At 43.5% G+C, this 228,759-nt stretch overlaps 9 protein-coding genes across 11 annotated transcripts; 7 read left to right on the top strand and 2 right to left on the bottom strand.

Moving 5' to 3' along the window:
• The first annotated feature begins 25,558 nt into the window (after nucleotides 1-25,558).
• Nucleotides 25,559-129,733, top strand: LOC118507430 (zinc finger protein 503-like). Of its 2 annotated transcripts, XR_004905632.1 has the most exons (4): nucleotides 25,559-28,576; nucleotides 75,775-75,935; nucleotides 76,350-83,957; nucleotides 123,097-129,733. XR_004905632.1 is itself a non-coding variant. In XM_036045902.1 (3 exons), the coding sequence occupies exons 1-3, from the start codon at nucleotides 27,730-27,732 to the stop codon at nucleotides 76,407-76,409; spliced, it is 1,068 nt and encodes a 355-aa protein (XP_035901795.1). In that variant the 5' UTR covers nucleotides 27,696-27,729; the 3' UTR covers nucleotides 76,410-84,028. The 2 variants fall into 2 exon arrangements, 1 of the variants encoding a protein (XP_035901795.1); XM_036045902.1 differs by lacking the exon at nucleotides 123,097-129,733 and having other exon boundaries at nucleotides 27,696-28,576; nucleotides 76,350-84,028.
• Nucleotides 129,734-149,088: 19,355 nt separating this feature from the next.
• On the top strand, nucleotides 149,089-150,569 carry LOC118507433 (odorant receptor 43a-like). The gene is made up of 5 exons (XM_036045907.1): nucleotides 149,089-149,897; nucleotides 149,964-150,063; nucleotides 150,127-150,219; nucleotides 150,283-150,435; nucleotides 150,510-150,569. The coding sequence occupies exons 1-5, from the start codon at nucleotides 149,089-149,091 to the stop codon at nucleotides 150,567-150,569; spliced, it is 1,215 nt and encodes a 404-aa protein (XP_035901800.1).
• Nucleotides 150,570-151,172: 603 nt separating this feature from the next.
• LOC118507429 (guanine nucleotide-binding protein subunit beta-like protein 1) lies at nucleotides 151,173-152,696 on the top strand. Its single transcript, XM_036045901.1, has 2 exons — nucleotides 151,173-151,526; nucleotides 151,588-152,696. Exons 1-2 carry the CDS (start codon nucleotides 151,389-151,391, stop codon nucleotides 152,419-152,421), a joined length of 972 nt encoding a protein of 323 aa, XP_035901794.1. The 5' UTR covers nucleotides 151,173-151,388; the 3' UTR covers nucleotides 152,422-152,696.
• Nucleotides 152,697-152,839: 143 nt separating this feature from the next.
• On the bottom strand, nucleotides 152,840-184,832 carry LOC118507428 (sine oculis-binding protein homolog A-like). Of its 2 annotated transcripts, none has more exons than XM_036045898.1 (5): nucleotides 184,622-184,832; nucleotides 182,529-183,117; nucleotides 156,668-157,259; nucleotides 154,667-154,984; nucleotides 152,840-154,601 (listed from the first exon to the last, which is right to left on the bottom strand). In XM_036045898.1, exons 2-5 carry the CDS (start codon nucleotides 182,616-182,618, stop codon nucleotides 152,965-152,967), a joined length of 2,637 nt encoding a protein of 878 aa, XP_035901791.1. In that variant the 5' UTR covers nucleotides 182,619-183,117; nucleotides 184,622-184,832; the 3' UTR covers nucleotides 152,840-152,964. The 2 variants fall into 2 exon arrangements, with proteins under 2 accessions (XP_035901791.1, XP_035901792.1); XM_036045899.1 differs by having other exon boundaries at nucleotides 182,529-183,110.
• Nucleotides 184,833-185,916: 1,084 nt separating this feature from the next.
• Nucleotides 185,917-186,547, top strand: LOC118507427 (LYR motif-containing protein 2-like). The gene is made up of 2 exons (XM_036045897.1): nucleotides 185,917-186,116; nucleotides 186,182-186,547. Exons 1-2 carry the CDS (start codon nucleotides 186,078-186,080, stop codon nucleotides 186,434-186,436), a joined length of 294 nt encoding a protein of 97 aa, XP_035901790.1. The 5' UTR covers nucleotides 185,917-186,077; the 3' UTR covers nucleotides 186,437-186,547.
• On the bottom strand, nucleotides 186,463-188,393 carry LOC118507425 (transmembrane protein 39A). The gene is made up of 3 exons (XM_036045895.1): nucleotides 187,756-188,393; nucleotides 186,905-187,690; nucleotides 186,463-186,833 (listed from the first exon to the last, which is right to left on the bottom strand). Exons 1-3 carry the CDS (start codon nucleotides 188,107-188,109, stop codon nucleotides 186,600-186,602), a joined length of 1,374 nt encoding a protein of 457 aa, XP_035901788.1. The 5' UTR covers nucleotides 188,110-188,393; the 3' UTR covers nucleotides 186,463-186,599.
• A 24-nt stretch (nucleotides 188,394-188,417) lies between these two features.
• LOC118507426 (E3 ubiquitin-protein ligase TM129-like) lies at nucleotides 188,418-189,975 on the top strand. The gene is made up of 3 exons (XM_036045896.1): nucleotides 188,418-189,060; nucleotides 189,199-189,328; nucleotides 189,389-189,975. Exons 1-3 carry the CDS (start codon nucleotides 188,594-188,596, stop codon nucleotides 189,950-189,952), a joined length of 1,161 nt encoding a protein of 386 aa, XP_035901789.1. The 5' UTR covers nucleotides 188,418-188,593; the 3' UTR covers nucleotides 189,953-189,975.
• A 2,927-nt stretch (nucleotides 189,976-192,902) lies between these two features.
• On the top strand, nucleotides 192,903-195,039 carry LOC118507424 (membrane-bound transcription factor site-2 protease-like). The gene is made up of 2 exons (XM_036045894.1): nucleotides 192,903-193,135; nucleotides 193,210-195,039. Exons 1-2 carry the CDS (start codon nucleotides 193,061-193,063, stop codon nucleotides 194,665-194,667), a joined length of 1,533 nt encoding a protein of 510 aa, XP_035901787.1. The 5' UTR covers nucleotides 192,903-193,060; the 3' UTR covers nucleotides 194,668-195,039.
• Nucleotides 195,040-195,589: 550 nt separating this feature from the next.
• Nucleotides 195,590-228,385, top strand: LOC118507422 (putative uncharacterized protein DDB_G0283051). Its single transcript, XM_036045891.1, has 4 exons — nucleotides 195,590-196,000; nucleotides 197,026-197,853; nucleotides 225,218-225,256; nucleotides 228,258-228,385. Exons 2-4 carry the CDS (start codon nucleotides 197,463-197,465, stop codon nucleotides 228,299-228,301), a joined length of 474 nt encoding a protein of 157 aa, XP_035901784.1. The 5' UTR covers nucleotides 195,590-196,000; nucleotides 197,026-197,462; the 3' UTR covers nucleotides 228,302-228,385.
• Nucleotides 228,386-228,759: the final 374 nt, after the last annotated feature.

Below are 228,759 nucleotides of genomic sequence, written 5' to 3'. Positions count from 1 at the left end.
GACAAGCAGTTAATGTGTGTGTGTGTGTGTGCTTGTGCGGCTAAAAGCAAGCGGCAATATGTTTTTTGACGAGAGATTGAGAAAGAATGTACAAAACGTATTAAAAAGGAGGAAAAATAAATTATAGATTCTGCATCTGTTTGCTAGCAGAAGCTAAAAGGAGAAATACATTAATGAGGAAAACATATTAAACCGACGAACCGGATCTAATTTTTGCTAGTGGGGATGGAAGTTTTTGTATAATATGTTATTAAGATTAATCAAACTACCTCAAAATGCAAAACTCTACAATTTCTCCACCTTTCAAAATCCCAAAATAAACTTACCCCATCGAAAGGGTCGGGAAAGTAAAAACCGCTGTCCTCCAGCATCGCGAATTTCACTCGCCAAAGCAATAAACATTAATAAGCATCGTCCGGAAAATTGAGGTCAATGTTGATGCAAGCGGAGAAATGGTGGGACTACATTTCAACAAAACTATGGCAAACCCATTACCATTTGCCGAAATGAGATTTCCAGATAATGTGAATAGGGAAAATTGTGTTATTGAATCAGTTTTTTGTATGAAAATCATGTAAGAAGTTAGTATAAATGGGAGCTTTTCAGGACATCGTTATCTGTTAACTGATCGCAGTAAAGTAAAATCAACAATAGATTTTAACTGAACTGATTAACTTCATCGAGCAAATAATTGAGTGTGTTGAGACATGTATTACAGTAATGGTAGTTGGTTTATTACAGTAACTGCTCCTTAGTAAATTAAGGCGTTAAAACATTCCAAATCGATAAATTTAAGCTGAGAATTATAAAATGTTTCAGAAAATCTGAGAAGCTGTTACATATTCGTTATAAGTGTTAACTGGTTGCAATGTGATACACACTGCTCAAAGGCAGGATTTGATGTAAAAAAAACTTCTGAAACAAGCTTTTTTAAATATTTGTTTTAAAGCAACTCTGCGGTATGTCAAATAATATGATAGGAATTCGTTTGAACCACAGTAAACCGCTCCACTGTCTGGTAGAAACACATGCTACGGCGTTGATGCGTCTGCCAGAAGAGCCAGTATGCATGATTGGCAGATGATGGCACTTGACCTTGAACCATTCAGAGAACTTCTGCAGCATCCGGTGATCGCTAAGCGGTTGTAGCGTCGGATAAGTTGTAACCACGGAGTTGGCAGTACGAGTGATGTTTATTTTAGTTTCTGTCTTTCCGACAAGAACAGTAGAATATCTCAATATATCAATTAATTAAATGTGTTACTTTTGGTCGGTCAGTAGAGTTTATACTGATTGATCTCCCTTTTGGAACATGATGGCTTCGGTGGTAGGTTTAAACTAGCGAAGATTTTAATCGAACTTACAGTAACAGTATCTATTGTGGTTAGCATAATTTAAAAAAGTCGTTTTAACGTCTTGGTCCTCACCAAGCGCTTTGCTCTGAATTTGATGTAGTTTTAAAATTCATTTGCTTTAAATGTAGAGACAGCTGAAGGCAAGGCATGAAGAAATTGATTTGAAGAAATACTTTTGAATTATCCTTACCACATTATTTATTTATTAATTGGACAAAAAAAAACTTATTCTTTGTTGACAATACGGCATCAGTCCGTCATCTTTAATTAACAAATAAAATAATAATTTTTTGTTACCATGTAAATTTGCGTTTCAGATAAATAAATAAAAATTAATTTTTATTTCGTGAAAAATGCTTCATTTTCTAATGTATGTATTCATTTGATTATTTTATTGTCAAGATGTTGAAGACTTTGAGATTTTAATTTTTTACGGATTTTTTTAGAGGATCTTTCACGCACCCTTCACCACATTTCGTCAGAAATTTTTCATTTGATCTTTTTGAAGGTAAATATACCACCGATGAATTCTTTACTCTATAAAAGACCCTCCAGAAACGCCTTGAGTGCTAGTTTTCAATACTCCATCTGTTCATCGACTTTAAGTTGTTTAATAATTTTAATAGTTTTATTTTAGCTCAAAGAGCCGTGAGTAGTGAGCAAAACGACCACAAACGTCATTAAATTCACGGCACGTTCAAATAAACGGATCAGAGGAGCCAAAGCGAGTACGGCGCGCCCCTTCGTCGAGCAGATTTCTAATATTGTGTGTCACTTCAAGAAGAGCAAAGGCATAATACAGCGGAACACTCTCAGCGCAAAGCGGGAGAATTTACGCTGGATGGACTAAAGGTGTGCTAAAGAGCGAGCAGCTGATAGCCACCATACCCAAGCGGCATATTCTATTACAGAACGTACAAACGAACAGGCCGGCTCATTGAAGTCGCGCGCGTTTTGCTTCATCAGACCAATAATTTAGTCTAAGTCTTAGTGACAATCTCTAGGGGCGGCCCAGTGGTTGATACGACAGCGGCGCCGGTCTTCACGCGGCAGGACCGGGGTTCAAATCCCATCTGGGCCGGTCCCCCATAAAGAGGCCTGACTATCCAACTATGCGGTATCAATAAGTATAGTAAGCCAAAAGTTTTAGTGATGATCCAATTAAGAGGTTGTTAGGCCAATAAACAAGAAGAAGAAGTGAGAAGAAGTGATATGCTCCTACGACACCACAGATTGAAGATAGCTGTGGAAAATGTATTGTAAAAGTGCGTATTCCTAGAGAATCTACTAGTACAGCACATGAAATGTGTGTGTCCTTATTTTTTTAGGGTATAAGCTTAGCACGAATGGATAATAAGATGGACATGAATGTCATTGAACGTCACCTGGCGATGGACAGTGTGCGAGACTTGCGATCCTGCTGTAATGTGAGTCTCTTAGAATAGGAATGAGGATCAATTAATCGAGGACATGGTACCTGACGCCTGGAGGATCTGCAAGGTGAAGCAGAGAAGATCTGCTAACTTGGTACGATCGAATATTCGGATAACAATCTGAGCAGCAAAATTCGGAAGCGTATTGTTCGAATCTTCACTACTTTGGGCTTGAAAATTTCCTGCGTTCCAGACGACATCATCAACAGACTATGCCAACGTAAGAAACTGTTCCCCTCGTAATTAAACCACTATGTCTCGATAACAAGCTACAGTTTTTAAGATACGGTGGTTCGACTCGCAATGAAGATGCCAGTGTCCCATCGTGTAGATACTTACCAGTGTCCGTTTTATATATTATTGTTATTTTTACTTATTAAATACGAATCGAATTGAAATATTGAATATTGAATTAACTTACCAGTTAACAGCTCCAGTTTGCCAGTAATTACAGTACAACATAAAAGATCAATGAAATACTTTTCGCTGTTATACACGCTAAGAATGCGAAAAGCGATTGTTCGTTCACGGGAGTTTTCAGATGTGTTTTTTTTTGCTGCAGTGATGAATATTTACCGTCGTTTGTGGTTCTTGGAAGTTCGCAGGAATGAGAGTTTATTTTTTCTAGTGCACTTATATTTAATACTTTTATTCGTGTGAGCGCCCCTGCACTCAACACGAATCCTGGCTACGCGAGTGCCCCAACTAAACGAAAGCACGATCGTGCTTTCGTCGACTGTCAACACGTCAGGGTTGTGTAAAAACAGCGATCGATTAAAATAAATTAAGATGAACAAGGTAGCTTATTGATGTTACAACAGTTGATGCCCTAAATCAAAATTTAATAACTCAAAAATTACACCACCAAAAACTCGACTGCCCGCTCGAAGCTTCGAATTTAGTTCGATTTCACGAGGACACACAACTCTTATCTGACGCTTAATTGATGAAAGATGATCAGAGTCGAGAGCACTCCAATAATTTCCCAATTAAAACTCATTAGATTCTTGTTGGTGTATAGCCACCGAACCGCCTTAATGTCTTTTATTCCGCCCTCCTTCATTATCCTTGATGAGCTGGATTTTCCTCCGCGCCACGCACACACAGAACCTCTCCTTGGGGGTAGCCGAAGCTGCAGCAGGCGCTAGATTGTTTATCTGCTACAAGTGGTCACCCCGTTCTTCCCGAAAAAGCTCTTCGGCCACTTTCTCAGCAAAACAATCGCTCGCATCGTTGTTCTTTAGCCTTGCATAAGGTGTGCGTTTTTGTTTGTTGCTGTTCGTGTTTTGCTTTCCGTTACTGAAAAACACTCTCGTAACGCTTCTCTGCAGTGCTTTCAGTGGCCATTACTGTCATGGTTGCTTCACGAATCACGCACACGATGACGCACTAGCCAGAGCCAGCAGCTGAGATTGCTATTTCACTGTCAACTCCACCTTGACGAACCCCACCTACTGGCGAACGGTGAACCTCTCCAAGTGGTCCCCACGCGGCATCCGGGCGAGCGGGTTGAAAAATGAATGGCTCCTCGTTCCAGGAACCAGGTGTGGTAGGCAAAGGCGTAAACAGATTTCACCTAATTGAGGACATGCCCGTATCGGCGAAAAGGCTTCACTAAATCCAGCGAAAAGTATCCTCCTGGCGGTGCGCAGCGTTTTTTTTCTTTGTTGCTGCCACTTCTATCCTAACGTCTGGAGCGATGGTGTGGCGAAATTCTTTTTATAACCGACAGCGACAGCCACTGCAAAGGCGTAGAAAGTTTGGGCGTCGTGCGCGCCTGGGACTTTGTCTATTAGGGAAGTTTTTGTCGAAATTCCTATTACCGTGGGGCAGACGTGGGTGATGGGTGCCGCCCGTGATTAGGATGCATGATACATGAAGGTGTAAGGCTTTGGGATGAGAATAATGACGAAAGTCGACGTGCCGTAAGCATGGAGCACGAGGATCATTACCGACCGGAATGATGATCCCTCCCAAAGGAGCCGAACGATGAGCGATAGATTTAATGAATTTGTTTGCCACTCTTTGCTCGCACCGAAACCCGATGCACTTAAATCAGTGTCTTAACAATCGGTAGCAAAATGATGGCTTTTTTTGTTGTTGCTTTGAGTACTTATCGCAGGACACTCGAAACAACAATTACTTAGCTTGAAACATTCTCAGCGAGCGAGCGAGGTTGGATGAAGTCGTTAGGTCGTTTCGCCTACAGAGTGACATTTAAAATGATTTGTTTTCTTTAGCCAAAAGACAACGTTACATTTGGTGCGTTCCTTTTTTCTTTCTAGATTTGTTAGCACGAGATTGGAAAGAGAGAGCGGAAAAAAAACCTTCCTTTGCATCCAATAAATCATCTGCCCGATCATCCGTTGGTGGTCTGCCGCTTGCGGTAGCCAGACGGCAAACAAATTCACTACACTCTGAGCCTCGGTTCCCTTTTTCGGGTTGGGTTGTAAATTACAAACCCAAACGTCATACTCGTTCTCCATATTCCCCGAACGATAAGGCACGGAGGAAAGCGGACCGAGATGCATAAGCAGCGACCCGGCGAGGCAACCAACCGGCTCCAACCGGCTTTTCTAGCACGCGGACTGCAGCATCCAACGACGAATCATCCTTTGCTCAGTGGTAAAGGTTGAAGGTCGTGATGTAAAAAGTGTGCGTGTGTTTTTTGTTCTGTTCCAGGCTTCTCCATGTAATCCGTTGCTGTAAAGCGCCTCGCTGGGACGGAAAGCGGAGTGGTGTGAATGGGATATAAGAAACGATTTTCAACAGAACGATTTTACAAACTAGTACCTGTGGCGGAGGGAACGTGGCCCGCTGCCGACAGTCTCCATTTCCAGTAATGGTTTGTTTGACAGCCGTTCAATGGCAATGGTGCTTAAACGGTCAGCAATTGACAGTCGTTACAACATTGTGAGAAAGCATAGCTGGAGAAAAAATGCTTTTCAAATGTCCTTTTGTCTTGAATTACACAGCGTCGAATCACATAATGGAACTTTTGATTCACTCGGTGTTTTTTTTTTCAAACGGGTAAAGGAACATTGACAACTCGTTGTGGAAAGTTGCAATCATACCTATCTAGCTTGGGATTTTATTTGGGCTGTACAAACTATTCACATCGTTTGTGAACACAACAAAGTAGAACAAAGAACAAGAGCCGTTTTACACATTAATCTGCTAGTTAGGACAATACGGTTTCAAGCCGTCATTATTTGAAAAAAAAAAATTGTTAGCTTATGATAGGAAATACACTGAGCCGATCTGAGTCATTCGTCTATGCTGAAGGGATTCCAGTCCAAATAGAAGGCACCTAGAACGGCACCTAGAAGGATATGAAGCCTCAAGCGACCATGGTAAACGAGTATTTTTTTCTTTGTGAATAGATTCTAGTCGATCAATCCGTAGCCTACTATCCTACTATCTAGGAAAACACCTACAGTTCGAACCACGTTAGCTTGAGAAACTGATTTCCCAACCAATTTATGATTGAACAAAATTGGCGCACTATTGATTTAGTGGTACCCCTTAAGTATTAAAGAAAGTTGTTGAGAACGAAGCGTTGTTATCTTCTGAAATTGATAAACTCGAATTGATAAAGTAACTTAAAAACCATTGGACTAATGCACCATTGACACCATATTTGGAGAGTTTAGAAAGCAGTAGTGATTGGTCGACAGAATCGAAGGCAGCCTGAAAATCCGTGTACACTACATTTCTCTCTTGTGTATCACTATCAAGCTTCGGATAGCAGAAGTTCAGCACACATAAGAGGTTGGTAAAATAAAAGGACCAATAATTCTAAATATATTAATAAGGACCACAAAATTTAACTGCAAGCACATAGCATAGAGATACCGCGATAGTTCATTGCATTGTTTCTGTCTGGTTTCGTTTGAACAGGAAATTTGAAGGATGATAAACGAGGTAAGCATTTCTGCTGCAGAGACGTTTAGAAAGATGTAGTCAAGATAGGAACTTAAGCGTCTCTGCAACGTATGCTGACTGTGATACGAGTTGCGTCCGGCTCAGCAGCAGATGAAAGCTTCAACACCAAATATATTGAGTATTATATAAAAACGTGGGGCGGTCCGGTAGCCAAGGCGATAACGGCGCCGGTTTTCACACGGCAAGTCCGGGGTTCAAATCTCATCCAGACTGCTTTTCCCAGTACGTAAGGCTGACTACTTTACAACGGGTAACATTAAGTCAAAGAAAGCCAGAAATGGCAGGCCGAGACCTCTCGAGGTTGTAGTGCCAAGGAAGAAGAAGATATAAGAACGTATATTTTAAGACTGAATGAAACAAAATAAATATTTAGATTTTTTTCCTCAAGTTTGTTCACTATTATGTCTTACTATTGGTTCCTTACAACCTTCAGCCTGCCATTTCTGGTATCCTTGAGTTGACTGCTTGAAACATAGCTGAATAATCAGCCCTTTGCACTGGGATAAGGTCCGGACGGGATTCAACAGCCAGTCTTGCCGTGTTCAAATTTTTATCGCTATCCGCTCGGCTATCAGAGCGCCTGTTCGGACTCTCGAGTGAATTATCTTGAGATAGGACCGAAAAATATTAAAAGATTTTATAACTCAATTTTGTTAAAAAGATAAAAAGGTAGAAAGGTTTAGAGTTTATCTGATTCGCAATAGTTTAGATGTAGATGTTTTTCTGTCTACATAACATGAATGACCTGAACATATTCCTTTTTCTATCTAGAAAGTGTTCCAAAATATGCTCAGCAGAGTCCAGAAATGGGATCGAGCAGTACTAATTCGTTCCGATGACCTTGCAAAACCAAAAAGTAACAAAGTCAGTTTGGTGAAGAAACAACAAGTTGAGTAACCTACAATTGAACGGTTCAGCAACGGAAGCGGTCATTCGGACCGTTGCTTTGTGGAAATGAATAGCTATCCCGTTTAGATGTGTTAGGAAGCCGTCACTTAATGAGAGGAGCGTGTTATCCTATATTTCCTGGTTCTAGGTCACTAAAGTAAACTCTGCCTAAAACGATGTGATTTTATAGAATGGAGAAAATATGGTGAATAAGCAAACCCTTTTTGGAGTAAATCTCACTAGGCTTCATGGAAACTTTTTCCAGCTTCTGTGCCTTGCAATATTTGTCCCGTGTCTCTAACATCCATTATTGAATTATTCAACAAACTGTCGTTCTACTCGATTGTGTTTTTAAATGTCCTGGGCAAACATCTTCTTGATCTGCCATTCGCCTTTGCAATGTAACATCATTTCCATTTCGCGAAAAGCTCACAAGCAGTTCGCTGGTGGTAGTGAACCGGAGCTTCACGGATAGTGTCATCGGTTGCAGATTTTTCAAGGTGCAGCATCCCCGGCCAGCGACCATAGGACTGAAGCAAATCTGCATCCAGCGACGCGAAACCAATACATACTGCAGTCGTGAACTTGTGCTCCACTCGCATCCCGGGCGCATCCACTCTGCGCTCTTGCTGCGAGCGAGAGCTACAGCCTCATGACGTCATGAGGCGACTGTAAACGAGCGAACCGGTCCTTGGATGCAACAGCAGGAAAGGATGCAATTTCCCAGCGGTCCTTGCTGTTCGGGCGACCAGGTCGACGGTAGGTTGGTTGGGCGTTCGGAAAACCGGGCACACGGTAACCTTGAAATCGAGCATATTTATGAGCTCGGTGCTGCTGCAACCCCGGCACTCGTTCTTCTCAGCTGTGCCAGACCAGCTGATTTTTCAAGTGCAGTGCCGATGAGCCGAACCTGGAACCGGGGCAGCAAGCAGTAAAAGATGAGAATGAAACGGTCGTGCACACACACACACACACAGACATATACGCACACAGCGAACGATGGTCCGAAAAGTAATAATGCTTGTTCAGCAATGTGGCCAGCGGAGAAACGAACCGAGGCGTACTTAATTGTTGCAAACAAGGCTCCGAGGCATAAGGTACGCTTTTCCGCACCAGGATTTCCCGACCGGCTGACCGGGCGCAATATACAGCGAGTTCGTGCGAGCGCTGTCCCTGCTTCGTCCTACGTTAATTGTGTCCTCCAAGCTAATGGCGCTCGGAGCGCCGCACAGCAAATGGTCATTTCTAATGCATTTTTATGCAAACGACTTCCGCTTCCGCCGATGCGTCCGAAGGCTATTTGGAAGGAACGAGCGGACGGTCGGTCCAAAGCGAGATAGGAATCGTGCCGAAAAATGGAACATGGAGAGAATAAACATACACGCAACCACACACACACACACAACCCAAACAAAAAAAAGTAAAATAAATACAGCTGACCACTTAAAGGGCCAAAGGCAACGAATGAGACGGTCTCGTTTAAAGCTCAGCCTCGTAACGGTTTAGATTTGTTGAGTGATTTTTTTTCTATTTGCTGCTCTCCCAAGCATGCAAAACGCTTCACAAAAGGCAAAGCTGTTATGTATTATATGTATTTAGAGTAGTTTCTACAAAAAAAGGAACAAAAAGATAATGCATACGGTGCCATTTAAAATGCAACACGAAACTACGTTTGCCAAAATGGTTTGCCATTGGATGAAAAACCGCATTTGGCCCCGAAATTTTCGCAAACCCCGTCTCGAACTGTACCGTACCGTAGAACAAAGTTCCCACCAGGCGCAACAAGCCGTAAAATAGTGGCGTTTTGAACTAACTTCATCCGGGCGAACGCATTACTCTTCATTAGCCGTACTGATTACCGAGCTCGTTGAAAGGTGAGATGAACTTTAGCGTGCTGCTCTGCACGTTCCTGTCCTGCATCCTCGACGTTCCGCCTCCGACTGTCCACGCTGAAAGCGGATGGAGCGAGTGGAGATAGTTTTCTTACGTGCATTTATACGGTGTGCAATCGCTGCAACCGTGGGCTGCGGCGATCGTATTGCGAGCCATTTGAAACAAATCAAGCGTACTGGTGTGGCGTGAGAGCGTGCAGGTGAAATGAGCTTTTGATAAGTATAACTTCTGATGAAGAAGAAAGTTATTGTTCAGCGATTAAAAAAGTTTAGGTTGTTGCACTTTACCTTCATTTAAATGTGTGTTTAAAAACCAGAAAGCGAATTCTGATTCGCGATTTTCAATCGGTGCTCTTATAACGGCCTCGTCCTTTGTAGCCACATTATCACTTTTACTCGTTAAAAACCACAAGATACACCTTAAACGAGATTCCTGCCGAGTAAATGAATCTTGTCAAAGATCTGATTCGTGGCTCGATTAAAAGCTTTCTCCATCCCATCACTTAGACGTGACAGTTGCTGAAGCCTGTTAGAGTCTTGGTCTAAGTCGGCGTTTAGCTCCTGATATTTTAGATCCTCTATGTTTTAAAGATCTTTATAATGCTCACGTTAGATCTGTATTAGAAAATGATTCCATAGTCTGACCTCTCTGTACGTCCTACGGTGTACTCGGTGATGCAAGATTTCAAGCGTTTTACTGTTCGTAGATTTGTTGGTTCGTCACATTATACTCTCTCGTCGTACCATGTCCGTTGTCAACCTTTAGGGTTCTTCTTAGGCCTAATGACTTCTTAGGCCATGCCTGCCATTTCTGACTTACTTGACTTAATGATACCGCATAGTTGGATAGTCAGTGTTCACTACGAGGATACGGTCCGGATTGGATTTGAACCCCGGTTTAGCCGTATGAAGATCGACGTCTTTGTCGCCTCTACCGGCCTCAAGCTTACACTCTCTTAGCACGTCGCACGCATGCGCAAGTATATTTTTTATATTCATATTCGTTTATTACTTATCTAACAATAATTGCCTGCATAACATGAACCAGATATGTTACAAAAAATAATCATCAAAACCGTTGCCTTAAAAGAGATTTTAAATTGTTAACTGACATGTTAAAATCTATTAAATCGTCAAAATCAAAATCATCATGTATGTCTCCATCATTTGTATTGTTTCCTGTTCATTTGTATTTGTATTGACGGGGTGTCAATATTTCCGCTAATAGTCTTGTTAAGGAATATGCACTGTGCCGTCATTCTTCTATGTTCTAATGATTCGAGTCCAAATAGTAAGCACCTTGTCCGGTAGTCTGGACAGGCGACATTACGAGACCCAGGTAATCGATAAAATATTATTTTTGTAAATTTGCGCTGAATGGCTTCTAATCTGACTATTCTATCTTGTTGGCGATCGATTTTAAACAGAACGGATCTTTAAACTCTTTACAAACACGAATGACAAAACCTGATACACGTAGGGTTTTGGAAATCGTCAAGTCAAGATGATTCTGAAGCGTTAGTCTGCTATCGAGGAGCACTCCGAGATCACGAACTTCATTACAACGAGGAACGGATAAGTCTGCTATTTTATAATCATAAATCAGGGGCATTCTTTTCCTCGAAAATGTGATGACGTTACATTTAGAAACATTAAAATGCATTTGGTTCCTAGCACACCATACGCTGAATTTTGTTTAACTATTCTGTAATACTTCGCTAACTTAGTAACAGGTACGTAGATTTTTAAGTCATCGGCGTATAGTGATTTGTATGCATCGGGCAGAAAATTCGCAATGTCATTAATAAAAATAACGAACAATAGCGGTCCTAGAACGCTTCCTTGCGGAACTCCTGATGAGTTAGAAAATTCAGTAGAAAATGACGCTCCGATATTTACTCTTATAGTCCTATTTGTTAGAAAGCTTTCAAACTATTGAACAAAATTCCTATGCACACCATATTTTGTTAATTTCGCCAGTAGAATCGTATGGTCGATTTTATCAAACGCCGCATGGAAATCAGTATAAACACAACCGATCTGCTTGTTTTTGTTGAAATACGAGTAACAGTTGTGTATAAAGCTAACTAGGTTTGTTAGAAACCTAGCGGTTCGTCATAACTCCATGTTGATCCGGAGTGAAAATTTGACGTAAACCAAAGTGTAAGTATTTGCTAACCAACAATTCAAACAGTTTGCTGGTGGCGCAGAGCATGGAAATACCTTGGTAGTTTGCATTATTACTCTTGTCCATCTACAGGAAACATCCAAGAGGATTTCCAGACAAGCGGAAAGCTTCCTAACTGTCAAGATTTGTTGAACAGTTTAGTTAAAACTGAAGTAAGAGCCTCTCTGCAGCCAATGATACAGTCCGGCTCTCTGCGCTGGGAATACAGTCCGGTCCAGCAGCATAGGAAAGTATCATTTATTGCTTCTGCAATCTGTACCTCTCACTGTCATATAAGCTCTTATCATCCTTAATTGATTGCCATAGGCTACAGAGATTCAATACTATTAGCAAAGCATTTTTTTAAATCATAATTCCTTCTGTTCGACTTTTCCCCTTCAATCCCATTCCCGTTTCCGATAAATATAGCTTTTTCTGTTTCCCTTTCTCTTTCCTTTGTTATTTCTGTATAAAATATTTCTCAGCCCTTGAGGAAGACTAATATTAATAAATAAACAAATAATAGTCTTAGATAATTAAATGCAAAATTTGCCTGCATTTGCATCAAAGGCGCAAGTATCCAAATCGTTCCTCCAATAATAAGACTTAGCTATCTATTGACGTATCTATTGACCCGTGACACGAACGATGTGCAATTTACCTTTTTTTATGAGCCAAACATAAGATTGTTGCTTCAATTATTGAATTTAAAAAAATACATTTTGAAGTTTACATTAGATAACATATTGATAAAATTACATACTTATTTGAAGCTACGCTACTGAGAGTGTCAACTTTAAAAGAATGGGCTCCTTTCCTGGCTCGGTCCTCCGACGAGGCTCTTTACATTAAATCCCTGTTAAAAGTATCGTAATTGACTATGAAACACGCTTTGTTGGATCCACCATTCTTTCACATTTGCGTTGACCTACGCATTCTAGACGAAGTTGACTATATCATAAGTCAATATAACTCAAGCTAAAAAAATTCGATCAGTTACTTTTTATTGCTACTAGAATCGTCAGAGTCCAAGAAGTAACCCCTGATGATACATCCAGGAACCTGGGTCCTGTTCCAAATATGACGATGCCCAAAACTGGATCTTCTGGCTTAAGGTTATGTTTGAAAACATATGTGTTTTTACGTCCAACTGCTTTAACACACAATCCACGAACTCTTGACGGTATCAATTATCATCAAGTTTCGTCAGGCAAGCCTCTGAGTTAGATGAATTTCCTATGTATGCAGCACACAAGCTTCAAGGAGTTATTGGATTCTTGTGACAAATGAAATGGATAAAGGACAGACGGATTCTTGCAATCATGAAACAGGTGAAGTTTTCGGAGAGATACCTCCAAAGAATGTTTATTTTAATAAACTTTACTTGATAAATATTTATTTATTTTTTATTTATTAATTAATTATTACGGACTGATGCCGTATTATCACTACCGCATGTGGTGACTATGAATTAAATTCACGAAAAACAAACAATGAAAGAAAATTGGCTAGGCATTTCTTCCTAGTCCTTTGCCATATCCCGGGCATGATCGGTTGATCTACTTGATAAATATTGGAACATAAAATTGAAATCTTCACTGTTAAAATACAATTTGGTTTAACATCAAAAGATTCTACAAAATAGCTCAAGTTAACCGATAATTTAAGCCAATCCTGATCGGGAAACCTTTTGATGCACAATAAGTTGGTAGTCTCAAAATTCGTTTTGAACTACGATTGCAAGGAGACCATTCTTCTTTTTCTTCTTCTTCTTCTTCTTGATTTAACGACTTCCGTGGTCATGTCGAACATCTAACGGCTTACCAGATGTGATAATACTTCATAGTTAGATAGTTTGTTCTTAATACAAGGGAAAGGCCCGGATGGAATACGATCTCTGATCTTCCCGTGTGAAGTCCGGCATTCTCCGTTCTCAGTATTCTGATGTCTGGAAGACCATAGATTTTAAACCACCACTAAAAAAAAAAAAGTGACTAAAAATCTAGAATCCAAAATATTTACTTGAAAAAATTCTATGAAAATGAGAAAAGTAAAGTACTTTAGTAAAATCAAAACTTGAACAAATATGTTTTTTAACTATCATAAATCCCGAATAAAATAAAACAAATAACTAAACACCGTCTGAAAGAATGAACTAACGCTCACAAATTCAAAAAGCAAATAAAGATACTGCAACAATTTTGTTCAAATTAATCCACCTACATTATTTATTCAACCCAAGCGCCTTGCAACATAACGTAACGCGTGTATTGCTTTGTTAACTGGCATCCACTGTACACCGAAGCACACGTGCATTTGGGCTTCCATTGTCCGGTACATGCACATTAACGCCACCGAGTACACCTTCAGCCTAGCAATAACCGCCATACTACGCCGAGAGTGGAATGGTTCACCTGGCGTGGATAGGATCGGCAATAAATGCATCGCAAAAAAAACACTAGTCCACATCCCTACCTGCCTAAGATGGCAGGCGTAGGATCGGGGTTAAGATTTATGTTCACAATCTTTCATCCCCCTTTTGCTCGCTGCGGCTGCTAGTCGGCGGCTAATGTTCTCGGCCGGCATGTTTGCCTCGCCAAGTTGCAAGGTTGCACAAAATGGATGGAAGCAGGTTAGTTTTTTCGCCAAACTGTCGGCCCAGGTAGCCCACGCACACGCCTTTACATTGTGTTGCTTTTCGGTGCTCGGGCTTTCCTATGCAGAATGACGATGGTGATGTTGATGATGACGATGACCGTCGGTGCTGGCCGGCAGCATGCAATGTGCTGTTGCAAAAGCCCTGGCGTACGATGCACACTTCAAGGTTGCATAAGCAACAGTGCGGCCTACGTGACAACGTGGTGCCGTGACAAGGATATACGGTTGCTTGCGTTCGGTGACGCGGGCGTCTTTTTTATTTCGGCCTCTATTACATCTTTTATCTTTGTGAGTTTTCTATGATCTGATGAACATTAACGAGCAGATGGGATGGGTGCAATAAAAATTTAACGTGGCAATTTAACATTTAATTAAACGTTGGTACGTTAATTAAATGTAGTAAGGGTTAAAACACGTGTTGGACGATGAATTTGAAGAAGGAAAAACGATTGGTTTTTTAGAAATTCTAAAGAGATTTTTGTTCAAGCTTTCTATTCGTTAATGTTGTATGAATGAAGGACTCCAAAGTATCTTTACTATATGGTGACGTCGAAGAATTGAGAAGGAAAGACGCCCAACAGACCATCGGATTTCGTTCGACCGACACATTCCTGCTGATTTTTCCTTACTCTCAACCCCCAAGACCTGAGCCTCTTGGACTGTTTTGCTCATGGTGAAATTAAAAGAGATTCACATCTTTATGGAATGTTTCCATGATTTGGATGCTATTATTGGGGCCTTACCCATTAGAGAGGCCTTGTCGGCGAGGGAAATCCTATCATTCCCTCTAATATCTTAATCAGAGCTGCATCAACTGCCATTCCACTTCGGGTCCCATGTATCCTGACCCACCACTGGCGATCGGTTGCTCATTTCATGTGGATTGTTTAAAGCTTTAATATTTGTAAAACCTTTTGTCCTTCTTGAGTTATTTGTACTGATTTGAACTGTTGTTAAGTGTTTTAGTTGTTTTGAAACAACTTTTTGTACTTCTTCCTGGCAGAATGTATCCTTTGATAGTTGACTGGTACATCTTCATCAAGCATTTTGTCATTAAAAATGAAAATTTAGAATGAAATGAATGAATGAATGAATGAAAAAATGAAAAAAAAAATTAATTGCATCATTAATTATATATTTCTTTCAGTTTATTGACATTTTTAAACCTGATATGGAGAAGAGCATTCCATAGATTATCACGCAAGTTATTGAACTCAAGGTTGTTCTGAAATGTCTTCATCAAGCAAAATTTTCCAACAAGTGTTCCATCGTTTGCTAGAAACTGTGTTCTCCTCCAAACATCAAGAACCCTAAGAAAATGATCTTGACATTGAAAGTTTCTCCAAGCACTGTGTAAGCATTGCTCGTTTCTGTTTGCACCCCAAATGCGTCGGATGTTCTTGGCGTACAAGCGCACGGACACAATTGTAACTCTACCCGTTCGAAGGATACATCGTCCAACGCCAACACGTGTGGCAAAAAGCATCGCGTAGGTGCACAACATTCGGTGCATCTTTCCGAGAAAGGCAAACATCCACTGCACTATCGCGTCTCGCCAGCGATGGGCGATAATGCACACGGCAGATCCTTCACACTGCAGCCAAGCGTACCGAGGATGCATACTAATGCATGGGAATGCAAAAGCTCTGGACCATAATATTAACAACCTCCGAAAGGTCACACATGCCGGTGCGCCGGAGAGTAGTACTGGCCAACCGTAAACCGTCGCGTTTATATTGCGGCCACGCAATATAACTTTCAACCGGGCAGCCACACTCTACTTTATGGATCACCTCCGACATTGGCTCGACTGGGTGGCTGGTTGGTTTATCTCACTGGCTGGCTGGCCGTGTTGGGTGGGAGTTTTGCATCCAAGACAAAAACCAACACCAGACACATTTTCCTCCTACTTCGCCGGTGTTGTGATAGACGTGAGATGTTATCCGGAGTTAGAACGATCATATTAAGTGCACGGGAACATTATTTGCTCTCGAGATATGCCATCGTGCCGTATAAAAATGTTATGTCTTTTGAGATTTTGCGTTCGGAAAACGAGGCTTAAGGACACGAGAAAAAAAAGTGTTATTCGCGCTTTATGACACTCTCAAGCTAAAGCAAGCGGTGCTAAGAATCCACCGCTGTTAAGCCTCACAAAACCAGTGGATTTTCCAGCATTTAAAAGCTCCCAGGTAATTGTCACTGTGGGTATAAAGTTCACATCACTCGGTGGCTGGAAAATGTGCTTTTCCACTCCGGAACGGTAAATGTATCTGTAATTGGATTTCCCAATCACTTTCATCACATTTAAACCCCTTTTTGCGTTCACAGACCGAAGGATGAAGGAAACGTGAATACCGAGAATGTGACTACCGTAAGGAGCACGGTGGAATTTCCCCTTAATTAATCGTTTGATGCCTTAGCCATACCCAACCGTGAGTGTGGGGGCAAAACAAAGGCAAAACTGAGATTTCGGAAGAATTCCCTTCCCCTTCCATCAACAGGTTGTCCCGGGGGAAAATTATTAGCCCGCTGTTTGCTCGCTCCTTCGTTCCACGAGCCATTAAAGAAACTTCTTGATGTTGAAGTTGATTGAAGTTGAGGCTGATCGTTAAAGGTATGTGTTTACTCTGCGCGACATATCTCTCAGTTTGGTCTGAATTATTTTCGACACCGTACCACACCGTTCTAGAATTATCCTTTCAGACATGCACCGAGAGTGCATTAGAGGGGGCGAAAAAAACAACAGCTTCGTTCAAACCAAGCTCGGACACTCGGTCAACCGTCACATCCACGCGCGATGAACGGCGCGATTTAGTGAGCTAACGTTCATTAAAATCTCGACATGGTGTATAATTACCAACGAGAGCGTTTTAACGTTATTAACACGCACCGCAACCATCTATTCATTTTTCCTGTGGCGCTTCGTATGGCGGTGTAAGGCACGACAGCAAACCGAACGGGCCGCGGCCGTCGCCACCACGGACCGCAGGACCTGTGCAGCGAAGGACGTGTGGAGGTATATTACAGGAAATGTGTAATTTCATTAAGAGCCCGGTGTGTTTGCCCACGATGCTGAAAGGTCCCCATTGTGGACAAAGGTGACGCAGAAGCAAATTTACCAAGCGGCCGAAAATGGTCCGTATTTTTTCGGAAGGGATGGGTGATGTGGTGGGAGGGGTGGGAGGGGTGGCACTCGGCAGTTGGAGAGGGATGGGCGGCGGAGTTGAAGGGCGCTCCGGTGGTATTTTTAATGCCAGTGTCAGTGCAGGAATCATATTTCGACGGTCGGATATTAACGAGGACACTTCAGCTTTGTGCCGACGGGTGTCGAAGCGAAACCTGTCCCGGAGGTGTGTAAGTGTGGAGTGATTTTCGTTAATGAACGCTCACCGAGTTCTCGGAAGCAGCCAAAGCTCCACCACTGGACGGAATTCAAAGCGGCGGCAGCATTTAGGATAGTTCGTCCAACGACATGGTGCAATCTATCGGTATGGAAATAGTTGCTGTCACAAGGTAGTTGGTGTTGGTTTAAAGATAAGGTTAAAGATCATCTAGTCGTTTGTTAATGGAGTTAGCATTTGAGTGGGACAATAGGTTTAGCAAATTGTAATGTATTATTTTGAACGTTTTTAACATAAACTGAAAACATATTTGAATGACGGTTGTCTAAAAGATTAACTGAGAAATACGGCCAGGCCATTTTAAATGAATAATAAAGTGGTTAACTTACAAAACACTAGCAAAAAGAAGTGTTATCCTGAATATAAATCAATGAGTAAATTTATTTGGTCCCGTTCATGCAAAATTGATATTTTCTGTTGTTATTGCTAGGTTAAGGATAACGTCAGAACACTTTCATCAGCAATAATAAAAACCCTGTTTAGGCAGCCAGACATTCGAATATTAAATTATGTGTTATTTTAATTATTTGATTTTTCTTACTAATATGACTGATATGTATATTTGAATCGTTGAAGGACCACGACCGAAGATTCATTGAAACCAAGAACAGAAACTCCTTGAAATTAGATTGAACATCATGATTGCCAACTAATTTTGTCTATTTATTTTATCTGTTTTTCGGATAAAGTTGTAGTAGTAATGAACGAAATACTTATAGACTAACAGGACATTACACTGAATCGCAGGATCTTAGATTAAGCTGAAACACATGCAAACAAAAACGCTCACCGAACTCGGCCTAAGACGTCCAGCGTTGGGCGTTCGTTCATGTTGTTGGGAATTCCTGCAAACCTTGCAATCCAGACAGCCATTGGTGTAATCATGGCGTATCACCCATCAGGTCTCCGTGGAAGAAGCCTAATAGCAAAGCGAGCTGCTCTTCTTCTAACTCCCTTAACGAACCATGATTCAAAAAATGTTTTGCTGGGGGACATCATACTTTTCAAATGGATGTTAATTTGAAAAACATCTTCAAAAGCTTCAAATGGATGTTAATTTCCGTATAGCCTTGAACTGTAGCAGAAGCGTTTGGGCAGAAAATTTTGAGCGAGATGATCATTGCTAAGCATAAGCCCCATTCGAAGCCATTCGTTCGATTATGATATGCAATCTCCCTACAGAAGATGACTGCAGGAAAATAAATTATCGTGAAACGGGTAATCTTGATGAACATCGCTAATAAGAGATACTTTAGACTGGAGGAGATCACACTGTTAAAACGTAATGAGTGAGTGGCTACTAGGTACGAAGAGTTTAATCACCAATGAGTTGTATAGCTCATGAGTGTGTTTAAACGCAGGACATGAGTGAGTAGTCTGTTGGCACTGAGAGTACAGTCATGAGTATTTAAACCATCTCATTCATTTCTAAGATTAAACACTTTCGCCTACCCTGACTCAGTTTGCACATCGGCATGAATTTGATCAGAAATTTCTCAGCTGTGACCAATAGAAAAAAAAGATTACAATGGAACACCTGCCCCAGTAATTTTTGCGCCCCTGTTACAAATTTAAACGATAAGTAAGTTCCTAAAATTATATGAGAAGTAGTTTTGGATATACTGTAAGCAAGTAACTGAAAACTAAAAGTGTATCAGTACACCTAGTTCAACAGCTCTTTTCTTTAAAATTTGTTTATGATGCATTGCTACTCTAGTCTGAATTTTATAATCCTATATAGTATTGCTATCAGTTAGTTCTTTAAGTATATCCAGCGATATGGTGGCTTTCGGAATCGTAAAATGTTAACCTGAAGCATATCCATAGGATCTGGGTTGGGTGCCCCTAAACTTATAAAGACTCATAAGCAACATATAAATCTGCAGTAAACTCCGATTCAGATTTTTTCAACATTTCATTTATATAAAAAGAAGCTCATGATAATTGAAGTTCTCTTCAAGACCCTTGCTTAGAACTACCATATACCGAAACGTCTACAAAACATTTGCACATTGGCCATGGCCCCAGGCTACACACCAATCACAATCGGATTTACAGTGTTTCATCTAATTTTCCGTCATTTTATCCTGCTCCCACACGTGTCGCGTTGGGGCTGGTCTGCTCAGTACTAGTATGTTCAACTTACGCGCAAATTGATACCTGACTAGCAGGGAAAATGTCGCTCACACACACACACACACACACACACACACACACAGGCACACACGAACTATGGCCGAGCCAACGGATCTGGTGCCCGCTGCACCAAACGTAAGCCATATCGTATGGAATGGAAAATTGTGCATGGAAATGGAATGCGATCGTCTGATGTTGTTCCACGCTCTGAGTGCTTTCTTTGGAGAGATTACAATAAAACAGCGACCGGACTCAAAGGTGTCCCGTTGAGACTCAGTGGCTCAGCCTGCAGCGTATCAAATGGCCAAGAAAGTGGATACACGGTGCCACTGCACCATGCCCACACACTCACACACACATACACACACACACACACACACACACACACACACACACACACACACACCGAAGCATGTGTTTACCACAAGATGCACCGGAGCTAGCCGGACGGCCATGATGGAGACGTCAGTTTTTTTACTTAAATCGAATCAGACACGGAAACGAAGGGTACGATGACAATGTAATGCGAGGGCTTTGTAAGCAAATGTTTAGCAAAGAAAGGAATCGTGTAGCATACCTGCGCAAGGTTTGCCTTTTGTTACCGAGAAAATCTGAATGCTGCAGAAACGCTGCTTCTTACGCTGGAGGAAAGTCGTGAAGCCGAAGGTTTCTTTTTTCGTTTTGCTGTCTATCGGTGAGTGTTTTGACAGACTATAAAGTAGTGGAGTTTAGAACGATAAATTTTAGCTTCTTTGTATAGTAACAGTGACTAACGTTTTTTTTTTTTAAGCAGATGAAATATTTTCCGCTTAGAGGTTTACTGTAAGTCAACTGACGTTTAAATTCAACAATTTTTTTAATTTTGCATTGTCAGTTGTATACATCGAGTGAAAAAAGAGTAGCAGCACCAGATTTTTTATGACGTAATTTTCACCATCTACTACCGATACTTGTGATTAAAGTGTAGAATTTTAAAGCAACACATTTAAAATGTTATTTTTTTATCAATAAGCTGACCTTTTTGATAACAGCCAAATAGACAGCTTAATACATTTTTGAAAAAATAGCTGCCCCTCTACTTTCTGATCGCCCGAATGGTCTTAAATACAAAAACCAAATGAAACTCAATTTTAACGTACTAAATGGGTTGCTTAGCTTTTTAAATTTCATCAGAACTTAAGATACTGCATTAAAATTTTTGAAAAAAAATCATGATGCTCTTAACAAAGGATGCTCTTAAGTTTTTTAAGTCTTCCAACAATTCATCTGCAACTGAGTAATAAACGAGGAAAATGAATTGTCAATAATTTTACTGGAAGCTTCGTTTGATTTTTGGTGCTAGTTTTATTGTTGCGTGATAGGATCTGATCAACAACCCTGTCATGTGAAGACCGGAACCGCTATCACCTCCATTTCTTGGCAGTGTCATTAGTTTTAAAATGCTGATTTTATATTGAGTTTGACTAATTTATTTCAATTACTATAATGTTAAGAAAAACGCTCGAAGATAATATTTAACTTATGCACATGCTTTTGCACAGTATTAATAGAATCATTAATAAAGTCTGCATGCAATCGCGAATTCCTAGAACGATCAGAAGAAAAAAAATTACCAACGCAACCAAGATTTAGTCGTGAAGGGCCAAAATATTTATGACTAACCAACTTTCAACCAGCCATGAACAAACCGATAAAATGAAACAGCTATATGACTCACAATTTCATCACCAAGCGAAATTGTTCGATGCGTTGTCTTAAAAGAAATGTAAACGAAAAAAAACGGCACAATGTCTCATCAAACTCGAAAAGCAAAAGGTATCCGAATTTCTCATTCCCTCCCGAATCCTGCTTACGGCTGTTTCATGCTTGTGGGGTTTGTTTTTTCTTGAGCCTTTCGCATGAATGAAAGTAGCACCACAAACACATACGCGCCGGCCACATACGCACACAAAGTTGCCCCCTTACCCTGTCTGCTTGCTATTTCGTTCGTCTCTATGCAAACACAACACACATAATAAAAAGGACAACCTCATTTTGACAGTCTGATGAAGGCTTTTCGCGATTTCCTTTGCCACACACACACACACACATGCACACACACACAATGGCAGATGATTCGTAACATTGAACGGTGAAACGCATGGATAAAAAGCACACCAACCATTCCAACCATCCCCCTACGAACACACAAACACATGCTAGTACTGAATGGTCCGCCGCTCCAAAGGCATCGGCATCCAAAACGGTGGGCAAGCAACCAGTGTTGAATGTTGAAGCTTTTCCAATGGCACAAAGAAATAAATATGAAATAAATATCAGCACCAGCAGTACGGAAACGCACCCGGCTGGAAGAACGAACCTACGGACACGCAATCGGTGTGTGATAGGCGGCAATGTAAATAGAAGAACGGAGCGAAAATGCACAACAACAACAAAAAACCAAGAACTCAAAACAGAAACAAAACAACATAAAAAGCAGCAAGAGCTTTTGCTTACGTCAAACGGCAACGAGCGTTCAGCAAAAGCTTCACCGTTCGCGCTCATCTCATCGTGTACATCGTGTCTCAAATTTATTCTAACTATTCCAACCCATACTATCCTACTTTCGGAAGCGCGTTGCCCAACTTCAGCCCTGCAGCTTCGTTCGTCGGGCGTCCCTTCCCTTGCTCGATTGGTGAAATTGGTGAGTGGAAAGTTTTGGTCCATGTTCTGGGTGGAATGCACGGGTTCCGTGGACGGTGTACTGCGGATACCAGAACGGACGTCAGTTGGCGGATCGGCTCGGCAGGACGAACAAACCCCAGAACGTTGCGTAGGCGTCAGAGAAAGCGATGTTCTTTCCTTCCCCAACGAACAGGGTTTGAGTCGGTGTGTGGCTATCGTTCGTTACGGTTTCGGTGGGTGGGTGAGGGGAAAAGGGATGGCATGGAAAGAGGACCGGTGGGAGGTATGTTTGTGTTTGCGAACCTACAAAATGGATGGAGTTTTCCCCGTGCCGAGAAGGATGAAAAGCCAAGTTTTCCCCTTACATTCGGAAAGCTTCGGGTGCTGAGAGAGCTGGGGAAAATGAGCGCCAAACCCGAAGCCTTACGCGTTGGTTCCCGCCATCGAGGTTTTGTCGGTGAAGAGGCAGAGAAGGAGGAAGAAGGACAAGGACCACCACCCTCCTCAAATTCTAGCTGTCACACTCACCCCCCCCCCCCCCCCCTCACTCGACTTCACTCTATCCGATCGATGGGAAAAACAGCTGAATGGAAAGTACAAGAACTCACAGAGTCACTCACGAGCTAGTAGCCCCGTTCCGAGTATCCTCTCGTCAGTCATTCTTTCGGAAAATTATCTACCACCTCTCCCTGGCTTTCAGCTCCCCAGCACACCAGAACCAAAGGTTTGTGTGATTATGTTTCACAAAACAAACTACCATTCCCATCGACTGTGGGGAAGAAAAACAATGACGACACAGTGACGGAACAATGTGTGTGTGTGTGTGTTACCAAAGGGCACAATGGGGCAGGCTGGTTCGTTTATCCTTGATAATATCAAAACAAAAACATTACAATACGTGTAGTATGTGAGCAACACCAAAACCCCCTTCTGGCAAACATTCATAACGCTGAAATTATGAAAGAAAACCCAGATGAAGTGGAAAGATGGTTTTAGGAATTTTCGTTTGTTGCACCTACTTCGTGACCTTCTGTCACCATGTGTGGTGTCCCCTTCGTTCGGGTTACAACTCGCGTGAAGTGGGGATTTGTTGCGGAATTTCCATGACAAATCCATCGGAATTAATCATCAAGCAACGAAGGCTTTCTTTTTGTGTTGGTTCTTTTACTGCTCAGGTTTGTTTGTTTTGTGGGGCATGGGATGCAAGTCGAAATTGATGAAGTTGGGGATTTTCCAAGCACGAGTTTTCGGATTCGAGGAAGAGCACGGTTTTAATATCAACCCTCCGGTACACACAGACACACTCACACACACCGTATGCGACGCATAATCGTTCGATAATCACCTCGCGGGTAGTTTGAAATGAGGAACAAAACAATCTGGAGCAAGGTCGGCCCATGCTGATGCAGGGCACACAACCGCGGGCTTGGGAGGTGGGAATGGTGTCGTCTGAGAGTTAAGGATACTGTTACTTCATTTTCCAGAACTTAACCGATACTTTACGGTATTTACGGTATTCTGGCAATAATGAAGAAAGTCAGCTAAATTAATTAAATGTTAGATGATACAAGCTATGAAATATTTACTATCATCTATCAACATTTTTCGTTAAGGTACAAGAATTCTCACGAAAACCTGTAAACCTGACCCCCAAAATTTTGCCTGAAGCAAGTTTATGGTGGTGGATGACGATCACGAACGATTATGGCTACATTCCTAAGGACGATCCACCTGATAGTGTGCGCTATTTGACCATGAGTACGATATTATAAGCGGAACTGCGTCATCCCCACCAATTTATCCACTTGTTAATTATGTCCTCAAATTATGATCCATAACAAGTTCCAAAGATGCAATAAAATCATTCAAGCTATGCGGCATCGTGCTAGCGCCAGAACACACTTTTTACATTTGCTTAGTGACGCACTTAGCACGATAAAAGTGGAATTTGAGACGAATCCTTTGTTGGGTAGCATTGTAATTCACATTTAATGTGCAATTCAAAGCATCGAGCGCCAGATTACAATTTACCGACCGCGAAGATAAAAGAAAAAGCGAAACGAACCAGATCTGACCTTCACAATACACTGCTCAATGGAGGCGCCTGGTGCTTGGTACCATCGGGTATCCCCGCGAATCATCAGCATCCCGGACGAATTCGGTCCAGAGCACTAGCCATGGGTTGGTCTCTGTTTTGGTTTGTGCGCTATTGTGCGCTCCACACTTCTAAAGGAGGAAATAAAACCCATTGAAAAACTACAGTTGAACAATTCTGCTGCTTTGCAAAAGGGACAATGGTGGTAAAAGAATGAGTGACACGCGGACAAGGATGCTTGATGCGAAGGAAAATTCCACCGACCAGCCACCCAGGGAAAGGGAGGAGAGGGATTGGACGAGAGCTCCCTCTCACACCGCCAGGTCGCAGAACAACCGATGACGATGACGACATGACATGACGACGCGAAAAACAGTACCGATCGCTTCCATCGCCCGCTCCACCAGTGCGAATATTTCACCGAAAAGCAAAACAGCAAAAACAGCAAAACAAGCTCCAGAGAATCTGGTGGCTTGTACCGGAGACCTTCCTGAATGGACCTGTCCCTCGCAGGTGATGCGCAGGCGCTCTTTGATGCCATCGTATGCGCTTTCGCTTGCTGCCTACGCTCGGCAGCGACTTCCTGGTCGCGTCCGCCGCCTCCTGGTGGTGCGTTCGGTTCGGTCGCAGAACCATTCACCATTCTCCCAACAGCTAGCAGCAGAAACGCCACCATGTCTGGGCATGGCAAGGCCCGAAGTCACCGACAAACTCACCGTTCGCGAAAGCTCCACCGTGTGAGCACCGTGTGAACACTCATTTGCCAGGGGGTTTTGCGTGCCGAATGTGACGACCACGCGCTTCCCGAACCAAGTCTACCCCGACTGGTGAGTGAAGTTCGGCCGAACCGACCGATCGCTTCCGAGCCCGGTGCCCGGAGCCGCCAGGCGGACAGGCTAGTAAAACCGACACGAGCACCGTTCGGTTCCGTTCATTCGCGTTCCATCCCTTGACGAGGCTAGTAGGGTGTTAAAACGGTCCGATAAGCGCGCGTCATGGCCAAAGCGGCCTCCCAGGGTGGTCACACTTACCCCCTACTGAGCAGCACCAGCAACGGCAGTAGAACCAGTAGCAGCAACAGCAGCAGCATCGTACTATTATTAGTTCACTAAGGTGCCCGCAACAATTCACAAATACCCGAGTGCCGAGTTCTCCCGTTACGCTCAGTGAGGAGCTGCCGATCTACGTGTCCGCAGCCAGAACTACCCCGAAACCACCACCTTTGTGAACAGGATACACCACGCAGGGGTTCCCCAACCAAGTCTGGGGCGAAAGAACAAGTGTTGTTATTAATGTTAGTATCGTTGTTGTTGTTAGCCATCCTCGGTAGGATACACTGGTCCTTGCTCCTGTTGTGAAGTGATGCACAGTGGCAAGCGAATCCCGAACGACAGCGTGAACGAGTCTGTCCAATAGGTGTACGTGCAGTGGAAAAAATCCTAGTGTCTAGAGGCCAGTAAACCAGCTCGTCGCAGATCCTCACCAAACTGTCTGCTCCGTGATCGACCCAAGGAACGTTCGTTCACCCGTTAACAGTGACAACCAACGCAACTAGCGCAAAGTGCAGCGGTGCCATCGTGTCAGATATTCGTGCCGAGATATCGATTGACGTCGCGAACCCAAGGATACGGGCGATAATCTGTAATTATCTCTGTACAACTGTTCTGTTCCGTTCTGATCCGCGTGAGCGTGGTGCGTGTACCTTTGTCAACTGCGACATGCGATTTCGGTACGTGTGAGTGTGTGCGTTCGTGCGTGCGTGTGTGTGTGTGACTGAGTGTGCCAGTGTGATGGTGTACATTTGCTCGGTGTAAGCGTGTATCTAAGTGTATCTGTGTGTTTCTCTGCCCGTGTGTGTGTGTGTATGTTCGCGTTCGGTGCGTGTACCGAAATCAGTGTGAAAGCAGTGCAGTGGACGTGCAATGAATGCCAACGGTTTGGAGCAACCGTCACGACTCCACACTGTGTCCTGCCCGAAAAATCTGGCCAAACAGCGAGCTGCAGAAAAACTGGCTGAGCTGGTGTGTGTGTGATAGTGCGCGAAAGCAGTTGAGAAGTTCTACCGTCTATCTCTGCTCCGTGTTGCTAAGGGTCCGCCGATAGGTCCGCCGGAACGCACACGCACAGTACAGTGTCCGCAGACAGTAGAAAGTGAATCGGAAGCGAATAGAGCGCACGGTGTATCGGAGCTTCCCCAAATCGCCCAATGCACGTACGTTGGATTGCTAGTGTGGCGTGCCACCGAGAACGAGCGTGAAAGTGGTCCATTAAGACTCCGCACATTCGCACTATTTCTGGCCCACACTCACACGCCTTCTGGCTAGTGCTTTGTCGCGTTCGCCGAACTCTGACTGGCTCTGACCTTTCCGTCGCCATTTGCCGAGGGACGGTGTAATGGTGCGAGAACCCGTACAGGAATGTGTTCCGTGCGCATCTAGTCAACGCGTAGCTCGTCCTATTCCTTATAGTGTGGTAGCGAGTTCCTAAACACTGAAGTTGAAGATCTCCAAACATCCGCCGCATCTGCTTCCACCGGGCACCGATAGACACTCTCGTTGTTTCGACCTCGCGACGCTGCTAAACTCGATCCCGTCCCGACGCCATTAGTCTTTCCACGATAGCGAGCAAGCAGGATAGAGGGGTGTAGAGTTTCCTGGACCGTTTCGTGACTGGGACTTTCAAAGAATAAGGAAAAAAAATACACACATACAAACACATTCTCAAGAACCCTCCACGACTCCACGACTCGGCATACCTGTCACTGGTTAAAGAAGGGACCTGTTGAATATCCCGCACGGTGGTTAGCCGTTACGGACGTTCGTGTCAGCGCTCATCAGGATCAGCCAGCACCGAAACCGGCACGAGTACCGAAAGGTCCCAAAGGTCCCCAGGTATCCGCGTTCGGGAAAAACAAAAGAAACAGTCCGGATCAGGCGTCGGGAATATCATCCATCTCCCCTCGCAGCTTCACACGCGCGCGTAGTTCCCCACTCCCCCCCATTGTTCCGACTGCCTACCCGTACCGTACCGCCTGCAAGAACACTGCCGAAACCGGGCTCGTGTGTGTGTGTGTGGGTGTGTGGTAGCAGTGAAAAATGATCCGACCGATTCTACCGATACTGGCGTACATGAGCGTGCTCTCGAGTACGTACTCGCTGCACATGGCACGCGATGCTTACATCAAGCCACCGCCGCCACCGCCACCCGCCCAGCTGCTCGACGACCTGGACGACATGTCGGAGCTGCTGGCCGAAAACGGTGTCGACCTGATGCGGCCCATGATGGCCACGGTTCACCAGAAGACACACAGCACCACCAACGGTGGAGGTGGTGTTGGCGGTGGCAGTGGAAGCATCATCAGCAGTAACAATGGTGCGGTCGCGTTAGGCACCATCAACCACGTGACGAGCAATGAGCTGCCCGAGCTGAGCCCACCGCCGGCCCATCTGCCGACGGGGTTACGCCACGGCCCGATCGGGCCACTTGTTGGGCAGCCACCGCGTGGTCTGCAGGAACTGTTCGGTGTGCAGGCCAACTTTGACATACGAGCTGCGCAGCAACAACTGTCCCACGGTCCGAACGGTGCGACATCCTCCTTCGACGTCAATCAGTCCTCCTCCTCCTCATCCTCCTCCTCGAGCGGCATGGACGATCGGGATGATGATAATGGTGAAGGTGGTGGTGGGAGAGGCGATAGGGATGACGACATCAACGGAGCAGTCGCTGGTGGTAGTGGTGGACAGGGCAATGCTAATCTACAGCGGTCGGCGTCGAGCAGCAAGCGGGCGTCACCGACCGGCGGTCGCAATAAGATGATGGCCGACTCTGGGCAAGATGGCGGCAGCAGCAGTAGCGGTCTGCCATCAATCCCGCACGGCATCGCGAACCAAATGATGCTGCGCAGTACACGCGGCCAGCGGCAGTACGATGTACCGCAAATTGGTAAGTGGCCTAACCCGTACGAATATGCATAGTTTCAGACTGAATATATGTTTTACTAAATCTTGTGCTCAATTCACATGTACAACTGATTTGCTATAAAGAAGCTTCAGGTGTACGAATCTCTTAAGAAGGCAAGTAAAAGACACTAAATTATCCAGTTACACTGATGTTTGAATTATTCAGCATGGTATCTATACTTATCAGCTAATTAAACAGTGCATTAGATTGCAATTTGCACAGCACAAAATACTCCAGAGATCACAGATCAGAGGATCTATAGAGGAGTCCATCCACAGATTTTTTTTTTGTAACAAGAAAAGATTTGGACACCCAACTAAGAGAGTGAATCAGTCAATTACAGGGAAATTTTACCTTATGATTCTGTCCTCTACAAATATTTTACATAAATATTACATACAAATATTATTCGGATGTTCGATCGGTCTTCCGATTACCGCAATGATCTGCAAAATGAGGTATTGACTTCATTTATTTGCAACAAATTAAACCAACTAACAAGTTCGATGATTTTATCTGAGTATTTCTTTTCTCTCATCGTAACGATGTTATTGTTTCTATGAACACAATCTAAACTTATCTAGCACTTTACAATAACAGATTGCATGATGCATTGCGTGAATTGTTGTGCGTAACACGCTAACAACGCAATTCTACCTCATACAACTTCATAGATAATTCATTATATCGATAACGAGATATTACGCAATTAAAGAAAAAGCCTAAAACATTTATTAACCCAAAAAATATGTAAAACAAGTTAAATGTAACGAAAAATTTGGTTGACATGTGGCATATTAGCTAACAGTTCTTCAGATTGCAAGGTAATTGAGGAGTTCATTTGTGAAGGCAGGATTCAGGCTGAAGAAAGATTTGAACCGATAACATTAAATTTTTAAGGTTAAATTTCAAACAAAGCACTTTTATACCAAACCATTTTAACCTGAAGACCATGATCAGCCAGCAATATGAAACCATTTTAACTTTATGTTTATCAACCTCATTTAGTAGTCTTGATAAAAGGGACCAGACTGATTGTAGGAATATATCATAGTTGATGTTTCGATAACATAAGTCTTTTACAAAAAAGATCCTTGAACAAAGTTGATGAATGAGAACTTTCAATTTTTCATTTGTTTAGGTTTTCAATAAGAAATGTCTCAAAAGTAATCAACTTGGATTGACAAGTAAGACAGGTAGAATAAAAAATAAGTAGTTATGCAACTGCTGCCCAACAGAACTTGGTCTTGAGCTACGCGAACCGTCGTGAATCATTTTAATACGTTCCGTTTTATTGCAAGAATCAAATATACAAGGAAAACTTCAAAAAACTTCCAGCAAGATTTGATTAAGGAACCGGATTCAAGCACAATACCCGGCACACTCATCACCAACCGAGCTGCGGGCTTGCGAATCGCATGCAAGCTCACAAATATTATTTTCCTAACGGAACTTTTCCCAGAATCTGCTGCACCGGCCCCGGTCGCTGGGCAGATGTACCGAGCGCATCCAACAAGTGCACGGCACTTGAACTCGCTAAATTCTCGACCCATTCGGTGGGAAATTAAATCAAATTACACACTAAAAATGGTTACGACAATCAAATCAAACTAAATGCCATCGTCCACCGTTGGTCGATCGGTCGGTGGAACCGTGCCATGCCATTTGCGCTTGGGCACAAATCCCGAGAACCCGAGCACACACTCGGGGTATGCTGCATACCGATAGACATACGTGAGTCGAGTGCCGTTTTGTGGTGAAGAATGTCTGGCTGGGGAAGCCCGATGCAACCATGGCAATCGTCATGGGAAAGCTCGCTGTGATGCCGTTCGTTAACCAAAGTTCTTCTGTCCACCCGTGTGTGTGTGTTGAATTCTATGATGGATGAGTAAGGCGAACGCTTCGAGCGGAATTTTCTTCCGAATACAGAGAAAAAGAGAGAAAGAGAAAGAGAGAGAGAGAGAGAGAGAGAGAGACAAGCATGAAAAATGTCCACACAGTAGGCGAGTGATATGTTTCGGTGGAAATATATGACCGGGCTCTGCATGCGCGCGATGCATGGTACGCGGATCCGCCGTGAAGAGCCAGCCACCTACTGGTGGGCATAATGTAAATTGGCATGTTCATCTTCTTGGCGTGTGTGTGGGCGCCGGTACCGGTTCTGGTGATATTTTATTTCCACATTTAATGATGCTGCTCGGTGCTTTCGGATTTGGGTGGCATTTTCTTCAAAGAATAAAAAAAAAACACACCCGCCAGAATGTCCTTCTTGATCTACATGTGCTTCTGTAAAATGGCAAACGAGCAAAGCCTATTTGAAGTGGAGGCTGAATTTTATTGCCATCATGAATGTTTTCGTTTCGGTCGTAGGACTCCTACTAAAGCAAACAAAAAAAAAAACGTCGGATCCCTCCGTAAAGCCTCGTCAGGTCTCGTTACAGAAACGACTATCCCACAAAAAAGAGCCATACAAAACATGAACATTACCCATGGGGAAATGTGGGAAGATCCAACACGAGAAAAAAAGGAAGACTTCACCTAACGATACACTCGAGTAGTCACCGGTGGGGCAAACCGGTTCAAATCCTACAGGTACGCGAGGCTTAGTGGCTACGTGTTGTGCATCGTCCGTGTGACGTTATGCATTCCAATGAGCAATGGCAGACCAGCCGGGCTCGATCGATTCAATCGGGGTTATAGCTTTTCAGCCACGGTTTTTTTTTATAGTTTGTTTCAATTTCCCCATTTAACCGAAAAAACATCGACCAGAACGCCTTAAGCCGTACGTGACAGGCTCCACGGATCTGGATCAGGGGCCAGGTCCCGCAATAAAAGCAAATGCATTACACTGGAGCAAGTGTCTGCAGGGGATACAGGTGATGGGGGACAAATTGCGGTCAAATTAAGTCGATTGTGCTAGTGGATTAAATTAAATTGACTGTCACAAGCCAACCCGCAGCAGCAAACACAACGCTGGTCTGCTGTACATGGGACTCGAAAACGTAGAAGAAATATCAAATTTAAAGCTTGTGAAGATTACACGGCATTACACTGACGGCAGACAGTGTGCGCAACACACGGGATGGCGTTCGCTTTGTTCCCGGGTGCGTCAAATGCGACATGCTTTGAATGGGGCATTGAAATATTTCCAATTTTCTAGAGATCCTTCCCCACTGTGCGACGACGGGATTCGTGTGCGTCGGACAGAAATCAGCCATTAGAGGATTGGTACAATTTTCGTGCGAAATCCTTATTCTAATCGACATATCATTATCGCCGTGTGAGCGTGTGAGAGAAGCTCCCAAGAAATCTGTTCCATTTTCTACGAACATTAGCACGCCAAACGAACGCCAGGTGCTGCCAAAGCTAGGGTGGAAGAAAAAAAAATGCCTGCAAACCCAATCATAGCGCTGTCGGGAGCAAAAATACTTTTTTTTCCAAAATTTGCGTACCCGGGCGCGTTAGAAATGGCTGGGGGAGATGATCGCAGCTGGAGCCCAAAACCAAAATCGTCAATTTTCGCTAATGGTGTAACGATGCGCCGGTGCCGTTTTACATATCATTCTTCGATAATCCACCAAGGCGTGGGAAGCCTTCGCACGGCGGGACGTCCTGCTATGGGATGTGTGGAGCATGCTGGAGCTTGTGTGGGAGCGAATGGGTGAGTGTGTAAGGGAGTGGATAGAAGAGTAAACAGAGTAGCTCCCACCCATGCCCACCACTGTGCGCGTTTACGCAGGATCAAAAAACAATCTTTTTCCTGCATTGGGCACACATAACCTTCAGAACTCGAGCGCTCCGAGCGCCACTTCAACCGTTGTTCTCCGTGTCGACTCACTTCCGAGAAACGCACGCACCATTTGTTCACACTTACATAGCGAAACGATTATGCTGTGTGTGTATGTGTGTGTGGTGAAGAAGAAGTTTGGGGACGAGAATTCGTTGTTTCGTTGGGCACAATGTGTGGAGGTTTCGTTTCACGGCCTAACCTAAACCATCGCGAGGTCGTAGGTCGGTTCTCCACTGCCTATGCACACACACACACAGACTGCCGGGGAAGCGGAAAAGCTCACCTGTTGCGCAATTTCCTGCTGTCTGTCGCTGATGCTTGTCACTCTCACCAACCTCCCTAGCCCCACTCCTCGCATAAAACAAAAGCAGCACACAATTCCCCGTGTATACAGTGTTCTCCCCCGAGGGGAAGGACTCCCGAATGAACAAGGGGAAGGAATAGGAGCGGCTGCCCGGGAAGTGAGTTGAGCATCGTGAGCACTATACTCCCAGGGTGGAAATTTTCCGTCCGGTTCGATGTACTGCTCCGCCGTTTTTCTTTGCGGTCGAATCGAGTCAGCTCTCATTTTCTTTGTTGTCCAGAAATGTTTATCACAGAACAGAACAGAACTTCTAGGCAACGAGCTGTCCTATGAGAAAACGATGCAGTACGAGAAGAAGTAAACATGATAAGTAACAGTAAACAGAGAAATTATTCATTAATTCCTTGGTACGGTTCTCTGGAAGATGGCTGACGGTACGATGACAATGCGATAGCATACTTTTAGGCGTTAAAGGTGTTAACGCCGCTTTCTTCTACCTGGTACCTGGTGGATTGATAATTCATTTCCTTCCGGGTTCCACGTGCATGTGTGTGCGTGTGTGTGACAATGGCTTGCTTGATTCCAGCCTTACGGGGTGCCCGTTTTGAAAGATCGGATGTGCGCCTGTGCGTGGCCTTCAGTACGCCATTCTATATCAACAAAAAAAAAATCATTTTTCTTTTTCTATCCATTAGCATTAGGAGTTTTTTTTTCATTACGACCACCATCTACTCGCAATTAAATGCGGACTGGGCGGTTTTAAAAATGGATGAAATCGCTTCAAACTTAGTAAAGTTTAGTTGTTGTTCTAGATGAGTTTTCACCGATATCGTTTACCTGTGCCTCATTGCATTAACGTTTATTCTACCACTCATACTTATGCTTCCTTTTCGTCAAACAAGTGTATGTTAATAATTTTTGCAAAGCACACAACTTAATATCAAATTTGCAGACAAATCAATATTCCCGGTTCCTACAGCAACCCTTGAGGAATGGGAAAACAAATTTCCCCTTTTGTTATCCCTATTACGCAACAACCACAAGGTTGAAATCTAAATTTGCAAGTGAAATAAATGTTCGGTCGTGAAAGCACATATTCGCATTCCATCAAGCCCTCACCATCTAGCCAATGAATATTCGCTCGAGTTTATTTATTCATTTCGGGGCGCACTCGTCGTTCCTCGTTAAAATTAGTACATGTACCGGGCTGGTGAGTCTTCACCACACCGATCCGATAAACTTCTTGTAAAGTGTTGCAAATTATAAGCTCATCTAACACCCGCCATGCAGCTTCACTCTATGGGCGATGACTCCTTGTATTCATATTATCATCTCAGCAAAGTTGAGCAACTTCCGTATCTCTCCGTATCGTATCGTGGCTTGCGTTTTCGATGCGTCAGGGCGACTCTTTGGACGGCCAAGTCTACAGTAAGTGTGCACACGGCAAGGACGACAAGGACCGCGATAACTTGCCAAAAACCACACTCACTAAGCCGAGCTAAACGAGACAGCTGGGAGATTAGCGACACGCCACGACGTATAGTTTGAGAGGCAGCGCACTAACTTTCATTGTTGTTGCAACTTCCGAAATCCGGTATACACGGCCACCCGTCTGTGTTAAGGAACGTAAGCTTCCAAAATGTGATCCCCAAAAGCTGGGGCAGGTTTTTGTTTGAGTGACGGAAAATTGCAGATTTACTAGGGTTTAGCGGCAAGAACGAACGTCGAACGTTACCGTGACCGAACTGCTGAGTTCGTTTAGTTCGCTGTAACGTTTAGTTTCATTTGCAAATTTTAGAGCACTTGTGCTATTTAACTTTTTAACGAACTGTATTTGCTACGTGTGCAAGGCGATAGCAACTCCGGTCTCACGCGGTAGGACCGGGATTCAAATCCTATCCAGACTGTCTCTACCTACGCAGGACGGAGACAGTCTGTCCCGATGCTCGGGACGGAGCATCGGGTAAACACAAATCACACAAAGCCAGAAATGGCAGGCAAAGATCCTTCAAGGTTGTAGTTCTAAAGGGGGGCTTTTCTAGACAACTACAAAGACCAAGTTTATAATTTGCAGGTGGATATTTCAGCAATTAACAGGGATTTCATTACTATCGTGTTTCAGTAATAAGTAAGTTTCAGGACAGGACATATTTCTGTCCAGTTCTATCTGCAAGTAGTTTACTTGATCCTGGGCGTTATCAAGTAAGAGCATCGGAGTATAGTTCTACCTACTGTTCACATTTTTTTTTTTTTTATTCATAAAGAACGGCCTGGCCGTATTGCTGTTCACATTTTCTTAACTGCAATCATTTTATGATAATTTTTTTTAGGAACATATGACTACAGTTGACGGCAAGTTTCCCTAGAAGACTTGTCAATGGAAATTCCAGAATAAGGACTGAACGGCCTCTTGTCCCCAAGTCGGAAGAAGTAAAAGACGGGATTTAGCTTGCACAATATTTTTTATGTTAAAATTACACGATTTATTCCCAATTGCTTTTTACGATACTGATAGGTGTGTCATTTTTTTTATCACATCCTTGCTGTATAAAAAAGTGTCTTAACTAATGGGTTGTAAAGTCCAAATGATAGCGATAGCGAGTAGGCAGCACTGTCAGCTAGTAAATTCTACTTATTGCATCAATAGCCATTGTTAGATTAATTGTACTGGCATCTGATGGAGTGAACGATACCCACGCACTCATCTGGAATGCTAATAGATAGCAAGATGTAAATATTTAAAGTTCAACCAGCACGTCATAACGACGCGCAGCACCACAAAATCCCAGCAAATCCACCTGTTTTTAATCTATTTATGGTAAATTTCATACAGCCCGCCCTATATCTGCTGCGCCAGATGAATTTATGCTTATCACCACTTCCAGCCCACTAGCAGCAGCACTAATCATAATCACGCGATCATCAAATTAGTTAGCCTGTTCGCGATGATAGCTTTCAATCCTATTCAACCGATCACCGATGTGATACCTGTTTGCCTCAACTGTATGCCATCGGAAAAAAGCGTTGCATTTGATTTAACATAATTGGCACCATCACTTCTAAATCGCCAATATACACTAAGCCTCCCAAAAATCGTTAAATTCATAGGCTCAAAGAATTATCCCAAAGCACGACGGTTCGTCAGCCGTCAGGTGAGCTGTTTGAGATGGAACTGCGGTTGCGAGCAAGGCGGCAATCTTTCGCGACCGTCCCCAAAACACGGAAACGTATCAATCTTGATTAAAATAGCTTTCGTCTGTGCTATAATCTATCCTATAAAGGCTTGCTAAAGGGGATTTGCTATTTTCAAAGGCGAAGCAACCACGCGTAGCTAGAATCGGGAAGGATATGGTTAATTAAAAGATGATGCCTCAGATAAAATGATAAGCCTCCTTTTCCAGGAATTGAACTTTAATATTTCTCCGCATTTAGTTTTACAGCACAGGCTTGTACTTTTGTCCACGACTGCGATGGTTTGAGACGCATTAACTATAATTAGTGCAATCATCGTGAGCAACATTATGCAGCCATTTGCTGGAAAAACCATCATAAATTTATTTTGATCATTTTATAAATGGAAAGCGAAAATGGGTTACCGTGAAAAAAGGGGAACGCCTTAGCTTACAGCTTATGAAGCTCATTTCGCCATTGCCTTCATGCGTTACCCAATATTTACACGGCTCGACAGACAAATGATAAACAATAGAGCGCAACCTGACACCTACGTATTTCGGTCGCCCGCCGGTTTGCTGGGAGGGAGAGAGAAGAAAAAACCACACACCAACCATACGAAAGGCGTGAATGAGTTTACGTTGGAGTATTGATCGAAATGTGAGCACAGCACGGAGACAGCACACAGGACTGGGTCGCCTTTTGTTTAGCCGACTCAATGCGTAGAAATTTTGCTCATCCTGGTGTGTCCCGGTACCGAAGCTGAACGGTAAGGAACCGAAGAAAAGAGTTTACGTTCGCTGACAGGACGATAAAATTTGGACAAGTGGCAGCTCATCGTCCTAGTAGCGTCGTCGTCGTCGTCGGCTTCGTAGCTTCGAAGGCCTGCTGCTACTATCAGTAAAAATTTATGGCCCACGCCAAGTTTCATTAGATACACCAAACCAAACCTTCTCCTCTCCCTCACAGACACACATGCACAAAAGCACTCGCTGCAGTCAATGGAGAGAAAAAAGAAGCGATAAATAGATGTATATGGTGTCCCTTCATCCCAAAACTGTCAGCGAAAGTAACGTCCAAATTACGTCCTGTTGCGTAGGAACTAAGGCTTCGTATGGGAATCTCTTACGCTGCTAGCTGTTCTGGGCAACACTGGGGACGATAAGTGAGCAGGTCACTTTTCATGATGCCCCACGATGATCGTGCTAGATGAGCGGCGGTAGATGATGCTGAACGCTGGCCTGCTAGAGACAGTGGATGGAAAGTGATACCGTCGTCGGTTGTGCCCCGAGAAGGCATCTGGCATTCCTCTCCCAGCAAGCTGGAAGCCATCGGATCCACTTGATAGTGGAAACCTGTCAACGTATTCGGGTTAAGGTACTGTATACCTTTTTTTTGCTGTTGCTTGGAAGGTTGCCCTGCTCTTCTCGGGGGTTCGGGGTTCGGATCACGCGAAGGTGACCCTAAAATCTCACCGGTAGAAATTGGAGCTTTCGTTAGCAGCTTTCGTTTGGGTTAGATGCGATGAATTTGTGCTCCGGTGTCAGATGGTGAAGTATTTATGAGGCTGAGGTCACTGGGGGGAGGAGCCATTGAGGTTCCATCTTTCATCTTACTGCTAGTGTCTCAAAAATGAGCTATCTCGAAGCTAGTGCAGCGATGAACAGTGTCTGAAGATAACGTTAGTAAAATATACCATTTATACATATCAAAAAGATGTAGGAACCATTGGGTCCTATAAGCTCCAAGATATAGAGAGAACACATAACCCAATAACTTATACCGATGCTGCTTATAATTCATACGACGGCGATAAGAAAATATGCCATCCGCCATTTTATTGCCGCCCAAACATCGAGTGCACTCACCCACGCAATCGCATCTTACCGTGGGTGGACCCGAGGACAGCCGCGAGCGGACAGCCAATGGCACTAAAAGCCGCGCCGAAAGACAAATTATGGATCTCATTTCGTATATGTCGGCTCTGTGCGGGTGCTGTATGGGGTTTGACTGTTACAATGCAATGATTCATGACCCTACTTCGACTGCACCCTGTCCCTTCCCTCCTGTCTGTATTCAGGGAACGGTTGAGTGCTTGCCTCGTACGCGATCGGTCCGCTTTTCATTCAAAATCCACTCAAAAGTTGGGGCCAAACCTCATAAAACAACTCAACCCCGAGAAAAACGGCAGGCTTGGCAGCTAAATCAAACCAGCCCCGATTGAAAGCTTCCTCCAATACGTCAAGTACCCGTCGGCCACACACACACAGACATTCGTTACCTCCCACAATGGACTACCGGAAGTGGTCCATCATAGGGAATGTATTTGCCCCATCCTCACCACGGTAAAATCGCATACTTGGGCGTACGACGCCATTTAGCACAAACGCCATTGCATCACGACCACCAGTACGGGACGAAGAAGAGGAAGCAATTGCGTCCCCAGTTTGTCAATGGCAGTGCACTTTTCTCACCCACGCGAATATCTTGTCTCCCACCAACCCTCCATCTTGGGGTGGCGAGGGTGAGAACACGATGAGGGTGAAATTGCAATTTGTCACAAACAACTCCATCGCTGCAGCGTTCTTTGGTAGCAGCTTTTCTTTGGCACTCGCGGCATAGTTAGTTTTGTATAAAATATCAATAATTCCGTCTAGAGGGAGGAGGGGGGTTTAGGGGAAAAGGAAGGGGGGAGACAAGAGATAGTTATGTCGCGTCCACGCACCAAACCGTTTTGCCATTTCCAACATGCGCGCCGGTTGATGTGCTTTGATTTTTATTGCTCTACAAACGTGGGAATATGTTCGCCCAGAATAGGGTAACAAACGATTGGAACCCTTTTGCGGGAGTTAGTCATGAGGAGTCTAATTCTCTCCTTAAGCAAGAAAAAACAACCTACTTCCCGAGACGATTTCAGAACTGTCTTGATGAAGTCGTTATGCGATGCTGTACCTTATCCACCCGCAGGATAATAGATGCGCTGTATGCGTGTCCCCACAGGAATTATCAAGGATTTCAACTTCGTAATAATCGAGATAATTTGAAGGCTTAGTAAGAAGCTTCTCGCAAATGTATCAGTCCTCGGCAGTTTAGCAGGGATTGTCGAGAATTTGTACTTGGCGAGGCTTTGGATAATGACATACGCATCTTCATCGTTGACAAAAATTAAGGAAAACGTTCCTGTTCGAAACAATTCTATAAAGTACTGCTTAACTATAATTGGAATACAACCTGTTACAGTGTACAGGATGTGCATGCTGACTTTGACAGTTGTGTTCCTTGTAACACGTATTAAGATTACCATACCAAAACAAGCAATACCTCATTGGAAGGCTATCGACGTGTGTTAGTGAGTATCAAACATGTGGAACCTCCCCGAGATGTGGAAACAAAATCACATGCATAATGATGGTTCGCGCCGGACAACTGAATCGGGACTCCATGTTCCATGAACACCGTGAATTAAATCAAATTGAGATGGAAAACTCCGACAGATATTTGGAAAAACTTGGAGAAAAAATGACGCCTAGCAGACAATCAGATCGCGTTCAACCCATGAATTCCTGTTAAGTTTTAACCTCCAAGACCTGAGCTCCTCTTACACTAATTTGTTCATGGTGTAGTTAAAACAAATTTTAATAGAATATTCAGCAACACCAAAGACGAATTATTAGCAAAAAATGATATTCGTTTTAGCTATCTTTCCCATAAAGACAGTGGTTAAAGCGTGGGTTCTGGTGTCACTTCGAGGCCGGAGTTCTCTTCTTCTTCCTTGGCACTACAACCTCGAAAGGTCTCGGCCTGCCATTTCTGGCTATCTGTGACTTCATTTTACCTATAGAAAAGTAGTCAGCCTTACGTACTGGGAGGCGGTCTGGGTGGGATTTGAACCCCGATCCTGCCGTGTGAGGACCGGCGCCGTTATCGCCTTGGCCACCGGACCGCCCCGAGTTATATGAATGATATTAAATGTTATATTAAATGAGTTATATCTCCCAAAACCTTTTTTTGATGGGAATTGTCAAATTAAGCTTGCACACCCTGTACAATGTTTCAACAAAATATGCTAGACAACTTTGTTTAGTACAGAACTAGATAGAACGTTCTTTACTCCTGACTAAACTGTCACCTGGGATCTCTGCTAGAAATATATTGGTTCGATAGTGTTTGCCAAAACAAAAAACCCGGACAAAGTTGAAGCAAAAGCAAGGATAGAGATAGAAAAAAATAGTTTAAGAAAAGTTTATGCCAGCTTGCTTATTGCCCCAACACACTCCGAATGTGCTGGAACGCGACGAGTTCCTGGTTTTCAGACACTTTGAAATACGTGTTGTCTAGCAAATGTTTCTTCTTGCCGATACACTCTTCTAGCTCGCAGAATCCGATCTTATTCTCTCACACAATCGCTCTCTCTTCAGTATTAAGAAGATTGCATCTTTTCAATTTTTAGCGTACATTTGCCAGTATCCCGGTTCGCTCGCTAAAGGTCCCGGCTAAAGCCCTATTTTCTTTTCTGTCGTGACGCCAGACGCTACCTGCCGAAGCCACATCTAGCTGCATCTGATTTGAACGCTAGATGCACTTCTCCCACGTGTGGTAATGTGTGCTTGTCTGTGTGGGTAGGGACTGTATGTATCGTACTTGTAAACAGACGCAGACTCATTCCTTCCCCTAGGGTGAGCATCCGCGTACGGAAAACTTTTTCGGGGGGAAAAATGGAAAGCGACGGGTCCGGTTTTTATCGTTCATTGCCCCCGAGAGGCAAAGAATGACTTCGACGTTTATCGATTGCAAGTACAACTCAAGTAGTGTGTCTTAGTACGTGATGTAGACGACGATTCATTTTCGCGTCACTCTTGTTAGGATGACGATGTTCAGACACGGATCACATTGCCGGGAGCTTTGAACCTCGGAGCGTGAACTACAAGCTCGTTTCGTGACTGGTCTGTCGGGTACCTGCAAATGGCAGGTGCAGCTGATTTATTTTATCGAACTGTAATTGCAGTATAAGCGTAATTGGTTTGAATGTTTAAATGGTTCCTGAAATCCATAAAATAAATGTGTCTCAATTTGTATGTTAAGCTTTGACAATATTAAAAAGAAAATTCAGTCATTCAAGGTAAAATTGGGAGGAAAAATGGCTTTAACTCAACATTTTATTCCGTTTTAAATCTGAAACGAATATGCAACACAACAGTCAGCTCTCTCAATTTACCAGCACCCGGTTTCAAAAGTATTCATTACAATTTGCAACCTTTTTTTAAAAAAATACATCCCATTGGAACTACAAATCGATTTATGTCCATCCAACTACATGCGTCGTGTCGAATTGCATCAAATGTCATAAAAAAGGCTCCAATTTGGCGTCGTGCACAAATAGTATGCAACATTGACATCCAATACTTTGATCATGCATTTAGCCGCGAGCCATGTGTATCATTGCAACTGCATCTGATTTGCATAAAAATTTGCAACGCACCATATGAAGCTCGGTGGGAAGAGGGGGTTTGATAATTACAAAGCTACAAAATAGCAGCAACAAGATAACAGATGGATTTCAGCTCCAAGCGAAGGTATCGATCGAGTAGTCAGCTAGTTTGGTGAATACATTTTCCCATTGCTATTTGTAGTTCCCTTTTACTTTTACCCGGTATTCTCTCTTGCAATCAACTATTATTTCAATGGAGTTGTTGAAAAAAATACAGAACAATGTTTTTTGGAAAACAAAATTAAGGAAGTTATACATAATATTTGAATTACATGAATTTATAGCTCCAGAAATATTTTGGTAAGACATATCATTTTTCAGTCAAAGAATTTATTTTGAATTTTATACATTCAAATATAAAAAATTGAACAAAATCCGATGGTACAAACGTTGGATGCTATCAATGTGAAACTTTAAAACCCGTAGCAACACCGTCACAGTGTCATTCATTACGCTACATGTAACTCAATCCTGTAGCATTATTGATAATATGGCCGAAACAAGCATAAAAGCAAGGCAAAACTCATCTGCGGTGCCACGTGTGATACAAAACCAAACGAATTTTCATTGACAGTGATTTTGATCCGGAACCGGTGTGGGCACGGACATTAATTTTATTTCCCACATGCGCCGCCCCTCCAAATGCCAAATGTAAAGGTCAGTTAATTTAAATATTAAACTTGATTCGATTTGAAATATTCACAAGCCAGCGGAAAACGTTGCCTGCTAATTGCTGTATTAATTACAATACAAATAAATCTGGTGCAGTGCATCCTCGCTAGCTCCACACACAGCTGGAGTCTCGCTTGGAATCGAAATCTGATGCCGATTTTCAACTCCTATGCTAATATGGTGAAACATTTTCCACACGTTAATATGGTAAAAAATGTCATTTTACAATCGATCATAGAGGAGGATGGTTAGAGCCAGAGCCGGCCGTAGTAATTCATGTAAGAGCTCCACCAGCTTCTCACATTATTTAAAATTTGTTGTCGAAGGTGACACAGGTTCACGTTCAGTGCAAATATTTACTGAAGGGTTTGTTTTCGGTTTTCGAAGAATTTCTTTAAATACTGATCATTGACAGGATCTCAAACGCCACTCGCAAACGCAAACATATCGCTCGGCCAGTTGGTGGTTGGTACCGAGGTACCGTTTTTTTGCTCATTCCCATTTTTGCTGACACGTGTTGTTACACGACGCCCCATTCATTCGTTAAGAGGTACTGCCCGGGTTTTCGGTAAAACCGATCCTTCGACTTTGTTTGCAAGCGTGTGTCACGTCCATCCTTTGCCTACACTTAACCGGTGTGTAACAAAATATTTGTAATAAAACCCTGTCCCTCATCCCGCCAATTGCTGGGGCGCAACGTCGCTCGCTCTGTAGGATTCGGTGGACCAGGTGCTCGTCCAGGTACGGCAAAACCGGGTTGTTGCTAGAATGACAGCGATGATGAAATACATATTTATAGCACCAAAAGGTGGCTCGTGGACACACGTGTGTACCGTGTGTGTGCGGTCCTCTAACGGAGTGCGCTCACCCTTGATTCCAGCAATTTTACTATTTGCAGACCGGGTTGTAACTACGAGTTTCGCAGGAATTACAAATGTATGTAAGCACTCTGGGCCCGATCGGCATGGGCTCCGCTGGTAACAAGTTACTGGAACGCTTCAGGGTAATTTAAGACCCCACTTGGAGCGAGAGCTATTATAGTAATTAATATCGAACGCACCCTCACCGATCACTTTCCACGCACAGCTCAAGGGAGAGAGAGAGAGGGAGAGTTGACACTGAAAAGCGTGGTCCGCCGACGAACCAATCACGTACGCACACTCTCCTTAAGTTGCACAAATTAAGTGCAGTCACCAAGGAAAGCTCACCTTGCTGGCGACCACGTGACTGAACCGCCCAGTGACATCCAACCAGTTCAACGGTTTGTCCTTGGCGGGGTGGGCCTATGGTAATGGTGAACCGCAGGAAAAGAGCACCGACACTGCGGGTGTCTTAAAATAGTCTTTCTTAATCGACACCGTGTTGCTATTACCAGGCTAATGAGCCCGCAACGCGCTTTGGGTTCTGTCATTACATGCACCAGCTCGGGATTTGGATTCGTGGGCTATCGGGCCTTAACTGCTGTGCTGACGTCAGAGCGGGAAGAGATTGTCCACTGGTGCAACAATCGTTCGCAGTTGGCCGCCGTGACCTTTGGTAATATTTTTTGTTTTGCATCCCAGATTAACCGTCTTAAAAGATCTTTAGAAATTGTTGGTCAGTTTCTATGACAAAGCGAGTGTCATATTGCCGCGTCTGGAACAAAAACGTGCGAAACTAGTTCACAATAATTGTTTCCGGATCATCACCCACAATGAAAGCTTGTCTGCGGTAGTACGAGGCATCTCACGTACAAATGGCACCTCAGGACTCGGGTGCGGTTTCGGGTGAACCATTGTACAGTTGTTGCTGTTCCCGTGACGGAACGAACGGATTGATTGAGGATCTGTTTAAGTGAGGGATCACAGCTGGATCTGTCCACTGCGTCATCCTGGTGGGTCGTTACTGCACGTGGTTTGTGGTTCACTCACTGTACAGAGCATGGATGCTCCGCTTGACCACAGTCGTTGCCATTCGGTCGAGGATGTCAGGATGGCAAATACGTTCTGGTTCGTTGAACGCTCCTTCACATGCATATGGTGATTGATTTATTGCGGTTGGTTAGAACTCTCCCTCCGTGGTAACGATTCAACATAACGTTCGAGAAGTCGAATTCACCGCCACCGGTTCGGGTTTTGTGAGATGCAATTATGAACGTTCATGGAACGACAATAGTACCGTGCGGTTAATTTCGGTCGTGACGAGCGAGCACACGTTACCGATTTTGCTGGTGATGGTGAATTCTGGCCCAGCCAATCAACATCCTTCCGTTCGCCTTCATTTGCTGAAGAAATTAAAGGCTACAGAATGTCATAAATGAAACCAAATATACGCCGAACGCACTAAAATCCCGATTGCTTAACGCAAGCGCACGCTAAATATAGTCTACCCGTACCGGTGGCTCACGGTGGTTCATGACGCTTGGTAACGCTTTCGTCATTAATCCTATATTTAGTATCAGTAAGTGTTCCGCCACCAGTAAGGTCGCTTTCAGCGGAGGGAAAATGCGAAAGACATCGGATTGAATTTAGACCAACCAAAAACACTGCTGTAAGGAAAGGTGATACTCTTGCTAGATCTGGCAAAAAGCAGCAGACGGAACGAAACCAACACTCAGGTGATCTGGTCTGTAATGTATAAGTGATGGGTGCTCGAAATCCAAACTACCTGGTTTGAATTCTATTATCGGTAATTGAATCGATTCCGATTCCAGAATCAATTATGGAAACGATTCCGATTCCGGAATTTATTCCGAAACTGGTTGCGATTCCGGAATCAATTTTAATATCGATTTTGGAACCAATTTCGGAACCTATTCCACAACCGACTCCGATTCCGGGACCAATTTCGGGATCGATACTGATACTGATGCCGACCGATGGCAGAACTCGATACGATTCCGGATCTAATTACAGAGCTGATTTCGATTCCAGGCCCAATCCCGTTTCTGGAACCGAGTTCAAACCTACTTCTACTCAGAAAAAAAACGGAATCGTTCGGAATCGATTCCGATCATAACACTATCTTTCCCATCATTAGTAAGTGTGTTTTCACATCGAGCGAGAACGATGAAGCAAAGTGGTTTTAAATCTAATCTGCAACCAGAAATTAATTCGATTAACCACTATGATTTAGCACAGCCATCGCATGGTTGCGAAATGAGAATAAATCGCTCGTACAAAAAGCCTCAGTACTTCGGGGTGAGCTTTGCCATAGCTTTGCCTGTGCATAAGTTTAAAAGAAGTTTAGCAGCTCTGGTTGTTCCTTTTCTAGCGATATCGTGTTCCATCCCAATCACCGTGACCACTATCATGCTGAGATTCTCCGTGGGGGGAGTTCTTTTCTTTTCAGCTCCTTGCTCGCTGTGGTTTAGCTAACCAAAACCGGCAGGTCAGCAGGTGGTTACGTTCGCAAAAGTGTGATTCCTTCTGCCACAACATGACGCAAATCTACTCCATCCTCTGCAGCACGGGGCTGCCGGCTAGCGGTTTCGAAGATAGTCCCAGCACTCATACTTACACCAGTGCCAGTGCCGGAGTCTTTTGCTTCGCCTCGCTTTAATTGTGATCGCCGCTTGTACCACGTTTTTTGTCACGCTCACAATCGCATGCGAGCCAGAAGCAAAGAAGACGACAGACACAAAAGAGAAAAAAAAACCGGCGCGTTTCTCTGATGTGGGTGCAGATAATTTTGAGCCAAAAAATTTCAAACTTGATACATCGCAATAAAGCCGCATGCCCGGAGGCGGCCTGTGCGTGTCAATTCCACCTTATCGATCGCGGCGGCTTTTATTTCGCGTCAGACAATTGACGCTGGACAATGACGTCGGCGGTGGTGAGTGAGCTAATTTTGGAATTAAATTGCTACGCTTTGCGCACGGTAGGCTTTTGGCTGTGATCATTATTTAATTGTACGGCCTTTGTACAAAAGCACCTGATGTCATTTTGTAGCGAGGAGGAATAAAATTACGGCTCCAAATTACACTGGCAAGGATGAATTAAGGAAAGAGTTTCCATTGCCACACTTCTTAATTGCCAAAGCTTTCGAAGTGGCTTTCGCAGAAGCGATTGAGGAAAATTTACATCCAAACCACACTCTCAATCATCTTTGCTTCGGCTTTCTCTTGCGAAGGAATCCCCGAATTTCGCACTGACTCTCGCCCATCGCCACAAGTCCCAAGTTTCACGGCTCAATTACTTCAACTTTCCGTTTCGGATAAATGATAAAGAAACCCCGCAATTGCATGGGGTTATGCCATTTTTCCGTGCTATTTCAAAATTTTCAACACCAAAACCCAACTTGCAATCGGGTTCAACCCTCGGTCCACTTTCCCATACCCCAATTGTCCCTTGACATAGCCAGCGCTCGGGACAAACTTTCCGTACCGAGCGAAGAAGCGGACGGATATCAAAAACTTTTCCAATCCTACCGAGCCGGTAATTTGCCAAAGTTCACCATCCATCTAACTCGGGCCGGATTGGCCACTATCCTGCTGGCAATAACTGCCATCACTGTCGAGCTCCGGTCGGTGTCGGGTTTGGGCCGACCTGTGGCGTGAGAGCATGGCAGCAAATGTGTCAGCTAAATGTCGCAACACGCAAACGACCATCAGTTTGAAGCTTCCCGCAGACACCAGACGAATGCCGAGTTAGGATCCCGGGAACTTAACGGAAGTTTTGCCATTCAACTGACGACCCATACGACCGACCCGTACGGTTTTGTGCCGAGTATCTTATTTTGAAATTTAATATCTTTAACCTGCACAGAGTGATTTTTTTGAATGATTCTGATAGAATGTTGAACACCAAGTTTTTGAATGCTTCAAAGCTTCTCGGGTGGTGCGTTAAGTTCCAAGTCGCTTCATTAATATGACATGAGGGATTCCAGTTGATAAGGCAAAAAACATAAACTATTAACGCAATGGCAGCAGATGTTACGCCAAGAACCACAAGCTCATGTCAAAAGTGATATATGTGTGGCAAGCTTATCAGATGTCATTTCAAACGCTGAACATTTTAACACCAAGACATTTACGGAACACAGGCCTCGGAGAACTTTCTTTCATAATGATTTTCAAACTTCTTCTCTCTCTCTCTCTACCTCTCTCTCTCTCTCTCTCTCTCTCTTCTTGACATATCGACCTATCAGGTCATGCCTGCTACTTCTGGCTTACCAAACTTTAGGATTCCACGTAGTTGGATAGTCAGTTTGAACCCAGGTCCTGCCGTATGAACACCAGCGCCGTTGTCTTTTTGTATTTATTTATGGTGTTTTAAATGTTTTCATTTTTCTTTTCTGTTCAATGAAATTTAAAAAAATGCTAAAAATTAAAAGAAATTGTGACTTGTTGCAAATATTGTCAGCTCTCAACCCAAACAATATTTCCATTTCCTTGCTAAACGCACACACACACACGCGCACGCAATGCGGAAGTTTTGCTGCGAGAATCTTTTACGGCACGTCGACTCTGTATGCATGTAGGCGATGAAAATGTGTCATTATCATACACTAATCGTATTAATGTGCCTCTGGCCCGTACCGAAGACGAACGTGTAACCGAAACAGCAGCAGCAAGTGCACTGCCAAAACCATCCGACCACATGGACCCGGATCGAGCTCATGGAGTGCCATGGGTGCCTGACCAGCTGGGCTGGCGGTGATATCCAGTGGGCGATGATATGGTCACGAACGGCTAGGCGACCCGAACAGCCAAACGAAGCCCAGCAGCCCAGCAACACACATTCATCCAGTCACCGAGCGAGAACGGACGGGCTGGAAAACACTAGACTAGATTAGAACATTTTCACTGCGTGTATGTCAGTCAATCATGTTAGCGTGTCAGTTCGCTGGTCAACGTGATAAATGAGCAACTTGATGAATAATTTATCACTGCGTGCGTGCATTTCGGACCCGTTTGCTCCCGGGGTTCGCTCGCCGCCGACTGCCGACCGAAGCATGGCTCCCACGGCTGAACTTTGCACCGAAGCTGCTGTCTCTGTGATGGAGTATGTGTTGGTATTAGTTCTGTTGTGTGTGCGTGTGTTTTTGTTTTGGGATCCTTGCTAGAGTTTCTTTTTTTTGTCAAGCACAGACTCACAACCGTTTGTAAGCGATACATTGTTGTCTTTTTGTTTTTTTCTTCCGGCACTACTATCGCCCGCTGTTCTTCTGACAGCTACCCTCGAGAGTTTGGCCGCTCGTCAACGCCATAGTCTTCGGGGGTCGTTTTTGGGCGTATGGGTTTATTAGCCAGAAGACGGTGATGTGTTTTGTCCAGTGGCAGCAGAGAATGATAGATAGACTGCTTGCTGCTTAAAGTCGTTCTTGTGGCAGCGGGATGATGTTCTGCTCAATATTAACATCAGCGTGTATCAGCATGAGATGAGGTTGATGAAGGATTGTTTTTTTTTTTGTGTCGAAGTTTTTCTTGGACATACATGTCCTGTCTGACCATCCAGTTTAGGGTAAGGAAAATCGTTTGCTGCGAGATGTAAAAAACGCAAAACCCACTGCGACTAATTAGCTCATTAGTATGTAGTTTTGCTAAGGGTTTAGCATTCGATGTAAGCCTGCAATCAAACCTCCTCCCAGCGTTCCGCCAGGGGAGCCTCCGCTGAGCATTTCCTGGTGGTGTTCAGTGAATAAATTACAAAAAAGAAAACCTCTGATCAGTGTTGTTCCACGAGTGACAGTGTCGCATATTCACGTGTAGCGATTGTCTAAGCTCGCCCGTCCACCACGTGTAAAAGCATGCATTGCACAAGCAAACTGTTTGCGGAACGTTATCCAGTTGTTTGTAGTGAATCCGACGACGCCAACGACAATAACAGCTGAAGCATCATTCAGAACGAAATGAGCCAACCTCCGAGCCATACCTCCCCACAAATCAAGGTCCCACACTCCAGGTCTCGGGCATCCTTACCCCACGGGAGGCTTGTACGATGGTGTGTTTAGTATGAAAACTTCATCTAATAATAAATCTCGGAATCTAGAAAGCTGCCATTCCCTTGCGGAACATTCCACAGCACATGATTGTGGCACGGGTATTTGCAGCATCCAGTCCAGTAATGTATGTGCAACTGCACTCTAATTTGTCGGTGTTTTAAAGTAAACAGACGCCATGGTCGAGCACGTCATAGTTGGCCGAGCATACCGAGGTTCCCGGGATTCACACGCAACAACGACAGCATGGCGAAGAAGTGAAAAAGAAGCGAAGGATCGGCCGTACGTACTGCACGATCGTATGCGAGAACTTTGTGACAACATGGTCCGGACAACTGCCACCGGCACAACCACGTCACAACAGCCAACAGTTTCCGGCGGCACACTGGATGACACAAATGTCAAAAGTAAACCGCTTTTTGCACCGAAGCCTGCCAAACGAACTAAACCGTTGTGTTCGTATCCGTGGTTTTATTTTTGTTGTTTCCTCCCGACTCCCGGAAATGACACTCAACTGAGATGCATTGCAACAAGCAATCTGCAGCGGACTGCGTTCTCTATCGGGAAGGTTATGGATTGAATTTGAACGTTTTTTGAGTGCTGTTGTGTGTGCGTGTGTGTCTGTGATTATGTTTCTGTGTACGCACAGCTGTCATTCCGGGCAGGCTCTGTCAGCTGTAGTTCTTTTCTTGTGTATGCCGAGTTTTCAGTGGCCTACCGCTAGCGCCGCAACAAATCCAACAGTTGAAGAGTGACGTGGGAAAGGATCTATATACTACATAAATGTCATGCCGGCTCAGTGGCACAGTGTTGCTTGACCAGTGGCTACTAACGCAATTTCAAATCGGGTTTAAAATTTAATCCCAAACCTGACCCTAGAACCAACGGTGCTGGCACCTGCTCTAGTTTCTTTGGGGAGCGGGAGTTTCAGAGCTGTAGCTCACATTGTCCCAAAATGGCACTCAAGCTGCTACCTTTACCGGGCTCAAGAGAAACCACAACTGCAGTAGCAGCACCAGGACTCATCCCGTATCGCATCGATGCATTACACCATATCCAATTCCATTAGATGCCATTAATCTCACACTCGGTTGCACGGCACTTGGTCGGTTGGGGCCGGTTACTTACTTTGCGTAAAGTACCACCCAACCCAACCTTGGATGTGATAGAAAGCTTTCATCTCGACCATGGCGCATGGCATCGAATATCTGAAACATACAAAACCCTTCTGTAATGTTTATACTGTCCATGAGGCCATGAGGTCCCTAAACAATAGAGCGGCAAGGCTACCTGTTTACAGCATAGCACACCGAACCCTACTGAGTTGCATTGGTTGAATAGCGTCCAGTGTTCAACAGTGCTTCAAGAAGGTGTAGAGATAACGAGATAACGAATGAAAGAGTAAATTTATTTAAATTTAATCTACCGCTTGCAGTGACACACTCGAAAACTGAGAGTGGAATAGCTTAATTAGAATTCCCCAGAATCCCACGGATGTGAAAAGTTTGGCGAGGCAAACATAAAATAATAGAACACGATTTATAGCAGAGGACTCACACTATCCACCAACAACAACAAAAAAACACCCGCCCCTCATCAGAAACTTTTGCCCCACCACTGTCCGACATTACGCTGTGTGGTAGCGGACCAAAAAACCGCAGAGCACGGTATCCGCGTTCCGCGAAACAATAAACCTCTCGATAATTTCTGCCCCATAAATCAGTGCATTTTACACGCCCAGTGGAAGTGGAAGGCTACTGGGAAGAACGTTGGTGGCAATCAGGCAGTGGCATCAGGGGACTTTGGATGTGGAGGAGGAGGAGGACGGTGGACAGTTGTGGTTGTAGGCGCCATCACACTATCGCGCACCAGTTCGCACGCTCGCTCAGTCGGTCGCTGATACCCGGTCGTTACTTTGTGGCAGCGATCCTTTTTCCGAAGCCGTTTCGGTGCAATTTGAGGAACTGTGAGTGGAGAGAGGTGGAGAGAAGGGCAGAGGGTGGGGAAGAAAATTGTTTGAACTAAAAATAAACCAAACCTCGGTTCGTTCGTTTTTCTGTGCCAGAGCCAGTCAGTTTTCACTAGAGCGTTTGTACGATGGCTGAGGTCAAGTGGACGATTGTGAACGTCATCGTGGGGAAAGCGCTGATCGCAGATACGAAGTACAAGGTTTATTTATGAACAAGTTTTGCTTACAAGCATTAAAACTTAATCAAGGTCCTAAAATTAATAATAAACTTTGCAAATATCGGTATCCATTTGTCTACAGTGTGACACCAGCGACGCAAGGCTCGTTCCTAGCGAAAACCAAATCTTCTTCAACATGATTCATAGGCTATCATCACCTGATCGATATTAAAATTGGCTATCATTCACGTGATAGCCATGGTTATGAGAATCGATTGAATGCTTCCTACTGGGACAAATATCCCTTTTTTATGACCAGATCAAGGACTGCTTCGAGATTCACACTGACTGCAACTACCTTTATAACTGATTCTTATACAAAAATTATTGTTCTTAAAGTGATCACAAGTTATGATTTGCAACTTCACGCGTTCCGATGAAGGTGATATGGATTAAGTTGGCGAAACAGCCAAGACGCACTAAACCACAACGCCATGTTTCACAAATCCATCAACACACTCGGAACAAGCGCAAAATAAAGATAATGAAAATTTCAAAAGATCTGCTCAGTACCGGTACCGCGCAGTTCCGCTTCTACCGGCAAGCAAACAGATATAAAAAGCGGGTGATGCATATAGCAACCTTCAAGCGCACATCAAAATTGGACGATGAATAAGCTAATATTTATTGCCAGTGGAGCTGGTGGTGTGGTGGATTTGGTCGGACCAACTGGATTTGGTCGGAGTTGGGACTGTTGACGTTTCCCTGGTGCGAGTCTCGCTCGCTGGAGAGATATTTTTATGCAACTCCGGGTTCCCCGGGTTCGGCCCAGGGATCCACCGTGAATGAGGGAGGGCGCAATGCACTATTTATGTCGTTTCATTTCCGTCCGCGTGCAGGAAGCGCCGTGTCGAATGGCGGGCATCATCGCAATCATCGCAATAACTCATGCAACGCGCGCTCTGTTTGACGTATTTTTGTGGCACGATTTCGGGGTCGGCGGAACCAATAAAAGCACACTTTTGTGGACAGTTGGATGGATTGGATTTTTATATCGATTTTATTGCTACCGTTGTGAGCTTGAGTTTGGGCAGGCCAGACCAAGGGCTTCTGGAAGCGCTTTAAAGAACACTAGTCTACAATCGAAGTTCGACTATCAGTGGCTCAGTTTGGAGCAGCAAGTGTACGCTTTTGGCTCACTTTTTGCGTGAGCGTCAGTTGAACGGTAAACGATACACAGAGCCGTAATAAGTTACCAACTTTAAGCGGTCGAAAAGTAATTATCAACAAGCCACGCCTGCAAATAGGTAATCACGTTCATCGTGCTATGCAAATTGAACCTTAAAATAGCACAACTTGATTAAAAATGCATTAAACGCTGCAGAAGTTTCGCAATTGCTGGCAAAAATAGAACCGTTTAAAAGTTTCTCTCTTTCTTTCTTCGTTGCTAGCTCTCTTCCTAGTAAATATGTAGATAGGTAGTTCTTTAGGAAAAAATAAGAAAACTGTCATTGCAAAATAACATCAGCAAAATCATCAAGGCTAGGCAAGCTTTTGAAAGCACTCACTCCATTACACATTACGAATGATGCAAGTGAATCGTTGACTGCTAGGAACGAACGAATTAAATCAGCTTTCAAACAACACAAAACTACAGAAAAGAGCAATCAGTTCACTTAGTTTTTATGCTACGTACTCATCCGTTCTGGTCAACTCCGATTGAACCGTTCGTTGAATGAAAATGGTAAAAGCCTTTGCTCGCGTATCCTTTGCAGGAAAGTTGTAAAGCTTTTAGTCCGGCAGCAGATACTTTGACCAATTTTGCAACGAAAAGTGAAAGTGACGGTTTGTTTGTGTCCTGTTTTAGCCTTACAACTGTGAAAGTGTGCTCAGTATTGAGACTTTGTGATTTTTTTTTACGGACTTACGGATTAAGGATAGTTAAAGATTTGAACAAGTTCCAGAAATGTCGTCTAGAAATGTCGGAACTGTCGGAATCTTCGGAACTATTGGTTTTTTTTGGTATTGGTCAATGATTCTAATGACACTTGACGTGGATGTATTAAAATACAGAATAATAAATGGATAACAAATGAGTTTCAGCTGAATCACCAAAATAGAAACTTTTATAACAAAGTACCCGCTCACTAAGGGGAGCTCATATTCACTCAAACTGGTCGGGCTATTCCGAACAGATCCGGGTAGAACCAGCGATTCCATTTCATCGGAATCGGAACTGAAGTCTATTCGGCCGGATCCTGAGTGGAGTCGTGGAAGCTTTCCAGAGACCCCATCACTTATCTGAATATGAGCTTAAGTACAATATTGCCCTAGAAATAATTTACCTACTTTCTTACGCCAAAAGCCCAACAGCACCGTACGCGTCTTATCGTCCAGATTTATGGTAATTTTCGAAATGACGCGCAAGTAACCTCAAGCACCACATGAACACATCCGGGCAGCTGAAACGGGAAAGCCTACCAACCAATCGCTCGTATCCTTCCTTTCGCTTGCTCGCATACTACTCCTTAATTCTTTACCCGAAAAGTGTGAAGTAAAACCTAAATAAAAAAAACGGAACATTCACATCACCGGGAGATGGTGAAGTGTCGTGGGAAATAATATGCTAAACTCTCTGCAAATATATGAATATAAGCTACGAGGCCTCACTCCCATGCATCGCTGTGACGTAAAACGCGGAAAATTGCCGAAGAACATGAAATTGAGGCCACGCTAGCACGCGAAAGCTCGCCTCGAAGTTTTGCGAAGTAACAGTCACTCGCTTCCCCATTGGCCGGGCACCCTCTTAACCCCCTGGGGGGGGTCGAGGGCAGACATGTTTCGAAGGCGCAAAAGGGGTGAACAACTTTGCCCATGGAACACTTGTTGCCCGCGTTCGCTTTGCCAGAAGAGGGTGGGGTGGAAAATTCCTTCCCTCCCAACTTTACCTCCTTCACTCACCTCCAATCCTATGACCTTGCCGGTACGCTAATTAAACTTTACCGTCAGCGATTTTTCCCTACTCGGGAGAACCGGCTTCAAGGGAAGATATATTTAGCCCACAGGCTGCCCCCAAATGGGCCTGACGAAACAATGGATGGCGCAGTTTTCTTTTAAACGATTTTCTTGGTGCGAAGAAGCCGCGAAGCAAGAAAAGAGCGCGAAGAAGAAGGCACGAAGACAGAACTCTAAATTAATCCCTTGCGAAAAATCATTCAACACTTCCTGTCTCCCCATTCGCACACAACTTGTTCCGGCAACGGTAAGATAGATTCTAGTGGCGCTTCAAACAAAACAAAAAAGTTCCGTGTAATCATACTGCTGTTTGACTCTTGGCAAGTTCGTTCGTTCAGTGATTCCTTCAGCTTTTACAAGTTTATTGCTCGCACGCCCTTTACGCGGACGCTCTCGTCATTGTCCTTATCCATCCTTCCCATCACGCACGCTGAAGGAGTCTTTGCATTTTGAAAATCGAGGCCAACCGATCAAGCCTTCGCCGGATCGAGGAAAACCGGGCCCAACCTTTCCCACACACACACATCGGCACACACGCACACCGCTTTCGTGTGGTTTGCCGTTTGGTGTTTGCGTCAGCAACATGAATCGATCTGAAGGCACGGCCTGGGAAAAGACAGCAAAATAAACCTTCCTTTACACCTTGTGACCCGAGCCCGCTTGAGCCTGATTATTTATTTATTCATCAACATTTAGCTTAGCAAAGGAGCAAGGGTGTCCGTTTTTTCCTCCTCCACATGGAACATGGAGTCAAAAGCAAAGATGACGAGAAACAAATGTACAGAAAGGCCCGGGTGAAATCTATAAAAAGAAAATCTGTTGCAGTTTTCGTATCGCCAACATCAAGGTGCGTGTACCTTGGCTCGATCGGGTTGGGAACGCGTATCGAAAGCCTCCAGCGAGGGTATCAACAGACCCGGGTGATGGTGAAATAACAACAAGGCGTCCTGAGCTTGAACGCAAAACGGATTTGTTGTTGACTTTTGGACAAGTGATGCGCAATACACGCCCACTGCCTTCAGAAACCCTGTCAAGACGCAACGGAGAACACACATCGATGGCCGCCCTGGGGAGATATAGATCAGGAGGAGCTAGCAAAGTGAGGATCGTTCCGACTTTCTCTCACTCTGTAGTCCGGCAGGCAGGCAAGCAGGCAACAAACCCACTCGCAACATAAAAACAACAACATAAAATCTATTTTTATCCCCGAGCCCAACTCAACCATTTATCTGAATTTTCGCAAAAAGCCCGCTCCGTTTCCCGCAATGCTTTCGGTGCTTTGTTGCGCACCCGGCTGTGAGGTGTGGTGCAAAATGAGTACGAGTCTGACGAGGTGTCCCGGTGGAATCGTTAAACGAAGTCAAAAGTCATCAGCTGCTGGACACAAGAATGAGAGAATCTTCATCCGAGAATCTTTTGCGACTCGCCCCTTTTGTGCGAGGCGAAGCCTTTGGGAGGGTTGTGGAACCATTTTCGGTACCGCTTAATCTCGCTAGGAGAGATTGGATGGGGTGGCGAGTTCACTTTGATGAGGGTATTCCAATTGGTAAACAAAATATATTCACGTTGCTTGTTTTACCTAGCTCTTTCCATTAGCTCAGCACATCGCTTGTAGGGTACATTGATGGCCAAGCGCAACGGGGGATGCCTCTGAGAGAGTAATGTCTCTTAAAACATGTTAGGAAGGGGGTTTGCTTTGTGCTGAAAACAGCATCAAATAAAAAAAATAGACAGGCTGTTGAAAATACTCAAGGATAAGTTTTGATGAAAACAATATGATTAAAGCAATTCAGTTGTGAATCATGTTCTGTTGTTCTGTTTTAGCTGTAAATTTTGTATTGAGTATTGTTCTGTTTGTTTCAGTTATTTTCATTTATAATTTATTCTTCACATATATATATACCTCTCAAAAAATCTTACAGAAATAGATAAGTAACTTTCTAGATCAAATGAACGATGTTTGCAATGGAGTACCGGGCCTCCATTTATCTTCATCCCTTAAGATATCCTGTATACACAGTTAAATACCTCGCTCGATCAAATGATTGGTACAAGGGAAAAAGTACTGGGCGCCTCCACCTTCATTTTTCAGATTCATCATCACTTTACTTTCCATCATTACCAGCTATAAAATCTCAAAATGTTGGCCAGATTCTATCAAACATTCTATCATACAAACCTACATCACTTTTACCAAAACAGATATACGCATTCCTTATTCCTTTACTAAAAAGCTATAACCCTTGCTGTAACTGTTTTGATTCAAAGTATCCACTCAAAATAAACTTAGTGTTTCTTGCTTTAGTCGACCAGACGATGTAATACTTAAAGGCATACTCATGAAAATGAGCCAAAGGACAGCAAACCAAAAAAAGAATATTAAACACAACTTACGTTAAAAATGCACTCCCCACGGATGATGGGGTTTTTGACCACAATTCAATACAAAATACCACCATATACTATATTCGTTACAGTTCTCTTCGTGAATTTCATGCAAAACAAACGCTATCGTCGGGACATGAAACAAACATTATTTGCTCACTTTGTTACTCCCTTTTCTTTGAGTCTTTTACACAGGAAGAAGGTGAACCACATTTTGCAAATGTTGATAATCAGCAAAAATATAAAAATGCCACCCAAAAGCAGCAAAATAATAGCAATTGTTTCACAGCGTTAATATTGTTTCGCTCGAAGCTCGACCACGATTGGTAGCGCTGGCGAGATTATGATGGCAAGCAACGCTTTCGCTGGAGACGAGTTAAGACATTAAATTATGAACGAAATGAAACGTAGCCCGGTTCACCCGAACGGGAGCAAGAAGCATGGATGTGCGATGTGCTGGTAAAAATAACTCCAGACCATCGGTCCTCACCTTCCCGTGCTTCCTACTCCGTGAGTTCGGTTCAAGGTGTGTGTATCATGTGCGCTCTTTACTCCGACAGAATTCGAACCGAAAAGCCAAACCTTCTGAATCGTTCTGAAGGTAAATAGCGCTACTAGAAGCTTTCTACCGTGGGCTATGTTTTATCTTCTTCTTCTACAGACAAATAAGTGAAAAACAACGCCACAAGCACAAACTACACACACACAAACTCACCCACACGCAAACAATCGCCACACCAACAAATGCCGGAACAATCAATGCTTTCCCTTTTACAGTTTAATGCTTTATTCAGTGCGCCGGCCGAAAATAGAATCGTACACAATCAAGTCTCTTCGCCTCCCGTTGACGCCCAACGCACCCCATTTCCCGCCGACCCTCACTTGCACCATGATCAATATACAATCATCAAGCCTTTTTTTCGAGCAAATGCTGTTGCCGCCACTACTTCTGCTGCGTTATTTTATGCTCGCCGTTATTGTTCACTTGTATTTCTGTGTGCCTCCGCGACCACCTTTCCTTTCCGACCACCTCCCACCGTCCTCGGACCATCACCACCGGCAGACAAAAACGCAACGGGGGCAACGAGGCATTGCGACCTTTTTATGTCGGAGCCCGCCAAAGGTAAACCGTTCAATTGTCTTGCTGAGAGGTCGGTTAGCTTTTAGCTTTCGGTCTCGGAAATATAACCACTGCTCTTCAACTAACGCTTCACTCCGCCCATTTCTCCGTTTCCATGCGGTGCACCGGGAACCGATTCATGCCGAGAAACTATTTCGTTTTCCAGGAAAGGCAAAAGGCAACAGCGACAACAACAGCATTAATAGCAACAACCACGAAATAACCACCCATCTAACGACAGGGTTTATTTTTAGAGGGAGGCGTACCCGGTTGTATAATCTGCGTACGGTAACCCGGTACCCCGGTACATTCGAAACGGCGCAATTTGAAGTGTTTATTTTATTGGTCTCTGCGTTTTGTTGGGGGATTCGCTGTTTTGTTTTCGTGTCATCTGCTCACTGGAATTCCACCCGCAAAAGCACACTGCAGAAGCCAGAGTAGCCCTTTAGCGAAATAGTGGTGGGCTTGGCCAAAGATAATATTTAGCCTTTCTATTTAGCATTCACCAATATTCACGTCTCATGCGCAGGGTTGATTGTTTTTTATTTTGCAGTTCAGCTTTGTTCTAACAGAAGCGTCCGTGAATTGATTTCGAACTTATAACTAATTTAAACCCTTCACGCTGATTTTCTACGCACGAAAAGTCGCTCGGCATTGAGCGTTGTGTAAGTATCTGTTGAAAGCTACTTGAGATCATCCGCTTTCCAAAGATCGGATCAAGCACTCCTTTTAAGAACGCTAGCTCTGGTGGTTGAATAAAAGGGCACCAGAAGGTCGGTAGCTCGCGGATAAACAGCTCCTCATTCTATCTTTCCCTCGGTAGACAGTTACCTTAAAATAGGTAAGGCGTGTAGGTTCCAAAGGCGAAACAAACAAAAAATCGTTCCATATCATATTGCCAGCTTGCAGGAAAAACATGCGTCTAAGATCAATAGTTCCACGGGCGGTGAATCACGTTCCCCGGGTGGATGGTTGATGGGTCGGTGCCTCCCCTTTTTGCCGTCAAATTCCCCGAAGAGAGCATCATTTGAGATGCAAACATCATTCTTCAGGCGAACGCTAAAAATAAACTTTGTGCATGAATAAGTGATGTGATGCCAACCGTTCGAGTAATGATTATTCTATCCAGAACGTACATGAGTTTTAATGACTGCAGCATCTAGTATGGGTACGGAGGGGATCTATCTGTTGACTGGGATCGGTTAATAATTTGATCGTAATGAATAATTAAAAGCATCATCTAATTAGCTAAACTGTAAAGCGCAAACCGGTGATGTTGTTTTGACTATCTTAGCTAAGTTAATAATCAATCTTTGGTTAAGCTTTGCAGTAAACAAAAACAATGTCGTATATTTGGTTTTGAAATTCGTTATAGTAATTTTCTAAATTAATTTTTTAAACTATATTTTAAACTTAAATTTCAATATTTTTTACTCATATTCACTACAACTTTTTTCTTTTCCAATATTAACTCCCTTTAGCAAATAAACCGAACTTGAAGCAACTAATTCAATAAAGTACTAGGCGCCTTCATCCGGACAGTAAATTATATTCATAGCATGCTTTATTTAAAATTTTAAATTTCCCTTGAGTTGTTTAATACGGCCAGACGGCCACTGATTAAAAATAACACAGGCACACAAACATCTTAAACTTATTTTTGGTAAAAGACTCGAGAAGGCCCCCCCTAGAACCTTTTGTGTAAAGCACTGTGCCTTGTTATTTTTATTGTACAAAGGGATTTTTGTATGGTCAAAACACTTTTGATAACAACATTACTCAATACTTTTACCATTCAGCGAGTAAAACATGATAATATAAATTATAAAAAGTAATTTGAAATGTTATTATTCTTATTTTTCCTCCTTTTTTGAATATCTACGCCCGTTGACAGGTATTCATTGACTAAATGTTCCGTTACAGTCCGGAAACACCGTGTATGTTGTAAGCCTGTTTGGTCCCTCCTAGCTTGACCAAAAATTATTACGTAGCTCCTGTAAGCCAATATAAGAGGTCAGGGTAGAGGGAGGGGAATTTAATCGAATAATAAGCAATATTTCATTCGACTTTATTCAACCATTTTTGACCACACTGAAAGCACATGGTGAAGCTTTCGCAACGTGTACTGCGGATTACATACATTTAGGCGTAAATTCTACAGTGCCTTACAAATTTTGTCTGGGGGGGGGGGTTTCTCGAGTCGGTAAAAGACTCGAGAAGGCCCCCCCCTGACAAAATTTGTTAGGCGCTGTGGGTTTTACGCCTAAAGGTATGCAATCCGCAGTACACGTTGCGAGAGCTTCACATTGAGCTTTCAGTGTGCTTTCAGTGTGGTCAAAATTGGTTGAAGAAAGTCGAAAAAATATTGTTATTATTTGATTAAAACCCCCTCTCCGCTAACCTCACCATTCATTTTAGCTTACAGGGGCTTCCTACTAATTTTCGATCACACTAGGGGTGAACAATCGGGCCTAAAACATGAACGGCGTTCTCGGACGGTAACGGAACAGTAATTCCATGAATACTTGTTACCTTGCATTGATATCCAGCAAAGGAGGAAACATAAGAATATAATAATCTCAAACCACTTGTTACAATGTATTTTATCAAGTTCTATTCGCTGTCTATTAACAGCATTAAGGAACAATGCACAATGTTTACATCAAATGGGTTTTGACCATACAGAAATCCCACTGTACAACAAAAATGACAGGCCACAGTGCTGCACACAAAAGATTCTAGGGGGGGCCTTCTCGAGTCTTTTACCCTCGAGTCTTTTACCTTATTTTTTTCTGATGTCATACATAAGACTCACTGCATTTATTCCCTTGTGTTTGCCTTATCCCGGGCAAACTCGGTTGCAGTGTTTGTAGTATGTTGTATGTATGGAGTCCACTGTTCACGAGGTCAAACCCGCAGATCACTCCTGAATCCAAAACCAGCCAATCCACGCAGTTCTGTCGGAGTAGAGCCTCCTTTTTTGTCTCTGAATGCCATTTCGCCGGATCACACCTGGCATTTAGAAAAAAAAAACACTTTAGACAAGGATAGCAAAACGAGTAATAAATTAGAAGGAGGAATAAGGATTGAATGAATATTGGAGGTGTGGAATCAAAGGATAAAACCGTAGTCTCTGGAGAATCGGTAGATGAGCCTTATGTAAGCGAGGTCTTTTGTAGCCAGCATTTCTCTGATTTCTGTACCCGTTTGGTTACCGATACATTCAACTGAGCTCACTATAGAAGGTCTGACGGTACCGAATTCCATTTTAAACCACATACAGTGATTCACAGCGTGAAATCCGTCATCGAAGAAAAACACAACTTTGTCTGAACCAGTCTGAGTTATACGCTGTAGATGAGCATTCAATGCGAAATGGTTCGACATATGTCGAGACATCATTCATATAAATTCCCGGTCTTCAGAGCTCCCACCTAACCAAAGCCGTAAGGACACTTGTGAAGAGATCGAGATCTTTTAATTTCCTCAACATAAAAAATGCTTTTTTCCTTAAAATTTCATTGAACCAATGGCCAGTTTACCAATGATCAATTATGCTAGAGGCCAGTAAAAATAGGCTACTAACCAATCGCCGGGCAGAAAGCATAACCTTCACCACTGTCATTTTTACCCACTCCAATTAGTTCACACAATTACACAATTTGCCTAGATTTGACCTCATCATCAAGTCACAAAAGCGTGCAGCCGTGCCTTTAAAATACTCTAAAAGGATGCTTTGGTCACGATGCCCCCGGGTGGTGCCTGGTACCCTTTGAGATTTCGCGCAAATTTCAAACCCCATTTTGTTAAGAACTAGATTCTGGGAACGATGAACGATTTGGTCGATTAACTCGAAAGTTTGAGTTTCGGATGGGACACGGTGCTCTTTATCCTTTCATTTGTTTTTTCTTCTTCGATTCCTTTGAGAATCCTGCAGGGAGATCACCAGACCTGTCCTGTTGATATAATCCTCAGCGCATTGGAGATGGAGAACACTATTTTCAAGGGAGTTTAAGCTGGGCAAGAGGAGAAAAAACGTGAAAAATGGTCTCGAAAAAGGCGGTACACTGTGAAAGCGTTCATATTTCAACGCTCGGTTAATGGGTGTAATACGGGACGTCTTCGCTGGTAGTTCAAACACAGTCGGACGGGGGTTTTGCATGAAAGTTAATGAGGCATGGTACTGTTAATGGATTCTTTCTCGCTTTACTTTTTTTTCCTTCCAAATAGCTGCAACCAGCGTATTTTGGCTTGGAAAATGCTTTGGATGCAGCTACTAATGTCACGACGATTCAAGTTCCGTTGACACTCAATGCAAGAAGTAATTTGATTTTCTTGTGTGGTTTGTTGATGCTTTCAAGAATTTTTACGAGAATGTAAAACATGCTTAAACTGTTCCTGGAAGCAAACAATTGCTATTATCGCGTAAGATGTGTCCCGTTTTCCAAACAATCCAACTTTGACAGTTTACAGCTTAACAAAGCCATCACACGACACGAAAAGTCTATCATTGCGAAACAACAGCCACCAGTCTCGTACCAGCCACAACGGCAGCCCAGCCAAGTGTTGTTCAACTTTTAATTCGCTCGGGATCATTTGCTTCAACACCCAATTCCGTGTGTCCCGGAAGCGTCAAAAATCAATTTGTCCAAATGGCGCTCATGCAGATGGTTCGACCAAGGCGGCCCCTGGTATGATGCTTCGTTCGAGAGAAATGATCTCCAACTGCTTGGGTAAACTTTTCCCCCGTCTCGTAGCACGATTGCCGGGAAGATGTTTCCGTTTCGTTTTAATTTTCTTAACCACTTATCGATCTTTGCACCCACAAGCACTCAACTCACCACTGTACATGCAGTGCCCTCAGAATTAGGGCAGTGCAAAATAGAATGTCACTTGCAAAACGACCACTTTCCGGACTGTCATGCGATCAAGCGAACGAAATGGGAAATGTAATGTAGTTTCCCGGCATGCTGCTCTCTGCAACACCTGACACAAGTAGCTGGGCGCAAGATGCAATTGCATCGATTCCCTGTAATGCCAAAGTTCAATGTTTCTTCGGGGGAAAAGCGCATGCCAATCAACTGGGTGGGCGAATGAGATCTTCCCTCAAACGATGCGGTAGGCACATATGGAAAGCACTTTCACGAGTTGCGAGTGGGCAACGTACAATGTTCTATCACCAAGAGCAACCTACGATAGAGCTTTTCTGCAGACAATCAATTCCCATCCGGAAGCCACTAGGAAATTATACGGCTGAGACCGTGTGCTTCACTACTTCCAATAACGTTCGCAATGAAGAAATACAATTCTCAAAGAAATTATACAAGACTTCATGCATACTTTAAGAACAGATCAAAAAGCATATTGAACAAACCGTCGCTCAAGAGTTCTGTTGGTCCTCTTCTTTTAAGTTTTATCTACAATATGCTACAAGAATAATAGTTTCCAGTGTCACATGCACATATTTTTCTCTTGCATGTGTCCTACTTGTTACCAACGGTTAAAAAACTACTCACAACACACGGTGTTCCGGCAATGACAGCAAGTAAGGACAAATGTCGTCGCCTGTCAGCGCAAGAAATTACAACGCCTTGGTGAGAAGGACCCTCGGGTCGGTTTAATCCCGTATGACATTTGACCTTCACGCAAGATGAAAATTTATCGATGAACAAATGTGCCGGTGTTGGGGGATGGGAGGCCCAGGATGCATCGTTCACGGTACACCGGCCAAGGTACCGATGGGGATCAATTCCCGGAAGTGTACGACACTCGTTGGCACCGAAAACCCATCTCTTAAGCAAGTTTTTTTCTTGCTCTTTGCTGTGCTCCCCTTCTGTTGCGCTCCTACCATTTGCACTCGAACGGCGAATCGTTAGAAGTAAATCAACCAACACGTGCCACAACAGCACACACACACACATACACAAACGCACACAGGTTGGCAAGTAGGTTTTTTCGAGCTTGAACGTAGTGCAGAACCTTTTTTACCCTTCCCGCTATGGCTACGATCGGTTGAATCGACCCCGTCGGCTGCGATGTACGCAGTGACGCCCTCGGTCGCATGGTCTAATGGTGCGGCAGCATGGCTAGAAAATCGTTCCATCAAACGGAAAAATTGTAGTTACTGTGCCGTGCAGAACCCGGCGGCGAAGAAGTGCGAGATAAAAGCTCTCATCTTTCTTCGGTTGGCCGGCCACCGGTGGCCAACGTGAAAGCTGGTAAGACAAACAGCGCGTGCCTGGAACCAATTTGCGGGTTCACCAAGCGTCGAAGTTCGTGCACGAGCGAACGAACACGCATAAAAAAGACTGTTGCCACTCGTGCAACGCAAAACCTACCGAAAAAAAAAACACACACACACAGCAAGATGCATATACAAAAAAAACGCAAACAAAACTGCCTACGTGAGCCTACAGTGATGAAAATGGCAAAGAAATGGTAGTTCCCTGCGTTCACCATTGTTTGTCACGAAATGCGAGCAGTGACAGGTTTTTGGGGCCAATTTTGTTTTTTATTCTTCGTAGCTTTGTTTTTAGGCAAAAATTGCCTCCGGAACTGTTCGGTTTTGGCCGGCAGGGCTCCCGGCAACGTTGATCAAAATTCTCGGAAGGTCGCCTGGGCCCGAGTGGCGAAAGTTATCTACCGACTCAGCGTTTCATCAGCGATGGCGTTAACATTACCGGGCGGATGATGGAAAATTGTATATTCAATTTCCTTCCCACCTAAAGTACACGAGTTTTTTGTCTGCCATGCCATACCGTTCCTATCGGGATCATAATGAAAATGCTCCATTTTTTGTTTTTGCTAGCTTGCCATCATAAATTTCTACTACCGTGAAATATAAACTTATTCCATCATTACGCACATACACATGCTGGGCGCTTGCTGGAATGGATGTTTATTCAACAGGGGAAAACTTCTATCCGCTCCACAGCTTTTCCAGCAGCCGATGAAAGAAAAATATTTTGCCGATGCACGACTTTTTGCTAGCGCCGGTTCGGTGAGAGCAAACCAAACGTTTGCGCACATGGGCGAAAACAATGTCCTGGAACAAGCTTACCAGGTTGCATGGCGAAAACAACACATGCCGGTTTCCTGCTGCAACAAAATAGCTACAATGTATGTTGCAATGGACGGTTGTTAGATGCTGCCGGTGGTTCAGTTCGTAACAATTTCTATGATGCACTCACGGCATGCAAGGTATGAAGATATTCAAGGAATTTTTAAAACCTTTTGATGTTATCCATTGAGTTGGACTAACATGCAATAAACTCTTATACGAACAAGAAATTCATCAAATTGTGAAGCTTACCAGGCACGTAAGGTTAACAATGACCAGCATCACATGTCCGATGATGGAGGATGGCACAACTCTTGGGGCCCTTTGCTACCACTAAGGTGTGATCAAAGGCTGCGCCAAGAGGATGAATTTGGTTTAATTCGCTACACTGCCGCTCAAGAGAGGGTGCCACTTGGCGGTAAAAACTTTGGAGACTATTTTGCATGAATCAATCAAAATGCTGGTGCATGCCGATGATATAGACATCATTGGTATGAGATTCTCCTATGAAGCAGAAACTTAACTAAGGATGCCTAAGGAATGAATAAGCTGAACTCAACCTCGTATTGAAGGTTTTTCGAGGTGAGAAAAGGTTCTTGAAATGATATACAGAAAGGTGATCGGTGACACTTGAAGTTGTCCCAAACTTCACCTAATTTGCTTAAAACATGACCACCGATAACAACATAGATGATGCAGAAATTTCTTTAAAAAATACTTTTCACAATAAACGAGGTAATTTACATTTTAATAGTACTGCATAGTACATTTTAAATCCTAGCAATCCCATACTCTTCTGAGAAATGCACTCTGTCCATTCTGGGAAATATTGATGCTACAACGATGAATGCTACGAGCTGTACAATGATTTCACTATCGTGCTGAAGGCTAGATTACAACAGAATCTCTGTAATGGCTAGAATCGGTAAAATTGAAGTTTGCTTAATAATACACATCAATTTACCGGTAGAGCTACTAATCTCTAGAATTCTAACCCAAAGAAAAGCAAAGTATGTTTTTCATTACAACTCAACTCAACTTTTTTATTAAAACTGCATTAGAAGTGAAGCGTTCCAGTAAAGCGAAATCTTTGCATCAAATCACGCAAGCTGCAAAACAACAACTTTCCCATCTGTCATACCACAACCATGTAGTTGCTGTACGCGCAACCGTTGCTTATGACTTTCCCGTTCCTTCATGTATTTCATAGTGGTGGAAAACAAAATTGTTCACCGTATCTCCAAAACAGGACATGAGGAGGTAAGCGAAAAACATATAGAATGTCTCCCCGTTTTAGTGCAAGTTTGCAACATATCAAACTAGCGGCACACGAAGCGAGCGAGAAAACTATAACAAACGGAAATGATGATTCACTTGGTGGCCACTCCACCCGAAATCTAATAACCTCGCGCATAACGGACCGGCCCGAATAAAGGGGTTTCAAGATATTATTGTACTCCTTTCGAGGGGGGCACAAAAAACTGCTTCTGAGTGCGAATGTCGCCATTTTTCAACCACCACCATCCTACCAACCGCATACGCAGAATTGCATTCGATTCGTAAAAACCGAAGCTCCCGTACTCGCGACTCCTCTGGATATGGATGGATGGGACGGCACCAAAGGTACGCAATGGGAAGCGTTTGCTGTCTCGCTTCCTATTGCGAAGCGAAAGTTCCCACGAGGTCTTTGACTTCCCTGGGTAGTATCTTACACCGGGCACAACACCCTGTTCCCATACTCGTGTGACCTGCATTGTTCCACCGCTGCTCCCTCTTACCCGCTTACCCATTATTCCCTGCTTATCCAGCATAAAGAAATACCGGAAAATCACCTGCCAGCACAGCTACACTTTACGATGGCGAGCGTTACGACACCGGCCACGAAAGGTAGCGCACCAAAAAAAAAATCCTCCCCAAACGAAGCAGCTAACATCGAGCAAACAGCTACAAACATCTCAGTGAGGCGCCTTGCTGGTGGCTTTATCGTCCTCCTCCTGTTCCTTGCTAATCCCCACCACTCAGACTACCGTCCCTACCGCGAGAGGCTTCACACGCTTCCCACACACTCGTGAGCAAGATAGGCGAGTTCGCGGTGCAACGATGACGAAACGATGCGATGAGTGCATACCGAACGGCTGCTGCCAGTAAGCCAGAGCCCCAAAACCGGCGAAAGGAAAATGGTTACGCAAACAAACCAACCAACCAAGCAACCGACACACACACACACATGCGCATTCGCCTATCGGAAAACGACGTGTCCCCGTGAGACTGTGTCGTCCGCTTACCGCGACACTGCTCCTGGTGCGCCTTCCGGGCGTACGATCGAACTGCCAAACACGGATGAAGAATGCTCCCGGCTCGAAGGAATCGAACGTCTTCCACGGCTAAAACGGTGACGACAAAACGACCATGCACTGATGACGACACAACGACTACGAACACGCGGAAGCCGAATGCCGAGTGCCGGAACGAACGAAAAATAAACCCAAATCGGATACGCCGTCGTCGACGACAACGTTTCGGTTTCAATCCAGAATTTAAGAGCGAGTGCAGGAACAACGCACGAAGAAGAAGCAAAAACACACGGGAAAGACGGGATTTGAGGAAGCCTGAAGACAACCCCATAATAGCACACATACAAATACACTCGCAACAACAAAAAAAACATCACACGAATGCAATCTAGAAGTGTCAGTTGCGGGAGAAGCTCTGACAAGCAAGCACAGTAGCACCCGAAGCGGGCGAAATCGCCGTGGCGCCACACGGTCCAGACAAATTGGGGTGGTTGGTGTATCATTTGATTTGTTTTCCTACCACCCACCCACCACCCCTCGCAAAGTCCCGGGAATTTGCTGGTAGTGCGTGGGTTGCCAGAGAAAAGGATGGACAATAAACAGGACAGGAAAACGCCGGCGACGGTTTTGCTGGCACTTGGCACCGATATTTTTGCCACACCACATACTTTTGCGAAAATTTTCACCCACACGTTCACTGCTGCTGGTGCTACTACTTCTGCCGGGAAGAATTCTTCATGCCGAAATTCTAACCCCCCTTTTCTTCCCCCCACTCCTACACCCTCGCTTGGAACCGACCCGTCACCTCGGTTTGCTCAGTTTCCACAGATTCCACAAACACTTGTGCCCGTGATGGCGAAGGGATGGCCAAGAATGAAAAACTGTGCTGGGAAATCGGTACCATTTTCTTGCCGATGGAGGCGGAGGAGTTTCACGCATTTTTCAACGATGTTCAATCCAGCCCACCCACCTACACAAACATTGGCAAGCGAGACAAAGCGCCATTCTAGCGCGTGAACGACGACAGATAAGAACGAGACAGCCGACCGAACGTTGCGAAAGATCGATGCAGCTTAGGAGAAAGTTTGGTGGCGAAAGTTGGCAAACCCTACGGGTCTAGGTGGAGAGAGAAAGGAGAGAAAGTGGGAGACTTGCAGAAAAAGGCACCAGAATAAACATCCCACCGAACGGGAATGTGCGAAATTTTTGTGCGGAATGTTAAAACAACCAACACGAAACCGGTACTGCGTGCTGCAGGTCGCGAGAAAATTTTTAATCCACCAGTCTCTAGCCGCCCAAGCTCTAGCCACTTTTTTACACCCTCTTGCCCGATGGCTAGTGAACTTATTGATGACTCTTGCTTGCTTGCCTGCTTGCTCATATTTGCCACAAAGTGATTGTTCTGCTCGTTCGGCACATTTAAAGAGCACTTCGGGTACAATTTTATCATCGTTGTTTGTGCATCAAACTTAGCTTCCGGTACCGATGCGATGGGGCGAGGGTTCGAACGGAGTTTTCTGATTATGATTTCCGAAAAATTCTTCCCTCCCTTCACCCAATCGACCTCAACGGTTGTAGAAACCGGTTTGAGGTAGATGTTTTCCACCGGTCTTCGCGGCCAAAGTTGTGTGGCAATCGTTAAATCGGGCGCCCCCGATGTCTTCGTTTATGGTCGCTGTGGGCCGCCATGGTGATGGGAACAGCTCACGTACAGCTAATTTTAAAAGTGGTCACTAAAGTTTTGATTCCTTCATCGATCGATTTCAGTGTGGTGCAATAAAAATGCAAAACAAGTAAAACTTGAGGATAATCTAGATTTCGAAAGACGATCTAGTTACGGCTAAAATTATTCAAAACAGCCAGTATAGCAACCCAAAACTTCTTTGGCTTTTATGTCCAAAGAAAGCAAAAATTTTATTAAAGTTATACAGTTATAAAAAATTATTTTATTAAGTGATGCTCAAATCTTACATTTTTTGTGAAGCACCAGGCGTCTCCATTATTGTTTATCATGAATCACCAGGCGTCTCCATTATTCGACGCTTAGGTTTAAATGCAATTTCACGATACATTATCGGTTTTCGGCCCACTGCTTCCAAGCTAAGAACAATCCCACACAGCATGTGCATTGGCAGCCGCCCACAACGCTCACCCAAATCACACATCGGTCTACATTGCCCAACGGTCCGGAGCGTTGGGTTGATTTACTGAGATTGAACGAATATGACAAATCATGACAGTGTGATATCCCGGTCCCGCAATCAATCATCTTTTCCCACTGTGATCTGATGCCACCAATCGATGAGCCGAGCGGCAGGCAAAGATGTAGGCATTTCTTTCCTACCACTTTCGAGATAACGTCTGCAGCTGTCGATGTCGGGCGGTTTGGTGCGTTGTTACTTCAAAACCCCATTCGGAAGCGCTTAATCATCATCAAAACTAGGTACTCGGAGCGGTTCTTGGACTTGGCATTTCTGGCAGGGCCAAGTGATAGCTACTGCGCACCACCCGTGCCGCGTTTGAGGATGAAGAAACCTTGTGATCGAATTAATTGGATTGGACGGATAGTCACACGTCACATGTTTAGCCGGAATCGGAATGTAATAGCGTGGCCTGGAATTAAATGACGTATCCGTTTTATTTCATCAGCACCCTCTGTGCGTCTTCTAGAAAATTTACTTTCCGGCACGACGTTCCGAGCCCATTTCCACGTGTACTTCATTGTTACGGGCCATGTGGGGAAAAGGGCTTCACAATCCTCTAACTTTACGGTTGAGAGTAAGGTAAGGACCAACGCTCTAGTGGGAGCAGTCCACACACTGGTATCGGTTTCAGTGACGTAAATTCAATTCGTCAGTTTTGGTGTTTGGGTTGAGCGAAGACCTAACATAGTGACGTAAGCGAATGGCAGGGCTCCCTTAAGATGATTTTCGACTAGTTATAAGACTTAAATTGTAAATTGAATTTATAAGACTTTTAAAGGGTTTAATCCATATGGTTGTGGAATTATTGATTCTCTGAAGGGAATCCTTCAGAGAGTGAAATATTGCTAGTCTGTTGTGGCACTTTGCTACCATATAGTGGAATCTTGCACACAATTAGGAGAGAAAAGACTATGTGTTGTACGAGTTTTTGTTGTTGTAGGAGATGCCAAACTGCCATTCAATTTTGTAGGTAGACTTGAAAGCCGTTATTTTACTTGTATTTTATTAACTTCAAACCCCATGCATTTTCTCTTCAAGATGCTGCTCCTATTGCAACGAAACGACCTTGACCATTAAGTTTCCATTTAGCGACCACCAGCAGCACCACCACAATTTCTTTACCTATCTCCAGAAAAACCATTAATATCAGTTAGAGCAGACACCGTCCCCGGTGAAGCTTAACGTGGTTTGCTGTTATTATTTTTGGTTTCTTTTTACTCTTTCACTCTTCACGGCTTTCACCCTTGGCCATTTGGTCTAATTTTGCGGTCTGCCGAAGCGTGCATGAAAATGACAGCGAACGGTGCAAAAAAAACAAAAGCAATACAGAAAGCTTCATTTCCGCTTCGTCTACATTAGCAGCAAGCGATCTAAACTTTTTCCTGCCTACCTTTCTGCGGGGTTCCTAGTGACGGTCACCACCATGATATGGTGGTGTGGTTAAGGTGAGAGCCGACCACATTCAAACTACCTCCCGTCGTCGAGTTGCACTCTGGACAAGTTTTACGGAACCAAAGCTACCTGACCGATTCTAGAGAAGCATACAGAATGAGCAAAAAAACGCGAGCGTGCACAGACACACACACACCAACCACTTTCGCAGAACTAACCAGCGACTTTCCTGGTGTGCACAATGAATCACGGAACCAAGTAAAATAAGCGCTAGAAAGTGCAACCAGCATAGATGACAGCGACCGAGGACGAGCTGGTGTGGGCCGTACAGCCCACACACCATCGTTGGCCATCTCTATGAAACCATAAATTTTCATAACAAGTCCGGCGCTTACTGCGCCATATCCTTCGCCTTTTTTCACTTCCGGTCACACCTTCGCCCATTCGCGGGAACACTTGATGGCGTTTGGTATGGTTTTCTTTGTTGTCTCACCTCTGAACGCCTCAGTCTTGGCTGCGAGGTGACTTAATTCGTTTGAGAGAATTGTCCACCCCAAACACCAACAGCAACAGCAACAAACAAATCGTTTTATTGGAAGTCACCAGTTTTGCTCTCCAACAATGTGTTCTAGTACGTTTCTGATGTACATTTGTCTCACTTACTCTCGCTCTGATTAATCTCTCTCTCTTTCTCACTCACACGCATTGTTGTTCTGCTCCCTGATGCTGGCTAATTAAAACCAACGCCGCACACTAATTAATGTTCGTCGGTTTTTCCATCGGTGACGTTCCTTCTCGTCGCTCGTTTCTTCGTACTGGCCTCTTTACTTTCATTCGGGTAACAACTGCAGTAAAAAATCCTCCAGGAACAATTGCATTTTTTACACAGTTCAGCTCGGTTCCATGAATACGCCGCCACAGCTTTTAAACAAGATCCCTGTACCCGCTGTAGGTTTAATGTTGAAGTTTTCATCGTGTTTTACACTTTAACTTTGCTACCGTATACTCCGACTATCGACTCTAGGCTGTTCCACCTAACAGATAAACCAATCGGATTGGCCAATGGATCTTTGTACCGCAGCTCTCAACCCCCAAAATGAGCAAATTTTGCGCTAATTGTTTCTCAGAAGGGTCTTAGGGCAGGTCTTGCAGGTTGAAAGGCAAATGTCAGACTGAAAGGATGTCAAAATTCTTAAAATTTTGTCCCTTTTTGCTACTGTTGTGTTTCGTCAATTCTAGGAAAATGATTTCAACATAAAATAGTTTAAACAGCTAAGCCTAAAGAGAAGAATACATTGTGGCTTGTTAAGGTTCACTTTTTTATGTGAAAGCTCTGAAGCTCTGAAAAATCCTTTTCGATCCAACTAAAACATTAGCTGTTGCTCCAATAGCACGATTGCTACCCTAGCTCCCCCAGCTAGTCAATTCTTTACAGTGCTATGTGATATCATTCTTTGTACTGTTCTTTTTTCGCCTTATCCTGTGCCACAACTGGAAGCCATGCAGCGTAAAATTAGAAAATGTCGCCGGTGGTTAACCAAGCTTCCTGGAAGGCAACATGAAAATTAATCCCTTCGCCGTCTTTTTTCGTTACATATCGGTTTGTCACGTACCTTCTGCGCCGTGCATTCTTATCCAAGTGCGCATGGGAAAACCAAACCTTACACTAAGAAAATGGCAATGAGAAGAATCAGCTCACAGCAGGCAGCAGCAGCAGCAGAAACAAAAAACGAAACATCTGCACAATGCTAAACGCTTCCACGAATTAGACTTTCCCCGGTTGGAACTTATGCATTCACTCATTAAAATACAGGGCGTCCGTGGAGCGACCGTTTGATTGGTAATTGTTGCAACATTTCTCGTCCATTTTTGCCTCTTCGAGCCCTGCGGAATTTTGTTCGGGGTCTTTTTTCTTCTTTTTGCTGCGCAGTCCTGCTTTTATAATTGCTCATCCGAACACGATCCATTTCCAGTGACTGTGATGACGCTAACGAAGCAGTTTATAGCCCATAATTGTTCGTCCATTTCGCACCCATTTTCTCGTGAAACAAACGTGGTGGGAAATGAACTCCTTCCTCTTCTTCGCCTCCCCTCCCCCCTTGCTCTTCTACACACGGACAATGCTACTAGCTTGACATATTTAATGGCCATTTGCTGGCACTTCCCGGTATTTGGTGCCGAGCACGCGTAGGAGTTATGCATCAGAAGGTGGCAAATTCGAAACTGACCATCCATCGCACTCTTTTGCCACGCGATCAAAATGCTCATATGAGTGTATCGTGTGTGTGTGTGTGTGTGTCTGTGTATGCCCCAGCATTGGCGCACATACATAAAGGCTAACATAATAGCGAAAAGTGAAATGGTCTGCGAAGATAAATGCATCGCAGACGACGCCACTCTGCTGCGGCCGACCATTGCAAAAAAAAACTGGAGCAACTGAACTGTTTTGTCCGACCGAAAGCGGAAAACAGGAAAATATGTGCCACGTCGAGCGCAACACATGGGCGAAAACAAGGGGAGGGGGTGCGATGCCCGCGGTGATGCAATCCATCCACCGATTTCCGTAACCCGGCCCGTCTTCCCTGCTGTCCGCGACCCATCTTCCTTTCCCTTTTTCCCCGCACGAACGCCCAAATATGGAGCATATTTTTGGACAGTTTTTTGCTTCTCACACAACCAATAAGAAACGACTTACGGAACGGGGTGCGGAAAACTGCAAGGAAGTGGACGGGTAGAGAAACTCTTGCTTGACTTGGTTTGAGATGTTTCTGCGTGGGACAAAGTTTTCTGCAAAGTCGATAAATTAGAAGAGATCCTTCCTTGAGCACCCACACCACACAAACAACCCCACCCTGAGCGATAATGCCGAGGGACGAAATATGGAATTTAAAAGTAGTGAGTAACACGAGTGGCGCGAGGTGTAGCGGGTATCTGGGAAGGAAGAACGAAGGAAGGTACAGACCGGGTAGCACTGTAAATGGATCTGGCCAACCTTTTCGTCCGAAAAATCTCGAATCTTGTCGAAAACGATAAACGTTCACCATTGTTCTCCTCGGGTTTCAGTACCATCCCACGTACGGCGGGCTACTACTGCTACTACTACTACAATAAATCGCGGACTAGATGCCTTTCAAAACTGTTGGTTTCGGCCGGGGCCAGAAGGGACATAGCTGCTGTCGAATTTAGTGCCACCCTTTTCAAACTGTCCACCCTCCGGGGGTCCATAAATAATTCGATACCGGTCGTTACGGGGCGATGGTGGCTATTTTCTGTACTTAATTGAAACATGCGCTTCAGGTCTTCAGGAGAGCCAACCCGGGATGGCTGGGGAATATGAAAGGTCGTCCGAAAAAGAGTTGTGGGTGCTTTCATTAACTGGCTTTTAGGAACTATACGCATAACAAAGCTTCAAATAAGTTGCCTTCAACAAACAAACAATGGATGTTATTCCACGAAAATCCCTTACAACCCATTTTCTCTCGCAGTTTATGGTATTGGACATGACTTAAATAACGACAGGCAATGTACGTTCTCAACATTGCAATCTACAAAAACGGCCGGTGTACAAAAACACATGTAGGGATTAAATTTTTATATTTCTTCCGATTCCTATTGTATGCCTGCCGCCGCCATAAACTGTTTTTCATAGCATCTATTTTCATGCACCGATGCCAGTGGGTGAAAAAAGCTGGTCTATCCCGCTGCTTACCCTTCCGTGGCCCCAACATTCCGATGATGCCGATATTTAAATATCAATAAAATATGCAAATAATTATCTCCGGGCAATCTACCGATACCGGCTGGCATTATGTCGTATAGAGTGTTTTCTATTGATTTTGCTCGTGCCTAACGTGTGGCAGAGTGAAAGAGAGAGAGAAAAAGCAAGTAAATTGGCCGGTTGATAGACGAAGCATGCTGTGCCGATCAACACCTTGCCTTTTGTACGATGGTAGCAGATGGTCTAGAGCGCTATTCAATTGGTTAGATAAAGAAGCTATTGGCAATTCGTTACACTCAAGGCGTCATTCAGTACAAACTCTATTAGCCGGTTTTCTTAAAGCAAGAGTCAATATAGCTAAATATCATTATGTGTGTGAAATATCTAGAGTCTGTGTTTTATTTCCACAACAAAAGCGTTTGTGAGAAAAAATACATTACATCGATTGTGTATTCTTTCCTCTAAACGGTCTTCAAGCTTTTCTAATTATAACCACAGTGACAGGGTTAAGCTCTTAAAGATACGGTTTTGGTTTTCAATTAAAAACAACAAACCCTAAACCACTCTCCTTACACTCTCCACCAATAAAGTATCTTTTGCAACTGCGCAGCTGGTAGCTGCAAGCTCCAAAACCGAACCCTGAATTGAATTGATTAATTCAGCACCAATCGATCGGTTTTCATTGGTCCTTCATAAATCACATGCCGTTCGATTACTCTCCACTGCTAGTCTCTTACTTCTTCCCAACCTTTTGCAGATCCCAAGCGGCTGGAATAGAAAATTATTAATTTCTCCACTTCAATGTCTACCAGCTAGGATACGCCTTACGTCACAAGCAAAATAGTCTACGAGAAAGGATACAACAACGAAACCGGCTGCCGACGCGACTCGACTCGACTCGGCTCGACTTGAAAAGAAAATGGAAATTTGCCAACGCAAAAATCGTCACGTCGCGGCATAAATACTGGCACGGATTGAAACCAACCCGTGCTGACTCCGCCCGAGACCGAGAATAAATGGGTCCTGTCTTGCAAAGCCGAGTTTTTCTTCTTCTTATTCTTCGATTCCGATTTACCTGTCTGGTCGGCGGCTGTTAGAAAACGCCCCACGGTTTGCTTCCAGCCCATTCAGTTTGCTTATCTTTTGCGTCTGATCAGCACATTTAGGAAAATTGTTTCGGCCCACCTACTGCCGTCGTTTGAAGCACTCCGTCTCAAACCGTCTTAAGCAAGCGGCTTTTTGTCGTCAAAACAATTTATATAACAATCAACTCTTTCGTGCCAACTTCTAACAGTTGTCTGAAGGCCCATGCCTTGTGATTCTGTTTCTTTCTTCTTGAGAAACGCAACAACGTGTTTGCCAGATATAAAGCGTTGATGATTACAAACTAAGACTTTTTTTTGTGTTTCATATGTTTGCACGTCTGAAACTATACTATCTAAAACATTTGCTACTTATATACCGTATTATTCTAGCTTCAATATCTAAACAATGTTGTTATTCTTCCTCTTAATTTCAGAATGCCCACCCGCGATGGATGGCATGGAGCGTTTTGCCTGTCCTACACCAGATCGGCAAGGCCGGTACCGATGTATAGACGATCATGTACTATGCGACGGTTTCATCGACTGTCCTGAAGGCGAGGATGAGGACAGGCAAGCCTGTATGTTCTACAAAACGGTAAGATGACACAATGTATAGATACGGAATATTTTACTTATCCTAATTTAAATTAAAAAACCCAATGCTCAATATCTCATTGAAAACACCCATAAGAATACACGGATGGTGGAATTTTATTAGAAAAATCTTTGTAACACACTCATTAAATTATCTGGCACCAGGCGCCTCCACCTATATTCTCATTTTGTATTTATTGGAGGCGCCTGGTGTTTAATGAAAAACGAAGCAAGACATGAAATATATGATTTTAAAGTAAAATTAATGACATAAAATAAAAAATAAATACATTAAAATTAAAAGCACACTTACCAGCTGCACAGCAGTAGCAATAAATCCATCACCATTTCATAGTACCATTCACAACTATTGTTTTGTGCTAACCAATCATACATTTCTGCTCCTTCCTTACAGACGAAAGCACATCTCGACGTATTAGCGGACGCCTTATTGAGATGGGCTCGAGGCCGTTAAGTTGTACATTTCACACAGCTCCCGACAGCATCGCTGTACTAGTGCTAGTTCGAGAACATAGAAAACAGTTGAAAAGTGGTTGACAAGCAAAGTAGAGAGAGTGGTTGAAAAACAAGAAAGAGATAAAGAGGAAAAGAGAGAAAGATGGAGAAAGAAAACTGAGAAACAAAAACATTCAAATACACGACATAAAAAAACGTTATTTTACAACAACAAAAGCAAACACATGGCCCCTACCAAAGTCGAGTCCAACGATGAAAGCTAACAACGTAAGCAAGTGGATGCAGCAATAACTGTACTTCAAATCATTAAACACAGCAATGCGTGAAAGAGGAGGAAATGCAAAGACGTTGTAAAAATAGAAATGAAGTATTCTGTACATATGATTAAGCAAAGGCAAAGACAAACTTGCGACAAGAAAGACGAAAAGCAACTCAAAACGCGATGCTGTGTTAACTTCATTCACTGTGCTGGACACTTTGATACAGGCTGGACGAAAATACCGCATTCCAACACAGCAACAACAGAACAAAACGAAAATGTCAAAACTCAAAAAGCAGATGATCTTACTATATATATATACATAGATCTATATACAAACATATATTTACCAACTAAGCCCTAGCTTGTAAGCAACGACACGAATGAGTAGGCGACAGCAACAAGGATATTCCGTACGTCATATGATGAGTGTGGAGCAGTGCGACAGATATGAATGTGAGAATCGAGATCGTGAATGTGAGCGAATCAAATTCGAAGTGAAGGCTGTTGATCATACGAATGCAACTGGATTGGAAGGGCACCGAGATGGGGAATGGGTTGGATGAGTGTACATTTGCAGTGAACTGTTATACGATTGTCTGTGGATGTGTGAATGTGTGCTGAAGAGGTATGTGAAACATGATGATACGAAAGCCAATCCCTAGATAAAATGTCAAGATTTAAATACAAGCCGAATAGAAGAACAAGCACACAGCGATGAAGGGTAGAAACTGAAAGGATATGTAAGTTGATAAACGAAAACTACAACTTTCCCACATAAAACAAGCAAACAGTCACCAACACACACATATACACACTCACACACTCAAATCCGATCGTAACATATAGTTAAGTAAGTGTATGAAATGAATGTACATTTTTTCTTCTAAATTGTAAATCAAAATCAAACACAAACTGTAAAACGATCCCCCTTCTTTCCAAAATCACAAATCTAAACTACTCTACTTTCACAAACCCTTTCTTTCTAGGTCAAAACAATCAAATTTTCTTTTTTCCCAACTCCAAAATGCCATCTTTTATCGAAACAAACACCTGGCTAATGGTTCCACTAAACGTGTAGCACCAAAGCTTAAACGAGTCAACAATACCTTAACAACTGGAAAATGTTTAACAACCAGCACAACATTTTCTTTTTATTCCACGAATGTTCAAAAAACCATGCAACATCATTTATGGAATGCACACTTTTCTCTACATCATTCCCGTTTTGAAGTAACATAAACACACACAAACCACAACATCACACACACAAACATTGAGGAGGAAAACTATTCTCATGGACAAGGCAGCTATATTGTATAGATAAGTGAGCAGTTTAAGCAAATAACAAACACAAAACTCTTTAGATCCTTAAATGCTAAATATCGATGCGTAATGAAGGACTAAGCAAACGGTGCAGCTACAAGCCCCCGACGAGCAGGAGTCACAGTAGACCTAACAATAGGCAACACACAAGCCGATCGGCTATCAAGACGGCTTGCCGAGTGGACGATTTGATGATTTAATCACCGAAGCCATAGGAAAACCCACAGCCACTAGCCGGGGTCGGGGCGATGGGCACAAAGCGAACCAAAATAACAAAAAACAAAAACATGACAAAAATGACTGATAATATCAATATCTCTAATCGACCATCCACGCGACAGTAAATTAAAGGGCGCACGCACACAGCAACCATTCGTGTAAGCCCAGCGTGAAGTAGAGAGAAATTGTGGAGCGAAAAAACGCGGTGACATGTGTGGACAGATGTCAGTCGAAGGTGTACTTGGAGTTTTTTGTTTTACATTCTTATGTTGAGTTTATAACTTTATTCTGAGCCATGGAGTAGACATACTTCTTTTATATTCTTTGTGTATTTATGATATTTTCAAACATCTTTTTAAGATTTTCAAGTTTTTTAATAAAAAATGATTTTTTTAAAATCTTGTATCATATTTCAACTTTACCTTATTTAACCAGGTTGCGTACTGATATGTTTTAGAGTCGTTTCAGGGCGTTTCGTAGGTGGCAGTGCAATTGATTAGATTAAGCCGAATGGTCGAATGTGTGTGTGTAAATCAGCGAGTAGCATTCAACTAAAGTTAAGGTTAGAGTTCGTCAAAAAATAACAGAACATACCGGTCAACATCAATCACTCACCAAAGGCCATCACAAGCCATGTGTCACAAGCGTGAGCATGAAGCGAGCAAAGGGCTTTTTGTTGATTAATTTTATTTCCAGTACCCGCATGTACAATGAGCCTACCAGTATACCAGTATCCTATTAGTTTGGTTAAACGCGCCGGTGCAGAAAGCCACCTCGAGCGGGGTAACGTTTTACCCCCTTTTGCGAGTAACGCCTATCACGTACCACACATACCAAAACGCACAGCGATACAGCAGCAGAACATTCCCCACGTGTCCCTCACGTATGTACATAGCCACACTCTTATTTTCAATAGCAAAGCCCAAAGGACGCTACAAAATCTCGCTCATCAACAGCATTACTTATAAATGTCTATTTGCACAATATTATCTACAAACAACAAATATTAAACAGTAAATATTGATGATACACTGAGAACACAACAAAACACGCGAGAGATGCAAATGGCCGAGTCGAACAGACCCGGGTCAAGATATACACAAAACTAAGCGAAACAGGATCAAGAACAGTGGGAACGATAGGAGGAAATAGAAGAAAATCCAACAGACAAACATCTTTCTCTCTCTATACTACAACCAGAGTTCAAATCGAGTCAGGTTTGAGTGCAGTTCAGGCGTGTTGTCTGCGTTGTCATAATGCGAACCATCTCAAGGCCCTGCATTGATTCCCCATCTTCAAGGAAATGTTCAGCAACTCCGCTGTGATCAGCAACACTTCACGACGCGTCATCACAACTGCTGACCAGACAAAAAAGCAAATGTTGCAGTGCCCAACAAACCCAACACAAAATGGTGTACAGTGAATCGACTGTGAAAGCTCTAAAATGGCTGCGACCGAAGTGCTTACGGTTCGGCGATGCGTTACCGCACTCAACCAAAGTGTTAGTGATCGGCGACGAAACACTCAGTGATTCAACGAAGAAAAGGAGAAAAACTAATTTACAACCAAAAAAAAAACTTCGATTTTGAAGCTAGAGGTGATACACTGTTACATATGCAAGTGGACAAAATTTAGAGCAAGCAGGCAGAAAGCAAAGAGCAACCAGAAACGTAAAATGATTTAACGGTCCTTTCACTTTAGAAAACATTCTTTTCCGACGACAAGAAGGAGTTATTGTAGCATGTGTCATTGAAACAGAAAGTATTATTAATTTAAAAGCTAGAAAAAAAACTTTTGTTTACAGACAAAAATGCGTTAAAACATGCAAACACACAAATTAAAAAGCATAGCAAAAACACAAAGTCTGTTCCTATAATGTGTCTTATAGAAAAGCAAGCAAAAAAATACAAAAAGCTCTCCCACAAACAAACACATACAGACACTGGATCGCTCATCATTCCACCCCCCATACCCACCATACCTGTTCCGGCAAAAACCATTCCAATCACACTCATACGCCTGCACTGAATGTTCATTTGTTACTGTTTTCCTTTTATTTCCCCCCCGTTTTTTTCTCTTAACCTTATCTATCTTTCACGTTGCAAAATTCCATTGTTTGTTGCTGTTATCGATGTTGTTACTGTTGGTTGCATGAACGAAATGAAACGAAACGGAACGAGAAAGAGAAAAACAAACATGGAAGTTATAAGGTAAGAATGAGGATGAAAGTGTGGCTCAAGTAAAGCAGCTTTTCCGTTGATTCATTCGAATGTTCTTCAAAAGAACTTGTCAATTGATGGCACAGCATGGTTAGCATTGTGCTCCGTAACGCTACGTTTCAACAACCCAATCGGTCAATTGGTCGTTCCCTTCTGAGCTATTTCACAGGTCTAAAGTAGGCAATGCAGATAAGCCACGCAAAGGGTTATCGAACCCGACGAAAAATCGCACGGAAGGGTCGCATACATGTGGCAGCAAACATCTCGAGCCTCACGTTGTACAAGAGATGAGAAAGTGTGTTCATTGCTTGGGAGCCCATAGCCTTCGATTCTATTACTTTTTTAGGTTTTAATAAGGTGCTTAATCTTGAAGTGCTCTGTACTTTACGGGGACGAATTGGCAAACTAGTTTCTGTTACGCATTAGTATCACGGAACAAAGAGAGAAACAAAACACGAGAGTGAGAGAGAGAGAGAGTACTCTAGCAATAGCAAAGTTCCTATTGCTAAACTACGACACTCTCTGCACCTCACGAAGATTGGGAGGGGGAGGGGGGTTCTCCTGTTCGAGAGCAATGGTAAATGTTTAAGCAAACAAAACAAGTAAATTATAATGAAAAGACTGACTTAGTAGAGCCGCAGTTGAACGCGTACACACTAACTAAAACAAGATGAAGAGGAAGAGGAAGAAGAGTAACATGAGGAAAAAAACGTAGCTAGCCAGAGTATAAAACAATATTCTACTTAACAATGGGTGTTTTTTAAAGCTCATCACTATTAAGTATTAGTAAACCGCCAACCGATTTCAGCGCGCGCGTTCTGCCGGCAAACGGAACGCCCGTCTACCACACGCTACACGCTTCCGAGCCTGGCGCTCACTTTCAATAGTCGGATTGCCGTACGCCGCGTACCTCCCGTTTAATGGACGCTCTGGAAGCGTTCCGATCCGTTCCGATATCCGTGTTGGTGTATGTGAGAGCGCAGTGTGAGAAGAGTCATACAATCTTGTCAGCTTAAGAAACGCGAATCGCTTGCTCTCACACTGCACTTCAATCAAGAGAAGAAAAGAGAGAAACATAGCAATAATCTTTTTGATCTTATCTTTCGCATTTCGGTTAAGTTAAGCGAAACGATTCCACATTAGTTTGTTCGTAATTTCTCGAACTTTAAGGGCCTCGACAGTAGTGATGGAAGATTTGGGACTCGGGAGGTGCGAAGATCTAATCCCTTAAAAGATTCAAATCGGATTGGGATCCGATGAAGATACCATTAGGATTTAATTGGGATGCCATTGAAATTTTCCAGTCCGGGAATCCAGTGGGATTCAATCGGGATTCCACTAGGATTCGTTTGGGATTCTATTGGGATTCGATGAAGATTTGATTGAGTTTTGATCAGGATTTGATAGGGATCGGATAAGAGTGCAGGCATCACTACTCGACGGAGGAAGCCATTGCCGAAAGTCTGCCAAAGGATTACTCACGACGATGGGACGTTAGAGTACGTTACAGTTGGCACCTTTTGATGGTTCGATCGGCCCACTGTTTGAAGAACAATACGAGAGTCATAATTGTGTGTTTTAAAGCGAATGAAAACATCAACAACCAGCCGCTCTCGATTGAAACACATGTTTCTCGTGCCTTTTTTTTTTCTTTCGTTCAACATCATGGGCTCCCAATCAATGAATGTGTACACACTGGCAAAAAAACAAACAAAGCGCCACCAAAAGACTAGACACGAAAGAAAGCCTCCCAAAAACAAAACAGTCGGCATAAAAGATAAAAAAAACAAGCAGAAAAACACGGGACAAAAAACAAAACGAAATAGAGCGACGCTCGTTAAAACCACCAAACTGCAAATGCGTGGAAAAAGCCGTCACAAACAGTGGAGGGACCCACTCTCTGCTCGGTCGTTTTTGAATGGAAATATTTGTTATTTAGTGCGGTACGATACGCTACTGGTATCAGCCAAAAGTGCTCGCGCGAAAAAGGGTATGCGAAACTAAAAACAAAAATCGCGTTAAATGTTTAACGGTAGGCAACCACAACCACAAAAAAACGGTAAAGAGCATTCAGCGAAAGTAGCTCACGGTTGAGGGAAAGCAAGAAAGCAACAAAAACCAAAGGCAACCTACAATCATCGATACTTAAGAGTAGCCCTCTCTTTTTAGGTGTCAAACTAGAAGCAACATTTAAAAAGCAAAATCAAAACGAAAAAAAAACGTTGAAACACACACTGTAAAAGCCTGAATGTTAATTCAAACAGATGTTATTTGCAAACAAAATGGATGACGTTGCGAGTGTGTGTGTGTGTGTGTTTGTTTATGTGCATCATAAACAACAGCAAAATCGAAAAGGCCTAAGCAAACAAAACCAACACACGTTGCACATATACGAGGCTTATCAATGTAGAGACACTGACCCAAAACCAAACACACCCACACACACAACTCGCAAAACAGTGTTACAAGTGAAAAGAGAACAAAAAGCAGCAGCAAAACAAAATTTGAGGCAACAAGGGCGCAGGCGAAGATGAAGCAACAAAACAAACAAAGGTTTGTTTTGCGATAGGGATTAAGCCACCGAAAGCGGGTGGTAAATAGCGAAGGGACAGGCAATGCAACTGGAAAAACATATAAACTAATTTAGATATAATAAATATATTAAAATAAAAATACGAAAAAAAACGAACATTACTTTGATGGTTTGATTTTGTTCACCTTTTGTCCTTTGTTTTCTTTAGTTTCGAGAAGGAAAACTCACACTCTACCGTCGATTCCGCACTTGGGGGTTTCGTGTGTAGCCGAAAAGAGAAAGAGGAGTGCGAGGCAAGGAGCGCGGCAAGGTGTAAATTATGGTTTTGTTTTTTGCGGAGCCCAACTAACTTACCAATACCAATAGTAGCAACGCGTACAGTAGTAGCAACTGGGAGTCATCTCAGTAGCACAATGTTTGATGCCACGCAACCGCCATCTAATGCACCTCTGTTTACTTTCTGACCCAGTTTTCTATCACGCACCACCACCACCACCACCACCGCACCGCATGCCTTCTAACCACAAGCACGATGCATATGTTTATAATGTTTCACCTTCACCTTCACTACCATTACTTCCACCAATCACAATCACAGTATCTGACAATGGAAGCGCTTGTTGGCGACCTTTCTCGAGCGAAAAGGAACTTCTTGGAGGGAGCGAAACGAAACAAAAACGGCACATAGTTGCTGAATAAAACACAGAAGAAGCTTTGCATCGAGATTTATGCATCGCATTTAAGACAACAGTAACGCAAGATACATACTACAGATGTTCTAAACAGAATCTAGCTTAGTTAACATCCATTAGGCTAATGGTGCACTGGGAGCACACTGCATATAAGCATGGTCCTCTTATAACCTCAAATGTGATCCCGTTAAATGGAAGAACAAAAAATTTTGTGCCAGTTACTTGGTGAGCGATCCGATCCGGCAAGGAATGTGCTCTGATACGAGCACGAACACGGTGTTTACTACAATCGATGCTGGTAAGTGAAATAACTTTTTTACACTGAAATTTATTGATGTATCGAAATAAATTACGTATCAGGCGCTTCAACCACTTCGTGGTCTTAGAATTCGATAGGAATCCTCCAAAATGGCTAGGATCAAGAGTCGTCATTTGCATATCCATAGCCATAAATCTCTCTTACGCCGCTAGGAAATGCTCCAGGTCCTTGCTCCCAGCAGATCGGAGGTGCTGTAAATGACATATAGAAGTCCTGCTACGTCCATAGTGATAAGCATTTCCGGTTGAAGTTCAACACCACTGAACGCATCCCTATTTCCACCCAATAGCTGGGTAAATTTTTAAACGATGTCAAAGCTATGATACCTGTCACCTGTTTGGCCGCTCGTTTGATCCTTTGGTAGCTTCTGCTAAATATGAGATCCTCAAATCAATGATGTCCATGTCATCTGAATAAGCCAAGATCTGGATAGGCATTTAGAAGATGGTCCCCCGAGTTTCCACCACCATGTCTCAGATGAACTTCTCTAGCTTCACGTTCAAGCTTATCCCCCTGGCGCAGGATCCTTCACATGACAGCTGATGGTCATTGTCATTCTTACAATTTAGGCTAATCCAGTTAATATCGACACAAGTTTTCACCTTCGCAACATTTTCAACATCTTCTTCTTCTGGGCTTACTTGGCCTGATGGGTCACGCCGGTCATCCAATTGCTTACAATACATCAGAATACCACGTGGTTGGTTGGGTGGTCAGGCCACCCTGGTAGAAGCCCTGTTGCCATATACGAAAATAAAATCATTTAAGAGATGCTAGAATTGTAATTACTGCTTCCGATATCCGATATTTTTGACACGTTTTCATATAGGGCTCTTGGCGTTTATTTTCGTAAAATCGTTGTTTCACTCGAAAGTGTACTTCGTCCAGACCAGCTTTGATACATGCTGAAGAGGAGGTAGGAGAGAACCTACCAGTGTTTGTAACCATTAGCTGATTCTGTTATAAATAAAACTACACTTTAAAAGCACTCCAACCAAACAACCAAAACTTAGTGTTCGGTTACTCTAAGGTTAGGCCAAGGTAAATTTAAATTTTCAGGAAGCCTAATCAATTCCCTTATCGATCACAAAAATTAACACGCAGACACTAAAAATAGTTATCAAAACTACTTAAACAAAATGGGGTGAACACGTTCCTTCAAAAGAATTTCATCGAAGGAAATTTATTTTTACCGCTTGACGGCGTATTGTTACCACCGCATGTGATGACTATGCATAAGACATCGATTAAGCAGTTTCTTCTCCTTCAGTTTTGGCTATACGACTTCGAGAAGTCTCGATCTACCATTGCCTAACTTGATTTTACCCGTAGCTGGATAAACAGTCCATTTGAGATGACGATAAGGCTGGGATGGGATACTCAATCGTGGCATGTGAAGATCGTTGTCCTTATCGCCAGTTCATGGCCACCAGATCCCACCAGTTTCTCTCTGCTTCAAAGCTACAAAGCTGTTTCATTTCATACTTCAAGTTTAGGTTATGTGTTTAAGTATAACGATGTTTTAAACATTTTGCCCTTAACATCTTAAACAAACCAAACAATACGACAAAAACAAATGCTTTCCCGTACTTCACTCCGACGGTCGATCGAAACATTCGAATCATCGACCACCATTCGGATCAAACTACGATCTGTGGTTGATGTTTGCACTTCACAATAGTGTCTAATCCGCCATAATCCTGTGGGATCACTCAAAAGGTCAATCGATGGCGTCAACGAATGCCTTTATATGATGGCATGTTGGGTGTGTTCTGTTGGTCAAAGTTGCTGCTGCTACTCAAACAATGCGGCATTAATTACAAGCCACGAGAAACTGTCCAACTTTCTAATCCGGCTTCTGTTTGTAGAAAGTTCTGTGCCGGATTGTAACACGTTAAAAAATTCTTTGCAACTTTGGCTGCTAAGCGATTGGTTTGTGTTTCTGCTAGTTTGCTTTTGCTAGAAATGTTTTGCTTGCAGTTTAATACGATATAGTGAGCTATTTCACACACAAAACCACTAATCACCACTAAACTCTTATCAAATAGGGTAAAGTTTTGTCTACCTTTTCTTACCGGGTTTATTGCTGCAACACTCAATTACAATGTGTAGTAAATAAACATTCACGATGAACACATCAACTCCTGCGTTTTCCTCACTCAAAGACACGTTTATCCTTCATCATTGCTTCCGAAGAAAACGGCTCGCGTGCCAGACCAAGATTAAGTGAAATGTGATGCCCCTTCCCACTTGTGTATTTATGTTTTACAGAGAATTGGTTTGGATATTGTTTTCTCAGAACATTAGCGTTTCAACGTTATCGTATCGGGTTGAAACACAACATTTCAATGCGGTTAGAAGTGTTTGGTAGCGAAGAATGGATATTTGAGCATTTTATCTGCTCGGAAGGCTCGTGCTACCATTCTAGGGGAGTTTGAAGGCGCCAACGCCAAGCTCACATAATATCCCTAACGAATGTTCTTTCGGTTGTGCGTTCACTGTAAAACCCTTAACCGCTGTCAACCCATAAATGACGTCAACAGGTTTAATTGATTCAATTAGTTGGCTCAAACTCACCCACCCTTCTTCTCGACGCACAAAAAGCACATACACCACCGAAACCCGCCATGCTCTGGAGCATCCTATCGCTGGCGACCGTTCCTTGGTACCCGCAAAGGTTGAGAGCAACTGCTTTAATTTACCTCCGTTTGCCACACCAAACCACACATATTTTGCGTTGCAAACATTTCAACCAACCTGAGCACTTTGCAGCCATCGTGTCTTGCCATCGTCCTCGTCCGCTCGCCTTCGATACTCCTATCGACCGAAGCATTTTAGTTGAGGTGCAAAGAAAAATCGTAGTAAAGGTATGACTTCCTCCAGCGGACGGTGGAACGCTCCGAACTAACGCACGGCGAGGCGTAATGATGGGAGCGTGTTGAAGCGAAACAACCCATTTCAGTGGTCTAAAAATAGCGCCAAAACTTACCCGTCTGCCACCGTCTTGCCTTGTGCTTTTGTTGCGCAGCAGAACGATTACAGGGTTCGCAACTTTAATGGACCGTCAATGGTACAAATCTGATTTGTCTAAAGATTTTGAACATAAACTTGGCTATTGCTCTTAATGTTGTGTCTTATCACAACACAACATTAAGAGCAATAGCCATATTATTATGTAGTGATCGCTATGGCCCCTCACCAGCTCCAGCGACCTTGACCATCGATTTAACTAAGATATGCCATGAATGGCAAGTGCGTATCTTACTAATAAAAATATCACTACGATATTTTTTTATATTTACGACGTCAGTTACGATATGGAACTGTCACTCTCTACTCAAGACAGACAAGAGGTTAAATATCCAAGGATTTAGAACTGAAGGAGCAAAATTAGGAAGGACTAAACGTACTTTGTCAGAAATATTCATGTCTTTTATGCTTAATGTGTCAATGACTTTTTATTCTCTCGGCCTGTGTGTATTACTTAAGCTTGATATTTTCACATGATTTTGAATTATTTGAAGGCTTAATGTTATTTAAATTAACTGTTGAAAGTCTTTTGTATCATAGTTTTTGATGTATAGTTTTATATTATACATCAAGAACGGCCTAGAGTTGTAGAGAAGTTCGAAGCCTGTTTAATATGGTCATACTATCAAAATTCTTAGGGCTGATTGACAACTTCTTCTTTCTTGGCCTAACGACCTCTTAGGGCTTGCCTGCTATTTCTGTCTTACTAGACTAATTGATGCCCCATAGTTGGATAGGCAGTCTTCCCTATGTGGGAACGGTTCAGAAGAGATCGGAACCCCGGTTCTGCCGTGTGAAGACTGGACCCGCTGTCGCATCTGCAACCAGGCCGCTATTCACTTGTTCTGATTCTGATTTTTGACTGATTCAGGATAATAGATATTTATTCCAATGTCTTTCAGCTGTTGAAAACGTAGTAAAAAATCTCTAAAACATGTTATAAACACCCAACTACCGCTAATCTTATCACATGTGTCCGCGCTAACGATCGAACCCTGTAAGACCTGACAGCAAATTTTGTCCGAGAAAGTTAGCTCGTCCGGCCGTTGGATCTCACACAGCTAAAAGTAATGAAAAGAGCGATTGTACCGTGGATGTACGGAATTGTTGGATTCCGGTTGGCTCGGAAAGGCACGTACGAGATTTCCCACAACTGCAATCACACGCAATCACACACATACACACCCACAGGCGCCTGTACACGGCTGGTACGCCTCTGATACGCCATTCACGCGAGCGCAGCAAAAAGCACAAAGCAGCCAACCATTTCGATTAATCTTTAACTAAGCTTTCCCCGGGCGCGTCCTTTTGTTGCTCCGCTGCTCGCTGCCAAACCTCTTCACCTTGTTCGGCTGGCTCGGTAAGCTAACTTTACGGCTCCGTGCCTTCATACGGCAAAAGGGTCTCCCTTGACTTGACTTTCGTTGACGAATAGAGACTGATGCGACCATCTATTTCGATGAGTAGCAAACCAGACATTGAAGAATAACCTAAGGCAAAGGGAATTTACAAACCTATTTCTGGCATTGCAAAGGGCCACCGCTTGGCTCAGCCATGTTTAAGCAGATCCTAGACGAGCGAATTGGACACGATTTCTTGCACCGTGGCTTTCGAATGGGTCACGATTGTTGAGTTGATAAAAAGTGTTTTATATCTATCCTTCCCGAATCCTTACGGTGAGCCACGCCACGGCACACTAGTGGAGCTCCGGTGCCATTGCCTGACGGTGAGCTCCCATTTTTATAACTTTGCATGCGCCCGAAAGCTATAAATATCGCTGAGCTATATTTACCAACATAACTATCGAATGATTATTTTTATTTTGCATTCACCCGCCCGCTAATAAGTGTTATCAATTTTGTTTGATGTAGATTTTCTCGAAATTTCTCGAGGGAAGCTTTCGGGCACCGGGTATCAATTTGGTGCCGGCCTGGAGTGCGCACCAAAATAAGAAAATAAAAGCTCGCCCCCCCCTCCCAATACGTTGGTCCCCGATAAGACGCACAGCAATCGAGAGTGCCTTCCATCCTTCCGAGCGTTCGTTGAAAGTGACCCTCCCGACTCCTGACGTCAGTGGAGTCGAGCAAAAGGGTCGCGGCTGCCCCGATCTAGATGCCGGTATCCTGGCGTACAATTTTACCGATGGCTGCCATTTAAAAAGTCTTCAGAAATGGTAGCGCTACCAAATGAACTTCCAGCACGCGATAGTTCTATCCGACTGCAGATAATCGCAATTACGCTCGACGCACGCACTTGCCCACCCGAACCAGATCCTATGGAACAGACTCCCGGTCGTCGTCGTCGTTCCACCCAAACTGAGGAGAAGTTATCCAATAGACTGAACTCCCTTCCTTAAAAAAAAGGTCCACACAAACTTTGCTCCACGGCTGACCACTTTGAAAGCGAACGAACTAACGAACGTTTAGCGGAGAACAAAGAACTACAAAACAAGCGCACGAAAGGCTTCCTTTTGATGAGGCGAAACTGCATTCTCACGTTAGCAGTCAGGTTTTGGACGCTACTGTCAAAACTTTAGCACAAGGTTCACACAATCTGGTGAACATCAAAGAGGTTAACTGGTCTGTGGTGTTGCTGGAGCACTAGACACGTGTTCATTTTTTAACCTTACTTTGCCGTGCTGTACTTTGTGTGGGGTGAGCTTTAACTGAGGATTCGTTTTTGTTACATACAGATAGCAGACGAAAAAAAAAAATCAGTCTTGCTAAACTTTTGAAAAATAATCATTCAGCAACTGACCATGGTAAGCTTGCAAAGTTACTATATCCAAGGCAAATTTCGTCCAATCAGCGTACTAAGTTTGTTGACCAAATCGTTCATGGTCAAACGATAAAATTATTAACAATGACCGGCTCAAACCGGACTGGTTTGTAATGGTTTGGTCAATACTCTTCGTCTTATTCACGTCACGTGTCTGTCTTACTAGACTTATTGATACATCGTACATGAGAAGTCTTTACTACGGGGGAATGGGGCGGTCTGGATGAGATATGAACCCCAGTCCTGACGTGTGAAGAAAGGCGCCGTTTGACGCCTCTACCACCGGGCCGTCTCAAATCGTGATCAGCCCTCAAAAACAACTTTATGATCGTGCAATAAATTTTCTTTTCTTTTCACGGATTCCCAGTTTCTAAAAGTTTTGTTATTAATTTATGAACATCAGCGCTATATAGTCCCGAAAATAATACTTGTTTTTATCAGAAATTGATATTTATGAATAGGCGTTGATGGCCAGTGATATTCTAGACAAAAAATAACTTCTAAGCAGTGTTCTAGACCCAATTGATAATAGGACACGGCTTCTGTCAACGCCATCTAGAAAAATGGAAGCTAATGCAAAAGGTGCATTGCGCTACGTGCACGGATGTCAAGCAGATGCCTTAACATGTATTGTACCATGAAGTCTGCCCACTGAAGTGACCGTGGACAATATAACAATATTAATATGTTCCATTCATAGGATTTGACAAGGTGTAAATTGACATTTATTCCTTTCATGAATGGATGGATGGGCCAAGGGATGGGCCCCGTTGGTCTCTGTGTGCAGATTTACCTCAAAGAAAAAAATACTGTTCTGTAGAATCGAATAATGTTGTGCTCTTATTCAATCCCATATTTATTTCTTTTATATTATGCACGATATTTATTGCCGAAACACATTACAAAGAAGCGCTTTGAACGTTCTCTAAAAGTATAAAAATTATCTCTTCTAAAATCGCCTCTCTAACAGTTTTTGAATTTCTCCTCTAAGTTAAAGCTATCATAACCAACGTTAAATTTGGACTTCTTACATTTTCACATAAACATCCATTTACACTTAATAAATGCAACACAACTGCGATACCCCTAAACTTCTACTTCATTCCAATCGATCAATGCATGACCATCTCGGTGGGAATAAAATGCACTCGGGGAGTAACTACCACGAATGACCCTAAAATGAGGCACCGCTATCGACACGGCCATCACTACACTACATCAACCTGTGCACACTCGAACGGTACGAAATTCTCATTAATGTTTCGCGCATCAGCTAACGCGCTTTTCCCTTAAGTACGCCGAAAGTTTCACCGCGCGAATGCTCGTTCCATTCTTTCTACCACAAGCCACCTGTGGAGCCAAATCGCAACTCAGCTACGTATCGTGTGCCCGATACAGGTATCCTGGAAAATGTGCTACATCATCATCGCTACTGTTTAATATGTCCCCGGCGGCTCATTTTCGAAGGCGAACGCACTAGCATAAACAAGCTCATTTTCCATTTCCATACAACACCACCCTGGAACAAATACACACACACACACACGTGCAAGTGAACAAATAAATACAGATATAGAAAGAGGCAGAGAGACAGAGCTAGATGGAAAAGTGAAAGTCACACCGGGCAATCCATACAAAACCCAAGCCCAAGCCTGCGAGGCTACACGTGGGCACCGGGCGAACATTAAAACTTGTGCACGCGAAAGCCTAGGAGGCTAAAGGCTTTCCGCTTAGCTTACAGACGGTTCAAGAAAAGGCCGAGACGCAACGCCGTGGAACCGGGTAAAATTTGACAGAAAATTTACGACCTTTGTGATTCGGGCTGCCAACGATCTCGACGTCATCTGCGTGTCTTTAGCGCAAAATAAACCGCCACCTTCTCCCTTCGCGCCCTTCTTCCAGTCCTTCCCCACAGACCCGGGAGAATACACCGCTAAAGGTCACCAGCGTTACCACCACACCGGTCACGTCCGATGTCATTCTCGGAAGCTACTGGTTTTGATCCACTAGTCAATATTTTATGACACAAAAACTAACAACCTAACATAAGTAAGTGACAGTAAGGGCCTTTTGTAGTGGATCTGAGTGGATTTAAAATTTCAATTGGAACACCAGCACAAAAAAAACGGGAACGGCCACTATCTCTATCACTTCCTTTTTGCAGATTAAGGCGCTAGAGGCTTTTGTCCTATTTTTGTCTGCTCGTAAAGAGTGCGTCCCGAAATGATTTCCTTTAGCTTAATCCAACAAAACGCCTGCTTACGCCTCCGAAATGTGATGACTTGGCCAACTAATCGGCTCACATGCCAGTGGACCTTGAAGCTAATCAGCCAGTTGGACCTTTTTTTTCCCCACCGCCGTCCATTTTTCGAAAAACCCTAGACTGGGCACGCGACTAGAATGTTAATGTGGTGTTCGAATTGAGACGAAAATAAGGGAACCGTTCTGTGCCTTCGTTCGCTCTCGTCATCTCGCTTGAGTCTGCTTTCAAATAGCACAGTCCCATCGGATTCTGTGTAACGTGCCTGACATGGCGAACGCGTGCTATGAAATTCCGACAACGCGACTGCTGCTCACACACACACACACACACACACACACACTAGTGGCCGTATATTTCCGTCACACACCAGCATCGAATGACGTGGAAAACGGGGTGTCGTATATGCCTTGTTTTCTGGGTTTTTTTCAGTTTCGTTCTTCCATTATTTTCCCTCAAGGTTATGGGAATGGCTCGTTTCTTTGTTCTATGGTCGACTTTTGGCTTTTTTCCCCCGCTTTGGTTTTCTTTGTTTTGTTTTGTTTTTTTTTCCTTTTTCAAGAGTTAAGAATGTTCTCTGCCCGTCTCGAGCGTCTTCGTATCAAACTTTTGAATGGAAAGTAATGGCAGCGAAGGGCATTCCGGAGCGCAAACACTTTCGATGGCAATAACGGGATGGACCTTTCTTTCCCCGGGGTGGTGCAGCGCAAAGTGAGCATGTCGCTTTTGCTAATCCGACCCGCGAGCAAATCAATTATTAACACCCAAGACCCAGAGCCAGTTCACACTTTCAGCGTGGCGATAAATTGATTAAAGTTGCTTTTGTTAAGTTTGCTGCAAACAGACGACACGAGCTGCACGGTGAACGGTGGTAGGTAGGTCGGTAGGAGTGTTTTTTAATAATTCAGAGTGATTGTTTCGGTACACCTTTTTCCAGGAAAGATTGCTGTTGCTTATTTAGCTGAGTAAACACCGCGGGTCCGTTGTACTTGTAGCAATTTTTCTGGTTCGAAAATAGAAGGCGATCATTTTTTTTGTTTTCTTTTTGTATCATTTTCCTCAATTAGTAGAATGGTATATAAATGCCGGTTACGTACTTACACGAAATGAAAGATTCTTCATTCGACTTGTAGTACTTGATTATTTTAATGCAAGCTGAGCTTACATTACAGTCTAATATTTCCTTCAAAATCCAACAGAGTAACATTATAATAAATGAGTGACGCGATTTGGTGAATTGATCAGTCTCAGTTAAAGTTTTCGAGTCATAATCATTTTTAATCTTATATAAAACCCTTAGATTCATATGCAGAATTCTTTGGATAAAATTTAAATTCGTGTAATGCTCACAAGCTATAGGAGACTAAAGGGTCATGAGTGCTTTAACTACGAGAACACGTGCGTGGACGAGACTATGGACCTGAATATCTTTTGATAAACTTCTTTCTTTAGTATATTGAGCCTTTAGAATTAGATTTAGACTGAGATGATATCTTCGACTTCAAGACCTTTGGTAAACGAGCCCCTTTTTGAAAGATGAGCCTTGTACTCATCTTTTCGTAAAGACAAGAAAGTCTTTTTATGAAACCCTTTCGACTTCGAGTTTACTTGATGTTTTAAAAAGTGGTTGGAGAAAACTTATGCACAACAGGGAGTCTTGTTCGTAGATAAGACATTCATGACTATGAGGTCTCCCTGATAAATAACACCAACATTTGCTGGTCTCTTGAAAACGAAGAGTTCTCTAGACGATCTCATTTGTAAGGCATATCTGCTTTGATGATTAGAACTTACATGATGGTCTAATTTATTCTGCTTCTTTGGCTCTACAACCTTGAATAGTCTTGGCCTTTGGGTTTCCATAGCTATCAAGCCAAGCTATCAGCAGTTAGATAGTCAGAAGGGAGGCAGTCTAGGTGGGATTTGATCCTCGGTCTTGCTGTATGAAGACCGACAGCGTTATCGTCTCGGTCACCGGACCACCTCTCTCTCTCTCTGTCTCTCTCTCTGTCTCTCTCTGTCTCTCTCTCTTGCTCTCACTCTCTTTCTTTTTGGCTTAACGACCTCTTAGGTCACACCTGCCGTTTCTGGTTTACTAGACTTATTGATACCGCAAAGTTGGAAAGTCAGTCCTCCTTAGAGGGAAACGGCTCAGATGGGATTTGAACCCCGGTCCTGCCGTGTGAAGAACGGCGTCGTTGTTGCATCTTCTACCGGGCCGCTCCATGGCCGAACTAGATTTTGCTAACCGTCACATAGCAAATTGCAAAGTTCCTCAGCCGAATTGTAAATTTCCCTCAACTGAACACTGCATTCAATTATGTCTAGCGTTGTGCAACTTTCCACAACAGGATTGCAAGATTCTATTATCCAAATGAAAAGTCCACCAAGTGACTCAAAAGATGCATCACGTGATTCGAAACCCTTTTAGTGGAAGCAATCTCTCGCTTGTACCGTTAACATCTCATATCCAACATGCAGAAGCCCAGCCAGTAGTAATACGGCCGGACCATTCTAGTAGAATAAAAAAAGGCCGAGCTAATGAGCTTTGCAAAAATAATGCCAACAACAAGCAGATTGAGAAGTTCCACGACAACGAAGAAGTTAGGGCAAGAAAAAATACTACACCAATTATGTTTAAAGCCACAAAATATACTTCGTCTCAAAACCACGTGCTTTTACATATTTACTATGACTACAAGCATTTTTACACAAATATCATTTTTTATTACTGCAAACATCTACACATATTGTAAACCATAGAGCTATTTTTTGTGTTGGAACCAAGACATCACAATAAATTTAAGACTGTTTAAAATGTCATGATGCCTTATTCAAACTATTTGAAATTTATGTTAGTAAGTTCAAAAAAGGCTACTTTAAATTGCAACGAATCTAATGGAATATGGTTAAATTGCTACCACAGCACTGCGTTAGTACTCCATTGCAAACTAACAAAGAAAAAAAGATCTAATCTTATAGCTCTATGCTAGAACCCAACGAACATAGCATTGAAACATAAGAATGAAACAAATGACATTGTCCCGCACCAACGTTCCTAAACCCTGTCTTACTGTCTGCCGTCCATTGAACAGGACAGTTCACATAAAACGCCAAAGCTCATCATCGAAATTATCTAACCGTGTGGCCGGTACCGGTACAATAAATACCGGTGCCAAGATGATCGGATTTTCGGTCATACCGCTTGGTGCTCGGGAATGTTTATACGCTCGCAAGACACACGCACCAACTGCTTACCCTGCCGGATGAAGCTGAAGCTAAATTGTACACATACCACCACCATTCGCCTCCAGGACATTCGCCTTACCGACCAAGATGCGAAAGCAAAACACGGGACAAGCAAGACAATCCAACTGCCGTTCTGACAACAGCACGGGCAAGCAAGGGCACGAAAAAGAAGGAACGAACACGACCATCCATTTCGTGTCTGGTGTTCACCCACAGGCGCACCGGAAATGAGGATATGAAAATCTCAATGAATAACACAAACGTCTTCATCTGCAGGCTTTTCGTTGCCTTTCCAGCGCACCCATCCGAACACCGGTCCTGGCCAACTCCCAACACAATACGGGCGGCCAGCGAAGGGTTTGTGCAGGTTTCGTAGTGATGTTTTTCTTTCTAAAATCTTCACCGTCTCACCCAGCACGTCCAAGGACGCGAGAGCCTCATCCCAGGGCCCGCAACTGAAGTGTTCCTGGGGAGAGCTTTCGGGAGACTGTGTGAAACAACGTGTGGGAGAGGACGTTCCACACACACACATAAGATCGTTTGAGGAAAAGTGGAAAGCTCATTCACCAAAACCGAAAGCGCTTTTCCCGGTGCCCGGTGCGCTGAGAGCTTCAAACCCCCGGCTACACTCACACACTGTCCGCCATCGTGTGCATGCCCTCTCTTTCTTACGGCTTGCTCTCCTGTGCTCGTTTTCTCTCGGCAAAACCTGACGGGTAGAATAAAATAATTTACATGACGTCATATTGACGTCATCGCGCAACAAACTTCGCACGGTACAAAATAGAGCCGGTGGTGGTTCCTGACATAAATTTATGGCCATTATGGATTGTCTTGCCAGTTTACTGGCAAGCCTCGTCTCACTCTATCTTGCGGTGTCCTTTTGCCTTACCTTCTCGCTCACACACTGTTGACCGTTTTCCGACCCTGCTGTAGCCACACGGCAGGCTACTTGAAGTACTGAAGCAGGAATCTACCTACCGAGCAGGTAGGTTTATCAACAAGAAAGAAGAAGACGATGACGAGTACTGAACAATACACACTCACACACGCGAGACATCAAACAAAGAGGGAAACAAGAAAATTCGAGGCGAAAGTAACTTGGCCAGTTCCGAAGTTTTCTACAACAAAGCGTCCGGTTTCGTAACAAAGCAGACCGACCACAGCTACGAGGCAGGCTGGTGGAGGATGATTTTATTTCATTCTGAAATAGCCTTAAACCAATTTCATCTCAATTTTCGTACAATTGTCCATTTTTGGACACTTATGGATTCCTGTACAACGGAAACGAAATTGTAAAACATTGTAAATACAGCACGCTTGCAGCTGGATTACTCGGGGAAACTGTTGCCCATTGAGCGAACGAACGAAACAGCGTGCAGTACAGTGTCTTCACATGCTCGCACCGAACGAGGAAACGTTAACGAACAACTTCACGCCTTCACATTTCCAACTTTGGTATTTTTTATTCATGATCCACCGTTGTTGCTGCGTATACATAAAAACCGAAAAACCCGGCCCTTCTACCGAGGCGGCTTATCTGGCCCCCTTTGCAGACCCAGCCCAAAACTTCCATCAACAGCGACCAAATTTATGAACGAAAACCTCCTTCCACACGGAGGTTCATGAAAAACAACAGGCCTTCAGGACTAACACCGTGTATGTATGTGTGCTTTTTTATGTATGTTCCTTTTCCCGAGGCAGCAGAAAGCAAGAGAGGGATGGAGAGAAGGAAAGAGAGAGAGATGATGATGATGATCGCAATTGATGTAGCGAAAGGTTTGACGTTCGCCCACACGCTTTTTCGAAGGGAACTTTTCGAGTGCCCGGAGTACCGACCCGGTACACCGCATTAGAGGCTCGAAGCACGGGGAAAACCTTCCATGATCTTACTGTCGGCCACGGGGAATGGTTTCATTCATCGCAATGTTGAGCCTCCGAACTCGACCGCAGAGCAGCCACTGTACCTTGCCTTTCGTAAGCGGCCCGCACCACACACACACACACGCTTCGTTTGAGAAAGTGCCTGTGAAAAGCCCAATCAGGTGGCGTGAGCGTAAGCGAACCGTTACGAAGGGATAATTTTCGATGGCTCTATGCTTGTCGGCAGAATGTTCTCAATCAATGTTGGCTACCATTCACGGTTTGTTGGACACACAACCGGGCACGGCGGCACTGCTCGTACCTGGAGGCAAACTGTACATGCTGGTTTTGAACTTTGGTCCAAACAATCATCGAGAGGGTTTGGTTTTTAATGTGTTTATTCGGTTGTGCTTGAGCCATCTTATTGGGATGGGGCGTGGAGGAATGGTTTTATTTTGTTTCAGAAATTGGATACGTGCAATTGAAAATTATCATTGTTCTTGGTTTCTTTCTTAGAATTTTATAGAATTGTGTTTGAGGATTTCTGAGCATTTTATTTTCTAAATTAGCCTGAATAAGTTGCCCTTTTAGCAGAGGACGAAGTGAACGATCACCAGAGCCAAGTGATAGGATTTTTTTCACGTAGTATCTTTCAAGTATCTTTTTCACGAAGGACGCCCTGGCTGTATTTCTACTCTTCAAAATGGCTTAGCTACCAAAAAAAAAACTTGTCTTTCAAAAAACCTCATCGTGCGGCTAAAAGAACTTGTTACTCATTGGTGCCTGCCTTCCAAGGAACCTGATCGTAAAGGATACCTCGTCGTCCATATAATCCTCGCAGTCAAAAAGGGTGCATCGACCAAGCCTCAACTCCTAAAAGCTCTTGTAGTCCAATTAGCCTACCTTTGTAATAAAGTTCTTGTTTATTAAGCGGCGTCTATAATGATGGAAGCCCGTCTCTACTAAGCAAATCAGATGGGCAGAAGAATCTAGAATCTTGTTTGTCGTCAAAAGAACTGTTTTCCCAGTGACCACGTCGTCGAGCGGGTCAACTCCAAGAGGTTTATCTTTGTTTTACAGGCCTCGTCTATGAAGAGACGTACAATTCGAAAGGACCCAGTGTCTACAAAGTATATCAGGTAACCGAAGCCTAATTTACTTAGTCGTCCAAGAAACTACTTTTTCTAAAACATCATTTTGATGAGAGAGCTTCTTTCTAGGCGCATTATGGAAGAGAGATTTTGCAGTCGAAAAAGATTCTCTCAGCTCAGTAGCTGAGACCTCGTAGTTTAAAAGAATTACTTTTGACTTAAAGACCTCTATGAAGAGACATGCAATTCAAAGAGAATCAGTTTCTACAAAGTAGTTAAGATTAGATGAAGCCTGTTCTACTAAGTCGTCAAGGAAAGTACATCTTTCCAAGAGACCTCAACTAACAGAGATCTTAGAGTGCAAATCGAAGTGACTCCATCTCTTAAATAAAGATAAATAAGTAGAAGTCTGTACTATTTTGTCGTCGAAGGAGCTATTTTTCCTAAATACTACGAAGTTGAAGATGCGTCATCGTCTACTCCTCTACTAAGATGATACTACCTCCTGATTGGCGAAAGCTCTTCGTCTTGTTGCCAGGTGATAGTCGAATAACATTAAGCAGAGTATAGTAGCTCTAAGTCAAAGCTCTTGTCATAAGCGTACTGTCTCCTCTAAGACATGCGACATTGTCATTCAGTATCAAATAATGTCGTTACATTGTCGCTTCATTTTACATTCTTTCTTTGTCTCTAACACACACTACCACCTTATTCTTTCCACAGCCATCTCTTACTGAAAATGAATGTTAATCTGCGTGCCCTTTGATTTTATTCCTTGCCAGGCAGCTTCCTGCGGGGTTTGTCTGATTGTCGCCTTTTACGTGCCCCGTTATTATCGTGATGAGCTTCCGGTGCTGTGTACTGATTTGCAATTTACCGAAACACAAATAGAACTCATTATCAATTCCATGCGTTTGACGCACGCATACGATTTTGTGTTGATCTTTGTACCTTTCGCGCAAAATACAAATGTTTCTTCCTCTTCTTCCTTGGCCCTACAACCTCGAACGATCTCGGCCTGCCACTTTTGGCTTCTTGTGACTTGATTGTTAACGCGTAGCTGGATGGCGTTCCTGATGAGATTTGAACACCGATCCTGCCGAGCGAAAATCATCGCAGGTATCGACTCGGCCCCCGGCCCACAAATATAATATAAAGAAACGTTTTACTTTGTACCCTCAAACTACATAATAAAACAAAACTACATTCATCACAAAGCCCCGTTTTTGCAAAAATTGTGATAAATTTAGTCAAATTACTTCACAATTTGTTTCGACAACAGTCCATTGTTTCACTCACTCTAGCATCTCTAGCACTGTGTTACTTTTCCGGCCCCAAACTTTTCCCTGCCAACCAGTGAAATCGGATGTGGAAGGTTGAACAAAACCACCTGGCACACACCGAAACCAAAACCATTTCTCACACTGGCTGCATAATTCAGTGATTTTTCACACCACTCATCCGTGCACAATAATACCTGCCAACAAACCAACCGTAACAAGCTGACGATCCTCGGCAAAAGATCTGTGGCGCAATAAAAAAAGACCCACTGCCGCACTTTTTGCAAACCATTTATGAATATCTCTCGGTTTTTTTCCTGCTGAATTCTACTTGGCTTGTTTCTATGTCGGGTGGATGGAACTGCCTTGTTGGCAAGGTACACAGGTAAACCTAATTGTCGAACGGTGTGCATGAATGCTGCTGGGGAAAAGTTTCAAAAGCGGATATTACTTTTTTAGCTCATTGGCTGTGTAGAAAGAAGTCAATTTGACGGTAAGAAATGACCAACTAGAACAGCTTTTAGCTAAGCAATTGGTGGGACTTGATAACCGTAACAGCAAGTCATCCAAACGTACAAATCATCAGTAATTTGAACCTAAATGTGATTACATTTTCAACGAGCGTAATTTGAACCACTCAATGCGGTTTCTAATTTACTTACAATAATGTTTCAATGCGAAACAGCAGATCATTTTCATTTAGCCACAGTATTACATTACACAGTGATGAGAAAATTGCACGAAACAAGCTGATTCGTGGAATTTACGAACATAAAAGCTCAAATAACTGAACCAACCAGTTCAACTGCCTCAATACAGTTGCTAGAAGTCAGACATGGAACCTTTATTGTCTTAATTATATTTTATTTATAGTTTTAGGATGACGGCTTGACGCCGTATTGTCATATTATCTTAATTTTTTTATTTTTTTAATCGCTTCTTGTTTCTTATGTTTTCTCGTTGGTCATTAATCATCCTCAGGTTTTGTTGATCCAAACCCTGTTTTATTGCATCCAAAAACTCAACCTTCTCTTTAAGACCTTCACTTAAAGCCACCTCCTAATGCAAATACGTATCGTGCGTATACCGCCGCTCCCAAAGATCAAAGTTGTTTAAATATTGAAACAATTGAATAGTCCTCCAGCCGCTATTCCAGGCTCTGTACTGTACTGATCTGCTCTGCTCTCTGCCCTCCTTGAACGCTTCGAGCAAAGCCCGGATAGAATAAATTCAATTTAGGATACATCTATCCACAAAACACGCCCAACACAAACTGTGTTGTTGCCGTGCCGAGTGTCGACCTTTACTTCTTTATCTTGAGCCCGCTCTCTTTCGCCTGCCCGTAACTATCGCCAAACCTGCTCACCACACGCTACGCCCCACAGGCACGCGAACAGAGATGGCCGAGAGGAGGGCCAAGGCATTTCCTCACACAGTTTGACGTGTATTGCACTTGGCCCTGACTTTGCCGTTTGGCTTCGAGCGCAATCAAACCAAGCCCTCCAGCAGCCCACCGGAAGATGGATGAAACGACGCCCGCCCGCTCGCCGAAGAAACATAAAACAATCTTCAAAAACTCGAACTCGTCCGCGTGCTCTCCTCGACCTCCTCGGCGTCCAAAGGCGCGAGGCCACGCGACCGTTCCGCGAAATTGAACATCAATCATTTTACTTTGATTTCAACCAACCAACGTGATTTCTGTGCGAAGATGCCCTCCGGTGCCTTAAGATGCCGGTCGATTTGCTAGATGAAAGGTGGCGAAAACGGTGAACCGTGTTCTGTCGTTGTGACTGCACATTTGCCCTGTCCAGCTTCAGCCCCATTCCTGCCCGAACCGCTGCTTTTGCGTTTTGAGGATGAAACGTCATTCGAGCCGAGTGAGCAATCGTCAATCAGTCGTTGTGTGGCTTTTTTTTTTTGCTCCCTAAAAATGTATTTTTGGCTCATTTGCTTGGCGCAAACGAGAACCGGGTCGGGCGCAACTAACCCTCCTTCCCATCTCTTAGTCTCCTGGACGGTCCTGTCCGATTGTGAAAGTTTCATAATTGCTATCGCGAGGCAATTTGCGGGATCGAAAAACTTTTCCCAGGCAAATGGAAATAAATCTCTTCCGGAGAGCTGTTCTTTTCTTTTACATTCCACCGAGACGATCGCGTGAAGCTACCTTCTAGCAAAGGGGAACACAGCTGACGTTGGTAGGGTGTCGTGGCGTCATATTTTAGGAATCTGTCAAAAATTACGTACTTCCGGTAGAATCACCATCAGCTGCCGCGGTTGTACAACGATTTGTGGAGACTATCATGGCCTCAGGCCATAAATGGAGTACTTTGCTTACTGATGCTGAACGACATCCAAATCATTATATTCGATTTTGATGAAGGAAACTCTCTGCAGTGAGAGTCCTCCTCTCTTTCTCTCTCTCTCATCAAACCGTACATTTTCACGGTGAAAGAGAAAGCGACCACCGGAAAGAAAGAGAAACAAAAATACGTACCCTCCCGTCATAAGGATGTTGAGTTGGGATTCGACCTTCTTCGGCGGGGTTTTTGGGTCGCCATCACCATAAAGACACTCCACCAAATCGACCATAAACATAATCCATACCCGTAACAAGATTTGCGTGTTCGAACCGATAACAATATCCTTTTTGGTATTCATCCTCCCTCACGCTGCTCACCTTCCGCTGAATCCCCCACTCAAACCACGGGGTGGAGATCGAAGCGGCAAACAGCTTAAGCAGCGGCTGACAAACTCCCGTTTGCATCGTTTGCACAATGAAAAGGTCAACAGTTTTCTTTGGCTGGTCGCGGATGCGCTGATAGAGTTGAGCCCGTAGCCTGACAACCTTCGTCATTCCGCCAAGCAGAATACCGTACCCTGAACCTCCCTGGACCGTCTCTCGCCTTCCATTTTTGACTCGTGAGTCACCTCATCGTGAGTTCAACTTCCGATACAGTAATGTTCTCCTTTCTTGTTTGCTGCTTCTCGTACGATGGAACGAAACGATGAAGGATGTTAGGCCGAACACTGAACCTGTTCCGATCAACGAAACCATCATCGAAAAGATGGTCCTCGAGTGAGGAGAGTTTTCTGAGAAGGGGGAAGCAACAGTCAGCGGCAGGATGCCCAATCAGAAGCCTATGCAAACTTTCGCTCAAGTAAAGCTCTTTCTTTTTTCCTTCTTTTATTTCCTTTGAAGTGCTTATAGATCTGGCGAAATACGAAGACCAGAAAAAACGCATTCACACACACAAAAAAAAACTTCCAAAACTAGTCACACGGCCCTTTCCGCATCGCGAAGCCCAAATCCGACGCGCGTTGACGTCGTACATGATCGATAAAAGTAACAAATTATTGTTGCCGGTTGGTTTCCCGACCGGCGTACTACAAGCAGTATGTTGATTCGAACCGTAGCCTTTCGATCTTCGCTCTCGAACTTTGCCCGTTCGAACTGCCCGATTAGGCAAACTGTCTCCAGCAGCTGGAACGGGAAGCGGCAACACTACTCGAGCTGCGCGAACTTTTTAAATGGGAAAACATCCTTGAGCAATTGGTCCCGAGTGCTGCGAGACACTCGGGTCTGCATACACACATCGGAAAACACACGTCCGCACCGAGGAAAGGTCAAATTTTTTACCCCTTTGGATGTTTTTTCTTTCTTTTATTTGTCTTTACCGTGTTCGCGCCGTTCGTTCCAAATACTGTGCGCTGTACCGAAATTTCGAAAAAAAGCGCTCCTAGACACCGTCAGCAGTGTGTCGTTTGCGAAGCATTATTAACTTTGCTCTAACTTGTTGACAAGTTTGGCAGCTTCCGAGGTCCTTAAGGGGAAGAGATAAAAGAAGCGCGTTTGGTGAGAGAAAGAGAGAGAGAGAGAGAGAGAGTGAGACCAACCATAACTTTATCAGCTACGCGGCTGCTTCGTTTGCTTCGTTCTTAGCGTACAACGGTCGCGTCTACACCGGGAACCGGGTTTAGGGCTAACTTTTTCGTGTGTCAAGTTTGTTGAGTGAAAATGTGATTGCTAAGGTGTACCCGTGCTGGGTACACCTCGTGTCTTGCATTCCCCACCCAACATGTGCCAGCATGATGTAGCAAGAAGCTGACAGACTCATAATTTCATAATTTCCCAACGATCCTAACGAAACGAACGAAATCAACATTAACCGGTCGACGAAAGCTCGGGCTAAGACAAAGCCGCGAGATTCATTATCCTTCACGGTAAGCAGCGTCTTCTTCGGTACACTTTTTCTAGTTTGGGGAACGTTTGTTTGTCATATGACTGAAAGCTATCTGAGGCGTAAAGCACTACAAAATCACCCTCCATTTATTACTCTCCCTCTTCTTGGCGTGGTCTCTTCGGAAGGTGACAAAGAACGAAAGTTCTTTAGGAAAAAAGTTCGCCTTTGTTAAGTCTCCTATTTTCGTTGACACTGCGGTCCTCGGAGAACGCGGTTCGCCTAGTGTATTGACATTTTTTCTCGTTATTGCTATTCAGATATTCGATAGCTAGAACAAAAGCGAACGCGGTTTAGGAAGAATGACGTGAAACAATCGTCTAGATTCCTTGTCGAAAATTCTAGAGCAAACTGAACCAACAGCAGGGCTATTTGAACAATATGATAAGATAATCCTCATAATAGATAAAGGCTTTGCATAAGAATTTGACTAGCTTAAATCGTTGTTCTGGTAATCTTGAAACAAATAAAAAGTAATAGTTAAAACTTACCAGATTGTCAGGCGCTACAATCGCTTCACGATTTTTGCCAGCTACAACGATCCTCGATACCGTTCACGGTCTAGCGCCAGTGGTCTGCACAATCCGTTATCACGGCCGTTCCGGTGGACGCTTCTAGGCCATCACTCCATCTAAGTTTTGGCCTACCATACCTCACCTATCTATGAAAACAGCCTATAAGGACTTTACAGGTTGCGTCGTCCGGTGTCAATCTCATGGCACCCAACTTAGATCGGCTTCTTCGAGGATAAAGCAGGACCCGTTCCCCAAGGTTAATCTTCGTTAGTCTATTTACTTTTTTTCGGGAGATTATTTCCCAAAATCGGTGTTGGATTTTTTTCTGAGCACCAAGACACGGCGAACCTATGCGTATTGCTGGCCAGAACCTTAGACGGAATATTCCCGAGGCTCGACTATGCCAATTATGGTTTATAATGCAAGTAAAGTTTATAAACAAAATTGTGATCTTATATACAAAAAAAGCTGAAATTAAAGGGGAAGGTGCGAAACCCTACTTCTGATAGTGTATTTACGTATTGGATGCTTGATCTTCGCTTAGGACTTATTGCTTTTTTGCTTAACTTATCGCGCTTAGACGTATGATGGTTTCCATGTTGGCCCTTTTGTCTATCCATCTAGCCATGTGGCCTCTCTCTCTCTCTCTCTCTCTCTCTCTCTCTCTCTCTCTCTTGTTAACCTATCGACATCTTAGGTCAGGTAGTGCTGGCCATTTCTGACATTCTAGATTTAATGATACCACGTAGTTGGAAAGTCAGTGCTCACAACAAGGAAACGGTCCGGATGGGATTTGAGCTCCGGTCCTGCCGTGTGAATTCCGGTGCCTTTGTCGCCGATATTTTTCTTGCCCCCCTTCTTCTACCTTATACAAATAAAATATTGGTCTTTAGGATCGCTCATCGTTCAGCCTAAGATCAATCAGCTAAGATCATTACTGTGTATCTTAGTCCATACAATCCTTACTAACCACAGTGTTTGATTTCTTTTTTCCACACACAATTTAATCAAAATGTTGTAGTTCAAGTAAACATTGTCATGCACAACAAAGCATCCGCCCCGTTACGCCCATCAACAAAACGCTGATTCATTTGATTGTACACCTTTATGGTACAGGTGCAATCGACCAATGTCGCTATAAAAGCGATACAGTCATTGTCAGTTTTAGATTGAACACATCTAATAAAGCTCCACCGAAAGCTCCACATTGTTGCAGGAACGCTGCAGCACTGTGTCCTCAATCCGTTCAAACGGCAAAGCGCGTAAAAGATGCTTCCTTACAATACCCACAGCTTGATATAACGCTTGTACGTCCTCGCCAGTAACTGTCAATTGACCCAATTTTAAGATGCTAACCTTACGGCCAATGGCTTGCTGTGCCACACGGTCTTAAAATAGACATGCACCGACCTTTCCGGAGTTGGCCTCCCAATCGACGGAGCACTACGTCACGGTTTGTCCCATTCGCCCACCAACATCAGTGACAAACCGATCGATCATGACAGGATTAGGCCGAACGAACGATTAAAAATACCACAGTCGTAAACTGGTTACGGTCGTGTCATAATTTCTTCCAGCCAAAACACTTTCACTGGAAACGTTTTTGTAGAAATTAATGCGATTAAATTTTAATGGGCCGCTCAAAACATAAAACTAACATTGACATGATTATGGGCGATAGTACTAGATGAATTTCGGGAAAAAACGTCACATTCGGGCCTCACCCCCGGAGAACCGACTTCCCGAATGGCCATGAAAAGAGGGCTCGTGCACTGTTTCAACCGGCCCGACCCGTTAGGAACTGGTTCAGGAAATGCTCTACTATGGTGTTGGCAGCCGGAAAACGGTAACGGAAATGCCGTTCAAGCTGTTGCACACCCATTTTGGATGGTACTGCCGTGGCTACAAAGCACACAAGTGAACACAAATACACGCAAACACGAGCTCATACACACATACCTACACACACACACACACAAAGGGCCAAGCACGAGCTCAGAAATATCATGGGAAGCTATAAATGCTCAGGTGGTAATTTTAACCTCCGTGGAAACCGGGAAAACCTGGCGTACCTGGCGTGGTGGGGCAGGAAGTCGTTTCCGATATGTTTTCTTACCATTCGTCGCTCCGTCACCTCCGTACCTACCGCTTTATTACTGCTCATTAAATGAGGCGTAATGGTGGAGGATGTATTTGAAATATCATAAAACATTATTATGTGCCAACATTTCTGTCGGTGGACAGGATACAGCTTTGTGGCCGTGTACTTTGTGTGTGATTTTTATTTTGTTTTTCATCTTCAATTACAACAGTCTTGCAGAACAGAAATGACAAAATGACATTTTGCAGTTCAGAATTTTTTATTTTCATTCTTCACAACTTTGTACCATATCATTTTTTCATTTTCACTTCGAGCGCTTTCGCGAGAAAAATAAAGTTCCAATTGCCATTTGTGTTCATTGTGAGTGATAAATAGCACCTCATGAAGATAAGTGAATAGAAAAGTTAATGGCAGATTCTACAGTGGGATATTAATCAGATTCAAGCCCAGCCATATCTCACAATGAAATGATAATAATCAGAGCGTCCAACATATCATTCACTGAAAGCTGTGGATAAGTACAACAGGATAGTAGTTTAACTGCACAACCCGAATATGTGAATATGTATCGTCAATGTAGATCTCTTCCTCTCTCCTAGGCTATTAATGTTGTTGGCCTGTTTTGACTGGTCAATAAAGGGCAGTAATTTCTTCTTCTTTGGCACTAGAAACTCCAAAGGTCTTGTCCTACAATGCAGCAGATGGCAGATGTTAGTCAAATATTTTTAATAACAATAATCATTTTGATTGAGCACTACGGCCAGGCCGTCCGTAATGAATAAAAATAAATCATCGAAAAAAAACCTACTTATCCAAAATCCTATTTTAAGGCATAATATAGTCAGGCAAATAAAAACCCCAAAACCCAACGTTCTCCAACTCAATCGAGCCGGTAACACGACGGACTAGTAACGATGATGGATAGTGCAGAAATGCAGAATGTCTAATTCATTTTTGATGTGAAAAGTTAGCGCATGGAAACGTGTACATCGTTTCCGAAGCAAAATGAAAGCCACCACCATCGTAAGAAGCATCATACGCACGTCAAAGATGCCATCAAAGGACGAAAGAAACGCGTTGGATACCGTAGTCTTAAAGCAAGTAAACAAACAAACCAGCACCCACACACAAAAACGATGGATGGATAGGTGGCATCATCATCATCGGTTTGATAGCGAAAACGAACTTGAGTGTAGTAGGTCGTTGTTTTTGCGTGGTGGCAGCACCCCAAAACCTTCGCGCGTTTGATTGGCAGCTGTTGAGGGTATGTTCGCACATACCCTTGTGTGCGGTAAGTGGCATGCTTTGGTGAACGAAAACCCACCACAAATGCCATTTCAAATGTGTGTTTACCATATGAGGATTCGAGGCTTTCTCACCCTTCCTCATTCGATACAAACAAAGCCGATATTTTAAGGCCAATGAAAACCGTTCTGACAGGTGCAGTGCTTCTATCAATCTGTTACGCTTTCGAACGGCATTCGTTTAAATGTGCCGTTGAAAACAATAAAACAGCAACGTATCATCGTATCATCGATCCGAATGGATGCAGATTGGCAAACGGAAACCTCGCTTATCACAACGATAAAGAGCTGTCAATGATCCAAACGGAAGGGTTATGAATTGTGCATAATGGATGGATTGGAAGTGAGCCACATATATCAATGCGCGGCCATGGTCAGGTGCACCGTAAATGGTAGTGATTCTTATTGCATTCGAAATGCGTATGGGGGCACGCTTTGGAGGCACAGAAACGACCATGCAAAAAAGTAGTTTGATTATAAGTTTGCATTGAACCAAGCTACAAATGGAAAAACAAAGTTTCGGTTTTATGAGTTGCAAATTGGTATTGAATACATTTCTTTATTATAATTCAACATCAATAGTTATTTCTGGGCGCGGTTTGATGTTTAAAAACCTTTCAAGTCTTTTCATTATTGAAATTAATTGCAAAGAAGCTCAGTTTTCCAATACATTTCCTGGAACTTGGTATACAGACCAGGTGAAGGCTATATACCTTCACCTACGGCTGCATCTGATAGACGACGGTTTTTCTTCTTCTTAACCTGCTCAAAGTAGAGTACATCTATAAGACAAGGCCAGGTTGGCCTTGCTCAGCTGGTGCTGTGCTTCTGATGGATTGCATCACCTCAGGCTGGTGTTTCCACAATCGTGCTTGCGAAGTCCCTCGTCACATCAGCCTGTCTCAGACAACTTGTGTAGAGTCTTGAGGTGGGCTGACAGCGCAGCTTATTCGTTGCGAAAAAATTTTGACGTAACTTAACCATAACCAGGAAATATTCTGAATTGAGGTTTGCTTCACTGTAGATCCGCCCAACGATAATATCTGAGAAGTGCCTGAAATCGATGAGATTGGGCCAATTTCATCGTTATATTCATAAATTCATATATCTGTTGTAGTGATCTCCAGATGCATGCTGTCGATTGGCATGTACTTGGACGAGGCGAAGTTTATTAGGCTTAACCCATTGTCGTTTGCCCTCTGGTGGGCACAGGAACTTCCGTCAGCTAAGAATTCATTAGACTCAGCTTCCCTCCACACTGACGGGGTCAATAATCTTTCTAAGTATCCTCCTTCCCATAGGTAGTCATCAGTTATTACCTGTATCTGTTGTTGCCGGTGGAGCGGTCCTGTGGCCCAGTCAACAGCGGTGCCGGTCTTCAAACGGTAGGACCGGTGTTCAAATGCCATCCAGACCGCCTCCCGGACTGGCATGCGCAAGGCTGACTACTTTGCTACGGGTAAAATAAAGTCACAGAAAGCCAGAAATGGCAGGCCGAGACCTCTTGAGGTTGTAGTGCCAAGGAAGAAGAAGATTTTTTTGACGGTGACCCTAGATAATTGAAATTTACAAGATTCTGTAGATCTGATGAGATTTAAATTGCTTCCAAATAAATCATTAGCTTGGGCATCACACCATGGACACAGGGGGTCAAACATGGTTCTGATTTTGGTGTTGTTAATCTCCTCCTAGGACCGAGGATCAAATCCCATCCGGACTGCCTGCCCGTACGTTGGACAGATAATTCAGCTAAGGGTGAAATCAAGTCCCAGGAAGCTAGATATAGCAGGCCGAGACCTTTCGAGGTTATAGGGCCAAGGAAGAAGAAAACATTCTTACCCAAGGTTTTCTGTCACTTACTCGATTCTTTGGTAAACTTTTGCACCCAGTGGTGGGGCAAGATATTTGTAGGCCCCGAGCGGAATGGCAGTTGAAGCCCCTCTAATTGTGATATAAGAGAGAAACAACAGGATTTCAATCACCACTGAGGCCCCCTTAACATACGAGGTCCCCCCTAACAAAACCCTGAGCGACCGCTCCTTCCGCTCCTAGGTTCATCCGCCACTGTTTTCACCATATGGGTGCCTCAAACAAAACTATATCAACAGCTTATGCCAGAATCTGCATTGACTTATAGACAACGATCTTGTAAATTTTCCACCTTCGAATCTCGATTAGTCCTCTAGAGCCCTAGATTGAAATGAGTAAAAGCAAGCTTATCTTACTGGCATCTCCCGAGGTGGTTATGAACTGTCATGAGAATTTTCATTCACCATTACTCATCATGTGATGTTGAACAGTTTCGTTCCAACAATCAGAATACTCAAACAGACCTTTTCATCCCAATGTTAATTAAATTAACTTCAAGAGAAAAGCTTATTGGTCTCAACAACCGGGAACCACCAAACGGGAAGACGTCGAACGAGTATCTGCAAAACTTTCAAACTCGCGCCCATGTTGTGTTTAGCTGAACATTTTGTTAACATATTTTGCTGAAACCCCATACGATCGCCCACATTTGTCTCAAACGCTTGCCACTCAAATTTTTTAACCAATTCTCACATCTTGAAGCGGTAGCTTCTGGAACCATTTTTCCTTCGCAGTTCTCTGCCGTCCCATCGTAACCTCCAGCCGCATCATATCTCTAGCGAAAAATGCGAAACTAATCCACACACGTACGCTCCATAAACGTCCACTGCAATTACAACTTTTGAAACTCATAAAACGCAAACCCCTTACCAACGCAGGTACTGCGAACTAGAGTTCTGACCGGGCGGGAAAAGCGAGCTTTCTACGGAATTCCATTTGCTGACGCAATACGCGCACCACCATCAGCCACACCAGCGCTAGGCACGGTATCAGAAGCTATCACGCAAGCTGGCAAAAGGAAGCTCTCCTGTACCTTCTACCTTCGACGCCATGCCATTGTGTCGAAGTTGCGTTTTCCTTCTTTTTTTATTCATTTTGATCGGTTTTGGGTCAATAAAACGCTCGCTGCTAAACCATTTAACCCAAACCCGATGGAGCTTGGCGTTTTTGTGTTGGCGTGTTCGACGATCTTCGGAAAAGCGAGGGTCATTAATTTCACAAAACAATCACCTTCCCTTCCGTTGGTTTAATGATTCTTATCGGCATCGCTGCACGATAGATAACCTCACAAGATGATGCTTAACGCCTTTCGGAGGGGAACGCCACCGAACGGTCCAATAGTTGTGTTACTTCATTTGCTTTTATTTATCATTTGCAATTACAATGGTTTGTCCCAAATAAGAGTTTCAAGAGCTTTGAAGAGTAAAGATTCAAAATAAAAGGGACAGAACCTACTGGAACAACCAGCAAGGCAAACAACATCTATCAAAAACAACTGGAAAAGCGTGAGGAAAATTCATCATAACCTAAGTTCACGACACTCACCCACTCGGGCGTGTGTTGCGGTATGTGTGTGTATTGCACCTGTTGCTGCTAGCAAGCCAAGCTCTGCTCTAAACACAGTTCGCTCCCCATTTTATTGGCCGGCAAGGGAAAACAAAAACCCAATCCCCGAGAGTTAACAATCGTTATCCTTGCCGGGGAATGTTAATAAGCGCCGAAGGGTTTGTACGTGGTGCGCAGGTGGCGCGGAGCAGGAAACAAGCATTGGCTGTAGATCGCATCGCACCGACAGGAATGGGTCGTGATGGTCGTGCATCAGTGCACCAACGTTCTTCGTGCTAGAGGCTCTGTTCGTGCTGGGAAATCATAAAACAAAAAGACAAACACTTGCGAACCGTACGACAAGCTAACGATGCACACGATGATCGGCAAGTGGCTTCCAGACGTACCGTCGCTCACGTTTTAGGATGAAGTAACTCGCTTTCTCTTCTTATGATAAAGGTACTTCATCCCCTTCAAAGTCAGTCACTCTGTAAGGCCCGCTGTAACCCGTTTTGTTTGATAATTTATTGAATGGTACACTCGATCGGAAATCACTTATAATTATAAGCGAATCAATCTCGACCCTTGCCGACACTTTTCGATTCTGTCCATCGATGAGTGATTTGACGTTTAACCAACGAGCAACAAAGGTTTTTGTCCCCCATCTCGCTTTCCTTTTCTCTGGTGGGGCCACTGACTGACGACATGGCTGGATAGGGTACAATAAATCATTTCACGCTCCATCCATCCATCCATCCATGTATCCATCCATCGGCCATGTCAACCCACAGTTCAGCAGGCTTTGGGCTTGAGTTTGAGCGTGTTTGTTCTTCATCAGAAAAAAAACCCACACGGAATATTGCTTTTTGGTCTATCTCTCTCTCTCTCTCTCTCTAACTCATTCCCTCGTGGAGCTGATGATTGCAATAAAAAGCGAATGAGAAATGATATTTCTACGTCGTCACCGGTTCGATTCTGGCGTGCTAAAAATAGAACACAAACAATGCAGGACCAACCAAAAAAAAAAACCCCACCACCGGAACAAGGCAATTCTTGTTAACTAGCGATGTTATCATGAAAAAAAGAATCGTCCGAAAAAGGAAAGTATAACGCAGTGTCCTTCAGGCAACATTTTTACACACTTCCAAGCTCATACTGTCCGCCACGCTTTGATTTTGAACACCCATGTTCCAAGAAGAAAAACTCCTGGCTGGCGTGATAAGCTTTTAAGCAAATCCCAAAGGAAAGGACCGCTCTCTACGCACTACTACTGTCCTCGAACAACACCATCGAAAAGTATCATGCTTATTGTTTCGCTTTTGTTTCGCTGCCGTCCTCACTCACTTCACAGGCGAAGGTCACTGCTGGTGAAGTGCAAATAGAATTATCAAACCTTCTGCGTGTCCCACAATTTCCCACACCCACGCCGTAGGACGTAATCTAGCGCATCACCACTGCCGGCAAAATGGCCAAAAAAAACTCTCTCCGGAGTAATTGATGCACAACAGCAGCTGAACTTGATAAAACAATGTGCCAAAACTTGTGGCACAGCATCATGGGACAAATTCGAGGAAATGTAATTCAATTACCTTTTGTCCATTTACTGTCCGACTTCCATCTGTCGTGCCCGGGCGAGTAATTGTTCACCTTTCGGGTGACATTTTTATCTCGGTGCTCGTCTTCCCCACTTTGGAAATATAATTTTTCATTCGGGCCGTGTGAAGCTATTTTTGATGTAACTTTTTGCGATCAAAAATATGTTTATTGCTGGATTGAGGCAGATGTTCAGATAGTAATATTCTTTAAATTTACAATACTTTTTTGAGTCGTTTGTTTTCATTTGTAATTAGCAAAACAACGAAAAAAAAAATATTGGACTGCAAAGTTCATACAATCACTGAAGGGAAAACATATTTTAAAATCATCCAAATATTTATCTAGTGCAGAAATAGTTTTAAAATATGACCATAGATGGTAAAGGATTTCTGAGACGCTTCTTCTTCTGCTTCTTCGTCTAGGGTAAACGTCCTGAAAGGTCGTGAATGCCATCTAATGGCTTGCTAGACTTAATGGCCATTCGGTCCGGTATCGGGGCGGTCCGGTGGCCGAGGCGATAATGGCACCGATCTTCACACGGCTGGATCGAGGTTCAAATAGAAAGCCAGAAATTTGCAGGCCGAGACCTTTCGAGATTGTAGTGCCAAGGAAGAAGAGAAGACTTAATGTTACAACGTATTTGAATAGTTAGTCCATCCGGGAGAACGATCCCGATGAGATTTGATTGGCAGTCCTGTCGTGTGAAGAACGGCACTGCTAGGGGCTCCACTCAAGGGAGCCAGGGGTCGTTTCGACCTATGGACCACCCAAATTCTTGGCCAATATGTCATGAGATCATAGCTTATGGAACACATCAAGGCTGGTATAAAATTTCATCTAGAGTAATCTTCAACTCGAAAGGCCTGGATAATTCACTGAAGATCAGTTTAATATAAAATAATCAAGCAATGTCCGACCAAAACCAACTCAAGTCTTAAGGAAATGCTGAAGATGAAATGCATAGCAAATAGTAAAAAGCACTTCAAAGACTTCTCTGTCCAGTATCAATCTCATATTGTGATCACCGCAATTTTCAAGTAAAATTTCATTGTAATGGTGATGAGGGCTACGTGCATTTGGCTTGACAAGAATCCCCCTTTTTTTACTGATTTGACTATTTGACCAGCATGGCTTAAAATAGACTATGCCATAGGTTGAAAGTATTGGTTTTATAAAACAGTAAAATATTTATTGATCACTACAAAAAAGCCCACCAAGTCCATCATCACATTCATTGCAGTTGGTCTCAAGGTTTTGCGTATTACAGTCCAATGACCTTTCGTCTAATTTTCTACCATCTGGTTCTAGCATCATGATCTTCCTTGTAAAACGACCAATTGCAATTAATTAATTGTGACTTTTAACCTTTCCGACCCACAAAAACCATTCCATCAAAGGTGGATCCCAGTGTCTAGTTGACACATTTTCTGTGTCTTGTTTTTCCAGTCTATTCCAGTACATGGGCCAAACAGAAACCTTCCAACTACCATTTTTTACCTCAGCATTACTATTGCCCCAACTCGAAGTACAACATCAATCAGCAAACCTAATGATTTATTTATTTGAGCTGATTCAATGAGCTGAGACAAACACCCGGTACACATGTCCTAAATAAACAGACCCCGCCTCCCGCAGAACAGCAACCTATCGCACGTCAGGGTGCGAACGTGAAACGAGCACACGGGACAACCGTTGCGGGTGATTTTTGCTCACAGCTAGGACTGGTTCTGGTGGGCTGTATTTCTAATTTCTTAACACCACCAGATGGACAGATGGCGCAAATCGCATCGCAAAGCATAGATCTACCAATTTCGACAGTCCGTGTCCTAGTTTGCTGCATAAACTCAATCAAATTGTCATATCCCTAACCGTGACCGTGTCACCGTCTTTTGCCTGCCTCCAGAATCCTAAGGTCTGCGGAGCATTTCGTCGACCCAAGCAGCAAATCATTCATCCCAAGCATCCGCCTACCTTTTTTCCGAATTTATTTCATGCTTCGAAATCTTGTCATGGTTCGAAGGCTGATGCCTACCGTGCTATGATAGATTGGTGTGGAAGCTGAAGAAAAAGTGAGAGCAACGACAAAAAAAGGCAACTCCACAACATCAACCCAAAACAAGAACTCGCACTCAATTCAACCAGACAATACGAGGAAAATTTCTAAATCAAACAAAAATCAGTTTGATGTGATGTCTGTTTTCTCTCTCTTTCTTTATCTTCAAAATTTACATCCATGCTTCAGATGGCTTACCCTATGGCCTTGCTGAGCATTCGAAAACGTTCCGAAATTCTCCGATCAATATGCTTTACTTCTCAAAGGGTTCAATTTTATTTGCGGACTGCGTTCCTTATGCGAATTCAAGGAAATTTGTCGAACCGGAAAAACCCGTCTCAACCGAACACTTGATTTGCGGTACGGTGAGAAAGAAGCGTATGTGCTCAACCTGCGCTCACGCTGATATTTTTGATCAATTTTTCACCTTAAAAAAAGAAGAAACGCCCTTCTTTTGTGTTGTTCTCGGTTTAGCAACACTCATGTTAAATTCATTTTATGCACCAGTACTTTCATATTATCACTCGCACATTTTCTGTGGAATTAAGATGCAGTTTAATGATATTCAAATTGCACACATGGTGAAGCACGGTACGGGTTTGTTACGATTGCAACAGTGCTTGCACCACACAATGTACTTTCAGTCGCATAAATGGCAAAACTCAGCTGCGGTTAAACGATAGCGTAATTATTGTGTTGCATAATGCTTTATCAGTTGCCATTTGGATGTCAAATGTTGCTGTTTTCATTTGGGATAACTGTGCCGGGTAGCTCTGCTTCGTTCCAGTTGTTTGACATTATTCACTGCAAAAAGCTTTTAATGAGCTCATTTAAATGTAGTTCAACTTGCATGCATCACATCAAAAACAAGCATGGGTAAAATCCCATTTAAATTGGGTTCCTCGTGTTACAGCCAAATGTCAAATGAGAAATATTTAGGTTCGTCAACATACTAATTATGGAAAAGCAAAACGGCCATGCCGTTCTTTATGAATAAAAAAATATGGAAATTCTTAAAAATATGAAGAATGAAAACCTGAATAATCTTTCAACTACTTCATTTTATTTAATTTTTGAATTTATTTAAATTTTATTTAGAACTAGAATCCTACGATAATAAGTCTTCAATATAATGTCAGACCTCAGGTAACTTTCCGTTCAAACAAGGATGGGAATCTGGTCTGTTACCATTCAGAGATCCTCTTGCAATATGCTCTATATTTTGTGCTATTATTAAACGATCTGTTAAACGACCAGCTAAGGGCTTCACAAGCAGATTACACTATGCTATTGAACCTAGCACAGCGGAAACACGAAAAGGCATCCGCCCGCTCAAAATGAGCACGAGGCACCTTTGGAATGGTGGACGAATTGATCTAGAATAGCCATGAAGTATTTTATTTTTATTTATTTATTTATTAATTAATGATGACGGACCGATGCCGTTTTGTCACCACCGCATGTGGAGAATGTGATTTAAATTCACGAAAAAAAAACAATGAAACAAAATTAACAAAATTAACTAGGCATTTCCTCCAAGTTATTTACCATATCCCGGGCATGCTCGGTTGTGCAAGGAAAATGGGTGGTTGTTATCCATTTCCATTGTTTTTGTGTGTAACAATGAAGTACTCGAATAGGAAATTCGAAAGGTTTGGGATGGCATTGATGTTTTGAGATTGTGATTGTGAAAGATGATTATCTATCATGATAATCATCTTTAAATGATCGTAAGCTAGAGTTCGATGATCACAGGGATTTGCAAGCTTTCCAGGCTTCTAGGAAATCAATGGCCAACATCGCATGTCAGGTAAAGGTGTATGGTAAAGCTTTCCGGACCCTTTGCTACCATCAAGGTCCCAACAAGATTGGCTTAAATGTCTTCTCTTCAACCTGATGACAGGGAGGGCCTCCTGTGGCAAGGAAGTGTAAACATTGGGGACCACCTTCAATAATTCCATCCAGAATCTGGCATACGCTAATGACTCAGGCATTGTTGGTTTAAGGCTCTCCTATGCATCAGAGGCTTACAACTGATCAAACAACCTGCATTAAGCCTGGACTGGTTGGAGACTAATATGTCGAAACCCAAAATAAAAAAGGCATAACCAACGACGATGGCAAGAAAGGCCAATTTACGCAAGGATTGTATGTACTGTTGGATCACTGTACATTTGAAGACGTCTAAAATTTCTCCCATCTGCGGTCAGAGCTTAGCATCCATAATAGCATACTAAGGTAATTCACGCAAGGGTCCTGCCTGTCAATCGGTCTTACTACAGGTTGCGGATACTTCTCCACTCAAAAGATCTGTTACAAAATATGAACCAAATGTTGTACTAAATTATAACAACGCCATGAAGATCAATAAGTAAATTTGGGAATTTTCTAATAAAAAAAGCTTTAAAGAATAAGGCAGTCTCCCATCTCCAAAACTTATTTTAAAATAATCCGTTAATCCTGTTCAAACAACGCCTCAAAATATGTTTACGCTATAAAATGCAATGTGATCTTAAGTACCATTAAAACAATTGTACCAATCGTGCTGTTGTTCATCTCACAACAGTATTCAATAATCAGATGCACTTAAAGCCGGCAAAACGAACCAAAACCAAACGGGTTCCTGAATCCCCAATCGTGAAGTGCAATTCACACGCATCTAAAGATAATGCCCTCTCGAAAAACCACTCCAACAGCCACTTAAACAATGTCGTTTCGCGACCACCAAAATGGGAAAATCATCAAACAACCGGTCGCTTTTTATGGGCACATCAATAAATCGACACCAATCAGCACCGTTGCCGGACATTGGTTCGACCACGGGGAGGATGATAAGACTCGACGTTGATTATACTTTTTGTGTGTGTGTGTGTTTTTTTTTTTTCATGCTTTTCCGTCGGTCTGTGTTCGCTGGCAAGCTGCTGCTTCCGTGAGCGCATTGAAAACGGCCAACGGCCACCTACGAAACGAACCCGCTCGAGACCCCTTAACGAGCGTCATTAAACGTTCCGAACATGTCGGTCGCATTTTTCGTTGCCTTTCGCTTGCAACACTCACACACGCACACGATCATTCGGTAATGAAGGATGGAAGAAAAATAAACATACCGCTCCACACGTTCGATCCCGTACTGAAACACACTCAAACAAATGGGGTTGTGGTTGTGCGAAATTAATATCATTCTCTTGCCCTAAATACAAGCCAGTCTTTTGTCGTGCGCTCTAATACAGTTCACACTGCGTGCGGCACACCAGCAAACAAGAACGCGGCCCGTCGATCAGTTCCGCTTCCGTCCGAAAATAGTCCCACAGCACCCGGTTGTAACCGGTTTGTAAAATGTAGGAATTTAATTAAATCCTTACGTACACCGTTCCGGCCGGCACCATGGTTGCCGGCACTAAAGGTTGGTGGGAACAAGCACGTCACCACTTTCATCGCGTAATGATTGTTTATTCAATTCCGCTTCGAACGCCATCGACCGAGCACCAAAATGTTGTCGAGGCTTGACCTTAATGGTTTACCATCATTAGCCCAGTCCGAGCGCCAGTTGACCGGGGGAACTAATTTTGGAATTATAATTTTATATTTTAGGAGCTTTCGGCCCTTTTCCGTGGTGCTGTCTAATCGCCGCATGGTACCCGCTTGCTAGCGAGCCTCTGTAGTGGAGCAAGAAAAACTGTGACTGTGGCTGTGTTTTCAATTAAATCTCATAATTAGGGAGAAAACAACCACAGTGGGGTTGCTTGCTGTGGGTACGGCGAACCATCGTTTACAACAAGTTTTTCAACCAACGTTGGGTTATTGTCCGCCAAATAACCATTTGTCGCTCGTACAAGCGTGACGGGATGTATGAACATGCTTTTCGGTATTTTTGTTATTTTGTTTTAATGGCTAACGTCGCACTACGATACCATCGCAGGGTTGTACTGGCAGCCAGGCGACTTCTATCGTCTTCAATTTCTATGAACAATTTAATCGGATCCCGCTGTGAAGGTAAACGAATCTGTCAAAAATGCATGATAAACCGTTAGGATGGTTTGGTTAATGGTCCTATCACTTTCGAAAAAGATGCTCTACGTGAGGGGTGTCACTAACTGTGGTCATCCAAAATCTAAAAAAAAAATATGTCTTGATTATTTATTTTATTTTATTTTATTTATTGAGTATTACGGTCCGATGCCGTATTGTCACCACCGCATGTGGTGACTGTGAATTATATTCACGCAGAAAAAACAATTAACAAAATTAACTAGGCATTTCCTCCTAGTTATTTGCCATATCCCGGGCATGCTCGGTTGAATATGTCTTGATTGCTGAACATCTAAATAATGGAAACATTCATATGCTAGATACCGGCTCGTCATTTTTCTACAGTTTAACAGTTGATGTTGGTGTGTGTGTTGGTTGATCATCGCGCCAAACGAATTTCATCGACTACCGTTTATGTTTTTAAGAACCGTTTATGTTCTTAAAATTAAACACTCTCTGTCGGTATGCCCTGAAGCTAGCTACTGAACACCACGAGATCATCCATTCCTTCGTATTGAGCCACAGAAACGAAGCTCACTGGCCTAAAACAGAGCTGAAGATTCACCTGCCTTGGTAAATCCTGGTGATTTGAGAATCAGTGATCAGGTTTACTTAAGACTTCCATATGGCATAATTAAATACTAGATTTTACAGAATACCAAAAGTTAAGTGTTCCTATGAGTAGATAAACCTATGTCCCGATTGGCTCCTCACACAAGCCTAGATTTAGGATAGTAAAAGATAGGTAACCGTCGCGATAAGCTTATAATTGCTAGTGAATTTTATTATCCTTTTACACTTACAATATTTAACTGTATGGGAGAGAATATTAACATGATGTATGCATATGTTAGTAGGATTCTGCATGGGAAGCTGTGCATTTTGTGGTCTACACGTTTGTTAGAATTAAATAATTATCGTCTATACAGAGATAACGTATAGACGTCCTTTGTATTCAGTTTGGTACTGAAGTTTATTGGTAATAGTCAAGAATGTGCGCTAGCTTGTGGCAATAATCTATGGAACCCTTATGGTCTTCGTGTTTTAAATAAACAAAGTTAGGTCTAATTCCTAGATTATGGAGCGTCTGTGTCTTAACCAATGGTTTATTACTCGCACAAACCCTAATCTGGCGTGCATCGTCTTTTTAAGGACCCGCATCGTCCTATCATGGTGAGTCTGAGAGCTTTATAGTCTTGATCGGTTCTAGCCATAAACAAAATTTTAAACATGAAAAATAAAAAATACAGCTGAACTAATGTTTAAAATAGTGTATGGTCTATCCATTAAAACATTAATTCTAGGTTTGATTTTCTACACTGAGGAACTCTAGACCTGCTTTTTGTGGCTTTCTGTTACTTGATATTATCCAAAGCGAGAAAGTCAGTCCTGCGTACGGTCATATTAATTACATCTCCCATGAATTCTATAACAGCTTTATACAAATATCACAAAGCAAATTGCACACTCAGACACTAATTACCGTGTTGAATAGTACAGCATCAATGTATTTGAATCAACTACAAACACTATTGCGCTGTTGTAAACCAATTCCCATTATACTTAGTGCTATCGCGTTGTTTCAAACTGTTGTGTTAAAATTTATTGGTTAAAATTATTTACCAACACCCACTGCGCTATGCGTTAGACTATGATTGCATTTGCAAATCATCGTTCACTTTGCCACCGTGGCGCTTCCCAGCAAAACAATTCGACAATCGTCAACTGATTGAAATGATGCTCCCTTCCTCGAAGGTCCGTTATCTCTCCCTCCATAAAATCTGAAAATGATAGCTGCTATGAGATGATAAAATATCATCACTCTATCCGCTCGTCATATTCCGGTCACGAGCTAACAGGGCTGCGGTTGCAAATACAAATTACAGCCAAATAATTAATCACCACGCATAAATACATGAATCAACTGGCAGCTGCACCAGCTGCCACCGATGGTCGATGGTGATGATGAGGGTGGTGAGACTTATACCAACCGTCTCCAATTACGGGGAATGGGTAAATTACCCTGTTGGAATGTGGACGCCTCAATGTTGTTGTCGACCCGTACCGCACTCTAAGCTCAAACACTAAAAGCATCAGGTTTAACAAACTTACAAATTCCACCTGGATGTCATTATGAATCCGATACATTTCTAGGATCGGAAATAGCGGAGCGAGAGAAAGAGCGAGCACGACAGGGACAGAGAGTGAATCGTGCGTGGTGTATTTAATTAAGAAACCTCAGTCACACTAATTCACGGTTTTAACTTGCTAATGCCGTGGTGAGATGCCATCCGGTGGCGGACGATGGGGACTGAAAAGCGGGATGGGGTTAAAAAATGGGTTCTGACATTCGCAAAAATTAAGCTCCATTTTGGCCATGGAACGGAACGAAACGTAGCAAATTCCGCCGTAGCTACTGTCAACGTGCTAGTGGCCACCGGGTGAATGTGCCACACACCGCCACATCCGATTGGCCTTTCCAACGTAATCCCTTGGCTCATTTCCACGCCTGTCAGGTAACATCGGAAGCTGGCACGGGTGTCTTGGGAAGGGAGCCAAGCGGCTCAATTACAGTACTTGATTGACGTCAGCCAAATTTTCGCAACAGCAGCACCACTTTTGAGCGCCACCGCAAAAAGTTTCTGATTACCTCAGGAAACGCCGTTTGGGGAACCGGCTGAAGCTAAGGAAGGTGTTTTTTAACCAACCACTGTTCGCTTGCCTCGCTCGGATGGGGGGGGGGAACCCATAAATGGCGTCGGAATTAATGTGAGCATTGCAGAATGTTGCAAAAGGCCTACCCTAGGCTTGATCATGGGCTAACGAAACGATTCAACTTTGATTTCGTTTTCTGCCGAAACGGCTACCTGTCGGTTCAATGGTTGGGAATCATTTCATTTCATCCATATGAATGTTTCGGAATGGAAAATTTTGAATTCATCCCAATCGGGTAGAAAGTCCTTCTGTGACCTATGGCACAATATTGCACGCTGGGAAAAAATTATTTGTATTTTGGTAAAACATTGTAAATTTAATTAGGTTTTAGCTTTACTGTATCTTTTAATTTTTTGTTTGGTGATAAATGACGAATTTATTATTATTGTTTTTTTTTGGGAGTTTATCAGGCTGATGTAAAATATGACAGATACCTGATGAAATTGTAATTTTGCTATCTGAAGTCAACAAGAGTTATTTATTTTTTGTCTCTTTTGCCTAGGCTTTTAGTTGAAAAATCTAGAAAACTCAACAAACTTGTTTTGTTCGATTAACCCCAAAACATCCCTGTGTGCGTCAGGTTGGATCTTACATTGGATAAAGTTAATCATTCTATTGCCACTTGGCGCGGGGGCTTATGCAGCGATTCGTGGCACACACGTGGCAAAGCAAATCACGATGTTCGCATACCCACGTAACCTACCTATCCATACGAATCACAATCGCAATTTTCCAAGGTTCGATGGCTAAATGTGAAGTGCGTGTGTGTGTTTGTGTGACGAACTTTGTCAGCTATTTCCACCCGGAGCCTCTCTGATGGAGGCGCCCAGTCCCTGACAGTGAGCAGCTGGCTACCGTACCGCATACCAGATTCATCCGAAGTGGCGTGTCGGTGCGTACTTGTCGTTACGAGAAACACACACACACACACACGTGCTGTGCTCATGCTGGTGGCACTAATGGATGAACCACGACCCCGTGTGGGCTTCGGCTAGGCCATGAGAATGACACGTCACGAGATGGAATGCTGTTGTAATAGTTATGCTTACTGTTCAACGGAAAACAGCCGGCAGCGTCTAGAAATCGTTTAATGAAAACGATTACGCTGAAAACGGTAAACCACACATGACTTCTATTGATCCTCTCTTGTCTTGCCAGCGCCCGTCGAGTGCGCTTTCAAGGGGCCGGGAAGCAAAAACGGTGCACCACAATTACCAAACGTTTCACGTTCAATTGAAACGCACCCACGGAGCCTGGCGTTGGCTTTATCTTTTCCCCCTTATCCGATCAGGACCGGTTTGGGTAGAAGGTAGAAGGCCGAATCCTGAATTCTACGTGCCATCGGGGGTGAACACGTCGCCGAGCTCCTACACAGTCAATATTTTACTAAGCTTCCAAGAAACTTCGTTTGCTACCATGTGTATACACTTTTTGTATTCGATAAGGCGCCTCCGTAGGCATCGTGTTTAGCCGTGACGTTGCCTTATCCATTGAAATTCAGCATGTGTTTAAATGTCAGTTGAATATGTTTATTACTTTATGCTAGCGAATGTGATGCTTTCTTTACTAACTCCCTTTCTTTTCTCCTTTCTTTTCTTTCAGGTTATTCCAGTCTTCATGCTCGGTTCCATATGAAATCCCAATGTTACCAAACTTTTAAGGTGCATAATCCGTTCTTTCATAATTATACTATACACAGGTGAGCTTCCCTTTCATGCTCGCGGAATTTTCCATCAAGTGCCATATCATCTCGTTTTGGAAAATCTCCAGTTCTGGAACTATAAGTCCCGTCTCGAACCATCCCATTGGCAAGATGTGGGTTTTGTTTTCTAAGTTCTTTTTATAGTATCCTTCCAGCAGTCCACCCATATAAAAGAAAAATTCCATCTGCAAAAAGCGAGTCCTGCACCACAAAAAAAAAACGAGGGTTCAACTGTTATCACAACCTGACGTTGGTTTGACAACGAAGGACAGTTTCTCGTAAACCCCTTAGCATTCATTTTGTTTTTCAAGTGGGTTCAACAAACTCTTCTACAGGATTTGAATTGTAGCTTTTATTTGCACTCCCTACACAAGCGGGTAGGTTTTCCCTCCCTTTTTTTTAGTTTCGTTCAGCGTTGCCAAGGAGCGCACATGAGCAAAATAAACCCAATTTTGATTGGGTTCTGGAAGCGTTATCCTTTCACACTCCCACAGACAGGTGGAATTGTACCCTCTGATGGTCTGATGTTTCAAAACACATTGCGGTTTCCATGGGTGTGTAATCAAATAGGTAAAAATCGTTAGCTGCAAAAAAGATTATCCCCCTTTTTGCTATCTATTGCAATCAAGCGAAGGTTAAGCGTAACAAATTTTATCCGCTCTGTTACGTTCGTTGTTTTTTTAGCTCGCATTAGGATTGGCCTTTTAGTCTTTGTTTTCTGTTTCTATCTATCGTTTTTGTCTTTTGTTTTTGTTTTTAGTTTTCGTCTTTTGTGTTTAGTTTTTGTCTTTTGTTTTTGGCCATTGTTTTTTTTCTTCTCTTATTTATGTTTTCTTATTTGGTATTTTTTTAAATTTGTTATGTCTTTTGTTGAATGTTTTTGTTTTTGTCTTTTGTTAATACTATTTTTGTTGTTTTTCATTCATGAAGAAAAAAAATTTTAATTATACTTGAGTGTAAACTTTTCTTATTGTCCATATACATTTCAAAAAAATGAAATGATCTACTTAAACTTTTAACTTTCCATTCAAGTCTACTTGCTTTCCTAGTATCTCTTTATAAATAATTATTTTTTTATGTTTTTCCTTCGTTTTATTAAATATGAGACATTTACACAATCTAAAGCATACTTTGAATCACAAGCTACCGAGTAAGCGTGAACTCTCACCACATCAAAGTGAATGATATCCAAGCGTGGCCGAACGCTCTTGCTCACGGGAGCTATCGGTGATAACTGAAGCTTATGCGAGCTACTGATGAGTTAGCACTTGATTTCTAAGGGTTCAGGGATGTGTAACGATTTGGCTCAGGGTACCATTTCCTTTTCAAATAAGCTTGATCCAGATCAAGAGTGGAAGGTTAATTGCATTAACCTTTCCACTCACAAAATTCATGGAAATGCTACACTGTCTGCCAGCTAGCTCCCCAACTCCAGCTAGCTCCCCAATAGTCCGCGAAAGCTTTAGCAAACGAGCTATGTTACTGGTAGCACCGTGAGCAAGATTCAGCTCGTAAGCATATCCATCAATACACACTCTCACCAAAATCAAATCACTAAACACACTCACGCTCAACTCGTGTAAGTTATTTGATACAAGAGATTCTTATTCAGTCAAATTTATTTCATATTTCAATATTAAGGTAGTTAAGATACATTTGTTGATTATCAATGATTACTCTTTTATTTATTTTGAACGTTATTTTTACGACAGTTTCATCTGTTCTTATGCTTGGTTTATATTTTATCTTTATTATATTTTAATTTTATCTTATACTATTCCATCGTTTTAATAAGGCTCAACTCAAACCTTCTGCTCGCTGCAAACCTTTTTTGAATGAAGTTTAGCAATTGGAATAATCTAACTAATTTAAGAATTCCTTTGCGCATTTCCTCTCCACCTCTCAGTAGTAGTATTTCTTCCAGGACTAGTTCTGTCTGCTAAAATATTGCCAATTCCTCTTAATTGACTTGTGTCATCTTTTTTTTCGGGCTGTCTAAAAATTGTTCTGTTTGAATGAGCTGTCAGACTCTCTGAGCGATGGTCACAACGATGGCATTGGAATATAAGCTTCAATTTTTTCCCAGAGTTTCCGCTACATTTGAAGTGTCTTCTTGAAGGACCATCTACCTCTTGATTGACCTTTATTTAACCATCAGTAACAATACACTGCATATTCTAATCAGTCGTCAGAATATTCCTCTGAATGGGTTGCGAATGGACCCTCAATACAGCCTTATGACGACCGGCACCGCTATAGCATTTGTCACCTCACTATCTTCGTTCGGAAAATCCAAAATTCATAAAATCCAGATTGGAAAATCTTTGCGTTAAGGAGATTATTTATAGCACTTTGCATCATAATGAGATGTACTTGAAGTGTTTGCCGAATAGCACTTTAATGTCTCTAATTTTTGTTTGGCAATTTACGTGTAATAAATTAAGCTGGTATTAACTGAAACAAATTTAAATTTTTGTTCAAGCTGATGTTAATTTTCTAGGGGTAAAGCATTCATTTATGTCGCTCAGAATAAAATAAAATATAAATATGTTGCTTTTTTGCTTGTCCACAAACGTTGCTTTTCCGATCTTGATAAAATAGGAAATGAACACTGGAAAACAATGAATCCCAGTAATGCACGTGGGTTGGCATTTGATAATATCAGTTTCACCAGCCATAAACAAGACATAAACAAAACCCATTACCCATAAACACCCAATCTACTGTTCGAATTGGATGTTTGGTGTAGATCTTGTACACCCAAACCATTACCAACCCATCACTAACCATTGTTCACGTACATCGCTCAAAGGCATGCTAAACACTAATTCAATTAAGCACCTTGGCCCGCTGAGCACAGTTTTGTTAACATCAGACGATGCCTTTCTTTAAAGTGGCTGCTGAAAATGATCGGCTGGTAAAAAGTTTTCCTTTTGTCCTTTAAAGCACAAAGCAGCAAGCTCGCGGTACCAAGGGTATGAGGAAACTTTTCAATTGCGTTACTTTATCTTCAATAATCGCAGCTAGGGAAGAATGGATCCTTAAAAGCATTATCATAATGCAAACGATATAAATGAAATCGATAAACTAATTTCTCGTACATCAAAACTATGATAACAAATCCGGAACATAACTTTGAAACTCCGATTGCAATGGTTATAAGCTGGCCATTGTGAAGCCGCCGCTCATAACCGTTAATTACTCGATGGCTTTTCTTGTGTAAAGTGGAAATTAAAAGCAGCCACCGAAGCCAATCCAAAAGTGCACACCTACCTGCTCTAATTAAAACTTTTCAAATTGGATTCCTTTAATTGCTCGGCAACATTACGTGGGCTTCCATAGTTCATGGTTCAGGCTGCTGTACAAATTAATTGCGGCTTCGAGCCGCTTGTATTTCTTTGGCTCTGTATTTTTTTTAAACTAGCGCTTTACAAAATGTGTGAAAATGCTGTACAATAAGTCTCTAGTTTATCTTTATCAAATTCTGTATCAAGTTTAATCGCAAGCCTTTTCGATTTTGAACACACACCGACATGCAAGTGGGTGTTTTTCCTGCCCCGAACCGATCCGGCTCGTACCTTTTTACGAAGTTTCATTATTTGCATTAATGACCAGCTAAACGCCGGGAACGGACGAATGTACAGGGACGAACGTTCGACGAAGAGATTTGCTATCGGACTTAATCCCATTACTTCCACAAACTAAACCCTTAATCATAGCTCGGGTTCGTACATTCAAAGTCGAAAGGGTGAGGTTTCCCACTCGTTAAATCGTAACTTCGCAAGCGATCCCACCGTGAGGTGTTGTCGTTAATGTTTAATTTGCTTTTCTATTTGATTTGTCTCAGTGATTGTTCCTAGGGAGTTTTGTTTGATTATTTTATCATTGAATTGCTAAGCTTTTACGTAATGATTTTAAACGATTTTTGAAGCACGTACGTCTGCAGCAGGGTATTCAATTTCCATCCTCATCATTACGTTGTATAATATTCAATATTGTCTTACCTTTTATAGAGTGTTTTTTAGTCCATAAAACAAGTGTCTGCACTGTTGAAAACACTGTACGTATATTACTGAATGACAGTTTGAAACTAGCGACTAATGACGGAAAACGAACACAAAACACTCGATTAACCCTAAACTTTCCTTAATCTTCACGTGATACCAATAAAGAATGAGCAAAAATTTTGATGATGATACAAAATTTTTTTCTTTATTTTAGGAGCTTTTTCAACTAATTTTTTCAGCCATAAATATAGGTACCAGGCAGGATAAAACTTCTAAGCATCGGCAAACTTCGAACGATAGCTATACTTCTCCGATGCACACTTATCCAACACGCAAACGTAATACGCATATGTGTTTCGCTTCTAGCCGATCAAACGATCACATTATACGTAGCCATTTGTATATGTAGATACTCATCAAAACCAATATTTATGAAGAAGAAAAAATATAGCAAAAAATTACAAAAAAAAGTACAAAATAAGTGTGTAAAAAATAAACCAAAAAACATTAGAATGTGTGCATTAAACCATTTACTCAACCATATAAAGCAGACGAGAGTGGGCGAGGGATATATTTAATATTTAACACATAACGTCAATTGTACTATTAGCGTTAGAGAGTGTGTGTTTGTGGTAGAGAATGCTTACTGGAGCACAAGCAACAACAACAAAAAAATAGAAATTCTCTCGCAATTTGTGGCATGATAATGGACAGTTTGTTCAGTCGCATATTGAAACGTTTGTCTCCGGACAAAAGCAGGAACTTTGGGCTAAAAAGGTTTACTGGAACAGACTGTCTCCGATGGATGTGTTTGCGGACGAGAGTATTTCAGCTCCCAGCAAACGTACCTTTCTTTGAGCGCAGGCACGCAGGTAGCTAGGTCCACCACGTTATGTGACTGTGGTGCAATCCACAGACCACCAGCAGGATGGATGGTTTGCCCCGTTTGCCAGCTTTTCTGAGAGGACGTATATTTTGATATTGGCTTTGAAAATTGATTCATACCACTTTACTGTAAGCAAGATGTATTGGTGATGAGGAGTGAGTAGGTTTTGGATGATCTTTGGACGCCGGGCGCCACATTTGACGCACAACGAGTGTAAAATTGGAAAATGTCGTAAGTATTAAGGTTTGATGTCTACTAGGGAAAGTAGTGATTTGTGACAAGTTCTGGTGTCAAGCTGTGCTTTATAGAGTGTACAACGACACTGCCGCACAAATCGTATTTGTACTTGGCTAGTGGTAGAAATTCATCATTGACCAATTAAGATCCGTGCTGACGTGTCGACTGTCAATCTCCGGAGTCGGTGAAGCAGGAGCAGAGCACGGAGTAATTAAATTATTTACAACCATTTGTAGAGCTGCATAAGGATAAGGATGAGAAATGTGCATGGAGTTGGAGAAGAAGAGCTATCGTTGAAAACTGGTACGAGCCATCACGAAGCTCCGGTTGGAACCAAATAATACGGTAGCTTGGCGATACGCTCGTACACATAGCAGTTGTAGTGTATTTTTGTCCTGCCGTTGGATTGGTGCCTAACCAACTGGTGAATAATTCAATTGTGAAAAACTATCAAATGTATGAAAGCCGTTTGAGCGAGCTACTATGCTCGCCTTTTACGTGTACTTGGTATACACAAACAGCTGGCAAACGGTTATCATCCTCCCCTCGGTGGAGTATCATCCACCACACACACAAACGCGCCCATACCACATGCTCAATATTTATGTGATAATGTTTTCGACCCCTCAACATCATAAATGCGTCTTGCCTTGAGTGGATCGGTGGAAGTGGAGCGATCGGTATCGTGCACACAACCTCATCCCTCTCTATTGGCAAGCGTCTGGTACACAACACAGCCCTGACACTTTCCCCCTTTCGAAGCATAGCTAACCGTGCGTCTGGCATAGTTTTGTTGAAGACAGAAAGTGCACAACAGCGTACAACAACAGTTGTGAAAATAAGGCACAAGCACAAGATCATGTAACGGCCAGATGCAGCTTGGCTATGCTTCAACATTCGAAAGGGTCAGAGACATCGAAAACTTGTCAAGAGCCACGAATATGATGGGCATGTGAGGGGGTGGACTGTGATGGAGTGGAGGGGGAGGATGCATTTGCACCGTTTACGTGTAACGGCTTAGCGTACGTTTAGCGTATGAGCAATTGAGTTAACGATGGACTTTTTTTTGCTAATCTCAAAAGGCTTGCTTTTATAGACTTAAAATTTTGTTAAAAAAAATTTTTCTTTCAAACCAGAACCTCGACAGGTTTTGGCCTGTTACTTTGGGCTTTCTGTGACTTGTTTTACCCATACCCGGGTAGTCAGTATTACGTTCGGAGGAAGGGTCCGGATAGGATTAGATCCCCGGCCCAGGCACGTCAAGACCAGTGGTACTGTCGCCTCGATCACCAGACCCTCGTCAAGTTCAGTGCCGAAATTGTTTAAAAACCAACTCATACAATACTCAACATTGGTATCAAGTCGCGATTGGAATAAATGACCAAACATAATGACAAAAAAAAAAAATACTGACAGTGACATTTCAACCATAATCCAAACATTCATCAGATCTAATATCGTTTCTTTTCTTCGTTCTGCAGTTTCTATAATTATAGTAAAGCACACCAATATCCTTGAGCAAATGCTTATTAACATGATAAACTAAAGCTCCATTTGCTTTGTCCACGTGCACATTTCCAAACACCTCCAGAAAATTAGCAACCATTCGCCTCTGTGGGCCGACTGCAACGTTATACTAAAGGGTGGTTATGTTTTGCAATGTATATATTTCTACTATACCTAGGAGCCACGCACACATAAACAAAAACCTGATCAAATGTCGGTTAAAACTTATCGTAAATGGACAATAAACTACAGAGGGTGTCAGATTTCTTGAAGCCTCACAGAAAATGGGACAGAAAAATTTCACCGGAAAATGGCAGAATGTTTAGTATTTCTTCAAATTCAAATTCTTCAAACTATATTCAAGTGTTTTTCAAGGAAGTTTGTGTTACAGAGTATTACGTTATCTGGTTCCTGTAATAATATTTCGAAATTCGATGTTCAAATGGAAGATATGCTTCATCCCTTGTTTTTTTATTGCTTTTTTTGCTTCACTCGAACGAATGATTCATATGTCGGTATATTTTGTAAAAAATTACAAATTTGTATTTCCCACTAAAATACCTGACCAGTGGAGGACCGTTTCGATTAATAGAGTCTTCTTCTTCTTCGTCTTCCTTGGCCTAACAACTTTTTAGGTCATGCCTGGCTTTTTTGACCTACTGGATTTAATGAAACGACGTAGTTCGACAGTCAGTCTTCACTACGAGGGAACGGTCCGGATAAGATTTGAACTGTTGCCGGTCCTGTCATATGAAGACCGGTACCACTGTCGCTTCACCACCGGACCGCCCAGGTTTAAAAAAAAAAGAATCACACATTGTTATACACACTTCGATATTTGCCAAAAAGTTATTAAATAAATCACTGTTCAATTGATACATTCTTCATGCAGCATCCAACATTGAATCTTTAAGTTAAATTTGAAGAAATGGCGATGAAGCAACTCTGTCCGATTGTCCATTTATCTCACGAGAATCTGACATTCAGCAGTCTTGGTTCCACTTGCGGCCATATAACAACCAACTATTATCAACTTTTTGCTTACCTGTAGGCGTACCGGGTGTGTGAAGAAAAAAAAAAAGATTGTGACACAAAAACTACAAATAACCACCCTCCTAGAACGTTGCCCACGTCTAAAAAGCCTAACCATTGGTTGCGATTTATAGAGGTTTGGATGTGTGTGTGCTATGCTTCAATAGTACTGTTTGGTTGATGCAAAACTTTCCTACCCACGATGATGATATGGGTAAAACTGCTACAGCCTCGGAAAGCTAAAACACTCAGCCCGTGTGTGTGTGTGTGTGTTTGTGTAATTGTTTCCTTTCACTCCATTTACCTTGACACTCGGAACGATGCAACCCACAGCGCCATTTCTTGCACTTCTTGGTACACAGAGAACACGTGTGCAGTCATGGGGCTTTCCACCTGCCAATAAAACCCGATCCGTTCGTCCGATGTCTCCCGGCTCGTCCGGAATGTCACCTCAACCACACCCCGGCCTTGCTGTTGCCGGATGCCGTTGGATAACTTTCATAAACTTATCATTCATAAATGATTCATGATCTGCTTATGCACACGTTCTCCTTAAGCTTCGGGACGGACCGAAGGTGCACTAAACTTTCCTTTCCTTGGCCACTTCACCCATTTTGGGACATACAAACGGAGCGAGAGAAAGAGAGAGAGAGACGGCTTTATACGCAGCAAGCTAGGCAAGCTGTCAGGTTTGTTTGCTTCTCAACTTTCCACACCATCTATATAGTTTATTCACCGGAATGCTTTTCCATCGAGCGAAAGAGGTTTTCTATTTTCCACTTCACCCATCAGAGACACTCACGTACACACACACACACACATCGCCACCACTATGCCGACTGCAGACGTACGTTATGAGCTTCCCTGATCATGATCATGATGTGTTTTTTCTTCGTTGTGCTTTGCGTTATTTTATTTGTTTTCCACGGCAACTTCCTCGTGCACCGAGCAACTGACACAGCATGCCGGGAGTTGATTGCCGCTGGTCAAAGGTTTGTAGCTAAACTTAAAGCGATACTCTAAACTCCTAACCGTTCGTGCATGTACGTGTGTGTGTGGGTTTTGTACTTTTTTCTCCCTAAGCCACTCATACTTAGCACCGAGCAGCGTACCAGCAGACAGACGGACGTTTCTGACAAGTTTCAAACCAGTTTTGCTATTTATTCCACCGCGATAGGGGAAAATATTTTGCACAATCATCGTTCATGCGCTATTTCATGGAGGTTTGTTTTTTTTTTCGCTTGTGTGCAATTTTATTTAAAGCTTATAAAAGGCAACGACTACAGAATTATTCAAGCGTATGATGTTCAAACGTAGAACGTCTGTAGTTCTATAGTCAATATTCGTTTGGTTTTTAGTTTGTTTATCATGTTATACTTCCCAAAATAATAAGATTTCTTCAACACGACAACACCCAATAGATATCCTGCATTGAATCTCTACAAGTTGTATCGATTTACTCACGTGGCACTCCGACCGATTTGCGATTTTGGGCTGCTGCAGAAGTCCTCGAAATTGTCAGCGGTTTAGCGCTGAATCGTTCAACAATCCATCAGAATCAGACCATTTTGATGAACTCATCGACTCCATCACCTCAGCTCAACTAGCGTCCACTATGTGGACGATGTACAATAGTGAGGTCCGTCTTGTAGCGAATGCTTCATTGGTCTTCCACACATATGGGGCCAAAAAGCCTTCACTTGAGCATCTTCCACTCGAGCTGAGCTAAAAGGTTTCGTCAGTTTTGGGTCCACAGTCCATGTCTCATTAGCGTATGTTAGTACTGGAACGGTAAATACTCTATTCAGTCGAAACTTCGTCCGCCGTGACTGGCGTTATGGATGGAGCAGTTTTCTCGGGTTGTTGGAAGCCAGCACTATTGCGCGGATCTCAACATCTATGTTGTGATCGGTGCTGACTTTCAACCCCAGATAGGAGAAGTTTTGAATCACTTCAAAGGTACGGCCCGTTATCGGTACATCACCCCTAAGTATATCAGTTTTTTGTTATCAACTCTTCTATCATTTTTGGCGTTCGGTGTTGGCAACCGTTTTATACGCATCGAGTAAATCAAAATGTAATACTCGCACTGATACAGAATGCCAAACATGGCAGCAGACACACATAATTAGTATCAAAAGCATATCTAAGCTCTCCCAAAATACAATTCTATCAATGCAGCCAAACCAAACCAAGCTTAAGCAGTAGTTCACACAAATTCATCTAATTACACACATTTCTCCTCAATACCACCGGATGAGATAATGCATTTATAACGAACCAACCCACCAGTGCAATCAAACTAACTATCCGCATCAAAAGACAAAGGCAAACCGTGGTCAAATGATATGGCCATTCCCCTACCCTTTCCGAACAACAAACAGCTCCCGCCTATGGATAATCAGCAGTTCAATCAATCAGTAAGCCCACAATGTCACACCCAATTAAAATGTAGATCCATTTTGCGCTTTTTCGTGTTGTTATCAATCATGGCGTGTTTCTGTGTGCAACAACAACGGCACAAAAAAACCCCTCCGGCACACCACGAAGAAAACCGCCATATTGTCGCGCGTCATTCGGCAGCCTATTCATGACCTTCAACCTTGAGAGAGTGAGGGTATAATTCATCCAGTTTAAAATCATACCTCCGGTGAACGGCACCCACCAAAACCCTGCCCTCCCAGGTGATAATCCTCGCCGAAATAGGTCTGCCGACTAATTTCACAAAGCTCTCAATTTTCACCACCTCGTCAGACGGCTCATGGCCGCTCTGCCTGCACAACCAACCGTCAGATAATCATGCGATCTACCGGTGGTTAGCAGAGGGTAAGGATTTGCGGGTGGACGGCGGTTGGGTGGATTTAATTTCCCATCCAAATAATCTCATTATCGTTATTGTTCGCGCTGCCATCTAAAACACCATTAAAACACACACACGCGCCCTCTACTCGTTCCAACCCCCCCACGCTGAACAGGTATTAGCACCATGCCCTTTGCCGAACGTTCACGAGATCATGGTACTTTCTTTCAACCATGGCGCTAGAGAGAGCGATAAAAATGCGGGAAGAACACGGAGAAAAGAGGCCAAATAGACAGGACCGATAAGATTCGTTACTCAGAAATGGCTGCCTACGAAGAGAACGTCAGGCTTCATCCTGGCCCTGGCTTCACCCTGCCAGATGATGAAGATTAAAGGAGTTATACGTACCCGGTCTTCTCGGAAGGTGGAAGAGAGAGAGAGAGAGAGAGCGTGTGTGGTGGAGCGTTCGGGAGCAGCCACAAGCAACCGGCCACAAAATCGGATCAGCTTGGCCCGGGTGAAGCACGTGTGCTATTTTTAGATTTCATTCATCAAATTTCAATGCACCTACACCTGAAGTGTGCAGAGTGCGCCCGTTTCCTGTTCGTGTGTTCTCTTTCACGAGTCTCCGCTGCCGTGAAGGGGCGCCAGTGCTGTCGCTTCTCGGCTTACCAAACGAATGACACAAACGGTCGGTCATTCGAGTAGCTCCCAGCTAGCATAAGCACACATTCTTCTTTCTTCGGTATGTTGAGCACGACAAAGATTGATGTCATCGCTAGCCAGTCGGCCAGCCAGCCAGCCTGCCAGCCAGTCCACCACCGCCATCAAACAAAAGGTGTGCAGACATAAAAAGTAAAGAAATATATCCCCCCGTACAGGTGGCACTGTACTCTGCGCATGGGATGAAGTTCGGCTCATCCACCTCGAGGATAGACGAATGTTCTATCTTTATTTGAGTTTTTTTTTCGTTTTGGCAGGAAGCCCAATAGCTTTGTTTAACTGTTTCATTTTGATTACAAACCTTCAAATAGATCCTACGTTTTTGGCTGTTCATTCTTCTTCTATTTGGCCTCACTCTCTCTCCCTCTCAGCCTTTCGACTTTCTGCAAATTCTTCACCTGTGACTCTGACACAGCAAGAAGTCAACACGGAGGACATCAAACGAGCAGTAGGATAGGTGTGGCTTTGTTTGGATGCCATAAGCATCAGAGCGTGTAAAGTGTTGAAGGGCTATGTTCTATTGTTAGGCCTTTCGTTCGCATCTCGTCAGGGCTCAGAAGATCATCTCTTCTGCAATTCTGCAAACGAGATAGGCTTCGTTCTTGTTTTTTTCTCTCTCTCTCCTTCAAAGCGGAGGCGTGAAATGAAGCAAAAGCGAAGTTTGCGTATGTACGAAAAACCGGTGACATTTCCACCTACACACGGACGATGGGACCGAGTCACGTCAGGGTTGTTAAAATACAATTGCTCCCTTATACAGCCGCCCGGCCGGCAGAGTAAGTACCTCAACACTTTTACGCTCCGGTGCTCGCGGTGTGAAAAGAGATGCTAATTTTAACATTTTTGTTGCTATTTTTCGCGCCAAGTATGAAAATCGACTTTTTCTTCTAACGTGGTGAAAGATTTTAAAGCTATTATTGAAGCTTCAGGTAATTTTTTTTTTTATTCATAAAGAACGGCCTGGCCGTATTGCTGAAGCTTCAGGTAATTATGATACAAACTTTTTGCTAGCGCATGTCGATGGAGACGCCTGGTGCCTCACGCTTACTAACTGGCTGGCGTTCTTTACGCCAGTTAGTTACCCGTGCTTTCATTCCCTGCACAGGGGCGTGTTCGGGTGTGCAATCGTTGTTTTGCTGTCCGACAATACGCTTATACCTACGTCATGAGTTAAGGTACGATGATACTGCAGAAACCACCAGCAAGCACTACCTACATCAATGGGCTTTCTCAAGCGGAATAAAGCTGGTGAATGTAAACAGAGCAGAGCTTGAGTTCTGCTGCGGTAAAGCCTTTGCTTGTCAGCATGGATTAGCACGGTACGATTGCTGTACTGATTGCTTGTGTTTCAGGCTGCATGTGACGATTGGGATGTGTCCCTCTGATTTTTTACTCAAGGTACACGGTAAAAATAGGGACAGCAATTGTTGCATGCAGAATGAACTTCCCCTTAGGCTCTCTCACTCACTTCTTTAACTGGCTCAAGCTTTAGCTCGTCCATTGTGAGTGGAAAATTTCCGATAATCATTCAAAAGCAACTGAATGGTTTGTTTCCATCGATTAAAATAACAGGCGCTTCAGCTTCATTTTCTCGCTTTAGTATCATGGATCATTGTTCTATCCACAGCGAAGCCAAATGCAGAAGCTTGTTAGGCACAGCATTATTTACTTTACCAAATTCAAACCAAATTCGTCATAGAAAAAACGTATAATAAATTAAACTCGATGGTGTTTAGAGGAAAGGAATTCAGACAATTCTCATCCCATTATAAATTTGCTCCAGTAGTTGCTCTTTAAGAACCATTCCCTTTAATTTCATTTTCCCCGAATTTAAGACATTCTTTACGCAACACACGAATCATGGTGGTTAAAAACACTTAAAACACAGCACATTACCTAATGATAAAGTACTTGAGCAGCGAAAAAAAGCCGCAACACACAACTTCCTCGGGATCAAGTTTCTTTTGTACGCAACTTACAGCTTCCTCCGAAACAACACAAGTTCGTTTGACGTGAGGTCGCTCAACTCTGGTTTAAGATTCCTATTATGCGTCCCAGTTCTTGGCAGCCAGGATTTTTTTGTTTTTTTGCCGTCCGACTACCAGCCCAATTGTGTGTTAGTTAGCATTCAGGGTTTACGAGAAGGCCGTTGTTAAAGTTTGAAGCAAATGACCCAGCTTATGGCTAATACTTCTCGATTAAACCAACCGTACAGTGCGTCGTGTTGTTTCGTCGTGTTACCAGTTAAATCAAGACGCATGATGAATGTGAGCGATTGGGTATTATTTATCTTCCTGCAAACACACCGTCACACTGGGTTTTGATAGCTACATGGACGATGAGCGGGCAGAACAATTGAATCACTCACGCTTGTTTTGTGTTACGAGCGCATTAAAGCAGAATTTATTATGCTCCTACCATGAGTGCGAACCGTTGCCATCTGTCAAGCTCAATAAATAAACCCAATAAGCACCTTGTTAATGAAGTGTATGTGTGTCACATGTTGGCCACACGACGCACAAGCTATCTAAAGGTTTTACTAGCTAGGATCCCATTTACAAGTAAAGTAGAAGCATTTTTATTTTAATCATTTCCACAAGCTGACCATCTGATAAAAAGCTTATTTTAAAGAAAAAATTCTGTTGAGCATGTGTTTTGTTAGCTCTAACTTAAAAAAATGACTTTAAATCGAATGGTACAATTTTTGCTCCTATTCCTGTATGATTCTTCACTCAACGACGGCCTCTATTGCTCCTCCATTATCTCTATTACTTGTAATTATACAGCCATTAGTTTGCTGACCCATGCAGCAAACTGTGTCACTGTTGAAAGCCGCAAACAATGAACACCTCACGACCGTATATCTCTTATTGTTTAATTGCTATTCCTCCGGTAACAGTTGCATTCGTACACGGAGTTTATGCATCCATTCTTTTTATTTATCAAGTTAGAATTTAAAGCTACTATATTTTCTATCAAGAAATGATAAAAGTCCTCCTCGTTTACGTTAATGTTTTATTCAAAGGATAACTTTACTTGGTGGTAGAGGGTATAGCGCCGTCTTTCTTCGCAAGGCAAGACTAGACTTCAAATCCCATCCAGGCCGTACTCTTGCAGTGAGTCCTGGGAACACAACTACAAAATAGTTCAAACGTCAATTGACAAGAATATACGATATTACTCATAAAAAATAAGTCCTTTCAAGACATGAAAAGCCAGCTTACATCTCTCTCTCTCCTAGATGCCATTCCAGACTATTCAATCTTCCCCATCAGCCGGAATAGTTCCATCCAGCGTATTCACGAGCAAAGATTTAACAAACCCATAATGGTTTTGACTTCTCCATTCAGAACCATTCCACCTGAAGGCGAACAACAAAAGCGTCTGCCCTTGAACCTTGCCACTCTTGCCGCGATTCCAAGATTTACCTTTCACGCTTGCAAAAGTCAACACCAATTGCGCCACGACACCCACGGATAGCACGCTTTCCTATTCATTGGAATTGTTTTCCACCGCCACCAGCTTGAGCGCACATTTGGGTGAAATGTTCTCCCAAGACCAAGAAAACGGCGGCCCTTGCGTGCAAAATTGATTCTCACCCGGGCTGAGGCCTTTTGTTGCCTAGCCTAGCGTTCTCTAGCCTTGCATGTGTTGAGGCAATGCTGTAGCTGTTTCGGTGTTTGCTTCTTCGGGGGGGAAGGGGGGGGGGGGAATAAAACTCCACAAACGAGTCACTGAGTGATGTCTGGTAAGGCTTTTGCTGCTTCTTCTTCGCTGCTTCTCCTGTAGCCTGCTGGACCAGTACAGGAGAAATTGAAATTAATCAAATTGTAATTAAAACACAAGTCATCTACCCACGGCATTCTAGCGACCGGATGGATTGGACGATGCGTGCGCTGGCCGGATCGGGATGCCGATGCATAGTGCCCGTCCCTGAAATGACATTTAATTTACCTTGTTAAGCTAACTTTTATCGCCTCGGGGAGGAGTTCTAACAAGGTGTGCAGCAATTTGTAGTGTAAACAAAAGTTTTGTAATGGCCTTTACGATACACTCCGATACAACCGCATAACGATCAATCATCATCTTGCACTAGCTGTTCAATACGAGCCCATACCTTAAAGAGTTTAAACATTTAAACGCTTTAAAGTGAAAATAAAACTCTGAAAGCTTGCTGGTACAACAACAAACAAACCCATTGCTTTTCGGGGGTGCAAAATGTCACACCTAATTCATTTTTAAACACACAAACACCCGTATTTTGCCTTTGCCAACTCCTCCGATGGACTTCGATGCTAAAGCTAATACCCCGACGGGTGTTTTATTGCAAAAATTCCTGCTCAAAAAATGCTGACGTGAAAGTCAGTCGTCAGTCGACTGCTTGCGCGGAAAACAATCACCGAGCACGAACGAAATGATATTTTCATGATTTGCGCCGAGAAAACTGAAACGCCAATCTGTTTCCACCGCACTGCCGAACGAACTCAGCTGACCCAGCAGACCCCCCCCCAGACCCGTTAGGGATGACTGTGATTTATGACCCTCGGGGGAATAACAAAAGCGTCACACACACACACACACACAAGCACAGATGTGTGCACATCTTTCATGGGATTCCGTGGGACTCGTCAGCGACATATCTAGAAGGTGGTGGCTTTGCAGTTTTCACCTGTTGCTTAAGCGTTCCGACGTTTGAAAGGAATGGAAGAAGCATTACCTTTTCCCGCCCTATCCCATCCGTCCAGCGCACGGTGTTTAACTGCCATTTTGCAGTTTTCCAACAGAAGTTTGACTTTTTTTTTTGTTCCTGTCGGACAAATACTAACATCCGAGTCAGGCGTACATAAAATCTTGGATGCCCTTTCTGACATCAGGTGCTTTGGCACGGAAGCTATTTTTAAGTTCCCTTCAACCAAAAAAAAAGGTTTTATCTAATAATGCTCACTAATGCAATCCTCCGTAGGATTCTCCTTTTACTGTTGCCATTCCCTTTGTGACAGCGCAAGAATTTGATCGCGGGCTACGCATTTGGAAAACTACCCTTCAATTGCCTTTTATTACCGCTCTTGGTGAAGTTTCTTGTGTGTGAGTGGATAATATTTCTGGCTTAATAAATTTAAGCTTTTTCTTTGTTTTTGACAAATATTAAAACTTTATTTATCAGGTTTTTTTAGTTTTGCTCTTCTGAGCTGTCACATTTTTCTTTATCTTACTTAACACATCTACTCATTCGACTACTCAGCTCGTGTTGTATTTGTGGCGAAATATCGGTTCCTGACCGGTTCGAATGATGCTTCTATCTCTCTGAAGACCATCCCCGTCTGGCTAACACACTTTGGTCACTTTGGAAGTGAAAATAATGAAATAAAGAGAACCTAAATTGATTTATTCGATTCCGGCTCCGATAAACGACATCGAGACGGTGGCGTTGCTTTCGCTTCGGTTAGTTAGAAATAGCTGAAGTAGCGGTAGGAATGTTTCGATGACCGTTTGGCGCTAACTTTTGATGTATGTTTCGATAATCTTATTGAGAAGAAGCGAGCCAGCGTGGCTGCTTCTTGACTAGGCAACTGGTTTAAGGTGCCAGATACGAAGAACCAAGTTTCAACTTAACTTCACGCGATTATGGTTAAAGATAATGCTTGGTCATGGTGATGTTAAAATAATTCCTCTTTATGATTCTGTCGTTGCTACCTTCGGCTTAGTAATGATTATTTACCGGCCTAGAGATATTCCATAGGAGGTCTTCATAATAATCGGTCTTAGTCTGCAGCAGTCGTCAGCTATACCACGCTTTTCTGACGAAGGCATTGCATCGCAGTTTTGACCCAACACACAGCCTCTTTTTCCATAAGATTTGTCAGTATAGGTCACCCAATGTCTTTCGCTTGACATAATCAGCCCAGGAAATCACAGCGAGGATTCGAATCTCCTAATGAGGAGAAGAATCCGAGTTCGAGTCCCGACCTTCACGAATATCAAATCCTAAGCGAATCAGACATTTGCGATCGAATCCGAATCTTTCTAAGGATTGGATATTCGGATCTTCTGTGTCCCGTATCTCGCAACACTACACTGGAGCCTGACGAGCCTTATTTGATTTAAAAATACTCACACTAGGCTCTTAAAAAATGCAGTACAATAACTTGTTACTATTGTCACAATTTTTGTATATTTGAACATTTGTACTCCTGCTACTAGCTACCAGAGTGGCTCGGTGGTAAAGGCCAAAACGGCGTCGGTCTTCACATGGTAGGACCGGGGTTATAATCCCATCCAAACTGGCCATCCCAAGTGAGGACTGACTAAACAACTACGTGGCCGTGCCAGAAATGGCACGCTTGACCTAGGCGGTCGTTAGGCCAAAGAAGAAAAAAATCCAGCCTCTACACCTGTTCGCATCTCTAAATTTCTTTTACATAGGCCCGAGCGAGTTTAGTGTCACAGGAACAGAATAGTTCTTTCTTAACCCTGGATTTAACAAATTTACGACAGCAATACGCATTTATCCACCCATTTATTTGTAACAGGTTCCAATTCGGAAATTGCTTCAATTGCCTTTACAAAGCCCCGAAAGCTATTGTTGCGTAAAGCCAAACGCCACTCCAGGAAATCTCCACAAAACATTAGCCAGTTCGATACTTTACGGTCACTAAATTGGCCTGTGAGGGTGAGGGGGTTTGGGTGAACAAGCAAAAAGATCCCAAAAATTATTACACTCTGAAAAAACCCCCCTGGAAATCCAATCTCACCTAAAAAAGGCCGAAGCTCATCGTAAAATCGAACACATTATTTGGCGCTTAAGATGTCCGCCATTTCGTGTAGCTCGGAGGTAAGCGCTACTGCCAAAATCACTTCCAAATCCCGTATCTTGCGCGTCATGGGCTGTGAACTTTTATTGGGACCAGTTTTTTTTTCTTCCCGCTGCGTGTGAGCGTGTATCTGTCTTTTCCATCACCCCGGCCAGGAATGGCGATTGTTCGTTTCTTCGAAAGTAAAACGTTCCCAGTAGCGATGCGATGTTCATCCTGAGAGATGAAAATATTAAACCATTTTACAGCAAAATTAGATTAAACCTCGACCATTCGGTCCCCCCATCCCCGGTCACACACACACACACACATACACTTTCTAGTGTCGGTGGAAAATTGTCGGGAAATGTATTTTTGACGCTCGAGATAACTCGACACGAGATCGTTCCATCGCTATCCGCAACTGCCAGACAACGAATTCGTTTTTTTTCGTTTCGTTTCTCCTCGAGCGGATCGCGAAAAGGGTTCCGTTTCGGTTTGGAACAACGGTCCAAAGGGGGTTGTGTATGTGTGTGTGTGTGTGTTGGCGGTGAACCGATTCGCAAAGTTTGGAAAGCAAGCAAGACGCCGAGATATTTTCCTTTTTAACGCGAATGATAAATAATGGGAAAGCAGATATCCCCACGAGACGGCCACTATTGCCTCTCGTTAGCGGAGATTCTCGTCGGCCAGCGGATCAAAATGCCAACGAACGGATAATGGAGCTGGAGTTGTGCTTTTGATACTCTTTTTTTGTAGCCTCCACTGCTACTTTCCGCCCCATAGCTACATTCAACAAGCATCCCGTGGCACGTGGCACTTACCATGGCGCTTCTTTAACACAAATTAGTCCATCCTTTTAGGGGAACGAGCGTAGAAGGTTTGTCATCAATTTAGGGCGCAGGCTTGCGGCTCAGAAAAACAACAACCAACCAAAAGAAGGCCGACTGTAAGATGCGCGAGGCTGAGCATAAAAATATTGTTCAAACCAATTTTTTTGGGCTACCGCTGTTTCAAGGGCACACACATAAGTTATGGTAACTTTGGTGGAAAAACAAACGGGAAGAGCTAGCATCATCCTCAATCTGTCCGAGTTCCGGGTTCACAGCCCAGGCCGGCTGGCTGAGCAAGCAAAAACTCGAAACCCGCATGGCAATATAGCATAGAGGCACATACATACCATTCATAAAATTCAATTTGTTGCACCTAATTAGGATGGGATTGAGAAGAAGGAAACCGGCACGCATCGTCGGAAAAAATGGTCCGAACCCCCCTGGTCTTGGGGATTTTTTACTTAACCGTAGAGCGAAGAAGAGAGATAGAGAGGTGGCGTCCAAAACGAAAAGGAGAGCGAGAGAGACAGGATTAAATCACAAAATCATTCCCTTCTTCCTATTACGATCCGTTGGCCGGTGAAGGAAAGGTTAACCTTTCGGAAAGATTTTCCCAAACCAAAAACCGGAAGGTCGCTCCGGTGATGAAAATGCATGCCGTTTTTTGCCATCCCATCCTGAGCCCCTCTGGATAAGGGTAGTTTCCCATCAGCTGCTCGTAAAAAATCGCACCGAAAGGTCCCGTTTGCATTTTTTATAGCACAATGAAACACGTAGCCGCGTTCGGATGGTTTCTGCCCGTGGTTCGGCAAACCCCCAGGCAAACCCAACCACAAGGTCACTCTTTTACAAAAAAGGTATCCCTTCCATATCATACCACCCAGTTTACCGCAAACTACCACCAGATCGCGCCAAGTGATAGGCGGAGGTATTATCCATGTTGGATGACAGATTTCCCCGTCTTCGTTCGGCGGAAGATCTTAAGAAGATTGTCTGTCTCGTGCACCTCGCCACCGGTTCCGGTAAAGATTTGCCCAAAGTCCATTAAAAATTGATCCACTTCCGGGTATCGGGACATCGCGACCTGTCAAGCCACATCCACCGTGCACGAGGCTGATTTTTGGCGGACACCAGCTACGCAGACGATTCCGGAGGAAGCTCACCATTCATAAGAAGATAAACATTGTTCTGTTCCCTGCCCCAGCCTAGTTGAGGGACACTGTCATTTGCTTGAAATCTTTTCTTGCAGTTGGATTTGGTTCGAAGGAATTTTGAGGAATTTTGATTTCGTGTGGGCAGGAGTATAATTAAAAAAAAATAAAGCTTGTATTTCATGTTTTCGCGGTATTTATGATATTTCGATGGTTATGGTTATGATACTTGTTCCCTTAGACCAAGCTTAATCGGATATTCCTTTTAAGCTAGAGACTCCCGCAACAGTTTGCCCGTTACAAGCTTACAAGTTGTTTGTAAATTACGTTACGTATTCTCTCGATGCGGCCTTTTATGTTACCTCCTTTCGCTCATCTCGTAATTCCCTTCAGAGCAAAGGTATTGGTCTAGGGAGCTCAAATAATCAAACTTCTAAATGCCACGCAGTGCGTTGATGTCAAACTTCGTCCCACACAGTTGAGTACATTCTGACCAAAAAAACGCACACACAACACCCTCCTGGGTTGCTTCAGTCGGGGGTCCGACAATATCCGCTGACGCCATGAACGTTGTCGTTGGTTGCGTGGAATCGAATTACACAGCAACCCCCCCGTGGACGTAACGCAGGGTGCGGTCAAACCGACGACTAATAGTTTTCGTCCTTCACAGGGCTTGGCCAAAACAGACAGGAAAGTGTAGCACACCCCCAGCCCCGAGTTGCTTCCCCTTTTCGGCACGCCTTCGGCCCTCGGCATCTAACGTCATCAACGCAAAACTTTATACCACCACGCGAAGGCGTTTATTTATCGCTCGCTTACATCCCACTGACGCTATCGCGTCCTTTGCCTGCGCTTATAAAACAACGATCAAACAACGGCTCCTCGATCGGGTGCAGGGACGCGGTGAGGATTGGGGGACATGTGGGCTGGTCGTAATGGGACGTAATGACGTCACTACTGTGACGCCTTCATTAGACGTGAATTATCCAGTGCTTCGGTGTCCTGGTCGTTTGCCGCTTAGATTATAGTGGCACCGGGCAGCCAACCCTTCTGAGCTGATTCCCCCGCTGTTGAATTCGTAAATCGAACTTTCCAGCCCATTGATCCCGGGGGCCGGTGAAATACTCCCCCGTGAAGACACTGTAGTTGTTCCCCTGCTGGGACTTTCACAGCGCTGGTCTTCCCTGATGCTTCCCACACGGCAGCCAGGGTGACAGTTTAGCGACGAAAATATGTTTTATGGACCGTACCATAACTGATGGTCTGTGAACGAGGGAACGAAACCGGGCGTTCAATATTTATCACCGTACGTCATCCACGTCTGGTCCGGTGCAGTTGTCCAGCATTTGGCACCATTTATTTGGGGTGATAAATATGAGGCGATAACGTCGCGCTATCGGCTCGGGTTGACACAGTATAATGCATTTTTTTTCTTTTCGGAGTATCCAAAACGCCGATTGGATCGTTCATATGTAGAAGGTCACATGTTTTATGGGGCATGTGTTACAATTGTGTATGCGTGAAATATCTCACTAGTCATTATATTGATGGATTTATGAAGTGAGACACCTTCAACGCATAGGTTAGAGCATGTATCACAACAAGAGCAACCATTAACAGATAAAGACATTTTTTTTTTCCTAATACCATACAGAATCATTCAACTCCATCCCACAATAAGCGCTAAGCTTCGTAGAGACACAGTGGTTTAGTTCACTTTTAATTATTGTTCTATTTTTCCGAATCCGAAAACTCCGAGATAACAAGGTGTGTTTGCATATTTTAATGCAATTAATATTATGTTCATAACCAGAATGACACTAAAAATAACACAGAAGAATTTTATAGCAAAGGAGTCTAACACAAAACTACACAAAACAGTAGTACAAGAAACAATACACTGAAGAAAAGTAATAACAAAGATAAGAAAGGATGAAAAAGAAAAACAAACACCCAAAGTATCATGAAAGATGAAAAAATTGAAAAAGAAAATCCAAAACTTATAAAATTAGCACAAAAGCTAAAGAGTTGAAAAAGAGATAAACAAAACAAGGAAATGTAACAACAACGATAAAAGTATGAAAAGGAACAAAAACAAAAAACTATGAAAAGTAACAACAAAGATAAAAAAGATATGAAAAGAAATGAAAATCTGTGACAAGTAGCTACAAATGAAAAATACGGTGAAAAAGAAAAACAAAACTAGAAGAAAACAAAGCAAACTCACCTAAAAAAAGCATCGAGAATATAAACGAGAAAATCAAATTAAGGGACGATGTATGGAACAAAAGTAAAAAACCACAATCACAAGATCGATTGAAAAGCAAACAACAAAAATGCTAACAAGCTCATTATGAATGAAAAAACAAACAACCCAAACCAAACCAACAAAACAAAAAAAAACGAAAAGCTTACTATAACGCACTTTTTCTTAAGTGTTGTGATGCACCACCAGAAAGCACCATTAACAATTGCACTTAAATATTTAGCCACGTAAGTAAACCACCAAACCAGCAACTGATATTTGCACTTTACCAAAAAAAAACATACAAACAAACCAAGAGACAGCTAAAGCCGTAACGCCTAGCGAGTTCATATATCGCTGAGCTGAGCCCCCGATGGCAGTGGGAAGCAGGGCAATAGTTTTATCGACGTGAGTACGTGTACATTTGCCAAGTTTAGAATATCTTTTTTATTCCTCTTATATTCACGATAAAGCACATGGGGCGATGTGAAATGAACTGGCAGGTGGCGCTGAACAACTCAACACTAATCAGCACTCAGCGTGTGAAGTGAAAAAAAAAACAGCAGAAAACCAAAGAAAAGTTTCACGCACACACACACGATGGGCGAACCGAAAGTGAGTGGTGTGAATAACGAAAAGAAAAAAAAATGGAAAACGGAAAAAGGGGCGATAACATAAAACAGATAACGAAAGCAGTGAAAGAATATTCAAACAAGAAAAGAGAAGAAAAGAAACAAACAAACGATCGTAACCAAAAGCCTAAAACATAGCATTAACCAGGTGAAAACAATTCATTTTAACGAGCCTAAACAAAAAAACAAAGAGCGGACAAACTCAAGCTCAGCCCCCACCCCAAAAAGGCAGATGGGGGGGGGGGGGAGGGGACGAAAGAAACAAGGTTGAACGTGATAAAACGATGAAAAAAGACTTGCTGTAAATAATCATTTAGTCACTTAAAACCCGATATCTCGGAGCTCGGATATCGTTTAACGCATTTGCTGCTGCTGCTGCATATGGGCAGGAGGATCAAAAGGCGACGCAGTAAAACTCTAAAACGAACGACCGTGGAGAACATGATTCCTAAAACCGATCCAGCGCGGAAAATAATGGTATAAACGTGTAAACTATATATATATATATGCCCATAAACAAATTAAACCAAATATTACACTACAAAACCTCCCACACAAAACCGCGATGGTGAATTAGGGTGGAATATTCCAACCCAAAACACTTGTCAAATTCAACGTTTAAGTCCCCCCAAGAAAAAAAAAGTCAATGCTCTAATGATCTTTAAAAAAAACACATTTAAACTTTGCCTGCAAAATGCAACTATCGAGCTACTCAACAAACAAAACAAAAAACTACTGCACAAAAGACGGGAGAAATACAAACCGCGTTTTCCACTACTTCGTTCGCGTAATACAACAAATTAAAACAAACACACACGAACACACACACAAAACGGTAACATGACAATCGACACCGGCCAATGTGAATGAGCTGAAATACATTAAACCAATAAAAAAAGATATTCACAACAACAAAAAAAACCCCAACCCGTTCCACCACAAATGAGCACCGAACCCTTGTGACAAAGGATGGACCGACTGTTAAGGTCAGCGAAACCAAAGGAAGCGATCGGAAGCTAGTTCCAATTACTACGCATGCCGTGCAACATTCAAAACCAATCGATAGCGATACAAACACAAGCGAAAAGAAAAACCAACAAACCAACGCTAGAACTATTCATTCCGTTATAAAACAAAAAACAAGTAAAATAACCCCAGCACGAGGTGGAGCAAAGGTGACGCAGCTAACTGTGACTGTTTAGAGCAATTAGAGCTGGAAAATTCAAATAGGAAACGATGCAAACAAAGCATAACCACACACTAGTTAATACAGAACAACCACAACAACAAAAAAAGGCCAGCCCAACCCACTTTATCGATGTGTGTTATACAGGAACAGTGTAAGAATGTGCGATAAAAATGAAGGAAATATCGTCTCTTTTTTATTTTCTTTCACTTCAAAGTCATGCGAAAATATTAGAACACAACTGTAAAACAATCTGCACCTTGAGTTTACTCTTTCGCGCAACAAGCCAACCAAAAGCAACACAAACAATAAAGAAAAGTGTTACAAATAACAAAGCAAAACTTGCAGTCAAAGGTAACAATTAAACAGAAACAACAAGTGCAAGAGAAAAGAAGAAAAAACTGCACCACCACTGGCTAGAGCTGGTGGCAAAAGTTGTGTGTCTCAACTGCACTATCAAAAAGGAAAGCAAAGTGTGCAACAGTGCAAAAAGGCAAACTACGACCGTACGACACACGCTAGAAAGAAGCAGCAACAAAAAGTAAACAAACAAACAAGGAACTTTACCTACGCCTACCATTCGCACAACGGTGTAAAGGCAAAATTGTTTATTCGCACGTCATAGAAATCGGCACAAAAACACACTCTCAGACACAAAAAAACCCCCAGTGAAGCAGTTGACAAAAGCAAACAATACAAAATATTACACAGCAAGCAGAGCAGTTATAAAGGGAAACATTGGCTAATTCAAACAACAACAAAAGCGGGAAAAACAAAACAAAAGAGATAAAAGAACAAACAAACTTGTATAATACTTCACCAAACAACAGTGAAAGGGAAACGGAAGAGTAAAAGAGAAAAAGTAAGAAGAAACAAGCAAACACACAGAGCGAGTGAATGAAAGCAGAGCAGATGCGGAGGAAGCAAAAGGAAAAAAAAAACGAAACAAAACAAACTCAAACACACACACACACACGAACAGACGAAAAACGAAAGCTCTTATTATACTGGATATTAAACAAATGGAAAACAAAAGATTATATACATCGTAAAATATATTATATATATACATATACTTAAAACATATAATGTATGTGAAATAAATGCCTCAGTCAGTATGAACAAAAGTTGATCGTTCGGGGCTTTCTTGTGCTTTCCAATATAGATAAATATCACACCAACAATTCCTGTGGTTGTGTCTAGTGATGGGAATAATTAATCCCAGTAGACATACGAATCTTCGAATCCCAATTCTAATAAGAATCCGAGTCCGAATCCCTTCTGCTATGTTTCCTTTTAGTGGCCGGGTGGGTCACTTCGTTCAACTGGCCAACCCAACCTTAATCAAGATCCGACTAAGAATGAGGAAAGCAAACAACAGTACTATTCTAGCCTGTTCACCCTTATGCAATCCCTATGAAATCTCGATCAAAATCCAATCGTACATCGAATCCCAATCGAATCCGAATCGGATTCGAATCCGTCATCAAGGATCCAGTCCGATTTTAGGATCTTTCTAAGGATTGAATCTTCGAATCTTCCGAGTCCCGAGTCTCCCAACACTAGCCTTCTATTCCCTTACCTTCCCATTTGATTGTCCTCAATTATTCAATTTTAAATGTATTCACATAAAAAGTGGCCATTCAATCAAGCAGATATTAAACAGTTGATCAGAGTTCCCATCGATGAAAATCGCCGCAAGGTATTTGTTGAAAGCTCACAAAAAATGGCTGACTTAATTGGTTTTAGCATAAATTAAACATTATTCAATTCACCACAAAATCAGCCTTTCTACGGCTTTAGGCATCAACGCCCAAACGGGCGTGCCACCTCTATTCGTGGAAGCGTAACGAACCCGTAAGGATGTACCTGCTGGAACGACTCCGCACCGTGGTGAGACGTCGCCTGGAACGTCACTCGCCGGATCCACGCGAGCAGTACAACAGCATCGTGACCAGCGTTAACCGGATCGGTGGTCTGGTCGGGATCGATGTATTTACGCCAAACTTTAAGCCGGGAAATATGCACCTCCGGCTGGTGCTGCTAAACTCGTTCGCCTTCTTCTGGATCAATCTGTACAACCTGACGACCACGTACGGCAATCTGGTCGATTTTATGTTCTGTTTCGAGACGCTCCTGTACGTGTTCATCGCCTGGATCAAGATGCACGTGTTTGTGAAGCACAAATCGCTCATCCTGCAGCTGCATCAGTTCATGGTACAGTTCTTCGATCAGTTCCATGGTGATCCGGAACAGGACGCACTGCTCGTTCGCACGCTGGTGGACACATATCTGCTGGTGGCGTTGTTTGGATTCTGCTCCAGTGCGGCGGCCATGCTCATCTTCGTGTCCTCTTTGATCTGGTCGGTGTGCGTTGAGTATGCGCTCCCGCTCGGATTCTACATTCCCACGGTCGGGATGGACTATCTGAAGGGGTTCGCGTTGAACTTTGCGTTTCAACTGTTCGAAAGTGGCCTCATGGTGTCGGGGATCATCTCTAGCGAGACTGCGTTTTTCATATTTCTACAGAACGCTTGCCTGCAAGTCGACATGCTGCGGCTCGAGCTGGACCGTTTGGGTCGGCTTGGTGCGCTGAACACCGATGGACATCATACGAGGGAAATACGATCCCGGATACAGTCGATCATCGAACATCATATCGAACATTTGGAGTAAGTAGGGATGGCGGTAATTCAGGACGATAATGCACTCATCGCTTTTTTACTGTGCCGTTCAAGCTACTCCAAGAGCATGTGCAGTTTGTTCGAGCTGCACTTCTTCATCGTGTTCGGGTGCATCTTCTGCCAGCTGATTAGCATTGTGGTGGTGATAGTTTCGGTAAGATAACGGATGCGCTCACTACATGCAAAACATTGAATATAAATCATTTTCTGTCGCCAGGTTCCCGACTGGTACCCAGGATACTTTCTCTTCATCATGCTCACAGCCCAACTGTTCTTCAGCTGTGCTTTGGGACAAGTTTTTAACATTAAAGTTTGTGGTGTTTCCAATTTCCTTTGCACAGTGCAATAAATATGGCTTACTTTTACCTTTCAGAGCGATGAGCTAACGGTTGCCATTTATAACGTTCCCTGGTACAACATGGAAGTTTGCGATCAAAAGGCCATGAAATTATTGTTACTTGCATCTCAACATCCCGGACGCCTTTCGTACGGTTTTGGGACCGTTAATATGAGAGCGTTTTTTGAGGTAAATGAACATCTTTTCAACACAATCGATCTTTCTACATCTCTCATCTCTTATTGCGGTACAAATGGTTTTAGATTTACAGAAAGACCTACTCCATTGGAATGATGATGATCAGCGTTAATGAGGAAGATTAAATGGTCAATGATGCTGGAGAATGTATTTATCTTTTAATTGCCGTTACATATTCCAGACATGCAGAAAAACACATAACTTGGCTAGCAACACTTTTTTATTAATTTTTATTTATTTATTTATTATTACGGTCAGACGCCGTATTGTCATCACCGCGTGTGATGATTGCAAATCATAAATTCACACAAAAAACAATTAAACAAAATTAACTAGGAATTTCCTCCTAGTTATTTGCCTTATTCCGGGCATGCTCGGTTGTACTACTAGCAACACTTGCATTGCTGATTTTGTTAAGCGCTACACGCCTTGCAAAGAGTTCTATTATACACAGATAATCACAAATAAAATTCAATCCACAAATCAGATGCCTTGTTGCAATTATATCCCTTACAAATTATTAAAATATTATATTATTAAAATTATTAATTAAAATTAGTTATTAAAATAAAAATATTAAGACGGAAACACAACGGTGCATTCAAACCCATTTCAATTTTAAAATCGGTTAACAGCGCCATCTAGGTGTCAGTACGGAAGTACGATAGTTGCGTTTAATACCATTGTGATCAGTACTTCACTCTAGATTGTCAACTTCATGTATCTGTGCCTAGTTTTGTTATGGTTCCTACCAACAACAACAACAATAAACAGCTGTTTTCATTTTCTTGCTGTGTTTATCATTTTTTACGTGTTTAGAGCTTTTATCTCATTTTCAACCTTTCGAGTCGTCGGAATGATAGATCAACCTTTCGGTACGTAATAAGTGAACCGAACTTGTATCCTTTTTGTACCAACCAGGTTCCAAAAATCCTATAAAAACCATGGCCTTACTTCCACCGGATCCGGTGTTTTGTTTGCGTTCGTCGGAATCGTGTTCGTACTATTCGCTTTGCTTTCACACCCCGGAACACTTGTATGCCGGCACGGACAAAGGAACTGTCCAGCTGTGGGAGTTACAGGTATGTGATCTCAAGCTACACGATTTCGCCTTATTCATTCCCACTTGCTTCATTCCCCCAGACCAATCGTACGTCATATCAGCTTAGCGTAGGTTCGAGCCCGATTCTATCCCTTACCCATTCCGACGATGCCTTGATCACGCAGGAAAAGGACGGCTCGGTAAAGCTGTGGACGCTTGCTGACGCCGAATACCTGCTGCGCCACGAAATCTCCACCGAGCACGTTGGATTCTGCCGTCTGGCACACGACGCACAATCGAGTACTGTGATAATACCCCGCGATCGGGCAGCCATCAGTGTGCTGTGCGCTAAAACGTTCAGCGAAACGATGCGCTTCTCTCCGACGGCTGACGATGAAAAGGCGCTCCCGTACGGCACCGTCATGTGCTTCCAGCCGATCGAAATCCAGAACCAGCGCTATCTGCTTGCCGGGTACGAGTCGGGAGCGCTCGTACTGTGGGACTATCGTACCGGGCGTCCGGTCGGTTCCACGTCCCACTACATTACGGAGGATGCTGACTGTCTACAAACGATCGATTACGATCCCGTTACCAACCGGGGTATTTGTGGTGGATCGGCAGACAAACTGTTCGTGTTTTCCATCGACCGCAAAACGCAGCAGCTGCTTCCGAAGAGTGAAATCGGAATCAAGAATGCCGGTGTGCACCGGGTACGGATTCGCAAGGATTTGAAGGTGTTTGCCAGTGCCGGATGGGATGGAAGGTTGCGAATATTCTCTTGGAAAAGCCTTCGCCCCTTGGCGGTTCTTACCGAGCACAAGGCCGAACTGTTGGATGTTGCGTACTCGGAAGCAAAGGTCACCATGTGGAACGCACCGATAATGGCTGCCGCCGGAAAAGATGGACAGATTTCGCTGTGGGATTTGTACAAATGAAAGCCAGCCGAAACCGAACAAAGCAGACGTGACGTGACGCGAAGGAATACTCCAACTAACACAAACACACACACATACACACAAACAAACACATGCGTTTTTTTATCACACGCTTTATGAAGCGCTTTTTCTCATTTTGTTAAATTGAAATCAAATTTCCAAATGCTTTTGCTTACATTCATATAATCGGGCTTTGCCGGCATCGTGAATCGCAAATGTTTACTTATGCAATAATTGATACGAATAAAATTCTATACAATATGCCAGAACACGTACGACAGCCTCTCCAAGGAGGTCCTTCTGTTACAATTTGCTGCAAAATAACTACAACTATGACTCGATACGGGGATAGGCTAGAGAAACTGTCCGGATGATGGTGAATTTTATTCCTACCGTCCTGATAGCTTAGCTTGCCTATGCTAAAAGCCTATCGGAGGCCTTTAAATCCTACGACTGGAGCGGACAACTACAATTTAAAACGAACTATACCATACAGCACCATGAGTGTGTGTGTGTGTCTCCCCCCCTGTGTGGCTAATCCATTCACTGACCTTTACTACCCGACCTTAGCTCAATCCCTGTACCATACTCTTGATCATCCGCCATTCCCTCATTCAAAAGCTGCTCCGGCAGCTCGTGTTTAGTGTGCAAATGCTGCTGCACAACGAGCCGCTTTCGTTTCCTCAAAGGACGGCTACGCTCGACCATCTCTTTACGCTCGCGTTCGATATCTGTTTCCTCGGCCGGTGGTTCCCCGCCACTTCCATTTCCTTCACTCGCTTCCTGCTGATTTTGGTTCCCTGCCTCCAAACGAGTTATTTTAAACTTCGGCAACACTCGCTGCACCGACTCGTCTTGTGGCTCATCATCTCCCAACGCTGGGACAGTTTCCGATCCGTTCGATACGATCGTAGAGAGCGCATAGGTTGTCATACCGTCACTCTTAGATGGTGTAGACTCCACCAGAACCGTGTGTTCCGATTCGCTCCAAGCATCGACTCTACTACCGGTTGCAGCTACATCACGATCGGATTGCTTTCCTGATCCACCAACGGTAAAGTCCAGCGGCACATCCGAATCATCCTCCACGACCGACGGCTCTGCAATCTCATCAACCATCGCTTCATCACTATCAACCGTCATCACCGGATCGCCCAGCTTATCTTCCGGCGTAACCTTCTCCTGCTCGGACCGCGTTTCGCTCTTCCCTGCTTCCTCTTTCGGTAGGGCTGCTTTCAAAAAATCTATCACAGGAATCGGTACCGGAATGGGCAGCGGTAACGGTACGATGATCGGGTACGGGACTAGAATCGTCACGGGCGGAGCGGCACCGAACCCGAACAGGTTGGGAACCGGTGGTGGGGGTCGATTGCCCGGACCCATGGGTCCACCGGGCAGCGGACTCGGTGGTGGACCCATCGGTGGACCGTGGGTTGGGGGTTGCCCGTTCGGTAAGCCACCCAGGCCACCGCCGAAACGTAGCTGAGCCGGATTTAGGGGGAAAAATGGTGCTCGCAAGAGATTCAACGGCGGTGGAAGGAACTGTGGTGGGATGTTCAGCGGTGGCGGCTGAGGAGGAGGAGGTGGCGGTGGCCCAAGAGCTCCACCGGCTGATGCGGATAGATCGCGCCCATCGAATCCTCCCATCGGTGGCCCTTCGCTGGACGCCATACCCATGTGATTCTTTTGCAAAACTCTTAAATCTTGCACGTTGGGTGCAGATTTTGGTGGGCCAGCAGTTAGGACGGCTGGCGGACTTCCGGTCAGGTTATTGTTCGGGATGGTCAGATTGTTGTTGTTTATGCTAGTGCTGTTACTGTTGATGGCACTGCCGCCAAATTCCGCCTGATGTGCTGCTGATGTGGATCGTTTGCTGGAGGCGGATGCATGTGATCCCACCGCGGGTCTATGACCAGCGCGACGCTTACGGGAACTCTTTGGATTCGTACGGCTCATGGAGCTTTGATGCGCTGACTTGGAGAGCAGTTTCGATGGTGGAGCTACAGATATGAGCGGTTTTTTGACCGGTGTTGGAGACCGTAGCGTAATGGGGGAAGGTTCCGGCGACGAGCGAACCGGTATCGATGGAACGGGTGACACCGATTCCGACCGATCGGACACCGGCGATATGGAGCAGCTTTTGCAATTCTTCATCCACAGTTCGGGCGTTATGAGACTTCCTAAAAATAGAAGGAAATAGATTAACTTGACCAACCGAAGGGAATGCCCGACTGCGCCCGCTTACCCGTGGAGGAACTCTTCTCCTTTAGATGTGGATTCATCTCCAGATGGGCCTGCGTTTCGTTGCAGAATATTTGCATCTTGTACTGGTTGAGACATTTGTCCGAGCAGAACTGCAGCTGGGAAGCACCATCCTGAAAGTCCACGTAGCTGACGGCGTGACGCACGTGCCGGCACCAGTCGCACGTTTTCGCTCGCTTGAAGGACGCCCGCCGGGACTGGGAGAAGCAGGCCTCGGTGCAAAATATCATACCCTCGGTAGTGCCCAAGATGCCGGTCTGGTGGGACGGTATCACCTTACGGCACCACTGGCAGGTCTGCTCTGTTGGTGGGGAGAAAGAAAAAATATATAATGAACCCGTCAGCAATAATCTAGAACGTTACTTGAGCTGGTCGGTCACACACCTTCGCGGACATTCGCGGGAAATAAAGTTAATTGATTATCGTTAAGAGTAGGTTGGTGGATAGCAATGATTTCGAAATTTGTAATTTGTTCTATTATTTAATACCGAAGTGAGGTAGACGCTACATGAAACAAAAAAGAGTTAGTAAGGTCATTACGCACTGCAATACTAAGTACTGGAATCCTGCATTCATTAATGGCTTCCCAGTACGCTTGACCGTGCCGATTTCACCGCAAATAATTGCGTGTGGCTTAAACCGCAAGTAAGTCGGCGTTTGTAGAATGGGCATACGCACGGTCCTTAATTATAATTCACCAGAAAATAAATTTGTCCGTTCAGTGGAAATCCAGTCGCTAATGGGAGCAAACATCTTTCATCGTTCGAATTCCTGCGACTCATTATTAATAATCACAATGCAATACGTGTGGAGATAGTGTGGAGTTTAGGTGTAGTCTGGGGTGCGTTTAGCCCACCAGCTATTAGACCATCACCCACTGTCGGTACACCACAGCTCGGCAAACGCACTGGGCAAGAGACGTTACCGTTGCTTGTACCGCAACAAAACCAAAAATATACTAAAATAATGACCAACCTTCGATTATCAAATCCATGCCAACGGCCACTTCGGCCGTTTCGCCGATTTGAATAGATTCAATTTCATGCGGTCCCTTCCGGGATGGTTCCGGGTGAATCGTAAAAATGGTACCCCAGCGCGGCCAACCGTCGTTTCGTGCCGGCTGGGCTACTGCTCATCAACGCTACTCCCAGAGCGCGCCAGGGTATGCGCGTGCCATTGAAAAGTATCAATTCCGGTACGACTGCATCGATATGCACTCTGTTCGCCCGAACAGGGCACAACATTTTTCGCGAATTTAATGAACCGGTAAAAGCATATGCCGGCGCCTCGTTCCCCCGGACTTTGGTTTCCATTTCGGGAAATCGCTGGGATGGTACGGAAGCGATTTCTAGGCTCGGCACAATGGTTGGCAGATGCTACAATGGCAGGCTGAAATCCTAGAAATGCGCCACCACAACATGGTTTCGGACTGTGCCCTGCCACACGGTCTGGCCCCGACTGGCTAGCGATTTTTCCACCGAACTGTACGGCAAGGATTCCAATTGGACCTGTTGATCCAATACGGTGTATTGGTGGAATTTCCATGGCTGTGTCATTATAGATGCATTCGGTGAAAATTAATCTCTGCACCGATTCGTGCACCGTTGCATAATTGTGGTTCGATTTTAAAAAGCCTTCTAGCCCGGATTACGCCATTAAGCCTCCCGATAGCTCGCTTTCAGTATTAAAATTGTTTAAAGCACACATCTCCTTGGTGTGTCATGTCACGAAGGGACCTCATCAATTAAAAACACTCAAAAGACAATTTGTCCCGGGAATAAAAAAATCTAATTAAGTATCCGATAACCGTCCATGGCTTACCGATGAGAAAAGGCTACCGAGAAAGAGGTGATCAATGCATCTTAATCTTACCATGAGCGTTCCCCCGCTCACAGGTGGACGCTCCTTAGAAACCCCATTAGTCATAGATACCGGAAACGGTCACGCGCGGTACACGCCTGCTGGCTGGCCGTGCGATGCTTACCTTGCTTGTCCAGCATTTTCATCAGCATCGGACTCTTGGAGCTTTCCCGCGAGCTGTCCTTCTCGGAGGTGGAACTTTCACCGCCTCCGGCTGAAACTGAAGCATGATGATGATGGTGCTGCTGCTGCTGATGATGTAAGACGATACCGTTCCGTGTCGCTGTGGACGACGACGCTGGCACTGTTGCTGGCGGAGATCCCGACAGGATGGGTCGGTTAGCCGTCGAGGGCGTTTGGATATCTCGGCCTCGCCGTTCACCCGAGTTCGATGATGTTGATGCGACCGGATTGATCGTCAGGTCGTCCTGCTGTCGCGCAAGAAAGCGGCCACCGATGGACGATTGCTGCAGCTGGTGATGATGATGCGGCTGATGATGATGTTTCGATGATTTGGTCTTGACCAGGCTGGTGGACGAGCAGGAAGAGATGGATGGTTCGTTGTCCGACGGTTTCAAGCGAACTCCCGCGCCATCCTCGTCGATGCCGGTGGATGCAGCGATGGTCGGTGCATTGTTAGCTGCAAGTTCGAGACGATCGACATTATCGTACCCGTACCAGCCCAGTATATCATTCATGGCCGTTTCGGCTAGCTCCTGCAAAGAGACGGGAAAGGAAGGATCACAACGTTAGCCACAGCTTGCAACGTAAGGATCAGCACAATGCAATGTGCCGGATCGTAACCCTGCCCTCAGGATGTCATTATTTTATTAAATTGAAACCCACTACCAAAGGTGTTTCTTTCATGTGCTTTAGCCCTGCAAAACCTGTAACGAGACACCACCGATTCCACGCCGAAGAAACACCGAGGCTGGTGGGTGGATGTGAGTCTATATCACTCCCGCCCTCGGTAGGTTCTGTACCGATTGGATGTAATTGAAATACGAAACGCGCTTGGCAGTGGATATTAAATACATGATTAAATGGAATCCAAACACACGTACGACGCTTACAGTAAAATGCACCCGGAAATAGTACGCGGTTCTGCCGTTCTGCCATTGTATGGCGTTTATAAAATATAGTTCCCCTCCCCTCCCCCCAAAAAAAACCATTCGAGGCAGTTTGTGCAGTATTCTCCCGACCGACGAGGAATACGATAACCCAGGATTGATGTTTTAGTCGTCGGCAAAAAAGGCATCCGATTTCCTGTACCGACTTGTTTTGCAATGTACCGGAATCCTTTTCCGCAGCACATCTTCACTCATCGCTCGCATCGCATTGCCCATTGAAAAGTGCCTAGAACCTGCTGCTATATGCCAGGAGATAGGAGTAGAGCAAACGTTCACCAGCGTCTGGTATCGTCTGTTGTCTCTTGTTTTTTGGTACGCTTATACGCTTTTGTGGTGTACAGTTTCAGTGCTTCGGCAGAAAAACAGCACACGGCGTGACTGAAGGATTCGTGCACACATGAGCAGGTGAAATTTTACACTGCAACACGAAACGAGCGCCAACCTGAGTGTATGGGGCAAAAATCGTCGTAAAGCATTTATAACGGGGATGTTAGATACAAAATTTCGACATCGGAATATCGGGACAGTATGGCAGTTACCGCCTGAATTAATGCATACAAATGCTTACCATGCCATGCATAGGGGACCATTAACGATTGTATGATGAATCGCCATCACGTATGTGATGGCACACAGTTCTTCATGGTAAGTGAGATTGAGTGAGAGTGAGAGGCGCGATAAGTACTTACTTACTTACTTATCAGGTGCTACAACCGCTTTGCGGTCTTGGCCTGCTGCAACAATCCTCGATACCGCTCACGGTTTAGCGCCGTCGTCTGCCAATCCGTTATCCCGGCCGTTCTGGCAGACGCATCAACGCCATCACTCCATCTCAATTTGGGCCTACCACGCCTCCTCTGTCCGTGTGGACGGCCTAAGGAGGCGGAGTGAGAGTGGAGGCGCGATAAGGACTAGACAAATAATTCGCAAGTCCATTACAGGACCAAATTACGGTCATTCGGATACGGTAAAAGTAATGGTCGCTCTCTTCAGCCAGTTTTACAACTCATATAACTTTTTCAGGCCACATCGGTAAGCCGGTATCATATCCTGTTAGTTTACATATTATACTTATTAAGTATTTAGTACATTAAGGCAACAATTATGCCAGATAATCCGATTTATGAATAAATGAAAAGAATCGAATAAATTTTACATTCATATTTCGTCATCATAGAGAATCTCTTTTACAACGCTTCATCCTGCGGGCATTGGATGTGATAAGGACAAAGGAAACACCTCAAAGTATTCTATAGTAGATGCGTCCTGGCCTGGCAGATGATTAGGCCGTCCTTTATGAATAAAATAATCCTAGAAGGAATTAACCCTCAAAAGTCTTGGGATTTTGAAGACTTTTAAGTCTCGACTTCAGCCATCTAAACTTTGGTTGTAATTGTGCTACAATTACAATTACCAAGCGAAGCTTACCAGGTTTGTAAGAATGACAACGGCCAACATCACATGTCAGGTGAAAGTGGATGAAAAACTCTCGGATCGTTTTGCTACCACCTAGGGTCTCCTATGCCAAGGAGGTGGGTTTTCCTGTCATCATTCCAGCTCCGAGGCTCGGAGGTGGAAATTTCGGGGACCGCCCTCCTTAAGTCAATCCAGATCCTGACATAATCTGATGACATAGACATCATCAGTGCGAAGCTCTCCTATGTAGCAGAAGCTTACCAGGATCGAGCTAGCGGCAATAAAAATAATGGAGGCACCACCAGCGACCCTGCTAACAAAACCTGATTTACGCAGGGGTGATGTACAAATAGGTGACCGCACCTTCGAAGTCTTCCAAAACTTCATTTATCTGGGGTCAAAAGTCAGCACCGACAACAACATTGATGTTCAGTTTCGTGCAAGAGTGCTGACTGCCAAGCGAAGGAGACTTCTCCTCTCAAAATACCTGTCGCGCCAGACGAAGCTGGGACTGTTTAGAACATTTATAGTCCCAGTACTCAAATACGCCTTTACTAACCGACTGAGCACTCACATACGTACAAAACTGCCGAACCCCTCTTAGCTGCGTTCTTTACTTTAGCTTTACGGTGATTTAAACTCGTCTACTCCGGTCGACCATATGCCATGAGTTGTGGATATCAGGACTGCTGCCCTATGCTCCCTCAATATAGTAATAACATTCAGGCAAGCACTAGTGACTTGTCAGGACATTCATCGTGTAATGTAGACTAAATTTCTCCAAACTGTGCGGGGTTTCGGAGATGATACAGGATATCATCTGAAGTGATCGATGTGACGAAATTTTGACAGCGGTAACAGGTTGACTTAAGATGATTATGTGGAATTGTTGAACACTGTAGTCAAACCGGCGGTCCGGTGGCCGGCGAGACGGTGGCGCAGGTCTGCACTCGGCAGGACCGAGGTTCAAGTCCCATCCAGACCGCCTCCCCGAACGCAGGGCTGACTACTTTGCTACGGGTAAAATCTAGTCACAGAAAGCCAGAAATGGCAGGCCGACACCTCTCGAGGTTGTAGTGCCAAGGAAGAAGAAGAAGAAGTAGTCAAACCATTGATAAAAAAGGCAGCTAAGGTCGTTTCTATTGCAACAAGATTCGGCCTCTTCACTCGATACCTTTACAAGGAGTCAAACATGGTCCTCTGAAGATTTCTGCGGCATCACCACTTTAAATGGTTGACCTCCAAAGTTCCAAATGCAATATTTTGTATGGGACACAAAGGCACCAATCACACTTTCAGCAATACAAAAGTCCAGTTAATAGATAATATTCAAACGGGTTTTGAGGTCCTTCCCAGAGACGAAAAGGACGGGACGAGCTCCGAAGCAGTATTTAATGTTAATGATGATTACTTTGAGTGAATCTTGTTGATGACATTACATTTACATTACAAAAACTGGCCGAAAAGTGTCTCGAACACACTGCAGATCCTTCTTAAACATTAATTAATTACACACCGATGTTGGCAGTTTTCGGAATTATTTCACAAGGAGATGACAACTCCTAGATGGATAACTAACCAAAATAAAATAACTAAAAAAGTTTATCAATGATCAATAAAACTCAAAACAAATGCTGATCACATAAAAAACAAAATGTATAACCTTCTTAACATTGCAAAGCTGTAAGTTAACACTTTTTCACTTTCATTTCTACCCAATCATCGCACAAGATCGCACAATAATACGATCCGTAGCTTATCTTTGTGATTTATGTATCAACATCGTTTCCGAACGATCTCGCCGTATTGCATTTCATACCAACGGGCAACACACGATGCGAAGGTTGATTAACAACACTCGCTTCCACTACCACCACCTCCATTGATTCTTGGCACTGATCGAACATTTCAATCTGAGCCTAACATCGCGCCGTATAGCGTTTTGATTTCGATTTCCTATCAGTCGCAATAACAGCATCGTTTATGTGTATTTACATCACCGAACAGACCGCTGAGCAGCTGGGTCAGCCGATGATGATGAATCGATTTAGACGATTCCCGAGGCTTCTCGTCGATCATTTCGTTCGTGTTTTGCCCATGTAAAGCACGCCTGTTACAATGGTTCGCTAAACGTCGCACAGCAACGATTCCCCCCCCCCCCCCCCCCCCCCCCCATTATCCCACCACACACGCACGTTGGTCGGATGAACATATAATACTTCTAAATTTCAGCAATTAATTCTTCGCGAACGCCCGTTTTACAGCCAGCAGGCATCGCGGGAAAGATGATACCATACTTCGATTCGAACAGATCCCACCTCTTCCTCGCGTTTGGCTGTTTGACCGTTCCATCCGTTTCGTTTAAGCTGTTGCTTTGCATTTTGGATTCGGAAGACGCTCGAGGCGCGCTCGACCCAGACGACCACGTGACCGGTTGCGGCAAATCGGATCTGCCGATAATCGAGTGTAAACCAATAAATTAGTATTAATAAAAACAAAAGTATTAACTAACAACAGAAGAAAAAAAACCGGGTCCCAGGGTACATCCGGGGGTAACGGGCGAGACGAGCAGAAGAAGGTGGCTGGAAAACTGATACCGATACGCGATGCTCGTTCGGATCTTGGGGTGGGGCGTGATTGGAAAGAAGTACCAACAGATCTCACAGAAAACCCGCGACAGCGATGGCGCAGGAGAATACGAAGTAGAAGAAAAAACGGAGCGCTAAACCTAAATAAACATAAAAAAGGCGATCGATTTCAACCAACCCAACACCGCCACGTACACGGTGGACATGTGCTTGCGCATTCGGAAAAAGCCCGCGCTGATCCGTGTGAGATCTCGTAACTTGATGCAAGCAGCAATCACTAACGTACCAAAATTCCAGTCCACGAAATGTGATGACGATTTGCCTTGGGTGGACAGGAAAAATATTTCCTCCCCTCCCCTCATCCCCCTGCCCAGTTCCATCGGACATTTGCGCCCATAGTGAGCACATAGGACGCCAGCAGATTGCGTGGCCTTTATGCATGTGGCCCGAGAACCGAATCCTTCAACGCAACGGTCGTGTTTCACAGCCGTATAACAAATCCATTACATAATTTATCACACTTCACACGCGGACCAAGCGATCGGGCACGTTACCGGTCCTGACCACCTATTGGACTGTGGAGATGAAGAGAAGGAGAAAAAAAACACTGCCGAACTGGTCACAGCCGGAGGACACAACGGGACGTAACCAAATATCTCTTCAATCGACAACAAATTGGTCACAGCTCTGGGTGGTGGAATTGAGTTTTAGAGAAAGCCTTGAGCATGGGTAGATTTCCCACAGGCGCGCTACGTATCGGGCAATCCATCAATTTGTCACGACTGCAAAACTGTGCGACCACCACACCACCGGGCTTAACCCGGATTACTGGTGTGCAGATTAGCGAACGCGTCCCAGTAGCTCGGCCGGATGCGATGATTGATCTACATCGATCCCGGAGGGTAATTGAGTCTAATTCGCTGCCGATTTTGGTCTTTATTTCGGCTCCGTTTCGACCAACGAACACAATCCTTTTCTTCACAGGATTTTTCTTCACCCGAAAGATACGTCTACAAACACTTGACAGTGGCGATGACGAGTGGCGACGACTTTGGCGTTGTGAAACATTCAACCGATTTTCCTACAGCATGAGCCAAGATGCTAGCACAAAAATCTGGCTACACAGAGACATTAACTCGGCATTAGGTCCCCCCTCCCGAACGAATTGGAATACGGCATACGGCCCTTCCAGCAACACGGCACAGAAATTTGATCCCTTCTCGGGCGAACGGCAGCTTTCGCAATCCATGCACGAACTAAAATAGGTCCGCAAACGGCTCCGCAAGGGAGCGTGTGCTGCTGCACGGTAGTAAATCGTGTCCGCCGAGTTCGTTCGGATTAATTAGCGTTCCGTGGGCGTCCAGGTCCAACGCCGGCATGGCACAGTGTCGTGGAATCCGTGGGACAACGGTCCGAGCTACACACCGATTCTCACCGATTGCCCAACCCTTTAAACGGGACGTTGGTCGTCCTTGAATGCGAATGGGTTGTTAGAATATTGAGTTTCTTCTGCTCCGGAACCAACTCTGTCACACGCTTGCCACGCCGTTCCGGTTGCCTCCTGGTGAGTGGGTGATTTTTATGACTTTTTAATGTGCATGTGCAGTATGTGCCGCGACCAGTGCACGGGAACAAACTCCAAACTATAACGCACACACTACATAATATACGCCACGATGCCTGCTTGCCGAGGCTCCTACTAATGAAGAACACGTCCACGAAGAAGGTGTCAAACCAATGGGCTGGCTACACCGCAAAAAAGGTGTCCAACCGTCGTGGATCGACCGGGCGTTTTGGGCTTTACTTTACACCACTGTTTTTCGTTTTTGCTTGTGCTCCACACTGTCGTCACCTCAAGAGTGTAGCCGAGCGACGGATCATATTTCTTCCCATGGCGTTAATCGATCGTTTAAACCGTTGTCTACAATAGTGTTTTTCGGCTGCTGATGACGATGCGGTCCCAAAAAAGGGAAAAGGAGCAACACAAAAAATAACACCAACACCGCTTTGAGGGCATTTTTTCGGTACGTAGCGGGACACGAGCCGCGGCGGAGGATGGGAAATGAGCACGTCTGATCGATTACTTTGCGTAACATGAAAGGCGACACGCGAAAGGGTCACTGTTTTTGAAGCTAAGCATAATGTAACCGATGCCTATCGTCATACCGATACCACTTCAAGGGGCCCACTTTTCATCACACTTTGGCCGTTGGCGCCTGCCCGGAAGGTGTGAGAGTGTGATCCAGTTACGGATGTACATCGAATGAGACCAGCCTTGCATCCAGCAAAACAGTAAATATTGTGACGGTGGGTTGGGGTTTTATGTACTGCCGTGCTGTATGCAATAAACTGTCATGTAATAAACAGCGATTTTAATTGTGATTTTACGTGAATTAAAATATCAAATATTTACAAAGTGTTACATCGATTAAACTCTCCACTACCAAAGATTCAAATGGTCTTCTCATTTATCCAAACTACTACTGCTTTCAAGAGCTCTTTGCTTGATTGAATGAGCCATGTAAATAATTTGTAATATGCTATGTAAATTAGAAATAACGACGCAATGGACTTTTTTGTAATCCTCCTTTGGAATCGGCTTAACGGATTGGGCTTGTAAGAATGCCAGTGACCAACATCACATGCAAAGGGGGCGGTGGATGGAAAATTCTCAGGGCCCACTTTGCTGCCAACAAGAACCTGCACCATAGATGGGCTAGCCTGCCCTCTTTTCAATCTGGCGCTAGAGAGAGAGAGAGAGTGAGGCATTCGTGACCCGGAGGTGGAAGCATCGGGAACCATCTTTATATAGCTGAAAGACCGACCGACTTTATGGTCGATGGCGGTCCGGTGGCCGAGGCGACGGCAGCGACGATGTTCACACGGCAGGACCGGGGTTCAAATCCTATTCATATCGCCTCCTCATACGTACGGTTGAGTACTTTACTACGAGTAAAACGGCCCAAACTCAGATAGAGTGATCCCATTGATATGTCAGCCAGAACGGTCGGGATAATAGACTGGCAGAGTACGGCACTAAACCGTGAGCGGTATCGAGAATTGTTGTAGCGGGGCAAAATCACGAAGCGATTGAAGTCCATGATAAATAAGAAAGTAAGTTAGTTTTTAAATAATGTATTACACCTAACCGACACGTCATAACAACCAAGGACGTCCTAGCAATTTTGGAAATTGAAATTATCTTGCATACTTTCGTCTGCAATCTGCAGTACATCAATATTAATATTAGGTGAAATGAGCCCGAGAGTAAATCTTAATCTGATACGACAGTACACTCAGCCTCCAATACTTCATGGAGGATGTTTACCAATTTCATGCTCGAAAAACTTAACATAGTCTAGGTCTACGTTACATTGAAAAATCGCATGTCTGATCTTCAAGAACTGAAGTAGAAGATTCATGACCCAACGTTCATCGGCATCTAGCGTCTAGTGATTAGCATACATGCCAATGTTAGTCCATATGAGGTTGTTATCTTCATCAGTCAAAAAATCTCAAAAATACGCTCCTTAAAGCTTTGATACCAGTTAAGAAGAATTAGAAGAATTAGAAGCAGGACAGTGAAAGCGAATTTTATTATTTGTTTCGAGTATTTATAGAGGCTTTGGGTCTTAGAGACCTCATTCGCCTCTTAATTGCGAATAATGGCGTCAAATATACGATTTGATGATTTTTTTACACATTGTGATAGTATTATATCAGAGGTCAGTTTTAATCTCCAAAAACAATAAATACGCACTTTAAAAATTGTACAGGGTATAGAAATTGGTTGGAGGAACCTGGTTGGATGATGTTGGTTCCCCAAGTCTTCATCACAATAACCATTTGCGCATAAAATATCATTCCATTCTGGTAAGTAAAGCCTATCAAACTAAAAGAAACATAATCTTATAACCCCCTTAACCCATATGTCTATATCTTGAGGTTGGAAAATATCTCACTCATCACCTTACTATTAGTTGGCAAAGCACTAAACAGCATCCTCAATTTAGCAACAAACTGCACGGCTTCCGCGTGGCTGGTGTACGTCCCATACACCGTGCTAGCTGCAGCGCCGTTCGACAACACATCCGGAAACGTTCGCATTGCTCGTGCTTAAAACTGCGTGTAATTTGAAGCAACGGGCGCCACCGATAGGATCACTTCGACCAAAGCATCAACACGCATCACGCACATTACCACCACCCCCTTTCGGCCTCGCCTCACTACATCCGTCTTTATTATCGCACATCGTGTGTAATAGTTTTCAGTTTTACCGGGAAGATTCCGGCCCGTCCTGTAGCTTCGATCGGCAGTTCGCTCCATTGCCGTTGCCTCTAAACGATGCGTTACTGTAAGGGGAAACTAACGAAAACTGTCTGCATTTCATTAAACGGCACGTAGCGACGGATGAGGCGGAAGATCGAGCTGCCGGTAACTCGTTCCCAGCGTTACCATCCCTGAGTATAGCTCGATGAGTAACAACAGTGTGGGGCTTGATTTCTTGCTGCAGCCTCGCACAACACCGAGCGATCGATGGTTGGTGGTTGGTGAGGTCGTGCTAGCGAAGCGCCCTGGGTAAGGCGAGTGCTCGTTAGGGTAGGTGGAATTGAAGAAGTGTAAATGTGATACTCATTTACCACCACCCCGTTCCAGGCCTCCCGCCCTGTTTCCCCCGTGGTTCCCAGTGCCCGATTGCCGCATCGCATCAACTTGGTGCCCGGCGTGTCGGTTGCTGCAAATGTCATACCCGGCGTACCGGCTCAGATTCCTTCTCCAGCGACGGAGATTAACGTTGAAAATCGATAAGGCACTCCTGGCCTCCCTGGCACACCCGGCCGGGCAAACGGATGGACGGCGACGGCGAGTGAGATGCAGCCGTAGTTGACAAACGTCTCCCGTTGCAGAGGACAGGGAAATAAACAAGTATTGTAATACGATGACGGCTAAAGTTAATTAATTGAATAAGAAAACGAACAGTGTCACATTGCCGCCGGCCGGGATCATTCACGTGGGCCACAGCAATGACAACGACGACAGCGGCGGCAATGCCATGAATGTGGCAGTGATTGGCCTCGGTGATGGTTTGCAATTGGCCCGAACCCGGCCACCGCCCCCTCCTCCCCCCCATATTCGACCGTCAGCATCATCCCCGGGCCCGGTCATACCGATACAACCGGAGGAGCGATCAAGTGCCGCGATTTATTGCCACTTGGCCCCGTATGTTCTGCCCAAAAGGAACGCGCCTTGCAGATGTGCAAGATGTTGACCGAGGATGTGCAAGATGTTTGGACGAACGACGACGACGGTTTTGGCGTTCGCAAAAGCGTTTCATTAGCTTCGATGACAGGAAGACGAACGGACACACGTACCCGAACGCGCATCACTACTTTGTAGTTGCACTCCGTTTTTGGCCCGGAGTCAGCCGAACCAGCTGAATCCCCTTTTTTGGGAGCGCTCGGGGTCCGAGGGAAGGAACACAGAAAATGGAACCACCACCAACTGACATCTTTTCCGCTGTCTCGTGCCAATGGCACGAAATGTAGCTGCCTGACTAATATGCCAAGACGGGGAAAACTTATCGTGCGGCTCAATTTCGTCCAATTAGAGATCAGGCGAGAGATAGTGGATCAAACTGACTGCACGGGAAGTATAATTTATTTTGCAAGATTGTACATTGATTTTTTTTCTTTTGCGTATAAATAGAAATTGAAAGAAAGCGTCAAATAAAAATTTAAAACTTGATGAAGCCAATTAAATAATTTTATATTGAAAATTCACCAAAAAGACGAGCAAAACTAGTAGTATTAGTAGTAATTAGCAACACTAGAACCGTCCCAAATGGCACAAAATTCACTTCAAAGTAACAAATTCCGCGCCGCAGACCAATGCCACACCGTTCTATAATTACGGTTGATATTCAATTTGTGCCCTTCTTCCACGAGTACGAGGGGCGCCCAACTAGATTGGCGCAACCAAGCAAGACTTCAGCCAGCAAAGATCACCAATTCGTCTTCTGCGATTCTCGTAATTAAGCTCCCAACAGCCCTGCCTAACATGAGAATCCACTTGCACTTAATAATTCGTATGATTTACACAGAGCGCACATCCTGCTACAATGTATCTGTAAGGGTAAGCTGAGAATTTAATAATAACCAAACCTGAAGGCGGACGGTGCTTGCAAGAAGCAACAACTTTTTAGACGGTCATGCGTAGCCTGCAGAGAATGTAAATAAGGGGGGATACGGAGCATTACAACCAATGTTTGAGCCATTTTGAGCTATTGAAAGAAAACTTAACGATCAATTATAGTTCCAAATCGTTCAACATTTCAAGGGATGTTTTGTACTTTGTTAAACCGACGTATCCCAAACGTTGTCACTGTTGTCCTGATGTAAACTTGTATCCTTGAGACGATAATGAACGGGACACACTTATTTATTGCGCCCGTGACACAAAATATGGACCTAATTAATGCCATTCGAAACGCTGTCGACCATCTCTGTGCGGACGATGATATTTCCTTCCTTCCCTTGCGCAAGGATGCCTGCTTCCCCACCGCCATGGGATTCGAACGGGACATGACGGAATCTGGCGAAACGTCTGCCACGATCATCTCTTAACCCGCTCGCTAAACCAGGCGTTTCCCTGTTTGCGCGGTGCTGGCGCAAACGCAACACTGTTCCGTGATGCCAATTTTGAACGATCCTCCTGAAACCCATCGCGACCGTGTGGGAACTTCTTGGGAAGAAAAATACAAAACAACTCCACGTTCCTCGGCAACGGTTCGGGGTTCAAGGCACGGAACCGACGGTGGCGACGCATACCCCCGGCAAGATGTTTTGCATTGACGGAAGATATCGGGTTACCGGCACGGTATCCGGTTACGCGCCGAACGTAGACGAAACCCGTGGCACCGAGCGAGACCGGTCCTGAGCGTACGTACACACGCGTGCGCTTGCGTCTCGCGGTGTCTCGTCGGTCCGGGTCCCGGGAACGCGTTGTGGCGTCTTCAAATTTAGTTCTGCGAGTGAGAGAAGATGTTTGCCTTAAGATAAGCAACGGAAGGAGATGTTTAATGAATCAAAAGTCACAACACAACATTGAACCGAAAATTGATTGCTATTTTTTTTCTTCAAGATAAACTATTAAAATTTAAAACGTTCCAAAAATCTGTTCTAAATATTACTTCCTTTAAATTTTCTAATGGGTTTTAATAAGTTTTTAAATTATTTTAGTAAAAATAATATAACAAAATCGGTAAGATAAAATTTTTATCCTTTCTTAAAAAATCTTAATGCAATATGAAACACTTACTAATAACAAAGATTTCAAATTAATAAACAAACTAATGAAAGAAGTTTAAAACAGAGAGAAAAAGTAATGAAACAATAAACTCAAATTTTAACAAGTGAAAAAATAGTAAAAGCCTTACAATACATTTCTTAATACTAAAACAACTTAACACAGGTAACACGACATAAAAACTGCAACTTTTTACCCTAACCTAGTACACAAGTCAACAATTTGGAGAATACTCCTTCGTTTACAATCTGCACGAAATAAATGGCCGGGCGGGAGAGAGAGAGAGAGAGAGAGAGAGAGAGAGAGAGAGAAAACCATTCCACATTACCCCGACATGTCCGACCTGAACCGATCGGTCACAGAACACCCGAAGAGGCCCACCCAACCCACCCCGTTCGTTCGTTTCTTATCCATATTCCGATTTCATCTCCCCCCAGTTCTGGCACGATGTTGGATGACGTTGAAACCATCCATCCAGCCCGGGGTCTCCCATCACCGAGAGGCCCGGTCGGTTTCAAATTCGATACTCGAACGACGGTTTCGAGTTGCTTAATAATGTTTTAACGTTTGAAAATTATGTGTTATTTTAGCGTACGAATTCGCCCTCGTCTCCAATATCAACCCCGGTCGTACCCTTTCCCCCTGTACACCCCTCCTTCACCGTCCCCGATCATCATCATCAGCGTCAGCTTCATCTTGACGACCCGAACCCAACCGAGGACGAGGATATCGCGCACGGGCTGTGTTGCCATCTTACTCGCCGACTGACGGTCGGCGCGTAACCGGAACCATAACCGAAGCCTGCACCCACCATTCGTGCGCCATCCGAACGGATCGTGTGCTGGATGGATGGATCGTCTTCTCGGCCATGGCGAAAGGCGAGAACTTTTCGAAACTGAAACCCATCGAAGATGGAGCAGCGAAGGCCCAAAATCTAACCCCCCTGAACCAGAACAAACTGGGGGAAACGGTGGGGAGGAGAAACACAAAATAAAGCACACACACACACACGTACGAGCGACCGCACACACACACACACACAGGGAAACAACTCATGATAAAAATCATTGTAACCGGATATGCAGCCGAGCACGGTGAAGAATCCCAGCGCGCCCCTGTTTCGCGTTTTGGCATGGGGACGGAGGATAGATAGGGCATTCCCGAAAAACATGCCTTCGAAACATGGCGATGGCGATTTGGTTTTTTGGCGCAATTCCCCGAAACGAGCTGAGCTGATGCGCATTCCGGGGGCTGTCGGACCGAGCGAGCAAACCACACAAATATAAAACCTTATCAATGCGCGAGGATCTACCGGAAATGTGAGACACATTCGAGGGAGAGTGAGTGTGTGTCTAGCGTGCGTGGAGTTCAAATTTTAGTCATAGTTTTAAAGGACCAGAACGCGAATTTCGAGATCAGTTTTGTGGAGAGAAAACCCACAGGTTTTAAGGCAAAAAAATATTACTAGTTAAATTAGAGCACATTATAAAGCTAGCGCCACCACAATTCTATGCCCATTGTACAACCCAGGAACACGTTTAACCGTTCACCACAGCCAAACGCTTGCGAATGCAAAATTTCCCAAGCTTCTGGCCGCTGACTGGCTGGCTGGCTGGCTGGCTGGTAACATGAAACTCGTTTGCTTTCCTGGTCTAGAGTTCTGTAACGCTGCCCTACCACCAATACCATGTGGTTCGTGTCGCGATGACGTTTTCGGTATGCTTCCCAGTCGTTCCCTGTTCCCCGGGTCAGATTACGTTTCGGGGGTAACGTTCGATTGAAGGATTGTTTGCGCGACTGTTGGAGTTACAGTTTTGCAACGGATCCCCTTTTCCGCGGCCTGATTTCACTCAACCGAATGTCAGATTATGCACCAAGTTATGTTGTTTTCTGTACGGGTATTGTGGTCGACAGCTATGGAAGGTCCATGTGAGTAGGTTTAAGCTCTTGTTTCTTATATAAGTACAAGAACCAATAAAATTATTCTCGGGACAATAAAACCAAAGACCCTCAAGAGATCACTGCAAGGATCGTATTTATACAAATTTCGCCCAACTACAAATCCGGACCCTTGCCAACCCCATCATCAAAGCGAATCCTCCTGCTCCTGCGAGAGCTGCGAGACTTCCTGGCAGGTTTTTATAATGACTGTCCAGCATCATTAGTCACATTCAACGCACAGGCGGGAACAATAGAGCACCCAGGCGACATGAGAGATCATGAGTTCCGAGAGCTAGAGCACCACCCGGTAACTCTACACCTTGAAATGTCTCATTTACCGAAACGTGGATCCACCGGTTCGACCGTTGTCCCTATCCGCAAGGCGTGCCTTGCTCGTATAGCTTCATGCTCATTATTTAATCCTGGGAAGTTCCACTTTTCTACCGGACTACCGGAATGCGATACCATCGTTCACCCGAAACCAAATACCCCCACCGGCTCCACACCGCTACCCCTCCCCGCCCCGAAAACCATCTCTCACCCGGGGATTCCGGGCGCATTTTCTAAAGCTCGCTTCGCACAACTTTTGACGTGTGCACGAAATGTATCCGCATGCGTGTCTTCTGCCGAAGAACCCAAGAACACTATTAGTATCGCAGGAGTGCTCACACCACACAACACTCTCGGCGTTGGTCGTTCGTTCCGGTCCCGCAAAAACCCCTCCCCGATCGTCACATCGTCCGATGGTGTGGAAAATATGTTTTCAATTTGCACCGCCCTCATTCGTGCCCTTGTTTTGTGTTTGTGTCCCAGCCCCAGCAAGACTAAAGAGCCGGTAATAGATGGAAAATCTAAACCGACCCGTGTCCCGTTCATTCCCTACCCGCACTATTTGCCGGTTACTGCTGCTGCTACTACATCTACTACTGGCTGGTTGGTAATGCGACACCGCCGATGTGCATCGGACGACCGATCCGGACGAATACAACGAAGCAACCTCATCATCATCATCGTCATCTTTGGCAACCGTGCTGGCTGGCTGGCTGGTTGGCTGGAAGGAATCCGATATCTCGTGCACTGTCTAGCTTCTGGCTCACCCGATCGATTTTTATGTAAAGAGGGGGCTGTTTGAGGTGGATCGGGAAGGGTGGTATGATAGTCACACAGGATCACAATTTTCCGATCAGCGTATCGAGGATGTGTCCTCCTTCCTAGAAAGTGCAAAATTCCTGGAACTCCAAATTCATTCCAGTTTTTGTAACGTAAACAATGAACTTAAATATTGAATTCTATGCTTTAAGCTCTGCAACTGAATGTCCTTGAAGCTAGGAGCTCAAATGGGAAAACTAAATCTGATTAGCTCCACCTTCAACAATGGAGTATTTGATAAGTGACGCTAAATGGTTCAGCCGATTTTTTCTTGACCATTTTCCGAGCTTCAAAATAGACCAATGACGTCAATTTTAATTGCTTAACATTATTTAACGGAAAAATCGGAGACATCAACGCCACAACTCCATCTCAGTTTGAGCCTACCATGCCTCCTCTGTCCATCTATGGTGGAGTCATTGGGTTGGATCGTCCAGTGCCATTCTCATGAAAAGACTAGCCAATAGGAAAAAAGACGAGTCTAATTCGCTTCTCAATGAATAGATTACCGTACAGCTCGTAGAGCTCGTCATTACAACGGTTCTTTAATCGTTAATTTAAAAATCCTTCTGAGCATCTTCCTTTCGAATGCAGCTAAGAGGATTTCGCTTGTGTTGGACTGGGTCGCATGTGTCAGAGGCGTATGTGAGTACTGAGACTATAATGTTCTATCCTCAGGATTCCTCTTTTTCCTGCATCTTCTTCAGGCTGTAGTATGACCGGTTGGCAGCCAGAACCCTAACGCAACAACATCATGTTGTTGTCGCTGCTGACTTTTGACTCCAGATAGGTTTCAAGGCAAGGCCGCTAGTGGTGCCTCCATCATTTGGTTTTCGCCTCGTTCAATCTTCAACCCGAGATTTAGTGCCACTTGCTTGCACTTTTTGTAAACTTCTGTCACATAGGAGAGCCTCAAACCAATGATGTCTGTACCATCAGTATACCAGGATCCGGATCGACTTAAAGAAGATGGTCCCCGATGTTTCCACCTCCGAGTGGTCCGGAGGACCCTCTAAGTACGGGAATACGGAATAAGCTTATCCGAATGAAACATGCTCTCAATTTTATCAATGTCAAATATTTAGGATTCAAAGCATGAATTTCTTCTTTCTTGGCACTACAACCTCGTGAGGTCTCAGCCTGCCATTTCTGGCTTTCTGTTTGCGTCAGCTCTTCGCATAGTAGGACGGTGCAAATTCCATGCGGATCGTCCCATCGTGGTGAGCACTAACTTAACTATCCAACTACGTAGTATCAACAAGTCTAGTAAGTCAAAAATGGGAGGCATGAACAAGGCCTATAAAGAGTATTCAGGCTAGCAATAGCAATCGAGATAATATTTTCAGATCTCTCTCACTCTCTCTCTCTCTGTCTCTCTCTCTTTCTCTCTCTGTCTCGTTCTCTCCCTCTTTCTCCCTCTATTCTTGACCTAATAACCTCTTAGGTCTAGCCTGCCATTTACTAGAATTAATGATACCGCGTAGTTGAATAATCAATCTTTACTACGGCGAAACGGTTTGGATGGGATTTGAACCCCGTATGAAGGGCGGCGTCGTTGTCGCCTCTAATACCGAGCCACCCAATTTTTAAATCATTAATAGTTAAAAATACTTACTTTATCTATGATTAAAATTTAAAACGCGTCTTAAACCCCTAACTTTCCCACTAGTGTGCCACATGTGTGCCATCTCTCGGGATCAGCTGCATTTGTCAATAGACCCAGCCCATGTTTCCTACAGATAGTTTTAACTCTTGCCCGTTTTTTCTTAAAACATCGGTTATAATTAGTTTCAAAATAAGCATAAAATCTTACCGTCCCATTGACATTTTGCGTACGGTCCCATAAAAACTTCAACTCCATGTGATATCACTTCACCCGACACGTCTGTATAAATTACTCTTCGCCCAAAAGGGTGTCATTTGAGACCACGCTGAATACCATTGCTTTGGAGCAGACACAAAACAAAATTATACGCGAAAAAACCGAAACCAGCAACAACCACCAAGACCACTGCTGCTGGTATCTTTGCGCCATCATTGTAACAGCGTACGGTCGGTGCCACTGACACCGCCGTACTCACAGCAAGCGGCACACCACCGTCCACAGCTTCGTGTCAGCTGCCGGATATCAAATTATCAACTGCAACTTCATTTGCACTGGATCGCATTTCAATTAGCAAATCATTTCGTTGCGCGTCCCATTCCGGACGCCTGCCTTAACCTGGCCGGTTTGGGGTCCCGTTACTGACGTTCCTCTGTAGGGAACGTGCGTGCAGTTCAGGCATGGGAAAAATTAGGTGATATGAAAAATGTGCTACATTCGGTAATTACGTGAAAGAGGGGACAGCTTTTTGAAATTTGGATTCTTTGCTGCATTGCGTGGATTGGTTCAAGTTACAGAATCCTTAGATTTCGGGAACTGAGGAGTGGTCGATCTGATTCGTAAGAAACTCTCCAAGCAATCTAGAATCGACTCTCGGAGAAAAACCAAGCTTTACCGACGCAATCAGCTCCCAACGAAGGACGGCCACCCAACAACAACGCCGATGCAACCGATAACCACACTAAGGTACTCGTTACCGAAGTACGTGAAGCCAACGACAATATCACATTACACTGAGCACAATCAAATTGGGTGAAATTTTCGTTTTGTTTTTAATTAAGCAAGCGCATGCGAACCCGAAAGCTACTTTTGTGAGTATCTTGTTAGCGAAGCTGTAATAAACTTATAACATACATTCATTGAGCTTAAATTTGCTAAGGTGTTGTTGAACAACAAAACATAAATGCAACCCTTAAAAAACGGTTGATTTTTTTTTCCTGATAATTGCGCTTACCGCTTAATTTGACTTCGAGACGCTTTGGTTCAAATTCGAACTCAATATAGGTGATTTGGATTCGATTTCAGCCGGTTTTTCCATGCCGAATGGGGAATTTTTGCAGACTCAACCCTCGCCTCACCAAAGCGACTGTGACCCGGTAATGTGAACTTGTTTTGTTTTTTTTTTGTTCTTTAAATCCACTCAAGTAAATAATTAACAGCTAGAGTGAAAAACTGGAAAGAGCATTAAAACGAGTCGAGCCAAGTCAAGTGAAATCAGTTCTGTATGTAGAGGACGGCCAATTCATTGACCCGCGCGGCGGTTGCAATTGTTTTGTAGGTTATTTTACTTCTTGTTCTTGGTTTAGGTTTTTCTTTTTCTCTTACCAACCGACTGCTCATCATTTGTGGGACTTGGTTGGTGAATGAAAATTGATACTTTGAGTTTACTTTGAGGATGCAGTGATAAAAAAAACAAAACCACCAAAACAACACCGGCACAATTATCGCCCGGGAAAAGAAGGCCAGCAATAAGACGCGGACGCTGTGTAACGCTGTGAAGGAAACCGAGCAAACAACCTGGACAGTATCTGTTTTTTTTGTGTGTGTGTGTGTGGAGCTGAAGAGTAATGTATGTAACATGTAAGTTTTAATTGAATGGTTATCGCTATATTAGATACTTTATGCACTGATGGAGCAAAACAAATAGTTAGGTTTTATTTTGATTTTCATTGTACAGGCTCTATCCAATTTGTCGGAGATCAACGTTCGTTAGAGGTAAGCAGCCATGATCCGAGTTTCCTGAATAAAGCTGGGCGATCTAGCCATGTCTAACCGAAGTGCTCTACCCTCAGCGGAAATGAAGAAGGCTCCGTTGGGTTGATCATGTCAAGAAATCTCAAATTGGACCATGTTGTCTAGAACTGATATAAAGAAGCGACAAAAAGTGTTTTCCTATTTGACTATATTGCTTGATACTCATTTTGGGATGTCTGACACCTTCGTCTTTAGCTTAGTCTGCTATAAGTAAATCTAGATCCTGGCTTACGGCTTAAGTTAATCATAGGATCAAAGATCGCCTCGCCTTAAGTTTATCACGAGAAAGTACAATCGGTGGATGATTTATAAAAAAGTCATAGCTCGAGGCTCCTAATTCATTCTGAACTACATTCATAGAGCCGTAGGTCAAAAGGAAGTACCGACTACCACAAAGCTGTTAAGAATGCGCAAGTGTGCTTGCCCCTAGTAGGACACACTACAAAATAAGGGACACATGCCCTATCAGGAAGCTGCTCGTCAACGACACTTTCACCGCGAAGCGTAGAAGAGCACAACGAGCTGGTTGGCTCACTCAGATCGGATGTAGCCGAAGATGAAGGAGTGCAGCCAAGGACCGTGTTTCCTAGAAAATGATTTAACACCAGGCCATGTCTTTTAGACGTGCTCCATAGGAGCAGGCCAAAAAAGAAATAGAGAAACTGGAAGAATCAGTTTGAGTTCCAGTATTCATTTATGCCTCTAAGTCTTGGACTCTTGAAACTTTGTTTGTAACTGATAAAACTCTCATAGCGGCGTTCGAAATCATGATTTATTCATTTGTTAACTTATGACCACAAGGTCCCCTCGACACTATCTTAATGCTTACTTTTAAGTTAAACGAATAGAGTCGGCGCGAGAGCGGCTATCTAACGAGTAGATGGCCTCACAGAATGAATCCAATTTCATGGCACATAGCAACAAACAAATCAGAAAAACCGAAACTGAAACGGCGATCCTCGCCGGAACGTAGAAATTGATTACCACCGGGAGCAAAAAAAAGCGCGCCGACCAAGGATCTCTGAATGCTGCATCCACGCCGAGGGCAGAGTTGCCAGACCAAGGATTGCAATTCACGGGATCCCTTTAGAAACGCAAAGCAAACATTCGCTGGATACGTTTTTGGTCGATAGCGTCTTCGACCGGGACGAGGATATTTTTGAAAAGACAATGAAGGAATAGAGAATTAGATTCCCCTGACTCCGAAGCTCTGGACTGGATATCAGGTGGGTTAGGTGAAGTCTAATGTGTCAGAGATCAACCGAGTTTTCTGGAAAACAACTGGCGATCCAGCCAAGGCTAACCGACATGCTAGACGTGGTAGAACCTTCAGCGGCTCCAAAATCAAGAAGGCTTCGTTGGGTTGACCAAGTCATGAGAATGGTACTGCAAGACTCAGCCCAATATAGTCCTTTTGGTCATTCGTCGGATTTTTGGTCAGACGTTCATCAGAAAAGCCGGAATATTGGATTGGGAGATGACGGAGCAAGACTTTGAGCGTTACCGGGAACCTTAGCAACAATCCAATACCTGATAAGTAAATAAGCAAATAAGTAACTCAATGTTGTTGCTGTAAAGGCGCTCCTACCGTTATAAATTCACTCATCTGTTTCGTTTACCTCTGTGTCTTGTCCTTTTCTTAATGACAACAGTGAAAACGACACAACTTTCCACCTGATAAGAATTTTGAAAAAACTTATCCTTCATCTTTGCCAATGTCATGTCCCTGTGCATCAACCTCAAACACTTTGAAACAGCAACCCAAAGACGTTTCCTATCTAAAAAAAAAAATTCGTTTGCGTTCCAAACTCCCTATCTTCGAAAGCGAAGGATTCTTTTCCCATTTGATCTGACTGATCTCATCCATCTCAGACGCACATTACCATCAACACACACGATTTTGCGCAACGAAATCCGCACGTAGCAAAACACGCGAAAGAGAAAGTGTTCAATTTCCACACCGGAGTCGGGCGTTGGTTGGTGGACACATGTGACACAAAGCACGAGGAAAATGTCTTTGAAATAGAAATCGAAACCGAACGTCCAAAAACCTGTGTCGCCGTCACTAAACCGGCGTTCGTGTCCAAATTTATTACTCGCCCGATTGGATCGAGAGTTTTTGCAGGAATGCTGAGGGACTTGGGGTTCGATTTGGAAGAAGGAAGGAACCCCATCGGTGGAACTGTTTTCTATCCATTGCAAGCGAATATGCGTGTATGTGTGTGTTTGACGAAGATGAATTTATGTGTGAGTATTTAATTTCCTAGTGCGCACATCATGGAAATGGATACGGATCGCCGAACACCAAAGTTTAGGCAAAAATGGAACAAAATTTAAGAAAAACTGTAATATATTTAGCGGAACATGGAAAATGTGTCAAGCGATTATTTTTATTCAATATTCAACAACTAAAAATGTAAATTATGCCTCATCTTGAGCGAATTTAATTTATTTCCATCGCAAACAATGTAATCAATCCCCATTACCCTTTCCCGATTCGTCTGATATCAATAAATTTGACCGCTGGCCGCTAACAACAACAATATACGGTTGCAGTATGCGTCAATTATTAATGGGTTCACGTCAAATAAATTCTCTGGCAATATTCGCGCCAGCCAAATCGCTCCCCACGTTCCGACAGTACGGTCCTTGTGGGGCAATGGCGGGACCGGGTACAATGGAGAAGCAGCAAGTAGTACGCTAGTAATAGGGATCCCTCATACGCTCTTCGCTGCTCACCTGCTGCTCTGACGACTCCCTGCGCTTCGCCAACACGTGGAAAACTGACAACGGCAGGTGTGCGGCCGTTTGAAATCGTAGAGGACTTCACAAGATATGCCGTCGGCGTCCCGCCGGTTCGCTCCACCGTGTGCCATACGTGCGCGCTGCATCATCCCGGTGTGCCGCGTGTGGGAAAGATAAAACTCTGTGAGCTGCGAACGCTACCCAGATTTGCCCTGCCCGCTTCAAACGAAACACATTTGATCCCGACGCGGAGGACTAAATATAAGCCGCGATAAATTGCATCAAACCGAAAATGGGGGGGGATGATGATAACTTCACCCAGCGCACAGCCGCGCCCCTCTGTTAAGGGTGCAGAGCGTGTAGAATGCTTCTCGGTGTGTACAGCTCTCCCATTACTACTTGTTGCTTCTCCCGCAAAAGGGCAATATGGGGTTATTTGGTTTCAGGTTGAAAACCGGCGCTAGACGACGCCCTACGAATACGGGAGGAATTAAATACCATTGGCAAACATTACTACAACACAACCGCTTGTGATGATGAGGAGGATGTTTTGTGATACACACAAATCTGTTTAGATTTTATACCTATGTCGGAACGTTAATGTACTACAATTAGACGTTAGTGCGTGACCGAAAACTGATCTTGTTCAGGCAAGTGAGATCACTTTAATGTATAGAGAGAAACGTATAATGCCCAGGCAGAAGCCGTTGTTCTGATAACGACGATGGCGATCCCACCTTTGACTTCTGAATGGATTTAGATGGTTGAGTTATCTTGAGATAATTGGCACACATTTTTTACTTAAGCTTTTAATGAACGAAAAACTTTCAGTTCAGTTGATTAAATTTAAATACTTCTAATACATGCCGCACACAATTATCTAAACACAGATGCGAAACTCACAACAAGAACTCTTTGCGGCATACTTATGTACCATGGAAGTCCTTTTGTGAAACTATGAGTTCCTGGCCGCTACATTCATATAGTTTTGCACTCTTCGTGCGGTAAAAATCATACTGTGCCACGTAATTCTTTGGCGTACGGACATCCACAGTAGAAAATATCACATATTACCTTAGGGAGTCTGCTTGGAAGGATTTTTGATCCCGTATGTGTGGACTGACTATCCAGCTATGGGTAAAATCAAGTCACACAAAGCAAGATATGGCATGCCAAGATCTAGGAAGAAGAAGTGGTGTGGAACGACTATGGCGGAACCGTTACAATGACGAGCTCCACGAACTGTATCTCAGCATCGTGCAAAGAATCAGACTCGCAAGGCTCCAGAAGGATGATCATCCATCTCAAGATGATCAAGTCCTTTTATGGCCTAGATAATGGATTGGCGGTAGACCATGAGCGGCATAGAGGATTATTGGGTCAAATACCGCGAAACGTTTGTAGCACCTGATATGTAAGAACGTAGCCAAAGGAGTGTCCCAGTCAAAATCTAAATAGTATAGCTTCGCATAGCCTCGTTCTCTAGTCTTTGTAGCTTAGCGAGTTGTGTATCATTTGCGAGGAACAGAATTGTTTAGCACAAAAATACAAGTTTGATCAAAAATATTACAAGTAGAGTTGTGTCTTTCCTTAGCGCTTGATATAACTCCCGAGCGTATGAATAATACCCAAATTTTAAGCTACTTTCTTTACAACCTTGTCGGTGTGGTCCTTTAGTTTAAGATGTCGTCAATTGTTACTCATAAATATTTAATACTAAAAACACTGTCTACGGGTGCTCCATCTATCGTTATCATGATTTATTGTCTCTATTAATGTCTTTGTTTTTTTTTTTGTATGTGAAATCTTATTTTATTTTAACTTTACCAAGAAAAATATCTCCCAGGTCTTCGTTTATTTACATTGAGTTAAATTGAGCATTTTTCTGAATGATCATTCCCGTTGATGAAGATCACCGTGTCATCAAAAAATAATGTGCTCTAGGGAATGTACTCTGTTCTCACTGTTATAAGAGTATATCAGCTATACAGTACAGTCTGTACTAAGAAAGTCATATCATTTAACGATAAAAAAATAGATACACAGAACAGCCGTTGTTAGAATGACGGCTAGTGAAATTAGCTAACGGTTCCATCGTACATTAAGCACTGACTGTATGAAGCTAATCATGTCATTAGTATCGAAGGATGATTATGATTAGATGTCATTAGTATGAAGCTAATCATGTCATTACCATGAACTTAATATATCGAAAGTATATTAAAAACTATCAGAACCTTTTTTAACTAAGCTGAACTTATCTCCTAGTCGGTCCGGTGGCCGAGGCGATAACGGCGCCGGTCTTCACACGGTAGAACCGTCTGGGTTCAAATCCCATTCAGACCGTCTCCCCGTACTTAGGGCTAACTACTTTACTACGGGTAAAATAAAGTCACAGAACGCCAGAAATGGCAGGCCGAGACCTCTCTAGGTTGTAGTGCCAAGGAGATGAGAAGAGATAAATTTATCTCACGCTCAAGCGTCAACTGTTTGAAAAATGTCTAAAACAAAGGATTTTTTAAGCAGATCGCTATCGAATCTCATCCGGACCATTTTTCCCTAGTGACTATTCAAGTAACTTTCCAACTGCGTCGTACTAAGAATTCTAGTAAGCCATTTAATGGCCGACATGGCCTTAGTAGGTCCGTGGTTCGACAGAACCGGGGTTCAAATCCCATCCGGTCCGTTTCCCCGTAGTGAGGACTAACTATCCAACTACGTGGTATCATTAAGCCTAGCAAGCCAGAAATGGCTAGCATGACCTATGAGGTTGTCAGGCCAAAGAAGAAGAAGAAGTCCTTAACAGGTCGTTAGGCCTATACAAGATTTAAATGAGCAATATAAGAAATATAATATTGAGAATATCTTTCATTATTTTTTCTTCTTTGACACTACAGCCTAGAGAGAATGTCGCATTTAACGTACATAGGATCGAATGAGTAATTGAGCGTATTGTAAGAAGTACAAGTTACGAGATAAGATTCTTGGTCGAGCAAGCAAATCATCCTAAACTAAATCCTAACTACTGGCCTAAACTGGCGTTTAAAATTTATATTTATCGCTTATGCAACACCTAGGCAACTATTTAACTCACTGTACAAAACCACAAAACCATTGTACAAATCCCATCAAAATTCTTCCACCGTCCTTACTGTGTTTTAACTCCCGATATCTACCATATAGATAGCCCGATCTGCTTCTTCATACCTCACCCCGTTTTTGTTCCTCAAAAGGCTCAACTTCTCCAACGGTCCAATTACCGTACAACAGTACAACAGAGCACCACCCTACTACAATTTCCGGACCACCGTTTTCGGTGCGAAAGATTTCGTCCATCAAGCTATGCTCGATAGCAGCCCACATGCGTATTGCACTCCAAGCGTCCGGTAACCGGGGCAGGACGACATCAGCAAGCTCCAATTTCCAACCTAGGGCGCTTGAGGTTTTGTTCGATGTAACCCGAATATGTAACCCTGTCCGAGCCACTCTCTCCAGCCGTGTTTTTGGCGATATTTGAACTCACGCAAGCTGATGGAGTTACAAATGGAGATTCCTACTAGTTCGTTTGGAAGTTTGTTTAACACAAAAATCAATGGTAGATTGGCTCTCTTGGACGATAGGATTGAAGGACTGTTTTGGCAATTTATATGAATTATTTCAAATATAATCTATTTTAAATAAAATTTTAAAACATGATATTATTTGCCATTTTATTTGTCTCTCCTCCTTTCAACCCAGCTGTCCATTACATCTGATTATCCTCAAGCAGAAGTGTAACGTGAAATAGAAAACTTCAAACGATCGATTAGTATCGATTTTCCGGCATGTGTCGGCTGAAGCACGCGTGCCAGTGAAACACGATACCGTACTCAACCATGGTGACGTATTGGCCTGCCAGCCACTGCCGGCATGCACCTCGAGAGCGGCTCGTATGACCAAATGCAATAATGCACACGCTGGACCAACACGCGCTGGCTTATAAAAATCGATCTGTTGTATCTGTTATTCTTACAGTTAGTATTATAAAATTTCAAAAATTGTACCTCAAGTAATGTAATCACGCATCCAACTTACCTTGATCGTATCGTTATCGGTACAGATCTCCTTCTTCACCTTTATCCGTGGCGGTGACGTACTCGCCGATGATGATGATGCCGTTGCCATCGTAACGCCGGTTCTCGCTCAGGCGCGGATAAAATTTCTAGTCCTGGGCTACGGCTTACGCGCGCTTCGCAATGATAAGAAATGCTTCACGTTTCACTTTCCACCGACAAAGCCCAAGACCGGGACAAGGACTTGGTGGTCCTTTACCAGCAGCCACACCGGTAGCGAAGGTGATAGTGGCAGTTCTTTGTGTTCATACCGGACCACCGTAATATGAGACCGTGCACATGCCACCAAATTCCTCCCATGTCATTCGATACGCGGCAAAAGTGCAGCACGAGGTCGGACCGGCCGCTGGGTCGAGAGCTCGCGAGAACGATGCCAACTTTCAGTTGCCGTTCGGTACGCTATAAAGGCTTTCCCAGAGAACACACGCGCTCACTCTCTTCACCAACAGTCCACTCATTTTCCGACCGTTGTTGCTTAATTAAATGTATTTTTCACTGAGTTTTTTTGTTGTTGTAGATCACGGGTACTGGATTTTATCTGCAACTGGTGACTAAAACGTGACCAATAGTAATAAGCGATCGGACTGTTTTGCCGAGCACCTGAATCCTGAATGCCCAATCTTATGTTCCGGTAAACGAAACCATAGGGCACACCAAACTTGTGCCAATCAGCAACCTGATACATCAAACCTTATGATGCTCGAACCGCACGAAATGCGCGCACATCGTCAGCGAAATCTAAACGCAACTGAGAACCTATTTCACGCTCTCGACGGATATGCCACCATTCCTTGGTCTATTTTTAAACCGACTCTAAATTTAATACTATTTTTTGTGTGTTAATAAATTTATTCTACAGGAATAGCAACATTGTCGACTTCCCGTGTCGACCGACCCGCTGCACGCGTATCATGTTGGGCAGTGTTTATTTTAACTTTACAGTATTCTCCCTTTTTTAGGCTCATATTTTTAGCGCAAATCCGCATCTCGCACGATCGCACGAGGTGAGTGAGTATTTTTATATCAAACACGCCTCCGGACGCGCGAGCGAATCGATTCAACGCGGTGCGATATGATATGCGATGAAAAATTGGAAAAACGTAAACAAGCAAGCCCCCCGAACTCCAGGGCGCTATGCTCAACGGGGGGAATGTGCGGCTTACGATCTGTCTAAGCTCTCGATGGAAAAGGAGAAAAAAAACGATTGGTATGCTAATGATTGAAATTGATCTTTTACGGCACTGTTTACGACAAATGGAAACGAGTGAGAGCAATAAGGACACACCGCTGTACCATTTTGAACACTGTTGGACGTTACTTGACGCTTCAGTCTTAGCGATCGGTTCGCAATTATATTAGTTGTTGCTAGTTGGATTACTATTTCGATTTTATGTCCTTTTTGAAATTCTGGATTTCATTCCTAAACCATATTCCACTCCAATAGCCCTATAATTAATGAACATCATTACTCAAACGTCACGATCGCAGAACTTTTACCCGTAGGTGGATTTCTTAATAGCGGCACTTATGTTTTCCCTTCTTTTTTCTTTTTGCCAGCGAGACCGGAGCACCCTTTCGAATTTAAATCGTTCTATTTTTTAACACATCTTTTTTTCCTAAACACTCAGTCGCACAAGAAGGATATCGTTGCCTGCAAATGCGGCACACAGTGATCGAGCGATCCATCTTTCGCGATGGGTTGTGAACAAAAGTGGTATCAAATTTCGCAGGACGCACGGTACTGCCGGTTCTGGTTTACCAAAACCTACATCCGAAAAGGGATGTGTTCAGTTGTCTAATTTCTCCTAACTTTTGTTTGAGATAGTTTGTGTTTCACTTTCTCGTGTAAGAAAATAATAGTTCCTTTTCAACAGCCATTTCTTGGGCTATAATCACTACATTTATACACTTCACTTCAAGAAATCCACTTTGGCATCCGTAACTGTTGCTATTTATCACACATGTTCTATTGCCACATATTATGTAAGTTTACTTTGCTTAACAGAAAAATAAATATTCAAGATCGTATAATATTAAAATTCACATCCTACACACTTTCTTCTGTTCAAAACACGCCAGCAGAGAACGCCACGAAAGTTGGCGCCAGCAAACACGCACGACCGCAAAGCATGTGCGCACTTCCCGCGATTCAAAACACGAATGCATCGAATTGTACCGGTTCGCACGCACCACCTTTGGCCCAATGTTGATGAACGCGGATTGCACACTGGGCAACGTGTTATCGTTTTATTGGTTAAAATTTGGATGTCTTACTGTTTTCGTTTGTTTCAATTTGGTTGCAGATTGCGGCTAGAGTTTCACATCAGAATCATTATTTTATGTTTAAAAACAACTAATGAATAAACACATTTTTTAAGAAATTTCATTTTTAAGATATTCCGATAAGCAATGCGATGCAAGCCCGGTGTCATAGTTATGTCGTTATAATTGCAAATGCTGATTTAACAGCACATGATGTTGGATTTTGTACATGGAATTTAATAGAAAAGGTTTCCTTATCCCGGAGATTTCTATGCCCCGAAACGACTGCTGTCAAATTCCATTACAGCTCGGTCATAGCCTTCCCACATGCGATGTTGTAATATTATTTAATTGGGCATTAATCGTGAAGTGTTCCAATGCGAATGCGGCGCATTTCAGTCAAATCTCATCAAATTTTGAGAGTCCATGCCAAAAAATCAGTTGCGTTTAAGCTGTGCCAGCGACGCTGGATCGTTAATTCTATGAAGATTTAAACGCCGTTAAGCTAATTCACTTTTTCTTACAAAAAAAAGTTACTTTTTCAGTAGGGTAATCCGGTAACCTATGACCGACTATAGCCAATCAAGGATGATAACACATCCATTTAGAGCGTCATACAAGCTATAGGAAAAATAGTTCTGTGCCAGCCGACCGCGAGTCATCTCTTTTCGATTAGATTATATTTCGATGGCTTGTTCATCTCTTTTCGCCGCAATGAGTGCTCGAGAAGGTGAGAGATGAGGGTCGTTATTCTAACCTTAACCTTTAACCTTTTCATCACTATTTATTTTTAGTTAACTTATTAACACTGCCTTTCGCAGATTAATATAATCAACCAAATTAAAATTCAATGTTTCTGCTTGAAATGAAAATTTATCACACTGTTTTCCCTAACTAGAATTGCAAAATCGCCCAAAAAACGCACAATTTTTCAACTTTGAAATATCCGCACTTGCGTACTGTTAACATTTTTATATGACGGTTATCAGACGCCCGTTTGCGGTTCGGTGTCGAATCCCACGTTTTGTTGCTTGGATCTCAGCTGCTTGCATTAAGCAACACAAAATCAAAACAAACACAAATGTCAAGCGGATTTTCATCGGAAAACTTGGGATGAGAAAGATTGTAATTAGCACACTATTCTAAACAAGAAAACACAAATTTGAATGCCGGGCCTGCCACCATAATCGTGCAACTTGCAGTGCATTGGAGTAAATGTGCGAAACAATATCACTTACCAGCAACATACATGTCGAAAATACCAAAAGCAGCACTAAGCCTGAAGCAGGTAACACACACCATTTCCATTGTAGTCATTTCACCCTACTGATACTGTTGTCCATGTTCACACAGTTTATGCTGCGGCAAGAAGTGCTTAAGCTATACCGGACCATATTTCGTACTATCCGGCAAGTTCCGGATGCCAGTAACCGACGTGAGCTACGGGAATGGGCCAGAGCAGACTTTCGCAACAACAAGAACCAAACGGATGAGCTGGCCATCAAGATGCTGCTTCAGCATGGCAACCGGAATTTGAAGGAGCTGCAGACCAGTCTCGAGCTCAGCGGGACTGGGCCGGGCAGCAATTCGGACGCGAAGGTCAGCTAAACAAACTAGCATCCCACCGGTTTCCGGAGATTGCGCAACCGTTACTCACTAGTTCATGTATATTGAGAGTTAATCGTATAGTTCAATAAATTACAAACGTCGGTATCACCATCCGTCCGTTACTGCGCTGGTTTGAGATATGTGCAGCTCACTAGCACTACTACTACTGCAGCTTCATGCCGAGGTACAGCGGTTCGCTAGCATAAATCCGACGAGCAATGAAGTAATCACGTGCGATCCGAAACAGCGTGAAAAAGTTGGTCAGCAACAGAAAGCCAACCGACAGCACGTTCTGCCATTCCGGTGTTAGAGCAAATATGACAAGTTGCAGTACTATCAGCAACATCTGAACTGCAAACAGGGACATGTATATGACGACATGATAGCTAAATATTGCCTGCAAAGAAAGCATGTTCAAATTACTTGCTGGCTTACGTTAAGCGTGTCGATCGCCTTTGTTGTACTTACGTAAAATCTATAATGGCTGCTGTTGGCCGGTATGGCCGAAGTGCAATAGCCCACGGATCGATACACCTCTCCCATGTGCCGCACGTACGTACCGTGCGGGTAAATGTTCGTCTTCGACCAGGTGTACGCTGGCACACTGCTCGACCGATTGTTCACCCGGTGCCACTGGCCAAGGTGTAGCGCGGCCCGGTGAAACACATCGCAGTAGCGCATCGGGAAGCAATACGTCACGCACATGGTAAAACCGCCCACAAACACACAGGCCAAATGCTGCGTCGTCCAGAAATTGTTGTAGTACAGATGCTTCGATGCGAGCACGCACGGAACAAACCCGGCATAGTACGCGTTCAGCAGCGACGTGAAGATAACTTGCTTGCACCGGCTGTTAAAGTCCGTCTTGAGTGCATCGATTTCGGTACGGATCGAGTTCGGATTGGACGAACAGCTGTGCAGTGGCATCCCGTTGATACAGTTCGGTTCCGTATCGACGATGGTACGCAGGAACTGTTCCAAATTCAGCCCAAATATCATGAGGTACAGCACCAACGGGTAGCTCAACACGAACAGATGGATGTAGCTGGCTTTCTGGAAAATTTGTGCCCCACAAACGGCAAACGAAACCACCACAAACGCCAGAAAGGTGTACTTGGCCGCCCGTTTGCTCACTTCCACGTACGCTTCCGGACAGTTCGCATCGATGAACTTCAGTATGCAACAGTACAGCAGCCGCCGGCTGGCCATAATGTCGATAAAGATGGCAAGATCCCAGTCGATTAGGTAAAAGTTCTATAAAACGAAGCGAAAATGAATTAGTTGGCCCATAATACGACCTGTGACCTCCCATTACTTACCACAGCTTGCCGGTTGTACGAGTTCGGCAGCCACCAGACCGACCGGTACAGGTGCAAAAACTGAGTCGCACTGGCAAGGATTGTGAAGCAGAAAATGAGCAGCTCGTTCATTAGTTCCGAGCTTTGCTCCACGTTCGGATATGGCACGTGTTTGGGAAACGGCGTAAACATGGCACTGCCATCCTCCTCGCCATTACTGTCCACGGTGTTGTTCGTGTTGCCACTGTTGCTGCTGTTGCTGCTACCACCGACCGTCGCTAACGCATTGGGGGAAGAAGCAGTACTGGCCGGGGGCTGAAAATGGCTCGACGTTGGAAGGTGTCCCCGATGGTACCGTCTGTTCGTTACAGTCATGGCGGCTGGCGTTTTTTCAATACAATTTGACTATTTTCGTACGATTCTACCACAGCACATCACACTATCGGAATGTCCGGTCGTTTCGGTCGGTCGAATAATGCTCCTGCTGCCAGCGAGAACTTTAGTTGGACATCTTCCAGAGACCAAAGAGTGTGTGTGGATCAGAGCGATGTGTGTTCCGTAGTAAATTAAATCCAATATCCCGGCGAACGAGAGCAACGCGCAAGCTTCCTTCCTCCAGCTGGATCCTACTCTGTTTTGAATCGCAAGCATGCAAAAACGCTTTGTTGTGACAGCAGGAAATGTCAAAATAACTGCTGCAGCAGTTTGACAGCAGTGCCAACGAAGTGCTTTGTTTTTCTCCCAAAAACGGTCTTTTTTGTTGTTGCTCTCCCAAAAACTCTTTCGTTCGCACCTCTTATTTTAATTTGTCCCTTTTCCCTCCCGAGAGTGCCATTCCGGCGGCACAAAAACACGCACGATGGTACCGCACATCGTGTACTGCATCATATTCGTGATGCTGTTCTTTTTTACGATTTTCCCTACGTCGGAAATGGAATCGGTCGGGCTGACTGTGAATCAGCTGTGCACACACTACCTGGCGGCCGAAACCGATTTCGTGCTGTACCATCTGAAGGCGACTAGCGTGAAGCTGCTGATCCACTCAGCGATGCCGTTCGGGTACGTCATCTTCATATGGTTGATGGCGTGGATGAATCCGGACGAGCTCGTAATGCAGCAGAATGCATCCTCGTACGCCGAGACTGCCTGGGCAGCGTTCTGTACCGGCTCCGGTACGTTGCTGCTCGTAGCCATGCTTACCGTGTTCTACTGGGCAATGGACGGTTGGAGCCATCATCCGATCGCGAAACAGCTGCACCTTTTGACGACCCCCGACCTACCGGACTGGCGGTCCGTCGCCACCAACATTAACGACGAGTATCGGCGGTACGTACATCACTGAGAAGACAACGGCGGGCGGGTTCGTTCGAAAGTATCGTGTATTTATTCTTAAATGAACAATTGTGCCCTGCGCGTTTTCACCGTACACTGTACTCTACTTGTCCTCTATTCACTTTACCACAGGGATACCAAAATCTCCATACGCTCAAACGCCATCTCAACACTGGTGGTGACGGAAAGTTGGATCATTAAAACAAACATGTACGTGCACAACATCGTCCCGCAGAGTGAGGCGCAGTTGTGCGCGTACAAGGTGAGTGTGCTGGCAGGTGCACGAGGCTGATAACCGACCATGTTCGTTACTCTTCCGTAGATCGACAGAAAGGAAGTGATCACCGATACGCTCGAATCGGCCGAGTTCGTAAACATCCTAGTCAAGCCTCAGGTGAGCCGGGTCCGGCCGTTCATCATTCGCATCAACATCAGCCACATCAAGGAGCTGCGCGATCGCCTGAATCGCCCCATGCTGGTGATGCCCTCGGTGCAGTTTCGTTCGCTCACCGAACGGTTTGTGGAAGCGTTCAAGGAGGAGGTGGCGCAAAATCCGACCATAGCCAGCACGTTCGTTCCGGAGGACGGTGATTGTTGTCTCGCGTGCCTGCAGGCTCAGCCAGACGTGAAGATTGTCAAGTACTGCCTGGACGAGAGCGTGACCGGTGCGCCACTGCCCGATTCGGAACGCTGCCAACCGTGCGGTTGTCGGCCGTTGTGGTGTGTCGGTTGTTTGGCGACCTGGTTCGCGTCGCAACAGCGACGAGTCGATCGCGATACGTGGCTGAGCAAGAAAACGACCTGCCCGATGTGCCGGGCTCGGTTTTGTGTGCGTGACGTATGCTACCTCGAGAACCGTGTGCCGGCGCAACAAACCGAAGAATAAATATTCGTCCTGCCAGAAGTAAATGCGCTCTCCTTTCCTGGTGGATGGTACCGCTGCATGGCTGGGGGCCATGCCCGGTGGTCTGGGCGCATCTGTCGAAAGTAGTGTTAGGGGAAAATGATTGTGTGTTGGGATGAGTGCTGGGTTGCTTTATTCAATTTGCATAGCTTTCTTCGATTATAGGCCCACGGGCGGATTACGTGAGCAGCTTGCCCGACATTATCTCCACGGTCATCTTTTTCCGAAAGTACGGCATGTTGGACTGATCGAACGTGATGGGGTGGTCGCGCGTTAAGAACTCGGCAAACATACAGCTAAATACACCACAATCGCTCCCATTCTTCTGGCGCGGACAGTCGCGTATGTTCTGCTTGGTCAGGCCGCTCTTGTCGAACGGCGTTTTGCGCTTGTCCATCGACTCCTGACACAGATACTCTTCCAGCGCGTTCAGCACGGCATTGTTCGGCGAACCCATCGAGTCGTAGTAGTGGATGGTTTTCCGCCGCAGATCGATCGTGGACATGCACCAGTGGATGCCGCCCACGTGCACCGGCACCACGATCATATCGTTCGCCAGCAGGTCCACCTTGCGCGTCCAGCGGCGCACACCCGAGTAACCGATCTTCAGCAGCTGCGGCAGAAAGAACGTGTTCATCGTGTAGACCTTCGGCAGGCCCTGGCCGTGCTTCTGCTCGCTACGCTCTCGCAGCAGCTCCATGTAGAAGTTGATGACCGCGTCGTTTAGCCAGTTCAGGTCTTGCAACGTCACGAGATCGTTACCGGTGATCTGCAGGTTAAACTTCTCCATCACCACCTGGTTGCCGGCGCGCAGCTTTCGATGCATCTGGTCGAGCTGTTCCTTCGTCAGCTCCGGCAACGGCACATCTTCCGGCTCGGGCGTAGACTCCTTCAGCTCCGACTCGTTCAGCACATCGAACTTGTAGAAGGAGCATACGTAGTTGAGCATCTTGTTGCGCGCCTCATTCTCCTGCACGTGCGTGGTTTGCCGCAGGCTGCCTAGACGATTCTTCTCCTGCTCGATCAGCGTTTTGCGCTGGCTGAACAGGGTACCGTAGCGCTGCTGCACGTCCTGGATGATGTCGTCCCGGAAGACCTGTTTCGTCTCGAACCGCTCCTTCACCGAGTTGACCGGTTCCGGCGGCTGGCTGGTCGATGACAACGATTGCTTCGAGTCGTTCGCATTCTCCAGCGCCAGCGTCAACATCGAATCGAGTGGCGTAAACAAACGGCCACTTTTGCTGTGTGTCACCTCCACCTCCACACAGTCGTCGCTGTCGTCCTGATTGTCGTCGTCGCCGTCATCATCGGTCAGCTCTGCCATCGGAGTCAGCTTTTGCACGGTCGATCGCGACACATCCCCATTGATGGTTTTCCGCGTATACCGATCGTATGCGATCCGCTTGGGCGGCTCGTTCATGATGGGGATAAACTTTTGCATCAGCGATTCATACTTCTTTGTCGCTTCGCGGTGTGCGTCTAGCTCTTGGTCCAGTGCGGCTTTGTCGTCGGACCACGTCGTCGGGGTGTTGCCGTGCTTGGAGCGCAGCAGATTCCTGAACTCGTTGGACAGCAAGGAAACGTTACCGGCGCTCACATTGGCTCCCGACGACTGCGGCACGCTTTGCCTGAACAAACCGGAACTGGACCCACCGAAAGGTGGCTTCAGGCCGATGCCTGACCCACCATCTGCACCTCGTTGACCAAAGCCCGATGCTCGCGACGGGACGCACTTTATTGGGATTAACTGCGGAGGACGGCTTTGTTCGCTGCGCCGTGCCAGTGGTCGTGCTTCTGACATTCCGAACCGGTCCGGTAGATGGAATGGTGGTGAGTACAGATTTACCCTTGGCATGTCGGTAATTTCACTCAGACGGCGCACGCTTGCCATCGACCGGGGCACTGCACCGTGCGCACCGTTCTGCAACTGTACGCCTGTCACGGAATTGCATGGTGTCGGCCGTGCCGGTCTATTACTGTGGGTAGAAATCTCTTCCATCGGTGCTGGAATCGAAGACACTGTCGTCATTCGGCGTTTCTTGATATCGATGTCTTGCTGCACAATACTCTTTCGCTTACGGTCGTTGTTGCTGTCGGTGCGTCCGCCGTGCCCGATGTCGCTTAGCATCGACTTCAGGCGAGAAATGAGCGTCGCGGGAAACATCTTCATTTGCAAATCACGGACCACATTGAACGTAAAAAAAAACCACACACAGCTCCTAATACCGTTTCACCGATGACAGCCGTCGGTGGTGTACGCACAAACGCGGAAAGAAAGGAAGCGCAGCGCGCGCGCGATATCACAAACGACGCACCTCAGAACGATCGTGATTATTTGCACCAAAACAGCGACATTTACCGAACGCGTCCTTTCACGATTCAAAAAACGACGGGTACGAAATGTGCGTGTGACTACACTACTTTTACAATTTTATCAAATGCATTGCTGTTCGATCCGAGTAAACTGTACAGCTCGCGTTCGATGCACATAGAGGAGGCATTCGGTCAGCAGTAATTGTGGTCGTGCGTTAATGTCAAGTGAACAGTTTTGCTCACCTTTCCGGCATTGTCGAGCAGCTGCTCCTCACTTTTACTCACTTTTCAGAGAATTTCAAGAGCAAATTCGAGCAGCTGTTTCTCCTCATAGTTCGAGCAGGCCACTCCAACTCCCGGCTGGCGATTCCCAGTCTCGTTTAATACACTGGTTCGCGAAACAATTATAATGAAAGTGCATGTGCATGAAACGATCTGCAATTGTACTCAACGAGCCAAAAAAGCTTTACAAGCGATTGTACAAGTACATTACACTGCTCGAATTAAGAGTTGCGAGTTGAATCCTGGGTTGTTTGAGATCGGGTCGATTTTCGCTAGTGGTGGTCATCTCACGCACACACGGAACCATCATTCTGCTGCACATACCCGATCCGTTCCGCACTACACTTTGACAGCCGATTTGCAAACAACAACCAAAACATTCTGGGGAATGCAATTTGCCGGTGGTTGCAAAAGAGTTTTGTTATTTTCCTCTACCTAATAATGCATCTGCTGCCATAAAACTCCTCCCCTTCACGCGTATGAACTTCCACCAGCATGGAGCTGATAGTAATATTAGGTATTGTAGTGCTGATGTACGTGGTGCTGCTGTTTTTTGACGGATTTTTCAAGGTATGATTCGCCGTGTCGTGTTTTGTTTTGCTAGTGCTGCTTGTTTCAACATGATTTTTGCTCCACCCTTCCAGAGCTGCATGCACTATCCATACGATGCATTCCTGCGAGGGACCGGACTGACGGTAAAGTTCCTTCGCCTGCAGTGGCACACGACTGCCCTGAACCGGTCAATCGTGAAATGGAGCACCAAGTATCCGAAAATACTGGACTGCAGCTTCAACCTCGGTGTCTACCTGAGCCTGCTGCTGATGCCGTTCGCCGTGGTGATGATCGTCGTGTCTTCCTTGCAAACGAATCTTCACGGACAGTCGGCACGGGTGGTAACGGCGGGCGTGGCCGGTGGAGACTCGCGCACGCCCGGCCGGCGGATGGTAGAGATCGATCTGGTAGTGCCGGGTGTGAATTTGCCCATCAACGAAATTGGTTACTACATCGCAGCTCTCGCCATCAATAGTGTGGTGCACGAGCTCGGGCATGGGCTAGCGGCCGTACTCGAGGACGTTCAGATCAAAGGCTTTGGTCTGCACGTGCTGCTAATCATACCGATGGCCTACACGCAGCTTGATTCAGACCAGCTGAACACGCTGCGCTTGTGGAAGAAGTTACGCGTGCTGTGTGCCGGCATCTGGCACAATTTGGTGCTGGGCCTGTTCACCTACCTGCTGTTCATGTCCACCCCACTGCTTTTCTCGGCGCTCTATCGCACCAGCGACGGTGTTATTGTGACGACGCTCAAAAACAACTCCCCGATGGCCGGATCGCGGGGGCTCGAGCAGGGCGACATTATAAAATCGATCAACAACTGCGAGATCCATCACGAGGAGAGTTGGTTCGAATGTTTGCTGCACACCATTCACTCGCCACCGGCCTACTGTGTGTCAACCGATTTCGTTCATCTGAACGATGAATCCGTACCCATGTCGCACAAGAACGATGGCCTGATCGAGTGTTGCGGCAGCGATAATACAGCGTCCAGCTGCTTCGAGTACATGGTCGATGCCAACGAGGACGACGTGGCGTTACCGCAGCACATGTGCCTCAACATACGCAAAACGATCGAGAACAGTTTCGGCTACTGCCAGCACAACGGCCAATGTTCGGAAGGGCACTGCTTTAAGCCCAGCATCAACAACTACACCACAATCATGCAGATACGGCGCGAATCCAAACCGGACGTCATCTATATCGGACATCCGGGTGATGCGACCCGAACGGTTCAAGTTTCGAGGTTCGTGCCCAAGACGGGTGTGTTCGCGCCGCGCTTTGCGGACTCGATTCAGCTGCTACTCAAGTATGTGACCGTGTTTGCGATCGGATTAGCGTTCATCAACGTTATGCCGTGCTATGGCTTCGATGGGCAGCACATCGTCAACACGCTGCTATCGGACGGCTCGATCCAGCAGCGGATACCGCAGAAAAGTAAACGTGACATGATTTCGCTCGTTGTCAACGTGGTTGGCACGTTGTTCGTGTTCATACTGCTTATCAAAGTGTTTTGGCTATCGCTCTACAGGGTACTGTCCGTGTGAGAAACAGATTCCTAAAGCGGCGTTGTAGTATGAGGCCTAGGGAAATAAAGTAGCAGGACAAGCACCCGAGCACGCCATATGACATCGAATTCCATTTATGTAGGAAATTCAACATTTTTACGCTACAAAAGCGCAGTTAAGTTAGCAATAGTAGTTGGGGCAATCACAGTAAGTGGTAATGCGAATAAAACAGACTCAATCACCAGCTCAGTAAGGGTGAAGCATTAAAAGCAAACTATTAGTCACGTAACAATGGCATCAGCAACTAGCAGCTCCTTATCACTGAATGCAATCATTTATAGTAAAGACATATTGTGTATTGATATTAGCGAATAGAATAAACATGATCACCGATCTAAAACTAAACGATAACACCAAGTACGAGTTTTGGTCGGTTCGCCTGAAAAAAAATGCCTGGCCGTTCTGTGCAGCCAGCTCCTTAAACACATGTTCAAGATCAGCTGTCCCGTGAATTCCGCATCGATGTGCGAAAAAAGCAGGCGAAATATGCAAGAAGAGAAAGTAACCAGAAAACTCCTTCGGAGATAACAGGTGCTTACATCTCTCGCCGGATGTGCCACCACTCTCCAAATATCAGGAAAACTGGTAGCTCCCGCAACAGGGACGAAATATCAACAAACCCGTACTGAAGAAGCTTCCTTATCGGTGGAAATAATTCCGCTCTGAGCACTTCTCTGCGTTAATAAGCAACGCTCAAGGATGCTGAGTCCTTATTTTGTTATTTCCAGTATTTTTCTTTTCTTTCCAAGCCTCAAACGCTTGCCGATTTTCTCTTGCCTCAGAAGGACGGTGGAAACCCGTGAGAGCGAAGGCTGCTTCACCTGCCTCGCTCACTCTCGCTCACTCTTTCTCACATTATCTCTGTATGATGCGCTCTCGTAGTAGTAGTTGTGGTGGTGTCGGTATGCGGAAAATTCGTCGCCTCGGAAGCCACAAACGTAGTAGTCGTTTGAACGCCTTCGAGCAGTGCGGTAGTTTCGTCCTTCCGGTAGCGTGTCGAAGACGCATGTGTGTAGTACATCAACAGTCGCGTGACGACTGACCTGTCCTGTGTGTGTTTGTGCTTTTTTTCGATTTTGTTTTTTTTGTACACTCACCGTCTCTGGTTACGCGTAGTACGCGCCGGGATGTCCGTTCAACACGAATGCACCTCACGCCATCGAGCACGCGGTCCGGGGTTACACACACGTGTGTGTGGGTGGGTGTGTAAACGCAAATATTTAGTGCGGTGTTTCCAATGTTTGGCAGTTTGGGTAGCGTTTTTTTAAATACGCAACCTTGTGCAGTTTCACATTGTTGTTTACTGTTGTAGGTAAGGATAATCGGTGTGCTGTTATGGTCCTTGTTTTATTGTGTTCATCTTTAAAGGCTCAAGCGATTCGTGTTATTGAAAGTGGTGTCAATTATAAGGAAATTTTAAATTAAAAGTATAATATTTGTTCTTTAAACTCAAATGGAATAAAAATTGCCTTTTATTCCACAAAAAAATCAAGAATCCCATTTTTAATGAATAGGAGAAAAGGCAGCCGCACAGCTGCTTTTGATCCACAAATCATCCACAGTCATCTGCCGATGGCATTTATTTACCTTTCTCAACGATTTTACTAATCGTAAGCCTAGGCAGCGTTTAATCGAGATGATCTTAACGAAATCAAAAGGTTACGATAAACTTAGCGCTAACAACAGTGGCGAAAATGGGCGGAACAACCTCTTCGGATGATGGGACGCGCTGATCAAGATCGAGATAACGTAACGTTGATAGAAATGTGGAGAGAAGGCATGAGGCATGAAGGGACGAACTGAAAGAAAGCGAGTGTAGCGATCAGATGATGATTGTTGATGCGACTACCTACTGCCTTACTACACTGCCGATGCTATCTAATTATAGCGCAAAAAACGGAAATTTCTTTCAAAAAAACCTTGCCACCACGCGGGCACTGACAACGGGGAAAACTCTTTATAAATGTCGGGTCGGGCGGAATGCGGGCAGGGATTTAAAGAGAATGCGAAAAAATATGCGAAAGTGACAACAAACAAGTGTTGGCGAAGGGTTGCTGAGGTTGCCATGCAATACACCACAATCCGCGATTGTGCGCTTGTCGAAATGCTTGATTTTGCACGCGTAAATAGTCAATGTGTACTATGGTTGCATCCCGTGTTGTGTTGCTGCTTCAACCAAAGTACTACAGAAGTGAAATGGTCCCTCAAAATCCTCCTACCAAGTGTGCCTTGAGCGATGTGTGTGAATGGTTCATTTTCAACGTTTAACACAAGCTGTCAAATGAAAGTGCCATTTTCTCGCGGAGGTTAATGTTTCTTGTTTATGTTTTATTTTAGTTTAGTGTACAGTGAAACGAATTAAGTTCATACCGGAAAATTGCTAATTCCCCCTGCTTGTGCTTTGTTCTGCTTGGGCACCTCGGTGTACGATAAGAATTAATTGTTTTCAAGGGCACAATTTTGTCGTGAATCACCCGACCAGGGTCGTTGTGCGAGTGTAGTGAAACCATAGAGGCAAACAACAAATCCTCAACCATTAAGTTACTAGTGTCCAACAACATGCACTAACCGAGCAACAGCCGTCGAACAGACATCGCGAGCGAGCGAGGAACGCCTAGAATGATCAGTACGGATCGGCGTACCGTGCCGGATCTGACATTGACCACCAGCCGGATCCTTCCGTTGCGTCGTAGCCACCACCAACGCCTCCTCCGCCACCAGTGCCGTCCAGCTAGTAGCGTCACCTGTTGGCGCAAGAACCAGACCGCAACAAGATGAGTGACAAGCTTACCGGTGGACGGTACAACCGTATCAGTCCATCCTCGGGACGGGGGTCCATCATAGCCTACTCGCCACTGCCGAAGTCGGAGCAGGACTGTCTGCAGGCTCCCGGGAACAACTGTCTGGCGATACCGTTATCTGCCATCCAGACGACGGCCGATCATAGTACCGCCGGCCACCATGGTCCACATCCGGTCAATCTTACGCACGCCAACTCCCTGCCTGTGGTCGGTGGCGTTGGTATGCCGGGCAAACTACCGAACGCTGGTGGGCACGGACTGCTGGTACACGGCGACGGACAGAAACATGCTGCCAACCAACACCACAACAACAATGGGAACAACAACCACAACAACAACAACAATACGAATCATAATTCCAGCGGTAAGTCCTTGTTCTTCCGTAGTAATGCTCATTTAGTGAGATTATGTTTTGTATTGTGTTCCGTGTTGCAACTGTGTGTGGCTTATGAAATTGTTTGCTAGTTGATGGAATATGAGTAGAGTTGATGGTGCACTAAATGATGCTTTTATTTGTAAATCACTAATAATTTCTTTCATTGACTACATACTTAATATTAAACTTACTATTTAGAACGTATCTTTAGTTGATAAAAAAGCAACGAATCAATGCACGGGGAAAAACTCATTAATACTGCTCACTAATCTTCATCCATCCGTTCAGCACCTCGAGCTCCAGCTCATCGAATGGAAATGTTTCACTTTATTACTTTCGCCCCCTAATTCTCTGCTCCATTAATCACTTGGCATCCCATCCGCAAGCGATTTTCTCTTATCAGGAAAGCGGCTGTCAACATTCCACAATATGTGTCAGTGCTTTGTAACTCATTAAAACTAACGACAAATTAATCATCTGCCAGGTTTGCTTAATCCACAGTGTTGGCCACTTTCGTTTGGGGCTTAGTGACGTCGGGTCCTTTTGGGAAAGAAACTTTTGTCAAGATGAGCCTGCTGGTGTAAGGTGTTGTGTCGAGTGTATCTCGATTTCCTTAACGGAAATGTATGATAAAGATGACATATATGCTGGTCATAAACGTTAAATTCTCTCGTCTGAGACGTTGGATATGTTGTCGTACAGCTTTAGCGGTGCAGGCAGCACATCTTCTCAGGTCGATTCGGAAGTTACCGAACACATTTACATAGACTTCTAAATAAACGATTCAAATGGAAATTCGAAACGATTCGTAAGGGAGAAAGGCTAAACAGTTAACAAACTGTTTTAAAAATTGAATATACAAGGCATTATTAAAATCAGCAATTAAATTATTCTAAAACTAAGTTTTGTTTTGTTAAACTTCCCCTTAAAATATTCACCACGCTTTCGTTTCTATTGCCGACTGTAAAGGAATTTTATACCATCCAAAACAACGATTTTCTAACACGGCAGTTGCCTATTTATTTCACGTTCCTTTTTATGCGAACGCCCATGTGCCTTCTGCTCGGCTTGGTCGATTTTTCGTATTGTTTCTTCTCTGTTTTGCTGTTGTGCAAAAAAAGCTTTCGCTTTTTTGTATAATGGAATTGTATAATGTATAATGGAAAATAAACGTTGCGCTGTGCGAAAGTTTAGCGTGGATCATTCGTACGCGCATTGCTCGAATTGGTTGTGATGGTTCGGTTGGTGGTGGCTCATAAAAATCGAATAATGATTGTACGGTATTTGCATGAGGTATAGGCGATACCGTCCATATCGTACTATGTTTTTTGTGTTTGATGGTTCTTGCGGTATTAGACATTCCTGATTTTATATTTATGCAAAAATTCGTGATATCGTATTAGTCTGAATTTAATTCGCCGAATGGAATTTGCCTATTCACTTACACATCGATTCCAAAACCCTTCGTTTAGTGGCAACTCAGCAGATTATAGTTCGATTAAAAATTTTACCATGTATCTAAACCAAACGCAAACGTTTTATATTAAATTGTGTGGTAAAAACAAGTGCGATAACGAAAATTCCAAGTATCACTAAATACTTGATAAATGGCATCTTTACGTCTTCTTCATGTCTTGCGTCATGCGTCTTCTTCTTGTGCGCTATAATTATTATTAATGGCATTATTATAGAAAAACTCCAAACGTCATCCTAAAGCTGGTCTAGATGGCTATTTGAGCACCATCCGATGCGTATGCCTTTGCTTAGAATAGTTTTGTATTAGCGATTATTGGAACAGGCTCTTCTTCAACACACTTACGGCAAGAAACTATCGCCTACTAAACTATCTTCCGACGGCGCTAGCCTAGAGCGCTGCTGCATTGCGGTCTAAAAAGTCCACCGAACCGCAGCTGCAGTGTGCCGTTTCTCTGCACTCTGCACATAATCGTTGACTGACCGGAAACTCGAGCGCTCTAACAAAGCTATCGATCCAAAGTATGGGGCAGAGGTAGACGGAGATCGATTGGGACACCACTGACCAGCGTCGGATTAGAGAGCGTCCTTTCACTTTTGCATCCCATATCATCGTCATCGTCCTTTTTGTGCCGTAAGGGATGTGATATGCTTCAGCAACTATTCATCCGCGTGTGTGTGCGTGTTCCCGAGCAAAATTGATCCAACAGGAATGTGAACGTTTCACAATGAAACGTCACATTCCAGGGATTGATGTTATCGGATTCAATTTCCCGAACATGGAACCGCAACACCGGGAACGGGGCGACGCACCCGCTATTCCTTTTGCTTAGCTTAAACGAACCGAAAGAAAAACCGATCCACAAGGTGTTATGCAGGATCAAGAAATTTCAATTGATGAAAAAGAGCATTCGGAAAAAAACACACGTCCCGTTGCACGAAGTACACCAAGAGCGATGAAAGCTGGAGAAAGCATCCAAATGGTATGCCTTATCCGAACTTAGATCACGTTTCGATCGTTAAGAATATGAATGAGTTTATCATTTTACTGCAAGCGACAGCATCTTCATAAACCGTTTTTGGATAACACTTCAAGCAAAATATTTTCTCGCACTTTGCTTCACCTATTTCCTTCCACTCGGAACTGTTATGTTTCGTTTAAGTGCCGTTGGGATAGACATATTTCCATTCCGACTGCTGCCATTCACTTTAATGCATTTACAAGAAAAAGGGCTTGGATCGAAAGAGGTTATACGAACCCTTCTGAAAGCTTTATAAAACAGATTTGACGCAAGCAATTGGGAAGAGAATCGTTTAATGGAGAAAGCAGCAGCATGCGAATGGGTCTGTTTAATGATTTGTGTTTTCAATAAGGATGAAACAAATTCATACTTGAAAGCAACCGCAAACTAAGCTTACTTTCTATTTAATGATGAGTTTGGGTGCGTTTGAATCATTTTCCAAATTATCAAAAAACCCACACATTATTTACTTTTCGAAACAGAAAAGTTCATTCCACACGTAGAAGCCTTCTCCCCAAAGGTTTGCGGGTGATTAATCACTGTCGATAAAAATTGGATAACGCTCTCACCCCATTCTGATGAAATCCTAAGTGGGAAACCTGCTGAGCAGAAAAATTGCATAGCAAATAGAAAGGGAAAAGACTTGTTTTTCTTTCCTTCTTTGGGCGGTTTATAGGTACATCAAACCAAACGCACAAGAGGTGAGCGATGGTGGAAAAGTTTTCCCACCCCGGGAGTAATGTAATCGCTTAGTAATATATTCAAATTTAACTTTAACAGTTTTGAGTAAAACAGATGAACTTATTAGAATACAGATAACTAATTCCTACAATATTCGCTTCTTCTGCTTACCTCATAAGGATAATTTCGTTTCGGTCGTATTTATCGTTTCAAAGTTCAACAGCCTAACGCCATTGACGCATCGACCGCATTGCAGTGGCCACAGCTTAAGTGGCTGGGCAATAAAGGATAAAGACAAAATTGTAGCGTAATTTCCTTGCAGTCAAGACCGTCCAGCGAAGGTCAAAGCGATACCGTAACTAAACGAAGCCGCATCCGGGATGCTCCAAACCCGTTTCCAAGTGATATTGACAGGATAAATAAGCGTTGTTTACGCAGTAGACTCCGTTGACATAACATATTAATAGTTCTTCGTAGCGTGGATTGAATTTTGCATTAAAAACTCAATTAAAGTCAACTTTAATATTTCATTACCTTTTTTAGGTTTAATAAGTATACATTTTAACTATTACGATTTTTAAAATTAAAAATAAGCAACGTTTTGATATGGAATATAGTGAAGTACTTTTTATCTTTTTATCCCTTTACTTTAGAAAAAACCTGGGAAATTATAATTTACAGAGATAAATAAAATTGCTGTGCAACGCTTTGCACTTCGAGAACAATAATTCAATACGGGTAAGGACTATACCGTTGAGACTTCCTACCCAGAGTTGTAATTTACATATAATAGTAATGCAAAAACTCACCATACGAACACTGCGAATGCAAGCATAGTAACACAAAAGCAAACGAAGTAAAATTACATGCAGAATACATATAAAGCGTGCATGTTACGTTTTTATTGCGAAAAGAACCTTCAAATCCCTTGAAATTTCATGGAATTTCATCCGTTTTTTACATTATTCGCTTCTGACACACAACATATTTAATACACGGATTGTCGCTTTCTCCGTCGCTACTGCTTCAAACAATCATTGCAACACTTCGCTCGGAAATGCAATGAAAAAGATAACAAAAAAAAAAAACAAAACAAAAAACATTGTGATAGTATGCATGTGCCGTTGTAAAAGTGATGGAGGCGCCTGGTAGCGCATTCAACAAACATTCCCACGTGTTTGGGATTACAGCAAGCGTGAACTGTTTGTAAATTTTGTCCAGCCGGCAGCTTATGCTTACCACTTCGCTTGGTTTCCTTCTTGTTTTCTTTTCCTCCACTACTATTAGCTAGTGTACTGCCAAATTTACCTCTGGCACGGAATCGTAAATTTTGCGCCGTTTTCCTAGCCAAACACCGACAAATCTGGGGTGCAGGTGAGACGAGGAATTTTCAAAACAACCCTATTTGAAACGGTGAAAAGCGAATGACCTCATTGTAACCGGGTACCTGGTCGGTCGGTACTGTTGATGGTGTTTGTTTACGATAACGGTTGTAATAAAAAAAAGTTTTGAGGCTAATGGACAGCTGTAACACCTGTTTACAGCGAGCTGAAAAATGGGAAGTAAATAAATATTTTTTTTTTATTTGTGTGCAAAAAATAATAACAATGTACTGGATAATTGATAAAGTGAAGAAATGGTACTATGGTTATAATCGGTAGCTAATTGAAGGTCGCTGTGGTAAAATGTAGAACTCTTAGCGTTAAATAATTGATTAACCCAACATGTTTTGCATACATTAAAATTAGGAACGTAATGTAAAATTCCAAATATTTATTTAAATACAATTTTTTTCTGAAACTTGCTTATACTTTTTTATGGCCTTTTTTGAACAACCAAAGTAATTTGTTCAGCTTTTTCCGATTTTTCCCCTAGTTCATCCATAGCTGCATCCTATATAACTTCACATAAAAACTTATTCTTTTTGTTTGGCTTTACAAGCTCGTGAGGTCTTGAGGCCGGTCACTACAAGATTCTTTGACAAACTTTACCCTTAACAGGATGATAGTCTTCCCGTTTTATGATGTTACTTAATGATATTATAATTGTTTGAACGAATTCTGAGGTGTTTGGCGCTTTGTCATGATTTTATGCCGATTTGGGTTCGTCCCATGGTTTTCCGACGATTTTCGAGATATTTTAGTCTTTTTTGAATGTATAAAGTTTGTAGACGTTTGTTCAATAAAAACATCATCCATCGTCGGAAAATATACAACCCTTGACCTGAAAACGAAGACGAGACTGTCAAGAAGGAAATAAAGGAATTCACCGTCAGTGTTTGCTTGTTTTTCAAGAGGAATTGGTCAACCAACAAATGTAATTCTGTGCCTTAGGTTTTAACGTTGTATGTTGCCATCATTTATAAGTTTTACTTGTGATTGTGTACGTACTTTCAACTTCTCAATTAAACTTTTGTTTTATTTATTTATTTATTTATTTATTTATTATTACGGTTAGATGTCGTATTGTCTAAAACATTTGTTTTGTTGTTCAAAGAAATGTTTTAAAAACTTTTACCAAAAATCGAAAAATTGAGAAAACAGTATAGAACGAAAACAATTAAGGTCGAAAACAAACTACGATAAAAACTCTTGGGCGAAATAAAAAGGAAACGTTGTGAGAAAAATTGATAAAAAAAAAAACATAATTAACGGGACAGCGTAAAAAGCTTCGTGTGGCAGACGAGCATTTTTTTCATACAAATACACAAATATACAACCTTACTGTTATTCGAGAAACAAATCAACAGTTTAAAAAATATCAAAACAACACTGACATTTGGTATTGATTTACTAATTACACAATGAACCAAGTCAAAACACCCCAAAAAAAATCTTATACTTACTCATTGAGTTGATGACACTCATTTGAAGCGATAATAATAAAGAACATGATATCTATTCATATCTTGATGCTAACAAAAAACGCACTCCTTCCCAAATGATAGCACCTCGAACCCACTTACCGTTTGGATTGGTCAGATACTACCCAAAACTGAATAGTGCACAGCATTCGTACTATTGTTCTGCAACTGAAGATGTGCGTTCGCTATTCTTACTTCTTTCTAGCTTCCTAGCATCATGATTGGCCGTGTCCCAAGTAGTGGTAGAACATCGTTCACTTTTGCAGAAGAACGCTGATTGGGCTCCGTCCTTCGAAGCATAATAAATTATCCATTTCAAAACTGGAGCGCTGAACAGATTAAGCAAGCTCTTTCAATCAGTTTTCGTGCAACAATCGTGCCGCAGTCGATTGGTATCGATGGTTTGAAACAAAATGTAACATTTGATAAATAATGGAAAAAGAGCCAAATGGTAAGGAAGACCATCAGCGACCGCTCAATCGCTTTCGGTCGATGGGTCGAACCTTATCAGCAGAAATGCTGCAAGCGATGCTCAGCGGGTTGTTGCTACTAGTTTGCTCATTTTATTATGGAAATGCTGACAAACGTCTTTTCCCACTGGTGATGATGCAGAACGGACTCCGGACTCAAGTCTGGTGAAATGTTGGTGTCTTTATGTTGTGTTTCTACCACCCGGGACGACAGCAAAATCTCTTTTGGCAGACGTGCATATCGAAGGTGGAGTCGTGCGGTGAAAATTTACGTCCCAAAAGGCGAGAACCTTTCGAACGATGTGGAGGTGGGTCACGAGTGTAGAAGTTTAGATACAGTGAAGGTCATTGGAGCTATTTTCTTGCTGGTGTAAGATATGAAATGTTTTAAACCGGGGTTTTCAATATTTGGAAACTATGCACGGAATATTATGATCTTTCTGACATTGGTTTGCAATGCTTTGACAATGAAAAGTGCATGTTTCTTTTCGGACACATCCATCGTTGGCGTATCAGCTGAGCTGAGCTTCTAGGAAAGACTAAGGCTCCCGTCATTGCCGTTGTTAAATGCGGTACCATAGCAAATGCATTTGTTTTACCCCACGTCAATTTGGCCTCGAGATTTGTTGCAGATTTAAATTAATAATCATAATGTTCACAATGATAACACGCAGAAAATATAAACAAGGGTGTTCAAGATAAATTTGACAGTTAGGGTCTATTTATATTTCGTGATTGCCTTGACATATTGCCGACACAAGCAATCAAACAGAAGCCAATGTTGTATAACAGGTGAACATTTTTCAAGTGGTGTATAAATTTTTAACCCAACCGAATTGTAGAAACAAATCTCGTGCAACATCATGATTAGTGCCGAAAAGCAGGGCCGGGATATCATGAAAGTTGCACTGTGTTCATTAAACACCTTAAAATTCAATCCAAAATCCAATGAGATGCAACCATTTTGACGGGAGTTTTGAGAAAGAAGGATGCCCACCAGATGATCGAACTGCGTTAGACTAATGCATTCCTGTCAAAAAAAATCCGGAAAAAGGCCTCCGAACCTGAGATCCTTGGACTAGTTTGTTCATGGTGACGTTGAAAGAGAATCAAGCGATTTCCGATAGAACATCTAGCAATACCAAAATGGATTTAGTCACAAAAGTAATACCCGGTTTTGCGACCTTTTGTAGAAATACAGAGGCCATGACTTGTTCCAAGTTCCGGGGCCGGATCGAGGCCGTTAGAGATGCAGAGAACTTATTAATGCTATAGAACTGTGAAATTAAGCTTGGACACCCTGTACAACACGCAGAAAATATGCCTTTAAACACATTAAGAATAAATTAAGAAAAGCCATGGAAATATGAATTTGTGTTCGGAAATTCGGCAATTTATTAGACTTCCTAATGATTTCAACAATTACATCTAGCCTCAACATGAATGAACATGTATTGTATGCACGTGACCGTTCCGTACGTACAATCCTGTTGACACTCGGTTCAAATTTTAAATATTCATTTGCACAATTCAGAACACACACGTACGGATAAACTGCATGCTTAATGAAGTACGCACCCGAAAGCATACGAATGTTACTGCTACGTTACGCAGACTGAGGCACAACTCAGTCAGTTCTACGAAAAACATATGTACGGAAGTGGTGCAAATGGAATTTTCATTTACCATTCAACGTTCGGCAGACGCGTGCCTGGAAAGCCGTTCCGAAAAGCGTGTTTGGTAATGGAAAACCGTTCCATTGCACTTTACTTAATCAAGCTTTTTTAGGGCACGGAGCTACCTGTAGAGTGAAGTGCATTGGATTTATCTAGAAATTTAAAATCAGTTCACAGCCGTTCCAAACACTTTTCCCTAGTGGTTCCCTCTTGTGCACGGTACACTTGTACAGCCACGTAAAAAACAATACCCAATCGACAACATATTCAACTGTTCTGAGGGGATTTAGGTTGCACAACCACGTGTGCTGCACGGCGAACAAAACCGTGGCAAGCTTGATGCACACACGCCCCAAGTAGGTGCATCGCCAGCATACACGCCGGAAAGAACCATTGGAAAGGTAAAGGAATGATCAACTCTTTGCAGCGGCATTGTTTTTCATGCTTCATTCCAATATTGTTCTACCGCACTATCGGGGCTTTACTCGATGCTCAAGAGCGAACTTACAAGTGGCGGGTGGCATGTTGTTGAGCATTATCTAGATATCTTTACTGCGCTTACATACCGTACACTCAATTCCACTTATGTTCTTTTATTATTCCATCACCTCGCTTGTTCATTGCCACTTGTAATGCATCGAGGGAGAAAAAAAAGGAATGTCTCTTTTTGTGTGGTATAGTAGTTTTCTTTGGTTTTCAGTGTTTCTCCATTGTTTGCTCAACGATATGTCATCTATGCTCTAGCAGTGGCATTGCCCCGATGGAGACGCCTGATGGTTCTATGTTTTGCTATGCTCTCGTACGCCAACGATGAGCGTTTCTATTTTAAAGCAACACCCGAAGCTTGGCAGCGGTGTGGAATTAAGTGAGCGATGAAAAGCATCGATAGCGGGGAGTAAAAATCATGCTTGTAACAGACACTAGCACGAGATTATGGCGGAATTGTTTAGCCGCGTTGATATGTTCAGTGTACATTAATCCACTGGGTGGTTTAGCTATCCTTATCACAACTTTACGCTTGTTTCTTTGTTATGTAAGGTTATGATACATCTGACATGTTTGGTTTTGCCATTATAGCTGTTGTCAGTTCTGGCTTCAAGATTGCTGCTCTGGTGTGAAAATTTCCTCTTGAGGTGGTGTCTTACGATTGTACAAGAGAGAATTATAAATAAAATTCCAATACTTAACATAACCCAAATAAAATATTCATAGTATTGCCACCACCTCCAAGGTAAATAGTGTGTCATCCAGGTGTACAAATTTGACGATATTGAATACCTACCTTATCTTCCCTGTCTGCATCAAATACGAAAGCCCCATTGACCAATCGACCGGCTGTGTCTGTACATCTGGAAATGAATAAATTAGATCCCAGAGAGGACCAACAAAAACAACCCTCCAAACGCTATTCTGCATTCATTTCCAAATAAAAGTCACACACCGGTGGAATCATTAATTAATTAGACCCATCAGATGTACGGAACGCGATTATTGGGCTAGTTTAGGGGGATAAAGCACGAGAAAGCGCTCAGCTAAAACGCAGCTTTTTTTATTCAGATTACTTCACAGCAAGGAAATCAACTGTCACATCGCCCTAGACTTCATTAATCTTCATTCAGCGCAAGGTTCACCGTGACAGAGAAGCCTAAAAGTGACCGAACCATTTTTTCCCCGTCTGTCTTGTCCAGTGTTTGCTTTCGACAGCCTCGTACTCGAAGACTTTACCTAAAAGGTTGGGGCTGAGATTTTCCACACCCAGCTTACCGTCTGGGAAACGTTATCCGGCGAAAGGTTTTACCGCTGGTGGAATGTGTGCCAAGCTGCTGTGGAATGGAATTTGCTGGTAGCACACTGAATAAAACAATGGCGAGAAATAAGAAGGTGACAAGTTGAATGGTGGAAGCATAATTTATCACACTGCTATGAAAATTCCATTTACCTGAGCTATTGGTGTTTTTTGCAGTTCTTTAGATTCGTAAGTTTTTATTCGATAATCACAACGAAAATAATCAGACCATTATATTCATGTGTGATTTCAATGACGATTATTTCAGTTGGAAATTTAAATACATTAGCCGGTGTCTGGCAAAATCGGCAAATCTTGAATTGTTGGTGGCGGTCTCAGTTGCTAAAAAGAAGGTACCGGTATCATGTCTCATCTTGACTCCTATTCAAGTCAAGAAATTCTGATACGATTTATGGGCTTTTAACCCGATTGACGGATTTATCCTATCTCGTCAAAAAGTCTCGAAACAAAAACAACAAATTATGGGAACAACGTCAAAAAATCTAAGGATAAGCACAAAAATAAATGAGATGAGGATATTAGAAATGACACATCTCCCAGTCGCAATAACCTGTCCCTATGATTTCGCATTTGATAAGATATCTATCAATTAATGCATCACATTACGTCATAAACTGAAAGCTACCGGTTTTGTGGTTGCCATGTCGTCCTAAGACATTGCCTGAAGCTCTACCATCAACCACCCAGCTGGAAAGTAGATCATAGATAGTTTCGTAAATATTTTCGTGCCAGTAGTGATGAATGATTTCATTATTACCTTTCAGTTCATCACCCTCTCGGTGTATCCAATTGGGCTGATTGGACGGCTGGCATCAAATTTGTAGATTTTTTGTTCCTTTCGTCTGAAGAAACCGTTCCGAACCAACCGACGAGCTGTCCTTACTAAGTAGTAAATGATATGCTACCGTTTGAATGGCTTTTCCGTTTTTCCCTCTATCTGATTCCAGGTTTTTAGTGTGCCACTGTGTTTCTTTACCATTAGATTTTCTTTTTGTGTTTGCCTTTGCGGACCGATTTACTCCATCGAAGGGCCTACGGTGCGTGTACCAATTAATTACCGACCATTGCGACCCTCGTCACGAAGACGACCAGAGCGAGCAAGGGGCCTAATTCAATTTCCCAGGCAACCTTTCGCACTTTCGCCTAAGTGCCGTTGGCCACGACGATTGGCCTCCATCTGGAAAAGGCTTCCTCGGTTCCTTACCATTTCATTGGCTTCTTCCGGGCAGCGAATAGTTGGTCGACGTCGTCTTAGGAGCAGGGCGATGCAATCCAAGGGATTACGTTAGTGTGCATTTACTTACTGGGTGTAAACATTACTTTGCTAAAACGAAAACAGAGGAACGAAAGTCGGGTCGGGTCAAAGGAGTTACAATTATGTCCTGCCCTTCCTTAAGGAGAGTATTCCTGGCGGAAGAATCTAGTGCTCGAAAAGGTGCCACCGTTCAGGGGGGCGCTGCCTCTTTGGAATGGCAAAGAAAGGCAGCAAAAATAGCTTCGGGCATGGGTTAACCTAACGGTGAGTCGCTTCTTCACTATTTCTCCACCGGAAGTATCGAGTGCACATTATCATTCCTTCGTTGGCAAGCTCGATCCAAGCGTCGGTCGTTAGCAATTTCGTTTCGTTGAGGATCAATTACGGAAGCGGTTGCCGGTTAACCCCTTTTGGCTTCCGATCGTTACCCTACGCCAGTGGCACATTCCGGTAGCGGAAGTTGGTAAGTGTAAGAGCGTCGCCCCTTAACCGGACACCGACCTGCTCGTTACCGTCGGTGGTTGTTGTTCACTTTTTGCCTGCTGTAAATTAAGCTTGAACGTGCTTCATCGGCCAGAAGAGAGCATAGGCGAATGTATGTAACGTCCAACTTGCTGGCGGTGATACATGGAAAGAAAAAAAGAATCGGTTTTTTTTATTTAAGCCGAATGGTCGATATACGAGTGCTCGAAAGAAAAAAAAGGAAACCATTTCCAAAGCATGTAATGAATGGAGCAAAACGTTTCACGGAAATTACCTGTCACGTGGTTACGGGCGCCTTTGCCCTCTCCACGCGGAATGCAAATCGGATCAGAAAAAAAGTCAAAGGAAATTGTTTCCCACGCCGTGTACTTCCGTCCAGGGTTAAACTGAATGATTGAGAAGCAACAAAGAAGCATTATTTCTGCACGGGTGAACTTTAAGCTTACAAAAGAGCATTACATTGCACGCTTGTACTTGCATTGTGCTGCTCCAGACGGCACAAGAAAATGCAATTATTCAGAGATAATTTTTGCTCATTTTTTGTCAATTACTGTAATTCTATCATAAGTATCGTTAAATCCTGTAGAAATATTTGCAGTCAAAGGAAAGTTGGAGAAATTAACTTTAACGTTGGATTAATTGTATAAAACAGTTAAAAACTATAAAAAATGCCATGCCGTGTCCTTTGTCTTGCTTACAATTAACTTTTAGGAATGTTATAAATGAACAGATTTATTTGATTTATAAATAACGGGCTGGCCGTATTGCTAAGTGACTATAAATGGATAAAAAAAAAGATTTCGACTTTTGGTTATAGTCTGAACTCGTATATAACTAGTGATTAAGGTGTATATATTTAGAAGGTGATTTTTTATCGATTTGACAGGGCGCCATGTAAGTCGACATGCTTCAGAGTTTGTTTATATCAAGCAATTTTGCTAGTTTATTGTTCATCTTAGCATATAACATGTTGTCCTAAAAACCGATACTACCACCGTCACCCTTTTCGACGCTTTCACCTCTCTTCTCAATACCTTTCCCCTCGATGCCTACGTAATTGCTCTGTCAAGTTGAGAAATGTCGATTTGCTTTGGACAACTGTACCTCCTATATCCGTATACCTTGCTAGTCATACAAAATTTGACACCTCCTCTCAACTCACTTTGCAAATTTTGTATGACTAGCAAGGTATACGGATATAGGAGGTACAGTTGTCCAAAGCAAATCGACATTTCTCAACTTGCGATTTCTCGGTCGGACATCTTGAAACAAATTTTGACGTTTACTTGACTGAAATATAAACAAGCTGCGGTCAACTATTCTTTGTTGGTCAAGCAAGCGATCTCAATCTACTGTGCTCTTGATGAATTTTTGCTTGCAGATCGGCAAAAAAGTGGAACGATCCTATATCTCGGATCAACCAATAGTTCGGGGATGCAAACCAGCTCCGCCTGTGACGCCGATACAGTCAAAGCCGTGTCCGTATAGACGCTGAATCGTTACCACCTCAAACAGTAATAAATATATTACAGAATAACCTCAGATAGCACTGACACACTACAATATCCTGATTTCTTCACTTGATCTAAGCTTTCCGAACGATATTGAACAGCAGAATGGAAGAAAACAAATCATGTAATGATGTTATTGCTTCGAGAATAATAAACAACACATATAACCAGCTGGTTCGATGCGGTCAAGTAAACGTCAAACTGGAGCTGACCTTCTACTTCTTTCCATGTGTCAAAACGGCCTTTTTACGACACCTTCTCTCAACTCACTTTGAAAATTTGTATGGGATTTGACAGTTGAGATAGTGCAGTCAAACTGTCATCCGACATCATCTGTCACATCCCATACAAAGTCTGTGCAAGTTGTAGTCGTATTCGACTGAGCAGTGACTCCAGCCTTAGTGCCTGAAGCCTTCCATTCTTCGGAGAACTCCGTATCCACTCTTGATTTGGACGTTCTAATACGTTTTTAGCTTCGTACGGCCAAATCCTACATAAACGAAGTTTGCAGTAGGTAGCTGAAAGATATGTTTATATATAAATCGTACGACGTATTCAAAATTCGGCTACAGATGCACCTCTCTTGTTTGCAAACACTTTTCTCTCTAACTGTCAAAATCAGCTCCAAAATGACTACCTAGCAATGGGCTATGCATTGACATTTTTACTATAAAGACATCGTACTCGACAGACATACGCCCAGTTAGCACTTTTAGCAGTTGGAGTATTTGTTGCGCTGCAGCGATCAACATCAACTTGTTACAACCATTAGCTTTTTTGCTTTTGCTGTCTGGTCTCTAAGAACCGTTCCTAGTTGTTGAGGCTAGTAATTTAACGGTTGCTGAATAATGTGCTGTCATCAACTTTCTTTTCTCTTAAATTGCTCTCAACATTGCAAGTCTTCTATTGGTCCAGACATACAAATCAAACTCCTCTACTGGAACGAAAGACCTGAATAATAATGTAATGTTCTTAATTCTTCTTTCCATTTTATTGGTAATTTTGTATGCTTCGTTCCTTATCTGCTATTTCTTCCGTTCTACGCTCTGGTATGTCCAGCTGCAATTGAATTCCCAGTGGCTTGAGCCGTCCATTCACATTTAAATATTAATGGGACATGCACTTTGGTTACTTTTGTCATTTCTTCTCTCGATTTATTCGAGTCGTTAGCTCATGCATTCCTTAGCTGACACGTCAGACGCTTCTGTAAGAGCTCTTTCGTAACACAGTTAAGACCGCTCAGAAATCTGCCATTTGCTTTTCACTCAAACTACTAAATCATGTCAAGGATGTTCCACTACAAGAGCAATATCGATCGCCGAAACCAATTTACCATAATTTACTGATCAACAAACACAAATTTTCACATAAAGTTTGCATTCTTCGCTGCTTTGAACAAAAAATCTCTACCAAATATTCGCTGCAGTTTCCATAAGTGAGCCAAGTCCACTACTCTTCACTAAGGGTAATTATTTTGTGTAAAAGGAATATGTACGAGTAGAGTTCAAAACTCGAATTACTCAATGTCGAGTATGCAACATCATCTATAAATTCTCACCACATGTTTGCCAGCACTTAATATTTTTCTGTCATAAAACGAAATACATCAAAGATACTCGTGTCCCACAAAATCACAAAAGAACCCCTCCCAGCGTAGTGTGCTTCATTGAACAAGTACATGCACAAAAACAACTTGAAAGTGGTTTGGCTTGAAATGTTTTAAGCCCTTTTCTGTTCAGCGCCATCATTTTTAAACGGGATGAAAAGAAAGTTAGAAAGCCGACAAAGAACCGACGGAAATGGTAAATTTTGTTAGCATCCGGCCAAAAACGTGTCGGGCAAATCGATTAAAAGACCACCTTGTCGCAAAAAGACACACACACACATCCCCAAAAACCACAGGCAGGTGTGTTCTGTGGAAAGAAATGTGAGTTTTATTTCATCAAATTCTTATCAGCGGATGCTCGCCATTGTTGGCACGTTTACCAAACTTGTCTCTGCCAAATGGTTCGATGTTTGAAAACATGGTTTTCAATACACATGCGAGCGTAGCACATACGAAGAGAAGTTTTCTTAAGTGGAGTTTGTGCCCGCTTTGTACATCCATTCGTACAGCCCATTAGAGACATATTTCATAGCAGCGTCGAAAACACATTCGGGACAACATGGACCACATTCAATCAATGCACTTTATAAGTTGGCCATACTCTGCGTGATGCAGTTTTGATAGCTGTTTTTCTTCGTTGCCACTGTTTGTGCATTAGCGGTGTGATGTGTTAAACAATGATTAGCTGCTGTACGGTGTGGCTCATGTTAGTGAGTGTCATAATTCACACAAATTCTTTCATTTTTACTAATACTTATTCATTTATTTATAATTTCAGTATGGCGGCTCATACTTGTTTACTTAAATTTTTAGAACAAATTTTAAACATAACATTGATCTACCATTTTAAGTCAATTTGAATGTATCAATCCACCCGAAACCAGTTCTTCAAAGACTGTCTAAACTGTTTAAAATTCCTTATTATAAATGTACAAATAAGTTTACTCTTGAAAAACACCCCAAACCGACGACTGCAACGCAGAAGATAAGACTGTAAACATGTACTCCTGAGGGAAAAATTTCATTTCTTATTCTTATATGCAAATGAGCTCCCTAAGGGACAGTTGAATAAGACAATCTCCCTGGGTTCGTCCCAAAGCACTCAAGAAATTCTATTTCGATGATTCCCTTTGATTCAAGAGCGAAAATTTTCACTCCGTTAGCTTTGGAACAAGTAACTTCGAGGGGCAAAACCTGACCTTAAGTTTTATTTCAAAATACAGGATTTGTCATATCGAATTAAGAATTGAATGAAAGGTTTTAAAGAAAAAAAAAAGTCACTTTTGGAAAAGCCAGCTGCCTTTAGTTTATTTTATTTCTATTGGCTTTTTATCTGTCCGGAAACATCATACGTAAAGAAGTCAGAATTGATCGTAAAAGCATAATTTCTCACCAACAGAAGACCGCAAAGAACAGGGAAGACAGAAAAGTGCTAGGTCAGAACAATATTCCTGCAGCGGTACCGTCATTCTACCAGATAAAAGGAAACCGTTCCCAGATCGAAACCCATTGGAAGGAAATCATAATGAAGCTGGCTACAATCTGCTGACGGCGGTGACGGTAGCTTTCCGAACGCCCTGGTAATAAGTAATGATGGTTCCGCTCGAAGTCATAACCGTAAGCCACGGGGTGGTACGAAAAATCACTCAACCATTTTCAACAGAACGAACCGGCCGTCGTCTTAAGCATCATAAATGGTCCCAAACGGAACGAACAAACGATGGTTATGGCTCGCACAACGGGCAGAGCACCGTGTTCGAGGCTGTTTCACGGTGCTGCGAATTGAAGGTTACGGGAAAATTTTGGCGACGGCAACATACGCAATGAAACGGCCTCGATGGTCCGTTCGCAACCACCACGAACGGTCGGCTCGTACGTCTCGACGAAAAGGTCGTGTAATGCAACTTGATAAGAAGAAATGTGGCACGCTAGTTGATCGTTTGTTAGTCGATGGTGGAGAGGTTTGGGCTTTCGCTATCGTGAACTTCTATTCACGCTTGTTCTACACTCGTGTCAATGAACTAGATATTGGAAGAAAAACGGCTGAGAGAGACCCTCAGGACACTATTGTGCGGTTTATTTGATTGATTCTGATTGGCGGCTTTAATGCTGAAATAAACCCACGTTCAACGTTGACGTTCAATTTTATTCTGTTGGATGTAAAAAACACTGATTTTCCTGATATTATGATATTATGGTCTATATTTCTTGGTATTATACGTAGGGCTGGCTACTTTACTACGGTTAAAATTAAGTCACAGAAAGCCAGAAATGGTGGTAGGCCGAGCCCTCTCGATGTTGCAGTGCCAAAGAAGAAGAAGAAGAAGATATTAGCCCATTTGTCAAGAGACCGCTTACTCCAGTGAGTCTTATCCAACATATCCAACATAAAAGGGGCCGGTTTGTCCAAGCCTCATCTACCAATGTTACTGTTGCTAATGCAATGCCGCTCTCCCATCTAGCAGCTTCATAACAACCTATTTTCTGTCTCACATATCGATTCAGACCTCAAGCCGGCCCACAAGGTATTGGGCCTCATCACCCGCAGGGCTTCTGAGGTCCGTGATCCGCCGCTGCGCTTGAGAGCGTATATTGATGCTGAGTCCATCCTATTCTGGACTATGCCTGTGTCACCTCTACGGATAGGTCCAGTGGAATTTATCAGAATCGCAATCAGGCACTTCCTACACCCACCGAACCCACCACACAACTTTGCGATGCACGGAGTTAACCCCTAATGACCCATGATTGCGCGGCTCTCGGAATTTAATTCCATGGGTGATTTTTTTGACTACAATATATTCTTCGCTACTTTCCATTCCCGTGAACTGTCCATCTCATCTTAATCTATCTCTTTCCTACCCTATTTGTCGATATTATGTCTGCCTATATTATGCTGAGATTGACGCTATTGTACAGGCAGGCCCTCAAGGCATACAATGAATTGACAAATAAATAAATTAAAATATATTTTTTCTCTGAAGAGGGCTCATGCACCAAGAGATATTGTCGTTAAAGGGCCCTCGTCAGCCTATCTAAATGTAGATCTAATCGTCGACGTAGTCTCATCTACTAAGAGACCTTATAGTTTATGAGTTGTCGATATTTCAACCGAAGGGAATTCTCGTCTTGATGTGCTCGAGACCTAAAAGGTTCCCTTGCTTCTACTGTAAACCTCCACAAGTCCCGGCTCGTAACCGCAGGCCAATAAGAATCAACATTTAACTTTTATATTGCGATACCAAACAAACCTCAAACTGCAGGGATTCACATTGTTCAACAATAATTCGATCCACATGGTGCAAACCGCCTTCGTTATTGTTGCTCGTACTTATAACTATTAATCACGATAATTGCTTTCTTTATTGAGCCTTTGTTCGTGCCCTACCGAATCCACGGTCGGAAACGATCTCTCACGTTGTGCACAATTTCATTTCTTTCCCTCTGCCAAAAACAGACATTCTTTCCTTCAAGCTCCAAAACCAAAAGGAGCTCACAATTTCAAGAGTTTCTGCGTTCGTTCCTACGTTCAAACCAATCCATGGTCATATTTTGCTTTGTTTTATTATTTTCAAAGCCCTACCGCACGGTACAACGATTTTGGCTTTAGCGGTGGAATAAATTTGTGTTGAGCTTCGATTTTTGGATGCATGCGTGTTAATGCATGAGCAAACATTCCAGTTTCTTTTGAGAAGGTTCCCAACTGACTTGTAGCTATGGGCTTGAAGATAAACGCTGCGAGCCGGCTTGAATTATAGTACTTAATAATGATGTTTGTCAGACCCTAACGATCGTGCGATTTATCCTTCCGCTTTTGCGCTGGATAAAAAATTTTGCTTTTTTTGTTCTTCCCGTCTCCAAGGAACGAGTGTTCCTAGAAAATGTTACCATAAATCATGCTAAGCAGTGGTAAATTGAAACCGATGTGTAATGTCACTCTATTTACCTTATTGAAACATGACAGCAGTAGCACTTTAAAACATGTTCGCTAACCATCTGGTAAAAGCAGAAAAGTGATAAAGATACGGTTTGTAACTTTGTGCGTTCGGCCACGAATATGGTGATAAATAATGGCGACAGCTCCATGGCACAGTTCCTCCGCACAAAACTCCGGTTCGGGAGAGTAAGGTAAAACAAAAAAAGGCATTTCTTCAGTGGGCGTTGCATGCATAATTAACTGTGAACGCTCAGCTCTAGGATTAACTTATCAGCTTGCTCGAGTTCATTACCCAAGCAGCGGAATTCGCTTCAGATTATCATTACCGCCACCGTTCGTCGAGATACCGTCAAGGCCGGCAGAGAAATATTATGATTAGAAAGTAGCAAAGAGACATCTGCAAAGCGGCGACATCATTCGCCTTAATGCGCTACGTTCAGACTTGCAAATTAGGGCGCGAAATACGGTAGCATTTTTGGTTTACGCTTTCTTCTGGTGTGTGTCTAAATTTTGCAAACAAAACGCTATTTCCAGCTCATGAAAGCAAATCTCGCAACTTGTAGCGAAATAGATTACTATCATCGGACTGCCGGTTCATTTCCTGCAATCAGGCCTTTTTTGTCCACAGAATTACGGCTCGTTGGGCCGGCGATGGATGTTCTAATTAGATTCTGCTTTAACCGTCAAACTCACGCATACACAAACACACACTGATAGAAATAGTCAGCGTAAGTTATTACAACAAAAAAATGCTGGAATGGAAACCAAAACAAAGAAATTAAATGTCACACTGGCCCCATAAACGATCCTCAAATGACCATCGCCAAATGACTCTGTTAAGGTCATTCTGCTAATGGAACCGCAGTGTTTTTTCTGCTGCATAAATTAGGTAGCTCATTTGCGTGTTGTTGTATTAAACGCTAAGTTGAAAGTAAGGAACGTTTTTAGAACTAGAAAGTGGCACATGGTGGTGTAAACGCAAACTTTCTGACTTTTTTTGTTTCTTGTGGTGATTAAATCCTAGCGACTGTTCGATTTTCGATGAATAACACATAATTACTAATGCGGAAAAATATTGAATTACTAAAATTCTGTTTGCACTTCTTACCGGTCTAGGTGCTTATTATTGGAACAAGAAGCATTAAGGCGCCGAAAAATTATGGCACAGGGTATAGTCCCCGTCCGTCTTTTTCTTCCTTGGCACAACAAATTTGAAAGGTCTCGGCCTGCTATTTCTGGCTTTCTGTGGCTTGATTTTATACGTAGCAAAGTAGTCAGCTTTGCATACCGGGAGGCAGTCCAGATGGGATTTTAACCCCGGTCCTGTCGTGTGAAGACCGGCGCCGCTGGGGCGGTCAACGGACCGACCTCCCTTGCCCCTTGCTTTTCTTGGACTGTAACTAAGCTTATTGACTTATCGTGCATTCTAAAAGTGTCCATAGAGTCTGGAGCTCGGACTTACTTACTTACTTAACGGGCGCTACAACCGCTTCGCGGTCTTGGCCTGTCCCATAATCCTCGATACCACTCAAGGTCTAGCTCCAATCAAGGTTCTGGTGAACGCATCAATGTCATCACTCCATCTCAATTTGGATCAAAGTGCCTCCTCTGTCCATGTAGGCAGCCTAAAAGGGCTTTACAGGCCGGGTCGTTCGGTGTCATTCTCATGACCCTACCACCGTAGCCTGGCGACTCTTTTTCTCTGCACAACAGCTCCTAGAGCCCCTCATTGTAGCGGCTCCTCCATTGTCCTTGCGTTCGTGCGGCCGCGGTGTGTAAATAATGGGCTCTTGAGGGTTTTTTTTAGATCATGCATGTCTCCAAGTCGAAAGTAAAACAGTGTTTCTCAAGACAAAATTCAAGTATAAAAATTCAAGTAGCAGATGCAAACGTGAATTCTCAAAAGTAGATTGCATAAATTGTAAGTTATATCAAAATCGCTCATTGTGTAAAAAGTGAAAACTCTTGTCGTGTGACCTGAACTACAGTTTGAACTTGATATCCAATTGACGATTAATCAACCGGAAATATTTTAAGACAGCTTTTTAAGACTTATCCAGCTTCTGGAAAATTATTCTATTAAGTCGAAATATTGCGTAATATAGTGGATTCTGTATAATCCTGTAAAGTTTTAATATTTCCAGGTCCAGGATAAGGTTTCTTAGTTCTGGGCCAATTTCGTTTATTTTTTTAACAATTTTACATTGCCCGGGATATGGCAAATAACTAGGAGGAAATGCCTAGTTAATTTTGTTGATAGTGTTTTTTGGGTAAATATAATTCACAGTTACCACATGCGGTGGTGACAATACGGCATCGGACCGGAATACTCAATAAATAATAATAATAATAAAATAAATTTTACAACATAATTTTCAGAGAGAAAAATGCATTAATACACTTCTTAGGCTTGCCCAATTTTTAAAACAAATTATTTTAATGCAATATTTGTTACATGTACAAAACAAGTAAACAACTACATTCTTCGTAATATTCTAAAAGGAAATTTATCTTCCTCATGCACCATCAAACCAGCAGTTTCCGTTGCGAACATCAAAGAACAATGTTGCTAAATCGGTGTACCACACGTCGGTTCGGTCTACTACAGTTTTCCATTTTTCCCCAACGAAAACCTCTGCTACTCAAATCCTTCCGTTCACTCATCTGTCAAACGATCCTTCAATCATCGTTCAAAGATGCCAGCATCATTCCAAGTGCCGGTAGCAAATGGTAGCAAACGTGCTTCCTTCCGCTCAACAGACACGCGATTACGCGCTTCTAAGCTATCGCTATCCATATGGGACACTATACGCTCCTGCCACTGTCATAGACCAACCACGACATCCAGCCATGCGGTGCGAGATGGTGTGAGCTCTTTGCTTTGTTTTTCCTTTCGCTTGCCTTGTCTCATCACAACAGCAACCCAGTGCATGCATATTTATAATCAAATTTATGACTTTTTCTTTCCCATCCTTCCGAAACGGTCGGAAACGGTTTCGAGGATCGTCGCTCAGGTCGGATCGTCCTTTTCGCTGTTGCGTCTTTGAATTGCACTGTGTGTTGTTTTCTATTTCTTTTCCTTCTCTCAGAAGCCTTCTTTCGATTTTCCAACGCAACCCGGCAACTCTTCTCACACTCATAAAAAACAACACCTCCACAGAGCCACTCTCGAGATGGCAACCAATGCGAGCCGGGTGAGAAAGATTTGTTCGCACACCGTGTGAAAATCATCTCGGGCTCTCTTGCTCACGCTTCGCTCACTCGGCTCCGGACGTTACCAAACCACGCTGCGTGGCACCTTTTGTAGTGGATTGGCATTTTAACCGCCAAAAACTGGGGACCAGTCTGTGTGGGTTGCTCTCGCACACACAAACACTTACGCTCACTCACTCGCTCGCCCGGGCTCATTTTATTGGGTCCGTTGGCCCCCGGTCGGTGCCTTTTCACCGACCGGCTCGTGTCTGACGCATTGCAGATATTTTAGGCTCGCAGGCAGGAAGGAACGCTTGTTCCGTATTCGTTCTGGTCCAGAGCAACGATACCGGTTCTGCAGAACGCCGGTTAGTTCCTGGGTCCGTTGCTGTCTGTATAGCTTCGGTTTCCGGGAAAACGATGCACCGTGGCTGCACCGTGGGCAGGTATTGTACCCCCTAGCGTAAAGACTATCCTTGTCGGTAGAGTCAGCTGATTCTGAACAACACATTTCAGTACCGAGGTCGTAAAGGATTCTGGTGTATCAGATTTGAAAATTCTAACCCTGTTTTTGTCTAATCAACAGATTAGTGTTTAATACCACCGTTTTTCTCTCGTTGAATTTTTTTTCCTAGTACAGAAGGCAAAACCTCATAAAACCTTTCTTTGGCTTTGACTCTTGTTATTGTTGCTTCTTTTATGACGGTCAATAAAATTCCGATGATTAAACTCGGACTGTAGAGACATCGTAAACATATGTCTTGCTCTCCGTTTTCCTCATCAAAAAAATTTCTTCAATTCGTGTATTAACTTTTACAGCTAGCTGCTCCAAAAACAGTGCCTTTGATCGGGAACAGAATTTCCAGGAAGTATAAATCATGTTGCAAAAATACCGAACTTGGCCAAGTAACTGCAACGGGACAAGAAGTTAGTTTCACTTCCGTCCGTGTAACCGGCAACCGGCAAGCTTAAAATGAAAAACTTTTACAGAAAAATAACTTTACTTCACAGGCAGGCCCCCACTATGGCACAAAAAAAAAAAAACATTCAACTCGGTATGGTGTGCTCGTAAAAAATGGGATGCCAAAAGAGTTTACCATTTCATGCCGGCTTAAGAGCGCTGAAGTTGATTTCTATTTTTTTTTTCTATTTGCTACGCTAAACAACAGAACGTTCGTGCACGATAAACCACGATTTTCTGGAGGAATTTTGCCGGTGTTGCAGTTGTGCGCCTATAAAGACATTAAACTATAAGGATACATTCATTTCTCCCATGCAGTTGCGGCAACTAGTTTCGACTAGAGCCGAAGGATTAAATTTTATTTGTGTTGCTGTTAAAAAGCTTAAAATAAAGGTTTTACATTTGCTTTCTTTGTGTCTCCAACGCCAACCTTTGCAAACGATTTGCTCTCGCGTCCAAATGCACCGAATGCCGAAATGGTTAATGTTGGATCGATACGCTCAGAAAATTGTCATCATGATGCTTCACAACATTTTCAGCGTAAAAGGTATCAAGGTGGAATAAAAGCATTTTCCGATAACCTTGTACTGGCTGGCCGTAACCGTAGAAGCTCTACGCGACGGATTTGTCGATTCATAATCGAATAAGTATTTTTATCTGTCATCCTATGCCCGGGTGTCGCGCGATCCTTTCTAGTAGTTTTGTCATGGTGTTTTGCTTTCTTTTCTCTAACCACTCTGTTTGAATCCTACATTTTAAAATATTTTTCCAACAGTTTGCGGCTGCCCATAAAATGTTTTATTTTTATTTGCATTTTTCAACAATTAGCTGTCAGTGGCAAAGAAAAACGAACAAAAAATGGGAATGCTTTCAAACACGAAACTAGCTTCCACAGCACACTTCACTGGAGAGCGAAAATTTATGAGCGTCCATAAAATATCAGTTTTAATGATTTTGTCCAGCACATTGAGGCGGCAATGTCCTCGATTCGCGGGCGTGCCAACGTGAGGTAATTCGGGAACGGAACGTAGGCTTTTGTTCCAACCGACCTTGATCGTGAATCTAAATTCATGACCCGATGGTGCCATGAAAAGATGAGATACTTGCCAACGTGGTGAAAAAAAAAACGAAAAGGACAGCAACCAACACACACAAAAATATCTTTTGTCGCCACCGGGAAACGCTTGCCTCCGGGGAAACGATGCAAGAAAGATGGTGAAAAATGTTTGGCTTTTCATGTTTATACGTTTCCTCCAACGTTTGTCTCTTTCTAGCTGATGAGTAAAAAAGTGTACACCGTTCACTGATGTTTCCTTCCCTTTTGTCCGGTAGATCTAATGAAGTGTTTGTAGGCTGCTTGCTTAAATTTAATTTGTTTCTTAAGTTTCTTCCCGCTGTGCGTGAGCAAGGGAGCTAGGAAAAAAATACGGTAATCGCATTTTCGTTACATTCATTTCTCATCTGGGCCGACGGATTTCGGAGTAACAATTTGTCCTGCGCTTGGAGGGCACGGGTGAATTTAGGTGGAAGACACCATAAATTGCGTTATCCAGTGTGACTGCTTATCATTGTAAAAAAAATATTTCCCGAACAGGAAGGTTTGGAGGTGTAACTTTACAACTGTGAGGTGTTTGAATACTAAAATAAGTGCACTTTAATGATAATAGAATACTACATAATGATATATAAAAAATCAGTTTTAAGTTATTATAAAGAAAAGAGCAAGAGCGAGAGAGGCGAGAAGCGAAAGAAACAAATATTCCAAAGCTCCTCAAAGCACTTTTGATAAAACAGTCTTTCATTACGATACCAAGAGGTCGAGCAAAATTATCTGAAAAGTTTGTTTTGTGAACTTTACAAAATATAACAGTTTCACAACCGCGTATAAATGGAGACGCATGGTACTGTTCATTTAGTGGACCAAAGCAGGGATCGGCAACATTTTCTCAAAAAGCGTAAGACAGTAAAAAAGTGACTTAAACTGTGGCCCACGATATTGAACGCAGATGAATGAGTTTTGATTTATCACTTCTCAAGTTGTTTCATGAAAAGCACGATTTTCCAATTCATTTTTACTTTGCATGATGATAAAAAACAAGAGGATTAAATTCGTATAATTTTTGTTTTGTTAACATAATAACAAAAGAAACGTACGAGCAAACTAATTAGCGGCTGAATAGGTGCTTCTTTTACACTAAGTGGAACTTCCAAAGGTAGACAGATCTTTCTAAGACTATAACTATAAGAAAAAATAACAATTAGATTGTACTTGATTTAATTTAAATTTTATTGTAATTGGGGCATCTTTTCAGATTTTAGCCAAAATTAAAATCGAAAATATTGTTTGCAGTCAAATGGAGACGCCTGGTTGTTTTCGGCGTCCGATGCTTTCTTATCGTACTCCAACATTGGAACAGTAGTGGAAAATAAAGAAAAGAAAATTAGAAATCTAATGCATCTTTATCATGAAATTTCTTAGGTTTTTCTTCCCAAATTTCCTCCTCCTTTGATAAAAAGCCATTTTTTAATTAAATACTTCGTCGTTACTTAGGCCGCGGCTAAAAATTAAACCTAATTCAATACCTTTTTCTCACTGCATGCTCTTTTCACTATCAAAATTTTACCTTTGAACTTACCTACTTTTTACGTAAATTACATAGCTAGCGTCAATCATACGATAACGCAAGTAATGTGAATGAAGTGCCGCTTACTACTCTCAACAAAGAAGCACTTTGACTTGGTGCCAGTAGAAATAAATAGTTGTTGCAAAACGAACAAAATCCGGCTTCCACGGCAACAAGTTCCCAACGCCAGTTCATTACCGAGCGAAAACAATCGTTTCTGTGTATCATCTGCAGTAAAGCATTAAAACATGATAAATTGTGGCAGGAAACCGAGCGGCAAAGAAAGCGCGCACAGTAATGCCGATCCACTATCCTTTCCACACCATCACCACCACCGAAACGTCACAATAATATTGCCGCCCATAAAACTATGCCAAAAAATTTTATCCCGTCAGACTTTCTCATTGCACAAAACTTGGCACTTGTTTCACACTCATTCAGCATCGCACTCTCTTTCTCTCTCACTCTCTCGCTCTTTCTCGCCCGGAGATGTTTCGTACAACGAAAGCCTTGAAGTGGGACGGTTCTTTGGGGCGCTAAACAATTTGTAAGTTCAAGATCGCTCCCCGGGGGTAATGCCAATGAAAACGGTAGGGCACTACCGCCTCACCCGGTCAACAATGGCAAGGTTCTTTGTGCTCGAGTTTTGGACTCGTTGGACCCCGCTCAAACCGGGTGACCATCAACGAGCTGAAGCTCATTACATTTTTATCGTTTGTTCCCATGCCACCTAGAACCAGGCGTAGAAGTTGTGTGTAGTCGTCGTATGGTTAAGTAGAAGATGAAATACAGTACAAAATAGTCAACCAGAGTGGGATAGCTTCAGTGCGATGCAGAGAGCTCAAACACTCTTATCGACGAATGCTCGATGCTGCATGATTAGAGGTAACCTTTGTAGACTAGTCGTCTAGACATATTCCATAGTGCCTAGAAAAAGAGTCAGTGCTACTCTGTGAGCCCTTTTCGATAGCGAACCCGTTTGCTGTTAATCGTTACTTAAACTGTCTATCCAGTTTGCGTTATCCTTCTTCTATTGTAGTATAATTCAATCGTTTTGTTTTATATCCATAGGATTCCTCTAGGCTGTTCTAGCAGCTCTTCACTGAACGGAATCGTAGTTGTTTGACAGTATGTCGTTATTGTTGTTTCCAATCGATAGATGTCAATTCCGTAGACCCAATCAAATAAAACTAAATAAATTAATGAATCTATATGTTTCTTCTTTTTCTTCTTTTATCTCTCTCTCTCTCTTTCTTGCGCTGGTGCTTCTGCCCTATTTCGACCGCTAACGCTTCCCGGATGTGTTCTACACGCGCACAATTCTGCCGCTGGAACGGAAAATCAAATCGATGTCCGCTTTCCAACCGTCCAACCGCTTGCATTCCATGGTGCGCCACGCTTTTCAATAACAACTACCAACCGTACACGCAATAAAATTTCACGTTCATGGTGTGCCCTAAACTCTGCACTCGTTTACGACTTCCGCACGATGGAAATGGGTATGGCAAACAACTCGCTTCGACGTTTCGCTATCTCGCTCTCGTTCTCTCTCTTTCTTTACACATGCACACATGGCATTGAATTTGTCGCTCGAAATGAAACAAATTGTGAAATGCGCTTAATTATCTGCTCAAACTATCAAACACACAAAACACATCAAAACTGGCCCTGGGCTTGCCATTCGCGCCACATATCTGTTGCCACGCGACTCGACCTCTCGAATGCTCGATGACGGCACTACATCCCTTCGTCCCCGCCGGCTTTGCATTTCTTTCAATTAAAAATAATTAGGAAAGCGCTTTATTATCGTCAGTGACATCAAGAAAACAGGTACAAAGTAGCTACAATATGTAGTGTTCTTTCGTTTCTCTTTGGTACGTTTTTGTTTTTTTTCGTTCGATGGATTAGAAATAGTGCTGGTGGTGGTAGAATATATCTGTCCTTTTTATTTTTAAGCCACGTTACCTTTAACGAAAGTTTAATTACCCTCGAAAATGTTGAAAACAATACGCAAATAGCGGACGTGCCGGTTGGTGTGCCATTTACCAAACGGACACAAATGTTGACTTTTCGTTTGTAGTGACGTCAGTGTTGTGTCTGTTCTATCAGCTGTTTCACCTGTCCTATGTCCTGTATGTGATGGTCTTTCGTACAATGTTTGGTGAATGTCAAATATTTTTCAGTGATTTTATTACAAAAAGAGCATCACTCCTTAAATTTTGAAAAAGAAATTGAAGGAATCAGTTTGTCAGGGACAATTACAATAATTGCTGTACGCATTTAAAATAAACACAATCGAAATTAAATTTATGCTGTAAAAACTACAATCAATGCACAGTCACCAATCGGTTTCTGGCATGTTCATCACTTCAAAGCTGAATGGCCAATGTACGTTCAAGAAGCTGTTGATTCTAGCTATACTAATCCTATCTCCCCAACAACAAAAAAATACTCTATTTTGCAAACAAACTGCCGCAACCTTCTTCAGCATTTTAGACCGACGGGAATCGATTTCTTCCTCTTTTGCTCTGATCCCATGCTTGCATTTAGTATTCGAAGGCATCCTTGCCCAACAAAACATCACGGAGCGCATTCGGTTCCTTTCTGTACGGCTGAGAGTTGAGTCAAAAGTCTGTCGAGGCTTTAGGATATCCCTTAGGCAGTAGAAGCAGCAACATCAGTAACGCCGAATCATCGCCGCCAAACTGTTGGCTCTACTGATCTCGTTTAAAAATGGCGAAACGAAACTCAAGAATGAACAGCACTGATTAGGGTAAAAGGGCACATGGCTCGTTTTCCGAAACATCCGCCCCTACTCTTTTGGCCGCATCTTGGCTTCAATATTTAGATTACGTTTCACGGGTCCATGGTGCTGGGATCCGGTTTGCAGATTTCCATCCCAACTCTCGTTCTCTGTAGCAGGCGGCTGGTGAATACTAATTGGCATCAACTCGGGCATTGATGCGTTCGTGTCTGACGAGCGCTAGGTGAGATGGATTTTCTTGAATTCTGAGGTTCCTTCCTAGCTTCTTCGACTTGGTCGTGAACCGACCGGAACGTGAACCGATCAGTAATGAGAAGCAACATCATGATATCATTTGTGAGCGTGTGCTTAGCTGTCAGTAGATTCGCTCCACTAGCGTTAAGCATGCTCACCACCGATGCAGCACATTAAAACGTGCTCATTTGAATGAAAGATCCGAGAGTGCCGTGGCAGAAGGATTAATTTGTGATTCGACACCTTCGAAGAGGCAGCTCTCGAAATGCATGCACAATTACCATCGATTCGATTAGCTCAACAGTTTCCTCTCTCAGCGCAAAAGTGATTAGGATTCATACTGTTCATGCTGTTTCTATGAAATGTATAATCCTTCGTTGGAATGTGTTTGAAAAAGATAAAGACGATAGTTTGAGATAGCAGAACAGAAAGAAAGCGCTGCAGAAAAATTACATTATAGAACAAATTGTTGATTACTTCTGTCTGGCAACCGATCTGGCATGGTTCCAGCAAGTTTATGTTTTGCTTTTTCATGTCTTCGTTTAAGGACACTCGTTTTAAGGGTTTACTGAGAAAGAACACACTACTGTTCTTTCGCGTTCTTTTAAGCACACGTGATGTAGAAACAGCTGGATTACTGAATTACTTTTCCTTTCCCTTGTCCGAATATGTGTAAGATTGTTATTTGCATCAGGAACAAGTGATTATGTCCACACAAACTGTCTGCCTGCTAATGTGTGTCTTCATTATTTAGAATTACCATGGATTTCATTGGACCAAAACGAATTAAAGAATTAGTGAATTTTGAAGTTTTTTCATGATTAATTGAACTTACAGAGTATTTCGACGATGAAATATCTTCCTAAAACTGTCCGAACATTCGGAGTAAATAAAAAGAGAATACGCCAAAAAATGCTTAGTATCGTGAGATGAACGTTTAAACCGGTATGGGACTTCGTGTATTTTGGAGGAACGATCGAAACTATTGTAAATAAAAGTTTTTTAGACAAATAAGTACGATGCTATGATTTTGCTCTGACTTGGACATTACTGACTTTGCTAATCAACCCGCATCACTGGCCAAACAATTACTAACATACTTATCAGGAGATAAAACCTCTTATCAGTAAGATCGGTTGTTAGACTGTAAGGTTAGTCTGTGTTATAGGTAAAGTTTTGAATGCCATCAAAGGTGCGATCACCTATCTGTACAGCTTCTCTTTCTTCTTTCGCATTATAACCTCGAGAAGTTTCGGCCTGCCATTTCTGGCTTTCTATAACTTTATTTTACACTTTTCTGGGTTAATTTCAATACCCCTGTTGATCACCGGTGCTGCCGTGTGAAGAATGCCAACACTGACCCCTCCATAAATCAGTGTTAACAGGAATCGGCCGACCATGCATCACGTAGTTGCATAATGTGATGAACAGGAAAAGGTAAAGCACAATATTTTTTTTTAAGGCCATCTTGACTGTTTAGATCAAACGAAATACAATATTTTATTTTTTAATTTTGAAACCATTAACCATGAAGCTACAAGTATCCCGATCCTGAATCCTGACGAAGGCACGATTTCAAATTGATACAGACTATCAAATCCAAATCTCCCACCGGACTTTGGATTGCAATCTAATCTTCCATAATATCATCACATTCCCACGAGATTAAGAAAACAGACTATTCTCCCGAACTTTTCTTTATCTTCTCAAATTAGAAGTTCACACAGAACCACTAGAAATTAATCCACATGCTGGCCCGATATTTCCCACCGGTGCCTGCACGCTTTGACATCGAGTGACTAATCATCTAAACATCGCGTAATACCGTTCCAGCTGTTCCGGGCAATGTACTTCGCCACGCGAGCACTGCTCCGTAACATGAAAGGTGAACAGTTTCCGGACCTGCTTCCGATTACACTCGTGCTGACCGACGAACCGTGTCTACCGGTTTGCGGTTTGCGGACCAAAAACATGGTATACCTTAACCGTACACAGCCATGTCGCACCAGACGCTTCGCGCGCGGGGTGGGAAAAAGGGCTGTCGGATCTAATTTCCATCACAAACAAACATCCGACCATAACACTCCGCGCTCCACGCCCCGTCTGACTCCTGGTTATTTATAGCCGACGGGTTTCTAAATTCGTAGATACTCTCTCTGGCAAAACCCCTTCGCCGGCTGGGATGATTCAAGCATGGTGGTTGATCTTCCCTAACGTTTCCCATTTTAACTAAATATGAGCTGCTCTACTCATAATGTACTGTAAACGGCTTCTAAACGGCTTACCACTATATTTCACTCTCTCGCTCCCGAAAGACCACATCTGCAAAGGTCGT

This window comes from Anopheles stephensi, chromosome 2 (assembly GCF_013141755.1).
Source record: "Anopheles stephensi strain Indian chromosome 2, UCI_ANSTEP_V1.0, whole genome shotgun sequence".
In the NCBI taxonomy this organism is placed as follows: Eukaryota; Metazoa; Arthropoda; class Insecta; order Diptera; family Culicidae; genus Anopheles; species Anopheles stephensi.
Note: the sequence above shows the minus strand (reverse complement) of the source record. Positions and strands in the feature narration are given on the sequence as shown.

Bases quoted from the DNA above. Each gene is read 5' to 3' on its own strand.
- LOC118507430 (XM_036045902.1), top strand. From the start codon at position 27,730: ATGATCCGACCGATTCTACCGATACTGGCGTACATGAGCGTGCTCTCG. The intron at 28,577-75,774 runs GTAAGTGGCCTA...TCTTAATTTCAG, and splicing joins GTACGATGTACCGCAAATTG to AATGCCCACCCGCGATGGAT. The intron at 75,936-76,349 runs GTAAGATGACAC...CCTTCCTTACAG, and splicing joins CCTGTATGTTCTACAAAACG to ACGAAAGCACATCTCGACGT.
- LOC118507433 (XM_036045907.1), top strand. From the start codon at position 149,089: ATGTACCTGCTGGAACGACTCCGCACCGTGGTGAGACGTCGCCTGGAA. The intron at 149,898-149,963 runs GTAAGTAGGGAT...GTGCCGTTCAAG, and splicing joins CATCATATCGAACATTTGGA to CTACTCCAAGAGCATGTGCA. The intron at 150,220-150,282 runs GTTTGTGGTGTT...TTTACCTTTCAG, and splicing joins GACAAGTTTTTAACATTAAA to AGCGATGAGCTAACGGTTGC.
- LOC118507429 (XM_036045901.1), top strand. From the start codon at position 151,389: ATGGCCTTACTTCCACCGGATCCGGTGTTTTGTTTGCGTTCGTCGGAA. The intron at 151,527-151,587 runs GTATGTGATCTC...TCATTCCCCCAG, and splicing joins TCCAGCTGTGGGAGTTACAG to ACCAATCGTACGTCATATCA.
- LOC118507428 (XM_036045898.1), bottom strand. From the start codon at position 182,618: ATGGCAACGGCATCATCATCATCGGCGAGTACGTCACCGCCACGGATA. The intron at 157,260-182,528 runs GTAAGTTGGATG...GTCTCTTTGCAG, and splicing joins CCGATAACGATACGATCAAG to GAGCTAGCCGAAACGGCCAT. The intron at 154,985-156,667 runs GTAAGCATCGCA...CCCCACCAACAG, and splicing joins GAAAATGCTGGACAAGCAAG to AGCAGACCTGCCAGTGGTGC.
- LOC118507427 (XM_036045897.1), top strand. From the start codon at position 186,078: ATGTCGAAAATACCAAAAGCAGCACTAAGCCTGAAGCAG. The intron at 186,117-186,181 runs GTAACACACACC...ATGTTCACACAG, and splicing joins CAGCACTAAGCCTGAAGCAG to TTTATGCTGCGGCAAGAAGT.
- LOC118507425 (XM_036045895.1), bottom strand. From the start codon at position 188,109: ATGACTGTAACGAACAGACGGTACCATCGGGGACACCTTCCAACGTCG. The intron at 187,691-187,755 runs GTAAGTAATGGG...TTCGTTTTATAG, and splicing joins CGTACAACCGGCAAGCTGTG to AACTTTTACCTAATCGACTG. The intron at 186,834-186,904 runs GTAAGTACAACA...CTTTCTTTGCAG, and splicing joins GCAGCCATTATAGATTTTAC to GCAATATTTAGCTATCATGT.
- LOC118507426 (XM_036045896.1), top strand. From the start codon at position 188,594: ATGGTACCGCACATCGTGTACTGCATCATATTCGTGATGCTGTTCTTT. The intron at 189,061-189,198 runs GTACGTACATCA...ACTTTACCACAG, and splicing joins ATTAACGACGAGTATCGGCG to GGATACCAAAATCTCCATAC. The intron at 189,329-189,388 runs GTGAGTGTGCTG...ACTCTTCCGTAG, and splicing joins CGCAGTTGTGCGCGTACAAG to ATCGACAGAAAGGAAGTGAT.
- LOC118507424 (XM_036045894.1), top strand. From the start codon at position 193,061: ATGGAGCTGATAGTAATATTAGGTATTGTAGTGCTGATGTACGTGGTG. The intron at 193,136-193,209 runs GTATGATTCGCC...CCACCCTTCCAG, and splicing joins TTTTTGACGGATTTTTCAAG to AGCTGCATGCACTATCCATA.
- LOC118507422 (XM_036045891.1), top strand. From the start codon at position 197,463: ATGAGTGACAAGCTTACCGGTGGACGGTACAACCGTATCAGTCCATCC. The intron at 197,854-225,217 runs GTAAGTCCTTGT...AAAAATAATTAG, and splicing joins TACGAATCATAATTCCAGCG to GAAAGCGCTTTATTATCGTC. The intron at 225,257-228,257 runs GTACAAAGTAGC...ATACCGTTCCAG, and splicing joins CAGTGACATCAAGAAAACAG to CTGTTCCGGGCAATGTACTT.